Source organism: Bufo gargarizans, chromosome 2 (genome assembly GCF_014858855.1).
Source record: "Bufo gargarizans isolate SCDJY-AF-19 chromosome 2, ASM1485885v1, whole genome shotgun sequence".
NCBI classification, from domain to species: Eukaryota; Metazoa; Chordata; class Amphibia; order Anura; family Bufonidae; genus Bufo; species Bufo gargarizans.
In genome coordinates, this window is record NC_058081.1 from 619592379 (window position 1) to 619838872 (window position 246494).

At 45.9% G+C, this 246494-nt stretch overlaps 1 protein-coding gene across 1 annotated transcript; it reads right to left on the reverse strand.

Annotated features, from left to right (window-relative positions):
• Positions 1–104451: 104451 nt before the first annotated feature.
• Positions 104452–231451, reverse strand: LOC122928843 (nicotinamide N-methyltransferase-like). Its single transcript, XM_044282110.1, has 3 exons — positions 231265–231451; positions 131746–131953; positions 104452–104921 (listed from the first exon to the last, which is right to left on the reverse strand). Exons 1-3 carry the CDS (start codon positions 231413–231415, stop codon positions 104498–104500), a joined length of 783 nt encoding a protein of 260 aa, XP_044138045.1. The 5' UTR covers positions 231416–231451; the 3' UTR covers positions 104452–104497.
• Between the last annotated feature and the right edge of the window lie 15043 nt (positions 231452–246494).

Below are 246494 nucleotides of genomic sequence, written 5' to 3' on the forward strand. Positions count from 1 at the left end.
AAGACGACCATGTTGTAGCTGGTATTTTACTGCTGCCCTCTGCTGCTCACAAAGCCTCGCCAACATGTGGAACGTGGTGTTCCAGCACGTGCTCACATCGCACAACAGTCAGTTAGCTGGCAAATTGAAGCGCTGCTGCAGCATTGCCAGACTAGAGGCAGCTGTAGATGACTTTTGGAAATGGGCACACACGCAGTGCACCTTCACCAGTAGATCAGGCAAATTGGGGCAGGTTTTGAGAAATCGCTGAACCACTAAGTTGAACACGTGAGCTAGGCATGGCATGTGTGTGAGCTTTACGAGCTCCAAAGCCACCACCAAGTTACAGCCATTATCAGACACAACCATGCCTGGTTGTAGGTTGAGTGGGAGACCCACAGCTCAGTCTGGTCCATTATACCCTGCCACAGCTCTGAGGCGGTGTGCTGTTTGTCACCTAAGCAAATTAGTTTCAGCACAACCTGTTGCCGCTTCCCCACTGCAGTGCTACACTGCTTCTAGCTACTGACTGATGGCTGACTGGTGCTGCAAGATGACAATTCAGAGGTGGAAGTGGAGGAGGAGGTGGAGGAGGAGAAGGGGGGGTTGCAGCCACTAATATAGGTGGTGGCGGAAATCCTGATGGAAGTAGGGCCTGCAATCCTTGGCGTCGGTAGCACCTGTGCCATCTCAGGGTATGACTCACTCCCAGCCTCCACAAAGTTCACCCAGTGTACCATCAGGGAAATGCAGCGTCCCTGGTCAAAAGCACTTGTCCACGTGTCAGTCGCTTAGTGGACCTTCCCAATAACTGCATTGGTAAGGGTGCAATGAGCCGGACACTAGTACGGTGGCCAAATATGCAGTGGGTCCGGATAGATGTATATAAGTTTATGTTTTGTTCGTGATGCCAATTGCAATGTGTGCAGGGTACTGTTGCAGGGCCCTTTAAGATGTAATAACTCACCTACCAGGTGAGGAATGCCAGAGTGGGGATAGTGTCTCTGTGTAATGTTAACGGTGTCTCCTACCTGTTGTATGGCTGGACTCCTGGATCCTGGCTCAGTTTCAATAAAATGAGTGTTGCTAATAGGAGTAATTGAGGAACTTTGGTAGGTGTCTTTACTGTATGGCAGCATAAATTCATACGAGTAACAGCAATAGTCTTGGGTCCCAGAAGGTATTGGCAATATGTGGCAGGGATCAATATCCCTTCTGCTTCTGATCATATGCCTGGAGAATCTGGCAGGTATCTATCTTCTGCTCTGTCTATCTTCTGCTTGATATTGGCCTGACTAGCTGAGGAGGAATTTGGCTTCTCCTGGACTTGGTTCTTCCTGGAGATCTATAGTTCTGGAGGTGCTGCTTGCTTGTCCACAGTCGAGGCTGAAGGGCTCGGACTGGGAAGAGTGATATTTGGCCTCAGCCGAGGCTTGATCCTGTCTTGGGATCCCTGTTTCTGGGAGTTCCTACTAACACAGCCTTCCTCTAGCCGGGGTGGCTGGTACACTAACTAGAACTTCCTTCTCCTCCCCATGAGACAGGACATGGGACCAGCCCACTTCTGCTCACAGAGGGGGGGGGATAAAACTGGAATAAACTATTCCAGTCTAGCTATACTAAACTGGCTAAGTTCCTGATCACACATTGCTGCCACCTGCTGGTGTACATGAAAATTACAGCATAATATAAGAAACAGGCCTAGAAAATACAAACCGGATTCCCAAAAAGTTGGGACACTATACAAATCGTGAATAAAAACTGAATGCAATGATGTGGAGGTGCCAACTTGTACAATTTTGAGGGAAAAATATGTTGAATCAGAATTTCATGGTGCCATCAAATCCCACAAAAGTTGGGACAAGGCCATTTTCACCACTGTGTGGCATCTCCCCTTCTTCTTACAACACTCAACAGACGTCTGGGGACCGAGGAGACCAGTTTCTCAAGTTTAGAAATAGGAATGCTCTCCCATTCTTGTCTAATACAGGCCTCTAACTGTTCAATGGTCTTGGGCCTTCTTTGTTGCACCTTCCTCTTTATGATGCGCCAAATGTTCTCTATAGGTGAAAGATCTGGACTGCAGACTGGCCATTTCAGTACCCGGATCCTTCTCCTACGCAGCCATGATGTTGTGATTGATGCAGAATGTGGTCTGGCATTATCTTGTTGAAAAATGCAGGGTCTTCCCTGAAAGAGATGATGTCTCGATGGGAGCATATGTTGTTCTAGAACCTGAATATATTTTTCTGCATTGATGGTGCCTTTCCAGACATGCAAGCTGCCCATGCCACACGCACTCATGCAACCCCATACCATCAGAGATGCAGGCTTCTGAACTGAGCGTTGATAACAACTTGGGTTGTCCTTGTCCTCTTTGGTCCGGATGACATGGCGTCCCAGATTTCCAAAAAGAACTTCGAATCGTGACTCGTCTGACCACAGAACAGTCTTCCATTTTGCCACACTCCATTTTAAATGATCCCTGGGCCAGTGAAAACGCCTGAGCTTGTGGATCTTGCTTAGAAATGGCTTCTTCTTTGCACTGTAGAGTTTCAGCTGGCAACGGCGGATGGCACGTGGATTGTGTTCACTGACAATGGTTTCTGGAAGTATTCCTGAGCCCATTCTGTGATTTCCTTTACAGTAGCATTCCTGTTTGTGGTGCAGTTTCGTTTAAGGGCCCGGAGATCACGGGCATCCAGTATGGTTTTACGGCCTTGACCCTTATGCACAGAGATTGTTCCAGATTCTCTGAATCTTCGGATTATGTTATGCACAGTTGATGATGATAGATGCAAAGTCTTTGCAATTTTTCGCTGGGTAACACCTTTCTGATATTGCTCCACTATCTTTCTGCGCAACATTGTGGGAATTGGTGATCCTCTACCCATCTTGGCTTCTGAGAGACACTGCCACTCTGAGAAGCTCTTTTTATACCCAATCATGTTGCCAATTGACCTAATTAGTGTTAATTGGTCTTCCAGCTCTTCGTTATGCTCAAATTGACTTTTTCCAGCCTCTTATTGCTACTTGTCCCAACTTTTTTGGTATTTGTTGACACCGTAAAAATTTGAATCAACGTATTTTTCCTTTAAAATGATACATTTACTCGGATTAAACATTTTTTCTGTCATCTACGTTCTATTACAAATAAAATACTGACATTTGCCATCTCCACATCATTGCATTCAGTTTTTATTCACAATTTGTTTAGTGTCCCAACTTTTTTGGAATCCGGTTTGTACATAAAATGACACTAATGACAATATAATTACACTTGATGACAATTTACATACACCTAACATGTTGTAGCAGGGAGAAAACGTTTGGTAACATACTCTGGGATGTTACAAGGGCACGGGTGATGTTACAGGACACACGCTGATGTAAGGCGCCGACGGCACACTGGGAAAAATAGTGGCGGCTGGGTACTGAGTAACGAGGGACGGCCGCCGACATCAGGCTGCTGAAAGCCTCAGTTTCCACAAGACTCAAGGTGCACATTTAGTGCTATGGCATGTGAGTGGGTGGCTGGGTATTTGCACTTTCGTTCAAAGGCCTGGGGTATGGACATCTGTACGCTGCGCTGGAACACAGCGGATGTGCTAGCTGATGGTGGCTGCGAAGGTCCAGGTGCAGGGCTGGAGGCCTGCGTCCTGGACAGGGGATTGGCCAGCACTTAACACAGGGGAAGAGGAGGCAGTGGTGTGATCCCAGGCACTGATTGTGGACCCAGGGTTCGGCCCACCCATTAGGGTGCTTTGATGCCATGTGGTGGATCATGCTGGTGGTGGTGAGGTTGCTAGTGTAAACGCCCCTGCTCATTTTGGTATGGTACAGGTTGCAAATGACAATTCTTTTATCGTCTGCACATTCCTCAAAAAAGCCCCAGATTGCAGAACACCTACCCCTTGTCAAGGAAGATTGCCGTAAGAGGGTGCTCCGGGGAACAGTTGCGGGCCTGTTTGGTGTGACCCGCCTTCTCCCTTTTGCCACCCCACTGCCTCTTTCAGCCTGTTGCGGTGCTGCGAATCCCTCCCCCTCTGTACTGCTGTCCTCGCTCGGCTTGCCACCTTCCCAGGTTGGGTCAGTGATTTCATCATCCTGTTCCACTTCCTCACTCTGGTCATCCTCCTGACTTGCTGACCTAACAAGAACCTCACTTATTGACAACTGTGTCTCATCCTCATCATCAACCTCTTAAGACACTAATTGCAGTTGACTTATTGGCATCTGTGTCTTAATCATGATCATTCACCTCGTAAAACACTAATTGCCGCTCCCCACCGTCATCTTCTTCTGACTGTGGATGCTCAAGAGTTTGGGAATCAGTGCACAAGATCTTCTCATGTCCCTCTTCAAGAGGGCTTGGCGATAGGCCCAAATCAAGGAATGGCGATGAAAAGAGCTCCTCTGAATATCTGGAGGATCAGGGGGAGAATTCTGTTGACCAGACTCTTGGCTACTGAGACTGGACTTTGTGGAAGACAGGGTTGTGCTTAACCGACTGGAAGCATTATCTGCTGCAATCCAACCGACCACCTGACTTCGAGAGTGGTGTCCTGCGCAAACTGGGACATAAAGCTAGGTATCGTGGATGAGTGTGTTTCTTGTGCTCTGGCAGCAGGCACAGTTTCACCGCGCCCAGGGCCATGGCCTCTGCGTGCACCATCATGAGCACGGCCACTTCCCCATCCATTACTGCTTGCCTTGATCATATTAAATGGTATATATGCTTGCAAATATGTCACACGTATAGTAGCACAGGTTTTGTAAGTGTATGCACAAATAAATTAGACAGATTATTGAATGTCACAGATATTTAGGATGCACATACCTTATACAGAAGATGTTGCTAAGGTAATGTCGCTGTCACCAGCAGCGATAAAATTAGACTGAATGTCACAGATATTTAGGATGCGTAACACATTGTGAGATAGTCTGTCAGGTACAACAGCCTATCTGATTATTCAGTGGTCTTGACAATTTTTATATGATGAACTGTGTGTACCTTCATGAGAAATAATAATATGGAACTTTTATTTTTCTCATTAAAATAAATGAGACAAAGTTAGCATTGCTTTTAGAAGTAGGAGGGGAGATTTTAATGGTCTTATGCCCTACTCAGATGTTGATGGTTTACGGTGGGGGTAGCTTCTCTAGTTAAGTATTACTTAGAGTGCTCCCTACTGTCTTCTCAGCCTAATTGTTTCTGACCCGCTTCATCTAGTCTAGAGCGGGGGGATTGGCTGACTGGCTGTAGTCAGAGAACTCGCCCTGAAAAGAGGGACCCCCAGCCGCAGGAACCTCGGGCCTGACCTAGTCGTCCCTCTCCTTCAACTACCTACAAGCACCATCCAACACGTTTCGCCATATTTAAATGGCTCATCAGGGAGCGATCTGTGCTTTACAGAGCGTCAGTGCAGTGGCAAAGTTTCTTTGTTAATAACAACAGTGGCAGCTTGCTATTGGGATTTACCTCCTTTTATTATCCGAACACCACCCACCTCATACAGCGCTCACCAATCCCTAGGGAGCGGAGGAGGGCCAGTAGGCAGCGCTCTGCTGCCTCGGCCCGCTCAATCCTGCCTTCTGGGTGTGACGCACGCTGGGGGGCGGGACTGTTGCCATGGGGATCTAAAGACGCGTCCCTGGCTATGAACCTTGCCGCTCACTTCCTGTTTATGTCAGCGCTGTCAAACTACTGACACTACAGGTAGTGAGTGATCTATACTCAATTGCAGCTTGAGAACTGCTTAGTCATTTGTATGCAATATTTGTTGCGATTATTAGTGTGAAAGATAAATGTATACAATGACTACTTTGTCTTCTGATTAACATGACCATCACTTTATAGGGACATATTTATAGGCTAATATACCTATATTGGGGTTGCTTGAACAAACCAATACTTGTAGTGGGCTGATGCATATTTGTTTACCCATATAAACTGAATACGCTAGATTGGTAAATCTTGTTAGTAAACAAATCAATTATAATGCCTATAGATAGCAATGCGCACAGCAGTGCGAACAGAAGAATTTTTACTTACTTTGTCTCATTTATTTTAACGAGAAAAATAAAAGCTATGTATTATTATTTCTCATGAAGGTACACTCAGTTCATCATATAAAAATATTTAGGATGCTGAAACGTTATACAGGAGATGTAGCGCAGGTAATGTCGCTGTCACTAGCAGCTAAGAAAAAATTACACTGAATGTCACAGATATTTATGATGCAAAAACGTTATACAGGAGATGTAGCGCAGGTAATGTTGTTGTCACCAGCGGCCAAAAAATTGTGCTGAATGTCACATATTTAGGATGCGCTAATGTAACACAACAGATGTAGCATAGGTTGTGTCACTGTCGGCAGCGGCCAAACAATTGCACACAATTTAGCTCAGGTTGCGCTAATAATATATAAAAGGACTTTTGGGTCTCTAACACCTTTCACCACTAAACAATTCCTGTCCCTACACTATCTGTCCCTTCTACTGCAGCTCTCCCTGACTAAGACTGAGCCAAACCACATGTCATCAGGTGCTATATAGCACCCGATGACGCGTTCCGGCCAGTCTATCACTGTAATGCCAGTAACCAACATGGCTACGGCATTACAGTGAGGGCGTAGCAGCCAACAAACGTGCGGGGAGGAGACTCGAACATCGCGCTCGAGCGATGTGCCGAGCATGATCGAGTGAAAATGGTGTTCCGCCGAGTATTCTTGCCCAACACTATTCCACATATTTACAGTTCTTATAGTAAAGAAGTCTCAACACCTTTGGTGACTGAACTTTTTCTTCTCCAGATTGGTGTGTGGTACACCTTGTCTTTTGAGAGGATTTTACATGGAACAGTTTTTCTTCCTATTTTTTGCACAGCCCATTTTTATATTTATAGGGGTTAGACAGGTCCCCTTTTAGATGCCTATTCTCAAAACCAAAATTGTAAATTGTATTCTTTTAATATTACCTCATCTACCTCAACTAAGACCTCCCAGTCCCATGCCCCTTATCAGTTTAGTTGTTATTTTTATTTTTTTATAGCTCCAGGGTATACTTCAATGGACTGGTGCCCAGAACTGAACTCCATATTCCAGGTGAGACCACACCAAAGCTTTGTAAAATGGTAATATTACATCCTAGCGAATCCATGCCTTGTTTAATATATGACAATATCTTGCAAACCTTAGAAGCAGCCATGATCTACAAGTACACCAGACTCCTTCTCTACAAATGACTCAGTGTTATTCCCCCTAGGACATATGATGCATGTAGATTCTAAGTACCCAGATGCATAACTTTACAATTATCCACATAGCTTGGAGTCAATTGCAAATATGGAAATAGTGCTATTTATTCCATCCTCTATATCAGGGGTGGGGAACCTCTGGCCCACGCCCTGTATGCAGCCCCCAGAATAATTTCATATGGCCCCTGACCCTCTGCCAAAACGTATTGTAAAAATGCTAATTATCGCTTCCATTATGGGGATCTGATCTTTGGCTGGGGAGGGTCTGACGAGGGTCTGATCTGAGGCTGGGGGTCTGATCTGGGTCTGGTCTTAGGCTGGGGGTCTGATCTAAAGCTGGGGGTTTGGTGGGAGTCTGATCTGAAGCTAGGGAGGGTCTGATTGGGGTCTAATCTAAAGTTGGCTGGTCTGATGGGAGTTTGATCTGAGGCTGATGTAGGCTGGGGGGTCTGATAGGAGGCTTATGGAGGTGGGGGCAGATTTGAGGATGAGAAAGGGACAAAGGCGGGGACAGTGGCAGGGAGAGTGAAACCCCTCTCTGGACCCCCTGGGATGAGCTTCCTGCCATTAATGCCAAATAAAGAACTAAATATGTAACATTCTGAACTTAAAAACTGTACTATATGTAATATATATATAGTGCAGGTGCCATTTTGTGCTGCAAAAATACAGTGCTCTAGATTTTTTTTAAATTGAAGCGCAATTTCTGTAACTTATCCCTAAGTGAATTATATGTTTGACCAAATACAGCAGTTGGCCCTCGGCAGCAAAAAGGTTTCCCACCCCTGCTCTATATGATTAATAAAAAAGTTAAATAATAGGAGACCCAGTGCTGAACCTTGGTGTACACCATTTTTAACTACAGATCACTCAGAATGGCAATCATTGACCAAAACTCTCTGGACACGGTACTTCAAACAGTTTTCAATCTAGTCACAACCTATATTTTCTAAACCCATATACCCTATTTTACCATTACATCCACAGCTGCCCCTATGTCCAGGCTTCTACTCATCTCCTTATAAAACCAGATTAGGTTAATCTGACAATATATTAATAGTCACAAATTATGCTTATTATCAGTTACATATTACAGTGTATATTCCTCTCAGAGACCTTCAACTATTTTTCCTAAAACAGAGGTTAAGCTTACTGGTCTATAATTACCTAGAGAAGATCCATTTTTGAATATGGGCACCACATTTACCTTCTGCCAGTGTCTTGGTACTGTACCAGTCCCTAGAAAATCTCTAAAAAATATGAATAGGGGCACAGCAATAATTAATCAGAGCTCTTTAAGAACTCTTAGGTGTAATCTATCTAATCCTGGAACCTTGTTCACAGTTACCTTATTTAACTTAGCGTGGACCATATCTACAGTTAGCCAGTTGAGTGTCATGGATCAGCGAGTGTGAACCCACTGTGCCACTGACTGGGTATACTCTGGAGGGGCGTGTCTAAGCAACTACCTGGTTTTCACTAGAGCCTCAGATGGTGAGGATAGACTTGAGCCGTTAGGGTAGTTGCCAGGGGCTACTCCAGAGCAATACCCAGTCAGTGGCAGCTGGTCCAGGTGAACCAGGAGTATGTACTAGAAGTAGGTACCAGAAGTAGGTACCAGAAATATATGCGTAGTCAGGTAGGCAGGGTCATTACCAGGAGCAAGACAGAGGCGTAGTCAGACAGGCAAAAGTTCAGGGCAGGCGGCACAGGTCAGGCAATCCGGGTCGGCAACAGGAGAGAGAAGGCAAGCAGGCAGGGATCAGACGAAAAGCAGAATCCAGGAATGAAGTATAAATCAGGAGCACACAAGAGTATCAGGAACCAGCAAACTCAAGGAGCTTGACACTGAGGCATCTGGGAAGAGGGCTAAGCCACTTAAATACCTGCAGGAGAGACAGGGTTGGTCAGCAAGGTCACCTGACCTAACCTACACAGCCCAGAGATTGATGCGCTCTGCCCTTAGAGCACTGTAACGCGAAACCAGCTAAACTCATGCTGTGTCTGGGGCTGAGTGGAAGCTGTGGAGCGGAATACTCAAAAGCAATACCACCTACAGAAACAGAGCCTAGGACAGCAGCGGTGAAATGGGAAGCACCAACCACAGGTCACCACAGAGCACAGTGCCTGGGACCGCGGCGATAAGCGGGGGGAACAGTACCCCTCTTATGCCCCATTTTCTTAAGTCCACGACGGGACAAGAGCCTTTTTATCAGGTCCGGAGCATGAATATTCTCCTATGGCTCCCAAGACCTCTCTTAATCCACCAGGTAGTAGGTTTTCTTACCACATTTCCTGAAGTCCAAGATGTCCTTGACCTCGAATATCTCTTCAGAGTCTTCATACACTGTAGTCACCGTAGACAGAGCTGTAGAGAAGCGGTTAAGGACTACCGGTTTGAGCAAGGACACAAGGAAGGCATTGGGGACACAAAAAGAGAGGTAGCCGTAACTTATAGGTCACTTCATTGATCTTCTTCACAACTACGAAGGGTCCCAGGAACCTAGGGGCAAACTTGAAACTAGGAACCCTTAAACTGATGTTTCTGGAGGAGAGCCATACCTTATCTCCCGGCGAGAACTGAGGCGGTTTTCTTCTTTTCCTGTCCGAATTCGTCTTCATGCTGGTCACTGCTTTATCGATGCAAATCTTGGTATCCTACACTTGATTTCCCCCCTGATGAAGCATAAAGCAAAACGCGTGTCAGGACGCAGGAGAAAGAGGTTTTTTTTTTTTTTGTATGGCAACATGTATTGATGTTATCTGATGTAATCTGGGCTGTTGTAGGTTTGTGATATATCTGGTAACACTTTGCACTTTACTTGGTACTATATACACTATTCTGTGGTTTCATCTATGCCCTATTTTTACTTGTCTAGTGCTACTATTTTGTAGAGCCAACAGCCTGTATCCCCTGCCTGAGCGTTGTATGCCCTGTGTGTTTCTGGACCACCAACAGTTTTAAATTATGTGATTTTATAATTTATGTTTCAATAAAGACATATTTATTTACTTTATACCCGATCGTTGCATTATTTGGAGTATATAAATCTTGGTATCCTGCCAGATCTTCAAAAAATCCACAAAAGATGAACCCACCGCTGGTACCCAAAAAGATATAGGAACAGGGAGAGGAGTATGAGGATGCTGTCCAAAAATGACAAAGAAATGAGATGACCCCGTAGACTCACTAGTATGGTTATTGTAGGAGAACTCTGCCCAAGGTAACAATTGTACCCAGTTGTCAAGTTCATGTAATTCTCCAATATCTACTTGCCCGTTGGTTTGGGGGTGATAACTGGGGGAGAAGTCCAGGTCAACTTCTAGCAAAGAGCTCTCCGAACTGGACTCTCCAATCAGAAACAATATGCTTTGGTAAACCACGCATACAGAATACATGTTTTACGAACAGTTTAGCAAGTTCCGCAGCCAAGGGCAATCCAGTCAAAGGAACGAAGTGCACCATCTAGGAGAAGCGGTCCACGACCACCCAAATCACAGTACATCCGGCCGAAGAGGGCAGATCTGTAATAAAGTCCATGGCAATGTGTTCAGGAACAGGTAGCGGTAACAACAGACCAGGCAGTTTGCTCCTGGAGATTTTATTTTGAGCACAGACGGTGCAGGCAGAGACATTATCACGCACATCCTTGGATAATGTGGGTGTCACGATCAGTATGGGGGAAAAAATCCACACTAAACACAGGAGGGAAGGGGAACAGTAACTGGGCCTTGAAACTAGAAAAGGAACAGGTCACCTCCTAAACAACCATAATCTGGGCCCTGACACCTATCAATATGAATAGATCTTGAAGGTATGAATATTCATATGCTGAGTCAAAGGAATACGGTACGTTATGTAACAGAACGTCCTGAGACAGTGGGCCCTTAGATCTCTCTTTCAGGCGTCTATCAATACGTACAGCAAAAATCATAGCGGCTTCCAAAGACTCAGGATTCTCATGAAAGGTCAAAGCGTCCTTCAGCCTCTCAGATAATCCCTGACAAAACTGGCTACTGAGAGCTGGATCGTTCCACTCAGTATCCGTAGCCCACCTCCTAAATTTGGAGCAATAGATCTCCACCGAATGCTCTCCCTGACGCAGGCCGCGTAATTTAGTCTCGGCCAGGGAGGTTCGGTCCGGATCATCATAGATGAGACCTAAAGCTCCGAAAAATGCATCTACTGATCAGAGAGACTATGATCTGGTCGGCATAGAAAAAGCCCAAGACTGGGCGTCCCCTTTAAGCAACAAAATAATCACACCCACTCTCTGGCTCTCCCTGATGAGTGTGGACGCAATTTAAAGTAGCATTTGCACGCTTCCCTGAAATGAATAAAATGATCACTCCCCCCCGAGAATCTATGGTTCAGAACAGGTCAGGTAACCACTACTAGGATCAGCCAACAGTGGTCTCTGCATCTGTGAGACGGTCATGCAGAGGTTATCCACCTCCAGAGACAGCCCCTGTAGCTGTCCGGTCAGTGTAGCGATAACATCCGTGGCTGAACTGATACAGACAACAAAATGACGGTTACTCTGCAGTTTATAATGTCACAATCAGTGTGGGGAAAAAACTCCACACTAAACACAGGAGGGAAGGGGAACAGTAACTGGGCCTGGAAACTAGGGAACAACAACAGGGAATATAACACAAAACAATAAGAAAATTGAAAGCGCCATCCTGGTTTTTCTGTTCACATCTGGTCCCATCTTGGTGAGTGTTTGATCACAGGTGTCTAGCCATGGCTATGTGCTACCAATGTTGAGCTATTTTGCCTGGTCTATTTATCGCTGATTTACTGGTACACTGTTTATATTTAGCATGACCCATGTCCTTTGTACCTTACATCATGCACTATAGCCATGGCTGTTTGACCATTTCTTTGATCTCCACTCACCTTCCACCATTATTTACTCATCTGGTCTGCATCTATGGGTTGGTCACTGTACCATATATCAGCAATTGTTTTTCCCATATTCGCAGCAACCCTATTGATAGACTATAATATGTTGTGACCAGTGTGTCCATCCAGGATGGCGCTCGTTTTCTTTTCCCCTGCTCCCTTACCTTATTCTTGGCATTTATTATGTGTATTTTTATCATGAATTTAATAAAAGCGTATATTTTTCTAACCATTGGTACTCTAAGCTCATTCTTTTTGCTTTCTGCCGTCATGCTCGGAGCTTGTACCGAGTCATTCTTCTTTAGGTGTCCCCCTTTATCTGTTTATTTTACGGGCATTATCCCTGTTATATATGTTGGGGGACTTCTGGGGTCTTTTTCCTCTTTTTCTGATCTACCAGCTAGTTAGAAGGCAGGAAGAAAATCTATAAACCGCACATCCAAGAGTGAGCAGTGTCTAGTGATGGGAAAGGTAAATTACCAACAAGCAACACCTGAAGCAAGGGGTGTGGCATTCACCAAAACACAGACACAATAAGATCCACAGTGAACTTGTCAATTTAACCCACGAGTTGCCAGTCTCTCCGATCTCCTGGTACCTGCCACGGGAACGTCCGTGACAGTGGGCCACCAGTAGTGCCGAGACACCAGTTCTATGGTCTTGCGAATACCTGGGTAACCGGCCAGTTTGGAGTTGTGGCCCCACATTAGGATACGTTTCCTTTTGGCAGATGGCACAAATGTTCTCACAGGAGGAATGTCTCTTACCAGGACAGGAGCCACTGTGATCAAGTGCAGGATCTACAATGAATTGGCGCTTCTCCTGCTGGTCTGCGAAATCAAATGACCTAGACAGAGCATCCACCTTGATGTTTTTCTCACCCGTGCAAAAGTGCAACTCGAAATTGAAATAAGAGAAGAAGAGAAGCCCACCTGGCCTGCTTTGTTTCGTTTCCAGTGGGACCGTTTTCGGGCGTTGGCACCAGAGGCGGAGTTGGAAGGAACGAGCTTTCCCCTGGAGAAGTGGAATCTGCCGATTGGTCGGTTGAAGATCTGGTGAGGGGTTCCTTGTTGGCGGGGACCTGAGCGGCGTATGGGAGGGCATGGGGCTTATGGGAGGTCTGGAGGCAGCGTTTTTAAGGAAGTGAGTTGGATAATGGAACTTTGATGTTGCTTTGGGTGGGGCACTGTAGGGAAGAGGGTTGGTCTTTTCCAGATTGAGCAAGTTTATGGCAGGGGTGGCTTTTGGCTGTAGGTGCCAGGGCAGCGAATGTGACTAAATCGTTTTGGGTTACGCAGGCCCTGAGGGGTTGGAGGAAGCGTTTAGTGGAGGTAGATCAACGTCGACCGGTTTTGTTTGCTTTGTTGGTAGATATGATGGAACAGTTAGAGCAGATTTGTTTGTCGTGGGGGAGGCTGGGCTGTTTAAGTAGACTTTTTTGTTCGCCTTCTTTGAGGCATTGAGGATTGGGGAGTTGGTTAGTCCGAGTAAGAGTCGGGTCGGGGGCCTGTTTGGTAGGGATGTGTAGTTATTTAATGATAGGTTGGAGTTTTGCATCAGGAGGTCAAAAACGGACCAATTGGGGCGGGGTCGTCGGGTAGTGTTGTATCAGGTGGCAGGGTTGGATGCATGCCCAGCCCGCTGGCTTCAGGATTTTTGAGGAGGGAGAGAGTTTGAGGGGTTAGACCGTTGTTTGTTCATTGGGATGGGTCGTTTCTTTCTCGGTTCCAGTTTGTAGCTGTTATGAGAGCCTGCTTGAGGGGGTTGGGGACGGACTCCTCGTTGTATGGAGGTCATTCTTTTAGGATAGGCGCAGTCATGGACGCGGTTAGGAGGGGGTTGGGAGATTAAGTGATTTGGCGCATTGGCCGTTAGGAGCCTATTCGGTTCCGGTCATATGTTAGCCCCGTGTGGGTTTAATAGGGGGGGGGGGTTTGATTGAGTGGGAGGTGGATCTAAGAGGTGGTCGTTGATTGATGTGTGTTATTTTGTATTTCTACTAGAGTTGAGACACCTGGATGTTCGGGTTCGACGGGTTCGGCCGAACTTCGGAAAAAAGTTTGAGTTTGGGACCCTGAACTTGACCCGAACTTGACCCCGAACCCGAACCCCATTGTCAATGAGGACTCGAACTATTGAGCACTAAAATGGCTGTAAAAATGTCATGGAAAGGGCTAGAGGGCTGCAAATGTCGTCAAAATGTGGTTAAGAGCATGGCAAGTGCACTGCAAACAAATGTGGATGGGGAAACGACCTAAAATAAGATAAAATACGTAAATATAAAAAAAAAATCTTGATCTAGGAGGACCAGGTCCATATAGATTATGAGGATTAGGAGGTAGCCTACACTGCTTTTTGGTTTAAATTTTTTTTTATTTTTTTAAATTAGGGTACGCCCCAAAACATTGGGAAATATAACCCTCCAGTTGTGCTAAACACATGTTCAGACAATACACCGGCTGCAGGGCAGGCCAGCACCTCCAAGGCATAAAGGGCAAGCTCAGGCCATGTGCCCAATTTGGAGACCCTGAAATTGTAGGGGCTGACCCCTGTCAGTTAGTTTGTGTAGGCGTGGGCATACTTACTGCCCCACCATGTCGCACGTCCCCGTGATGTTCATGATCCTAATTTATTTCTGCTCTATCAACTTTCAAAGTTCTTTTATGCACCTACCATGGTGATTACGGGTGGCGGGGAATCAGGGTTCCAGGCTGGAGAGGGAGCGTGAGAAAGAGACCAAATTTAAGGGAGATAAATTTATTTATAAAATTAGGATCGAGAAGAAATGTGGATTTTTTTTTTATTGAGGGACAAATTAGAGAAGCCCAAATGTGGCCAAAAGAGTCAAGCGGAATTGTGAAAAAAGCTATTAAAGCTCAAATGTTGGCCAAAAGAGTATAGCGGAAATGTGGGACAAAGTATTGAAGCTTAAATGTGGTACAACTTGTTTAAGTTTAAGCATTGAATAAAAGGAGGTGGCGCGCATCAATTAAAGAAGCATTTCAGAAATTTTATTCCCTGTCACTTATGCAGAGCAGGGGGTTTATTCCAGGGCCGTCTTTACCAAGGGGCAAAAGGGGCAGCTGCCCTGGGCCCAGTTGCTCCTGGGGGGCCCAAGGCAGTTGCCTCTTGAGTAGAGTTGAGCGAACACCTGGATGTTCGGGTTCGAGAAGTTCGGCCGAACATCCCGGAAATGTTCGGGTTCGGGATCCGAACCCGATCCGAACTTCGTCCCGAACCCGAACCCCATTGAAGTCAATGGGGACCCGAACTTTTCGGCACTAAAAAGGCTGTAAAACAGCCCAGGAAAGAGCTAGAGGGCTGCAAAAGGCAGCAACATGTAGGTAAATCCCCTGCAAACAAATGTGGATAGGGAAATGAATTAAAATAAAAATTAAATAAATAAAAATTAACCAAAATCAATTGGAGAGAGGTTCCATAGCAGAGAATCTGGCTTCCCGTCACCCACCACTGGAACAGTCCATTCTCAGATATTTAGGCCCCGGCACCCAGGCAGAGGAGAGAGGTCCCGTAACAGAGAATCTGTCTTCATGTCAGCAGAGAATTAGTCTGCATGTCATAGCAGAGAATGAGGCTTCACGTCAGCCACCACTGCAACAGTCCATTGGCATATATTTAGGCCCAGCACCCAGGCAGAGGAGGGAGGTCCCGTAACAGAGAATCTGTCTTCATGTCAGCAGAGAATTAGTCTGCATGTCATAGCAGAGAATGAGGCTTCACGTCAGCCACCACTGCAACAGTCCATTGGCATATATTTAGGCCCAGCACACACACAGGCAGAGGAGAGAGGTCCCGTAACAGAGAATCTGGCTTCATGTCAGCAGAGAATCAGTCTGCATGTCATAGCAGAGAATGAGGCTTCACGTCAGCCACCACTGCAACAGTCCATTGGCATATATTTAGGCCCAGCACACACACAGGCAGAGGAGAGAGGTCCCGTAACAGAGAATCTGGCTTCATGTCAGCAGAGAATCAGTCTGCATGTCATAGCAGAGAATGAGGCTTCACGTCAGCCACCACTGCAACAGTCCATTGGCATATATTTAGGCCCAGCACCCAGGCAGAGGAGGGAGGTCCCGTAACAGAGAATCTGTCTTCATGTCAGCAGAGAATTAGTCTGCATGTCATAGCAGAGAATGAGGCTTCACGTCAGCCACCACTGCAACAGTCCATTGGCATATATTTAGGCCCAGCACACACACAGGCAGAGGAGAGAGGTCCCGTAACAGAGAATCTGGCTTCATGTCAGCAGAGAATCAGTCTGCATGTCATAGCAGAGAATGAGGCTTCACGTCAGCCACCACTGCAACAGTCCATTGGCATATATTTAGGCCCAGCACACACACAGGCAGAGGAGAGAGGTCCCGTAACAGAGAATCTGGCTTCATGTCAGCAGAGAATCAGTCTGCATGTCATAGCAGAGAATGAGGCTTCACGTCAGCCACCACTGCAACAGTCCATTGGCATATATTTAGGCCCAGCACCCAGGCAGAGGAGGGAGGTCCCGTAACAGAGAATCTGTCTTCATGTCAGCAGAGAATTAGTCTGCATGTCATAGCAGAGAATGAGGCTTCACGTCAGCCACCACTGCAACAGTCCATTGGCATATATTTAGGCCCAGCACCCAGGCAGAGGAGGGAGGTCCCGTAACAGAGAATCTGTCTTCATGTCAGCAGAGAATTAGTCTGCATGTCATAGCAGAGAATGAGGCTTCACGTCAGCCACCACTGGAACAGTCCATTCTCAGATATTTAGGCCCCGGCACCCAGGCAGAGGAGAGAGGTCCCGTAACAGAGAATCTGTCTTCATGTCAGCAGAGAATTAGTCTGCATGTCATAGCAGAGAATGAGGCTTCACGTCAGCCACCACTGCAACAGTCCATTGGCATATATTTAGGCCCAGCACCCAGGCAGAGGAGAGAGGTCCCGTAACAGACAATCTGGCTTCATGTCAGCAGAGAATCAGTCTGCATGTCATAGCAGAGAATCAGGCTTCACGTCACCCACCACTGCAACAGTCCATTGTCATAAATTTAGGCCCAGCACTAGTGTTGAGCGGCATGTCCCATATTCGAATTCGCGAAATTTTGTGAATATTCGAAAGAATATTCGTAAAATATTCGCGATTATTCAAATTCGTTATTATTTCGCATATGCGATAATTCGAATTATCGCATAATACATATGCTATGCAAAATTCACATGTGCGCTAATGAAATCGCCTTACGAAGATTCGCAACTCAATTCAATCACTAATGTATGAATGCAATGCCCTTTGCCTCTGTTCTGGGACAAGTGTAGATATTCGCATGTGCGCTAATAAAATCGCCTTACGAAGATTCGCACCTCAATCACTTTCTAGGGAATGTGAGACTTTTGGGAATCAATCGAGATACAGTGGGGGGTGATGACAGTAGTTGACAGAGTACAGATCAATGTAATCTGTAAGGTGGAAAGTAAAATAAAAAATACGAATATTCGTAAATCGAATTTTACGAAGTTCTACGTATTCGCGAATATGGTGCTATACTATATGAATGCACAGGCCTTTGCCTCTCTGTTCTGGGGACAAGTGTAGATATTTGCATTTGCGTTAATAAAATCGCCTTACGAAGATTCGCAGCTCAATTCAATCACTAATGTATGAATGCAAAGCCCTTTGCCTCTGTTCTGGGACAAGTGTAGATATTCGCATGTGCGCTAATAAAATCGCCTTACGAAGATTCGCAACTCAATTCACTAATGTATGAATGCAAAGCCCTTTGCCTCTGTTCTGGGACGTGCCGATATTCGCATGTGCGCTAATAAAATCGCCTTACGAAGATTCGCGCCTCAATCACTTTCTAGGCAATGTGAGTAAGATCTGAGCTGTTGGACCTTTGGGAAACAATCAATTATATGTGTACTGTAATTTTGTGGGGGGGGGGGGGGAAACAAAAAACGAATATTCGTTTTTACGAATATATAGCACTATATTCGAAATATTCGCGAAATCGCGAAGTTGCGATATTCGCGAAAAAAATTTGCTTTTCGAATATTCGCGCTCAACACTACCCAGCACCCAGGCAGAGGAGAGAGGTCCCGTAACAGAGAATCTGGCTTCATGTCAGCAGAGAATCAGTCTTCATATCATAGCAGAGAATCAGGCTTCACGTCACCCACCACTGTAAGAGTCAATTTTCATAAATTTAGGCCCAGAACCCAGGCAGAGGAGAAAGGTCCCGTAACAGACAATCTGGCTTCATGTCAGCAGAGAATCAGTCTTCATATCATAGCAGAGAATCAGGCTTCACGTCACCCACCACTGCAACAGTCAATTGTCATAAATTTAGGCCCAGCACCCAGGCAGAGGAGAGAGCTCCCGTAACAGAGGATCTGGCTTCATGTCAGCAGAGAATCAGTCTGCATGTCATAGCAGAGAATGAGGCTTCACGTCACCCACCACTGCAACAGTCCATTGGCATATATTTAGGCCTAGCACACAGGCAGAGCAGAGAGGTCCCGTAACAGACAATCTGGCTTCATGTCAGCAGAGAATCAGTCTGCATGTCATAGCAGAGAATGAGGCTTCACGTCACCCACCACTGCAACAGTCCATTGGCATATATTTAGGCCTAGCACACAGGCAGAGCAGAGAGGTCCCGTAACAGACAATCTGGCTTCATGTCAGCAGAGAATCAGTCTGCATGTCATAGCAGAGAATGAGGCTTCACGTCACCCACCACTGCAACAGTCCATTGGCATATATTTAGGCCTAGCACACAGGCAGAGCAGAGAGGTCCCGTAACAGACAATCTGGCTTCATGACAGCAGAGAATTAGTCTGCATGTCATAGCAGAGAATGAGGCTTCACGTCAGCCACCACTGCAACAGTCCATTGGCATATATTTAGGCCCAGCACCCAGGCAGAGGAGAGAGGTCCCGTAACAGACAATCTGGCTTCATGTCAGCAGAGAATTAGTCTGCATGTCATAGCAGAGAATCAGGCTTCACGTCAGCCACCACTGCAACAGTCCATTGTCATAAATTTAGGCCCAGCACCCAGGCAGAGGAGAGAGGTCCCGTAACAGACAATCTGGCTTCATGTCAGCAGAGAATTAGTCTGCATGTCATAGCAGAGAATGAGGCTTCACGTCAGCCACCACTGCAACAGTCCATTGGCATATATTTAGGCCTAGCACACAGGCAGAGCAGAGAGGTCCCGTAACAGACAATCTGGCTTCATGACAGCAGAGAATCAGTCTGCATGTCATAGCAGAGAATCAGGCTTCACGTCAGCCACCACTGCAACAGTCCATTGTCATAAATTTAGGCCCAGCACCCAGGCAGAGGAGAGAGGTCCCGTAACAGAGAATCTGGCTTCATGTCAGCAGAGAATCAGTCTTCATATCATAGCAGAGAATCAGGCTTCACGTCACCCACCACTGTAAGAGTCAATTTTCATAAATTTAGGCCCAGAACCCAGGCAGAGGAGAAAGGTCCCGTAACAGACAATCTGGCTTCATGTCAGCAGAGAATCAGTCTTCATATCATAGCAGAGAATCAGGCTTCACGTCACCCACCACTGCAACAGTCAATTTTCATAAATTTAGGCCCAGAACCCAGGCAGAGGAGAAAGGTCCCGTAACAGACAATCTGGCTTCATGTCAGCAGAGAATCAGTCTTCATATCATAGCAGAGAATCAGGCTTCACGTCACCCACCACTGCAACAGTCAATTGTCATAAATTTAGGCCCAGCACCCAGGCAGAGGAGAGAGCTCCCGTAACAGAGGATCTGGCTTCATGTCAGCAGAGAATCAGTCTGCATGTCATAGCAGAGAATGAGGCTTCACGTCACCCACCACTGCAACAGTCCATTGGCATATATTTAGGCCTAGCACACAGGCAGAGGAGAGGTTCATTCAACTTTGGGTAGCCTCGCAATATAATGGTAAAATGAAAATAAAAATAGGATTGAATGAGGAAGTGCCCTGGAGTCCAATAATATATGGTTATGGGGAGGTAGTTAATGTCTAATCTGGACAAGGGACGGACAGGTCCTGTGGGATCCATGCCTGGTTCATTTTTATGAACGTCAGCTTGTCCACATTGGCTGTAGACAGGCGGCTGCGTTTGTCTGTAATGACGCCCCCTGCCGTGCTGAATACACGTTCAGACAAAACGCTGGCTGCCGGGCAGGCCAGCACCTCCAAGGCATAAAAGGCTAGCTCTGGCCACGTGGACAATTTAGAGACCCAGAAGTTGAATGGGGCCGAACCATCAGTCAGTACGTGGAGGGGTGTGCACACGTACTGTTCCACCATGTTAGTGAAATGTTGCCTCCTGCTAACACGTTGCGTATCAGGTGGTGGTGCAGTTAGCTGTGGCGTGTTGACAAAAGTTTTCCACATCTCTGCCATGCTAACCCTGCCCTCAGAGGAGCTGGCCGTGACACAGCTGCCTTGGCGACCTCTTGCTCCTCCTCTGCCTTGGCCTTGGGCTTCCACTTGTTCCCCTGTGACATTTGGGAATGCTCTCAGTAGCGTGTCTACCAACGTGCGCTTGTACTCGCGCATCTTCCTATCACGCTCCAGTGCAGGAAGTAAGGTGGGCACATTGTCTTTGTAGCGTGGATCCAGCAGGGTGGCAACCCAGTAGTCCGCACAGGTTAAAATGTGGGCAACTCTGCTGTCGTTGCGCAGGCACTGCAGCATGTAGTCGCTCATGTGTGCCAGGCTGCCCAGGGATAAGGACAAGCTGTCCTCTGTGGGAGGCGTATCGTCATCGTCCTGCCTTTCCCCCCAGCCACGCACCAGTGATGGACCCGAGCTGCGTTGGGTGCCACCCCGCTGTGACCATGCTTCATCCTCATCCTCCTCCACCTCCTCCTCATCCTCGTCCTCCTCGTCCTCCAGTAGTGGGCCCTGGCTGGCCACATTTGTACCTGGCCTCTGCTGTTGCCAAAAACCTCCCTCTGAGTCACTTCGAAGAGACTGGCCTGAAAGTGCTAAAAATGACCCCTCTTCCTCCTCCTCCTCCTCCTCCTCCTGGGCCACCTCCTCTTCCATCATCGCCCTAAGTGTTTTCTCAAGGAGACATAGAAGTGGTATTGTAACGCTGATAACGGTGTCATCGCCACTGGCCATGTTGGTGGAGTACTCGAAACAGCGCAACAGGGCACACAGGTCTCGCATGGAGGCCCAGTCATTGGTGGTGAAGTGGTGCTGTTCTGTAGTGCGACTGACCCGTGCGTGCTGCAGCTGAAACTCCACTATGGCCTGCTGCTGCTCGCACAGTCTGTCCAGCATGTGCAAGGTGGAGTTCCACCTGGTGGGCACGTCGCATATGAGGCGGTGAGCGGGAAGGCCGAAGTTACGCTGTAGCGCAGACAGGCGAGCAGCAGCAGGATGTGAACGCCGGAAGCGCGAACAGACGGCCCGCACTTTATGCAGCAGCTCTGACATGTCGGGGTAGTTGTGAATGAACTTCTGCACCACCAAATTCAGCACATGCGCCAAGCAAGGGATGTGCGTCAAATTGGCTAGTCCCAGAGCTGCAACGAGATTTCGCCCATTATCACACACCACCAGGCCGGGCTTGAGGCTCACCGGCAGCAACCACTCGTCGGTCTGTTGTTCTATACCCCGCCACAACTCCTGTGCGGTGTGGGGCCTGTCCCCCAAACATATGAGTTTCAGAATGGCCTGCTGACGTTTACCCCGGGCTGTGCTGAAGTTGGTGGTGAAGGTGTGTGGCTGACTGGATGAGCAGGTGGAAGAAGAGGAGGAGGAAGCCGAGAAGGAGGAGGTGGCAACAGGAGGCAAAGAATGTTGCCCTGCGATCCTTGGCGGCGGAAGGACGTGCGCCAAACAGCTCTCCGCCTGGGGCCCAGCTGCCACTACATTTACCCAGTGTGCAGTTAGGGAGATATAGCGTCCCTGGCCGTGCTTACTGGTCCACGTATCTGTGGTTAGGTGGACCTTGCTACAGATGGCGTTGCGCAGTGCACACTTGATTTTATCGGATACTTGGTTGTGCAGGGAAGGCACGGCTCTCTTGGAGAAGTAGTGCCGGCTGGGAACAACATACTGTGGGACAGCAAGCGACATGAGCTGTTTGAAGCTGTCTGTGTCCACCAGCCTAAATGACAGCATTTCATAGGCCAGTAGTTTAGAAATGCTGGCATTCAGGGCCAGGGATCGAGGGTGGCTAGGTGGGAATTTACGCTTTCTATCAAATGTTTGTGAGATGGAGAGCTGAACGCTGGCGTGTGACATGGTTGAGACGCTTGGTGACGGAGGTGGTGGTGGTGGTGTTGGTGGTACATCCCCTGTTTGCTGGGCGGCAGGTGCCAACGTTCCTCCAGAGGCGGAGGAAGAGGCCGAGGCGGCAGCAGCAGAATAGGCCGAGGCGGCAGCAGCAGAAGAGGTAGCAGGGGGAGCCTGAGTGACTTCCTTGGTTTTAAGGTGTTTACTCCACTGCAGTTCATGCTTTGCATGCAGGTGCCTGGTCATGCAGGTTGTGCTCAGGTTCAGAACGTTAATGCCTCGCTTCAGGCTCTGATGGCACAGCGTGCAAACCACTCGGGTCTTGTCGTCAGCACATTGTTTGAAGAAGTGCCATGCCAGGGAACTCCTTGAAGCTGCCTTTGGGGTGCTCGGTCCCAGATGGCGGCGGTCAGTAGCAGGCGGAGTCTCTTGGCGGCGGGTGTTCTGCTTTTGCCCACTGCTCCCTCTTTTGCTACGCTGTTGGCTCGGTCTCACCACTGCCTCTTCCTCCGAACTGTGAAAGTCAGTGGCACGACCTTCATTCCATGTGGGGTCTAGGACCTCATCGTCCCCTGCATCGTCTTCCACCCAGTCTTGATCCCTGACCTCCTGTTCAGTCTGCACACTGCAGAAAGACGCAGCAGTTGGCACCTGTGTTTCGTCATCATCAGAGACATGCTGAGGTGGTATTCCCATGTCCTCATCATCAGGAAACATAAGTGGTTGTGCGTCAGTGCATTCTATGTCTTTCACCGCTGGGGAAGGGCTAGGTGGATGCCCTTGGGAAACCCTGCCAGCGGAGTCTTCAAACAGCATAAGAGACTGCTGCATAACTTGAGGCTGAGACAGTTTCCCTGGTATGCATGGGGGTGATGTGACAGACTGATGGGGTTGGTTTTCAGGCGCCATCTGTGCGCTTTCTGCAGAAGACTGGGTGGGAGATAATGTGAACGTGCTGGATCCACTGTCGGCCACCCAATTGACTAATGCCTGTACCTGCTCAGGCCTTACCATCCTTAGAACGGCATTGGGCCCCACCATATATCGCTGTAAATTCTGGCGGCTACTGGGACCTGAGGTAGTTGGTACACTAGGACGTGTGGATGTGGCAGAACGGCCACGTCCTCTCCCAGCACCAGAGGGTCCACTAACACCACCACGACCATGTCCACGTCCGCGTCCCTTACTAGATGTTTTTCTCATTGTTATGGTTCACCACAACAACAAATATATTATTTGGCCCAATGTATTGTATTCAAATTCAGCGGGATATAAATTTGAGGCCTAGTATTTAGGCGCTGGGTGACCGGTATGGATTTAGTGACAGAATTAGACTTGGAAATGCACAGAAGCGTGTGTGTGTGAAGTTATTCTGAATGACCCTATGTGCACCTTCAATATTATATACCCTTTTAGGGATAGATTTCAAATAGCTCTGATATAGCAGAAACCACTAAATTATGAAATTGCTAAATTGGGAATTGTACTTCAACCCAGAACAAAAAATGTGCTTTGACGGACACTAAATATCTTGCCCAGCAACAACAGTACACCGGTGGGTAACGAGAGATTTAGAGGGAATTAAATTTGAGGCCTAGTATTTAGGCGCTGGGTCACCGGTATGGATTTAGTGACAGAATTAGACTTGGAAATACACAGTAGCGGGTGTGTGTGAAGTTATTCTGAATGACCCTATGTGCACCTTCAATATTATATACCCTTTTAGGGATAGATTTCAAATAGCTCTGATATAGCAGAAACCACTAAATTATGAAATTGCTAAATTGGGAATTGTACTTCAACCCAGAACAAAAAATGTGCTTTGACGGACACTAAATATCTTGCCCAGCAACAACAGTACAGCGGTGGGTAACGAGAGATTTAGAGGGAATTAAATTTGAGGCCTAGTATTTAGGCGCTGGGTCACCGGTATGGATTTAGTGACAGAATTAGACTTGGAAATGCACAGAAGCGTGTGTGTGAAGTTATTCTGAATGACCCTATGTGCACCTTCAATATTATATACCCTTTTTGGGATAGATTTCAAATAGCTCTGATATAGCAGGAACCACTAAATTATGAAATTGCTAAATTGGGAATTGTACTTCAACCCAGAACAAAAAATGTGCTTTGACGGGCACTAAATAACTTTCCCAGCTACAACAGGACAACGGTAACGAGAGATTTAGAGGGATTTAAATTTGAGGCCTAGTATTTAGGCGCTGGGTGACAGGTATGGGTTTAGTGACAGAATTAGACTTGGAAATACACAGTAGCGGGTGTGTGTGAAGTTATTCTGAATGACCCTATGTGCACCTTCAATATTATATACCCTTTTAGGGATAGATTTCAAATAGCTCTGATATAGCAGAAACCACTAAATTATGAAATTGCTAAATTGGGAATTGTACTTCAACCCAGAACAAAAAATGTGCTTTGACGGACACTAAATATCTTGCCCAGCAACAACAGTACACCGGTGGGTAACGAGAGATTTAGAGGGAATTAAATTTGAGGCCTAGTATTTAGGCGCTGGGTCACCGGTATGGATTTAGTGACAGAATTAGACTTGGAAATACACAGTAGCGGGTGTGTGTGAAGTTATTCTGAATGACCCTATGTGCACCTTCAATATTATATACCCTTTTAGGGATAGATTTCAAATAGCTCTGATATAGCAGAAACCACTAAATTATGAAATTGCTAAATTGGGAATTGTACTTCAACCCAGAACAAAAAATGTGCTTTGACGGACACTAAATATCTTGCCCAGCAACAACAGTACAGCGGTGGGTAACGAGAGATTTAGAGGGAATTAAATTTGAGGCCTAGTATTTAGGCGCTGGGTCACCGGTATGGATTTAGTGACAGAATTAGACTTGGAAATGCACAGAAGCGTGTGTGTGAAGTTATTCTGAATGACCCTATGTGCACCTTCAATATTATATACCCTTTTTGGGATAGATTTCAAATAGCTCTGATATAGCAGGAACCACTAAATTATGAAATTGCTAAATTGGGAATTGTACTTCAACCCAGAACAAAAAATGTGCTTTGACGGGCACTAAATAACTTTCCCAGCTACAACAGGACAACGGTAACGAGAGATTTAGAGGGATTTAAATTTGAGGCCTAGTATTTAGGCGCTGGGTGACAGGTATGGGTTTAGTGACAGAATTAGACTTGGAAATACACAGTAGCGGGTGTGTGTGAAGTTATTCTGAATGACCCTATGTGCACCTTCAATATTATATACCCTTTTAGGGATAGATTTCAAATAGCTCTGATATAGCAGAAACCACTAAATTATGAAATTGCTAAATTGGGAATTGTACTTCAACCCAGAACAAAAAATGTGCTTTGACGGACACTAAATATCTTGCCCAGCAACAACAGTACACCGGTGGGTAACGAGAGATTTAGAGGGAATTAAATTTGAGGCCTAGTATTTAGGCGCTGGGTCACCGGTATGGATTTAGTGACAGAATTAGACTTGGAAATACACAGTAGCGGGTGTGTGTGAAGTTATTCTGAATGACCCTATGTGCACCTTCAATATTATATACCCTTTTAGGGATAGATTTCAAATAGCTCTGATATAGCAGAAACCACTAAATTATGAAATTGCTAAATTGGGAATTGTACTTCAACCCAGAACAAAAAATGTGCTTTGACGGACACTAAATATCTTGCCCAGCAACAACAGTACAGCGGTGGGTAACGAGAGATTTAGAGGGAATTAAATTTGAGGCCTAGTATTTAGGCGCTGGGTCACCGGTATGGATTTAGTGACAGAATTAGACTTGGAAATGCACAGAAGCGGTGTGTGTGAAGTTATTCTGAATGACCCTATGTGCACCTTCAATATTATATACCCTTTTTGGGATAGATTTCAAATAGCTCTGATATAGCAGGAACCACTAAATTATGAAATTGCTAAATTGGGAATTGTACTTCAACCCAGAACAAAAAATGTGCTTTGACGGGCACTAAATAACTTTCCCAGCTACAACAGGACAACGGTAACGAGAGATTTAGAGGGATTTAAATTTGAGGCCTAGTATTTAGGCGCTGGGTGACAGGTATGGGTTTAGTGACAGAATTAGACTTGGAAATACACAGTAGCGGGTGTGTGTGAAGTTATTCTGAATGACCCTATGTGCACCTTCAATATTATATACCCTTTTAGGGATAGATTTCAAATAGCTCTGATATAGCAGAAACCACTAAATTATGAAATTGCTAAATTGGGAATTGTACTTCAACCCAGAACAAAAAATGTGCTTTGACGGACACTAAATATCTTGCCCAGCAACAACAGTACAGCGGTGGGTAACGAGAGATTTAGAGGGAATTAAATTTGAGGCCTAGTATTTAGGCGCTGGGTCACCGGTATGGATTTAGTGACAGAATTAGACTTGGAAATACACAGTAGCGGGTGTGTGTGAAGTTATTCTGAATGACCCTATGTGCACCTTCAATATTATATACCCTTTTTGGGATAGATTTCAAATAGCTCTGATATAGCAGGAACCACTAAATTATGAAATTGCTAAATTGGGAATTGTACTTCAACCCAGAACAAAAAATGTGCTTTGACGGGCACTAAATAACTTTCCCAGCTACAACAGGACAACGGTAACGAGAGATTTAGAGGGATTTAAATTTGAGGCCTAGTATTTAGGCGCTGGGTGACAGGTATGGGTTTAGTGACAGAATTAGACTTGGAAATACACAGTAGCGGGTGTGTGTGAAGTTATTCTGAATGACCCTATGTGCACCTTCAATATTATATACCCTTTTTGGGATAGATTTCAAATAGCTCTGATATAGCAGAAACCACTAAATTATGAAATTGCTAAATTGGGAATTGTACTTCAACCCAGAACAAAAAATGTGCTTTGACGGACACTAAATATCTTGCCCAGCAACAACAGTACAGCGGTGGGTAACGAGAGATTTAGAGGGAATTAAATTTGAGGCCTAGTATTTAGGCGCTGGGTCACCGGTATGGATTTAGTGACAGAATTAGACTTGGAAATACACAGTAGCGGGTGTGTGTGAAGTTACTCTGAATGACCCTATGTGCACCTTCAATATTATATACCCTTTTTGGGATAGATTTCAAAGAGCTCTGATATAGCAGGAACCACTAAATTATGAAATTGCTAAATTGGGAATTGTATTTCAACCCAGAACAAGAAATGTGCTTGAACGGACACTAAATAACTCGCCCAGCTACAGCACTAGGGACAGATTTAGCTGGATATAAATTTGAGGCCTAGTATTTAGGCGCTGGGTGACCGGTATGGATTTAGTGACAGAATTAGACTGGGATATGGCCAAAAAATGAACAGACTATTGCTGGTTAAATGCACTTGGTGTGACAGCTTCACCCTGATGTAGGCTTTAGCCAAAAAACAACCACACCATTGAGGGTTAAATGCACTTGGTGACAGGCGCAGCTTGCCCCTGATTTTGTATATGGCCAAAAAATGAACAGACTATTGCTGGTTAAATGCACTTGGTGTGACAGCTTCACCCTGATGTAGGCTTTAGCCAAAAAACAACCACACCATTGAGGGTTAAATGCACTTGGTGACAGGCGCAGCTTGCCCCTGATTTTGTATATGGCCAAAAAATGAACAGACTATTGCTGGTTAAATGCACTTGGTGTGACAGCTTCACCCTGATGTAGGCTTTAGCCAAAAAACAACCACACCATTGAGGGTTAAATGCACTTGGTGACAGGCGCAGCTTGCCCCTGATTTTGTATATGGCCAAAAAATGAACAGACTATTGCTGGTTAAATGCACTTGGTGTGACAGCTTCACCCTGATGTAGGCTTTAGCCAAAAAACAACCACACCATTGAGGGTTAAATGCACTTGGTCGCAGCTTGTGCTGGCGCACCACAAGACACAAAATGGCCGCCGATCACCCCAGAAAAATGAGACTGACAAACGGTCTGTGCAGCCTAAAAACAGTGAGCAATTGAGGATCAGCAGCTCAATGATCCACAGCTGCAGATCGATCAGTTAATCAAGTCCTTTGGAGGAGTTAATCTGCCTAATCTCGCCCTACTGTCGCAGCCGCAACCTCTCCCTACGCTAATCAGAGCAGAGTGACGGGCGGCGCTATGTGACTCCAGCTTAAATAGAGGCTGGGTCACATGGTGCTCTGGCCAATCACAGCCATGCCAATAGTAGGCATGGCTGTGATGGCCTCTTGGGGCAAGTAGTATGACGCTTGTTGATTGGCTGCTTTGCAGCCTTTCAAAAAGCGCCAAGAAAGCGTCACAAAAGCGCGAAGAAAGCGACGAACACCGAACCCGAACCCGGACTTTTACGAAAATGTCCGGGTTCGGGTCCGTGTCACGGACACCCCAAAATTCGGTACGAACCCGAACTATACAGTTCGAGTTCGCTCATCCCTACTCTTGAGCCCTGCTAGCTACTGCCCCGGGTGTCAGGCTGTCGGCTACACAGGCATCATGATCGTACTGTGTTAATGATCTTAATTCTAGGACCTTAATGAGTTTTGCTCTAGGACCTTAATGACATCATTACCATGTGACCAGTAACCTAGCAATTACTGGTCACATGGCTATGAGGTCATCACAGGTCCTGTGGAGTGTTACAGAAGTTAACTGTGGAGCTTTTTTGTGTAAAGATTACATCAGAAAAAGGTGACAGGGGCTGTTATGTTAATATACTGTAAACTACTGTATAGTGGGGTGCTGTATACTGTGTGGTGGGCTGTATATTGTGTGGTGGGCTATATATTGTGTGGTGGGCTGTATATTGTGTAATGGGCTGTATATTGTGTAATGGGCTGTATACTGTATGGTGGGCTGTATATTGTGTGGTGGGCTGTATATTGTGTGATGGGCTGTATATTGTGTAATGGGCTGTATATTGTGTGGTGGGCTGTATACTGTGGGGGTGGGGGGTGGCCTGTATACTGTGTGGGGGCCTGTATACTGTGTGGTGGGCTGTATACTGTGTGGTGGGCTGTGTACTGTGGGGGGCCTGTATAGTGTGGGGGGGTCTGTATAGTGGGGGGGAGTGCTATACTGCTGTACTGTATAGTGTGGGGGGCTGTATCGTGTATAGTTTGGGGTGCTGTATACAGTGAGGTGTTGTATACCGTGAGGTTCTGTATACTGTGGGCTGCTATACTGCTCTACTATATACTGTGGGGTACTGTATAGTGTGGGGTGCTAAACTGCATACTGTGTGGTGCTGTATACTATAGGGTGCTATACTGCATACTGTGGGGTGCTGGGGTGCACTGTAACACTAGGGTGAGCCGAGCCCTGGTCTCCTTCCTGCAGAGCGGTGCCCACTTCCAGCCTGAGCCCAGCAGCCCAGAGCACTGATCCTGAGCCGCTGGAGTCTTCAGAACTGGAAGTATTTACAGTCATTCACTGTACTCTACCAGATGTGTGGATTTTTTGTGTGTGTGTTGTGGTGGAGGGCGTGATTGCATGCTAAGGTGTGGGAAGGCGGGATCCAGGGGGCCCAAGTCAATTTTTGCCCAGGGTCCAATCAATATTAAAGACGGCCCTGGTTTATTCACATCTAAAATTGTATAATGTCAACCCAAGAATGTAACAGAAAAATTGCATAATACTGTATATATTTTTTTTGTTAACTGGTCTACTATGTATCGCAGTGGTACTATACACCCAAAAATTGGTTAATTTTACCAGAAAATTTAAATGACAAAGTAGTGAAATGATATAAAATAAAACACGTACAAAAAAAAAATGGATTTATGAGGTGGAGTTCCATATGGAGTAGGAGTATGAGGAGACGGTGGACGTAGCGGAGTAGGTGGAAGCGGCAGTGGAGAAAGATGAGATAGCCAACACAGGTTTTTGGTTTTAATTTAATTTTGTAAAATTAAGTTACACTCCAAAAGAGTGTGAAATATCCAAAATACAAACATGAGCAATTGTGCTGCAGTATAACAATGGCTGCTTAGTGCCGGTATACATGTCTAATCTGCACAAGGTACGGACAAGTCCTGAGGGATCCATGCCTGGTTCATTTTAATGAACGTGAGCTTGTTCACATTGGCTGTGGACAGGCGGCTGCGCTTGTCTGTGATGACGCCCCCTGCCGTGCTAAACACACGTTCAGATAATACATTGGCTGCACCTCCAAGGCATAAAAGGCAAGCTCAGGCCATGTGCCCAATTTGGAGACCCAGAAGTTGAAGGGGGCAGACCCATCATTCAGTACGTGTAGGCGTTTGCACACATACTGCTCCACCACGTTGGTGAAATGCTGCCTCCTGCTAAGACGTTCCATATCAGCTGGTGGTGCTGGTTGTTGTGGCGTGCTGAAAAAGCTTTTCCACATTTCGGCCATGCTAACCCTGCCTTCTGAGGTGCTGGCGGTGCCCCAGCTGCGTTGGCGACCTCTTCCTCGTCCTCTGCCTTCGCCTTGTGCTTCCACTGTGCCCCTGCTGTCAGGTGGGATTGCCACCAGCAGCGCATCTACCAGCCTGCGCTTGTACTTGTGCATCTTACGATCACGCTCTAGTGACGGAATTAAGGACGATATGTTGTCCTTGTAACGGGGATCCAGCAGCGTGGCCACCCAGTAATCGGCACAAGTTAGAATGTGGGGAACTCGGCGGTCGTTGCAGAGACACTGCAGCATGTAATCGCTCATGTGTGCCAGGCTGCCCAGAGGCAATGAAAAGCTGTCCTCTGTGGGAGGTGTATCGTCTGTGTCCTCTGTATCCCCCAATCCACGCACCAGTGATGGCCATGGGCTTGTCTGGGTGCCACCCTGCTGTGAACATGTTTCCTCCTCCTCCTCATCCTCCACCTCGTCATCCTCCAGAACTGTGTCCTGGCTGGACAATTGTGTACCTTGGGTTTGTGGGTGTAGGAACCCACCCTCGGAGCCACTTGGGAATGACTGGCCGGAAACCCTACCAAATGATCCCTCTTCCTCCTCCTCCTCCTCTGCCACATCCTCTTCCAACATCGCCAGGAGCGTTTTTTCAATGAGGCATAGAAGTGGGATAGTAACGCTGAGAACAGCGTTATCGGCACTGGCCATGTTGGTGGAGTACTCGAAACAGCGCAACAAGGAACACAGATCTCGCATGGAGGCCCAGTCATTGGTGGGGAAGTGGTACTGTTCCGCCGAGCGACTCACCCGTGCGTGCTGCAGCTGAAACTCCACTATCGCTTGCTGATGCTCGCACAATCTGGCCAGCATGTGCAAGGTGGAGTTCTACTTTGTGGGCACGTCGCATATAAGGCGGTGAGCAGGAAGTGTGAAGTTACGCTGCAGCGCTGACAGGCGAGCAGCAGCAGGGTGAGAATGCCGAAAGCACGCACAGACGTCCCGCACTTTATGCAGCAGCTCTGACATATCGGGATAATTTTTAAGGAATCTCTGCACCACTAAATTCAGCACATGCGCCAGGCAAGGGATGTGTTTTAAACTGGCTAGTCCCAGAGCTGCTACGAGAATTCGCCCATTATCACACACCACCAGGCCGGGCTTGAGGCTGACTGGCACAAACCACTCATCGGTCTGTTGTTCAAGGCCCGTCCACAGCTCCTGCGCGGTGTGGGGTTGTTCCCTTAAACAGATACGCTTTAAAACTGCCTGCTGTCGTTTACCCCTGGCTGTGCTGAAGTTGGTGGTAAAGGTGTTACGCTGTCCGGATGAGGAGCTGGTAGAGGATGAGGAAGCAGAGCAACAGGAAGCAAACTGAAGCGCCCTGCAATCCTCGGTGGTGGAAGGACATGCGCCAAACTGCTATCCGCCTCACGCCACTGCATTTACCCAGTGTGCTGTTATGGAGATATAACGGCCCTGACCGTGCTTACTGGTCCACTTATCCGTAGTCAGGTGCACCTTGCCACAGATGGCGTTGTGCAGTGCACACCTGATTTTGTCCCCTGCTTGGTTGTGAAGGGAAGGGATGGCTCGCCTTGAAAAGTATTGGCTGCTGGGCACGACATATTGTGGGACAGCCACCGCCATAAGGCCTTTAAAACTATTTGTCTCCACCAGACGGAATGACAGCATTTCAAAGGCCAGTAAAATTAGAAATGCTGGCATTCAGGGCTAGGGATCGCGGGTGGGTAGTGGGATACTTCCTCTTCCTCTCCAGCATTTGGGATATGGAGAGCTGAACACTTCCGTGGGACATTGTGGAGATGCTTGGTGACCCAGGTGTTGGTGTTGCTAGCAGATCCTCTGTTTGCGGGATGGCAGATGGCACTGTCACTCCAGAGGTGGATGGAGAGGCTGCAACTGCAGCAGAAGAGGAAGCAAGTGGAGCCAGAGACCTTTCTTGGTTTTTGAGGTGTCTACTCCACTGCAGCTCGTGCTTTGCACTTAAATGCCTGGTCATGCAGGTTGTGCTCAGGTTGAGAACGTTTATGCCTCGCTTCAGGCTCTGATTGCACACCGTGCAAACCTCTCATATCTGGTCGTCAGCACATTGTCTGAAGAACTGCCACACCAGGGAACTCCTTGGAGCTGGCTTTGCTGTGCTCTGTCCCTTGCTGCGGTGGGCACTAGCAGGCATACTGTCTAGAGGACGGCTGCTCCGCTTTTGCACCCTGCTCCCTCTTCTGCTGTGCTGGAAGCTCTGTGTGACCACCGCCTCTTCCTCCGAACTATATAGGACACTCGCATGACCTTGATTCCATGTGGGGTAGAGGACCTCATCGTCCTCCACATCATCTTCCACCCAGTATTCACTCCTACCTTCCTTGCTGGTCTGCACACTTTCAAAAGCCCCAGCAGATGGCACCTGTGTTTCGTCATCATCGTGCTGCGGTGGTCCTCCCATGTACTCATCTTGAAAGATAAGTGGTTGGGCATCGGTGCACTCAATCTCTTCCACTTCTGGGCCAGAAATAGGTGGATGGCCCAGGGAAACCCTGATAACAGAGTCATCAAAAAGCTGAAGAGACGGCTGCATGACTTGGGGCTCAGACTGCTTGGCTGTTTTGCAAGGGGGTGAGGTGAAAGACTGATGGACATCGGCTGCAGGTGCCAACTGTGGTCTTTTAGCAGGAGACTGGGTAGAAGACAATGTGAAGGAACTGGATGCACTGTCAGCAACCCAATCTACTATCGCCTGTTCTTGTTCAGGCCTCACCATTCGTAGAGCAGCATTAGGCCCGAACAAATACCGCTGCAGGTTTTGTCGCCTACTCGCACCTGAGGAAGGGGTTTTACTTGTGCGTGTAGCTGGCACAGATCGACCACCTCCTCTCCCTGCAACAGGAGCTCCACCAGCAGCACCACGACCTGAGCCACGTCCCTTATTTGATGCTCTCCTCAAAATTTTTCGAATTTAGGATCTTGCCCTAAATGGGTGTTTAATTAATAGTAGAATAGTACGACAGTATGTAAAGGGTGTATCTCACACGGTCTGAACCAGTGTAGGCCTGAAGTAAATATTTCTCTGCCCAAAATGGCTGTATTTCAAATGGCTGTATTTCAAATGCCTGATTCAAACTCCTGTATGTAAAGGGTGTATCTCACACGGTCTGAACCTGTCACGGATGGTGTAACAGATAACAAGAAGTTACAAATAAGGATCCGACTGGCTTGATCCGTAACTAAGGAACAAAAGGGTGACCCCGATTTAAGCCCTGAAACTCTCCCTGTCTTCTCAGCCCATGCAAAGATCTCTATGATAGAAAATTGCATGCCCTCGTGCCTCGACTGTATGACACCTGAACACCCTATAATAGTGAGGGGACACGACTACCAGCACCCTACACTTAATGCAGAGGGAGTCAGGGTCACCTAGGACCAAGGCAACAGGAAAACACAAATAAGTGAACAGACTTATCTGTATAAGCATCAGTTGCCGTTTGCAGCATGAGCACACTCCAGGAAGTTGTATAAACCGCAAGGTGAGGCAGTATGGGGAGGAGATATATAGTGAGGCAATCAATGCTAATAGATGACAGCTAGGAGAGATGTCAAAACAAAAGCAAAACAAAAGAAGATCATGCAGGAGGTACTGGAGAGCGTCTATCAGAACTTCTCAAAGATCTGGTGGTGACAGAACCAGTGTAGGTCTGAAGTAAATATTTATTTGCCCAAAATGGCTGTATTTCAAATGGCTGTATTTCAAATGCCTGATTCAAACCCCTGTATGTAGAGGGGGTATCTCACACGGTCTGAACCAGTGTAGGCCTGAAGTAAATATTTATTTTCTCAAAATGGCTGTATTTTAAATGGCTGTATTTCAAATCCCTGAATCAAACCCCTGTATGTAGAGGGAGTATCTCACAGAGCCTGAACCAGTGTAGGCCTGAAGTAAATATATCTTTGCATAAAATGGCTGTATTTCAAAAGGCTGTATTTCAAATCCCTGAATCAAACCCCTGTATGTAGAGGGTGTATCTAACAGGGCCAGACCCAGTTTAGGCCTGAAGTAAATATTTCTTTGCACAAAATGGCTGTATTTCAAATGGCTGTATTTTAAATGCCTGAATCAAACCCCTCATGTAGAGGGGGTATCTCACACGGTCTGAACCAGTGCAGGCATGAAGTAAATAATTATTTGCCGGGACTTCCGGGGGCGGGACATCAAGTATGGCCGCATTTTAACAGCGTCCTCCTCATCAGCTAAATAATCTGCCACCATCGGCGTCCAACAAGGCGTCAGACATACCTACTAAGAAGGCATAAACCCTCCAGGACACAAAGATTGGAGGGAGACAGATAACATTGCCCGGAGTCCGCAGCAGTGAGCTGCACAGCACTGGTTTAGGCCACTGGACCACGGGGCTGCTGCCTGCATCCGCTCCCTGCCACCCGGCCCCTTCAATCCGATCGTCGGGGCCAGCAACAGAGCAGCACACCAGGGGGGCACTTTCCCAAGAAAGGGAGGAAGCGCAGGGGCCACAAATCCACTGCCAGAGCCCTGAAGGAAATCCTCACCACCGAGGCCTGCACCCTCCCACCCCCACTGTACAACACCAGAAGCTGGGACATAGTGCATCTGCCAGGGAGACCAGCGACCCCACACAGAACCCTCTCCAGGAGTGAAGAAGGTACCTTACCTGCAGTACAGGGACTTGTGAGTACCTCCAAGATAGCGCTTCCCCGTCCATGCTGAAGTTCTCTTCACTTCTCTCCACGTAGTGAATTTTTGAGCCAACATTGCCATCTAGTGGTGTATCCGGGTATAACACCATCTAATACTAATTCTACTGTTCCTGCAATTCTTTATGGCCAAACCTTGCTTTTTATTCCTATCGGTATAAATATTGTACCGGGTGAACGCATCGTGTGACCGTTAACCCATAAAAGGCAAATTGAGCTACGGATCTCTTACGCCAACTGAAATAGCTCTCCAGAATACCTCTGCAATCAGGCGAAGCAATCCTGACTAGAGTTGAGCGAACACCTGGATGTTCGGGTTCGAGAAGTTCGGCCGAACATCCCGGAAATGTTCGGGTTCGGGATCCGAACCCGATCCGAACTTCGTCCCGAACCCGAACCCCATTGAAGTCAATGGGGACCCGAACTTTTCGGCACTAAAAAGGCTGTAAAACAGCCCAGGAAAGAGCTAGAGGGCTGCAAAAGGCAGCAACATGTAGGTAAATCCCCTGCAAACAAATGTGGATAGGGAAATGAATTAAAATAAAAATTAAATAAATAAAAATTAACCAAAATCAATTGGAGAGAGGTTCCATAGCAGAGAATCTGGCTTCCCGTCACCCACCACTGGAACAGTCCATTCTCAGATATTTAGGCCCCGGCACCCAGGCAGAGGAGAGAGGTCCCGTAACAGAGAATCTGTCTTCATGTCAGCAGAGAATTAGTCTGCATGTCATAGCAGAGAATGAGGCTTCACGTCAGCCACCACTGCAACAGTCCATTGGCATATATTTAGGCCCAGCACCCAGGCAGAGGAGGGAGGTCCCGTAACAGAGAATCTGTCTTCATGTCAGCAGAGAATTAGTCTGCATGTCATAGCAGAGAATGAGGCTTCACGTCAGCCACCACTGCAACAGTCCATTGGCATATATTTAGGCCCAGCACACACACAGGCAGAGGAGAGAGGTCCCGTAACAGAGAATCTGGCTTCATGTCAGCAGAGAATCAGTCTGCATGTCATAGCAGAGAATGAGGCTTCACGTCAGCCACCACTGCAACAGTCCATTGGCATATATTTAGGCCCAGCACACACACAGGCAGAGGAGAGAGGTCCCGTAACAGAGAATCTGGCTTCATGTCAGCAGAGAATCAGTCTGCATGTCATAGCAGAGAATGAGGCTTCACGTCAGCCACCACTGCAACAGTCCATTGGCATATATTTAGGCCCAGCACCCAGGCAGAGGAGGGAGGTCCCGTAACAGAGAATCTGTCTTCATGTCAGCAGAGAATTAGTCTGCATGTCATAGCAGAGAATGAGGCTTCACGTCAGCCACCACTGCAACAGTCCATTGGCATATATTTAGGCCCAGCACACACACAGGCAGAGGAGAGAGGTCCCGTAACAGAGAATCTGGCTTCATGTCAGCAGAGAATCAGTCTGCATGTCATAGCAGAGAATGAGGCTTCACGTCAGCCACCACTGCAACAGTCCATTGGCATATATTTAGGCCCAGCACACACACAGGCAGAGGAGAGAGGTCCCGTAACAGAGAATCTGGCTTCATGTCAGCAGAGAATCAGTCTGCATGTCATAGCAGAGAATGAGGCTTCACGTCAGCCACCACTGCAACAGTCCATTGGCATATATTTAGGCCCAGCACCCAGGCAGAGGAGGGAGGTCCCGTAACAGAGAATCTGTCTTCATGTCAGCAGAGAATTAGTCTGCATGTCATAGCAGAGAATGAGGCTTCACGTCAGCCACCACTGCAACAGTCCATTGGCATATATTTAGGCCCAGCACCCAGGCAGAGGAGGGAGGTCCCGTAACAGAGAATCTGTCTTCATGTCAGCAGAGAATTAGTCTGCATGTCATAGCAGAGAATGAGGCTTCACGTCAGCCACCACTGGAACAGTCCATTCTCAGATATTTAGGCCCCGGCACCCAGGCAGAGGAGAGAGGTCCCGTAACAGAGAATCTGTCTTCATGTCAGCAGAGAATTAGTCTGCATGTCATAGCAGAGAATGAGGCTTCACGTCAGCCACCACTGCAACAGTCCATTGGCATATATTTAGGCCCAGCACCCAGGCAGAGGAGAGAGGTCCCGTAACAGACAATCTGGCTTCATGTCAGCAGAGAATCAGTCTGCATGTCATAGCAGAGAATCAGGCTTCACGTCACCCACCACTGCAACAGTCCATTGTCATAAATTTAGGCCCAGCACTAGTGTTGAGCGGCATGTCCCATATTCGAATTCGCGAAATTTTGTGAATATTCGAAAGAATATTCGTAAAATATTCGCGATTATTCAAATTCGTTATTATTTCGCATATGCGATAATTCGAATTATCGCATAATACATATGCTATGCAAAATTCACATGTGCGCTAATGAAATCGCCTTACGAAGATTCGCAACTCAATTCAATCACTAATGTATGAATGCAATGCCCTTTGCCTCTGTTCTGGGACAAGTGTAGATATTCGCATGTGCGCTAATAAAATCGCCTTACGAAGATTCGCACCTCAATCACTTTCTAGGGAATGTGAGACTTTTGGGAATCAATCGAGATACAGTGGGGGGTGATGACAGTAGTTGACAGAGTACAGATCAATGTAATCTGTAAGGTGGAAAGTAAAATAAAAAATACGAATATTCGTAAATCGACTTTTACGAAGTTCTACGTATTCGCGAATATGGTGCTATACTATATGAATGCACAGGCCTTTGCCTCTCTGTTCTGGGGACAAGTGTAGATATTTGCATTTGCGTTAATAAAATCGCCTTACGAAGATTCGCAGCTCAATTCAATCACTAATGTATGAATGCAAAGCCCTTTGCCTCTGTTCTGGGACAAGTGTAGATATTCGCATGTGCGCTAATAAAATCGCCTTACGAAGATTCGCAACTCAATTCACTAATGTATGAATGCAAAGCCCTTTGCCTCTGTTCTGGGACGTGCCGATATTCGCATGTGCGCTAATAAAATCGCCTTACGAAGATTCGCGCCTCAATCACTTTCTAGGCAATGTGAGTAAGATCTGAGCTGTTGGACCTTTGGGAAACAATCAATTATATGTGTACTGTAATTTTGTGGGGGGGGGGGGGGAAACAAAAAACGAATATTCGTTTTTACGAATATATAGCACTATATTCGAAATATTCGCGAAATCGCGAAGTTGCGATATTCGCGAAAAAAATTTGCTTTTCGAATATTCGCGCTCAACACTACCCAGCACCCAGGCAGAGGAGAGAGGTCCCGTAACAGAGAATCTGGCTTCATGTCAGCAGAGAATCAGTCTTCATATCATAGCAGAGAATCAGGCTTCACGTCACCCACCACTGCAACAGTCAATTGTCATAAATTTAGGCCCAGCACCCAGGCAGAGGAGAGAGCTCCCGTAACAGAGGATCTGGCTTCATGTCAGCAGAGAATCAGTCTGCATGTCATAGCAGAGAATGAGGCTTCACGTCACCCACCACTGCAACAGTCCATTGGCATATATTTAGGCCTAGCACACAGGCAGAGGAGAGGTTCATTCAACTTTGGGTAGCCTCGCAATATAATGGTAAAATGAAAATAAAAATAGGATTGAATGAGGAAGTGCCCTGGAGTCCAATAATATATGGTTATGGGGAGGTAGTTAATGTCTAATCTGGACAAGGGACGGACAGGTCCTGTGGGATCCATGCCTGGTTCATTTTTATGAACGTCAGCTTGTCCACATTGGCTGTAGACAGGCGGCTGCGTTTGTCTGTAATGACGCCCCCTGCCGTGCTGAATACACGTTCAGACAAAACGCTGGCTGCCGGGCAGGCCAGCACCTCCAAGGCATAAAAGGCTAGCTCTGGCCACGTGGACAATTTAGAGACCCAGAAGTTGAATGGGGCCGAACCATCAGTCAGTACGTGGAGGGGTGTGCACACGTACTGTTCCACCATGTTAGTGAAATGTTGCCTCCTGCTAACACGTTGCGTATCAGGTGGTGGTGCAGTTAGCTGTGGCGTGTTGACAAAAGTTTTCCACATCTCTGCCATGCTAACCCTGCCCTCAGAGGAGCTGGCCGTGACACAGCTGCCTTGGCGACCTCTTGCTCCTCCTCTGCCTTGGCCTTGGGCTTCCACTTGTTCCCCTGTGACATTTGGGAATGCTCTCAGTAGCGTGTCTACCAACGTGCGCTTGTACTCGCGCATCTTCCTATCACGCTCCAGTGCAGGAAGTAAGGTGGGCACATTGTCTTTGTAGCGTGGATCCAGCAGGGTGGCAACCCAGTAGTCCGCACAGGTTAAAATGTGGGCAACTCTGCTGTCGTTGCGCAGGCACTGCAGCATGTAGTCGCTCATGTGTGCCAGGCTGCCCAGGGATAAGGACAAGCTGTCCTCTGTGGGAGGCGTATCGTCATCGTCCTGCCTTTCCCCCCAGCCACGCACCAGTGATGGACCCGAGCTGCGTTGGGTGCCACCCCGCTGTGACCATGCTTCATCCTCATCCTCCTCCACCTCCTCCTCATCCTCGTCCTCCTCGTCCTCCAGTAGTGGGCCCTGGCTGGCCACATTTGTACCTGGCCTCTGCTGTTGCCAAAAACCTCCCTCTGAGTCACTTCGAAGAGACTGGCCTGAAAGTGCTAAAAATGACCCCTCTTCCTCCTCCTCCTCCTCCTCCTCCTGGGCCACCTCCTCTTCCATCATCGCCCTAAGTGTTTTCTCAAGGAGACATAGAAGTGGTATTGTAACGCTGATAACGGTGTCATCGCCACTGGCCATGTTGGTGGAGTACTCGAAACAGCGCAACAGGGCACACAGGTCTCGCATGGAGGCCCAGTCATTGGTGGTGAAGTGGTGCTGTTCTGTAGTGCGACTGACCCGTGCGTGCTGCAGCTGAAACTCCACTATGGCCTGCTGCTGCTCGCACAGTCTGTCCAGCATGTGCAAGGTGGAGTTCCACCTGGTGGGCACGTCGCATATGAGGCGGTGAGCGGGAAGGCCGAAGTTACGCTGTAGCGCAGACAGGCGAGCAGCAGCAGGATGTGAACGCCGGAAGCGCGAACAGACGGCCCGCACTTTATGCAGCAGCTCTGACATGTCGGGGTAGTTGTGAATGAACTTCTGCACCACCAAATTCAGCACATGCGCCAAGCAAGGGATGTGCGTCAAATTGGCTAGTCCCAGAGCTGCAACGAGATTTCGCCCATTATCACACACCACCAGGCCGGGCTTGAGGCTCACCGGCAGCAACCACTCGTCGGTCTGTTGTTCTATACCCCGCCACAACTCCTGTGCGGTGTGGGGCCTGTCCCCCAAACATATGAGTTTCAGAATGGCCTGCTGACGTTTACCCCGGGCTGTGCTGAAGTTGGTGGTGAAGGTGTGTGGCTGACTGGATGAGCAGGTGGAAGAAGAGGAGGAGGAAGCCGAGAAGGAGGAGGTGGCAACAGGAGGCAAAGAATGTTGCCCTGCGATCCTTGGCGGCGGAAGGACGTGCGCCAAACAGCTCTCCGCCTGGGGCCCAGCTGCCACTACATTTACCCAGTGTGCAGTTAGGGAGATATAGCGTCCCTGGCCGTGCTTACTGGTCCACGTATCTGTGGTTAGGTGGACCTTGCTACAGATGGCGTTGCGCAGTGCACACTTGATTTTATCGGATACTTGGTTGTGCAGGGAAGGCACGGCTCTCTTGGAGAAGTAGTGCCGGCTGGGAACAACATACTGTGGGACAGCAAGCGACATGAGCTGTTTGAAGCTGTCTGTGTCCACCAGCCTAAATGACAGCATTTCATAGGCCAGTAGTTTAGAAATGCTGGCATTCAGGGCCAGGGATCGAGGGTGGCTAGGTGGGAATTTACGCTTTCTATCAAATGTTTGTGAGATGGAGAGCTGAACGCTGGCGTGTGACATGGTTGAGACGCTTGGTGACGGAGGTGGTGGTGGTGGTGTTGGTGGTACATCCCCTGTTTGCTGGGCGGCAGGTGCCAACGTTCCTCCAGAGGCGGAGGAAGAGGCCGAGGCGGCAGCAGCAGAATAGGCCGAGGCGGCAGCAGCAGAAGAGGTAGCAGGGGGAGCCTGAGTGACTTCCTTGGTTTTAAGGTGTTTACTCCACTGCAGTTCATGCTTTGCATGCAGGTGCCTGGTCATGCAGGTTGTGCTCAGGTTCAGAACGTTAATGCCTCGCTTCAGGCTCTGATGGCACAGCGTGCAAACCACTCGGGTCTTGTCGTCAGCACATTGTTTGAAGAAGTGCCATGCCAGGGAACTCCTTGAAGCTGCCTTTGGGGTGCTCGGTCCCAGATGGCGGCGGTCAGTAGCAGGCGGAGTCTCTTGGCGGCGGGTGTTCTGCTTTTGCCCACTGCTCCCTCTTTTGCTACGCTGTTGGCTCGGTCTCACCACTGCCTCTTCCTCCGAACTGTGAAAGTCAGTGGCACGACCTTCATTCCATGTGGGGTCTAGGACCTCATCGTCCCCTGCATCGTCTTCCACCCAGTCTTGATCCCTGACCTCCTGTTCAGTCTGCACACTGCAGAAAGACGCAGCAGTTGGCACCTGTGTTTCGTCATCATCAGAGACATGCTGAGGTGGTATTCCCATGTCCTCATCATCAGGAAACATAAGTGGTTGTGCGTCAGTGCATTCTATGTCTTTCACCGCTGGGGAAGGGCTAGGTGGATGCCCTTGGGAAACCCTGCCAGCGGAGTCTTCAAACAGCATAAGAGACTGCTGCATAACTTGAGGCTGAGACAGTTTCCCTGGTATGCATGGGGGTGATGTGACAGACTGATGGGGTTGGTTTTCAGGCGCCATCTGTGCGCTTTCTGCAGAAGACTGGGTGGGAGATAATGTGAACGTGCTGGATCCACTGTCGGCCACCCAATTGACTAATGCCTGTACCTGCTCAGGCCTTACCATCCTTAGAACGGCATTGGGCCCCACCATATATCGCTGTAAATTCTGGCGGCTACTGGGACCTGAGGTAGTTGGTACACTAGGACGTGTGGATGTGGCAGAACGGCCACGTCCTCTCCCAGCACCAGAGGGTCCACTAACACCACCACGACCATGTCCACGTCCGCGTCCCTTACTAGATGTTTTTCTCATTGTTATGGTTCACCACAACAACAAATATATTATTTGGCCCAATGTATTGTATTCAAATTCAGCGGGATATAAATTTGAGGCCTAGTATTTAGGCGCTGGGTGACCGGTATGGATTTAGTGACAGAATTAGACTTGGAAATGCACAGAAGCGTGTGTGTGTGAAGTTATTCTGAATGACCCAATGTGCACCTTGAATATTATATACCCTTTTAGGGATAGATTTCAAATAGCTCTGATATAGCAGAAACCACTAAATTATGAAATTGCTAAATTGGGAATTGTACTTCAACCCAGAACAAAAAATGTGCTTTGACGGACACTAAATATCTTGCCCAGCAACAACAGTACAACGGTGGGTAACGAGAGATTTAGAGGGAATTAAATTTGAGGCCTAGTATTTAGGCGCTGGGTCACCGGTATGGATTTAGTGACAGAATTAGACTTGGAAATACACAGTAGCGGGTGTGTGTGAAGTTATTCTGAATGACCCTATGTGCACCTTCAATATTATATACCCTTTTAGGGATAGATTTCAAATAGCTCTGATATAGCAGAAACCACTAAATTATGAAATTGCTAAATTGGGAATTGTACTTCAACCCAGAACAAAAAATGTGCTTTGACGGACACTAAATATCTTGCCCAGCAACAACAGTACAGCGGTGGGTAACGAGAGATTTAGAGGGAATTAAATTTGAGGCCTAGTATTTAGGCGCTGGGTCACCGGTATGGATTTAGTGACAGAATTAGACTTGGAAATGCACAGAAGCGTGTGTGTGAAGTTATTCTGAATGACCCAATGTGCACCTTCAATATTATATACCCTTTTTGGGATAGATTTCAAATAGCTCTGATATAGCAGGAACCACTAAATTATGAAATTGCTAAATTGGGAATTGTACTTCAACCCAGAACAAAAAATGTGCTTTGACGGGCACTAAATAACTTTCCCAGCTACAACAGGACAACGGTAACGAGAGATTTAGAGGGATTTAAATTTGAGGCCTAGTATTTAGGCGCTGGGTGACAGGTATGGGTTTAGTGACAGAATTAGACTTGGAAATACACAGTAGCGGGTGTGTGTGAAGTTATTCTGAATGACCCTATGTGCACCTTCAATATTATATACCCTTTTAGGGATAGATTTCAAATAGCTCTGATATAGCAGAAACCACTAAATTATGAAATTGCTAAATTGGGAATTGTACTTCAACCCAGAACAAAAAATGTGCTTTGACGGACACTAAATATCTTGCCCAGCAACAACAGTACACCGGTGGGTAACGAGAGATTTAGAGGGAATTAAATTTGAGGCCTAGTATTTAGGCGCTGGGTCACCGGTATGGATTTAGTGACAGAATTAGACTTGGAAATACACAGTAGCGGGTGTGTGTGAAGTTATTCTGAATGACCCTATGTGCACCTTCAATATTATATACCCTTTTTGGGATAGATTTCAAATAGCTCTGATATAGCAGGAACCACTAAATTATGAAATTGCTAAATTGGGAATTGTACTTCAACCCAGAACAAAAAATGTGCTTTGACGGGCACTAAATAACTTTCCCAGCTACAACAGGACAACGGTAACGAGAGATTTAGAGGGATTTAAATTTGAGGCCTAGTATTTAGGCGCTGGGTGACAGGTATGGGTTTAGTGACAGAATTAGACTTGGAAATACACAGTAGCGGGTGTGTGTGAAGTTATTCTGAATGACCCTATGTGCACCTTCAATATTATATACCCTTTTTGGGATAGATTTCAAATAGCTCTGATATAGCAGAAACCACTAAATTATGAAATTGCTAAATTGGGAATTGTACTTCAACCCAGAACAAAAAATGTGCTTTGACGGACACTAAATATCTTGCCCAGCAACAACAGTACAGCGGTGGGTAACGAGAGATTTAGAGGGAATTAAATTTGAGGCCTAGTATTTAGGCGCTGGGTCACCGGTATGGATTTAGTGACAGAATTAGACTTGGAAATACACAGTAGCGGGTGTGTGTGAAGTTACTCTGAATGACCCTATGTGCACCTTCAATATTATATACCCTTTTTGGGATAGATTTCAAAGAGCTCTGATATAGCAGGAACCACTAAATTATGAAATTGCTAAATTGGGAATTGTATTTCAACCCAGAACAAGAAATGTGCTTGAACGGACACTAAATAACTCGCCCAGCTACAGCACTAGGGACAGATTTAGCTGGATATAAATTTGAGGCCTAGTATTTAGGCGCTGGGTGACAGGTATGGGTTTAGTGACAGAATTAGACTTGGAAATACACAGTAGCGGGTGTGTGTGAAGTTATTCTGAATGACCCTATGTGCACCTTCAATATTATATACCCTTTTAGGGATAGATTTCAAATAGCTCTGATATAGCAGAAACCACTAAATTATGAAATTGCTAAATTGGGAATTGTACTTCAACCCAGAACAAAAAATGTGCTTTGACGGACACTAAATATCTTGCCCAGCAACAACAGTACAGCGGTGGGTAACGAGAGATTTAGAGGGAATTAAATTTGAGGCCTAGTATTTAGGCGCTGGGTCACCGGTATGGATTTAGTGACAGAATTAGACTTGGAAATACACAGTAGCGGGTGTGTGTGAAGTTATTCTGAATGACCCTATGTGCACCTTCAATATTATATACCCTTTTTGGGATAGATTTCAAATAGCTCTGATATAGCAGGAACCACTAAATTATGAAATTGCTAAATTGGGAATTGTACTTCAACCCAGAACAAAAAATGTGCTTTGACGGGCACTAAATAACTTTCCCAGCTACAACAGGACAACGGTAACGAGAGATTTAGAGGGATTTAAATTTGAGGCCTAGTATTTAGGCGCTGGGTGACAGGTATGGGTTTAGTGACAGAATTAGACTTGGAAATACACAGTAGCGGGTGTGTGTGAAGTTATTCTGAATGACCCTATGTGCACCTTCAATATTATATACCCTTTTTGGGATAGATTTCAAATAGCTCTGATATAGCAGAAACCACTAAATTATGAAATTGCTAAATTGGGAATTGTACTTCAACCCAGAACAAAAAATGTGCTTTGACGGACACTAAATATCTTGCCCAGCAACAACAGTACAGCGGTGGGTAACGAGAGATTTAGAGGGAATTAAATTTGAGGCCTAGTATTTAGGCGCTGGGTCACCGGTATGGATTTAGTGACAGAATTAGACTTGGAAATACACAGTAGCGGGTGTGTGTGAAGTTACTCTGAATGACCCTATGTGCACCTTCAATATTATATACCCTTTTTGGGATAGATTTCAAAGAGCTCTGATATAGCAGGAACCACTAAATTATGAAATTGCTAAATTGGGAATTGTATTTCAACCCAGAACAAGAAATGTGCTTGAACGGACACTAAATAACTCGCCCAGCTACAGCACTAGGGACAGATTTAGCTGGATATAAATTTGAGGCCTAGTATTTAGGCGCTGGGTGACCGGTATGGATTTAGTGACAGAATTAGACTGGGATATGGCCAAAAAATGAACAGACTATTGCTGGTTAAATGCACTTGGTGTCACAGCTTCACCCTGATGTAGGCTTTAGCCAAAAAACAACCACACCATTGAGGGTTAAATGCACTTGGTCGCAGCTTGTGCTGGCGCACCACAAGACACAAAATGGCCGCCGATCACCCCAGAAAAATGAGACTGACAAACGGTCTGTGCAGCCTAAAAACAGTGAGCAATTGAGGATCAGCAGCTCAATGATCCACAGCTGCAGATCGATCAGTTAATCAAGTCCTTTGGAGGAGTTAATCTGCCTAATCTCGCCCTACTGTCGCAGCCGCAACCTCTCCCTACGCTAATCAGAGCAGAGTGACGGGCGGCGCTATGTGACTCCAGCTTAAATAGAGGCTGGGTCACATGGTGCTCTGGCCAATCACAGCCATGCCAATAGTAGGCATGGCTGTGATGGCCTCTTGGGGCAAGTAGTATGACGCTTGTTGATTGGCTGCTTTGCAGCCTTTCAAAAAGCGCCAAGAAAGCGTCACAAAAGCGCGAAGAAAGCGACGAACACCGAACCCGAACCCGGACTTTTACGAAAATGTCCGGGTTCGGGTCCGTGTCACGGACACCCCAAAATTCGGTACGAACCCGAACTATACAGTTCGGGTTCGCTCATCCCTAATCCTGACCAATTGGGACCCCAATATCTTCTATGCTGGCACATCTATTAACCTATTAATGCGTACAACCGCGCAGAACACTGAGCAACTTTTTACCAATCGCTCACTTTTCCAGCAGTCATAGACCTCTGCATCAAATGCTATAAATTATTCCAGCGGAAGAGAGGCCCACCCTCCTAATGTAAAGATCTGGTTCTTCTAAGGCCCCCTCTTGACCGACCGCCCTCACTCTCCCTACATAGGGCACAGGAATGGACAAATTCCTCATGGGACCCCAACCACAGAGACTACAGCGCAAGACGCAGCCAAGTCAAATGGCTTCCAAATCTCAACCAACTAAAGTTTCCAATAAACCTACGCTGAGGAATAAACAGACACCTTCATCGTCCCAAATGGAGGAACAGGCTCCTGAGTCGCCACTCTCTTCGCAAGACTCTTTGCAAGAAATGATAACAGATGATATCACGCCACCAAACCTTTCACCTCCACACAGCCCGTCTCCTCAGCCACCCCAGGACAACGCACAGGCTGCGGCAGTGGCCCAAGAAGTGACCTGTCTACTGCTGCCACTGTTTGATAAAAGATTTGACATCCTACACGCCTCCATTAACTCTGCAATGGCCCAGATCACCGCTAATACACAAAGGATCACAGATCTAGAAAACAGGGTGGTCACAGGAGAAACTAATATGGAGGCGGCGTTGGCCTCATTACGACAGTGCGAAGCCACAGAGACGCTGCTTAGAGAAAAACTGGAAGACCTGGAGAACAGGGATAGGAGAAACAATCTCCGATTTGTGGGAATTCCAGAGTCGGTGACTGGGGAGGCACTAACAGCTTATCTGGCACTAAAAATTCCGCAGGCCCTACAGCTTAACCTGCCAGCTGATCCTATGATAGTAGAGAGGGCGCACAGAATAGGGCCACCCAGAGACCAAGGGGGGGGGGGGGGGTCGCCCTAGACCCGCAATTGCTAAATACGTCCACTGGGCCACCAAAGAAAAGATTCTCAGAGCTTACCATAACCAACGACAAATGGTGATAGAATGCCAGAGAATACTCATTTTCCAAGACTTTTCGGCATTGGTGACACAGAAAAGAAAAGCGTTTGTGGGAATATGCAGCTACCTCCATGACCGTGGCATTCGCTTCCAGCTCCTGTACCCGGCAAGGCTGCGAGTACAACACGAGGGACGCACGCACCTGTTCGACGACCCAGCGGACGCCAGAAGATTCTTCGGCCAACCAGATGCGGGATGAACATTCGTCACACATTGGGGGGAGAACCTCCTAATTTCAATTGTTCTGTGTTTCTGCCTTTTGAATTGCACTTGAATGCCCTACCAAGGGATGCCACTTGACATCCACTAATGTTTATCTTTGTATATTACAAGTTGTGTTTTGTGTTTCAGATTGTTAACTGTGATGCTCGGGACTTGGGACCCCCTTCTCTACCACGTAACGCCACTCTTGCTCGCTCGCTGGGACGGGTGGGAGAGGACCTCAATGTGACTGACCCTTCCGATGACTACCGTATACCCCCTTGGCCAGATGAGTACCACACTTGAATCCACCACACCCACCTACAACACCTCACCACATTTAAAACTGCTCACATGGAATGTGGCAGGGTTAAATACCCCAACTAAGAGAAGGAAAATTGTGACACACCTTAAACGATTTAAACCCAACATTATATTTCTCCAAGAAACGCACTGGAAGAAATCCTCCCAGTCTACACTAAAAGCCCTTTGGCTCTCTGAGTGTCTGACAGCCTCACACACCTCTAAGTCCAGGGGAGTGGCGATTCTGTTCAGACGTGGACTAAAATATGAGATACAGGACTCATCAATAGATCCAGCGGGACGTTACCTCCTTCTGGACGTATTGATAGAAGGTGTACCATACTCCCTACTAAATATATATGCCCCCAATTCCCCGAGCCCGGCTTTTTTCACCAAAATATCAGGGATACTCACCAATCGAGTGTCACGCAGGCTCATAATGGCAGGAGATTTTAACGCCACATTAAATCCACACTTAGACAGATCACACCAAAGACCACAAACCTCACCGGCTTCCCGCGCGATATTACAACTAATGGACCGGTTAGACTTATGTGACATACGGAGAACGATTTACGACAACACTCGAGAATATAGCTGCTACTCCAAAACCCATGATTCATTCTCACGAATTGATCTGATTCTGACCTCCACCACTCTGTTGGATAATCTGCTGGATACCACTATACACCCGATATTAATTTTGGACCATGCACCTGTAACAGTCACTATTCAAGCCTTGCAACCGCAAATAAGATCCCGCCTATGGAGATTCCCCACATACCTTTCTGAGTCAGAGGACTTTAGGACGTACCTCAAGGTCCAATGGACAAATTACTTGGATGACAATGACGTGCATCTCGAAGACACCCCATTGCTATGGGCAACCTCCAAGGCGGTTATGCGCGGGCATGTAATAGCTTACATGGCACACAAGAAAAAAATGGCGAGGGATCACTTTAACACGTTATATTGCGACCTTCTGTCAGCTCATAAAGCCCATTCAGAGTCCCTCACACCTCAAACAAAACAGGCGTTCATAGATGACAAAACACTATTAGATACATTCGTCCAGGGTCAGGCAGACTGGTTTACCAGGTGCATACAGAACAAATATTTCTGCTGGGGCAATAGGGCGGGAACCCTGCTAGCCTCCCTAACTAGAGTTGAGCACACCTGGATGTTCGGGTTCGAGAAGTTCGGCCGTACTTCCAGGAAATGTTCAGGTTCGGGATCCGAACCCGATCCGAACTTCGTCCCGAACCCGAACCCCATTGAAGTCAATGGGGACCCGAACTTTTCAGTACTAAAAAGGCTGTAAAACAGCCCAGGAAAGGGCTAGAGGGCTGCAAAAGGCAGCAACGTGTAGGTAAATCCCCTTCAAACAAATGTGGATAGGGAAATGAATAAAAATAAAAATAAAAATAAAATAAATAAAAATTAACCAATATCAATTGGAGAGAGGTCCCATAGCAGAGAATCTGGCTTCACGTCACCCACCACTGGAACAGTCCATTCTCAGATATTTAGGCCCCGGCACCCAGGCAGAGGAGAGAGGTCCCGTAACAGAGAATCTGGCTTCATGTCAGCAGAGAATCAGTCTGCATGTCATAGCAGAGAATCAGGCTTCACGTCAGCCACCACTGCAACAGTCCATTGTCATATATTTAGGCCCAGCACCCAGGCACAGGAGAGAGGTCCCGTAACAGAGAATCTGGCTTCATGTCAGCAGAGAATTAGTCTGCATGTCATAGCAGAGAATCAGGCTTCACGTCAGCCACCACTGCAACAGTCCATTGGCATATATTTAGGCCCAGCACCCAGGCAGAGGAGAGAGGTCCCGTAACAGAGAATCTGGCTTTATGTCAGCAGAGAATCAGTCTGCATGTCATAGCAGAGAATCAGGCTTCACGTCAGCCACCACTGCAACAGTCCATTGGCATATATTTAGGCCCAGCACCCAGGCAGAGGAGAGAGGTCCCGTAACAGAGGATCTGGCTTCATGTCAGCAGAGAATTAGTCTGCATGTCATAGCAGAGAATCAGGCCTCACGTCAGCCACCACTGCAACAGTCCATTGTCAGATATTTAGGCCCAGCACCCAGGCAGAGGAGAGAGGTCCCGTAACAGAGACTCTAGCTTCATGTCAGCAGAGAATTAGTCTGCATGTCATAGCAGAGAATGAGGCTTCACGTCAGCCACCACTGCAACAGTCCATTGGCATATATTTAGGCCCAGCACCCAGGCAGAGGAGAGAGGTCCCGTAACAGAGAATCTGTCTTCATGTCAGCAGAGAATTAGTCTGCATGTCATAGCAGAGAATCAGGCTTCACGTCAGCCACCACTGCAACAGTCCATTGTCATGTATTTAGGCCCAGCACACAGGCAGAGGAGAGAGGTCCCATAACAGAGAATCTGTCTCTTTATGTCAGCAGAGAATCAGTCTGCATGTCATAGCAGAGAATCAGGCTTCACGTCACCCAACATTGGAACAGTCCATTGGCATATATTTAGGCCCCGGCACCCAGACAGAGGAGAGGTTCATTCAACTTTGGGTAGCCTCGCAATATAATGGTAAAATGAAAATAAAAATAGGATTGAATGAGGAAGTGCCCTGGAGTACAATAATATATGGTTAAGGGGAGGTAGTTAATGTCTAATCTGCACAAGGGATGGACAGGTACTGTGGGATCCATGCCTGGTTCATTTTTATGAACGTCAGCTTGTCCACATTGGCTATAGACAGGCGGCTGCGTTTGTCTGTAATGACGCCCCCTGCCGTGCTGAATACACGTTCAGACAAAACGCTGGCCGCCGGGCAGGCCAGCACCTCCAAGGCAAAAAAGGCTAGCTCTGGCCACATGGACAATTTAGAGACCCAGAAGTTGAATGGGGCTGAACCATCAGTCAGTACGTGGAGGGGGGTGCACACGTACTGTTCCACCATGTTAGTGAAATGTTGCCTCCTGTTAACACGTTGCATATCAGGTGGTGGTGCAGTTAGCTGTGGCGTGTTGACAAAACTTTTCCACATCTTTGCCATGCTAACCCTGCCCTCAGAGGAGCTGGCCGTGACACAGCTGCCTTGGCGACCTCTTGCTTCTCCTCTGCCTTGGCCTTGGGCTTCCACTTGTTCCCCTGTGACATTTGGGAATGCTCTCAGTAGCGCGTCTACCAACTAGTGTTGAGCGCGAATATTCGAATATCGAATTTTTTTCGCGAATATCGGCACTTCGCTAATTCACGAATATTTCGAATACAGTGATATAAATTCGATATTTCGAATATTCGTTTTTTTTTTTGTTTAGTTTTTTTATTGTTATATTTTTTTCTTTCCCACTTCCCTAAAGTTGTTCTTACCTGTCCTTTGGATTCCTGGCTTCCTGGCTGCTCTAGTCAGTGCCCGTTGCCGCTTCTGCCGACTTCCATGCTCATGGAGCGTCCCCATCGCCATGGGAACATCTCCATATACTAGAATGTACTGTCGGATTTGAGAATTACGTTGAAATCGCAATTCGATTATTTCAAGTTATAATAATCGAATTTCGATTTTAACTTAGCACTGCTATAGACCATATTAGGCTAGAATTAACGAATATGGAATATAGCAGTGCTAAGTTAAAATCGAAATTTGATTATTATAACTTGAAATAATCGAATTGCGATTTCAACGTAATTCTCAAATCCGACAGTACATTCTAGTATATGGAGTCGTTCCCATGGTGATGGGGACGCTCCATAAGCATGGAATATGGCTTCAATGGCTTGGTAGAATTAGCGAATTGACGAATATATTCGTTATATTCCACAAAACGAATATAACGAATGTATTCATCATATTCCACAAAACGAAGATAACGAAGTATTCTGCATCTTCGTTTTAGCTACCTATTCGTCAATTTCGCTAATTCTAGCAATGATATAGGAAAGTTGACTATAGAGACAGCTAAGTATAATTCGCTATGCGATTATATGACTGCTTTTTTTTATAAATAGTATAATTATAATAATTATCAGGTATTATAATTATTCTATTTATTTCAAAAAAAATAAATTGTAAATTCTGGCGGCTACTGGGACCTGAGGTAGTTGGTACACTAGGACGTGTGGATGTGGCAGAACGGCCACGTCCTCTCCCAGCACCAGAGGTTCCACTAACACCACCACGACCATGTCCACGACCGCGTCCCTTACTAGATGTTTTCCTCATTGTTATCGTTCACCACAACAACAAAAATATTATTTGGCCCAATGTATTGAATTCAAATTCAGGCCTTTTTTTACAGACACCTAACACTATCTGGCTATCTATTTAGGTACCGTATTACACTAATACAGGCACAGCAGTAACCACCGATTTAGCTGACTATGAATTTGAGGCCTAGTATTTAGGCGCTGGGTGACAGGTATACGTTTTACGGACAGAATTAGACTGGGATATGCACAGTAGCGTGTGTGTGAAGTTATTCAGAATAACCCTATCAGCACCTTGATTCTGATATACCCTTTTAGGGATGTATTTAAAGTAGGCCTGATACAGCAGAAACCACTAAATTAGGAAATTGCTAAATTGGGAATTGTATTTCAACCCAGAACAAAAAATGTGCTTTAAAGGACACTAAATAACTTGCCCAGCCACAGCAGTACAGCAGTAATGACAGATTTAGTAGGATATAAATTTGAGGCCTAGTATTTAGGCGCTGGGTGACAGGTATAGGTTTACTGACAGAATTAGACTTGGAAATGCACAGTAGCGTGTGTGTGAAGTTATTCAGAATGACCCTATGTGCACCTTGAATATTATATACCCTTTTAGGGATAGATTTCAAATAGCTCTGATACAGCAGAAACCACTAAATTAAGAAATTGCTAAATTGGGAATTGTATTTCAACCCAGAACAAAAAATGTGCTTTGAAGGACACTAAATAACTTGCCCAGCCACAACAGTACAGCAGTAACGACAGATTCAGCAGGATATAAATTTGAGGCCTAGTATTTAGGCGCTGGGTGACAGGTATAGGTTTACTGACAGACTTAGATTTGGAAATGCACAGTAGCGTGTGTGTAAAGTTATTCAGAATGACCCTATCAGCACCTTGAATATTATATACCCTTTTAGGGATAGATTTCAAATAGCTCTGATACAACAGAAACCACTAAATTAGGAAATTGCTAAATTGGGAATTGTATTTCAACCCAGAACAAATACTGTGCTTTGACAGACACTAAATAACTTGCCCAGCCACAGCAGTACAGCAGTAACGACAGATTTAGCAGGATATAAATTTGAGGCCTAGTTTTTAGGCGCTGGGTGACAGGTATAGGTTTACTGACAGAATTAGACTTGGAAATGCACAGTAGCGTGTGTGTCAAGTTATTCAGAATGACCCTATGTGCACCTTGAATCTGATATACCCTTTTAGGGATAAATTTAAAGTAGGCCTGATACAGCAGAAACCACTAAATTAGGAAATTGCTGAATTGGGAATTGTATTTTAACCCAGAACAAAAAATGTGCTTTGACGGACACTAAATAACTTGCCCAGCCACAGCAGTACAGCAGTAACGACAGATTTAGCTGGATATAAATTTGAGGCCTAGTATTTAGGCGCTGGGTGACAGGTATAGGTTTACTGACAGAATTAGACTTGGAAATGCACAGTAGCGTGTGTGTGAAGTTATTCAGAATGACCCTATGTGCACCTTGAATCTGATATACCCTTTTAGGGATGTATTTAAAGTAGGCCTGATACAGCAAAAACCCAAAATTAGGAAATTGCTAAATTGGGAATTGTATTTCAACCCAGAACAAAAAATGTGCTTTGACGGACACTAAATAACTTGCCCAGTCACAACAGTACAGCAGTATCGACAGATTTAGCTGGATATAAACTTGAGACCTAGCATTTAGGCGCTGGGTGACAGGTATACGTTTACTGACAGAATTACACTGGGATATGGCCAAAAAATAAACAGACTATTGCTGGTTAAATGCACTTGGTGTGACAGCTTGACCAACCACACTACTGAGGGTTAAATGCACTTGGTGACAGGCGCAGCTTGCCCCTGATGTAGTATATGGCAAAAAAATAAACAGACTATTGCTGGTTAAATGCACTTGGTGTGACAGCTTGACCAACCACACTACTGAGGGTTAAATGCACTTGGTGACAGGCGCAGCTTGCCCCTGATGTAGTATATGGCCAAAAAATAAACAGACTATTGCTGGTTAAATGCACTTGGTGTGACAGCTTGACCAACCACACTACTGAGGGTTAAATGCACTTGGTGACAGGCGCAGCTTGCCCCTGATGTAGTATATGGCCAAAAAATAAACAGACTATTGCTGGTTAAATGCACTTGGTGTGACAGCTTGACCAACCACACTACTGAGGGTTAAATGCACTTGGTGACAGGCGCAGCTTGCCCCTGATGTAGTATATGGCCAAAAAATAAACAGACTATTGCTGGTTAAATGCACTTGGTGTGACAGCTTCACCCTGATGTAGGCCTTAACCAAAAAACAACCACACCATTGAGGGTTAAATGCACTTGGTGACAGGCGCAGCTTGCCCCTGATGTAGTATATGGCCAAAAAATAAACAGAGCTGGTTAAATGCACTTGGTGTGACAGCTTCACCCTGATGTAGGCTTTAGCCAAAAAACAAGGACACAATTGAGGGTTAAATGCACTTGGTGACAGGCGCAGCTTGCCCCTGATGTAGTATATGGCCAAAAAATAAACAGACTATTGCTGGTTAAATGCACTTGGTGTGACAGCTTCACCCTGATGTAGGCTTTAGCCAAAAAACAACCACACCATTGAGGGTTAAATGCACTTGGTGGCAGCTTGTGCTGGCGCAACACAAGACACAAAATGGCCTCCGATCACCCCAGAAAAAAGTGACTGAAAAACGCTCTGGGCAGCCTAAAAACAGTGAGCAATTCAATAGCAGCAGTTCAATCATCCACAGCTGCAGATCGATCAATGGATGGAGTCTTTTGGAGGAGTTAATTACTGCCTAATCTCGCCCTACTGTCGCAGCTGCAACCTCTCCCTACGCTCATCAGAGCAGAGTGACAGGCGGCGCTATGTGACTCCAGCTTAAATAGAGGCTGGGTCACATGGTGCTCTGGCCAATCACAGCCATGCCAATAGTAGGCATGGCTGTGACGGCCTCTTGGGGCAAGTAGTATGACGCTTGTTGATTGGCTGCTTTGCAGCCTTTCAAAAAGCGCCAAGAAAGCGACGAACACCGAACCCGAACCCGGACTTTTACGAAAATGTCCGGGTTCGGGTCCGTGTCACGGACACCCCAAAATTCGGTACGAACCCGAACTATACAGTTCGGGTTCGCTCATCCCTAGTTAACACATATTTATGTAAATAGGATCCAACGGGCATTTGTACGTTTCCTTTGGCAGGGAAAGCGCCCTAGGATTGCATATGACAAACTGTGCCTCACCAAATGGGAGGGTGGACTTTAGATGCCGTCCATCAGAAGATATAATTTGGCCTCCTTGTTTAGGCATGCTAGGGACTGGCTGAGAGGGACTTCGCATTTTTCTAATACCCCCCTGGAAAGCAAATTGGTAGCACCTTGGGATTTAATGGCTCTTTTACACACTAGAGTGAGAGATCTCCCTATACCGCTCAAGAGCTATGTAGTCCTGAGGGATATCCTGGCTGCATGGCGGAATATACGAAAATTATATAAACTACCCATGTACATCACTCCATATATGCCATTGTGGACTCTCCCAGCATTCCAGGAAGGCAGGAGATCAAGCCTATTCCAGCTGTGGAAGAGTAAAGGGATACTCACACTACAACACCTGCTGAGCGACGGGGGTGCTGAACTCCTCTCATGGCCCGCTGTTCAATCCAAGTACCAGATCCCTACTTCCCATTTTTTGTCATACAAGCAAATACATTCCTATTGTGTGGCCCAGTCAGCGAAATTAGGTGACTCTGAGAGATTAGCCTGGTTTGGGGCCCTGGTGGGAACTCAGGACTTCTCATTATCTGATCTCTACAGGCGATTGCAGAATATTCTATCTACCCCATTAGGTGAGAAAGTATATAAGAGGTGGGAGGAAGAATTAGGGGGTGACACAGTCACTTTCATGCTGAGAGAAGGGATGGAGAGAGTGAGACAGGCGATAGCCAGTGAAACGTGGAGGGAGATGCACTTTAGGATCCTACACAAGGCAACGTATGCCTTTGATCTAACTTATAGTGACGCACCAGCACATTATTTGAGATGGTGCCCCAAATGCCTACAGCAAAAAGCTAACTTGTTACATGGTCTATGGCATTGTCCTAGCTTACAGCCTTTATGGGAAGAAACCGTCGAATATATCCAGCAGGTGTGGGGAATAAAACCACAATTGTCACCTTTACATTGCATTTTCCACTATATACCACTAGATGACAAAGGCGAAATATCCCACTCAACTCAAGTTAAAGGGATCCATTTGTTATTTTTGGCAGTTACAAAGACCATACTCAGGCACTGGATATATCCCACTGTCCCCACATTTCAGGAGGCAATGGGTGCGATGAAATATATTATGTATCTAGACAGACTAGGGGTAGAACACAGCAAAGAAAGGTCTGCAAAACAATTTTTTAGTACATGGAAAAAGTTTATTGTGCATTCGCTGACAATAGAAGACAAAACAGAAGTAGTCATGCCCTTCGTACACACACGATGGTACCTAGAAGGGAAGTTGAAGGGGACGTTAGAAGGATTAGAGGTAATCTAAGGCTTAAGGGTGGAGGACGTTAATACATGGTACTGATCAGTCACTCCTACTATATATGACTGGGAAATATATTGCCCGAGAGTATTTATGTGATATATTGTCATGACATTGTGAGTTGGGAAACAGTTGGGGGGGGGGGGGGAGGGGGGGTCTGTTTATTATTTGGGGGGGGGACTTTAAAAAGGAAAATGAAAAATTCGGAAATGTCTTCTGCTCATTGAACCAAGAATTAACTGCCGTGCAGCTGATTGAATATATAATCTTTTTCGAGTTGATATGTGTCAAATATGATTAACTCTTACCTGTTTCGTTCATGCCTGCGTGCATGAGTAATGCATGTGATGTATTGATTGTACATTGCTTATCTTTCCGAAATAAAAATTGTTTAAAAAAAAAAAGAACTCCATCCAAAAAACGTTTCTTTAATGTAAATTTAAATAATCTGGGCCTAATCTAGTGTCCATAATGTGTTGTTTTCTGTGAAATATACAGTACGCCATCTGAAAACTGTTTCTTAGGGTAAATTTAAATAATCGGGGGCCAGCCCTCATCTGCTGTCTCTGTAGTGTGTGCGTATAATACACATCCATGACATATTGTCACAACCAGACAGCTGAGAAGCTCTGACAGAAGCCTTTCAGAACCTCCTCCTTGAGTTTTCTTTGTTGTGGTGTTCAGTTCCTCATCTCGTTAACCTCTCTCAGCTGTCATGTAGTTGGACTGATTGCTTCCCTTTAAATTCCTCCCCATAATGCATTACTGGGCGGCTTATACTTCTTCCTGGAGTGTGTGTGCATGCTGATCCTATTTCCCAGTCTGCTACTAAGTTAAGTACTATACATTTATCTGTTATTTTCTGTTTGCTGGATCCCAGGTGACCCTGACTCCCTCCGTGTCTGGTGTAGGGAGCCGGTGGTCGTGTCCCCTCACTATTGTAGGGTGTTCAGGTGTTATATAGTCGAGGTACGTGGATATGCAACCATCCACCTTTGGGCTTTTTGCATAGGCTGAGCAGCCAGGGAAAGTGCCAGGTCTTGTGTAGGGGTCTCCCTTTTGGTTCCTTAGCTTTGGATCCAGTGAGTCATATATGCATGTTGCATTGTCTTGTTTCCTGTACACCGTCCGTGACATTATATGCATGTTGCATTGTCTTGTTTCCTGTACACCGTCCGTGACACATATACAGTACTCCTTTCTAGGGCCTAATCTAGTGTCCATAGTGTGTTGTTTTCTGTGACATATATAGTACGCCATCCGAAAACTGTTTCTTTAGCGTAATTAAAACAATCAGGGGCCAGCCCTCATCTACAGTCTCTGCAGTGTGTGCCTGTAATACACAACCGTGACATATACAGAACTCCATCTAAAAACAGTTTCTCTAGCGTAAATTGAAATAATCTGGGCCTAATCTAGTGTCCATAGTGTGTTGTTTTCTGTGACATATACAGTACACCATCCGAAAAACGGTTTCTTTAGGGCAAATTTAAATAATCTGGGCCTAATCTAGTGTCCATAATGTGGTGTTTTCTGTGACATATACAGTACTCCATCTGAAAACTGTTTATTTAGCGTATTTTAAATAATCGGGGCCAGCCCTCATCTACTGTCTCTGTAGTGTGTATGTATAGTACACATCCGTGACATATACAGTACTCCATCCGAAAACAGTTTATTTAGCGCAAATTTAACTAATCTATGCCTAATCTAGTGTCCATAGTGTGTTGTTTTCTGTGACATGTACAGTACGCCATCCGAAAAACTGTTTCTTTATGGCAAATGTAACTAATCTGGGCCTAATCTAGTGTCCATAATGTGCTGTTTTCTGTGATATATACAGTACGTTATCCGAAAACTGTTTCTTTAGGGCAAATTTAACTAATCAGGTTCCAGCCCACATCTACTGTCTCTGTAGTGAGTGCGCGTAATACACATCCGTGACATACGTATACAGAACGCCATCTAAAAAGTGTTTCTCTAGCGTAATATTAAATAATCTGGGCCTTATCTAGTGTCCATAGTGTGTTGTTTTCTGTGACATATACAGTACTCCGTCCGAAAACAGTTTCTTTAGCTTAATTTAAATAATCGCGGGCCAGCCCTCATCTACTGTCTCTGTAGTGTGCGCGAGTAATACACATCCATGACATATACAGAACTCCATCCGAAAATTGTTTCTTTAGCATAAATTTAACTAATCTGGGCCTAATATATTGTCCATAGTGTGTTTTTTTTCTGTGACATATACAGTACGCCATCCGAAAACTGTTTCTTTAGTGTAAATTTAAATAATTTAGGCCTTATCTAGTGTCCATAGTGTGTTGTTTTCTGTGACATAAACAGTACGCCATCCGAAAACTGTTTCTTTAACCCCTTAAGGACACAGCCCTATTTCACCTTAAGGACCAGGCCATTTTTTGCAAATCTGACCAGAGTCACTTTAAGTGCTGATAACTTTAAAACGCTTTGACTTATCCAGGCCATTCTGAGATTGTTTTTTCGTCACATATTGTACTTCATGACACTGGTAAAATAAAGTCAAAAAAATTATTTTTTTTGCACCAAAAAATACCAAATTTAACAAAAATTTGGAAAAATTTGCAAATTTCAAAGTTCCAGTTTCTCTACTTCTGTAATACATAGTAATACCCCCAAAAATTTGGATGACTTTACATTCCCCATATGTCTACTTCATGTTTGAATTATTTTGGGAATGATATTTTATTTTTTGGGGATGTTATAAGGCTTAGAAGTTTAGAAGCAAATCTTGAAATTTTTCAGAAATTTACAAAAACTCAATTTTTAGGGACCAGTTCAGGTCTCAAGTCACTTTGCGAGGCTTACATAATAGAAACCACCCAAAAATGACCCCATCTAAGAAACTACACCCCTCAAGGTATTCAAAACTGATTTTGAATACGTTGTTAACCCTTTAGGTGTTGCACAAGAGTTATTGGCAAATGGGGAGGAAATTTGAGAATTTAATTTTTTTGTCTAATTTTTCATTTTAACCCATTTTTTCCACTAACAAAGCAAGGGTTAACAGCCAAACAAGACGGTATCTTTATTGCCCTGACTCTGCCGTTTACAGAAACACCCAATATGTGGCCGTAAACTACTGTACGGCCACACAGCGGGGCGTAGAGTGAAAGGTGCGCCGTTTGGTTTTTGGAAGGCTGATTTTTATGGACTGGTTTATTTACACCATGTCCCATTTGAAGCCCCCTGATGCACCCCTAGAGGAGAAACTCCCTAAAAGTGACCCCATCTAAGAAACTACACCCCTCAAGGTATTCAAAACTGATTTTACATACGTCGTTAACCCTTTAGGTGTTGCACAAGAGTTATTGGCAAATGGCGATGAAATTTGAGAATTTCATTTTTTTGCCTAATTTTCCATTTTAACCCATTTTTTCCACTAACAAAGCAAGGGTTAACAGCCAAACAAGACTGTATCTTTATTGCCCTGACTCTGCTGTTTACAGAAACACCCCATATGTGGCCGTAAACTACTGTACGGCCACACAGCGGGGCGTAGAGGGAAAGGTGCGCCGTTTGTTTTTTGGAGGGCTGATTTTTATGGACCGGTTTTTTGACACCAAGTCCCATTTGAAGCCCCCCTGATGCACCCCCAGATTATAAACTCCATAAAAGTGACCCCATCTAAGAAACTACACCCCTCAAGGTATTCAAAACGGATTTTACAAACTTTGTTAACCCTTTAGGTGTTGCACAAGATTTAATGGAAAATAGAGATACAATTTCAAAATTTCACATTTTTGGCAGATTTTCCATTTTAATTTTTTTTTTCCAGTTACAAAGCAAGGGTTAACAGCAAAACAAAACTCATTATTTATGGCCCTGATTCTGTAGTTTACAGAAACACCCCATATGTGGTCGTAAACCGCTGTACGGGCACACGGCAGGGCGCAGAAGGAAAGGAATGCCATACGGTTTTTGGAAGGCAGGTTTTGCTGGACTGTTTTTTTTTACACCATGTCCCATTTGAAGCCCCCCTGATGCACCCCTAGAGTAGAAACTCCAAAAAAGTGACCCCATTTTAGAAACTACGGGATAGGGTGGCAGTTTTGTTGGTACTAGTTTAGGGTACATATGATTTTTGGTTGCTCTATATTACACTTTTTGTGCGGCAAGGTAACAAGAAATAGCTTTTTTGGCAGCGTTTTTTATTTTTTTATTTACAACATTCATCTGACAGGTTAGATCATGTGGTAATTTTATAGAGCAGGTTGTCACGGACGCGGCGATACCTAATATGTATACAATTTTTTTTATTTATGTACGTTTTACACAATGATTTCATTTTTAAAACAAAAAAATGTTTTAGTGTCTCCATAGTCTAAGAGCCATTGTTTTTTCAGTTTTTGGGTGATTATCTTAAGTAGGGTCTCATTTTTTGCGGGATGAGATGACTGGTTTGATTGGCACTATTTTGGGGTGCATATGACTTTTTGATCGCTTGCTATTACACTTTTTGTGACGTAAGATGACAAAAAATGGCTTTTTTTACACCGTTTTTATTTTTATTTTTTTACGGTGGTCACCTGAGGGGTTAGGTCATGTGATATTTTTATAGAGCCGGTCGATACGGACGCGGCGATACCTAATATGTATACTTTTTTTTTATTTATGTAAGTTTTACACAATGATTTCATTTTTGAAACAAAAAAAATGATGTTTTAGTGTTTCCATAGTCTAAGAGCCATAGTTTTTTCAGTTTTTGGGCGATTATCTTAAGTAGGGTCTCATTTTTTGCGGGATGAGATGACGGTTTGATTGTTACAATTTTGGCGTACATGCGACTTTTTTGATCACTTTTATTACCTTTTTTTGGGAAGTAAGGTGGACAAAATTTCAATTTCATCATAGTTTTTTATTTTTTATTTTTATGGCGTTCACCGTTCGGGTAAAGTAACATGACCGTTTTATAGATCAGGTCGTTACGGACGCGGCGATACCAAACATGTGTAGGGAATTTTATTTTTTTAATTTTTAATCAGTGATAAATGTGTTTTTTGATTTTTACCTTTTTTTCACTTTTTTTTTGACCCAGACCCACTTGGTTCTTGAAGATCCAGTGGGTCTGATGTCTGTATAATACAGTACAGTACAATATATATTGCACTGTACTATATTTTACTTACACTGAACAGATCTATGCTTTCAGCACAGATCTGTTCAGCACCATGGACAGCAGGACGCCTGAGAGGCGTCCTGTTGCCATGGGAACCTTCCCCGTCTGCTCAGTTATGGTCAGAACTGCGCAGACGGGGAAGGGTAAGGACGGGGCTCTGGGGGGGCTGTCTGGGGGCTCTCTCCCTCTCCATCGGGGGGCTGCAAAGGCACTGCAGCCCCCCGATCGGAGAGGGAGGGAGCTCCCTCTTACTGTTAACTTTTTCCATACAGCGGTCCGTACGGACCGCTGTATGGAAAGGGTTAAACGGCTGACATCGCATCACCGATGTCAGCCGTTTATACCAGGGTGCCAGCAATGTGCTGGCACCCTGGTATACCCACTGTACACCAACGATTACGCAATAGGAGGCGGGCGGGGGATCGCGATCCCGCCTGCCGCACCGCCCGCCTCCCGCACCGCCCCCACCGCCCGCAACACCCCCCCTGCACCTCCCACCGGGCTAAAATCATTCAGAGGTGCAGGGGGGGTGATAAATATATATTTTCGCCACACTAAAGTTTCTGATCGCCGCGGTCAGGGACCGCAGCGATCAGAAACTGCAGAAAGCGCAACAAACCGCAGGTCTGAATTGACCTGCGGTTTGTTGCGATCGCGGACATGGGGGGGTCACGGGACCCCCCCGCGCATTTAGCCGAGGTGCCTGCTCAATGATTTGAGCAGGCACCTTGTTCCGATCACAGCCGGCCGCACGGCAGTGATCGGAACAACACATGACGTACCGGTACGTCATGTGTCCTTAAGGACTCGGGAAACATGCCGTACCGATACGTCATGTGTCCTTAAGGGGTTAAGGCATATTTAACTAATCTGGGCCTAATCTAGTGTCTAGGGGTCAGCCCTTATCTACAGTCGTTGCCAAAAGTTTTGAGAATTACATAAATATTGGAAATTAGAAAAGTTGCTGCTTAAGTTTTTATAATAGCAATTTGCATATACTCCAGAATGTTATGAAGAGTGATCAGATGAATTGCATAGTCCTTCTTTGCCATGAAAATTAACTTAATCCCAAAAAAACCTTTCCACTGCATTTCATTGCTGTCATTAAAGGACCTGCTGAGATCATTTCAGTAATCGTCTTGTTAACTCAGGTGAGAATGTTGACGAGCACAAGGCTGGAGATCATTATGTCAGGCTGATTGGGTTAAAATGGCAGACTTGACCTGTTAAAAGGAGGGTGATGCTTGAAATCATTGTTCTTCCATTGTTAACCATGGTGACCTGCAAAGAAACGCATGCAGTCATCATTACGTTGCATACAAATGGCTTCACAGGCAAGGATATTGTGGCTACTAAGATTGCACCTCAATCAACAATTTATAGGATCATCAAGAACTTCAAGGAAAGAGGTTTAATTCTTGTTAAGGAGGCTTCAGGGCATCTAAGAAAGTCCAGCAAGCGCCAGGATCGTCTCCTAAAGAGGATTCAGCTGCGGGATCGGAGTGCCACCAGTGCAGAGCTTGCTCAGGAATGGCAGCAGGCAGGTGTGAGCGCATCTGCACGCATAGTGAGGCGAAGACTTTTGGAAGATGGCCTGGTGTCAAGAAGGGCAGCAAAGAAGCCACTTCTCTCCAAAAAAAACATCAGGGACAGATTGATCAACTGCAGAATGTGGGGCATCAGGAAATCAGGAAAAATGCTTGTCCGGAGAAGAAAAGGTGAGCGCTACCATCAGTCCTGTGTCATGCCAACAGTAAAGCATCCTGAGACCATTCATGTGTGGGGTTGCTTCTCATCCAAGGGAGTGGGCTCACTCACAATTTTGCCCAAAAACACAGCCATGAAAAAAGAATGGTACCAAAACACCCTCCAACAGCAACTTCTTCCAACAATCCAACAACAGTTTGGTGAAGAACAATGCATTTTCCAGCATGATGAAGCACCGTGCCATAAGGCAAAAGTGATAACTAAGGGGCTCGGGGACCAAAACGTTGACATTTTGGGTCTATGGCCTGGAAACTCCCCAGATCTTAATCCCATTGAGAACTTGTGGTCAATCCTCAAGAGGTGGGTGGACAAACAAAAACCCACTAATTCTGACAATTTCCAAGAAGTGATTATGAAAGAATGGGTTGCTATCAGTCAGGAATTGGCCCAAAAGTTGATTGAGAGCAAGCCCAGTCGAATTGCAGAGGTCCTGAAAAAGAAGGGCCAACACTGCGAATACTGACTCTTTGCATAAATGTCATGTAATTGTCGATAAAAGCCTTTGAAATGTATGAAGTGCGTGTAATTATATTTCACTACATCACAGAAACAACTGAAACAAAGATCTAAGAGCAGTTTAGGCTACTTTCACACTAGCGTTTGATCGGATCCGTTCTGAACGGATCCGATCATAATAATGCAGACGGAGGCTCCGTTCAGGACGGATCCGTCTGCATTATTTTAGCATATTAACAGCTAAGTGTTAAAATAGCCTCGTACGGATCCGTCCAGACTTTCAATGTAAAGTCAATGGGGGACGGATCCGCCTGAAGATTGAGCCATATTGTGGCATCTTCAAACGGATCCGTCCCCATTGACTTACATTGTAAGTCTGGGCGGATCCGCACGCCTCCGCACGGCCAGGCGGACACCCGAACGCTGCAAGCAGCGTTCAGCTGTCCGCCTGTCCGTGCGGAGGCGAGCGGAGCGGAGGCTGAACGCCGCCAGACTGATGCAGTCTGAGCGGATCCGCTCCATTCAGACTACATCAGGGCTGGACGGCTGCGTTCGGGTCCGCTCGTGAGCTCCTTCAAACGGAACTCACGAGCGGACAGCCGAACGCTAGTGTGAAAGTAGCCTTAGCAGAAAACTTTGTGAAAACTAATATTTGTGTCATTCTCAAAACTTTTGGCCACGACTGTACTAATTCTGTAGTGTGTGTGTGTGTGTGTGTGTTACATAGTAGAAACCACCTATAAATTACCCAATTTTTTAAACAACATCCCTTAAGTTATTCAAAACTGATCTTACAATCGTGGTAACCCTTTAAACGTTTAACAAGATTTTTACAGAAAATGTAGATTTTACATTTCAATCAATTTTTTCGAGTTCGACAAAAAAGTTTAAAAGACAAATAAACCTCTATTTATTACTCTGATTCTGCAGTTTACAGAAACATCCCATGTGTGGTCACAAATTGCTCTATAATAGAAAAATTTGTGAAATGACATAAAATAAAATGGCTGGGTAAGGACGGTATACATGTCTAATTTCTGTGGGATCCTTGCCTGGTTCATTTAAATGAACGTGAGCTTGTCCACAATGGCTGTGGACAGGCGGCTGCACTTGTTTGTGATAACACTCCCTGCAGTGCTAAACACACATTTAGATAATACACTGGCTGCAGGGCAGGCCAGCACCTCCAAGACGTAAAGGTTGAAGGGGGCAGACCAGGGGCGTACATAGAAATCATGGGGCCCCATAGCAAAACTCAGAATTGGGCCCCCCCCCCCCCAATAAAAAGTACAATTATTAAAGCTGATAGTTGTTGCTGGGTGTTGCAGTGATATTGATGAAAAAAAATGGAATAAATGCTTATGCACACGACCGTTTGTATTTTGCGGTCTGCTAAATGCGAATCCGCAAAAAATACAGATGATGTCCGTGTAACATTTGTCTTTTTTGGGGGGGAACCATTGTAACAATGCCTATTCTTGTTCACAAAACAGTGCGGTACTATTAGACATACGGATGCAGAAAGCACACTGTGTGCCGTCCGCATTTTTTGCAGACCTATTGAAATGAATGGGTCAGCATTCTATCCGTAAAAAAAAGGAATGGACATGGAAACAAAATACATTCATGTGCATGAGCCCTAATTGAGAAAAATTAATTTTGTGGTTATTTTTGCTTTTTTAAAATTTTTATGTGTATTATATATTATGTTTGCAATTTTCAAACAGAGCATCGTAAGTGTTAAAATGGTGTAATTGGAACTAGCTCCAGTCCTGACAGTTAAAGCAGTTTGTTATACCAGCATCTGATGGCGCAGGCTCAATTTTTGAGTCTTCGCCATCACAATGCTGTTTATGTACATAGCAGAGCAGGGAGGGGAAAAAATAAAAATATATACTGTACATACATAGAGATATGAATGCTTCAAGTTCTCTGGGGGATCCAGCCCATTTTTAAAATAGGATATTTCTAATAGGGCAGGGAATGGATCGTCCCTCAGAACATTAAGCATACCAGGATGGAGGGTTGTATATCTATGGGGGCGCTGGGTCTATGAGGGAAGGGTTGTATGTCTATGCCAGAGATGCTGTGTGTCTTGCACTTATAGTAAGCTATTACTAATAGTGCAAGCTACACAGACCTCCCCATATTCCTCCCTCCACATTGCAGCGCAGTCACTCACACAGATGCCGACTGCTGCACTTTCGTCTGCTGTTTAAATCCGTCCATACTCTCCCGTCTCTCCTGCAGGTAACTAGGATTTAGGACCTCGGCCAGGGGCTGCATGGAAGAAGGATGAGCTGAGGGGCTCTAACATTGCCCTCATTCCAAAGGCACTGGACTGTAACAGCTCACGCCGGCAGAGCACAGAGCAGAGGTCAGGTGTCAGCTGGCCAATAAGCGGCACGGGCAGCACAGCATCTCCCTGACTATTGGCCAGCTGTACTTGACTTGTTCTGACAGACAGGGGTCAATTCCATTCATCAGCAGAGGCAAGGAGGAGGGGGAGGAATCAGGAGGGAAACACAGGACTGGGGCCGATATTTATTTCTCTACTTACTGTTATGCAGCGTGTATTCAGGTCGGAAAGAGGGCGGAGCCATGCAGCCTGGCCGGGCCCTCTAATCTCGCGGGCCCCATAGCCAGTGCGTGGTCTGCCTATATTGACGGTACGCCACTGGGGCAGACCCGTCATTCAGTACGTGTAGGCGTGTGCACACATACTGCTCCACCGTGTTGCTGAAATGCTGCCTCCTGCTAAGATGTTCCATCAGCTGGTGGTGCTGCATGTTGTGGCATGCTGACAAAGCTTTTCCACAGTACAGCCATGCTAACCCTGCCTTCTGAGGTGCTGGTGGTGCTCCAGCTGCGTTGGCGACCTCTTCCTCCTCCTCTGCCTTCGCCTTGTGCTTCCACTGTTCCCCCTCTGTCAGGTGGGAATGCCACCTGCAGTGCGTCTACCAGCAATCGCTTGTACTCGCGCATCTTACGATCACGCTCCAGTGACGGAATTAAGGACGGTACATTGTCCTTGTAACGGGGATCCAGCAGCGTGGCCACCCAGTAATCAGCAAAAGTTAGAATGTTGGCAACTCGGCTGTCATTGTTGAGACACTGCAGCATGTAATCGCTCATGTGTGCCAGGCTTCCCAGAGGAAACGACAAGCTGTCCTCTGTGGGAGGTGTATTGTCTGTGTCCTCTGTATCCCCCCAGCAACGCACCAGTGATGGCCATGAGCTGGTTTGGGTGCCACCCTGCAGTGATCACGGTTCCTTCTCCTCCATCTCCTCCATCTCCTCATCCTCCAGAACTGTGCCCTGTCTGGACAATTGTGTACCTGGCGTTTGTGGGTGCAGGAACCCACCCTCGGAGCCACTTGTGAATGACTGGCCGGAAACCCTACGAAATTATCCCTCTTCCTTCTCCTCCTGTGCCACATCCTCTTTTATCATCACCAGAAGCGTTTTTTCAAGGAGGCATAGAAGTGGGATAATAACGCTGAGAACGGTGTTATCGGCACTGGCCATGTTGGTGGAGTACTCGAAACAGCGCAACAAGGAACACAGGTCTCGTATGGAGGCCCAGTCAGTGGTGGTGAAGTGGTGCTGTTCCTCAGAATGACTCACCTGTGCGTACTGCATCTGAAACTCCACTATAGCCTGCTGCTGCTTGCACAGTCTGGCCAGCATGCGCAAGGTGGAGTTCGACCTTGTGGGCACGTCGCATATGAGGCAGTGAGCACGAAGGCCGAAGTTACGCTGCAGCGCTGACAGGCGAGCAGCAGCAGGGTGAGAACGCAGAAAGCTCGCACAGACGGCCTACACTTTATGCAGCAGCTCTGAAATATCGCTGTAATTTTTAGGGAATCTCTGCACCACCAAATTCAGCACATGTGCCAGGCAAGGGCCTAGTCCCAGAACTGCTACAAGATTTTGCCCGTTATCGCACACCACCAGGCCGGGCTTGAGGCTCACTGGCACCAACCACTCATCGGTCTGTTGTTCCATGCCCATCCACAGCTCCTGCGCAGTGTGGGGTTTGTCCCCCAAACAGATACGTTTTAAAACTGCCTGCTGTCGTTTACCTCTTGCTGCAGTGAAGTTGGTGGTGAAGGTGTTACGCTGACCGGATAAGGAGCCGGTATAGGATGAGGAAGTGGAGTAGGAGAAGGAAGCAACAGGAGGCAAACTGAAGCGCACTGCAATCCTCGGTGGTGGAAGGACATGCGCCAAACTGCTATCCGCCTCTGCATGACTTGGGGCTCAGACTGCTTGGCTGATTTGCAAGGGGGTGATGTGAAAGACTGATGGACATCGGCTGCAGGTGTTAACTCTGATCTTTCAGCAGGAGACTGGGTGGGAGACAATGTGAAGGAACTGGAGGCACTGTCAGCAACCCAATCTACTATCGCCTGTACTTGTTCTGGCCTCACCATTCGTACAGCCGCATTAGGTCCGACCAAATAAAGCTAAAGGTTATGTCGCCTACTCGCACCTGAGAAAGGTGTTTCACTTGTGCGTGTAGCTGGCACAGATCGACCTCTCCCTGCAATAGGAGCTCCACCAGCAGCACAACGACCGGGGCCACATCCCTTATTCGACACTCTTTGTATTTTTCTCAAAATGGGTGTTTATTTTTATAACAGAAGATAACAGCAGTATCTGCAGCCAGCCAGTACCGCAGGGGCAACACATATGGTGCACGGTGGACCGATGAGGGGCCAAATAATAACACACAGTTCATCAGTTTACTCACGGTTAGCAGAAAGCCTCCCTGGGTTGGCAGCACAGTGTTGAGGTGGACAGCACAAAATCCTCCGGGGCACGCTCTGTGGTAGGGAAATATCAGCCAATATGGTGGTTGAGGTGCCCTTGATGTTAGGGGTGCTTAGGGTGCTTGTTGCGGCTGAGTCCCTTGATGGTATTTGTCGTGACGCCAGTACCGTTAATGGTGGTACAACCAAAAGTAGTAATAATGAGGTAGACAGTGGTAAGATACAACTCACAACTTTTACTGATGTTGGTTCCAGTTGCAGTAGGTTCTACCAGTAAACATTACCTGACGTCATCGAGGTGAGACCGGACGTCATTAACCTGAGACCGCAAAGGAGGAGCGCTTAGGATACACGTCATGTAACTGACATCTGACCCGTGGTTACACGCACGGACCAGATTGGCTGAATGACCTGGAGGGGTGGGACCCTGGAGAGCATAAAGGGAGGTCGAGATGAGCGCACGCGCACATATACCCCGCATCCCCTGACGAAGCCGCAACAGCGGCGAAACATGTCGGGAGGGGTGTAGTTATGTGATCCTGTTTTAGGCAGTCTGTAAGCGAGTGAGAGGAGTTAGTGGCTACAAGATACAGAGATATTAGATAAGCATAGTGAGGCAGAGTGAGGCAGCGATTGGTGTGGTGTGCAATACCTACCCCTAGTGTCAGGCAGCCTGCATCGCAGGTATAGGAATGTTTAGCAGTGTAATGGACACAGAGATAGGGCTACACTGACCTCTATGGCACAAATAGAGGCAACATTGTAGCCAATCTGAATCATTGGTGTGCAGATACAAAAGTATCAAAGTAGGGGACTGGTAACAATCTGTGAGCCCCAGTACGATAACAACTGAGCTTAGGAGGCCTAAAATAAAGGCTCTCTATATGCACCCCAAATAAAATAAAGCATACAGTTCAAGTGCTAAACCCATATTGAGAATTTTACTTTGCTACACACCAACAGCCCCCACGCTATGCAATAAGAGACAATCACTGTATCCAGCCACATACAAAGACATCGCCACTAAAGGTTGCAAAAACCAGGCAACCAGGCTTATTTATTTTTGTCTCCTAACTCCTTTCAACTTAGAGTTTTAATCTATTTTTCTTTGTATTTTCTCTATTGTATGTTTGTGAGTACAAATTACAAATAATAAAGTTACGTTTTTAACTGTTAAATAGGGATCCCTAAAGGGATTTTTTGGTCCTATAGCCCAACATAGCATTATGAGTTGCAGTAGGTACATCAAATAAAGTGCAGTCTTTTGTCAGTAGTAGGGTAAATCTGTGAATCCACTATTCATAGGCTTTCTTGGGCTGGATTTAGCATAGCCTGAAGATTCTGGATCAGTGTAATTTGGTGAGTTTGCCGGTGGCTATAGTAGTCTTCACTGGAATATCCAAAAGGTCTTAAATGCCGGGTTTGTGGCTTTTATCCTTTGGCTGTTAATCCTTTCTTTCTTTTGTCCCTTTTTTGGACTAAACTTTCATCTGAGCAGAAGTGCTAGATCTGCACTCTCTTAAACTTTGCAGAATAACTTCTGATCACTAATCTGTTCTGTCTATTCTGTAATCTCAACTGACTAACTAGGCCTGACTTAGGTATATATATGACATAAGTACTATCCCCATCTAGTGGTGGGATGTATAAATTACACCAGACCAGCCTATGAACAGCGATACAACAGGTGTTGTAGTACACAATAACATACAGTATGATAATATAGTTTTAAGCTATTTTGCAGTTCCCACGTGTCCTGAGTGGGACTCTGCATCCCCCCATGGAAAAATATGAGTCGACCTCGACACATTCTTCACTCGATGCTGTATCTTTTTGTAAGATATAAAAAGGGGAAAAACATGCACGCATAGGAAACAATACCATAACCTAACTCTTGTATTACTTGAACCTGCAAGTAAAAATGGGTTAGGCAATCATATCTCAGGCAACAACGAAATGTGAAAAATGGGATAGCAATTGTTCCTCTGAAGACTGATGATGTACAGAAAACCAAAATAGTCCACAATGATTAAAAAAAAATATAATAAACATCTCAGGAGGCTCACAGGGAATTAGTCTGTTCCCTGGCATAGGAAACATTTCTAAGTAGAATATCACGGAGGCTCAAGTACGTGAAAGTCTATCTCTGGGTGCAGGCTTGAACATTGCAAAACGGATGAAAGGCAAATAGTCCCTTAAAATGTCCTTTAAGGAAAATGGAACATAATAAATGAAGATTAGTCTTTCTCTTGATCTCTGGAACTCCAGATAAGCTAAGGATGTCCTCAACGTTGAATTGGCAGAGCTGGAAGTTGTCTTCTCGGCTGCTGGGGCAGGAAATCTCTGTAACGGACAGGTGGTTGTCCTCTTGTAATCCTGTCAGATCTACGAAGCGGCTGAGACTCTACAAGCTTTGTTTCAAGGGAACTTGGCGTTTCCTGAGCTGTAGTAGTTACAACTTGTGGTTGAGGGGTGGTGTTGGTTTTAGCAGGCATTAAGATGTTGAGCCATGGAGTCAAGAACTATTGCAAAGGATAAGAGGCTAATAATGTTTTTCCCAAAGACTGTATTGGTTCCTCTAATTCAGTTGATTTTTCCAGTTCTGACTAAGGATTGAATTTCTTCTGGAACTACTTCTTCTTGAAGAGTTTCTACTGGAGTATCTTCTTTGAGACACAATTTTAGGCGATTTCGATGCACTACACGGGATTTGTCCTTTAGGGTAATCTCATAAGTATCAGTTTCTGAATTGAGAATAGCAGTGATGGTGTAAAGTTCTCTCTCCAAATTTACTATCTAATTTGCTGGTTCGATGGTTATTTTTTAACCACACACAATCACCAATTTTGAGAGGGTCTACTTTGGCAGATTGGTTATAATCTCTTTGTTGTTTTTCATGAGCATGTCCAAAGCATTGGTGAACAATTTCTTGTGCATCAATCAAACGTCTTTGGTGCTCACTCACCCAATCAGTTTTTGGTAGAGGGTTGATTGCATCAGGCACTTGTACGCCCAGAGTGTGATCAGCAGGTAATGTACCTTGTCGGGCAAACATAAGGTAGTAGGGTGTACACCCAGTAGAACAGTGAATAGTGTTATTGTAGGTATACATCAATTGAGGCAATAAAGTAGGCCAATCATTTCTGGTAGCAGGTGGGACTGCTCTTAACATCTCAATTATGGTTTGGTTTATTTTTTCACAAAGCCCATTCCCTTGGGGATGGTATGCTGTGGTCCTGATTTTCTGACAGTTGTGAAAGGTACACAGTTCTTTAAAGAGTTGTGACTCAAAGGCAGATCCCTGATCTGTACGGATTCTCTCTGGGCATCCATATGGCAACAAGAAATTATTCCAGAAAGCATCTTCAGTTGTTTTTGTGGTCAAGTCTTTGACAGGTATGGCTACAACAAATTTAGTGAAATGATCAATGATGGTCATAGCATATGTGTAACCTGTGCGACTTGGTTTCAACTTCACATGGTCAATTGCAACTATTTCTAACGGTGTTCGACTTACAATGGAATGTAAGGAGGCTTTTGGTCATGTTTCTCATTTCTTCCAACAGCACAGGTGGAACATTCCCAACACCATTTTTCAATGTCTCCTCTCATCCCAATCCAATAGAATCTTCTACGGATGGTGGATTCTGTTTTCTGTACGCCAAAGTGTCCTGATTGATCATGGTACATCTCAATAACTATTCTTGCATCTCGGGTTGGTATTAGGATTTGATATAGACGATCCCAGGTAATTGGATCCAAGGTCCTTCTTAATAGTAGGCCCTTCTTTAGAAAGAGGTGTTTTCTGTGTCTCCATAATTTTGACAATTCTGGATCAGCATTCCTCCTGTGGATTTTTTCTGGTGTTCTTCCACTGGTGAAGAAATCTTGCAGTTCTCCTAACACTCTGCTTTCATTTTGCAGCTTGATCCATCTTTCTTTGTCCACTTGGAATTTTGGATCCACTTGTTGTTGAAGGTTAAGAACCTTTTTCCCTTGAACGGTGATGATGTTTTGGTGGGCAAAGTTTTTGTAGAAGGATGGCATTTCTACCTCTTCCCAAACATCTTCTTGTGAAGTAGGGTCTTCTTTGGTCGACAGACGGGATAATGCATCCGCATTTTCATTTGTTTTTCCTGTTCTGTACTTCACTGTGAAATTGTAGTTAGCAAGGCATGAGGCCCATCTTTGTTCTAACGCTCCCAACTTGGCGGTGTTAAGATGTGCTAGCGGGTTATCTGTGAAGGCCACGAAGGGTGTTGCAGCAAGATATTCTTAAAATTTTTCAGTAACAGCCCACACGAGTGCGAGGAATTCAAATTTAAAGGAACTATAGTTTTAGTAGTTTCTTTCAGTACCTCTAAGAGATCTACTAGCGTAGGAAATGACTCTTTCTTTACCTTCTTGTGTTTGTGACAAAACAGCTCCCAAACTTTTCTTACTGGCATCTGTGTAAAGATGAAATGGCTGTTGGTAATCCGGATAGCCTAAGATTGGTGGTCCGGTTAACTTCTTCTTCAGGAGCTTGAAGGCAATTTTTCTTTCTGTGTTCCATTCGACTGGTATTGGAGATTTCTGATACCTTTTAGGATGTCTCCTCAAAAGTTCTAATATTGGTTCTGCAATTTGGGCAAAGTGAGGAATAAAATGTCTGTAATATCCTGTGAAACTTAGAAAACTTCTTACTTCTTTCACCGTAGTAGGAGTAGGTCAATTTCGGACTGCGGCTACCTTCTCTGGATCTGGTTTAACACCTTCAGAGCTGACGATATGCCCTAAGTATTTGACTTCTGGCTTTAGTAGATAGCACTTAGATGGTTTGACTTTGAGTCCATGTTTAATGAGAACATGAAAAACTTCGGCCAGATGTTTCAAGTGATCTTCATAAGATTTGGAATAGATGATGACATTGTCTAAGTATAACAGGACAGTTTCAGAATTTTTGTGGCCCAGACAACGCTCCATTAATCTCTGAAAAGTTCCAGGCGCATTGCAAAGTCCAAAAGGCATGCAGTTGAACTCAAATAGGCCCACAGGGGTGGTAAATGCAGTCTTCTCACGATCTTCAGGTGCCATTGGTACTTGCCAGTATCCACTGATTAAATCAAGAGTAGAGAAATAGGCTGAAGATCCTAAAGCTGTCAATAATTCCTCTATGCGTGGTAAAGGGTAAGCATCTTTGTGAGTGATTTGATTGATTTTTCTGTATTCCACACAGAATCTGATGTTGTTGTCTTTTTTACGGACAAGGACTAGTTGTGCAGCCCATGGGCTATGGCTGTCTTTGATGATATGGGAGTCTTTCATCTCCTGGATCATTTGCTTTACGGATTGGTACATAGTTGGTGGTATAGGTCGATACCTTTCCTTGATCGGTGGGTGTGAACCTGTAGGGATGGAGTGTTTAATAATATCTACTTCTCCATAATCTGTAGAATGCTTACTGAAGACACGGTGATGCTCCTTCACGATTTTCAGTACTCCTTCTAATTGGTGTTCTGGTGTGGAAGCATCTCCCACATGAAGTTCTTTCCACCAGGGGGTGCTTAAATTTTGGCCCTGTGGGTGTTGTTTCTTGATAAGTTGCTCTTTGGCATCTGTAGCCACGCTGACGACATCTTGAAATGTAACTTGGATCAGCTGTGCAATGGGACGGTACTTTGTTAATGTTACACTGTGATCACTCAAGTTTAGGAGACGAATAGGCACTTTACCTTCAGAGACGGTTACTAGGCTTCTGTCACGGCCACGGTTATGGTCGTGACTCCTCAACCGCATGCGGTTGCCTGCGGTTTGGTTTTGGTGTTCAATCACAGGTGAGGGCCGCTGGTTGGTGGCCTCACTTGTGGTTGCCGCGGGCAACTAGTTGTATGTGTTGGTTTCAGCAGAGCAGCCTGAGCGGTGCTGGGCAGCTTGCTGCATGGCATGCGGTTGCACCTAACAACCTTCATGTTGGGTGTTGTGTTTGTTTGTCTGGTGTGCACTGCGTTTTGTGTTGTGTGTGCACTAGGACTCTTCCCTTCACTGTGGCTGCCCGTGGCAACGTTTGGTTGGATGTGTACATGTGGTGGCAGTGTCCCGGCCTTCGGGCTGACTCCCAGGACATGGTTGCCACCCATGTCGTTGCCTGCGGCAACAGCCACAGTGTGATCTTGGTTTGGACACTTCCCCTTTAAGTGGTGTTTTCCCTTCCCTGGTGTTGGAAGGGTTAACTCCCTTTCTGTGTGTGTGAGACACTAGGTGTGTATGTGTGGGTGTGGCCTCTTAGGCCTATAAAGCCTTAGTGTTTGGCATGTGTCAGTGGGTTGCTTCAGCCATGCTTAGCTGGAGAAGCCTCCTGTGTATATCATCTGCCAGTGGGGGCCACCCTTGTGGTCATAGGTTTATCTGTGAGGTTTATGTCTTGATGTTCAGTTGATGTTTTCCTTTTTTCTCTGTTTATTGCAACTACGGATGTCCTGGTTACCTGTGTGTTATGTGTGCGGTGTCCTCTAGTTGTTATGTGGACATTAGTAGTGCATGCATGGGTTCCAGTCAGCATGGCTGTGACAGGTTCATGTGGAACTAGTAGTTCGCCTGTCATATCTGTATGTTGTATGTGTTTCCCCATTCCTTGTAGCTTGGCCAGTGAGACCCCTGTTCCTCCGTGTCCAGAAGGAACAGGCCGTCTTATCTTGACTCCTAGTTCAGGGACCGGTCGGAGGGTGAGTTAGGGATCCGAGGTTCCTGAGCATGGCCCCTCCTACCTTCAAGGTCGGCCCATGCAGCTAGGAGTTAGGGTCAGGTTAGGGACGCTTTAGGAGGTGACCTGCTCCCTAATCCTGTCGTCCTGGCCGAGCAGCCTAACATCTTCTGGCATCGCACGGCTGAGGGTTTTTCCCATCCTCAGCCGTGACAGCTTCTTGCAGCTCTAATTAGAGGATAGTCTTCCAAAACAACTAGCTCTACCAAGGCTTGGTAGTCTTGACCTTGAATTCCGACTACAGCTCAGCACCACAAGAGGGTTTCGTTGTTGGGCTTGAGAGTCACAGGTTGGTTATCTCGGATGCGGACACAGCAGATTTCTCCTTTTTCATTGGCGAATCTCTGTTGCACATTTAGTACACAGATGGTTTGTTGGATTACCTTCTTAGAAGCAGAAGAGGCAGTAGGCACTGACTAGTGCCTAGCTTCCAGCATTTTAACATAACAGTTCCTGAGGACATTCATGCCTAGTACTATTGGAGGGTTATTGTTATTTTCTTTGACTTGTACCACAATAATGCCTTGTTGGGATAGTGTGGTGCCTCCTACTTGAATGGTAGGTTCCCAATAACCAAGTATTGGTACAGGTTTACCATTATTGGCTATGAGACTCAGCCAGGATTCTGGGGGCTGGGTAAGCTGATTTTGATCCCATTATTTTTCAAATGCTGTTTGTTGGATGGTGGTGACTTGGGATCCTGTGTCAACTAGGGCAACAAAAGGAACTCCATTTATTTGAAGTGTCACTTCTGGACAGGATCCTACATATCTTGGCATCCAATAGGGATCTTCTGGACCTATTGATTTACCTCCTGAGGGGTGGTCCTTGGCCTCGGGGGTCACCCGCTTAACTGCCAGCAGGTTGCTTCAGTATGTCCTGGCTTGTGACAGTATGTGCAGATATGCCGCTTAGGGGTACTAGTGCGGTCAGGAGGACGTCCACCCGAATTTCTGGAATAAGTCTCTTTATAGTCAGGAGAGAAGAGCCTTCTGGACACAGGTTTCTCATCCTCCAGCAATAATGTTTTTTCCCATTGTTCCAATTTTTGGTGGGCTTTTTGCCTGACTGACGACAGGTAAAGGTTTTACAGGGGTAACCAGCTGGGTTGCCGGCACTGCAGTGGATCTAATAGGTTCGGTTGGTGGACTTTTTCCCAGTATACTAATAGCTAATTCTTTAAAGTCTAAGAAAGCAGCACTTGGATGCTGGGCAGCCAACATTCTTAACTGACTCTTTAAATTGTCTGTATTGACACCTTCAATAAATTGCTCTTGCAGGGTTTTGTCCTGATTCTCTGCCTCACGGGAGTCTACTTGGACAACAGCTCTAAGGGCTTCCTGCAAAGATAATGCAAAGTCTCTGAGTGACTCACCCGATTGCTGTTTTTTGCTGAAGAACCTCATCTTGACCTTTGACACGGTTCTGGGTTCAAAGGTGGTGTAGAGACGTTCAAATATCTGCTCCAGTCTCCTCCTCTCCGAGCTTGGCCAGGATTTCACTTCTCTGAGAGCAGCTCCTTCCAATTGCGCAAGGAGAATCTCCATCTGCTGTTTTGGGGATACAGGGTACAATCTAAACACAGCAATAATTTTCTCTTTAAAGTTCCTTAAAGTGTGAACTTCTTCAGAATACCGTGGGAACCAGGGGCCCCCAAAATAATGAGGCATAGTTAAAGGCATTAAGCTTGGTGCTGCAGCAGTTGTTATTGCGCCAGGACCATCTGCGGCTGCCGCAGGGGGTCCGCGGAGGTCAGGTTACACGTTGTCTTCCTGCACAGACATGGTAACAGCAGGTGAATTATGGTTAGGTAGGGTAAATGTGGCTGTATACACTTTTTTTTCTTGCTCGGCGTTGCTATGAGCAACCGCTATCTTGCGGGTATATTGCCCTTTAAGAAAACTTTGTGCCGGCTGAATACAGTGTTTAGACAGCGCTAGTTTAAGTCTCTTGCAGCGCTCCTGGCTATCGATGCTCCCTTAGGCTAAGTATGGACAAATCGGAGTGTTCACAGACTGTGATTCCTACTTGGGGGACGGCAAGCAATGCGATCCTCTCCGCTAGCTCGCAGGTGAGAGATCTCGCGATGCTTAGAGTACATGCATGTCACACTGTCCTCCCATGCGCGGCGTCTCACTTTGATGTGGCTACAGGCAGAGGTGACGGAGCTGCATTTGCATACAGGGTTCGGCCTCTCAGAATCAACACAGTAAAGGTAGGATGGGCTTTACCAGACAATTTTGCATAAATGGGCGGCACAATATTTTCCCGCTCTTCAGGGGGTGTCGCTAACTTGTCCACAGTGATGGCGCAGTATTTTTTTTTCAAACAAGAACTCCGGCGGCCATCTTTAATGCATATAAACAGTCTATTCAATGAGAGCAAGCCATTTTAGTGACACACAAATGTTTGTTTTTCTCATTTTTAACACTGCGATTTTTATGCTGTGGACCATTATAGCACTTTTTCAATCAGTTCAAACCGTTCTGTAGCCCCAAACAGCGCACAATAGGCAAAAGTCTCTCAATAAAGCAAAGGGGCTTATTCACATGCGACAGTCTCTCAAATATGGCACAAGGGTTAATATCCTGTTTGTGACGCCAATAAAAGATATGCAGCCAGCCAATACCGCAGGGGCAACACGTGAGGTGCACGGTGGACCGATGAGGTGTACAGTGTTGAGGTGGACAGCACAAAATCCTCCGGGGCACGCTCTGTGGTAGGGAAGCATCAGCCAAGATGGTGGTTGAGATGCCCTTTATGTTAGGGGTGCTTCGGGTGCTTGTTGTGGCTGAGTCCTTTGATGGTATTTGTCGTGACGCCAGTACCGTTAATGGTGGTACAACCAATAGTAGTAATAATGAGGTAGACAGTGGTAAGATACAACTCACAACTTTTAGTGATGTTGGTCCAGTTGCAGTAGGTACATCAAACAAGGTGCAGTCTTTTGTCAGTAGTAGGGTAAATCTGTGAATTCACTGTTCATAGGCTTTCTTGTGCTGGATTTAGCATAGCCTGAAGATTCTGTATCAGTGTAATTTGGTGAGGTTGCCAGTGGCTATAGTAGTCTTCACTTGAATATCCAAAGGTCTTAAATGCCGGGTTTGTGGCTTTTATCCTTTGGCTGTTAATCCTTTCTTTCTTTTGTCCCTTTTTTGGACTAAACTTTCATCTGAGCAGAAGTGCTAGATCTGCACTCTCTTAACCACTTCAGCCCCGCTAGCTAAAACCCCCTTCATGACCAGGCCACTTTTTAGACTTCTGCACTACACTACTTTCACCGTTTATCGCTCGGTCATGCAACTTACCACCCAAATGAATTTTACCTCCTTTTCTTCTCACTAATAGAGCTTTCATTTGGTGGTATTTCATTGCTGCTGACATTTTTACTTTTTTTGTTATTAATCGAAATTTAACGATTTTTTTGCAAAAAAATGACATTTTTCACTTTCAGCTGTAAAATTTTGCAAAAAAACCAACATCCATATATAAATTTTTCGCTAAATTTATAGTTCTAAATGTCTTTGATAAAAAAAAATGTTTGGGCAAAAAAAAACGGTTTGGGTAAAAGTTATAGCGTTTACAAACTATGGTACAAAAATGTGAATTTCCGCTTTTTGAAGCAGCTCTGATTTTCTGAGCACCTGTCATGATTCCTGAGGTTCTACAATGCCCAAACAGTAGAAAACCCCCACAAATTACCCCATTTCGGAAAGTAGACACCCTAAGGTATTCGCTGATGGGCATAGTGAGTTCATAGAACTTTTTATTTTTTGTCACAAGTTAGCGGAAAATGATGATGATTTTTTATTTTTATTTTTTTCTTACAAAGTCTCATATTCCACTAACTTGCGACAAAAAATTAAAAATTCTAGGAACTCGCCATGCCCCTCACAGAATACCTTGGGGTGTCTTCTTTCCAAAATGGGGTCACTTGTGGCGTAGTTATACTGCCCTGGCAATTTAGGGGCCCATATGTGTGAGAAGTACTTTGCAATCCAAATCTGTAAAAAATTAACGGTGAAATCCGAAAGGTGCACTTGGCTGCAAAAAAGTGTCACACATCTGGTATCTCCGTACTCAGGAGAAGTTGGGGAATGTGTTTTGGGGTGTCATTTTACATATACCCATGCTGGGTGAGAGAAATATCTTGGCAAAAGACAACTTTTCCCATTTTTTTATACAAAGTTGGCATTTTACCAAGATATTTTTCTCACCCAGCATGGGTATATGTAAAATGACACCCCAAAACACATTCCCCAACTTCTCCTGAGTACGGCGATACCAGATGTGTCACACTTTTTTGCTGCCAAGGTGGGCAAAGGGGCACATATTCCAAAGTGCACCTTTCGGATTTCGCAGGCCATTTTTTACACATTTTGATTGCAAAGTACTTCTCACACATATGGGCCCCTAAATTGCCAGGGCAGTATAACTACCCCACAAGTGACCCCATTTTGGAAAGAAGACACCCCAAGGTATTCCGTGAGGGGCACTGTGAGTTCCTAGAATTTTTTATTTTTTTTGTCACAAGTTAGCGGAAAATGATGATTTTTTTTTCTCTTTTTTCCTTACAAAGTCTCATATTCCACTAACTTACGACAAAAAATATAAGAATCTAGGAACTCGCCATGCCACTCACGGAATACCTTGGGGTGTCTTCTTTCCAAAATGGGGTCACTTGTGGCGTAGTTATACTACCCTGGCAATTTAGGGGCCCAAATGTGTGAGAAGTAGTTTGCAATCAAAATCTGTAAAAAATGACCGGTGAAATCCGAAAGGTGCACTTTGGAATGTGTGCCCCTTTGCCCACCTAGGCTGCAAAAATGTGTGACACATCTGGTATCGCCGTACTCAGGAGAAGTTGGGGAATGTGTTTTGGGGTGTCATTTTACATATACCCATGCTGGGTGAGATAAATATCTTGGCAAAAGACAACTTTTCCAATTTTTTTTATACAAAGTTGGCATTTGACCAAGATATTTCTCTCACCCAGCATGGGTATATGTAAAATGACACCCCAAAACACATTCCCCAACTTCTCCTGAGTACGGCGATACCAGATGTGTCACACTTTTTTGCAGCCTAGATGCGCAAAGGTGCCCAAATTCCTTTTAGGAGGGCATTTTTAGACATTTGGATCCCAGACTTCTTCTCACGCTTTAGGGCCCCTAAAAAGCCAGGGCAGTATAAATACCCCACATGTGACCCCACTTTGGAAAGAAGACACCCCAAGGTATTCAATGAGGGGCCTGGCGAGTTTATAGAAATTATTTTTTTTTTTGCATAAGTTAGCGGAAATTGTTTTTGTTTTGTTTTTTCTCACAAAGTCTCACTTTCCGCTAACTTAGGACAAAAATTTAAATCTTTCATGGACTCAATATGCCCCTCAGCAAATACCTTGGGGTGTCTTCTTTCCAAAATGGGGTCAGTTGTGGGGTGTTTGTACTGCCCTGGCATTTGAGGGTCTCCGCAATCATTACATGTATGGCCAGCATTAGAAGTTTCTGCTATTCTCTTTATATTGAGCATACAGGTAATGAGATTTTTTTTTCCGTTCAGCTTCTGGGCTGAAAGAAAAAAATGAACGGCACAGATTTCTTCATTCGCATCGATCAATGTGGATGAAAAAATCTCTACCAAAAAAAAAAAAGGAGGGGAAAGGCGTCTGCCAGGACATAGGAGCTCCGCCCAACATCCATACCCACTTAGCTCGTATGCCCTGGCAAACCAGATTTCTCCATTCACATCAATCGATGTGGATGAATAAATCATTGCCGGGATTTTTTTTTTTTTTTACATACAAAGTGTTTGCCAAAGCATAGGAACGCCGCCTCTTCCTCAGCTCGTATGCCTTGGCAAACGTATCTGTTACTGCAGAGTAGAAATCTCGTCTTGCAGCGCCGCATACACCGACTTGCGTGTAATCTGACAGCAGCGCAATGCTTCTGTCAGAATGCACATCAGTGCTGCAGCTGGTCGATCGGTTGGTCCACCTGGAAGGTAAAAAAAAAAAGAAAAAACCAGGCCGCAACGCAATAATTTTATTAACTTTGCAACAGAACATATTAACTTTAACTTTTTTAACTGAACATTAACCTTTTTGCTTACTGGTGTTTTTTTTGTTTTTTTTTACCTTTATAGAACAAACCTCTCCTTCCCCATGGGTCAATGTGCAAAGCGCAAATCGCCCAAAGATGTGGCGAAGTGCGTTATGCACTTTGTCCCAGGTGAAAGGAGAGGTTTGCAGCAGCTGTGTGAGTGAATGGGCCCTAATAGCCCTGTGTGCCTGTCCTGGTGAGATGATCCCTATGCTAATAGTGTACCTGTGAGTGGTACTTCCGGAAACACTCTCCAAAGCATAGGGCAGGGTGGTCAGGACAGTCAGGACAGAAATAGCGGGTGTCACGCCTTATTCCACTCCTGCTACAGACACGACATCTTTTTCGGGGTGACGGTTGGGTTGAGGTACCAGGATCGACATTGGGGAAATGTCGCTCGTGTAGACGGCTAACTACACTGGTGGATGGGGCCACGGAACCTCCTGGGTACAGGAGGTTCGCGATGATCTCTTCCTGAAATTTGAGGAAGGATCCAGTTCTCCCAGCCTTACTGTAGAGAACAAAACTATTATACAGAGCCAATTGAATTAAATATACAGACACCTTCTTATACCAGCGTCTGGTTCTGCGGGAAACTAAATACGGAGACAACATCTGGTCATTGAAGTCCACCCCTCCCATGTGAAGGTTATAGTCGTGGACTGAGAGGGGCTTTTCAATGACACGGGTTGCTCGCTCAATTTGTATTGTCGTGTCTGCGTGAATGGAGGAGAGCATGTAAACGTCACGCTTGTCTCTCCATTTCACCGCGAGCAGTTCTTCGTTACACAGTGCGGCCCTCTGCCCCCTTGCAAGACGGGTGCTAACGAGCCGTTGGGGGAAGCCCGCGCGACTAGTTCGCGCGGTACCACAGGCGCCAATCCGTTCTAGAAACAAATGCCTAAAGAGGGCCACACTTGTGTAAAAATTGTCCACATAAAGATGGTACCCCTTGCCGAATAAGGGTGACACCAAGTCCCAAACTGTCTTCCCACTGCTCCCCAGGTAGTCAGGGCAACCGACCGGCTCCAGGGTCTGATCTTTTCCCTCATAGATCTGAAATTTGTGGGTATAGCCTGTGGCCCTTTCACAGAGCTTATACAATTTGACCCCATACCGGGCGCGCTTGCTTGGGATGTATTGTTTGAAGCCAAGGCGCCCGGTAAAATGTATCAGGGACTCGTCTACGCAGATGTTTTGCTCTGGGGTATACAAATCTGCAAATTTCAGGTTGAAATGGTCTATGAGGGGCCGAATTTTGTGGAGCCGGTCAAAAGCAGGGTGGCCTCTGGGACGGGAGGTGCTGTTATCACTAAAGTGCAGGAAACGCAGGATGGCCTCAAAACGTGCCCTGGACATAGCAGCAGAGAACATGGGCATGTGATGAATTGGGTTCGTGGACCAATATGACCGCAATTCATGCTTTTTAGTTAGACCCATGTTGAGGAGGAGGCCCAGAAAAGTTTTAATTTCGGAAACTTGGACTGGTTTCCACCGGAAAGGCTGGGCATAATAGCTTCCCGGGTTAGCGGTTATAAATTGTGTGGCATATCTGTTTGTTTCGGCCACAACTATGTCTAAGAGCTCCGCAGTCAAGAACAGCTAAAAAAATCCCAGGGCCGAACCGATCTGAGCTGTCTCAACCCGAACTCCAGACTGGGCAGTGAAAGGGAAAACTACAGGTGCTTCTGAAGTTGGGGACTGCCAATCAGGGTTTGCCAGCACCTCTGGGATTCTAGGGGCTCTACGGGCATGTCTTTGCGGTGGCTGCGACGGGGTCACTACTGCACGTGCCACCGTCCCAGCTTCAACTGCCCTTCTGGTGCTCGCTACTTCACCAGGTTGTACGGCAGTGCTGGTACTAGGTCCAGGGAGGGCTGGGCTGCTGGTGTATGCCTCACCACGTAATCCGACAGCACCAGCCCCACTCTGCTGCTCTTGAAGCGGATCCTGCGCAACCTGCGGTCTAGCGACACGTGGCCGGGTACGCCTGGTGCTATCAGGGACCTCAGCCTCCTCGTCCGAACTTTGGGTCAGACTGCCACTGCTTTCTACAGGTTCGTATTCTGACCCGCTGGATTCATCAGATGAGGGTTCCCATTCCTCATCCGACTGGGTCAGAAGCCTGTAGGCCTCTTCAGAAGAATACCCCCTGTTTGACATGTGGGCAACTAAATTTAGGGGTATTCCCTGAGACTACCCAAGAAAAAAAAGCAAGCCCGTCTTACAAAGGGGAGGCTAGCGAAGTACCGGAGGCCGCTGCGGTTGATAAAAAATATCAAAACTGATTTTTTTATCGCCGCAGTGCGTGTAAAGTGAATGTGCAGCGGTTTTTTGTCACTGCGGTGGGGCGGGTGTGGGCAAACGCACGTGTGGGCGACCGATCAGGCCTGATCGGGCAAACACTGCGTTTTGGGTGGAGGGAGAACTAAAGAGACACTAATACAATTATAGATCTGACCGTGATCAGTTTTGATCACTTCCAGATACTATAAAAGGACAAATGCTGATTAGCGATACGCTAATCAGCGAATAACGGACTGCGGTGCGGTGGGCTGGGCGCTAACCGATCCCTAAACTACCTAACCAAGGGGCCTAAACTATACCTAACGGTCAATACCAGTGGAAAAAAAATGTGACAGTTTGCACTGATCACTTTTTTCCTTTCACTAGTGATTGACAGGGGCAATTAAAGGGGTGATCAAAGGGTTAATTGGGGTTCAGGGGGGTGATCTGGGGCTAAGTGTGTAGTGTTTTGGTGTACTCACTGTGTAGCCTGCTCCTCTGCTGGATCCAACCGACGAAAAGAACCAGCAGAGGAGCAGGCAGCCTTATAACAGATCATATTTACTAATATGATCTGCTATCTGGCGCTCTGATTGGATTTTTTAAAAATCATCACCGCGGTCATTGGCTGGCAAGCTGATGACGATTTACTCCTTGACGAAATGCCAGCCCGAACTGCGCATGCGCGGGCCGGCATAGCGCGTCATCTCGCGTCTCGCAAGATGACGCGTATATGCGCCAGTCTGCGCAGCGATGCCGCCTCCGGACCGCACATCTGCGCTAGGCGGTCCGGAGGCGGTTAAACTCAGCAGAATAGCTTCTTATCACTGATCTGTTCTGTCTACTCTCTAATCTCAACTGACTTAGGTATATATATGACCTAAGTACTGTCCCCATCTAGTGGTGGGATATATAAATTACACCAGACCAGCCTATGAACAGGGATACAACAGGTGTTGTAGTACAAAATAACATGCAATATGATAATGCAGTTTTAAGCTATTTTGCAGTTCCCACGTGTCCTGAGTGGGAAGCTGCATATCTAACGTGTGTATTTCACACTGACAGATGCAGCAAAGGCTGTAAAATTTTGTATTTTCCCCAAAAAGGGTGTTTTTAAAACCCAGAAAATTATTGCAGTATTTCAAGCTGGTCTTTCACACTGACAAATGCTGCAAAGGCCCCAGATGTAGAGTCTTGCAAAAAATGGTTGATTTTTTTTAAACCCAGATTATTATTGCAGTATTTCAAGCTTGTATTTGAATGTCACAAATGCACATATGCTGTGCTGGTGCACTGAACTTGCATAAAATGGCCGCTGCCGCCCACCTGACTAACAGATGGATAAAAGTTATTTTTCTGTGTCACTGGGCTCAGTGCAGGGTAAAAGATTGTGCATTGCACCCACCAAATGTAATCTTTGTAGATCGCTGAGTTAACAAGCACTTCAGATTAAAGATTCTTTCCTATTCTCTCCCTCACAGCAGCAGCATCCTATCCCTACACTAATCAGAGCAGAGTGACGTGCAGCGCTACATGACTCCAGCTTATATAGAGGCTGGGTCACATGCTGCACTGGCCAATGACATTAGTAGGTATGGCTGTGATGGCTTTTAACTGCACAGAAGTAAAACGCTTGTTGATTGGCTGCTCTGCAGCCTTTCAAAAAGCACCATTAAATTGCCAAACACCGAACCTGAAGCCGAACTTTTACTGAAAAGTTCGGGTTCGGTGTCCAAAAATAGGGATGAGCGAACTCGAACTGTATAGTTCGGGTTCGTACCGAATTTTGGGGTGTCCGTGACACGGACCCGAACCCGGACATTTTCGTAAAAGTCCGGGTTCGGGTTCGGTGTTCGTCGCTTTCTTGGCGCTTTTGTGACGCTTTCTTGGCGCTTTTTGAAAGGCTGCAAAGCAGCCAATCAACAAGCGTCATACTACTTGCCCCAAGAGGCCGTCACAGCCATGCCTACTATTGGCATGGCTGTGATTGGCCAGAGCACCATGTGACCCAGCCTCTATTTAAGCTGGAGTCACATAGCGCCGCCCGTCACTCTGCTCTGATTAGCGTAGGGAGAGGTTGCGGATGCGACAGTAGGGCGAGATTAGGCAGATTAACTCCTCCAAAGGACTTCACTTGATTAATCGATCGATCTGCAGCTGTGCATCATTGAGCTGCTGATACTCAAATGCTCACTCACTGTTTTTAGGCTGCCCAGACCGTTTGTCAGTCACTTTTTATGGGGTGATCGGCGGCCATTTTGTGTCTTGTGCGGTGCTGCGACCAAGTGCATCCAAGCTGCGACCAAGTGCATTTAACCCTCAATGGTGTGGTTGTTTTTTGGCTAAAGCCTACATCAGGGTGAAGCTGTCACACCAAGTGCATTTAACCAGCAATAGTCTGTTCATTTTTTGGCCATATACTAAATCAGGGGCAAGCTGCGCCCGTCACCAAGTGCATTTAACCCTCAATGGTGTGGTTGTTTTTTGGCTAAAGCCTACATCAGTGTGAAGCTGTCACACCAAGTGCATTTAACCAGCAATAGTCTGTTCATTTTTTGGCCATATACTAAATCAGGGGCAAGCTGCGCCTGTCACCAAGTGCATTTAACCCTCAATGGTGTGGTTGTTTTTTGGCTAAAGCCTACATCAGGGTGAAGCTGTCACACCAAGTGCATTTAACCAGCAATAGTCTGTTCATTTTTTGGCCATATACTAAATCAGGGGCAAGCTGCGCCTGTCACCAAGTGCATTTAACCCTCAATGGTGTGGTTGTTTTTTGGCTAAAGCCTACATCAGGGTGAAGCTGTCACACCAAGTGCATTTAACCAGCAATAGTCTGTTCATTTTTTGGCCATATACTAAATCAGGGGCAAGCTGCGCCTGTCACCAAGTGCATTTAACCAGCAATAGTGTGGTTATTTTTTGGCCATATCCCAGTCTAATTCTGTCACTAAATCCATACCGGTCACCCAGCGCCTAAATACTAGGCCTCAAATTTATATCCCGCTAAATCTCTCGTTACCGCTGTCCTGTTGTAGCTGGGAAAGTTATTTAGTGTCCGTCAAAGCACATTTTTTGTTCTGGGTTGAAGTACAATTCCAAATTTAGCAATTTCATAATTTAGTGGTTCCTGCTATATCAGAGCTATTTGAAATCTATCCCAAAAAGGGTATATAATATTCAAGGTGCACATAGGGTCATTCAGAATAACTTCACACACACGCTTCTGTGCATTTCCAAGTCTAATTCTGTCACTAAATCCATACCGGTCACCCAGCGCCTAAATACTAGGCCTCAAATTTATATCCCGCTAAATCTCTCGTTACCGCTGTCCTGTTGTAGCTGGGAAAGTTATTTAGTGTCCGTCAAAGCACATTTTTTGTTCTGGGTTGAAGTACAATTCCCAATTTAGCAATTTCATAATTTAGTGGTTCCTGCTATATCAGAGCTATTTGAAATCTATCCCAAAAAGGGTATATAATATTCAAGGTGCACATAGGGTCATTCAGAATAACTTCACACACACGCTTCTGTGCATTTCCAAGTCTAATTCTGTCACTAAATCCATACCGGTCACCCAGCGCCTAAATACTAGGCCTCAAATTTATATCCCGCTAAATCTCTCGTTACCGCTGTCCTGTTGTAGCTGGGAAAGTTATTTAGTGTCCGTCAAAGCACATTTTTTGTTCTGGGTTGAAGTACAATTCCCAATTTAGCAATTTCATAATTTAGTGGTTCCTGCTATATCAGAGCTATTTGAAATCTATCCCAAAAAGGGTATATAATATTCAAGGTGCACATAGGGTCATTCAGAATAACTTCACACACACGCTTCTGTGCATTTCCAAGTCTAATTCTGTCACTAAATCCATACCGGTCACCCAGCGCCTAAATACTAGGCCTCAAATTTATATCCCGCTAAATCTCTCGTTACCGCTGTCCTGTTGTAGCTGGGAAAGTTATTTAGTGTCCGTCAAAGCACATTTTTTGTTCTGGGTTGAAGTACAATTCCAAATTTAGCAATTTCATAATTTAGTGGTTCCTGCTATATCAGAGCTATTTGAAATCTATCCCAAAAAGGGTATATAATATTCAAGGTGCACATAGGGTCATTCAGAATAACTTCACACACACGCTACTGTGCATTTCCAAGTCTAATTCTGTTAGTAAATCCATACCGGTCACCCAGCGCCTAAATACTAGGCCTCAAATTTATATCCCGCTGAATTTGAATACAATACATTGGGCCAAATAATATATTTGTTGTTGTGGTGAACCATAACAATGAGAAAAACATCTAGTAAGGGACGCGGACGTGGACATGGTCGTGGTGGTGTTAGTGGACCCTCTGGTGCTGGGAGAGGACGTGGCCGTTCTGCCACATCCACACGTCCTAGTGTACCAACTACCTCAGGTCCCAGTAGCCGCCAGAATTTACAGCGATATATGGTGGGGCCCAATGCCGTTCTAAGGATGGTAAGGCCTGAGCAGGTACAGGCATTAGTCAATTGGGTGGCCGACAGTGGATCCAGCACGTTCACATTATCTCCCACCCAGTCTTCTGCAGAAAGCGCACAGATGGCGCCTAAAAACCAACCCCATCAGTCTGTCACATCACCCCCATGCATACCAGGGAAACTGTCTCAGCCTCAAGTTATGCAGCAGTCTCTTATGCTGTTTGAAGACTCCGCTGGCAGGGTTTCCCAAGGGCATCCACCTAGCCCTTCCCCAGCGGTGAAAGACATAGAATGCACTGACGCACAACCACTTATGTTTCCTGATGATGAGGACATGGGAATACCACCTCAGCATGTCTCTGATGATGACGAAACACAGGTGCCAACTGCTGCGTCTTTCTGCAGTGTGCAGACTGAACAGGAGGTCAGGGATCAAGACTGGGTGGAAGACGATGCAGGGGACGATGAGGTCCTAGACCCCACATGGAATGAAGGTCGTGCCACTGACTTTCACAGTTCGGAGGAAGAGGCAGTGGTGAGACCGAGCCAACAGCGTAGCAAAAGAGGGAGCAGTGGGCAAAAGCAGAACACCCGCCGCCAAGAGACTCCGCCTGCTACTGACCGCCGCCATCTGGGACCGAGCACCCCAAAGGCAGCTTCAAGGAGTTCCCTGGCATGGCACTTCTTCAAACAATGTGCTGACGACAAGACCCGAGTGGTTTGCACGCTGTGCCATCAGAGCCTGAAGCGAGGCATTAACGTTCTGAACCTGAGCACAACCTGCATGACCAGGCACCTGCATGCAAAGCATGAACTGCAGTGGAGTAAACACCTTAAAACCAAGGAAGTCACTCAGGCTCCCCCTGCTACCTCTTCTGCTGCTGCCGCCTCGGCCTATTCTGCTGCTGCCGCCTCGGCCTCTTCCTCCGCCTCTGGAGGAACGTTGGCACCTGCCGTCCAGCAAACAGGGGATGTACCACCAACACCACCACCACCACCTCCGTCACCAAGCGTCTCAACCATGTCACACGCCAGCGTTCAGCTCTCCATCTCACAAACATTTGATAGAAAGCGTAAATTCCCACCTAGCCACCCTCGATCCCTGGCCCTGAATGCCAGCATTTCTAAACTACTGGCCTATGAAATGCTGTCATTTAGGCTGGTGGACACAGACAGCTTCAAACAGCTCATGTCGCTTGCTGTCCCACAGTATGTTGTTCCCAGCCGGCACTACTTCTCCAAGAGAGCCGTGCCTTCCCTGCACAACCAAGTATCCGATAAAATCAAGTGTGCACTGCGCAACGCCATCTGTAGCAAGGTCCACCTAACCACAGATCAGTGGACCAGTAAGCACGGCCAGGGACGCTATATCTCCCTAACTGCACACTGGGTAAATGTAGTGGCAGCTGGGCCCCAGGCGGAGAGCTGTTTGGCGCACGTCCTTCCGCCGCCAAGGATCGCAGGGCAACATTCTTTGCCTCCTGTTGCCACCTCCTCCTTCTCGGCTTCCTCCTCCTCTTCTTCCACCTGCTCATCCAGTCAGCCACACACCTTCACCACCAACTTCAGCACAGCCCGGGGTAAACGTCAGCAGGCCATTCTGAAACTCATATGTTTGGGGGACAGGCCCCACACCGCACAGGAGTTGTGGCGGGGTATTGAACAACAGACCGACGAGTGGTTGCTGCCGGTGAGCCTCAAGCCCGGCCTGGTGGTGTGTGATAATGGGCGAAATCTCGTTGCAGCTCTGGGACTAGCCAATTTGACGCACATCCCTTGCTTGGCGCATGTGCTGAATTTGGTGGTGCAGAAGTTCATTCACAACTACCCCGACATGTCAGAGCTGCTGCATAAAGTGCGGGCCGTCTGTTCGCGCTTCCGGCGTTCACATCCTGCTGCTGCTCGCCTGTCTGCGCTACAGCGTAACTTCGGCCTTCCCGCTCACCGCCTCATATGCGACGTGCCCACCAGGTGGAACTCCACCTTGCACATGCTGGACAGACTGTGCGAGCAGCAGCAGGCCATAGTGGAGTTTCAGCTGCAGCACGCACGGGTCAGTCGCACTACAGAACAGCACCACTTCACCACCAATGACTGGGCCTCCATGCGAGACCTGTGTGCCCTGTTGCGCTGTTTTGAGTACTCCACCAACATGGCCAGTGGCGATGACACCGTTATCAGCGTTACAATACCACTTCTATGTCTCCTTGAGAAAACACTTAGGGCGATGATGGAAGAGGAGGTGGCCCAGGAGGAGGAGGAGGAGGAGGAAGAGGGGTCATTTTTAGCACTTTCAGGCCAGTCTCTTCGAAGTGACTCAGAGGGAGGTTTTTGGCAACAGCAGAGGCCAGGTACAAATGTGGCCAGCCAGGGCCCACTACTGGAGGACGAGGAGGACGAGGATGAGGAGGAGGTGGAGGAGGATGAGGATGAAGCATGGTCACAGCGGGGTGGCACCCAACGCAGCTCGGGTCCATCACTGGTGCGTGGCTGGGGGGAAAGGCAGGACGATGACGATACGCCTCCCACAGAGGACAGCTTGTCCTTACCCCTGGGCAGCCTGGCACACATGAGCGACTACATGCTGCAGTGCCTGCGCAACGACAGCAGAGTTGCCCACATTTTAACCTGTGCGGACTACTGGGTTGCCACCCTGCTGGATCCACGCTACAAAGACAATGTGCCCACCTTACTTCCTGCACTGGAGCGTGATAGGAAGATGCGCGAGTACAAGCGCACGTTGGTAGACGCGCTACTGAGAGCATTCCCAAATGTCACAGGGGAACAAGTGGAAGCCCAAGGCCAAGGCAGAGGAGGAGCAAGAGGTCGCCAAGGCAGCTGTGTCACGGCCAGCTCCTCTGAGGGCAGGGTTAGCATGGCAGAGATGTGGAAAACTTTTGTCAACACGCCACAGCTAACTGCACCACCACCTGATACGCAACGTGTTAGCAGGAGGCAACATTTCACTAACATGGTGGAACAGTACGTGTGCACACCCCTCCACGTACTGACTGATGGTTCGGCCCCATTCAACTTCTGGGTCTCTAAATTGTCCACGTGGCCAGAGCTAGCCTTTTATGCCTTGGAGGTGCTGGCCTGCCCGGCAGCCAGCGTTTTGTCTGAACGTGTATTCAGCACGGCAGGGGGCGTCATTACAGACAAACGCAGCCGCCTGTCTACAGCCAATGTGGACAAGCTGACGTTCATAAAAATGAACCAGGCATGGATCCCACAGGACCTGTCCGTCCCTTGTCCAGATTAGACATTAACTACCTCCCCATAACCATATATTATTGGACTCCAGGGCACTTCCTCATTCAATCCTATTTTTATTTTCATTTTACCATTATATTGCAAGGCTACCCAAAGTTGAATGAACCTCTCCTCTGTCTGGGTGCCAGGGCCTAAATATATGCCAATGGACTGTTGCAGTGGTGGCTGACGTGAAGCCTGATTCTCTGCTATGACATGCAGACTAATTCTCTGCTGACATGAAGCCAGATTGTCTGTTACGGGACCTCTCTCCTCTGCCTGGGTGCTGGGCCTAAATTTATGAAAATGGACTGTTGCAGTGGTGGGTGACGTGAAGCCTCATTCTCTGCTATGACATGCAGACTGATTCTCTGCTGACATGAAGCCAGATTGTCTGTTACGGGACCTCTCTCCTCTGCCTGTGTGCTAGGCCTAAATATATGCCAATGGATTGTTGCAGTGGTGGCTGACGTGAAGCCTGATTCTCTGCTATGACATGCAGACTGATTCTCTGGTGACATGAAGCCAGATCCTCTGTTACGGGACCTCTCTCCTCTGCCTGGGTGCTGGGCCTAAATTTATGAAAATGGACTGTTGCAGTGGTGGGTGACGTGAAGCCTCATTCTCTGCTATGACATGCAGACTGATTCTCTGCTGACATGAAGCCAGATTGTCTGTTACGGGACCTCTCTCCTCTGCCTGTGTGCTAGGCCTAAATATATGCCAATGGATTGTTGCAGTGGTGGCTGACGTGAAGCCTGATTCTCTGCTATGACATGCAGACTGATTCTCTGGTGACATGAAGCCAGATCCTCTGTTACGGGACCTCTCTCCTCTGCCTGGGTGCTGGGACTAAATTTATGAAAATGGACTGTTGCAGTGGTGGGTGACGTGAAGCCTCATTCTCTGCTATGACATGCAGACTGATTCTCTGCTGACATGAAGCCAGATTGTCTGTTACGGGACCTCTCTCCTCTGCCTGTGTGCTAGGCCTAAATATATGCCAATGGATTGTTGCAGTGGTGGCTGACGTGAAGCCTCATTCTCTGCTATGACATGCAGACTGATTCTCTGCTGACATGAAGCCAGATTGTCTGTTACGGGACCTCTCTCCTCTGCCTGTGTGCTAGGCCTAAATATATGCCAATGGATTGTTGCAGTGGTGGCTGACGTGAAGCCTGATTCTCTGCTATGACATGCAGACTGATTCTCTGGTGACATGAAGCCAGATCCTCTGTTACGGGACCTCTCTCCTCTGCCTGGGTGATGGGCCTAAATTTATGAAAATGGACTGTTGCAGTGGTGGGTGACGTGAAGCCTCATTCTCTGCTATGACATGCAGACTGATTCTCTGCTGACATGAAGCCAGATTGTCTGTTACGGGACCTCTCTCCTCTGCCTGTGTGCTAGGCCTAAATATATGCCAATGGATTGTTGCAGTGGTGGCTGACGTGAAGCCTCATTCTCTGCTATGACATGCAGACTGATTCTCTGCTGACATGAAGCCAGATTGTCTGTTACGGGACCTCTCTCCTCTGCCTGTGTGCTAGGCCTAAATATATGCCAATGGATTGTTGCAGTGGTGGCTGACGTGAAGCCTCATTCTCTGCTATGACATGCAGACTGATTCTCTGCTGACATGAAGCCAGATTGTCTGTTACGGGACCTCTCTCCTCTGCCTGGGTGCTGGGCCTGAATTTATGACAATGGACTGTTGCAGTGGTGGCTGACGTGAAGCCTGATTCTCTGCTATGACATGCAGACTAATTCTCTGCTGACATGAAGCCAGATTGTCTGTTACGGGACCTCTCTCCTCTGCCTGGGTGCTGGGCCTAAATTTATGACAATGGACTGTTGCAGTGGTGGCTGACGTGAAGCCTGATTCTCTGCTATGACATGCAGACTGATTCTCTGCTGACATGAAGCCAGATCCTCTGTTACGGGACCTCTCTCCTCTGCCTGGGTGCTGGGCCTAAATTTATGAAAATGGACTCTTACAGTGGTGGGTGACGTGAAGCCTGATTCTCTGCTATGACATGAAGACTGATTCTCTGCTGACATGAAGCCAGATCCTCTGTTACGGGACCTCTCTCCTCTGCCTGGGTGCTGGGCCTAAATATCTGACAATGGACTGTTGCATTGGTGGCTGACGTGAAGCCTGATTCTCTGCTATGATATGAAGACTGATTCTCTGCTGACATGAAGCCAGATTGTCTGTTACGGGACCTCTCTCCTCTGCCTGTGTGCTAGGCCTAAATATATGCCAATGGATTGTTGCAGTGGTGGCTGACGTGAAGCCTCATTCTCTGCTATGACATGCAGACTGATTCTCTGCTGACATGAAGCCAGATTGTCTGTTACGGGACCTCTCTCCTCTGCCTGTGTGCTAGGCCTAAATATATGCCAATGGATTGTTGCAGTGGTGGCTGACGTGAAGCCTGATTCTCTGCTATGACATGCAGACTGATTCTCTGGTGACATGAAGCCAGATCCTCTGTTACGGGACCTCTCTCCTCTGCCTGGGTGCTGGGACTAAATTTATGAAAATGGACTGTTGCAGTGGTGGGTGACGTGAAGCCTCATTCTCTGCTATGACATGCAGACTGATTCTCTGCTGACATGAAGCCAGATTGTCTGTTACGGGACCTCTCTCCTCTGCCTGTGTGCTAGGCCTAAATATATGCCAATGGATTGTTGCAGTGGTGGCTGACGTGAAGCCTCATTCTCTGCTATGACATGCAGACTGATTCTCTGCTGACATGAAGCCAGATTGTCTGTTACGGGACCTCTCTCCTCTGCCTGTGTGCTAGGCCTAAATATATGCCAATGGATTGTTGCAGTGGTGGCTGACGTGAAGCCTCATTCTCTGCTATGACATGCAGACTGATTCTCTGCTGACATGAAGCCAGATTGTCTGTTACGGGACCTCTCTCCTCTGCCTGGGTGCTGGGCCTGAATTTATGACAATGGACTGTTGCAGTGGTGGCTGACGTGAAGCCTGATTCTCTGCTATGACATGCAGACTAATTCTCTGCTGACATGAAGCCAGATTGTCTGTTACGGGACCTCTCTCCTCTGCCTGGGTGCTGGGCCTAAATTTATGACAATGGACTGTTGCAGTGGTGGCTGACGTGAAGCCTGATTCTCTGCTATGACATGCAGACTGATTCTCTGCTGACATGAAGCCAGATCCTCTGTTACGGGACCTCTCTCCTCTGCCTGGGTGCTGGGCCTAAATTTATGAAAATGGACTCTTACAGTGGTGGGTGACGTGAAGCCTGATTCTCTGCTATGACATGAAGACTGATTCTCTGCTGACATGAAGCCAGATCCTCTGTTACGGGACCTCTCTCCTCTGCCTGGGTGCTGGGCCTAAATATCTGACAATGGACTGTTGCATTGGTGGCTGACGTGAAGCCTGATTCTCTGCTATGATATGAAGACTGATTCTCTGCTGACATGAAGCCAGATTGTCTGTTACGGGACCTCTCTCCTCTGCCTGTGTGCTAGGCCTAAATATATGCCAATGGATTGTTGCAGTGGTGGCTGACGTGAAGCCTCATTCTCTGCTATGACATGCAGACTGATTCTCTGCTGACATGAAGCCAGATTGTCTGTTACGGGACCTCTCTCCTCTGCCTGTGTGCTAGGCCTAAATATATGCCAATGGATTGTTGCAGTGGTGGCTGACGTGAAGCCTGATTCTCTGCTATGACATGCAGACTGATTCTCTGGTGACATGAAGCCAGATCCTCTGTTACGGGACCTCTCTCCTCTGCCTGGGTGCTGGGCCTAAATTTATGAAAATGGACTGTTGCAGTGGTGGGTGACGTGAAGCCTGATTCTCTGCTATGACATGCAGACTGATTCTCTGGTGACATGAAGCCAGATCCTCTGTTACGGGACCTCTCTCCTCTGCCTGGGTGCTGGGCCTAAATTTATGAAAATGGACTGTTGCAGTGGTGGGTGACGTGAAGCCTCATTCTCTGCTATGACATGCAGACTGATTCTCTGCTGACATGAAGCCAGATTGTCTGTTACGGGACCTCTCTCCTCTGCCTGGGTGCTGGGCCTGAATTTATGACAATGGACTGTTGCAGTGGTGGCTGACGTGAAGCCTGATTCTCTGCTATGACATGCAGACTAATTCTCTGCTGACATGAAGCCAGATTGTCTGTTACGGGACCTCTCTCCTCTGCCTGGGTGCTGGGCCTAAATTTATGACAATGGACTGTTGCAGTGGTGGCTGACGTGAAGCCTGATTCTCTGCTATGACATGCAGACTGATTCTCTGCTGACATGAAGCCAGATTGTCTGTTACGGGACCTCTCTCCTCTGCCTGGGTGCTGGGCCTGAATTTATGACAATGGACTGTTGCAGTGGTGGCTGACGTGAAGCCTGATTCTCTGCTATGACATGCAGACTAATTCTCTGCTGACATGAAGCCAGATTGTCTGTTACGGGACCTCTCTCCTCTGCCTGGGTGCTGGGCCTAAATTTATGACAATGGACTGTTGCAGTGGTGGCTGACGTGAAGCCTGATTCTCTGCTATGACATGCAGACTGATTCTCTGCTGACATGAAGCCAGATCCTCTGTTACGGGACCTCTCTCCTCTGCCTGGGTGCTGGGCCTAAATTTATGAAAATGGACTCTTACAGTGGTGGGTGACGTGAAGCCTGATTCTCTGCTATGACATGAAGACTGATTCTCTGCTGACATGAAGCCAGATCCTCTGTTACGGGACCTCTCTCCTCTGCCTGGGTGCTGGGCCTAAATATCTGACAATGGACTGTTGCATTGGTGGCTGACGTGAAGCCTGATTCTCTGCTATGATATGAAGACTGATTCTCTGCTGACATGAAGCCAGATTGTCTGTTACGGGACCTCTCTCCTCTGCCTGGGTGCTGGGCCTAAATTTATGAAAATGGACTCTTACAGTGGTGGGTGACGTGAAGCCTGATTCTCTGCTATGACATGAAGACTGATTCTCTGCTGACATGAAGCCAGATTGTCTGTTACGGGACCTCTCTCCTCTGCCTGGGTGCCGGGGCCTAAATATCTGAGAATGGACTGTTCCAGTGGTGGGTGACGGGAAGCCAGATTCTCTGCTATGGAACCTCTCTCCAATTGATTTTGGTTAATTTTTATTTATTTAATTTTTATTTTAATTCATTTCCCTATCCACATTTGTTTGCAGGGGATTTACCTACATGTTGCTGCCTTTTGCAGCCCTCTAGCCCTTTCCTGGGCTGTTTTACAGCCGTTTTAGTGCCGAAAAGTTCGGGTCCCCATTGACTTCAATGGGGTTCGGGTTCGGGACGAAGTTCGGATCGGGTTCGGATCCCGAACCCGAACATTTCCGGGATGTTCGGCCGAACTTCTCGAACCCGAACATCCAGGTGTTCGCTCAACTCTATCCAAAAATCCTAAAGTTCGGTAGGTCTAGAAGAAGCTGAAAGAAGGCTGCAGCACTAGTGCGAGCACCAATGTCTTTTCAAACAGCTGATTGGTAGGGGTCCCGGGTGTTGGACCCCCACTAAACAGATAATGATTACCTATCCAGATGATAGGGTTGTTTAATATAATATAATATAATATATATATATACTGAATATTTACACACAGATATTTACTTACAGGATGCAGGTTCTCCGTTCTCCTTCTCCTCTGATGTCTCTTGAGGCTAAAGTACCCTTGGAATGCAGAAATAGCAGGCTAAAGGCCCTACGATCATGTGACATGATGACATTATCAAAGGTCCTTTAGCCTACCATTAGGCCCCTTTCACACGAGTGCGACGGATTAGGTCCAGGTGCGTTCAGGCTGCGTTCAGTGAAACTCGCACCATTTTGCAAGCAATTTCAGTCAGTTTTGTCTGCAATTGCGTTCAGTTGTTCAGTTTTTTCTGTGTGAGTGCAATGCGTTTTGATGCATTTTTTTTATGCGCGTTATAAAAAACTGAAGGTTTACAAACAACATCTCCTAGCAACCATCAGTGAAAAACGCACTACATCCGCACTTGTTTCCGGATGCAATGCGTTTTTCACTGAAGCGCCATTCACTTCTATGGGGCCAGGGCTGCGTGAAAAACACAGAATATAGAACATGCTGCGTTTTTCACGCAACGCAACGCAGAACTGATGCATGAAAAAAATGCTCATGTACACAGACCCATTCAGAATTCATTGCTGGTGCTATGCGTTCACGTCACGCATTGCACCCGCTCGGATAACTCGCTTGTGTTCAAGGGGCTTTACTGAATTCTAAAGGTCCTTTTCTACTACATTTCAGGCCAGGCTGGTCCCCTTCAGATACAGTCACACTGGGGACCTGCCTGCCCTAAATAGTACTAGAAAGACACTGCTCCCAGCCCCCTTCTCCAATCGGGCCCCGAAGCAGCTTCTTTCCCTGCTACCCCTGTAGTTACGCCTGTTAAAATGCAAATGACGCATACTATTTCATATATAAACCTAGAATGTTGCACAGGCTCATGAAATTTCATGCTTAGGGCTCATACACACAGCCATAGCCGTTTTTGTGGTGCGCAAATTGCAGAGCTGCAAAACATGATTACCGCCCATGTTCATTCTGCACTTTGCAGAACAGAACATCCAACCCTCTATAGCACTTTCTTATCCTTGTCCGTAATACGACATTGAAGTGAATGCTTAAGAGTCCGAACGGCAAAAAAAAAAAAACTACGGTTGTGTGCATGAGCCCTAAAAAGTAAGAAAAGAACAAGAAAAGCACACAGTTTAATGCTACATAATTCCCTTTATTGCAATATTTATATAATGCAAGTGGCCTTATAATATCCCATAATGCACCATGTGATCAAACCAGGTCCTGAAACTATTAACAGTAAAAGCAATTAATCTAATTAATCTTAACCAATTCATTTAATATTTCATTGTAAAAAATGTATGCTTCAGTGACCAAAGTCATTCTGTGCACATTCAACTGTAAGGAGCAGGACATTTCCAATCTTGTACCATTCTGTTTTCTATATTATCATCAGGTCCATAATGCTTTACTGATTCAATTTTTAGCCATGAATTTTAGTGGGAAAATTCTGGAGAAACTTGTGTGCAACTATCGTAGAATTCAATAACATAATCTGAGCTCCTAAGCTCCCTCTAGTGGTGGCTGCAGAGGGTTGAAGCTCTGAATAAGAAAATTAAGAATCCACTTTTCTTATAAATGTAATCATGAAACTATTAGGCCTCTTTCACACGGGCGTTGCGGATTGGGGCCAGATGCGTTCAGGGAAAATGGTGCAATTTTGACACTAAAGCGTTCCATTTTTGTGTTTTTTTTCCGCACGGGTGCAAAACATTGTAATGCGTTTTGCACGCACATGAGAAAAATCGGCATGTTTGGTACCCGGACTTCTTCACAGAAGTTCGGGTTTGGGTTTGGAGTTGTGTAGATTGTATTATTTTCCCTTATAACATGGTTATAAGGGAAAATTATAGCATTCTTAATACAGAATGCATAGTACAATAGGGCTGGAGGGGTTAAAAAAAGTATTTATTTTTTTAACTCATCTTAATCCACTTGATCGCGCAGCCCGGCTTCTCTTCTGTCTTCTTCGTTGAGGATTAGGACCTTTGATGACGTCACTGCGCTCATCACATGATCTTTTACCATGGTGATGGATCATGTGACGGACCATGTGATGAGCGCAGCGACGTCATCAAAGGTCCTTTTCCTGTGCACAGCAAAGAAGAAGACAGAAGAGATGCCGGCTGCGCGATCAAGTGGATTAAGGTGAGTTATATTATTTATTTTTTTAACCCCTCCAGCCCTATTGTACTATGCATTCTGTATTAAGAATGCTATTATTTTCCCTTATAACCATGTTATAAGGGAAAATAATAATGATCGGGTCTCCATCCCGATCGTCTCCTAGCAACCGTGCGTGAAAATCGTACTGCATCCGCACTTGCTTGTGGATGCTTGCAATTTTCACAGCCCCATTCACTTCTATGGGACCTGCGTTGCGTGAAAAATGCAGAATATAGAACATGCTGCGATTTTCACGCAACGCACAAGTAATGCGTGAAAATCACCGCTTGTGTGCACAGCCCCATAGAAATGAATGGGTCCGGATTCAGTGCATGTGCAATGCGTTCACGTCACGCATTGCACCCACGCAGAAAAATTGCCCGTGTGAAAGGGGCCTCAGGGTGCCTTCACACGCGGCAGAAAATTCTACAACTGAAAATCAGTCCCATTCCCCTAAATGGGACTTGCAGAAATTCATGCCATTGCTGCCCCATTCAAATGAATGGAACTAATTTTCAGTGGCAGAATTATTTGCCACAAAATCTGCAGAGCACCTTTATGCCTTAGGGCTCATGCACATTACCGTGTGCCGGCCAGGCCCATATTGTGGCCAGCATACAGCAGGTCAGCAATATACGGGCTCCCTGCCGTTTTTAAATTGCATCATGGATGCAAACCCATTCAGTTGAATAGGTCCGCAATTTGGAAGGTCCGGTGCGGAACGGTGCGGAACGGAGGCACGGAACCCCACAGAAGCACTATGGAGTGCTATCGAGTGGTTTCTCTCCGTGCTTCCACACCACAAAAAAGTAGCGCCACTTTTTTGCGGTACAAATGGACCACGGACCCATTCGAGTTGAATGGGTCTGGATCCACCTGCAGATGTTGGCTGTGCATTGGGGACAGCAAATTGCGATCCCCAATGCATACGGAATGGCTGAGCAACGGCCTTGTGCATGAGGCCATATTCACACAGCGTTCAGTTAGTGATTTACATCAGTGATTTTTGACCCAAAAACAGGTGCGGCTCTGAACACAGAACAGGTGCAGATCTTTCCCTTATACCTTATGTCTGTGGAGGCTCCAATCCTGGTTTTAGGTCACATCTACTTTTGTAAATCACTGACCAAAACACAGACGTGTGAATGAGGCCTTACTCGTAGCTGCTGTTGAGGAATTCAAAGCCAACTGAATTTACTTTAAATCAAATTTCCAGACAAATTCAATTTGCTGCGAAGCTGAATTTCCTCGCACTTTATGGTAAAGAATCTATTTTTCCAGAAATGGTGGTAAAAAAAAACCATTCTCACCTCACCTCATCCAATCCATTTGTTTGCATAGAGGCTGCGGCAATATTGATTGAGGATATAGCTCAAATCTTGCGCGAGGTGACATTACCTCACTAGAGTGCTGGCCAGGTGCGGCGGCGTCATCACGGTGTCTCCAATCAAGATGGCTGCGACGGCCTCTCTGCACGCAAATGGATGAGGTCTCAATTGTGGCATCAGATGCCACAATCAATGATGAATGCATCATCTAAGGGGTTCACTGACAGAGGGGTGGGGTGATTGCCGTTTCTCATTATTGTGCCCGTAGTGGAATACGCTTAGTGGCAAATCAAATTTATTTGTGACATTCAGCAAAGCAGCCGAATCAATTTCTCATCAGTAATCATAACTCCTAGTAGCACCTTTTGAGGATTTTAAAGGCAAAGTTCCAATGAAATACAACTTCTAGGATCTATAGAAACTAGACTGTGAGTGCAACAATGTTAAAAGTGCCTTATACTATATGTTGTTTCAGTATTAACTTCCTTTTAGAATTAAATGTATCTGTCATCTTTAGCCTTGATGTGGTCTGCAGTGCATCTGCAGACTATCTAGTCATGATTCTGGGAAGCATGCCAGCTCTGGACCTGCAGCCAAAGAGTGAACAAGGAGACAACATAGATTAGGATGAGGGGAGTACAAGGGATCGCCCCCCTTCTTTACCAATCAGTGTAAACGTTGAATGTCATGATTATGGTTTATGAAGGTTGGCATGTATCTGCCAACATTATCTGTAAGTATTATGTCATTTTACACCCTGCTTCATTAAGGTGGAATCATCTTGTTGGACACATACTGATTATGCCTCAAGTTATTCTCCGAGCTCGTAACTCTACTAATTTGGATTTCGCATAATAATCAGTGGAACCTGATTATGGTTCGATCACAGACTCTGCTCAAGCAAAAGGTTTCTCTATAAATTATTTTGGTAAATAAGATTAAAGAAGAAATCCTGGTTCTTTATTAAAGCGAATCTGTCACCTTGTTGCTATTTGGGAAGAGCAAAAGCTGGTAAAATGTTTGGTCATTTAATTTGTTTAACCAAATCATTTTCTAAAAATTAAAAGAACCTCCATATGTGACAAATGCTGGAAACTGGATATTCTTCTGCTCTGTCCGGCATCTCCCCTGCACACAATTAATTGCTCTCTTTATATAGTGTGAATAGGAAAAATGCTGTCAACTAGTGGTGGTTGATGAGGAGAGCTGAGAGGTCCTCCTTAACGCTGGGTTCAGACCTGAGCGTTCTGCAACGAGCGCTCTGTATGCGCGATTGTACGGGCGTTTACAATCGCGCATACAGAGACTGGCGTTCACACATTGTCGCGCGTTCCCGATTTTCTATGTGCGGGAACGCGCGACAAACGCCCCAAAAAAAGCTCAAGCACTTGTTTGAGCGTCGGGCGTTTTACAGCGCGATCGTACGCGCTGTAAAACGCCCAGGTGAGAACCATTCCCATAGGGAATCATTGGTTCTTGCCTGTTGTGCGTTTTACAGCGCGTAGGAACGCGCTGTAAAACGCTCAGGTGTGAACCCAGCCTTATAGTGTTGATCACGAATATTCGAATTTCAAATTTTTATCGCGAATATAGGTACTTCGAAAATTCTCGAATATTTCAAATATAGTTATATATATATTCGTAATTTCGAATATTCAAATTTTTTTCCTTTTTTTTTTTTTTTAATCAGTACACATGATCCCTTCCTGCTTCTAGCTTGTGGGCCAATAAGAAGGCTGCAATATACTTGACTTTAGGAGTAGTAGTGTTTGCGAATTTTGCTCTATATTAATTTTTTCTAATATTCGCTATATTGCTATATATTCTTGTTTTACAATATTGCGAATATTCGAAAAAACGAAGTTAAAGCAATATAGCGAATATTCGAAAAAAATGAATATAGAGCAACTTAGCTAATATAGTGCTATAATCATTTTTTTTTATAGTTGTCATTTTTTTCCAATCTGAACTTCAGATGAGAAAAAAATTACAACTATTAGAGAAAGAAGATTATAGCACTATATTAGCGCTTGACTTGCACTGAAGACGTCTAATAGACATTTTAGGAAAAACACATGCTAAAAACAAGTAAGTGCCCCATCGTTTAATCTCTGTCGGCAGTTAATACTTCTATCAGAACGACGAGCATAAATATAGTGACAGATTCTTTTTACTCCTGGTTTAAAGCTTTACATACACTGTGTGCTCTTGACATAAAGACTTAAGCCTCATTCATACATAAGTGTTTCGATCAGTGATTTCCATCAGTGAATGTGAGCCAAAACAAGGATTGGAGCCTCCACAGATATAAGGTATAAGGGCTTATTCATATGGCCGTAGAATTTTGCGTTCTGCAAGTTGCGGATCCGCAAAACAAGGATACCGACCGTGTGCATTCCGAATTTTGTGGACCCCACATGGCCAACACATACAGTAGGACATGATCTGTCTGTTTTGCGGGACAGCGGAACAGCACACGGTGTCCCCATGTTTTGTGGCCCCATTGAAATGAATAGGTCAGCACCCCTTCCACAAAATTGCGGAACGGATGCCGACCCATTCATATGGTTGTCTAAATGAGACCTAAGGGAAAGATCTGCACCTGTTCTGTGTTTAGAGCTGCACCTGGTTTTGGCGCACAATCACTGAAATGTGAATGAGGCATTAGGAGCATAGCCTCTACATAATTTCGTCCTATCCACCGCCTGATTCTAAATGTAAGGCAGTTTCCTTGCAGTCTTACATTTAAACCATTTTCTATGACTAAACCAGGCGTAGAAAATGATAAATGAGACAGGCCGGCCTTCCTACCCACACCATGCCCACTTTTTGAGACCTGACGTGAATGGGGAAGAATTTGCAGATTCTGTTGATATACGCAATATAAGTGGTTTATTTTGGTTCCTTAAAGGGAACCTGTCACCGGGATTTTGTGTATAGAGCTGAGGACATGGGTTGTTAGATGGCCACTAGCACATCCGCAATACCCAGCCCCCATAGCTCTCTGTGCTTTTATTGTGTCAAAAAACCGATTTGATACATATGCAAATTAACCTGAGATGAGTCCTGTACGTGAGATGAGTCAGGGACAGGACGCATCTCAGGTTAATTTGCATATGTATCAAATCGTTTTTTTGACACAATAAAAGCACAGAGAGCTATGGGGACTGGGTATTGTGGATGTGCTAGTGGCCAACTAACAACCCATGTCCTCAGCTCTATACACAAAATCCCGGTGACAGGTTCCCTTTAAATCGTAAGTTTCTACTCAGCTCTACAGCCCCTTGTGAGCTACAATGAATATTATGCCCTTATAGTCAGTAAGGTCACTAACAGCTGTTCTTTCCTTAACCTGACAACAATCAATAACAAAGCCTGCCCCCTCTACAGCCTCCCTGGCAAACCTCTCATTATAGTTGAATATATGGAACATGTCTTCCTTAAGTTTGAAAAATGTTGCATCTAAAATCCCAATTAATATGAGGTATCCTCCAGGTTTTAGTAAACCTGAGAACTTCGAGAGACATCTGATGTAATCTTCTTGCTCTTTGCAGACAGCATCCAGGAGCCAAGCGCTGATGACACAATCTGCTGGTGGTAAGACTATCAGACCTGTGATATTTGGCTTCTCAAGGTCACATTTTACTATTTGATGAATTGCTGATTTCAATTTTTCATTCTTCTCCTGTAATTCATCACTGCAAAAAATGTGAGAAATAAGACATTTAATAGCCCAGGGCATAAATTAATAGGACATAACTTAAGTAGTTACATGGTTATTCCCATCTGTACATTTAGGGCATATGCACATGATATGCCATAAATGTCCAATAGGTGCGGGTTCTTCCTTTTGAAACCACACCTATCACTAGAAAAGGCCCTCATGTACATTGCCCCAAATGGAGTCATAGCCGCTCTTGTATGTTTCTTTCTAACTGCTATGGCACTTCTGAAAATAGCTGGATTTGCTTAGGCTACTTTCACACTCGCGTTTGGTGCGGATCCGTCATGGATCTGCACAAACGCATCCGTTCAGATAATACATCCGTCTGCATCCGTTCAGAATGGATCCGTTTGTATTATCTTTAACATAGCCAAAATGGATCTGTCTTGGCAATGTTAAAGATAATACAACCGAAACCATTCATAACGGATGCAGATGGTTGTATTATAAGTTGGGTTGAGCGAACCAGAACTGTAAAGTTCCGGTTTGTACCGAACTTTAGGATTTTTGAACCCCAGACCCGAACCCAAACGTTTCAGTAAAAGTTTGGGTTCGATGTTCGGCGAGTTAATGGCGCCTTTTGAAAGGGTGCAGAGCAGCCAATCAACAAGTGTTTAACTCGTGTGCCCTTAGAAGCCATCACAGCCATGCCTACTAATGGCATAGCTGTGATTGGCCAGTGCAGCATGTGACCCAGCCTCTATATAAGCTGGAGTCATGTAGCGCTGCACGTCACTCTGCTCTGATTAGTGTAGGGATAAGATGCTGCTGCTGTGAGGGAAAGAATAGGACAGAATCTTTAATCAGAAGTGCTTGTTAACTCAGCGATCTACCTAGATTTTGTTTTGTGGGTGCAGTGCACAATCTTTTTACCCTGCCCTGAGCCCAGTGACCCAGAAAAATAACTTTTATCAGTCTGTTAGTTAGGTGGGCGGCAGTGGCCATTTTATGCAAGTTCTGTGCACCAGCACAGCATATGTTCATTTGTGACAGTCAAATAGCTTGAAATACTGCAATTATATTCTGGGTTTAATTAACGCTACAGCATATAGCAAGGGCAGTTTTGACTGCAGATACTGTGGGCAGCTCATGGGTTAAATCCCTCATGTCTTCTGCCGGCATTGTAGTTTCTCCTAAAGGGGGGAGGGGTTATTCCTTTAGCACTGTGTAGTTTTCTCCTTTATCCCCCCCACCCTTTTCCCCTGGTTCAGATTTATGGTCTCTCCTGTCCCTTCCCCTAGAGTTAATAAATAGGAGGGCTTATCACAGCTCGGTCTCTTTTCACCGGCACCTTCAACAGGAATTTTCTCCTGCAGGTATGGCCAACGAGAGGGCAGTTTTGGCAGCCATCGCTGCCAAGCTACAGTCTGAGGGACCGGATTTCTTGTCCCGATTATTGGCTGGCTTTAACCGCCTCCGGACCGCCTAAGGCAGATCTGCGGTCCGGAGGCGGCAGTTCTGCGCAGAGTGACACATATACGCGTCATCTCGCGAGAGCCGAGATTTCCTGTGAACGCGCGCACACAGGCGCGCGCGTTCACAGGAACTGAAGGTAAGCGAGTGGATCTCCAGCCTGCCAGGCTGGAAATGTGATTTTTTTAACCCCTGACAGGTATATTAGACGCTGTTTTGATAACAGCGTCTAATATACCTGCTACCTGGTCCTCTGGTGGTCCCTTTTGTTTGGATCGACCACCAGAGAACACAGGTAGCTGTGTAAAGTACCACAAAACACTACACTACACTACACCCCCCCTGTCACTTATTAACCCCTTATGAACCCCTGATCACCCATGATCACCCCATATAGACTCCCTGATCACCTGATCACCCCCCTGTCATTGATCACCCCCCTGTCAGGCTCCGTTCAGACGTTCGTATGATTTTTACGGACCCGCAGTTTAAATACCCCACATGTGACCCCATTTCGGAAAGAAGACACCCCAAGGTATTCCGTGAGGGGCATATTGAGTCCATGAAAGATTGAAATTTTTGTTCCAAGTTAGCGGAAAGGTAGACTTTGTGAAAAAATACAAAAAAAAAAGAACAATTTCCGCTAACTTGTGCCAAAAAAAAAAATTCTATGAACTCGCCATGCCCCTCATTGAATACCTTGGGGTGTCTTCTTTCCAAAATGGGGTCACATGTGGGGTATTTATACTGCCCTGGCTTTTTAGGGGTCCTAGGTGGGCAAAGGGGCACACATTCCAAAGAGCACCTTTAGGATTTCACAGGTCATTTTTAACACATTTTGATTTCAAACTACTTACCACACATTAGGGCCCCTAGAATGCCAGGGCAGTATAACTACCCCACAAGTGACCCCGTTTTGGAAAGAAGACACACCAAGGTATTCCGTGAGAGGCATGGCGAGTTCCTAGAATTTTTTATTTTCTGTCACAAGTTAGCAGAAAATGATGATTTTTTTTTGGATTTTTTTTTTCTTACAAAGTCTCATATTCCACTAACTTGTGACAAAAATAAAAAATTCTAGGAACTCGCCATGCCCCTCACGGAATACCTTGGGGTGTCTTCTTTCCAAAATGGGGTCACTTGTGGGGTAGTTATACTGCCCTGGCAATTTAGGGGCCCATATGTGTGAGAAGTAGTTTGCAATCAAAATGTGTAAAAAATGGCCTGCGAAATCCGAAAGGTGCACTTTGGAATATGTGTCCCTTTGCCCACCTTGGCTGCAAAAAAGTGTCACACATGTGGTATCGCCGTACTCAGGAGAAGTTGGGGAATGTGTTTTGGGGTGTCATTTTACATATACCCATGCTGGGTGAGATAAATATCTTGGTCAAATGCCAACTTTGTATAAAAAAAAATTGGAAAAGTTGTCTTTTGCCAAGATATTTCTCTCACCCAGCATGGGTATATGTAAAATGACACCCCAAAACACATTCCCCAACTTCTCCTGAGTACGGCGATACCAGATGTGTCACACTTTTTTGCAGCCTAGGTGGGCAAAGGGACCCACATTCCAAAGTGCACCTTTCGGATTTCACCGGTCATTTTTTACAGATTTTGATTGCAAACTACTTCTCACACATATGGGCCCCTAAATTGCCAGGGCAGTATAACTACGCCACAAGTGACCCCATTTTGGAAAGAAGACACCCCAAGGTATTTTGTGATGGGCATAGTGAGTTCATGGAAGTTTTTATTTTTTGTCACAAGTTAGTGGAATATGAGACTTTGTAAGAAAAAATAAAAAATAAAAAAAAATCATCATTTTCCGCTAACTTGTGACAAAAAATTAAAAGTTATATGAACTCACTATGCCCATCAGCGAATACCTTAAGGTGTCTACTTTCCGAAATGGGGTCATTTGTGGGGTTTTTCTACTGTCTGGGCATTGTAGAACCTCAGGAAACATGACAGGTGCTCAGAAAGTCAGAGCTGCTTCAAAAAGCGGAAATTCACATTTTTGTACCATAGTTTGTAAACGCTATAACTTTTACCCAAAACATTTTTTTTTGCCCAAACATTTTTTTTAATCAAAGACATGTAGAACAATAAATTTAGCGAAAAATTTATATATGGATGTCGTTTTTTTTGCAAAATTTTACAGCTGAAAGTGAAAAATGTCATTTTTTTGCAAAAAAATCATGACATTTTGATTAATAAGCCAGCCAGCTCAGCATGTTAACCCACAAAGGAGCTCTCCCTCCACCTCTCCTGGATGTTGCTCCGACCACCACTCTAGGCGCAGGTCGGAATCCAATTGGCATAGCTGTTCCCGTCACCGCTCACGATCCTCGCGGCGGATCCGCAGAAATGTCCGCTCCAGGTGTTCTCATTGACGGTCACCTTTATTATCGGAGGTCAGCTCCTGCAGGGCTAGTTCTGGCAGGTCACATTCACGCCGGAGGCGGGGAGCCACTCACTCGGCCAGAAGGTCATCCCGCGGGGCCAGTCGGGTCAGCACGGTCCATGAGTCGGATCCTCCAGTTGTTCCTGTGGAGCCTTCTCCTATTTCTACTGGCGGTAATTTTTATTTTACAGGGGCCTTGGGTTCAGCATATATGGGTCAGCAGTTACTGCCGGTCCTTAAGGCATTGCTGTCGCAACTGGATCCGGTGGGTTCTCATACGCCCCCCAAGCCTACTGCCCCTGGTGTTCCTACGCCTTTTGCCAGCGATCAAAAAGAATCCTTATTATGCGGCCTCTCCCCTCTGGGAGCGCATTTAGACATTGATACTAAAAATAAAATTTGGAACAACCAGTATGTTGATATTTGGTCCTTGATCACAGTCAACCAGCACACGGTTGATAAGAAGCGTAGGCCCAACTCCAATAGATTTATTGATCGCAGGCCTAAGGTGGCTCACACCATGGGTAATTGGTTACAAGTTTTTACAGTCTTAGGCTATGTTATGGGACTGCACAGGTGGTTGCACAGAGCCACTAGCACAGCAGAAGAGGGAGCAGGGTGCAAAAGTGGAGCGGCCGTCCCCTAGACAGTACGCCTGCTACTGCCCACCTTAGAAAGGGACCAAGCACACCAATGCCAGCACCAAGGAGTTCCCTGGTGTGGCAGTTCTTCAGACAATGTGCTGAGGATATGACACGAGTGGTTTGCATGCTGTGCAATCAGAGCCTGAATTGAGGCATAAACGTTCTCAACCTGAGCACAGCCTGCATGACCAGGCATCTAAGTGCAAAGCATGAGCTGCAGTATAGTACACACCTTAAAAACCAAGAAAGGTCTCTGGCTCCTCCTGCTTCCTCTTCAGGTGCAGTATCGGCTTCTTCATCCACCTCTGGAGTGAGTGCCACCTGCCACCCCGCAAACAGAGTATCTGCCATCAACACCACCACCTGAGTCACCAAGCATCTCCACAATGTCCCACGGAAGCGTTCAGCTCTCCATCTCCCAAACACTAGAGTGGAAGAGAAAGTTCCCCCCCTACCCACCCACGATACCTGGCCCTGAATGCCAGCATTTCTAAACTGCTGGCCTTTGAAATGCTGTCATTCCGTCTGGTGGAGACGGAGAGTTTTAAAAGCATTATGGCGGTGGCTGTCCACAGTTTGTCGTGCCCAGCCGCCACTACTTTTCCAGGCGTGCCATCCCTTCCTTGCACAACCGAGTGGGGGACAAAATCAGGTGTGCACAGTGCAACGCCATATGTGGCAAGGTCCACCTAACTATGGATACGTGGACCAGTAAGCACGGTCAGGGCCGTTATATCTTCCTAACAACACACTGGGTAAATGCAGTGGCGGCTGGGCCTGAGGTGGATAGCAGTTTGGTGCATGTCCTTCCACCACCGAGGAATGCAGGGCGCTTCTCTTTGCCTCCTGTTTCTTCCACCTCCTACTCCGCTTCCTCATCCTCTACCGGCTCATTATCCCATTAGCGTAACACCTTCACCACCAACTTCATCGCAGCCAGGGGTAAACGACAGCAGGCAGTTTTAAAATGGGGACAAACCCCACACCGTGCAGGAGCTGTGGATGGGCCTTGAACAACAGACAGATGAGTGGTTGGTGCCAGTGAGCCTCAAGCCCGGCCTGGTGGTGTGCGATAATGGGCAAAATCTCGTAGCAGCTCTGGGACTAGCCGGTTTGACGCACATCCCTTGCCTGGCGCATGTGCTGAATTTGCTGGTGCAGAGGTTCCTTATAAATTACCCTAGAAAGTGTGGGCTGTCTGTGCGCATTTTCGGCATTCTCATCCTGCTGCTGCTCGCCTGTCAGCGCTGCAGCGTAACTTCGGCCTTCCAGCTCACCGCCTCATATGCAACGTGCCCACAAGGTGGAACTCCACCTTGCACATGCTGGCCAGACTGAGCGAGCAGCAGCAGGCGATAGTGGACTTTCAGCTGCAGCACGCACGGGTGAGTCGCTCTGTGGAACAGCACCACTTCACCACCAATTACTGGGCCTCCATGCAAGTCCTGTGTTCCTTGTTGGACTGTTTTGAGTACTCCACCAACATGGCGAGTGTCGATAATGCCGTTCTCAGCGTTACTATCCCACTTCTATGCCTCCTTGAAAAAATGCTGCTGGCAATGATGGAAGAGGATGTGGCACAGGAGGAGGAAGAGGGATCATTTCGTAGGGTTTCTGGCCAGTCATTAACAAGTGGCTCTGAGGGTGGGTCCCTGTACCCACAAACGCCAGGTACACAGTTGTCCAGCCATGACACTGTTCTGGAGGATGACGAGGTGGAGGAGGAGCAACAGTGTTCACAGCAGGGTGGTACCCAAACCAGCTCATGGCCATCACTGGTGCGTGGCTGGGGGGATACAGAGGACACAGACGATACACCTCCCACAGAAGACAGCTTTTCGTTGCCTCTGGGCAGCCTGGCACACATGAGCGATTACATGCTGCAGTGCCTCCGCAACGAGCGCCGAGTTGCCCACATTCCAACTTGTGCTGATTACTGGGTGGCCACGCTGCTGGATCCCCGTTACAAGGACAACGTACCATCCTTAATTACGTCACTGGAGCGTGATCGAATGATGCATGAGTACAAGCGCACGCTGGTAGACGCGCTGCTGGTGGCATTCCCACCTGACAGCAGGGGCACAGTGGAAGCACAAGGCAAAGGCAGAGGATGAGGAAGAGGTCGCCAACGCAGCTGGGGCACCGCCAGCACCTCAGAAGGCAGGGTTAGCATGGCCGACATGTGGAAAAGCTTTGTCAGCACGTCACAACAACCAGCACCACCAGCTGATATGGAACGTCTTAGCAGGAGGCAGCATTTCACAAACATGGTGGAGCAGTATGTGTGCACACGCCTACACGTACTGAATGACGGGTCTGCCCCCTTCAACTTCTGGGTCTCCAAATTGGGCACATGGCCTGAGCTTGCCCTTTACGTCCTGGAGGTGCTGCCCTGCCCTGCAGCCAGTGTATTATCTGAACGTGTGTTTAGCACGGCAGTTGGTGTTATCACAGACAAGCGCAGCCGCCTGTCCACAGCTGGACAAGCTCACATTCATTAAAATGAACCAGGCATGGATCCCACAGGACTTGTCCGTACCTTGTGCAGAATAGACATGTATACCAGCCTTAACCAGCCATTATTATACTACAGCGCAATTGCTCATTGTTGTATTTTGGATATTTCACACTCTTTTGGAGTGCACCCTAATAAATAAAGAAATTATATTAAAACCAAAAACCAGTTTTGGCTACCTTGTCCTCCTCCACCGCCGCTTCCACCTAGACTGCTACGTCTACCGCCTCCTCAAACTCCTACTCCGTATGGACCTCGACCTCATAAATCAAGTTTTTTTATTTTTTTATTTGTACGTATTTTATTTTATGTAATTTCACTTATTTGTTTGTTACATTTTCGGCTGAAATTCACCAATTTTTGGGTGTGATATACCACTGCTATACCTAGTAGACCGGTAACATTTCACTAATTTGTCTGTTGCATATTCGGGTGACATTCACCCATTTTTGGGTGTGATATACCCCGGTACCTAGTAGACAGGTAAAAACATTTCACTCATTTGTAAGTTAAAGGCAAGAGGGGTGCGGTTACCATGACTTGAAGCAAGGAGCCCACGCGCACATCCCTTCCGGTTGACTAGCTCCCAGCCCTTGTGAAACGACGTTCCACCCACCACCCTGTTGCCCTGCTGCCCTGCTGCCTTTCTGACCTGCCGACCCCGCTGCTCAGTCGCTCTGTTCTGTTGTGTGTGATACGCTGCCTTGCTGGTTTCTGGACTTGGAGCGAGAGAGGGAGCTGAGCACAGACACAGACAGAGGATCGGATGTGAGAGAGGAGATGCGGACGTGAGAGGAGGAGGACTGCTGTGTATGGAGAGATTGCCTGTGCTTCAGCACCCTCCCCCTGGATGACAACCGCAGCTGAGGTGAGACATACAGGCCCCGCTGCCGGACTGGAACTGTGGCTACCAGACAGGCTGATATATTGAGGTGAGGCAAGCTGTTTTAAGTGGGTGGCAGCTGGGGGGATCGGGGTGGCCAAACCGGTCCAAAGTTCATTTCCTGGGATTCGGTTGGCGTCCTCCCCCCCCGCCCCCTGATAGCCTATACCCTGAAGACAAGCCTGGATTTTGGTACTGCAGAGGGGCAGGTTGCGGTTGCGAATGGAGTTACTGCACGGCAGCTCTGACTCTATAAAGTTGGAGAGAGAGAGAGGCATTGATCCCGAACCTAGAAACAGGGGTAGGGGGCTACCTACCCCAAAGTCAGCCACGTAAAGCCAATACGGAGAGGCTAGCTGAAAACCCGATCCGGGGTGCGCATAAAACAGTTATTAATGCTGGGAACGGATGATAGTGTCTCTTTAGAATTTGTGTAATATGAATACAAAAACATGTGGAGGCTCCCTTCCCCCCTCCCCCTGAGGGCAAAATTGCCTTTTTTTATTTTTATTTTAAGAATACCGCAAGACTGTAAGATTCCGGACCTTTCCCTTTTTTTTTTTTTACTCCCCTTTATATGCAAAGTGGTAATACTCCCTGTCCTCCCTACTAACATTATTAATAACGCTTGGGACTAACTTGAACCTTTATTTTGCACTGCTTATTGGGTGGCACTGTGGGCCTACGGCCTGGTCAACACTCATGTTGAGGGGGTGATGAGGAGTTGTACTTGAATGAAGTACTGCATGAATTACTAATAACTAACAATGTCTGGGATCAATTTGAATTTTCATAACTGCAGTGTTTGACCAGTCCGTGTTGTAGGCCAGCGGTCTCATGACTACCAAGGCTGTGCCCGGGTTGAGGAACTGCATTTGAAAGAATTACTGTATCAAGCACTAATAACTAAGTAATAACGTGTTTTGAATGAACTACTGTATGAATCAACAATTCACATATGAAAACTGAACTGTATATACTATTCTATCAAAGTGCTGATTGTAAACAGTAGATTAAATATTGATGGTTATATAAGCGGTAGCAAAATAAAAAAAAAAAAGGAAATCGAAAAAAAGAAAAGGGGAAAACAAAAAGATTTAAAAAAGGGGTGGGAGAAAAAAAAGGAAAGAAGGGAGAAAGAGGAGGAGAAGGGAAGGGAAAGGAAGGAAGGGGGAGGAGGGAGAGAGGGAGGGAAGGAGAAGGAAGAGAAGAAAAAAAATAAAGAAAAGAAGAAAGGAAGAAAGGAAAAAAATATATATAAGAAAAGGGGTTCTTAAATGTCCAGACAGGGGGCAAGAAAAAAAGGGAAAACCCAACCAGAATTAAATACCTCGATTTCCCCGATGTTTAAGCGGGCAGAAAGATTGAAACAACAAGTGCTGACTAATATAAGTGGACAGACTAGCCTTCCTAGGAGGAAGAAGGAAGATATATCCCAAATCCAGGAGGGGGAGCCTCCTAGGTCGATAGAGAACGCCACCATGAGATTATCTGCCATTGAACTTCAGCCTGGGGAGAGTGGAAATAAACATTTAAAAGAGGCTGAAAAAACTGTCCCCACTCAGGAGGAACAGGCGCCTAGTTTGCAGGATATATTTCAAGAAATAAAAAAATGTAACCTGGCAATACAGGACCTCTCTCTCCAGACTGGAAATATCAAGGACGGATTTACAAAAATATAAAGAAAGGTTATTAGAAGTAGAGAAGAGAACATCTGATTCTGAGGACCTACTGCAGACAATAGTTAACCCCTTAAGGACTCAGCCCTATTTCACCTTAAGGACTTGGCCATTTTTTGCTAATCTGACCAGTGTCACTTTAAGTGCTAATAACTTTAAAACACTTTGACTTATCCAGGCCATTCTGAAATTGCTTTTTCGTCACATATTGTACTTCATGACACTGGTAAAATGAAGTAAAAAAAATACATTTTTTTGCATAATAAAAATACCTAATTTACCAAAAATTTGAAAAAATTGCAAATTTCAAAGTTTCAGTTCCTCCACTTCTGTAATACATAGTAATACCCCCAAAAATTGTGATGACTTATTTTGGGAATGATATTTTATTTTTGGGGGATATTACAAGGCTTAGAAGTTTAGAAGCAAATCTTGAAATTTTTCAGAAATTTGAAAAAACCCAATTTTTAGGGACCACTACAGGTCTGAAGTCACTTTGCGAGGGTTACATAATAGAAACCGCCCAAAAATGACCCCATTCTATAAACTACACCCCTCAAGGTATTCAAAACTGATTTTTACAAACTTCGTTTACCCTTTAGGTGTTGCACAAGAGTTATTGGCAAATGGGGACGAAATTTGAGAATTTCATTTTTTTGCCTAATTTTCCATTTTAACCCATTTTTTCCACTAACAAAGCAAGAGTTAACAGCCAAACAAGAATGTATCTTTATTGCCCTGACTCTGCCGTTTAGAGAAACACCCCTTATGTGGCCGTAAACTACTGTACGGCCACACAGCGGGGCATAAAGTGAAAGGTGCGCTGTATGGTTTTTGGAAGCCAGATTTTGCTGGACAGTTTTTTTGACACCATGTCCCATTTGAAGCCCCCTGATGCACCCCTAGAGTAGAAACTCCATACAAGTGACCCCATCTAAGAAACTACACCCCTCAAGGTATTCAAAATTGATTTTACAAACTTTGTTAACCGTTTAGGTGTTGCACAAGATTTAATGGAAAATAGAGATACAATTTCAAAATTTCACTTTTTTGGCAGATTTTCAATTTTAATATTTTTTTTCCAGTTACAAAGCAAGGGTTAACAGCCAAACAAAACTCAATATTTATGGCCCTGATTCTGTAGTTTACAGAAACACCCCATATGTGGTTGTAAACTGCTGTATGGGCACACGGCAGGGCGCAGAAGGAAAGGAATGCCATACGGTTTTTGGAAGGCAGATTTTGCTGGAATGTTTTTTTTGACATCATGTCCCATTTGAAGCCCCCCTGTTGCACCCCTAAAGTAGAAACTCCAAAAAAGTTACCCCATTTTATAAAGTGCGGAATAGGGTGGCAGTATTGTTAGTACTAGTTTAGGGTACATATGATTTTTGGTTGCTTTATATTACACTTTTTGTGCGGCAAGGTAACAAGAAATCGTTTTTTTCTTGTTATTTACAACATTCATCTGACAGGTTAGATCATGTGGTAATTTTATAGAGCAGGTTGTCACGGACGCGGCGATACCTAATATGTATACAATTTTTTTATTTATGTAAGTTTTATACAATAACTTTTAGTTAAGCCATAGTTATTTCAGTTTTTGGGCGATTATCTTGAGTAGGGTCTAATTTTTTGCGGGATGAGATGACGGTTTGATTGGCCTTACTTTAGGGTGCATATGACTTTTTTATCGCTTGCTATTACACTTTTTGTGACGTAAGATGACAAAAAATGGCTTTTTTTACACCGTTTTTATTTTTATTTTTTTACGGTGGTCATCTGAGGGGTTAGGTCATGTGATATTTTTATAGAGTTAGTCGATACGGACGCGGCGATACCTAATATGTATACTTTATTTTTATTTATGTAAGTTTTACACAATGATTTTATTTTTGAAACCAAAAAAATCATGTTTTAGTGTTTCCATAGTCTAAGAGCCATAGTTTTTTCAGTTTTTGGGCGACTATCTTGAGTAGGGTCTCATTTTTTGCGGGATGAGATGACAGTTTTATTGGTAATATTTTGGCGTACATGCGACTTTTTTGATCACTTTTATTACCCTTTTTGGGAAGTAAGGTGGGCAAAATTTCAATTTACTCATAGTTTTTATTTTTTTATTTTTATGGCGTTCACTGTGCAGGGAAAGTAACATGACCGTTTTATAGATCAGGTAGTTATGGATGCGGCGATACCTAATATGTGTAGTTTATTTATTTTTTTAATTTTTATTCAGTGATAAATGTTTTTTTTTTTATCTTAACTTTTTTCACTTTTTTTTTACATTTTTTTGACCCAGACCCACTTGGTTCTTGAAGATCCAGTGGGTCTGATGTCTGTATAATACAGTACAGTACAATATATATTGTACTGTACTGTATTTTACTTACACTTTGTCTGAACAGATCTATGCCTTTAGCACAGATCTGTTCAGCACCATGGACAGCAGGACGCCTGAGAAGGCGTCCTGTTGCCATGGGAACCTTCCCCATCTGCCACAACTTCGCAGACGGGGAATGGTGAGCGCGGGGCTGTGGGGGGCTGTCGGGGGCTGTCGGGGGGGGCTCTCTCCCTCTCCATCGGGGGGCTGCAAAGGCACAGCAGCCCCCCGATGGGAGAGGGAGGGAGCCCCTTAACCCTGACAGTTAACCTTTTCCATACCGCAGTCCATACGCACCGCGGTATGGAAAGGGTTAAACGGCTGACATCTGCACACATGTCAGCCGTTTATACCAGAGTGTCAGCAATGTGCTGACACTCTGGTATACCACTGTACACCAACGAATTTTCAAGGGGAGGCGGGCGGGGGATCGCGATCCCGCCTGCCGCACCGCCCGCCTCCCGCAACGCCCCCACCGCCCACAACCCCCCCCCTGCACCACCCGCCAGGATAAAATCGTGCAGGGGTGCAGGGGGGGGTCCAAAATCCTTATTTTAGGCACTCTAAAGTTTCTGATCCCCGCGGTCAGGGACCGCGGGGATCAGAAACTGCAAAAGGCGCAGCAAACCGCAGGTCTGAATTAGCCTGTGGTTTGCTGCGATCGCAGACAGGGGGGGGGGTATCAGCGATCGCCAGCATCCTGTTCAGATTAACCCCTGGGGCGCCACAATCACTATTTAAACTTAGTACGTACCGGTACGCCCTGAGTCCTTAAGGGGTTAAAGGGCTTCTGTCACCTCACTAAACCTTTTTTTTTTTGCTTACTTATAATCCCTACACTGCGATTTATGCCTACATAATTTAATTAATCATTTTGGTCCAGTAGATTTTGTTTAAAACGTGCTTTTAAAATATGCAAATTACCTTGCTACCAGCAAGTAGGACGGCTACTTGCTGGTAGCAGCCACATCCTCCGATCCTAAAGACGCCCCCTCCGCATGTTGATTGACAGGGCCAGGGAACGGAATCGTTCTCTGCTGGCCCTGCCTGTTTGCATTCAAAATCTGGCGCCTGCACCGCGGCCGTACATGTCTTCAATCGGCGCAGGCGCACTGACAGGCGGCCTTTCGCTCGGCCGCTCCATCCTCAATGCGCCTGCGCCAATGACGTCACATCTTCACCCGACGCAGGCGCATTGAGGATGAAGCGGCCGAGAGAGCGCAGGCGCCAGATTTTTTATGCAAACAGGCAGGGCCAGCAGAGAACGATTCCATTCCCTGGCCCTGTCAATCAACATGCGGAGGGGGCGTCTTTAGGATAGGAGGATGCCGCTGCTACCAGCAAGTAGCCGCCCTACTTGCTGGTAGCAAGGTAATTAGCATATTTTAAAAGCACATTTTAAACAAAATCTACTGGACCAAAATGATTAATTAGATTATGTAGGCATAAATCGCAGTGTAGGGATTATAAGTAAGCAAAAAAAAAAAGGTTTAGTGGGGTGACAGAAGCCCTTTAAAGAAAAAACTATGTTAAAGGAGATGTCTGAGGTTTCCGGAGGGAGTGGAGGGACGAGACCCCTGTGGCTTTATACAAACTTGGCTAAGGGAACAATTGGGTCAGGATATCTCAGACTATATCTCAGACTATAAAAATTTTATAGAGCAAGCTCATAGACTTTCGGCAAGGCTCCCCCCTTCCCGGTACAAGACCACGACCAATAATAATTAACTTCCTATCGGTTAGGGATAAGGAGGCGGTATTTCGCAGGGCAAGAAATAAAGGGAAGTTAGAATATGTGGGTATTCTCCGATTATGCAAGAGAAACAGTGAGAGAAAGAAGCCACTATATTGATGTACAAACCGAATTCCCAAAAAGTTGGGACACTAAACAAATTGTGAATAAAAACTGAATGCAATGATGTGGAGATGGCAAATGTCAATATTTTTTTGTAATAGAACGTAGATGACAGATCAAACGTTTAATCCGAGTAAATGTATCATTTTAAAGGAAAAATACGTTGATTCAAATTTTCACGGTGTCAACAAATCCCAAAAAAGTTGGGACAAGTAGCAATAAGAGGCTGGAAAAAGTAAATTTGAGCATAACGAAGAGCTGGAAGACCAATTAACACTAATTAGGTCAATTGGCAACATGATTGGGTATAAAAAGAGCTTCTCAGAGTGGCAGTGTCTCTCAAAAGCCAAGATGGGTAGAGGATCACCAATTCCCACAATGTTGCGCAGAAAGATAGTGGAGCAATATCAGAAAGGTGTTACCCAGCGAAAAATTGTAAAGACTTTGCATCTATCATCATCAACTGTGCATAACATCATCCGAAGATTCAGAGAATCTGGAACAATCTCTGTGCGTAAGGGTCAAGGCCGTAAAACCATACTGGATGCCCGTGATCCCCGGGCCCTTAAACTAAACTGCACCACAAACAGGAATGCTACTGTAAAGGAAATCACAGAATGGGCTCAGGAATACTTCCAGAAACCATTGTCAGTTAACACAATGCACCGTGCCATCCGCCGTTGCCAGCTGAAACCCTACAGTGCAAAGAAGAAGCATTTCTAAGCAAGATCCACAAGCTCAGGCGTTCTCACTGGGCCAGGGATCATTTTAAATGGAGTGTGGCAAAATGGAAGACTGTTCTGTGGTCAGACGAGTCATGATTCGAAGTTCTTTTTGGAAATCTGGGATGCCATGTCATCTGGACCAAAGAGGACAAGGACAACCCAAGTTGTTATCAACGCTCAGTTCAGAAGCCTGCATCTCTGATGGTATGGGGTTGCATGAGTGCGTGTGGCATGGGCAGCTTGCATGTCTGGAAAGGCACCATCAATGCAGAAAAATATATTCAGGTTCTAGAACAACATATGCTCCCATCCAGACGTCATCTCTTTCAGGGAAGACCCTGCATTTTTTAACAAGATAATGCCAGACCACATTCTGCATCAATCACAACATCATGGCTGCGTAGGAGAAGGATCCGGGTACTGAAATGGCCAGTCTGCAGTCTAGATCTTTCACCTATAGAGAACATTTGGCGCATCATAAAGAGGAAGGTGCAACAAAGAAGGCCCAAGACGATTGAACAGTTAGAGGCCTGTATTTGACAAGAATGGGAGAGCATTCCTATTTCTAAACTTGAGAAACTGGTCTCCTCGGTTCCCAGACGTCTGTTGAGTGTTGTAAGAAGAAGGGGAGATGCCACACAGTGGTGAAAATGGCCTTGTCCCAACTTTTTGGGGATTTGTTGACACCATGAAATTCTGATTCAACATATTTTTCCCTTTAAAATGGTACATTTTCTCAGTTTAAACTTTTGTTCCGTGATTTATGTTCTATTCTGAATAAAATATTAGAAGTTGGCACCTCCACATCATTGCATTCAGTTTTTATTCACGATTTGTATAGTGTCCCAACTTTTTTGGAATCCGGTTTGTAAAAAAAAACACTGCACCAAAATAACTTCAAGTATTCAATGATGTTTCCGAGAGTTGAATGGGAGAATAAAACTAGTTTTTTTGACACAGCAGAGGCGGTGGGGGAATGGATCAAAGAGAAGATAAAAATTTGAGGCATAATTAGGGCTGGGGCACATCCGGGAGGGAGTAATGCAAGGGAGAGGGCCAGGTTTGGATGTTATCCTGGGCCAATCAGGAAGGGAGGGTTAGGGAGCAGTTTGTAGCCTGCTGCGGTGTTCGCTCCTGGGGGGGAAGTAGAAGGAGGACTGGAAAAAAGAGGAAAATAAACAACATTTTTACTGTATTAATAACTTTTTTTGTGCTGCTTTCCTCCTGTTCTACCGCCCCTTCGCTGCCTCCTTCCCCGGGCTTATATTCTGTAACAGGAAATGGATAGCGATCACTTAAATTAGACCCTATGAGAGTAATTTCATGGAACATCAGAGGGTTGAGCAAGGGAACAAAGAGAGTGGCAGTTTTTGACGAAATACATAGGTTCCTCCCTGCTATAGTCTACCTGCAAGAAACGCATCTGACAAGTGAGACAACAATTGGGGTGACTAGGCCTTGGATGCAGTGTGCTTTTCATTCAGTTTTTTATCATATGCGAGAGGGGTGAGTATTTTAATCCATAGAAACATAGATATTAAAATAATAAAAACAGTAATAGACGAGGAAGGCTGATATGTCCTTATAGACTGTATATTGGAAGGTAGAGCATGGATTATTGCAAACGTATATATATAGGGCAGAAACCAGACGATTGTATCTATTGATATATGCCTTTTGTTGATCGACTCTTGTGAGTACAATAAAACCTTTTAATAACATCAAGCCAAAGGGTGCTTCACTATTGTATCAATTTCCTTGAACCCTATAGAGGAAACCATCTGTGGAAGATTGGACCTTTTTTTGGGTGGAAAGGAAAGGTGTTGGAGCCCGGCACCATCCACTATTAACCGGAGATTATAGTCCAGAGCAGCGCGGTTCCAAAAACTCTCATTAATTGCAAACGTATATATACCTCCTCCCTTTAGATTAGATGTTTTATTAAAAATAAATGAGTTTGTACTTAAGGCAGGCGATAAACCACTTTTAGTAATGGGAGACTTTAATAACATAATGGATGGCCAAATGGACAGATGTAGATTAAATAATCCCCAATCAAATAATTTAGGGTCCAAATTAAAAGATATCATAACTAGAGTTGAGCGAACACCTGGATGTTCGGGTTCGAGAAGTTCGGCCGAACTTCCCGGAAATGTTCGGGTTCGGGATCCGAACCCGATCCGAACTTCGTCCCGAACCCGAACCCCATTGAAGTCAATGGGGACCCAAACTTTTCGGCACTAAAAAGGCTGTAAAACAGCCCAGGAAAGGGCTAGAGGGCTGTAAAAGGCAGCAACATGTAGGTAAATCCCCTGCAAACAAGTGTGGATAGGGAAATGAATTAAAATAAAAATAAAATAAATAAAAATTAACCAATATCAATTGGAGAGAGGTCCCATAGCAGAGAATCTGGCTTCACGTCACCCACCACTGGAACAGTCCATTCTCAGATATTTAGGCCCCGGCACCCAGGCAGAGGAGAGAGGTCCCATAACAGAGAATCTGGCTTCATGTCAACAGAGAATCAGTCTTCCTGTCATAGCAGAGAATCAGGCTTCACGTTACCCACCACTGTAACAGTCCATTGTCATAAATTTAGGCCCTGGCACCCAGGCAGAGGAGAGAGGTCCCATAACACAGAATCAGGCTTCATGTCAGCAGAGAATCAGTCTTCATATCATAGCAGAGAATCAGGCTTCACGTCACCCACCACTGTAACAGTCCATTGTCATAAATTTAGGCCCTGGCACCCAGACAGAGGAGAGAGGTCCCATAACACAGAATCTGGCTTCATGTCACCAGAGAATCAGTCTTTATGTCATAGCAGAGAATCATGCTTCACGTCACCCACCACTGTAACAGTCCATTGTCATAAATTTAGGCCCTGGCACCCAGGCAGAGGAGAGAGGTCCCGTAACAGAGAATCTGGCTTCATGTCAGCAGAGAATTAGTCTGCATGTCATAGCAGAGAATCATGCTTCACGTCACCCAACACTGGAACAGTCCATTGTCATATATTTAGGCCCCGGCACCCAGACAGAGGAGAGGTTCATTCAACTTTGGGTTGCCTCGCAATATAATGGTAAAATGAAAATAAAAATAGGATTGAATGAGGAAGTGCCCTGGAGTACAATAATATATGGTTAAGGGGAGGTAGTTAATGTCTAATCTGCACAAGGGATGGACAGGTCCTGTGGGATCCATGCCTGGTTCATTTTTATGAACGTCAGCTTGTCCACATTGGCTGTAGACATGCGGCTGCGTTTTTCTGTAATGACGCCCCCTGCCGTGCTGAATACACGTTCAGACAAAACGCTGGCCGCCGGGCAGGCCAGCACCTCCAAGGCATAAAAGGCTAGCTCTGGCCACGTGGACAATTTAGAGACCCAGAAGTTGAATGGGACTGAACCATCAGTCAGTACGTGGAGGGGTGTGCACACGTACTGTTCCACCATGTTAGTGAAATGTTGCCTCCTGCTAACACGTTGCGTATCAGGTGGTGGTGCAGTTAGCTGTGGCGTGTTGACAAAACTTTTCCACATCTCTGCCATGCTAACCCTGCCCTCAGAGGAGCTGGCCGTGACACAGCTGCAATGGCGACCTCTTGCTCCTCCTCTGCCTTGGCCTTGGGCTTCCACTTGTTCCCCTGTGACATTTGGGAATGCTCTCAGTAGCGCGTCTACCAACGCGCGCTTGTACTCGCGCATCTTCCTATCACGCTCCAGTGCAGGAAGTAAGGTGGGCACAATGTCTTTGTACCATGGATCCAGCAGGGTGGCAACCCAGTAGTCCGCACACGTTAAAATGTTGGCAACTCTGCTGTCGTTGCGCAGGCACTGCAGCATGTAGTCGCTCATGTGTGCCAGGCTGCCCAGAGGTAAGGACAAGCTGTCCTCTGTGGGAGGCGTATCGTCATCGTCCTGCGTTTCCCCCCAGCCACGCACCAGTGATGGGCCCGAGCTGCGTTGGGTGCCACCCTGCTGTGACCATGCTTCATCCTCATCCTCCTCCACCTCCTCCTCATCCTCGTCCTCCTCGTCCTCCAGTAGTGGGCCCTGGCTGGCCACATTTGTACCTGGCCTCTGCTGTTGCAAAAAACCTCCCTCTGAGTCACTTCTAAGAGACTGGCCTGAAAGTGCTAAAAATGACCCCTCTTCCTCCTCCTCCTCCTGGGCCACCTCCTCTTCCATCATCGCCCTAAGTGTTTTCTCAAGGAGACATAGTAGTGGTATTGTAACGCTGATAACGGCGTCATCGCCACTGGCCATGTTGGTGGAGTACTCGAAACAGCGCAACAGGGCACACAGGTCTCGCATGGAGGCCCAGTCATTGGTGGTGAAGTGGTGCTGTTCCGCAGTGCGACTGACCCGTGCGTGCTGCAGCTGAAACTCCACTATGGCCTGCTGCTGCTCGCACAGTCTGTCCAGCATGTGCAAGGTGGAGTTCCACCTGGTGGGCACGTCGCATATGAGGCAGTGAGCGGGAAGGCCGAAGTTACGCTGTAGCGCAGACAGGCGAGCAGCGGCAGGATGTGAACGCCGGAAGCGCGAACAGACGGCCCACACTTTATGCAGCAGCTCTGACATGTCGGGGTAGTTGTGAATGAACTTCTGCACCACCAAATTCAGCACATGCGCCAGGCAAGGGATGTGCGTCAAACCAGCTATTCCCAGAGCTGCAACGAGATTTCGCACTCCTGTGCGGTGTGGGGCCTGTCCCCCAAACATATGAGTTTCAGAATGGCCTGCTGACGTTTACCCCGGGCTGTGCTGAAGTTGGTGGTGAAGGTGTGTGGCTGACTGGATGAGCAGGTGGAAGAAGAGGAGGAGGAAGCTGAGTAGGAGGAGGTGGCAACAGGAGGCAAAGAATGTTGCCCTGCGATCCTTGGTGTCGGAAGGACGTGCGCCAAACAGCTCTCCGCCTGGGGCCCAGCCGCCACTACATTTACTCAGTGTGCAGTTAGGGAGATATAGCATCCCTGGCCGTGCTTACTGGTCCACGTATCTGTGCCACAGATGGCGTTGCGCAGTGCACACTTGATTTTATCGGATACTTGGTTGTGCAGGGAAGGCACGGCTCTCTTGGAGAAGTAGTGGCGGCTGGGAACAACATACTGTGGGACAGCAAGCAACATGAGCTGTTTGAAGCTGTCTGTGTCCACCAGCCTAAATGACAGCATTTCATAGGCCAGTAGTTTAGAAATGCTGGCATTCAGGGCCAGGGATTGAGGGTGGCTAGGTAGGAATTTACGCTTTCTCTCAAATGTTTGTGAGATGGAGAGCTGAACGCTGCCGTGTGACATGGTTGAGATGCTTGGTGACGGAGGTGGTGGTGTTGGTGGTACATCCCCTGTTTGCTGGGCGGCAGGTGCCAGCGTTCCTCCAGAGGTGGAGGAAGAGGCCGAGGTGGCAGCAGCAGAAGAGGCAGAGGCGACAGCAGCAGAAGAGGCCGAGGCGGCAGCAGCAGAAGAGGTAGCAGGGGGAGCCTGAGTGACTTCCTTGTTTTTAAGGTGTTTACTCCACTGCAGTTCATGCTTTGCATGCAGGTGCCTGGTCATGCAGGTTGTGCTAAGGTTCAGAACGTTAATGCCTCGCTTCAGGCTCTGATGGCACAGCGTGCAAACCACTCGGGTCTTGTCGTCATCACATTGTTTGAAGAAGTGCCATGCCAGGGAACTCCTTGAAGCTGCCTTTGGGGTGCTCGGTCCCAGATGGCGGCGATCAGTAGCAGGCGGAGTCTCTTGGCGGCGGGTGTTCTGCTTTTGCCCACTGCTCCCTCTTTTGCTACGCTGTTGGCTCGGTCTCACCCCTGCCTCTTCCTCCGAACTCTTAAAAGTCAGTGGCACGACCTTCATTCCATGTGGGGTCTAGGACCTCATCGTCCCCTGCATCGTCTTCATCCAGTCTTCCTCCCTGACCTCCTGTTCAGTCTGCACACTGCAGAAAGACGCAGCAGTTGGCACCTGTGTTTCCTCATCATCAGAGACGTGCTGAGGTGGTATTCCCATGTCCTCATAATGAGGAAACATAAGTGGTTGTGCGTCAGTGCATTCTATGTCTTCCACCACTGGGGAAAGGCTAGGTGGATGCCCTTTGGAAACCCTGCCAGCAGAGTCTTCAAACAGCATAAGAGACTGCTGCATAACTTGAGGCTCAGACAGTTTCCCTGGTATGCATGGGGGTGATGTGACAGACTGATGGGCTTGGTTTTCAGGCACCATCTGTGCGCTTTATGCAGACGACTGGGTGGGAGATAATGTGAACGTGCTGGATCCACTGTCGGCCACCCAATTGACTAATGCCTGTACCTGCTCAGGCCTTACCATCCTTAGAACAGCATTGGGCCCCACCAAATATCGCTGTAAATTATGGCGGCTACTGGGACCTGAGGTAGTTGGTACAATAGGACGTGTGGATGTGGCAGAACGGCCACGTCCTGTCCCAGCACCAGAGGGTCCACTAACACCACCACGACCATGTCCACGTCCGCGTCCCATACTAGATGTTTTCCTCATTGTTATCGTTCACCACAACAACAAAAATATTATTTGGCCCAATGTATTGAATTCAAATTCAGGCCTTTTTTTACAGACACCTAACACTATCTGGCTATCTATTTAGGTACCGTATTACACTAATACAGGCACAGCAGTAACAACAGATTTAGCTGAATATAAATTTGAGGCCTAGTATTTAGGCGCTGGGTGACAGGTATACGTTTATTGACAGAATTCGACTTGGAAATGCACAGTAGTGTGTGTGAAGTTATTCAGAATGACCCTATGTGCACCTTGAATCTGATATACCCTTTTAGGGATAAATTTAAAGTAGGCCTGATACAGCAGAAACCACTAAATTAGGAAATTGCTAAATTGGGAATTGTATTTCAACCCAGAACAAAAACTGTGCTTTGACGGATACTAAATAACTTGACCAGCCACAACAGTACAGCAGTAACGACAGATTTAGCTGACTATAAATTTGAGGCCTAGTATTTAGGCGCTGGGTGACAGGTATAGGTTTACTGACAGAATTCGACTGGGATATGGCCAAAAAATAACCACACTATTGATGGTTAAATGCACTTGGTGTGACAGCTTGACCAACCACACTATTGAGGGTTAAATGCACTTGGTGACAGGCTCAGCTTGCCCCTGATGTAGTATATGGCCAAAAAATAACCAGACTATTGCTGGTTAAATGCACTTGGTGTGACAGCTTCACCCTGATATAGGATTTAGCCAAAAAACAACCACACCATTGAGGTTTAAAAGCACTTGGTGGCAGCTTGTGCTGGCACACCACAAGACACAAAATGGCTGCCGATCACCCCAGAAAAAAGTGACTGAAAAACGCTCTGGGCAGCCTAAAAATAGTGAGCAATTCAATAGCAGCAGTTCAATCATCCACAGCTGCAGATCGATCTCTAAATGAAGTCCTTTGGTGAAGTTAATCACTGCCTAATCTCGCCCTAACGTGACAGCTGCAACCTCTCCCTATGCTGATCAGAGCAGAGTGACGGGCGGCGCTATGTGACTCCAGCTTAAATAGAGGCTGGGTCACATGGTGCTCTGGCCAATCACAGCCATGCCAATAGTAGGCATGGCTGTGACGGTCTCTTGAGGCAAGTAGTATGACGCTTGTTAATTGGCTGCCTTGCAGCCCTTAAAAAAGCGCCAAGAAAGCGACGAACACCGAACCCGAACCCGGACTTTTACGAAAATGTCCGGGTTCGGGTCCGTGCCACGGACACCCCAAAATTCGGTACGAACCCAAACTATACAGTTCGGGTTCGCTCATCCCTAGTGATAGGGACATAAATTTTAAAAATCGTCTGTTACATATTCAGGTGACATTTTACCAATTTTGCCGTATACAAACCCCTGCTCTGCATAGGTGACAGGGAATTAAATTTCAAATAATCTTCGTTAATTGATGTGCTTCTTTTATTCAATGCTTAAACTTTAATAACTTGTCCCACATTTGTGCTTCAATAATTTGTCCCACTTTTCTGCTCGATCATATTTAATTTCAAACAATTAACCTCCCTTGGATTTGGTCTCTCTTTCTCACACTCCCTCTCCGGCATGGAACCCTGATTCGCCGTTAATAGTGATCAACATGGTAGGCGCAGAAAATAACATCGAAGGTTGATAGAGCAGATATCCAATTGGATCGTGGACATTACGGGGATGTGCGACATGGTGGAGCAGTATGTGTGCACAGGCTTACACGTACTGACTGATGGGTCTGCCCCCTTCAACTTCTGGGTCTCCAAATTGGGCACATGGGCTGAGCTTGCCCTTTGCGCCTTGGAGGTGCTGGCCTGCCCTGCAGCCAGTGTATTGTCTGAACGTTTGTTTATCACGGCTGGAGGGGGTTATCACAGGTTATATTTCCTAACTTTTTGGGGTATACCCTAATAAAAAAAATTATTAACTTAAAAACCAGTGTAGGCTACCTCCTCCTCCTCCACCGCCGCTTCCACCTCCACCGCCACACCCACTGCCTCTTCAACCTCCTACGCCATATGGACCTCGTCCTTATTTTTACGTATTTTATGTTATTTTAAGTCATTTCCCTATCCATATTTGTTTGCAAAGCACTTGCCATGCTCTTAACCACAGTTTGCTGGCATTTGCAGCCCTCTAGCCCTTTTCATTTCATTTTTAGAGCCATTTTAGTGCTCAAAAGTTCGGGTCCCCATTGACTTCAATGGGGTTCGGGTTCAAGGTCAAGTTCGGGTCCCGAACTCGAACTTTTTTGTGAAGTTCGGCCGAACCCCTTCGAACATCTAGGTGTCCGCTCAACTCTAGTTATCAGTAACTGAAGTGTTTTTGCTGAACCCTGCCAGATCCAGTTAAAATGCTAGTGTGAAAGTAGCCTAAGAAGAACAAAAAAATAAACGGTAAGGCCCCTTTCACACGGGCGAGTATTCCTCGCGGGTGCAATGCGTGAAGTGAACGCATTGCACCTGCACTGAATCCTGACCCATTCATTTCTATGGGGCTGTTCACATGAGCGGTGATTTTCACGCATCACTTGTGCGTTGCGTGAAAATCGCAGCATGCTCCTCTTTGTGCATTTTTGTCGCAACGCAGGCCCCATAGAAATGAATGGGGTTGCGTGAAAATCGCAAGCATCCGCAAGCAAGTGCGGATGCGGTGCGATTTTCACTCACGGTTGCTAGGAGACGATCGGGATGGAGACCTGATCATTATTATTTTCCCTGATAACATGGTTATAAGGGAAAATAATAGCATTCTGAATACAGAATGCATAGTACAATATCGCTGGAGGGGTTAAAAAGAAAAAAAAAATAATTTAACTCACCTTAATCCACTTGCTCTCGCAGCCCGGCATCTCCTTCTGTCTTGATCTTAGCTCTGTGTAGCAACAAGGACCTTTGGTGACGTCACAGTCATCGCATGATCCATGACCGGAGTGACGTCACCGCAGGTCCTGTTGCTACACAAAGCTAAGATGAAGACAGAAGGAGATGCCGGCTACGCGAGCAAGTGGACTAAGGTGAGTTAAATTATTTTTTATTTATTTTTAACCCCTCCAGCGCTGTTTTACTATGCATTCTGTATTCAGAATGCTATTATTTTCCCTTATAACCATGTTATAAGGGAAAATAATACAATCTACAGAACACCGATCCCAAGCCATGTGAAGAAGTTCGGGTTTGGGTACCAAACACGCACGATTTTTCTCACGCGAGTGCAAAACGAATTACAATGTTTTGCACTCGCTCGGAAAAATCGCAACGCATCCGCACATTTTCCCATAACGCCCGTCTGAAAGAGGCCTAATGTAACATGGACAAACAGGGACAATAGTGGACCCATAACAGAGTGGGGATGAGGGCCAAAAGCAGTGGCAGGTACAGGGACAATAGCGACCCCATAACAGAGTGGGGATAAGGCCCAACAGCAGTGGCAGTAACCGGGACAATAGTGGCCCCATAACAGAGTGGGGATAAGGCCCAACAGCAGTGGCAGTAACCGGGACAATAGTGGCCCCATAACAGAGTTGAGATGAGGGCCAACAGCAGTGGCAGGTACAGGGACAATAGCGGCCCCATAACAGAGTGGGGATAAGGGCCAACAGCAGTGGCAGTAACAGGGACAATAGCGGCCCCATAATGGATTGGAGAGTGGGGGCAGCAGCAGTGGCAGTAACTGGGATAATAGTGGCCCCATAACAGAGTGGGGATGAGGCCCAACAGCAGTGGCAGTAACCGGGACAATAGTGGCCCCATAACAGAGTGGGGAGTGGGGGCAGCAGCAGTAGCATACAGCACAAGAAGGTGGCAGATCACAGTAGTAGCAAAATCCCCCAAAAAAGCTGTGAGATAACAAGTCCCATTGGCATGTATATCCTTTAAAAAAAATTTACATGTACATATTAGTAGGCCAAGAAGCCCAATTGTAAGAATGGCAGTAGAGGTATCAGGTGAGCATTATCATGCAGGTTGCAGCTTCAGAATATTGGCTGCAGGATGTGGCCACTCCAGTAGCAATGGCCCATTTTGCAGAATATTGCGGTGTGGCAGTACACTACAGTAGGATCATTAGTCATCAAAGAATGATTGATTTATTCTGTTGCATCAGGCACCGGCGTCTGGAAATCCTGGTTGATCCACGCCTGATTGATCCCCCGCTACACTGAACACCTGGTCTGATGCCACACTACTGGCCGGGCAGGAAAGCGTGCCCATGGCAATCTTGGCCAGTTGCGGCCACTCTTTAAGTTTTCATGTATAGGAAATCTTGAATGATGGGTGACAGGGTGCAGTCCAAGTATGCCACCACCTGCTGGTTGAGGATCTGCTGCATCTCCTGTTGCTGCTGGGTGGTTTCTTTAGTAGGCGACTGAAGAAAACATCTCATCAAAGAATCCAGACTCAAGATGCTGCGTTTGTAGCCGGTACTGCTCCTGCCCCCCCCCAGTCATGACATTAGAGTATGAACGCAGAGAGTCCCTCCAGTCAGACCTTCATGAGGACGGGTGATGGTGCTTGTAGGCATTAGTGTTGAGCGGCATAGGCAATATTCGTTTTCACGATATTTCACAAATATTTTGCATAATATTCACAATAAATTTGTGAATTCTAGAATTCGTGATCTCCAGTCTTTTTTGCGATTGCGCAAATCGGCACTAATGATGCGCATATTTTTTTTCGCAATACATACAAATTTACATTTTATCAGGTCTGAGTAGATATTACTGGTTGGTGCACTAAGTATTGTTGTGACATCACAGTACTATGTCTGTAGAATACCGTATTTTTCGCCCTATAAGACGCACCGGCCTATAAGACGCACCTAGGTTTTTGAGGAGGAAAATAAGGCAAACAATATTTTTACCAAAAGGTGTGCTTTTGGTGAGTTTTGAATTAATGGTGGTCTGTGCATGACACTATTATGGGGTATCTGTGGATGACGCACTGTCCTGTGGGGGATCTGTGGATGGCACTGTTATGGGGGACCTGTGGATGGCGCTGTTATGGGGGATCTGTGGATGGCGCTGTTATGGGGGATTTGCGGATGGCGCTGTTATGGGGGATCTGTGGATGGCGCTGTTATGGGGGATCTGTGGATGGTACTGCTATGGGGTGGGAGATCTGTGGATGGCATTGTTATGGGGTGGGGGGATTTGTGGATGGCATTGTTATGGGGTGGGGGGATCTGTGGATGGAACTGTTATGAGGGGGATCTGTGGATGACACTGCTATATGTCATCCACAGATCCCCCTCATAACCGTGTACCCCAAAATACACCGGCCCTCTGCTCACCAAATTATTTATAAACATGATTCCTTATCCTGTTATTAAGTTTAACTAACACTGCGCTCTCCCATGTTACCCTGTATCCCCACAGCACTTACGAACAAGCTTCAATAGCAGGCAGAGCGGATGGCAGCAGTAACGTCACTCACTGACATCGCGCGCCTGCTCCGCCTGCTTCATTCATAAAGTGGGCGAAGCAGGCGCTCGACGTCAGTGAGTGACGTTACTGCTGCCGTCCGCTGTGCCTGCTATTGAAGCTTGAAAGATGAAAGGAAGAATCTGATTGGTTGCTATGGGCAACTAAGCCAGGTCTACTTTACACAACTTTGATAAATCTTCCCCACTGACTAAATTTGAACTGAAACAGAGTAGCAGTGCAAGAATAAAGTACCGGTAGATAAAGATATACTGCCTAAACATTTTCTAAATCTGCTTCATATATTTTGTACAGTATAAATTACGAGAATGACAATAGGTTTCCCCCAATATGTGGACAAATCCTTTACCTGTTTCCTTCTGTGTCTACATGAAGTTTTGCTGCATGGCTCCAATCAAATGCTCCTGTATGTGCGTTCACCCATCTTTTCAGCTCCATGATGCATCGGTCACTGGCCTTGAGCACTATGATGTCTTTGAAAAACTCACAGGCTGAATACAGATGATGAGGTATAGAACCAATGCTGAGGTCAATCAAGATCTCTCCTTTAATATGACCTGCAAAAAAAAAGACAAAATATAGAATTTTCTAACATATCTGTAAAAACCTGAAACATATTGTGGATTAACAATTACTTACTGTCTATGTGTCTACATTACATCTATATTCCAGAAAATATACAAACATGAATTGCCAAATGTCCAAAAATAATGACAGCAGCAAAATCTTTAAATGTTCTTGTAGATTTGGTGGTATTATTATTATTATTATTATTATTGTTGTTGTTTTTCCACATTTGGCCTCCTTGAAAAATACACAGATCACAAAGTTACCTTTTGCGGGGACACTTAACTATCATCTATAATCTCTTTGGAACTCAAAAGGCACATCCACACTTTAAGGTTTCCTAAAGCAGTTTAGGAAGCCATATTAAAGAGTGGACGAGTGGACCATAACAGAAGAGAAAGATACTAAGCTGTATAATACACCTAGCAAGCAATGCTGTACTCCTTGCTCTTAAGCCTGTACTGTATCATCCCTGCACCGTACTGTTACTGCGCTGAGTTTTAACCCTTTCCGGACCTCTGCTGTAGATATATGGCAGAAGTCCTGTCTTTAAAGGGCATTGATTCACTATTTATTTGTCCTTCACCTCACAAAAAAATTGAACAAAAAGTGATCAAAAAGTCATACACACTCCAAAATTTAAAGAAAAACGACAGATCATCCTGCAATAAATAAGCCCTCACGCAACTCCGCAGACTTAAAACATAAAATCGCAGGGTCCTGAATGGGGTTAACAACCTACACTCTAAAGTCGCTTCCTTCATAACTTCGAAATAATACTGTACTGAGATCTGTCGGAACTGAAGCCAAGCTCAGTTTCAAGTTTCAAAGTGGTTTTCCACTTTAAAATCAATTACCGCAGTTATAATAAATGAAATGTGGAGGGGCACTCGTTAGATGGGAATAGGTGATAAAACACTTGCATAAAATAATCACATAAAATAGTTATTTAATACTCTATATAGTAGTACATAAAGCTAAAATGACATAAAACCAGTAATATTAAAATATTTGACATGTAGTGGTGCAACTAATTGGAATAAAAATATTGCAGACCCCCGTATGTCTCACAAGTCCTCAATCACCACATAAAACCACAAAAAATGCTGATCGATGGTAGGATATTACCATAAATATTGCACAAGCCCGCCTTTTCCCATAGGTAGTATGGTAGACAGAATCCGGCTGAATGACAACAGGTTAATAGCAGCAGGATCGTAATCCTGAATGGTGTGTTTGATGGAGGGTATACTCCTCTTCAATTCAGGTACACGGTATCTAATAAGCAGTACTATGATGGTACATTACCGCTCCTGAGCTCTCAGGTTATCGGTTGTAGAAGTTTCTTAGTTTGGCTTACCCAGCGCGGCGTCCCGCGTGGTTTCTGAGTAGAACGTAGCGTCCTACGTGACTCTGCAGCCGCTTCCTGGAGTAGGCCTTCAGTTTTCTGGGTCCTAAATTCCCTCCGCCTCCGCTACCATTGACTTGGAGGTAAAGATATCAACGGGAATGTAGCATCAAATGTCCATAAATAAATTCATGAGCAAAAAGTCTAATTTCCAGCACCAAACGCGTTTCAGGGTCTACACCCCTTCATCAGTGGCTATAACATTAGACTACTTGTATGGGCTTTATATACCCAAAGGTCTTTGGGATAATAGGGGTTGTCATAAATCCTGGAACCGGATTCAGTATTATGTGAATAAATCTCAAGTTCATTTGCAGCCCCTAATAAACATATGTATAGAAACTCCTATGCATATATAATACATTTGCACAAATATTCATATCTTAATTACCAAATACCTAAAATTTATAAAATTTAAAAATCGCATATAAAACGCATAAAAACCGCATATAAGACCAATGAGTGAATATATATACATTAATACATTATATCTTAATCCATGTTTGAATTCATATTCATATTCCAATGTTGTGTGGATTGAGGGGAGAGTCCTGTAAGGAGGTGAGGTCAAAGTGCTGGAAAAACAGCCTGACTTTGACCCCACATCACCGCAGGACACGCCCCCATATTTATAGGAAGCCAAATAATTCAATTTCGGCATTGAGGCCCTTGGGCAATAGTGAGTCAAACTCAAAAATTCTCCTTGATTCTTGTCTGGACATGTGCATGATATGATTGCCCCCTCTCCATGGGCGTTTAACTTTTTCCAATGCACAGAATCTGAGGAAAGATGGATCACAATCGCTTAAAATGACTAGAGAGGGAGTGTAGTTCATAACCCTTTTTAATATTCGAGATGTGTTCTGAAACTCTTTTCTTTAATGTTCTTTGTCCTCCCAATATATTGTTTATTACATGTACACTCAAGAAGGTAGATCACATCTCTAGAGTTACATGTTAAAGGGCTTCTGTCAGCCCACTAAACCTCTTTTTTATTTTTGGTTTACTAATAATCCCTATACTGCGAGCTCCCTATACATAAGTTAAATAATCATTTTGGTTCAGTAGAATTTTATAAAAAGCTATTTTTAAAATATGTAAATTACCTTGCTACCAGCAAGTAGGGCGGCTACTTGCTGGTAGCAGCCGCATCCTCCGATCCTAATGACGCCCCCTCCGCATTGTGATTGACAGGGCCGGGGAACGGAATCGTTCTCTGCTGGCCCTGCCTGTTTTCAATCAAAATCCGGCGCCTGCGCCACGGCCGTACCTATTTTCAATGTGCGCAGGCGCACTGAGAGGCTGCCGCTCGCTCGGCCACTCCATCCTCAATGCGCCTGCGCCGGGTGTAGATGTGACGTCATCGGCGCAGGCGCATTGAGGATGGAGTGCCGAGCGAGCGGCCGCCTCTCAGTGCGCCTGCGCACATTGAAGATAGGAACGGCCGCGGCGCAGGCGCCGGATTTTGTATGCAAACAGGCAGGGCCAGCAGAGAACGATTCCGTTCCCTGGCCCTGTCAATCACAATGCGGAGGGGGCGTCATTAGGAACGGAGGATGCGGCTGCTACCAGCAAGTAGCCGCCCTACCTCCTGGTTGCAAGGTAATTTACATATTTTAAAAATAGCTTTTTATAAAATTCTACTGAACCAAAATGATTATTTAAGTTATGTATAGGGAGCTCGCAGTATAGGGATTATTAGTAAACCAAAAAAAAAAAAGTCTCAGGGAATACCCCTAAATTTAGTCTCGGGGAATACCCTTAAATTTAGTTGCCCAAATGTCAAACAGGGGGTATTCTTCTGAAGAGGCCTACAGGCTTCTGACCCAGTCGGATGAGGAATAGGAACCCTCATCTGACGAATCTAGCGGGTCAGAATATGAACCTGTAGAAAGCATTGGCACTCTGACCGGACGAGGAGGCTGAGGTCCCTGATAGCACCAGGTGTACCCGGCCCCGTGTCGCTAGACCACAGGTTGGCAGGATCCGCTTCAAGGGCAGCAGAGTGGGGCTGGCGCTGTCGGATTACGTGGTGAGGCATACACCAGCAGCGCAGCCCTCCATGGACCTAGTACCAGCACTGCCGTACAACCTGGTGAAGTGGCGAGCACCAGAAGGGCAGTTGAAGCTGGTACGGTGGCACGAGCAGTAGTTACCCCGTCGCAGCCACCGCAAAGACGGGCCCGTAGACCCCCTAGAATCCCTGAGGTGCTGGCAAACCCTGATTGGCAGTCCCCAACTTCAGCCGCACCTGTAGTTCCCCCTTTCACCGCCCAGTCTGGAGTTCGGGTTGAGACAGCTCAGATCGGTTCGGCCCTGGGATTTTTTGAGCTGTTCTTGACTGCGGAGCTCTTAGACATAGTCATGGCCGAAACAAACAGGTATGCCACACAATTTATAACCGCCAACCCGGGAAGCTATTATGCCCAGCCTTTCTGGTGGAAACCAGTCCAAGTTTCCGAAATTAAAATTTTTCTGGGCCTTCTCCTCAACATGGGTCTAACTAAAAAGCATGAATTGCGGTCATATTGGTCCACGAACCCAATTCATCACATGCCCATGTTCTCTGCTGCTATGTCCAGGGCACGTTTTGAGGCCATCCTGCGTTTCCTGCACTTTAGCGACAACACCACCTCCCGTCCCAGAGGCCACCCAGCTTTTGACCGGCTCCACAAAATTCGGCCCCTCATAGACCATTTCAACCAGAAATTTGCAGATTTGTATACCCCAGAGCAAAACATCTGCGTAGACGAGTCCCTAATACATTTTACCGGGCGCCTTGGCTTCAAACAATACATCCCAAGCAAGCGCGCCCGGTATGGGGTCAAATTGTATAAGCTCTGTGAAAGGGCCACAGGCTATACCCACAAATTTCGGATCTATGAGGGAAAAGATCAGACCCTGGAGCCGGTCGGTTGCCCTGACTACCTGGGGAGCAGTGGGAAGACAGTCTGGGACTTGGTGTCACCCTTATTCGGCAAGGGGTACCATCTTTATGTGGACAATTTCTACACAAGTGTGGCCCTCTTTAGGCATTTGTTTCTAGAACAGATTGGCGCCTGTGGCACCGCGCGAACTAGTCGCGCGGGCTTCCCCCAACGGCTCGTTACCACCCGTCTTGCAAGGGGGGAGAGGGCTGCCTTGTGTAACGAAGAACTGCTTGCGGTGAAATGGAGAGACAAGCTCTCCTCCATTCACGCAGACACGACAATACAAATTGAGCGAGCAACCCGTGTCATTGAAAAGCCCCTCTCAGTCCACGACTATAACCTTCACATGGGAGGGGTGGACTTCAATGACCAGATGTTGTCTCCGTATTTAGTTTCCCGCAGAACCAGACGCTGGTATAAGAAGGTGTCTGTATATTTGATTCAATTGGCTCTGTATAATAGTTTTGTTCTCTACAGTAAGGCTGGGAGAACTGGATCCTTCCTCAAATTTCAGGAAGAGATCATCGAGAACCTCCTGTACCCAGGAGGTTCTGTGGCCCCATCCACCAGTGTAGTTAGCCGTCTACACAAGCGACATTTCCCCAATGTCGTTGCCGGTACCTCAACCCAACCGTCACCCCGAAAAAGATGTTGTGTCTGTAGCAGGATTGGAATAAGGCGTGACACCCGCTATTTCTGTCCTGACTGTCCTGACCACCCTGCCCTATGCTTAGGGGAGTATTTCCGGAAGTACCACACACAGGTACACCTAGCATAGGGATCACATCTCACCAGGACAGGCACACAGGGCTATTAGGGCCCATTCGCATACAGCTGCTGCAAACGTCTCCTTTCCCCTGGGACAAAGTGCATAAGGCACTTCGCCACATCTTTGGGCGCTTTGCGCTTTGCACATTGACCCATGGGGAAGGAGAGGTTTGTTCTATAAAGGTAAAAAAAATAAAAAAAAACACCAGTAAGCAAAAAGGTTAATGTTCAGTTCAAAAAGTTAAAGTTTATATGTTCTGTTCCAAAGTTAATAAAATTATTGCGTTGCGGCCTGGTTTTTTTCTTTTTTTTTTTACCTTCCAGGTGGACCAACCGATCGACTAGCTGCAGCACTGATGTGCATTCTGACAGAAGCATTGCGCTGCTGTCAGATTACACGCAAGTCGGTGTATGCGGGGCTGCAAGACGAGATTTCTCCTCTGCAGTAAAAGATACGTTTGCCAAGGCATACGAGCTGAGGAGGAGGCGGTGTTCCTATGCTTTGGCAAACACTTTGTATATAAAAAATATATAAATCCCGGCAATGATTTATTCATCCACATCGATTGCTGTGAATGGAGAAATCTGGTTTGCCAGGGCATACGAGCTAAGTGGGTATGGATGTTGGGCGGAGCTCCTATGTCCTGGCAGACGCCTTTCCCCTCCTTTTTTTTTTGGCAGAGATTTTTTCATCCACATTGATCGATGCGAATGAAGAAATCTGTGCCGTTCATTTTTTTCTTTCAGCCCACAGGCTGAACAGAAAAAAAAAATCTCATTACCTGTATGCTCAATATAAGGAGAATAGCAGAAACTTCTAATGCTGGCCATACATGTAAAGATTGCGGAGACCCTCAAATGCCAGGGCAGTACAAACACCCCACAACTGACCCCATTTTGGAAAGAATACACCCCAAGGTATTCGCTGAAGGGCATATTGAGTCCATGAAAGATTTAAATTTTTGTCCCAAGTTAGCGGAAAGTGAGACTTTGTGAGAAAAAAAAAAAAAACAATTTCCGCTAACTTATGCCAAAAAAAAAAAAATTCTATGAACTCGCCAGGCCCCTTATTGAATACCTTGGGGTGTCTTATTTCCAAAGTGGGGTATTTATACTGCCCTGGCTTTTTAGGGGCCCTAAAGCGTGAGAAGAAGTCTGGGATCCAAATGTCTAAAAATTCCCTCCTAAAAGGAATTTGGGCACCTTTTGCGCATCTAGGCTGCAAAAAAGTGTCACACGTGTGTCACAACCAGACAGCTGAGAAGCTTTGACAGAGGCCTTTCAGAACCTCCTCCTTGACTTTCTATGTTGTGGTATTCAGTTCCTCATCTCGTTAGCCACTCTCAGCTGTCATGTGTTGGACTAATTGCTTCCCTTTAAATTCCTCCCCAGAATGCTTTTCTGGGCGGCTTATACTTCTTCCTGGAGTGTGTGTGCATGCTGGTCTTGTTCTCCTGTCTGCTACAAAAGCTAAGGCTACTTTCACACTAGCGTTCGATCGGATCCGTTCTGAACGGATCCGATCATAATAATGCAGACGGAGGCTCCGTTCAGAACGGATCCGTCTGCATTATTTTAGCATATAAAAGCTAAGTGTGAAAATAGCCTCGTACGGATCCGTCCAGACTTTCAATGTAAAGTCAATGGGGGACGGATCCGCCTGAAGATTGAGCCATATTGTGGCATCTTCAAACGGATCCGTCCCCATTGACTTACATTGTAAGTCTGGACGGATCCGCACGGATCCGCACGCCTCCGCACGGCCAGGCGGACACCCGAACGCGGCAAGCAGCGTTCAGCTGTCCGCCGGTCCGTGCGGAGGCGAGCGGAGCGGAGGCTGAACGCCGCCAGACTGATGCAGTCTGAGCGGATCCGCTCCATTCAGACTGCATCAGGGCTGGACGGAGGCTTTCGGGTCCGCTTGTGAGCTCCTTCAAACGGAGCTCACGAGCGGACCAGCGAACGCTAGTGTGAAAGGAGCCTAAGTGTTGAACATTTATCTGTTATTTTCTGTTTGCTGGATCTCAGGTGACCCTGACTCCCTCCGTATCTTGTGTAGGAAGCCGGTGGTCGTGTCCCCTCACTATTGTAGGGTGCTCAGGGGTTATATAGTCAAGGTACGTGGATATGCAAACCTCCACCATTCGGATCTTTGCATAGGCTGAGCAGCCAGGGAAAGTGCCAGGTCTTCTGCAGGGGTCTCCCCTTGGTTCCTTAGTTTTTGGATCCAGCAAGTCATTTATGCATGTTGCTTTGCCTTGTTTCCTGTACACCGTCCGTGACAATGTGGTATCGCCGTACTCAGGAGAAGTTGGGGAATGTGTTTTGGGGTGTCATTTTACATATACCCATGGTGGGTGAGATAAATATCTTGGTCAAATGCCAACTTTGTATAAAAAAATGGGAAAAGTTGTCTTTTGCCAAGATATTTCTCTCACCCAGCATGGGTATATGTAAAATGACACCCCAAAACACATACCCCAACTTCTCCTGAGTACGGCGATACCAGATGTGTGACACTTTATTGCAGCCTAGGTGGGCAAAGGGGCACACATTCCAAAGTGCACCTTTCGGATTTTGCAGGCCATTTTTTACACATTTTGATTGCAAACTCCTTCTCACACATATGGGCCCCTAAATTGCCAGGGCAGTATAACTACGCCACAAGTGACCTCATTTTGGAAAGAAGACACCCCAAGGTATTTTGTGATGGGCATAGTGAGTTCATGGAAGTTTTTATTTTTTGTCACAAGTTAGTGGAATATGAGACTTTGTAAGAAAAAAATAAATAAAATAAAAAATCATCATTTTCCGCTAACTTGTGACAAAAAATAAAAAGTTCTATGAACTCACTATGCCCATCAGCGAATACCTTAGGGTGTCTACTTTCCGAAATGGGGTCATTTGTGGGGGTTTTCTACTGTCTGGGCATTGTAGAACCTCAGGAAACATGACAGGTGCTCAGAAAGTCAGAGCTGCTTCAAAAAGCGGAAATTCACATTTTTGTACCATAGTTTGTAAACGCTATAACTTTTACCCAAACCATTTTTTTTTGCCCAAACATTTTTTTTTATCAAAGACATGTAGAACAATAAATTTAGCGAAAAAATTATATATGGATGTCGTTTTTTTGCAAAATTTTACAGCTGAAAGTGAAAAATGTCATTTTTTGGCAAAAAAATAATTAAATTTTGATTAATAACAAAAAAAGTAAAAATGTCAGCAGCAATGAAATACCACCAAATGAAAGCTTTATTAGTGAGAAGAAAAGGAGGTAAAATTCATTTGGGTGGTAAGTTGCATGACCGAGCAATAAACGGTGAAAATAGTGTAGTGCAGAAGTGTAAAAAGTGGCCTGGTCATTAAGGGGGTTTCAGCTAGCGGGGTTGAAGTGGTTAAGGCGACCCTAATTGGTAGTTTAAAAGAATTCTTTGTGGAACTAACCTCCATGGTTTTCTTAGGAAAAGATGTGGTTTTACAATTGTTGCACTGACCCCATCTGAAAAAAACCTTGGTTGTCAACCAATAAGATACACTTGATGTTGTCAGTGTCTTTTTTACCGTGGGGGCTACTGTGGACGCCAGGGTATTTGCCTTAGTATATGTAATTTTTTGCTCGGGACTCAGGAGGGGACCTACTGTTTTGTCTTCCAATAGGATATGGCAATACTTTTAAATAATCCTTTCTATTTGATAATATTGAGAGTGGAAAGGTAGTATTAATCTTAATATGTCATCCATTTGTGGAAGAACCTTATCTTCAAAAAATTGTTTTCGATCCATACTCCTCACCTTGTCTAGAGCTTTTCCAACTACTTTCATAGGATATTCTCTATCTAGAAATTGTTGGCTCAAGGTCTTAGCTTCTTCTTCAAACTTTTCGTTTTCTGTACAGTTGCGTTTAAGCCGTCTAAGGCTACTTTCACACCTGCGTTCGGGGTTCCGCTTGTGAGTTCCGTTTGAAGGCTCTCACAAGCAGGCCCGAACAGATCGGCACAGCCCCAATGCATTCTGAGTGGATAAGGATCCGCTCAGAATGCATCAGTATGGCTCCGTTTCGCCTCTGTTCCGCTCAGCAGGCGGACACCCGAACGCTTGCAGCATTTTCGTGTCCGCCTGGCCGTGCGGAGACAAATGGATCCGTCCAGACTTACAATGTAAGTCAATGGGGACGGATCCGTTTGGCGTTGACACAATATGATGCAATTTCAAACGGATCTGTCCCCCATTGACTTTCAATGTAAAGTCTGGATGGATCCGTCTGACTAACAAATAGACTTAGACTTTTGTCTGAAATATAATGCAGACGGATCCGTTCTGAACGGATACCATCGTTTGCATTATAGGAGCGGATTCGTCTGTGCAGATACCAGACGGATCAGCTCAGAACGCAAGTGTGAAAGTAGCCTAAACTGGCCCGTCTGTATATTTATGAGCCATCGTGGAAGATTGTAAAACGTATGTAGCTATTTCTTGCCACCGGTTTGAAGTATGTATTGCAGCAGATTTTTGTTCCTTTTCTGACAATATTCAGATCTAAGAATTCCACCTGCTCCTTGCTCATCTTTGGTGTAAATATCAGGCCCCTATTATTTACATTAATTTCTGACAAGACTATATCCAGGGATTCCTCACTATCCTGCCAAACAAATAAAATGTTATCTATAAACCGTCGCCAGAGCACCAGACTCATCCCCAGTTTGGGTGAGATATGATCCTCCTCCCAATTAGTCAAAAATAGATTGGCATAACTGGGGGTGAATCTGGTGCCCATAGCGGTGCCGGTCAACTGTACGTAAAAATCTTCCTCAAAAACAAAATAGTTATGCCAGAGAATGTACTCAACTCCTTCTATCAGGAATTGAAGCTGATCACTTGGTATTTTCGCATCTCTTCCTAGTTTTTTTGCTAATGCTTCCATACCCTGTTCATGATTAATAATTGTATACAAAGAACTTACATCTAGAGTGCCGAGGATCCAGCCATCCTTCCACTCCAATTTCTCTAAAGTCTTAATGATATCTGTTGAATCTTTGATATACGATGCTATTTCCTTGACAAATGGTTGTAACCATCAATCAATGAATTGAGACAAATTGGAAGAGATAGACTGGCTCCCCGACACAATAGGTCTACCTGGAGGGGAGATAAGATTCTTATGAATTTTTGGGATACAGTAGAAGGCCAGAAGCCTCTTCTCTGTACCCAAAATAAATCGTGCCTCCCGATTAAGTAGAAAACCTGCCTCCACTTTCCTGGTACACAGGGGCACTAATTTTGCATAATATTCATCTGTGGGATCCTTTTTTAATTTACTGTATGTGGAGGTCTCTCCCAATTGTCTCCAACATTCTTGTTTATACATCTCGGTATCCAATATAACCACAGCCCCTCCCTTGTCAGCTGGGCGTATGGTAATATTCTGGGTTTTCTGTAGTTCCTAGATCGCTTATTTCTCTTTTCTAGTCCATTTTTTATTTATTTCTACAGTATTTAGACTTCTTAATTCCTTTTCTACATTCACTTTAAATGTGGTCATATATTCACTCATCTCCTGTTTAGGATATTTTCTTGATTTTTCTTTTAATAATGTGTGGGGATATTTTGATGATAAACCATCATCTATATCCCGATGGTTAGCCGGATTTTTCAATAAATATTTTTTAAGGCAGAATCTCCTCATAAACTTTTCCACCCCAATATAAGTCGAAAATTTGTCTAATGTTTTACCGGGGGCAAATTTTAGCCCTTTATTCAATAATGAGGTTTGTGCTTCTGTGAGTTGTGAACTACTTAAATTTACAACATTTGACATTACCTGTGATAGTTTATCATGTTTGTCTCTTTTTGTGGGAGTGTCTCCCTCTACGTATTTTCTTTGACTGTCGTGAGTTTGATATGTGTTGGGTAATGTTCTCACATTGAGGTGCTCCGGTCGGTGATTGCTCAAATGGTTTTGTTTGTGCCGTTGTGTGTAACCCTTCCTTTGGTGATTGTCGTGATTTATTGTATGGTACCTCAAATTGTAATCGTGTTGGTTGTGTTCCTTCTGTGGACGTGTAGGTGTTCGGGTGTTTCTCATTCTGGGTTTGTGGTGGGGGGGAGTGGCATCTAAAAAATGAGGGGAAGCTAACATTTCATATTTATTTGAAGTGGAAACACCAATGGAGTCTAAAGGATTTATAATGGGGTGGGCCCTGCCTATATTCTGTGTGTTATCTTGTATATTTTTTCTTTCATCTTTGTCTTTGTTATTTGCAGCATTTATTTATTTATTTTTTATATATATTATGTCCTTTTCTAATGTGTCTAGATTATGGCATATTCTTTCCTGCCATTTCCGCACATCCTCTGCGTCGGGGAACGGTTCTACCTCCTTCCTTAACTTATCTTTTTTAACTGACAGTTCCTCTGTGATCTGTAGTCTCCTATTAATGACCATCTTTTCTTTTTTTTTCTTTTCAATTTTCTTTTTATAAATTTTTTAAAGGTATAATATACAACAAAAAATGTACATTGTATAAATGAGGAAAGTAATATCAGGTTTACAATAGATATTATGACAATGCACAGCCAAAAGACAAGTATTACAAACGGTCAGTTCTAGTCTTATAAGGGTATGGCATGAGTCAAAAAAACAGAATGGGAGACGGAAGGAGGTGTTAGTGTGGTAATCCAGACTTGGATTAGTCTTTATTCCGTCAATGATGTAAATGTGAGAAAGACTGATAAAGGATGATATATCAAAAGGGTGGGGGGGAGGGTAGAAGGGGGGGTGGGGGGGGGGGAAGAACAGGGGGGGGAGGGGGACCTCAATTAATGGTGTGGATTGTGAACACCTATGGTGTTATTTAAATTGAGTCTGATAGTAATTGTAGCACTGGAGTGGAAGAGCGGTATTTAACCCAACCATCCCACGACTGAAGAAATCTGGTGTGAACTCTCAGTTCCCATGCTGATAGCTCCTCCATGTGGAAAATATGTGATTTACTTTGTGTAGCCACTGTGAGAGGGTGGGAGAACTCGGTTGATTCCAATGTTGAGGGATCAGTAATTTGGCTGCAGCTGTGAGATGCTGGAAAAGTGTTCTGTTGTCCGGTGGTACATTACCTAGTCGAATGTTGAGGAATATGGAGGCTGGAGTTGGGTCTTGTGTTAGGTTGCATATCTTTGTTATGTAGGCTGAGTACCTGGGTCCAAAATGGTTTGATTACTGGACATTCCCACCACATGTGTATATATGTGCCTCTCGAGCCTTTACATTTCCAGCATGTGTCTGAATTTAGGCAGGTCATCTGCTTGAGTCTCACGGGCGTTCGGTACCATCTAGTGACTATCTTATATGAGTTTTCTTGTAGTCGGGAACATCTAGAAATACCATGTGATTTGATATATATTTGCTTGGTCTCTGCAGTGGACCATGTGGTATCTAGATCTTTTTCCCAGTCGCCCAGGTAACCTCTGGTGCCTGGATATTTGATTTGTTGTAAGATGTTATAAATCTGTGATAGCAAGTGTTTAGGAGGATTGGAGGAGGCCGCTAATTTTTCAAATTGTGTGAGTTCTCTGGGACTCGTGGCTTGATTAAGATATGGTTTTATTAGTGCGTGAACATGTGCTTTATGTAGTGTGTGCATTGGAATGTGGTTGAGAGGATCATCTAACTGTTCCGGATTAAGAAAGGAGTGTAGCGTTATGGATCTGACATCTTCAAACCTTAGACCTGTGTCTTTATATTTCTCCTGATGTAGTTCTGCAATATCTGAAACCATCATTAAGGGGGATAGTACGGGACTAAGGGAGTTCATGTACTGGTACCACAGTGATAGGGTGGTTTGTGTAATCACATTTAGTGTGAGTTGGGATACGGGTTTCTCTTTTTTCCTCCAGAGAAGTGCTCTGAGAGGAGTTGTAGCGAGTAGGTTCTCTAGTGGAAGCCAGAGTTTATTTTTTTCTGCCCTTAGCCAGTATACTATCCTGTTAAGGTGTGGCTTCGTAGTATAGTCTCCAGTCAGGGACCGACATACCTCCTCTTGTTTTATGCTGAGCTAATAGGTATCTATTTAATCTGGGTTTTTTGCCATCCCAAAGGTAGTTACTAACAATTCTGTGTAGATTATTGAAAAATGATGATGGGAGTGGTATCGGGAGAGTCTGAAACAGATACGTCAGCTTAGGGAGTAGTATCGACTTTATTAGATTTTTTCGTCCCATCCAAGACAGAAACGGTAAGGACCATGAGGATAATATTTGACTAAAGGTGTTTGGGATTTGGGCGTAGTTGAGTGAGTATAGTTCGCTCCATTTAGAACTAATTTTTATACCTAGGTATGTGATATATGATTTTGGCCAATGAAAAGGGTAATGGGTGCGTAAGACGTCTATTTCTTCCTTGCCTATGTTAAACCCCAAAGCTTCTGACTTGGAAGCGTTTATTTTGAAGTTTGATAACATGCCATACTCCCTTAACACAGTTTGCACTGCTGGAAAAGCGATAGAGGGATTCGACAAAGTCAATAAAATATCATCTGCATAAGCAGCAGCTGTATGCTCATATTTGCCGTCGTCGAATCCCCTTATGTCTGGGTGAAGTCTAATGGAGGCCAATAGTCGTTCGAGTGAAAGGGCAAACAGGATTGGTGATAGTGGGCAGCCCTGTCTTGTCCCAGTTGCATATATGAAAAGGTGCTGATAGGTTTTGGTTTATACGTAGTCTCGCTGAGGGAGTATCATACATTAGAAGGATAGCGCTAACAAACTCTTGTGGTATACCAAAGTGTAGAAGTACCTGTTTCATGAAGGTCCAGTCCACCCTGTCAAAAGCCTTTTCGGCGTCGGTACCCAGCAGTACCAAGGGAATTTTCTTCTGGTTGGCTATTTGAATAATGGAGAGAATTCTCAGTGTGTTATCCTTCCCCTCCCTACCGGACACAAACTCCACCTGCTCAGGGGAAATCAAAGAGGGGATCCAAGGTTTAAGTCTATTGGCCAGTAAGCTTGCGTATAATTTTAGATCTGTATTTAACAGAGAAATTGGCCTATAACTTCCACATTGGTTGGCATCTTTCCCATCCTTGTGAATTAAGGTGATGTAGGCTTCAAGAGCCTGTTTTGGAATGCTAGACCCTGAGAGGTATGCATTGAATGTATCCGCCAGATGAGGGAGAAGGACACCCGAGAAGGTATTATAATAAAAGCAGGGGAGACCATCCGGGCCCGGCGCTTTCTGTTTAGGACTGTTTCGCAGGGCGGACTGAACCTCCATCTGTGTGAAAGGTTTCAACAGGTTTGTGTGCGCACTAGGGTCTAGTTTGGGAAGGGATGCACGGGATAGGAAATTTGATATTGCCGCAAGAGTATCCTGCGTGTTCTCCTGATTCTCTGAGGTGCGCAATTGGTATAATGAGGTGTAAAAGCTAATAAATTCTTTTTCAATCTTCCCAGGGTCAGTAGTGGTGATTCCTTTTTTATCCTTAATTTCCCTTATGAAAGTGTGGGGCTTTCTTCTTTTGATGAGGGACATCATCAATTTAGATGCTTTATCTCCATGGGCATAAAAAGAATGTTTGACTGACATGTAAAGTTTAGCTGAGTTTTTGTTTAATAGATCTCTAAGCTGTAATCAGGATTCTGTGAGCTTTTGGAGAATTGGCGCTATAAGGGATTGCTTATGAAGTTTTTCCAGATGGGAGATCGTCGTCTGTAGGGATCTGATTTCCTGTTCTCTCTTTTTTTTACAGTATGTGCCTATGGATATGAACTCGCCCCTAATGGTTGCTTTGTGTGCCTCCCACACTACCGGCCTTGGAGACTTCTAAATTATTATTCAACTCAAAATACGAGTTGAGACTGTCTGTGATTCTTTTCTGGACCTCTGTAGTAGAGAGAAGTGTTTCATTAAGTCTCCAAGGCGGCCGCGTGCCCGGGCGATCTGACATTAATATATGAACTCCTAACGGAGAGTGATCAGAATGAACCCCTGAGCCTATTGAGGATGATTGAACATTAGTGAGGGATGATTGCTGGAGAAAAAAAGTAGTCAATTCTGTGGTAAGAATTGTGTGGTGTTGAGTGCAGAGTGTAGTCCTTCACCGAAGGGTGGAGAAAACGCCACACATCAGTCAAGGACAGTATTTGCAGTGATTTTTTAATATGTCTTAATGCCTTATAAGAGAGGGCGGTTCTTCCGGAGGAGGTGTCTAGGAGCGGGTCAAGGGCAACATTGAAATCGCCACCTATCACTAGGGTTCCTTTCGTTATGCTGTGTATTATTGTCATGGTATCCCTAATCCATTGGGGTTGCTGTGTGTTGGGGGCATAAAGGTTCGCTAATGTGATCTGTTTACCATTTAGTAACCCGATGAGTACTATTAGTCTGCTTTCTTTATCCCTATACGAGCTCTCCAATTCAAAAGTGGTATGCTTAGAGAAGGCTATGGCCACCCCTCTAGAGTTCTTTGTGGGGGTATGTGAGTGGTACCATTGGTTGTAAAAATGCTTTTGGAATGTTGGTGTCTTTTCTGTGAGGAAGTGGGTTTCCTGTAGGAATAAGATGTCAGCGCAGGATTTTTTCAGGGTTTGGAGTACTTGACTGCGTTTGATCGGAGAGTTCAGGCCTCTGACATTATACGTGATTAAGTGTAAAGTAGTCATGGAGGAGGATAGGTAAGGTATTACTCGAGCAATGCGGGTACACCAAGGTGCTGTATGATAGTAGGGCGTGAGGTCCAAGGATTGTGGCTTAGAGGGGGGTGTGGGATGAGTAGAGAACAGGTAAGTAAAACCCGTCCGTGAGGATATTGAATATAACATTTGGGATAGGGTGAACATGTGGAAGTACAGTACCAAATGGATTAATACTAGCATACGTATTAACATTGTCAATAACAGCCCTGAGGACGGTGTCAATTCTAACGTAGCTTTGAATATAATGAGAAAACTTACAATTCTGAGAGGTATAGATCAGGTCGGAGAGATATGTCCGAGCCAATAATCTAGTCATGAGGAGTAGTGATGAGAGGTGAGGGGGAGAGCCGCGTGACCCCCTGTATGTATGGGGGTGCCCAATGTCTGGGCAAATTTTTTTATCACTTATATGGTGCCACGGCTCCCCCCTCCACCCCGGCCCACCAACAGAACCGCATAAACAGAAATACACTCAACAAAAAGTGCAACCATAATAAACATTGAACATATTCTGTGTATCTACTGTGTAGGTTGTACCCAGGGAGTAGCAGTGTGTGGGCATCACCCGAAATAGGTTAGTTCTCAGGCGGGGTCAACGTCAAGACGTCTCGGAGTCAGTTTTCCCTGACGTTTTTTGCTGCGGCTCTTCCTCTCTGCTCCAACAGTTTCCCATGGTGTAGGAGGTGGGACCGTCGGTAGACTGGTAAGGTCGTGTATTGGAGCCCAGTCTGGGATGTCCATGTTTGTGATCTGCAGTGCTGATAGGATTTCTTCCAATTCGGAGTGTTCTCTCAGGATATATCTTTTTCCCTCTACATTAAAGGAGAGGCCAAATGGAAAGAGCCATCTGTAAGGGATGTTCCTATGACGTAGAATCTCTGTTAAAGGACGGAGCATATTCCTTTTAGACAAGGTGACTCTGGCCAGGTCTTGATATATTGAAATTTCAGACCCCTCAATTTTGACCATGGGCTTGACTCGAGCGAGCTTCAGGATTAGAGTTGAGCGAACACCTGGATGTTCGGGTTCGAGAAGTTCGGCCGAACATCCCGGAAATGTTCGGGTTCGGGATCCGAACCCGATCCGAACTTCGTCCCGAACCCGAACCCCATTGAAGTCAATGGGGACCCGAACTTTTCGGCACTAAAAAGGCTGTAAAACAGCCCAGGAAAGAGCTAGAGGGCTGCAAAAGGCAGCAACATGTAGGTAAATCCCCTGCAAACAAATGTGGATAGGGAAATGAATTAAAATAAAAATTAAATAAATAAAAATTAACCAAAATCAATTGGAGAGAGGTTCCATAGCAGAGAATCTGGCTTCCCGTCACCCACCACTGGAACAGTCCATTCTCAGATATTTAGGCCCCGGCACCCAGGCAGAGGAGAGAGGTCCCGTAACAGAGAATCTGTCTTCATGTCAGCAGAGAATTAGTCTGCATGTCATAGCAGAGAATGAGGCTTCACGTCAGCCACCACTGCAACAGTCCATTGGCATATATTTAGGCCCAGCACCCAGGCAGAGGAGGGAGGTCCCGTAACAGAGAATCTGTCTTCATGTCAGCAGAGAATTAGTCTGCATGTCATAGCAGAGAATGAGGCTTCACGTCAGCCACCACTGCAACAGTCCATTGGCATATATTTAGGCCCAGCACACACACAGGCAGAGGAGAGAGGTCCCGTAACAGAGAATCTGGCTTCATGTCAGCAGAGAATCAGTCTGCATGTCATAGCAGAGAATGAGGCTTCACGTCAGCCACCACTGCAACAGTCCATTGGCATATATTTAGGCCCAGCACACACACAGGCAGAGGAGAGAGGTCCCGTAACAGACAATCTGGCTTCATGTCAGCAGAGAATCAGTCTGCATGTCATAGCAGAGAATGAGGCTTCACGTCAGCCACCACTGCAACAGTCCATTGGCATATATTTAGGCCCAGCACCCAGGCAGAGGAGGGAGGTCCCGTAACAGAGAATCTGTCTTCATGTCAGCAGAGAATTAGTCTGCATGTCATAGCAGAGAATGAGGCTTCACGTCAGCCACCACTGCAACAGTCCATTGGCATATATTTAGGCCCAGCACACACACAGGCAGAGGAGAGAGGTCCCGTAACAGAGAATCTGGCTTCATGTCAGCAGAGAATCAGTCTGCATGTCATAGCAGAGAATGAGGCTTCACGTCACCCACCACTGCAACAGTCCATTGGCATATATTTAGGCCTAGCACACAGGCAGAGCAGAGAGGTCCCGTAACAGACAATCTGGCTTCATGTCAGCAGAGAATCAGTCTGCATGTCATAGCAGAGAATGAGGCTTCACGTCACCCACCACTGCAACAGTCCATTGGCATATATTTAGGCCTAGCACACAGGCAGAGCAGAGAGGTCCCGTAACAGACAATCTGGCTTCATGACAGCAGAGAATTAGTCTGCATGTCATAGCAGAGAATGAGGCTTCACGTCAGCCACCACTGCAACAGTCCATTGGCATATATTTAGGCCCAGCACACACACAGGCAGAGGAGAGAGGTCCCGTAACAGAGAATCTGGCTTCATGTCAGCAGAGAATCAGTCTGCATGTCATAGCAGAGAATGAGGCTTCACGTCAGCCACCACTGCAACAGTCCATTGGCATATATTTAGGCCCAGCACACACACAGGCAGAGGAGAGAGGTCCCGTAACAGAGAATCTGGCTTCATGTCAGCAGAGAATCAGTCTGCATGTCATAGCAGAGAATGAGGCTTCACGTCACCCACCACTGCAACAGTCCATTGGCATATATTTAGGCCTAGCACACAGGCAGAGCAGAGAGGTCCCGTAACAGACAATCTGGCTTCATGTCAGCAGAGAATCAGTCTGCATGTCATAGCAGAGAATGAGGCTTCACGTCACCCACCACTGCAACAGTCCATTGGCATATATTTAGGCCTAGCACACAGGCAGAGCAGAGAGGTCCCGTAACAGACAATCTGGCTTCATGACAGCAGAGAATTAGTCTGCATGTCATAGCAGAGAATGAGGCTTCACGTCAGCCACCACTGCAACAGTCCATTGGCATATATTTAGGCCCAGCACCCAGGCAGAGGAGAGAGGTCCCGTAACAGACAATCTGGCTTCATGTCAGCAGAGAATTAGTCTGCATGTCATAGCAGAGAATCAGGCTTCACGTCAGCCACCACTGCAACAGTCCATTGTCATAAATTTAGGCCCAGCACCCAGGCAGAGGAGAGAGGTCCCGTAACAGACAATCTGGCTTCATGTCAGCAGAGAATTAGTCTGCATGTCATAGCAGAGAATGAGGCTTCACGTCAGCCACCACTGCAACAGTCCATTGGCATATATTTAGGCCTAGCACACAGGCAGAGCAGAGAGGTCCCGTAACAGACAATCTGGCTTCATGACAGCAGAGAATCAGTCTGCATGTCATAGCAGAGAATCAGGCTTCACGTCAGCCACCACTGCAACAGTCCATTGTCATAAATTTAGGCCCAGCACCCAGGCAGAGGAGAGAGGTCCCGTAACAGAGAATCTGGCTTCATGTCAGCAGAGAATCAGTCTTCATATCATAGCAGAGAATCAGGCTTCACGTCACCCACCACTGTAAGAGTCAATTTTCATAAATTTAGGCCCAGAACCCAGGCAGAGGAGAAAGGTCCCGTAACAGACAATCTGGCTTCATGTCAGCAGAGAATCAGTCTTCATATCATAGCCTAGAATCAGGCTTCACGTCACCCACCACTGTAAGAGTCAATTTTCATAAATTTAGGCCCAGAACCCAGGCAGAGGAGAAAGGTCCCGTAACAGACAATCTGGCTTCATGTCAGCAGAGAATCAGTCTTCATATCATAGCAGAGAATCAGGCTTCACGTCACCCACCACTGCAACAGTCAATTGTCATAAATTTAGGCCCAGCACCCAGGCAGAGGAGAGAGCTCCCGTAACAGAGGATCTGGCTTCATGTCAGCAGAGAATCAGTCTGCATGTCATAGCAGAGAATGAGGCTTCACGTCACCCACCACTGCAACAGTCCATTGGCATATATTTAGGCCTAGCACACAGGCAGAGCAGAGAGGTCCCGTAACAGACGATCTGGCTTCATGTCAGCAGAGAATCAGTCTGCATGTCATAGCAGAGAATCAGGCTTCACGTCAGCCACCACTGCAACAGTCCATGGTCATAAATTTAGGCCCAGCACCCAGGCAGAGGAGAGAGGTCCCGTAACAGACAATCTGGCTTCATGTCAGCAGAGAATTAGTCTGCATGTCATAGCAGAGAATCAGGCTTCATGTCAGCCACCACTGCAACAGTCCATTGGCATATATTTAGGCCTAGCACACAGGCAGAGGAGAGGTTCATTCAACTTTGGGTAGCATCGCAATATAATGGTAAAATGAAAATAAAAATAGGATTGAATGAGGAAGTGCCCTGGAGTCCAATAATATATGGTTATGGGGAGGTAGTTAATGTCTAATCTGGACAAGGGACGGACAGGTCCTGTGGGATCCATGCCTGGTTCATTTTTATGAACGTCAGCTTGTCCACATTGGCTGTAGACAGGCGGCTGCGTTTGTCTGTAATGACGCCCCCTGCCGTGCTGAATACACGTTCAGACAAAACGCTGGCTGCCGGGCAGGCCAGCACCTCCAAGGCATAAAAGGCTAGCTCTGGCCACGTGGACAATTTAGAGACCCAGAAGTTGAATGGGGCCGAACCATCAGTCAGTACGTGGAGGGGTGTGCACACGTACTGTTCCACCATGTTAGTGAAATGTTGCCTCCTGCTAACACGTTGCGTATCAGGTGGTGGTGCAGTTAGCTGTGGCGTGTTGACAAAAGTTTTCCACATCTCTGCCATGCTAACCCTGCCCTCAGAGGAGCTGGCCGTGACACAGCTGCCTTGGCGACCTCTTGCTCCTCCTCTGCCTTGGCCTTGGGCTTCCACTTGTTCCCCTGTGACATTTGGGAATGCTCTCAGTAGCGCGTCTACCAACGTGCGCTTGTACTCGCGCATCTTCCTATCACGCTCCAGTGCAGGAAGTAAGGTGGGCACATTGTCTTTGTAGCGTGGATCCAGCAGGGTGGCAACCCAGTAGTCCGCACAGGTTAAAATGTGGGCAACTCTGCTGTCGTTGCGCAGGCACTGCAGCATGTAGTCGCTCATGTGTGCCAGGCTGCCCAGGGGTAAGGACAAGCTGTCCTCTGTGGGAGGCGTATCGTCATCGTCCTGCCTTTCCCCCCAGCCACGCACCAGTGATGGACCCGAGCTGCGTTGGGTGCCACCCCGCTGTGACCATGCTTCATCCTCATCCTCCTCCACCTCCTCCTCATCCTCGTCCTCCTCGTCCTCCAGTAGTGGGCCCTGGCTGGCCACATTTGTACCTGGCCTCTGCTGTTGCAAAAAACCTCCCTCTGAGTCACTTCGAAGAGACTGGCCTGAAAGTGCTAAAAATGACCCCTCTTCCTCATCCTCCTCCTCCTCCTCCTGGGCCACCTCCTGTTCCATCATCGCCCTAAGTGTTTTCTCAAGGAGACATAGAAGTGGTATTGTAACGCTGATAACGGTGTCATCGCCACTGGCCATGTTGGTGGAGTACTCGAAACAGCGCAACAGGGCACACAGGTCTCGCATGGAGGCCCAGTCATTGGTGGTGAAGTGGTGCTGTTCTGTAGTGCGACTGACCCGTGCGTGCTGCAGCTGAAACTCCACTATGGCCTGCTGCTGCTCGCACAGTCTGTCCAGCATGTGCAAGGTGGAGTTCCACCTGGTGGGCACGTCGCATATGAGGCGGTGAGCGGGAAGGCCGAAGTTACGCTGTAGCGCAGACAGGCGAGCAGCGGCAGGATGTGAACGCCGGAAGCGCGAACAGACGGCCCGCACTTTATGCAGCAGCTCTGACATGTCGGGGTAGTTGTGAATGAACTTCTGCACCACCAAATTCAGCACATGCGCCAAGCAAGGGATGTGCGTCAAATTGGCTAGTCCCAGAGCTGCAACGAGATTTCGCCCATTATCACACACCACCAGGCCGGGCTTGAGGCTCACCGGCAGCAACCACTCGTCGGTCTGTTGTTCAATACCCCGCCACAACTCCTGTGCGGTGTGGGGCCTGTCCCCCAAACATATGAGTTTCAGAATGGCCTGCTGACGTTTACCCCGGGCTGTGCTGAAGTTGGTGGTGAAGGTGTGTGGCTGACTGGATGAGCAGGTGGAAGAAGAGGAGGAGGAAGCCGAGAAGGAGGAGGTGGCAACAGGAGGCAAAGAATGTTGCCCTGCGATCCTTGGCGGCGGCAGGACGTGCGCCAAACAGCTCTCCGCCTGGGGCCCAGCTGCCACTACATTTACCCAGTGTGCAGTTAGGGAGATATAGCGTCCCTGGCCGTGCTTACTGGTCCACGTATCTGTGGTTAGGTGGACCTTGCTACAGATGGCGTTGCGCAGTGCACACTTGATTTTATGGGATACTTGGTTGTGCAGGGAAGGCACGGCTCTCTTGGAGAAGTAGTGCCGGCTGGGAACAACATACTGTGGGACAGCAAGCGACATGAGCTGTTTGAAGCTGTCTGTGTCCACCAGCCTAAATGACAGCATTTCATAGGCCAGTAGTTTAGAAATGCTGGCATTCAGGGCCAGGGATCGAGGGTGGCTAGGTGGGAATTTACGCTTTCTATCAAATGTTTGTGAGATGGAGAGCTGAACGCTGGCGTGTGACATGGTTGAGACGCTTGGTGACGGAGGTGGTGGTGGTGGTGTTGGTGGTACATCCCCTGTTTGCTGGGCGGCAGGTGCCAACGTTCCTCCAGAGGCGGAGGAAGAGGCCGAGGCGGCAGCAGCAGAATAGGCCGAGGCGGCAGCAGCAGAAGAGGTAGCAGGGGGAGCCTGAGTGACTTCCTTGGTTTTAAGGTGTTTACTCCACTGCAGTTCATGCTTTGCATGCAGGTGCCTGGTCATGCAGGTTGTGCTCAGGTTCAGAACGTTAATGCCTCGCTTCAGGCTCTGATGGCACAGCGTGCAAACCACTCGGGTCTTGTCGTCAGCACATTGTTTGAAGAAGTGCCATGCCAGGGAACTCCTTGAAGCTGCCTTTGGGGTGCTCGGTCCCAGATGGCGGCGGTCAGTAGCAGGCGGAGTCTCTTGGCGGCGGGTGTTCTGCTTTTGCCTACTGCTCCCTCTTTTGCTACGCTGTTGGCTCGGTCTCACCACTGCCTCTTCCTCCGAACTGTGAAAGTCAGTGGCACGACCTTCATTCCATGTGGGGTCTAGGACCTCATCGTCCCCTGCATCGTCTTCCACCCAGTCTTGATCCCTGACCTCCTGTTCAGTCTGCACACTGCAGAAAGACGCAGCAGTTGGCACCTGTGTTTCGTCATCATCAGAGACATGCTGAGGTGGTATTCCCATGTCCTCATCATCAGGAAACATAAGTGGTTGTGCGTCAGTGCATTCTATGTCTTTCACCGCTGGGGAAGGGCTAGGTGGATGCCCTTGGGAAACCCTGCCAGCGGAGTCTTCAAACAGCATAAGAGACTGCTGCATAACTTGAGGCTGAGACAGTTTCCCTGGTATGCATGGGGGTGATGTGACAGACTGATGGGGTTGGTTTTCAGGCGCCATCTGTGCGCTTTCTGCAGAAGACTGGGTGGGAGATAATGTGAACGTGCTGGATCCACTGTCGGCCACCCAATTGACTAATGCCTGTACCTGCTCAGGCCTTACCATCCTTAGAACGGCATTGGGCCCCACCATATATCGCTGTAAATTCTGGCGGCTACTGGGACCTGAGGTAGTTGGTACACTAGGACGTGTGGATGTGGCAGAACGTCCACGTCCTCTCCCAGCACCAGAGGGTCCACTAACACCACCACGACCATGTCCACGTCCGCGTCCCTTACTAGATGTTTTTCTCATTGTTATGGTTCACCACAACAACAAATATATTATTTGGCCCAATGTATTGTATTCAAATTCAGCGGGATATAAATTTGAGGCCTAGTATTTAGGCGATGGGTGACCGGTATGGATTTAGTGACAGAATTAGACTTGGAAATGCACAGAAGCGTGTGTGTGAAGTTATTCTGAATGACCCTATGTGCACCTTCAATATTATATACCCTTTTAGGGATAGATTTCAAATAGCTCTGATATAGCAGAAACCACTAAATTATGAAATTGCTAAATTGGGAATTGTACTTCAACCCAGAACAAAAAATGTGCTTTGACGGACACTAAATATCTTGCCCAGCAACAACAGTACAGCGGTGGGTAACGAGAGATTTAGAGGGATTTAAATTTGAGGCCTAGTATTTAGGCGCTGGGTCACCGGTATGGATTTAGTGACAGAATTAGACTTGGAAATGCACAGAAGCGTGTGTGTGAAGTTATTCTGAATGACCCTATGTGCACCTTCAATATTATATACCCTTTTAGGGATAGATTTCAAATAGCTCTGATATAGCAGAAACCACTAAATTATGAAATTGCTAAATTGGGAATTGTACTTCAACCCAGAACAAAAAATGTGCTTTGACGGACACTAAATATCTTGCCCAGCAACAACAGTACAGCGGTGGGTAACGAGAGATTTAGAGGGATTTAAATTTGAGGCCTAGTATTTAGGCGCTGGGTGACAGGTATGGGTTTAGTGACAGAATTAGACTTGAAAATACACAGTAGCGGGTGTGTGTGAAGTTATTCTGAATGACCCAATGTGCACCTTCAATATTATATACCCTTTTTGGGATAGATTTCAAATAGCTCTGATATAGCAGGAACCACTAAATTATGAAATTGCTAAATTGGGAATTGTACTTCAACCCAGAACAAAAAATGTGCTTTGACGGACACTAAATATCTTGCCCAGCAACAACAGTACAGCGGTGGGTAACGAGAGATTTAGAGGGATTTAAATTTGAGGCCTAGTATTTAGGCGCTGGGTCACCGGTATGGATTTAGTGACAGAATTAGACTTGGAAATGCACAGAAGCGTGTGTGTGAAGTTATTCTGAATGACCCTATGTGCACCTTCAATATTATATACCCTTTTAGGGATAGATTTCAAATAGCTCTGATATAGCAGAAACCACTAAATTATGAAATTGCTAAATTGGGAATTGTACTTCAACCCAGAACAAAAAATGTGCTTTGACGGACACTAAATATCTTGCCCAGCAACAACAGTACAGCGGTGGGTAACGAGAGATTTAGAGGGATTTAAATTTGAGGCCTAGTATTTAGGCGCTGGGTCACCGGTATGGATTTAGTGACAGAATTAGACTTGGAAATGCACAGAAGCGTGTGTGTGAAGTTATTCTGAATGACCCTATGTGCACCTTCAATATTATATACCCTTTTAGGGATAGATTTCAAATAGCTCTGATATAGCAGAAACCACTAAATTATGAAATTGCTAAATTGGGAATTGTACTTCAACCCAGAACAAAAAATGTGCTTTGACGGACACTAAATATCTTGCCCAGCAACAACAGTACAGTGGTGGGTAACGAGAGATTTAGAGGGATTTAAATTTGAGGCCTAGTATTTAGGCGCTGGGTCACCGGTATGGATTTAGTGACAGAATTAGACTTGGAAATGCACAGAAGCGTGTGTGTGAAGTTATTCTGAATGACCCTATGTGCACCTTCAATATTATATACCCTTTTAGGGATAGATTTCAAATAGCTCTGATATAGCAGAAACCACTAAATTATGAAATTGCTAAATTGGGAATTGTACTTCAACCCAGAACAAAAAATGTGCTTTGACGGACACTAAATATTTTGCCCAGCAACAACAGTACACCGGTGGGTAACGAGAGATTTAGAGGGAATTAAATTTGAGGCCTAGTATTTAGGCGCTGGGTCACCGGTATGGATTTAGTGACAGAATTAGACTTGGAAATACACAGTAGCGGGTGTGTGTGAAGTTATTCTGAATGACCCTATGTGCACCTTCAATATTATATACCCTTTTAGGGATAGATTTCAAATAGCTCTGATATAGCAGAAACCACTAAATTATGAAATTGCTAAATTGGGAATTGTACTTCAACCCAGAACAAAAAATGTGCTTTGACGGACACTAAATATCTTGCCCAGCAACAACAGTACAGCGGTGGGTAACGAGAGATTTAGAGGGAATTAAATTTGAGGCCTAGTATTTAGGCGCTGGGTCACCGGTATGGATTTAGTGACAGAATTAGACTTGGAAATGCACAGAAGCGTGTGTGTGAAGTTATTCTGAATGACCCTATGTGCACCTTCAATATTATATACCCTTTTTGGGATAGATTTCAAATAGCTCTGATATAGCAGGAACCACTAAATTATGAAATTGCTAAATTGGGAATTGTACTTCAACCCAGAACAAAAAATGTGCTTTGACGGGCACTAAATAACTTTCCCAGCTACAACAGGACAACGGTAACGAGAGATTTAGAGGGATTTAAATTTGAGGCCTAGTATTTAGGCGCTGGGTGACAGGTATGGGTTTAGTGACAGAATTAGACTTGGAAATACACAGTAGCGGGTGTGTGTGAAGTTATTCTGAATGACCCTATGTGCACCTTCAATATTATATACCCTTTTAGGGATAGATTTCAAATAGCTCTGATATAGCAGAAACCACTAAATTATGAAATTGCTAAATTGGGAATTGTACTTCAACCCAGAACAAAAAATGTGCTTTGACGGACACTAAATATCTTGCCCAGCAACAACAGTACACCGGTGGGTAACGAGAGATTTAGAGGGAATTAAATTTGAGGCCTAGTATTTAGGCGCTGGGTCACCGGTATGGATTTAGTGACAGAATTAGACTTGGAAATACACAGTAGCGGGTGTGTGTGAAGTTATTCTGAATGACCCTATGTGCACCTTCAATATTATATACCCTTTTAGGGATAGATTTCAAATAGCTCTGATATAGCAGAAACCACTAAATTATGAAATTGCTAAATTGGGAATTGTACTTCAACCCAGAACAAAAAATGTGCTTTGACGGACACTAAATATCTTGCCCAGCAACAACAGTACAGCGGTGGGTAACGAGAGATTTAGAGGGAATTAAATTTGAGGCCTAGTATTTAGGCGCTGGGTCACCGGTATGGATTTAGTGACAGAATTAGACTTGGAAATGCACAGAAGCGTGTGTGTGAAGTTATTCTGAATGACCCTATGTGCACCTTCAATATTATATACCCTTTTTGGGATAGATTTCAAATAGCTCTGATATAGCAGGAACCACTAAATTATGAAATTGCTAAATTGGGAATTGTACTTCAACCCAGAACAAAAAATGTGCTTTGACGGGCACTAAATAACTTTCCCAGCTACAACAGGACAACGGTAACGAGAGATTTAGAGGGATTTAAATTTGAGGCCTAGTATTTAGGCGCTGGGTGACAGGTATGGGTTTAGTGACAGAATTAGACTTGGAAATACACAGTAGCGGGTGTGTGTGAAGTTATTCTGAATGACCCTATGTGCACCTTCAATATTATATACCCTTTTAGGGATAGATTTCAAATAGCTCTGATATAGCAGAAACCACTAAATTATGAAATTGCTAAATTGGGAATTGTACTTCAACCCAGAACAAAAAATGTGCTTTGACGGGCACTAAATAACTTTCCCAGCTACAACAGGACAACGGTAACGAGAGATTTAGAGGGATTTAAATTTGAGGCCTAGTATTTAGGCGCTGGGTGACAGGTATGGGTTTAGTGACAGAATTAGACTTGGAAATACACAGTAGCGGGTGTGTGTGAAGTTATTCTGAATGACCCTATGTGCACCTTCAATATTATATACCCTTTTTGGGATAGATTTCAAATAGCTCTGATATAGCAGAAACCACTAAATTATGAAATTGCTAAATTGGGAATTGTACTTCAACCCAGAACAAAAAATGTGCTTTGACGGACACTAAATATCTTGCCCAGCAACAACAGTACAGCGGTGGGTAACGAGAGATTTAGAGGGAATTAAATTTGAGGCCTAGTATTTAGGCGCTGGGTCACCGGTATGGATTTAGTGACAGAATTAGACTTGGAAATACACAGTAGCGGGTGTGTGTGAAGTTACTCTGAATGACCCTATGTGCACCTTCAATATTATATACCCTTTTTGGGATAGATTTCAAAGAGCTCTGATATAGCAGGAACCACTAAATTATGAAATTGCTAAATTGGGAATTGTATTTCAACCCAGAACAAGAAATGTGCTTGAACGGACACTAAATAACTCGCCCAGCTACAGCACTAGGGACAGATTTAGCTGGATATAAATTTGAGGCCTAGTATTTAGGCGCTGGGTGACCGGTATGGATTTAGTGACAGAATTAGACTGGGATATGGCCAAAAAATGAACAGACTATTGCTGGTTAAATGCACTTGGTGTGACAGCTTCACCCTGATGTAGGCTTTAGCCAAAAAACAACCACACCATTGAGGGTTAAATGCACTTGGTGACAGGCGCAGCTTGCCCCTGATTTTGTATATGGCCAAAAAATGAACAGACTATTGCTGGTTAAATGCACTTGGTGTGACAGCTTCACCCTGATGTAGGCTTTAGCCAAAAAACAACCACACCATTGAGGGTTAAATGCACTTGGTGACAGGCGCAGCTTGCCCCTGATTTTGTATATGGCCAAAAAATGAACAGACTATTGCTGGTTAAATGCACTTGGTGTGACAGCTTCACCCTGATGTAGGCTTTAGCCAAAAAACAACCACACCATTGAGGGTTAAATGCACTTGGTGACAGGCGCAGCTTGCCCCTGATTTTGTATATGGCCAAAAAATGAACAGACTATTGCTGGTTAAATGCACTTGGTGTGACAGCTTCACCCTGATGTAGGCTTTAGCCAAAAAACAACCACACCATTGAGGGTTAAATGCACTTGGTCGCAGCTTGTGCTGGCGCACCACAAGACACAAAATGGCCGCCGATCACCCCAGAAAAATGAGACTGACAAACGGTCTGTGCAGCCTAAAAACAGTGAGCAATTGAGGATCAGCAGCTCAATGATCCACAGCTGCAGATCGATCAGTTAATCAAGTCCTTTGGAGGAGTTAATCTGCCTAATCTCGCCCTACTGTCGCAGCCGCAACCTCTCCCTACGCTAATCAGAGCAGAGTGACGGGCGGCGCTATGTGACTCCAGCTTAAATAGAGGCTGGGTCACATGGTGCTCTGGCCAATCACAGCCATGCCAATAGTAGGCATGGCTGTGATGGCCTCTTGGGGCAAGTAGTATGACGCTTGTTGATTGGCTGCTTTGCAGCCTTTCAAAAAGCGCCAAGAAAGCGTCACAAAAGCGCGAAGAAAGCGACGAACACCGAACCCGAACCCGGACTTTTACGAAAATGTCCGGGTTCGGGTCCGTGTCACGGACACCCCAAAATTCGGTACGAACCCGAACTATACAGTTCGAGTTCGCTCATCCCTATTCAGGATGTCATCTCTCACTCTGGAATTGAATAGACGAAAAAATTACATCTCTCGGTGGTTCTGACCCTTGTGGTTTGGATCGAAGCGCTCTGTGCGCTCTTTCAATGGAGATCTCTAACACGTAATTATCTCCTAGAATGGTAGAGAATATTTGTTTGACCGTGTCAAGCAAGGCCTCTGTAGAGATGGATTCTGGGACCCCCTTAAGTCTCAGGTTGTTGCGCCTTGCTCTGTTCTCCTGGTCTTCCATCCAATTAACAATTTTATTCATGTGTGTCTGACATGAGGAGAAGTTTGCAGAAGTCGCTTCTGTGTATGAGACTATTTGTGCTTGTGTAGATTCTAATTGTTCGACTCTACCTCCCATACATTTCATTTCTTGTTTTATATCCTGTAGTTCCTTCACTACTGGTTCCAATGCTCTTGAGAGGGCTTGCCCCAGGAACGCTCTGGATATGGGTAAGCTTGTGTCATTTTCCTGATCACTTTCCATCTCTGGAGGGTTGTTGGTTATGGTATCTTTAAGCGCAGGTGTACGCTTCTGCATGTAGGAGTTTAGGGAGCCAGCAAGACACTTATTGGAGGTGGGCCTGGGTTTGCCTGGGACAATTTTAACCATCACTATTCAGACAGATAACCAGAGTTGTCGCTTCTATGGTGTATGAGCTTTAAAAGTATTAGGTCAGTGTGAGAAGAACTGTAAGACCCTCTTATTCTCTTATATTGTGGTCCTCGGTGGCAGCGGCTGTTAATTACATGGGGATTTGCATTATGACGCCTCTGTTACTCTTCTGAGAAGAAGCTGAAAAAAATAAAATAAAAAATTGGGCCAAAGACCCCGAAATCTATTTGACAGGAATTATTCTCTGATTGGAGAGGTGATGTAGTGTAAAGCAGGGATGAACGTCTATTCGACTTTGCTTCTATCCCTTCCCCTCTTTTAAAGCACGGTAACAGGCGCTTCTTTACTGCTGTATGGTCAGTCAGGAGATATTTGCACCTCTGTATCCTCCACTACTGGGTCTGCGGTAGTATTAGGGACCTCTCCTGATTAAGAATAGTAATAATGGACTTCTCATATGCCGGAGTGTAATGTCCCTTTAAATATACTCTTATAGTAGATCTTCTGTATTGAACGTGGAAGTCCAGAAAAATTAAGGCTATGCCTTCAGTGGAGGTGAATGCAGCTTTGCTTTGGGGATATGAAGGTTGGGGAACCCCTCGGTCACTACTTCCTTATCTATGCAGGTATGTGGCCTGGGGTGGATTGCTATTTGCTAGAGGAATTTGTCGCTATGCCTGCGTCTGTCAGTGTGCAATCGCAGCAGTGCCGGGCACCTGTATGGAGTGATAGCGGGAAACAGAGCTCTTACCGGCTCCCTCCTGCGGGACAAGATGGCGGGTCTCCGCGCTGTCTAGGTGAGTGCCGTTAGTGGCGGTAGCCTGGATTGCGGTGCTTGTGATGTGTCCCCGCCGCTCTGAGTACAGCTTGATCCGCGGTGCTGTGGGTGGTCCGGACTAGGGCAGGAGCGATGTTCTATAGTCCTCCGCACCTGTGTTCAAATCCAAGCCGGGTATTCTGTGCTCATCTAATGATATCTGCCTTCACAAAATTATTCTTCAATCCCTGCACTGGGTGCTGAATATAGGGGCACTGTGTATGTGCCGTTCCAGCCACCGGAGCAATTGAGGTACCCAGTACAGTGCCTAGTAGTGAGTACAGCCTTATTCCTAGCTATGTATGTGGCGGCACATGCAGGAAGGTCCGGGACTACAGGTCTAGCCGAGCGCTTCTTATGCAGAGAGACTATTCCGCTCTTCTGTACAGCTATGGCTGACGGCCGGAACTACTTCCTCCGGACCCGATCACCGCTTTGCCCCGGTAACAGATAGGACTGACCTGATTGTGCCAATACTCTCCTCTTGTAGTTCTCTGGACCCTGGATTTGAAGTTAGACTGGAGGGACCGGCACTACTTTTCCTTTGTCGGTAATTAGCTCCCAGCCGGGAGCGCTGATACCGGCTTCAGCTTAGGTCGGGCCTCAGAATACTCGGCGGTGTTTTATCTGCTTTAGTCCTCTGTAGTCTTCCGGTGCCGTCCTCAATTAACACAAAGCTGATCACTGCCGTAGATAAGGCACTCCAGAAGTAACCCTGGCTGGGGACTGCTGGCAATCTGTCCGCTCCATGGCCAGTCGCCAAAATAGAGTCCAGTGCTTCACCCAGTGGTGCAGGCCGCTGCTGCGAATCTCTTCAGAACCCCACAAGATTTATCTCTCTGGGTTCCAGGTGTTATCCTGACCCAGAATAAGCAGTTTTCAGATGTCTCAGTCCAAAATATGCTGAATTAAATCCAGTTTATTGAAACTGTCTGCAGAGCTCCTTCAAGCTGCTTCCTCACAGCTCTGCAGCCAGCTCCGCCCCTATTAATGACCATCTGAATTAAATTCCTTGATTAAGTTGACAGAAAAGAGTCCCACTCCTTTTGGAATTTGTCATCAAGTAAGTCCGACGCCGGATTCTTAATCAAAGACAAGCCTTTGGGAATGAGGCCCTTTTCAATATACTGCGTTAGGGACATAATTTCCCATTTATTATGTAGATGTTTTTGTAAAAGTTTTTCCAGCTCTCTAAATATAACATCTCTTCCCCTAATTGTTTTTTCAGAGGCACCTACATCGAGATCCAATGTAAATGTATCTATTTTCCTAAATTTAGTTTCCATATGTTCCCAAATATTCATTCTATCCAAATGGGAGCTCAACCGTGTTGGGCCATATAAAAAGTGGCTCACCAAATGGGCACAATGACTCCCCCCTCAATCCACACAACATTGGAATATGAATATGAAATCAAACATGGATTAAGATATAATGTATTAATGTATATATATATTTACTCATTGGTCTTATATGCGTTTTTATGCGTTTAGTATGCGGTTTTAAAATTTTATAATTTTTATGTATTTGGTAATTGATATATGATTATTTGTGCAAATGTATTATATATGAGCAACACGCCAGACCTGCAGGGTATGACGAAGTGAGGTCACAGTTATAGGCAATCGAGGGTACTCACTATATTTGCGGAACCCTGGGCAGGCGCGTGGCAGTGAAGGAGAGGTAGACACAGTTCCTCTGGGGCACACTCTGTAGATAGGGACCAGGCCTGATGGTAGTTGAGGTGCCCTGGATGTTACAGGTATTTTGTGTGCCTGGGGCAAGGTCCCTGTGGTATTCGTGACGCCAGTGCCTTTGGACGGTGGCACGCCGGTTGGTGGTTGGAAGGATAACGGTACACAAGTATGCAGTGAACCAAACGTAAACTTTACTGGACAATCCAACTTTGTACAGCAGGGAGTAGTATAGTCTTTAGATTATTACAGTTCCACAAAAAGGGGCTCATTCACAAGTACGGCAGGCAATAGAAATGCAAGTTACACTGAGGGTAAATTCCACAAGCACTCAGCAGCAGGTTACACTTTTACACTGTTCTTTATAGAACTCCTACTCTGGCTTGATATCTCCCAAGGCCCGGATGCCTAAAAGGGTGGCTTTTATCCTTGGTTACTTCCTTCCTCAGGTACTATATTGCTTGCAATGATTCCTAAGTTCTTCTGCCTATCAGGGGCACATGGCTTACCCTGGGACGCCTCCTCCTATCAGGTGGGTAACTGTCGGTTTCTCCCAGGAGGTTGAATCCTGCAACTGGGGTATCTCTTCAGAGCTAACTTAGGCTCTCTTGTTCTTCAGGCAGGCTGGAGCTTCTCAACAGCCTCCTGGACATCACTAGCAGCCAGGGCTATCCAGCTGCATGTCAGGAGCAGGCTTACTGGCCTGTGTCTTCTCAGACTCCTGACTCTGCACACACTAACTCTCCCTGTCTGGGCCTGGACATTTATACTAGGGGCTCCCTATCTCCCTCTAGTGTCTGGGATGTCTAACTACACCCAACTCGGCCTGCTGCTGCATTAGACAGGGGTACATTGCATCTAACAACACAGTAATACATACATTAAATGCAGAATAAAATATGACATTTCTATTCCTTGTGAGTAAGAGTAATGCGCACACCAATTGACCCTTGTGTAGTGCCCACCCATACCTAGTGGGACACTACATACCCCCACGCTATAACGTTGCCCGTCCTTGGCGCAACATGGAGGGTACCTGCACAGGTGGATACTGCACCTGTAATGAGGACAATAAAGCAAAGCAGGAAAACACATCTACATTTGCAAAATATACATTATATGTATACATATATTAGGCAGTTCCACTGGAATAGGAGCAAGTAATGGTGAAAAGGGGCGTCGTTCTCTTCTCTCAGGATAAAACAATGGGAACAGGGGCGCTGACCTGGCACAGCGTACCAATAAACACCAGGATAGTCCATATAATACTTGTTTAAGTGCAAATTGTCCATGGAAAATGTAAACATTAAATAACAGTTCTTTGGAGGCTCAAAGCATTTAAAATGAGTCCGTACCCAGGTTCTTTTCTTTTTGTTCAATCCACAGTTAAGCAAAGATAGAGACTCTTTATACAGTGCATCAAGAATCACAGAGGCTCGCACGGGGTGGAGTCCATCTCTGGGCACAATACTTTAAAATAGTAGCAAAATCTCAGAGGCTCATGTGCATTTGAGTCTATCCCTGGGCCCAATTCCTTTACATTCCAGTTGCATAATAAAATAACAGCACATAAAATAGTCCACATTATTTAAATGGCATACATATAGAAATAAGTGCTGTAGTACCCTTAATCAACCTGAAAAGGGGGTTAAAGGGTTAAAGGTGCAACATGAAAACAGGCACAACTGGGTCTTCACTCTGAGAAAGCAGGCAGGAGGTCCTGTAAACAATATGGCCTTGCTGCATGTGGTACTTCAGTGGCTTGCCGCCTTCCACTGAGCCGTGGGTAACTGGCAGCAGCAACAGAGGGCCAAAACAACGAAGGACTCCTGTCCTGAAAGGGTTAAATCTTCTTAGGATCCCTTGGCAAAACAAACACACATCAAGGGCCTAGCAGGCCAATTCACAGGGGCATATCATATCCACTTTGCATTTCAGTGGTGCTCCCTGGCTCCATTTGTATATTGGGCCTGTACTGATGTTCTACAGATGGATGTGCCCACAACACCGTATTGGGGGGCAACTGTAGCATAAACGGACCCCTAATAGGAATAGGCCCCATAGGCCTAGGGGTTATCACAGTCGCCGACCTCACCGGAGCAGGCATTACAATCGTAGGCTGCTGCACTGGCCTAGGTACCGCTGCTGCAAGCGGTCCGGTGGGTTCTGGGACGACTGGCTCTGTGCGCCGGTGCACAGCGTAAGAGGATCCCACCGCAGGTGCCGGTACTAAGGAGGGACGACTGGCAGGGACAGGTACTCTCACCTTTGGCCCGCAGACGTCCGGGTCTTTACGTTGTAGGCCAGGTGGAGTCCGGATCCTGGCGGTGGCAAGCTGGCGTAGTTCCCGCAGTTTCAGCTCCAGCCGCACGATCTGGTCGTCCAGGCTTTCGGAGTTGGGATCGCTGGTCTCTGCTGTTGTCGTCGGCACTTGGGCGGTGGGTGGTTCGTCCTGCGCAGCCGCTGCAGGCTCAGGTGAGGCGTCCGCTTTCCTCCCTCTGCGGATATTCTCCAGGGCAGCTTTGAATCTCTCTGCATCCTGAAGCTCACGGACAGTTTTCTCCCTGCGAGGCAACTCAGGTGAGGGCTATGGGCTAACCCTCTTTTCTACCACTGTCGGCTGCCAGAACACATTTGGGCCAATGAAAGAGCCCCGTTCCTGGAAGGCGTGATGGGCCGGTCCTGGAGAGCATTCGGATTCACGCTCGCAGCCAGGGTTGTCCTCCGGAGAGCGCACAGACTCACGCTCGCAGCCAGAGTAGTCCTCATCAAAGTCCCAGTCCTCTGTCTTCTTCTTAGGACGGGACACGGCAGTGGCGTAGGGGCCTCGCAGGCCCTCAGCAGGGGTGAATTCAACCTCCTCTCCCTCGCGGAGGTTGTGTAGACGTTCTGGGAGGTAGCTCCGCTTGACGGACCTCCTGTTGACATATAAATCTCGTCCAGTCAGGTAGTCTTTTATGAAACCGAAGCCTCGGTCCTTGTCAAAGGCCACAACCAACCCCATTCTCCTTTCCAGGCGGGGTTGTGTGTCAGTGTGGCACTCGTGAACGGTCTTTGCCAGTTCTTCGTAGTAAATCTTAGTTTTAGTCGTCTTCTTAATTGCGGCCTCCCGGATCTCTGCCATCAATGCGGACCACTTGAACGAGGGCTGGAAGAAGTCTCTCCAGGAGCCATAATAGGTCTCCGGTTGCGTCCTCGGTGGCGGGCAGGCGGGTCTTTCCGGGCCCGGAGAGTAGGCCGGTGGAGCGTCCTCTCGCTCAACACCAATCACATTCATGTTTAATAAGTCAGGCGCGGACATATCATCAGGAAAGTCCTCACTCCTCAACATGCTCGATCCTTCTCTGGAGAGCGACAGGGTGGCGCCAACAAGTTCAGATAGATCCTCCCATTGCACTGGGAGGCCGCCCCCCAGGTACTCCAGTATGGGGGAGGCGGAGTCCATCACAGCAGACATGCAAATGTCCAGACAGGGCGGTGGCGCCAGCATACAGCCTTCCCGCACTTTTAGCAGAAGGCGCCAATTTTTACTGCCAATTTATGATGAAGATGACGCAGTAAACAATTTCAAGCAAGCTCAGCGGCCATCTTTGAGCAAAATAGCTGTCTATTCACTGACAGCAAGCGGTGGCTTAAATAAGCAGAAAACAGTCCATACAATGCAATCTTCACACCGCAATTATTACAGTTCACTTTGGCCCAGCAATTTTCAAATAAACAATTGGGGCATGTCACTTTAAGATAACTTTCAGCACACAGTTTTTAAATCCGCTATGGCGCAGGAATATTCGAATCCTGTTCGTGACGCCAATTTAAGCAACACGCCAGACCTGCAGGGTATGACGAAGTGAGGTCACAGTTATAGGCAATCGAGGGTACTCACTATATTTGCGGAACCCTGGGCAGGCGCGTGGCAGTGAAGGAGAGGTAGACACAGTTCCTCTGGGGCACACTCTGTAGATAGGGACCAGGCCTGATGGTAGTTGAGGTGCCCTGGATGTTACAGGTATTTTGTGTGCCTGGGGCAAGGTCCCTGTGGTATTCGTGACGCCAGTGCCTTTGGACGGTGGCACGCCGGTTGGTGGTTGGAAGGATAACGGTACACAAGTATGCAGTGAACCAAACGTAAACTTTACTGGACAATCCAACTTTGTACAGCAGGGAGTAGTATAGTCTTTAGATTATTACAGTTCCACAAAAAGGGGCTCATTCACAAGTACGGCAGGCAATAGAAATGCAAGTTACACTGAGGGTAAATTCCACAAGCACTCAGCAGCAGGTTACACTTTTACACTGTTCTTTATAGAACTCCTACTCTGGCTTGATATCTCCCAAGGCCCGGATGCCTAAAAGGGTGGCTTTTATCCTTGGTTACTTCCTTCCTCAGGTACTATATTGCTTGCAATGATTCCTAAGTTCTTCTGCCTATCAGGGGCACATGGCTTACCCTGGGACGCCTCCTCCTATCAGGTGGGTAACTGTCGGTTTCTCCCAGGAGGTTGAATCCTGCAACTGGGGTATCTCTTCAGAGCTAACTTAGGCTCTCTTGTTCTTCAGGCAGGCTGGAGCTTCTCAACAGCCTCCTGGACATCACTAGCAGCCAGGGCTATCCAGCTGCATGTCAGGAGCAGGCTTACTGGCCTGTGTCTTCTCAGACTCCTGACTCTGCACACACTAACTCTCCCTGTCTGGGCCTGGACATTTATACTAGGGGCTCCCTATCTCCCTCTAGTGTCTGGGATGTCTAACTACACCCAACTCGGCCTGCTGCTGCATTAGACAGGGGTACATTGCATCTAACAACACAGTAATACATACATTAAATGCAGAATAAAATATGACATTTCTATTCCTTGTGAGTAAGAGTAATGCGCACACCAATTGACCCTTGTGTAGTGCCCACCCATACCTAGTGGGACACTACATATGCATAGGAGTTTCTATACATATGTTTATTAGGGGCTGCAAATGAATTTGAGATTTATTCACATAATACCGAATCCGGTTCCAGGATTTATGACAACCCCTATTATCCCAAAGACCTTGGGGTATATAAAGCCCATACAAGTAGTCTAATGTTATAGCCACTGATGAAGGGATGTAGACCCTGAAACGCGTTTGGTGCTGGACATTAGACTTTTTGCTCATGAATTTATTTATGGACATTTGATGCTACATTCCCGTTGATATCTTTACCTCCAAGTCAATGGTAGTGGAGACGGAGGGAATTTAGGACCCAGGAAACTGAAGACCTACCGTATTTTTCGCCGTATAAGACGCACTTTTTCCCCCCCAAAAGTGGGGGGGAAATAGCAGTGCGTCTTATACGGCGAATGTAGCCGATTTTGCCTAGTTTTCAATGATACACCCGCCGCGATGCCGTGCAGAGGGTGTATCAGCTGTGAGGGAGGAGGGGCTGGGGGCGGCATCTGCATTTATAATGACAGCGGGACCCATGCAGTGACTGTATTCTACTACATGGGCCCCGCTTACTGTATAATCATATCCCTAATAGTTAATTGTTGTGTGCATGTAAAAGCACAATGAGCGATAATGATGAGCGCTGTCTATTACTTACAATTAGAAGCGCTCGCCGTTCGGAGCAGAGAGGAGGCAGGCCGGGAGGACGGGCGCTTGCAACGTGAGTCATACGTCACGCGCCTGCGCCGCCCACTTTATGAATGAAGCAGGCGGCGTGGGCACATGACGGATGACTCACACTGCCAGCGCCCGTCCTCCCGGCCTGCCTCCTGCCTCCTCCCTCCTCTCTGCTCCGAACGGCGAGCGCTTCTAATTGTAAGTAATAGACAGCGCTCATCATTATCGCTCATTATGCTTTTACATGCACACAACAATTAACTATTAGGGATATGATTATACAGTAAGCGGGGCCCATGTAGTAGAATACAGTCACTGCACGGGCCCCGCTGTCATTATAAATGCAGATGCAACCCCCACCCCCATTATAAAAGCAAATGCGACCCCCACACTTATGGAGGGGATCTGTGGATGACACATAGCTTAAGATGCTATATATGTGTCATCCACAGATCCCCCCCATAACTGTCATACACAGATCCTCATAACAGTGCCATCCAGAGAGGATCCCCCATAAGTGTCACCCACAGATCCCCCATAACAGTGCGTCACTCACAGATCCCCCATAACAGTGCGTCACCCACAGATCCCCCATAACAGTGCGTCACCCACAGATCCCCCAGAACAGTGCGTCAACCACAGACCACAATTAGTTCAAAAGCGCACCTTTTGGTTCAAAATATTTTTTTTCTTATTTTCCTCCCCAAAAACCTAGGTGCGTCTTATACGGCGAAAAATACGGTATATCAAGAAGCGGCTGCACAGTCACATGGGATGCTTCATTCGACTCAGAAACCACGCGGGACGCTGCGCTGGGTAAGCCAAACTAAGGAACTTTCACAACCGATAACCTGAGAGCTCAGGAGCGGTAATGTACCATCATAGTACTGCTTATTAGATACCGTGTACCTGAATTGAAGAGGAGTATACCTTCCATCAAACACACCATTCAGGATTACGATCCTGCTGCTATTAACCTGATGTCATTCAGCCGGATTCTGTCTACCATACTACCTATGGGAAAAAGCGGGCTTGTGCAATATTTATGGTAATATCCTACCATCAAGCAGCATTTTTTGTGGTTTTATGTGGTGATTGCGGACTTGTGAGACATATGGGGGTGTGCAAGATTTTTATTCCAATTAGTTGCACCACTACATGTCAGATATTTTAATATTGCTGGTTTTACAGTATGTCATTTTAGCTTTATGTACTACTATATATAGAGTATTAAATAACTATTTTATGAGATTTTTTTTTATGCAAGTGTTTTATCACCTATTCCAATCTAGCGAGTGCCCCTCCACATTTCATTTATTATTGCTTTCTTTGGGACGGGCGAGTCCAGTGAGGTGTGCACCCATTTTCATTGTGCCCATTTGGTAAGCCACCGAATCTACTTTTTTCTGTCTATTTAATTACCGAAGTTATTCAACAAAGTCAAGCGCAACTTCACGAATACCTAACTTCGGCTCATCGGAGTCCAAATATTCTAATACTGTACAGAGATGGATCTCTGTGCAGTATTAATCCGAAGTTATGAACTAAGTGACTTCTGATGTAACATCCGCTCATCACTAGTGTAAACTTTTAAAGTGCATCTGTCAGCAGATTTGTACCTATGAAACTGGCTGACCTGTTACATGTGCGCTTGGCAGCTGAAGGTCTCTGTGTTGGTCCCATGTTCATATGTGTCCACATTGTTGAAAAAAAGTTATGTTTTAATTAGAGTTGAGCGAACCCGAACTGTAAAGTTCGGGTTCGTACCGAACATTAGGGTTTTCGGCATCCGGACCCGAAACCGAACATTTACGTATAAGTTCGGGTTCGGTGTTCAGCGATTTTTATGGCGCTTTTTAAAAGGCTGCACAGCAGCCAATCGACAAGCGTCATACTACTTGCCCCAAAAGGCCATCACAGCCATGCCTGCTATTGGCATGGCTGTGATTGGCCAGTGCAGCTTGTGACCCAGCCTCTATTTAAGCTGGAGTCACGTAGCGCCGCCCGTCACTCTGCTCGGATTAGTGTAGAGAGAGGCTGCAGTTGCTGTGAGGGAGAGATCAGGGAGAAATCTTATGAAGAACGTTTTTTTGTACTCAGCGACCTACAGCAAAAGTGTTTTGTGGGTGCAGTGCACAATTTTTTTTAAGGCTGCCCTGAGCCAACTACTGCTGAAAACAAACTTTTTTTTTCTTCAGTTAGTCAAAATCAATACATGATCGGCAGCCATTTTATGCAACGATAGTGCAACAGCACAGGATATCTGCATGTCTGCAAGTCCAGAAGTACAGCTTTGGCAAACTGGGGTGAAAAAAGCCTCTGATATACTGCACATCTGGGATTAGACATGCATAAGTGACTGTCACATTTAGGACAGAAATGCAGCTTTTTGGTTAAAACAATGATAGAAATGGCTGCAGCTCTCACCTCTGACTTTAATCCACGAAGCACGGAAAAAAGGCCAGAACTGGGCCCAATAGAATATCCAATAGAAAGAGAGAATCCAGCTTCTTGTGGAGTAAAAAATAGTTCTTTATTGGCTCATCATATAAAATCCACCAAAATCACAGGAAAAGGTGTAGTAACATGTTTCGGGCTACAGAATCCAGCCCTTCATCAAGACATAACACACAGATTAAAACCATTTCTTTTTATGTAGCACAAGGTCCAACCCCCTCTAATCAGCAAAGTGTCCGCACCTGGAGCCTGGAATGGGAACCATTCAGCGGTCCAGGGGAGGAGATCCAGTATCACAGGTGATGCATACATTCACATAATGAACATATCTTAGGCCACTTTCACACCTGCATTAGGTGCGGATCCGTCTGCCATCCGCACAGACTGATCCGCACCCATAAATGCAAACGATGGCATCCGTTCAGAACGGCTCCGTCCGCACTCTATATAAAAAAGTTTAAATCCAATTGTTAGTCAGACGGATCTGTCCCGACCCCACACCGAAAGTCAACAGGGGACGGATCCGCCCGCAATTGCACAATATTATGTCAACGTCAAACGGATCCGTCCCCACCAACCCACACTGCAAGCCAGGACGGATCTGCCCGGCTGCGCACGGCCAGGCGGACACCAAAACGCTGCAAGCAGTGTCCCGGTGTCCGCCTCCAGAGCGGAATAAAGGCGGAACGGAGCCAAACTGATACACTCCGAATGGATCTGCATCCATCCAGAATGCATTAGGGCCAAACCGATCCGCCCATGAGAGCCCCGATACGGACCCCACAGGCAGACACCGAAACGCTGTTGCGAAACTAGCCCTAATTGTATTGCAGAGTGAGGTCATGTTTTCTATTTAACCCCTTTGGCATGCAGGTATCAAGTAAATACATCCAAAAGGTCTCCCTGCTAAGGAGTTTTTGTCTGCAGTCCCCTCCTCTTATGGGCAATGGAACTACTTCAATCCCCTGTGCACAAAACGCAGATGCGTCACCTCTGTGAACAGTGGCGAAGTTGAAAGTCGCTGCCGATACATTGCAAGTCTGAAAATGAGGAATATCACTAAGATGTTTTCTGATACGTATTTTCAGCTCATTTACAGTGCATCCAACATATTGAACTTTACATATTCTGCATGTAATAACATACACAACAAACTCCGTATTACAGTTGATGTATTGTTTTAGAGTGTGTCTGTTGTTATTCACTGTAGATGTGACCTCCTTAGTGACACACATGTATCGGCAGCATATGCATCTCTTACTTCCACATTTATAATTGCCAGTAGTTTTTGGCCAGAAACATGCCCAGGGAATGGTATCAGTAAACAGGCTGGGGCTGAGTTTTTTCCCACCGTAGGTGCTTTCTTGGATATAGTGTACACCTGATACCCGCAGACACCACATCTCTCTCAACTCCTCATCGTAATTGAGGACAGAGAGATGTTTACGGATAATTCTGCATATGTGTGGATAATCTCTACTGTAGTTAGTAATAAAAACAGTAGGTTTTTTGTCCTCCTCAGCAAGGTCTTCACTTTTTTGACATCTACAGGATTTTTTCAAGGTCTGAGGAAAGATCAGAGATTCCCTATCTTTCAATCTGGCAAACTCAACGCCTTTATTAATGTTCTGGAGTGTATAGCCTCTGCTCAGGAGTCTATGTATAATAATCTCTGTTTCTTTTAAGAACAACCTCTCTGTAGAGCAATTACGTCTAGCTCTAATCATTTCCCCATTTGGTAGGTTATTTATGACATGCGTTAGGTGGCAGGGGGAGGCAAGAACAATGGTGTTCCCAGATGTCTTTTTTCTAAAGATACAGGTAGTGACAATCCCTCAGAGAGGTCCGATTCCAAATGTGGTGAAAAAACCCTCTAATATACTGCACATCTGGGATTAGACAAGCATAAGTTACTGTCACATTTAGGACAGAAATACAGCTTTTTGGTTAGGGTGAAAAAACCCTCTAATATACTGCACATCTGGGATTAGACAAGCATAAGTGACTGTCACATTTAGAACAGAAATAAGTTTTTTTGGTTAGGGTGAAAAACCCCTCTAATATACTGCACATCTGGGATTAGACAAGCATAAGTGACTGTCACATTTAGGACAGAAATACAGGTTTTTGGTTAGGGTGAAAAAACCCTCTAATATACTGCACATCTGGGATTAGACAAGCATAAGTGACTGTCACATTTAGGACAGAAATACAGCTTTTTGGTTAGGGTGAAAAAACCCTCTAATACACTGCACATCTGGGATTAGACAAGCATAAGTGACTGTCACATTTAGGACAGAAATACAGCTTTTTGGTTAGGGTGAAAAAACCCTCTAATATACTACACATCTGCAATTAGACAAGCATAAGTGACTGTCACATTTATGACAGAAATACAGCTTTTTGGTTAGGGTGAAAAACCCCTCTAATATACTGCACATCTGGGATTAGACAAGCATAAGTGACTGTCACATTTAGGACAGAAATACAGCTTTTTGCTTAGGGTGAAAAAACCCTCTAATATACTGCACATCTGGGATTAGACGAGCATAAGTGACTGTAACATTTAGAACAGAAATACAGCTTTTTGGTTAGGGTGAAAAAAAACTCTAATATACTGCACATCTGGGATAAAACAAGCATAAGTGACTGTCACATTTAGGAGAGAAATATGGCTTTTTGGTTAGGGTGAAAAAACCTCTAATATACTGCACATCTGCGATTAGACAAGCATAAGTGACTGTCACATTTAGGACAGAAATTCAGCTTTTTGGTTAGGGTGAAAAAACTCTCTAATATACTGCACATCTGGGATTAGACAAGCATAAGTGACTGTTACATTTAGGCCAGAAATACGGCTTTTTGGTTACTTGGGTGAAAAAATCCTCTAATATATTGCACATCTGGGATTACACGTGCATAAGTTACTGTCACATTTAGGCCATAGATATGGCTTTGGCATACTGGGGTGAAAAAAGCCTCTGTCACGCCGGACAGGATCACAGAAATAAAGATAAACCAGCAAACCAGGCTCTAGGCGAGAAGCAGGGGAAGGGTCACCTCCTAGCAAATCCCTGACTTCTCTCCCTGCTCTGCTCAGCCCACATTCAAACCTAGATGTTAGGAATGAAGTGTCCTCGTGCCTAGACTAAAAACACCCTAGATTCCCGGAAATTGTGAAAAAGGGGAATAGGAGCAGCCTGCTCGCACAGAACCTGGATGGGAGATATGACACCAACACAACCAAGATAGCAAACAACAAAAACTAAAAACCACACTTATCTTTTCTGAGCTGGAACAGACAACTTTCCCTCCTTGCTTCCAAGGCCAGAATGATTTCTATAACCCGCTCAGGGCACTGGGATAGAGTGCTATTTAAACTAATGACCCCACCCAGTGCAACTGATGGGAGGCGGATCCAGCACGGCTCCAAAACAGAACACTAAACACGTTCTGCTATTCTGGCTGACCTCCGTACATAGTCAGAGCAGGGCATGACAGTACCCTCCCTTCTACGGGTGACCTCCGGACACCCCGGACCAACCTTATTCGGATGGGATCTATGAAAAGCCCTCACCAGTCGGCTGGCGTTGACATCCAGCGCCGGAACCCACATCCTCTCCTCAGGACCATATCCCCTCCAGTGTCAGGTTTTGATTAGTACGCTCTGTCTGACCATTCGACTGCGGATGAAAAGCCGAAGAGAATGAAAGTTGAATGCCAAGCCGAGAGCAGAACGCCCTCCAAAACCTGGAGACAAACTGCGTGCCCCTATCAGAGGCCACATCCGAAGGAATACCATGCAATTTCACAATATTATCCACAAAAATCTGCGAAGAAAATACAATTCAATTCCCAAATTAGCAATTCCCTAAATAATTGTTTTCTGCTGTATCAGGCCAAGTTTAAATCTATCCATAAAAGAGAATATTAGATTGAAGATGCGGATAGGGTCATCCTCAATAACGTCACACGTTACGGTACATCTCCAAGTCTAATTCTGTCCGTAAACGTATAAATGTCATCCTGCGCCTAAATAATAGGCCTACAATTTATATTCAGCTAAATCTGTGGTTACTGCTGTGGCTGGTCAATTTACTTAGTGTCTGCCAAAGCACAGTTTTTGTTCTGGGTTGAAATACAATTCCCAACTTAACAATTCCCTAAATCAGTGGTTTCTGCTGTATCAGGCCAAGTTTAAATCTATCCATGAAAGGGTATATTAGATTGAAGGTGCGGATAGGGTCATCCTCAATAACTTCACACGCTACCGTGCATCTCCAAGTCTAATTCTGTCCGTAAACGTATACCTGTCACCCGGCGCCTAAGTAATAGGCCTACAATTTATATTAAGCTAAATCTGTGGTTACTGCTGTGGCTGGTCAATTTATTTAGTGTCCGCCAAAGCACAGTTTTTGTTCTGGGTTAAAATACAATTCCCAACTTAGCAATTCCCTAAATCAGTGGTTTCTGTTGTATCAGGCCAAGTTTAAATCTATCCATAAAAGGGTATATTAGATTGAAGGTGCGGATAGGGTCATCCTCAATAACTTCAAGTCTAATTCTGTCCGTAAACGTATACCTGTCCTCCCGCGCCTAAATAATAGGCCTGCAATTTATATTCAGCTAAATCTGTTGTTACTGCTGTGCCTGTATTAGTGTAATACGGTACCTAAATAGATAGCCAGATAGTGTTAGGTGCCTGTAAAAAAAGTCCTGAATTTGAATTCAATACATTGGGCCAAATAATTTTTTTCTTATTGTTGTGAACAGTAACAATGAGAAAAACATCTGGTAAGGGACGCGGACATGGTCATGGTGGTGTTAGTGGACCCTCTGGTTCTGGGAGAGGACGTGGCCATTCTGCCACAGCCACACGATCTAGTGTACCAACTACCTCAGGTTCCAGTAGACGCCAGAATTTACAGCGATATTTGGTGGGGCCCAATGCCGTTCTAAGGATGCTAAGGCCTGAGCAGGTACAGGCATTAGTCAATTGGGTGGCCGACAGTGGATCCAGCACGTTCACATTATTTCCCACCCAGTCTTCTGCAGAAAGAGCACAGATGGCGCCTGAAAACCAAGCCCATCAGTCTGTCACATCACCCCAATGCATATCAGGGAAACTGTCTGAGCCTCAACTTATGCAGCAGTCTCTTATGCTGTTTGAAGACTCTGCTGGCAGGGTTTCCCAAGGGCATCCACCTAGCCCTTCCCCAGCGGTGGAAGACATAGAATGCACTGACGCACAACCACTTATGTTTCCTGATGATAAGGACATAGGAATACCACCTCAGCACGTCTCTGATGACGAAACACAGGTGCCAACTGCTGCGTCTTTCTGCAGTGTGCAGACTGAACAGGAGGTCAGGGAAGAAGAGTGGGTGGAAGACGATGCAGGGGATGATGAGGTCCTAGACCCCACATGGAATGAAGGTCGTGCCACTGACTTTCAGAGTTCGGAGGAAGAGGCAGTGGTGAGACCGCGCCAACAGCGTAGCAAAAGAGGGAGCAGTGGGTAAAAGCAGAACACCCGCCGCCAAGAGACTCCGCCTGCTACTGGCCACCGCCATCTGGGACCGAGCACCCCAAAGGCAGCTTCAAGGAGTTCCCTGGAGTGGCAGTTCTTCAAACAATGTGCTGATGACAAGACCCGAGTGGTTTGCACGCTGTGCCATCAGAGCCTGAAGCGAGGCATTAACGTTCTGAACCTTAGCACAACCTGGCATCTACATGCGAGACACGGGCTGCAGTGGAGTAAGCACCTTCAAAGCCAAGAAAGGGCTCAGGCCCCTCCTGCTCCCTCTTATGCTGCTGCCTCTGCCTCTTCCTCCGCCTCTGGAGGAACGTTGGCACCTGCCGCCCAGCAAACAGAGGATGTGCCACCAACAACACCACCTCCGTCACCAAGCATCTCCACCATGTCACACGGAAGCATTCAGCTCTCCATCTCACAAACCTTTGAGAGAAAGCATAAATTCCCACCTAGCCACCCTTTGAAATGCTTGCACTACTGCTGGCCTTTGAAATGCTGGCATTCAGGCTGGTGGAGACGGACAGCATCAAAGAGTGCAATGATTTTTTTTTTTTTATTTGTCCCAATATTTTGGGGGCTACCTACCCAATAAAAAATAAAAAAAAAACATTGTTGGCCACCTCCTCCTCCTCCATTGCTGCCTCCACCTACAACACCAAATTCACCGCCTCCTCAACCTCCGACTCCATATCCACCTCCTTGTCTGAGTTGCAGGTTAATAATTTGTAATTTTTTAGTTATTTTATTTCCTTTTAAGTTATTTCCCTATCCACGTTTGTTTGCAGAGCAGTTGCCATGCTCTTAAGCACATTTTACTGCCTTTTACATCCCTCTAGCCTTTTCAAGGACTATTTTAGAGCCATTTTAATTTTAAAAAGTGCCAATTTTAGTGCCCTAAATTGAAAAAATTCTTATTTTCAATTGTCGGGTGACAGTTTATTATTTTTGGCGTATACAAACCCCTGCTGTGCCTGGGTGACAGGGACCTAAATCACTCAAAATCCTCTGTTCTATTGCTGGGTGACATGAACCCCCTTTTGCCGTGAATGAACCCCTGCTGTGCCTGGGTGACATGGGCCTAAATCTCTCAAAATCCTCTGTTCTATTGCTGGGTGACATGAACCCCATTTTGCAGTAAATGAACGCCTGCTGTGCTGGGGTGACAGGGGCCTAAATCTCTCAAAATCCTCTGTTCTATTGCTGGGTGACATGAACCCCATCTCTGCATTGCTGACAGGGAACTAAATTTAGTGAAAACATCTGTCCCCTTACGTCCTACCAGCAGCACAGATGGGGTTAACTGCCCCCTGTGGACTGGTAGGACCGGCGGAATTTTTAATGAGCCCAAGAACCAATAAACGATCTTCAGCTCCCTGAAAGGGAGGAGATCGTCCCCCAGCCCACCGTGTTTTTTTCTGTCCTCTGGACAGGTGGACTGGCGTGTCGCTCCCCTCAGGGAGCTGAAGTATGCAGGGGCTCTGGTTTTCTTAAACACTAAGGAAATCGCCCCCCTTTTTTTGTTGCTGTTTGCCTTTTTTCTAGGCATAATCGCGGCTATTTTTTGTACAGGGTACCGTCGGGGGGGGAGTGGCTCTCCTCCCTTCTTCTATTTCGCCTGGATTTCGGCGTCTCTGCGGTGTCCCGTTCTCTCCCTGCCGCATGTGTGCGGCGCCATGGGCGCCGCCATCTTCCGGAAGTGAGGCGCACCAGCTGCGCTTCGTCACTTCCGTTTTTTTTGCTATCTCCGATGCGGTGGGGTTTTCTTCTCACCGCTCGGTTGTTTTCTCCTTTTATACATCCTGAATTGTCAGGATAGCTTGGGGAGACACATAGGGTCCAGCTGAGCCTCATTTAGGCTCTTTTACTTCTCTGGTCTTGTTCCGATCAAGGCCCCGCCCAGAGCCTGTCATTCAGTGCTCTGGTTGCATCGCTTTCACAAGCTAGCTCCAGAGTTCCCTGTGCTTGATATATTATCATAGATATATTGATTCGCTTGGGTATTTTCTTCACAGCTCTTTTTTGCTTCAGTGCTGGTGGGCGCCCATATGGTCTCGTTTCACCTCCACTTGGTGCTTGTAGGTGTTATGACCTGTTTTTTTATTTTTCTTTACAGTTATGGCTTCCCCCAGAGATTCTGATCAGCGGAAGTCCACCGCCAAAAGGAAGCATTTGGCCTGTTACGAGTGTAACACACCTTTGGACGACAACTGCCCATACTCAAGGTGTGAAGGTTGTTGCACACAGGTCCACGGAACCCACAATGCAAGAGATGTTCCAGTGGACGAAAACTTACGTGGATGATTCCATTAAAGGAGTAGTGCGCCTGCTTTATGAGAGGCTACCAGGATCCTCTCAGACTCCCATGGAAGTGGCTGCACCGGTTGAGAGACCTACCCCCTGTTCGGTGGGGTCTTCCTCTGAGGAGGAAGAATCAACTTCTTGCTTTTTTCTTCCAGAGAAAACGCAAAAGTTGCTGAAGTCCATCAGGTCGGGGGACCAGGATGTTGACATGGGGGAGTCCTCCGATCCCGCCGGACGGACACAGCGTGTCTTTAGAGCGGATGAGACCCTTCTCTCTGTGATGCGTACAGAGTGGAGAAAGCCTGAAAAAGGTCCAGTCCTTACCAGGAAATTTAAGCTCATGTACCCAATGGCTAAAACCTTGGTGGAATCGTGGGGTTCCGTTCCCAAGGTGGACATGGCAATAGCCAAGTTGTCCAGGCGCACTCTGGTCCCTGCAGACGATGGGTCTAGCCTGCAGGATCCTCTAGACCGGAGGGCAGAGTGCACCCTTAGAAGGGGTTACGCGGCGGCTGCTGCCTCCGCATCGACATCCATTGCGGCCACTGAAGTAGCCTCCTTCTTACGCTCCAAACTTAATCAGATCCAGACAGACGTGGACCAGAGCGTTTCTAGAGACGACATCTTGACAGCGTTTAAATCAGTCAATCTGGCCGTGGATTTCTTGTGCGATTCCTCCCAGATACAGTTGAAACTGGCCGCCAAAACAATGGCTCTAGTTTCGGCCTATGTGGGCTCCCCTTCGAGCCGGATAGGCTGTTCGGGTCCGAATTGGACAAAATCATGGAGGGACTCTCCGATAAGAAAGGGAAGAGTCTCCCCCAGCAGCCCTTTCGGGGACGCCCCAGACAGAATAAAAAAGGCGGACACCGTTCAGGGCAGCAGGGTAAGCGCAGAGATTGGGGGGGGGGGGGGGCCGTCTCGTAGATTCTCGAGACGCTCCCGCAAACCCACCAAGGAGGCGAAACCCTCCTGACTATGGGCCTCCAGGAGGCTCTTGGATAAGCCCTGCTACCCCCGCAGTATCTCCTCTAGATTTTCCCGTACCCCTCCCCCAGATTCCCGTGGGGGGGCGTCTCTCCCACTTCAAAGACTTTTGGGCCCAGCAAATTGCAGACCCCTGGGTTCAGGATATAATTTCTGCCGGTTACCGGGTAGATCTCATCTCCCCTCCCCCAGAGAGATTCATCGCCACGCGAAACTTCGGGTCGACCAAACAGAAGATCCTAGAGTCTTATATTCGGGACTATATCTCCAAGGGAGCCCTGGAGGAGGTGCCGGCAGGGGAGAGAGGCCTAGGGATTTATTCTCCAGTGTTCCTGGTTCCCAAGAAGACGGGAGATCTCCGGATGATCATCGACTTGAGATTCCTCAATCGATTTATAAGGAAAACCAGGTTTCGTATGGAAACCATAAGGTCAGTCAGCCATATCCTTAACTCTGGGGACGTCATGGCTACTCTGGACCTCAAGGATGCGTATCTTCACATCCCGATCCATTCCACTTCCCGGAAGTTCCTCAGTATAGCGGTCCAGATTTTAGGGGTTCGCAGGCACTTTCAGTTCGCCGCGCTTCCCTTCGGAATCTCTTCCGCCCCCCCCCCCCTTATCTTCACCAAGGTGGTGGTGTCGGTGGTGGCAGCTTTGAGACTTCAAGGACTGACTATTATTCCCTATCTGGACGATTGGCTTTTCATAGCCTCTTCAGTTCCGATCCTTACCCACCATCTTCAGATCGCAATCTCCTTTCTCCTCCGCCTGGGCTGGATCATCAACTGGCAGAAGTCGAATATGAGCCCATCGACTTCAATCCATTATCTAGGATTCGTGGTCGACTCTGTGGAGATGTCCCTCCGGTTGACTCTAGAAAGGAGAGTGCGGATTCAGGACCTGGCAAAGGTCCTTTATGTCCCTTGTCGAGTCTCCATCCGGACTCTCATGAAGATGCTGGGGCTCATGTCAGCGGCTGCGGACGCAGTCCTTGGGCACTATGGCACCTCCGTCCTCTTCAGTCGGAGGTCTTACGCTTATGGAACGGCAGCCCTGCGGGGCTAGATTCTCTGTGCTCCCTGTCCAGTCAAACCCGGAATTCCCTCAGATGGTGGTTCCATCTGCCAGCAGGGAAGTCTATGACCCAACCAGCTTGGCTCATATTGACTATGGACGCGTCCCTTGTAGGCTGGGGCGCTCACCTAGACGGATCCCCAGTACAGGGATCTTGGTCTCCCCTGGAGCGGCGTCTCTCCTCCAATCTTCGCGAGATGCGAGCTATCTGGCTAGCCCTCCTTCACTTCGCCCCCCGGGGCAAAGCTGTGAAAGTCCAGTCAGACAATATGACTGCGGTTCTCTATATAAACAAGCAGGGAGGCACAAGATCATTGCCCTTCTTTCAGAGATCGGGGTAATTCTTCGGTGGGCAGAGTCAAACCTTTCCCATCTATCTGCCACTCATATTCGAGGCTCCCTCAACATGATAGCGGACCGCCTAAGTCGAGGATTACCGACAGGGCCGGCGTCAGAACCCGGCAAACCCGGGCAAGTGCCGGGGCCCACTGTAAGTTAGGGGGCCCACTCGTCTCCGCGGCGGCCCCTTTAAAATGTTTGCCAGAAATATTTGCGCAGCGCCTGCTCGCCGTCCGAGCCATAATTATTCATGTTGCGCAGCGCAGCGCAGCGCCCGCCCCCTCTCTCACGTGATCCTCTTCTCTTCTGACTCCGAGTCCAGGCACCGCACGCCGCACAGATCAACGAATCCAGCGATGATCCTCATTTGAGTCTGACTCACTGTAAGCCCGCCCCCAGCCAGCAGCAGGCCTGATAGCCGGCCGAGCCCAGAGGAAACCTGGCGCCCAGCCCAGAGGAAACCTGGAGGAGCTGAATGCTGCTGCTGGACTCGTTTTAAATTTAGAATTAAGGTGAACTAGTAACAGTCACATACCAAGACCAGTTCATGAATTTTTGCCAATAAACTGTATAATTGATTTCATGTGTTCTGGTATTTTCTTATAGGAGTTTATATTGTGTTTTAGGCCGAATGCACACGTCCGCATTCCACGGCTGTGAGCGGTCCGTGGTATCCCGGCCTGGCATCCTGCTGAGAGCAGGAGCGCACGGCGTCATTGGTTTCTGCTATGACGCAGTGCGCTTCATGCCGCCGCTGCACTACAGTAATACACTCGTATAGATCATACGAGTGTATTACTGTAGTGCAGCGGCGGCATGAAGCGCACTGCGTCATAGCAGAAACCAATGACGCCGTGCGCTCCTGCTCTCAGCAGGATGCCAGGCCGGGATACCACGGACCGCTCACAGCCGTGGAACGCGGACGTGTGCATTCGGCCTAAAACACAATATAAACTCCTATAAGAAAATACCAGAACACATGAAATCAATTATACAGTTTATTGGCAAAACTTCATAAGAGGAAATTTTCCTCTTATGAATTTTTGACAATAAAGTGTATTATTGATTATCATTTTCTTATAGGAGTTTGTTTTAAGCCTCATTCACACGGCCGTTGTGTGCCCATGGCTGTATTGCGGCCCGCATACGGCAGGTCCGCAACGCAATACACGGGCACCGGCCCATGTGCACTCCGCATCACAGATGCGGACCCATTCACTTGAATGGGTCCGCAATCACAGAGATGCAGAACGAACGCATGGATTGGAACCCCATGGAAGCACTATGGAGTGCTTCCGTGGTATTTCTGGCCATGCCTCCGCACCCCAATAAAATAGAACTTATTCAATTTTTTTGCGGGGGGCGGACGGTTAACGGACCCATTCAAGTTGAATGGGTCCGGATTCGTCCCGGCCACTGCATGGACGTTGCCCGTGCATTGGGGACCGCAACGGATGCACAACGGCCGTGTGCATGAGGCCTAAGGGCTCTTTCATACGAGCGGATGCCGTGCGGGTAATCCGCTGCGTGAAAGAGTGCCAAGCCCCGTCCAGGACAGCAGAGACACGGAGCAGTAACATGATTGATAATGCTCTTTGCCTCTCTCTGACATTTTTACTACAAAATGACAGTGAGATACAGTTGTCACTGTGATTTTGTAGTAAAATTATCACAGAGAGGCAAAGAGCATTATCAATCATGTTACTGCTCCGTGTCTCTGCTGTCCTGGACGGGGCTTGGCACTCTTTCACGCAGCGGATTACCCGCACGGCATCCGCTCGTATGAAAGAGCCCTTATGCCCCTTGCAGACTAGCGTTCCTCCCGCAGCAAGTCCACATCGCAGCACCCGGCCCAACCTCCCAGCGCTGCCGGAGGTCACATAGCATTATATTGATTGATCTAACCCTTAAAGTTCTGGAATGTATTGGATAACTGGCATAATGCTGTTAGTGTCATCTAATACATTCCAGGACTATAAGGGTTACATAGCATCATAAATCAATATAATGCTATGTGAATCCCATCAGTGCTGGGAGGTCAGGCCGGGTGCTGCGATGCGGACTCGCTGCGGGAGGAACGCTTGTCTGCAAGGGGCCTTAGCACAGGGGGGCCCACTGAGGCTTTATCGCCCAAGGGCCCACATGAACCTGGAGCCGGCCCTGATTACCGACCATGGAGTGGTCTCTGCACCCGGAGATCTTCAGGCAGTTAGTTCACAGATGGGGTATGACAGAGGTGGATCTCATTGCAACCAGGTTCAACGCCAAGGTTCTGAGGTTCTGTTCCCTATACAGGGAAGACAACCCCCTGGCGATAGATGCTCTGTCGATACCGTGGAGATTCAGGCTGGCTTACATCTTCCCTCCGTTTTCCATGATACCAAGGGTATTGACGAAAATCCGTCAGGATCAGGCCTTGGTAATTGCCATCATACCGTTCTGGCCCAAGAGATCCTGGTTTACCCAGCTCATTCAGATGAGTCGGGGACAATACTGGAGACTCCCCCCGGAGCAGACCCTGGTGTCGTGGGACATTCACCTCTGCCCAGATCTGCACAGGTTCAACCTGACAGCCTGGAGGTTGATCAGTCCCTTCCCAACATAGAAGGGCTTTCCGAGTCGGTCCTGAGAACTTTGTCGCATTCCCGAGCAGAGTCTACGAAGAAGGCCTACTCCAGGATCATGAGAATCTTCATGTCATGGTGTGATTCCAAACAGGTGGCGTCTGCAGATCCGCTCCTTCCTGCGATATTACAATTTCTTCAAGATGGATTAGATAAAGGTCTTTCTCCAGCTACCTTGAAGGTACAGATTTGTGCCATCTCGGCCTGCCTTAACAGGCCACATTCTCCGGACCCACTCATCAAACGCTTCCTTAAGGGAGCTGAAAGACTAAAGCCTACTATACTGAAACCTATTCCCCAGTGGGATCCTTCAGTAGTGCTCAGGGGGCTAGCATCTCCCCCCTTCGAGCCATTGGAGGAGGTAGAATTCAGGTTTTTCTTTAAAGATGGTTTTTCTTCTGGCTGTAGCTTCAGCCAAAAGAATCTCTGAATTGCAGGCTTTTTCCGCAATTCACCCCTATATAATTTTTCTGCAGGACAGAGTACTCCCGAAGTTTTTACCCTACTTCAGGCCTTAGGTCCAAACCTTCCAAAATATCAACCAGGTAATCTCTTTACCAGTTTTGTTTTCAGCCTCCTCCTCGGATACTCCAGCTAGAGACCCGCTGGACATTTCTAGATGCCTCCAGGTCTATGTGGATACATCCAGAGAGTTCAGGATAGACGAGAATCTCCTCATCCTGTTTGCCGGTAAGTCTAAAGGCCGTAAATCGTCTAAAGCTACCATTAGTCGCTGGATTAAGGAAGCCATCAGGGAGGCCTTCGTCTCCCAATCCCTAGATCCTCCGGAGTTTGTGAGAGCCCATTCTACTAGGGCTGTCTCCACCTCTGTTGCAGAGAGAAGACTTCTCTCCTTAGAGTTGATCTGTAAGGCGGCTTCCTGGAGTTCTGAGTCAACCTTCATCTCCCATTATAGGATAGATGCTAGGATGGCAGAGTTTTCGGCCTTTGGCAGACAGTTCTTAGTTCTGCCAGGCATGAGGACCCTCCCTAGGGGATTCTTCTTGCTATCTCCCCATCTGTGCTGCTGGTAGGACGTAAGGGAATCGTTAATTTCTAATGATAATTTGTTTTCCCTTAGTCCTAACAGCAGCACACAAATATCCCACCCTAAGTACATTATGCTTGTTAAAAACACGGTGGGCTGGGGGACGTTCTCCTCCCTTTCAGGGAGCTGAAGATCGTTTATTGGTTCATGGGCTCATTAAAAATTCCGCCGGTCCTACCAGTCCACAGGGGGCAGTTAACCCCATCTGTGCTGCTGTTAGGACTAAGGGAAAACAAATTATCGTTAGAAATTAACGATTACTGATCGGAAGATGCGCGACTACCTGATAGCGGGGGCACAGTGGAAGCACAATGCGAAGGCAGAGGAGGAGGAAGAGGTCGCCAACGCAGCTGGGGCACCACCAGCACCTGAGAAGGCAGGGTTAGCAAGGCCAAAATGTGGAAAAGCTTTGTCAGCCTTGGAGGTGCTGACCTGCCCTGCAGCCAGTGTATAGTGTGAACGTGTGTTTAGTACGGCAGAGAGCATTATCACAGGCCGCAGCCAATGTGGACAAGCTTACGTTTATTAAAATGAACCAGGCATAGATCCCACAGGACTTGTCCGTACCTTGTGCAGAATAGACATTTATACCAGCCTCAACCATCTATTCTTGTACTCAAGTGCTCTTATTCTTTGTTGTATTTTGTTATATGTCCCAATATTTAAAAATAAAAAATAACACAAATAAGTGTTGGCTACCTATTCCTCCTTCACCGCCGCTTCCACCTACACCGCCACATCAACCTACACCGCCACATCCACCCATCCACCGCCTCCTCAACCTCCTACTCCTAGATCCAGATTGTTATTTTTTTTTCTTCTGTATTTTATGTTATTTTAGGTCATTTCTATATCCACATTTGTTTGCAGAACAGTTGCCATGCTCTTAAGCACATTTTGATGCCTTTTGCAGCCCTCTAGCTCTTTCCAGGACTATTTTAGAGCCATTTTAGTGCCCAAAAGTTCGGGTCCCCATTGACTTCAATTGGGTACGAGTTCAGGGTCAAGTTCGGGTCCCGAACCCGAACTTTTTTTTTCAAGTTCGGCTGAACCTACCGAACCCGAACATCCAGGTGTCCGCTCAACTCTAGTTTTAGTACATGGAAATTAGCCTTTAGTTGCTCTTACAACTAGAGGCTCTGCTTTCTCTGCAACTGCTGTGCCCTCTCTACTTTGATTGATAGTGCCAGGCAGTGGAATTGTCATCATGTCTGGCATTAACTTCCTCTGAAAACTCACACTATGCTATGTACTTCAGTATACAGCGCAGGTGTAGTATAGAAAAAAGGCTTGCAGTACAGAAAACAGCTGCCGGCGAGCCTCTTTCCTGTACTGTGCATGTGTAATCAGGATTATATTTACACTTGTAATTGTTCATATTGCCTCCTTTGCTGACTTCAGATTTCCATCACATCATGCACTGCTCGTGAGCAGCTCATGCATGCCTATGCACTGCCATGGTCTCAGTGACTGGAGAGGCCAGCGCTTTTTCCTATAGCATGACAGCATGGCCACCACTGCTGGATTGCAGCAATAGCTGTGATACCTGGAAACAAGCATTGTATAATGTGACAGAAAAATGAATGAAGCCAGCAAAGGAGGCAATATGGAAAACCCCAATACATTTGGTAGTGATTGACGAACATCGGCCGGGACGATTCAAATATTCGCGTTAGCAGCGGGCCCCATTCACTTTAATGGCAGGCGACCCGAAGAATCTTCAGGTCATATTTGCAGCCAGCAAACACTTACTAGAAGTACACAATAGTCCCACAGCATGGACAGTGATATACCAGAGGGGGATCATTGGCAAAAATTCCCACAAAAAATATGTATTTTAATCAGAGGCCATTTTTATGCGTCTTAAAGGGAAACTCTCAAAAATGTGCCCTGCTGGAACCTAGCATTTTTTTTTTTACAATTGGTTTGATGTAAACAAATGTGCAGCACTCCACGTTTTTGTATCCTGCAGAGTCCATTAAAAAAATGCATACGTTAACGTAATTTTTTTTGTACCATTGAACTGTATGGTGAACGGACGCCACTGTTCGACATCAGTCTGAGGCATCTGTTAATGCATACATTTTTCGTATGCATTGAATAGATGGCAAAAATTGGATGTGAACCCAGCCCTAGTGTCAGAATAAACACCAGTACACAGCGGAGCAGAGAGGGGAGGCCGCCATGTACTGACCTGGTCCTGGTGGTCGGGGATGAGGACTGTGTTTTCCAAGGATAATTTTCTACTGAGAAATACAGGGCATAGTATATTACACTAGAATCTATATAATATAAAGATATTAGCCCTACCTCTGAATAATAATACAATTAGGTGGTCATTTATTATATAGAAATACATCTATGCTAGGCATATTTCTGACACAGATTGTGGCGCAAAGGTTCTTAGCACTGCAATCTGCATATTTTTCCAGCTCATGCCAGGTCTAAAAAAGGATGGCGTGAGCAGGGAAAGGGATACAGTTATGGCCATCCAGTTATTGGATACCACCGCCATACATTGACCGGATAACACCTCTGTACATTGACATGATAACACCGCCATACCGTGACCGGATAAAAGGGTATAAGATGGCACAGTAAAAGTTATGACTAGGGGCACTGCACAGGGTGTGGTAAGAGGGCACAATACAGGGTATAAGGGAGCACAGTACGGGGTGAGGGGCACATTACGGGGTGGGGGGCACATTTACATGACCCTGTGACATTAAATGGTCCTTATGGTGAATGCGGTTCATATGCCACCATAATGAGAGGCAGAGGAGTGAGACAGGAGTGTGATTATTTGGCTAGAGATAAAAAACTTTAACTGTCGGCCAGTACAAGCCCCAAAAATTAGGCAATAGGCATTCACCTGACAGCAAAGAACTTTGGATTATGTGGCTGGAGGTGCATTAGGTGGTCACAAGATAAATATGTAACTGTCAGCCAGTATAAGCCCCAAAAATTAGGCAAGAGGGATTCACCTGACAGCAAAGAACTTTGAATTTTGCGGCTGGAGGTGCATTAGGCAGTCACATGATAAATATGTAACTTTCGGCCAGTACTGGCCCCAAAAATTAGGCAATAGGCATTCACCTGACATAAAATGCCTTTTATGCTGCTGTATATACATAAGGCAAGGACCATTCTTTGTTCTGGGTGGTGGCGGATATATGTGGGCTGGCATGAGGAAATTTAATTACACGTGGTGATCACAGATGTTGATTCTTCTGAGATCCAGATGTTGATTCTTCTGAGATCCAAGCCTCATTCATAAAAAAAAATGTAAGGTAGTCCACACTGTCATGAGCTAGGCGAGTGCGCTTATCGGTCACGATCCCCCCTGCTGCGCTGAACATCCTTTCGGGCAGGACACTGGACTAGGGGCAATCCAAGAGTTCCATGGCAAATTGTGCCAGCTCTGGCCACAGGTCAAGCCTGCACACCCAGTAGCCAAGGGGTTACTCGCTTCTCAGAGAGTACACATCGGCCGTTAACCCAATGTAGTCAGACACCTGTCGGTCTAGGTGTTACCGGAGGCTGGATCCTGGTGGCGGCTGTCGATGGGTTGGTTGCAAGAATGATCTCATATCGGAAGTGACCAACACATCTTCAAACCAACCACTTCTTACATCCGCGGTAGGATTGGTACCCACAACTATTTCTCCGTGGGTGGAAATTCCTCTTCCAGCGCCCGCAACAGCAGAATACAGCATCTCTCAAAGCAAGGCCTGGAAATTCTGCATTCTGACAGCCCTCTGTGATGCTGGTAACATGTCCGCCATTTTGTTTTTGTACCAGGGGTCTAAGTATGTTGCCACCCAGTACTGGTCTTTGCCCTTTATGCTTTTTATACGGGGGTCCCTCTTCAAACACTGAAGCATGAAGGCCCCCATTTGCACTAAATTGGAAGCGGTGGAGCGTCCTGGCTCCTGCTCATCGCCCAGGAGAATGTCGTCCTCGGTCTCCTCCCCCCATTCACGGACAACACCAGGGATACCATAAAAGTTTAAAGCCTGCTCTTCTTGCTCCTCCTCCTCCTACTCCTCCTTCTGCCCCCAGGCACCATCCTCCTCTGACTCCTCTTCAGACTCCTGCTGACTTGTCTCAGATGGAGTAGCCTCCCCGGAAATTCATCCAGCATTGCGACTTCCTCATTTTCCAGCTCCTGCTTCTCGACGGCTTGATCAATGACATGACACAATGCAAGCTCCAGAAAGAATGTGTAAGGTACAATGACAGAAGTCTGCATGCGTCGCGCATGAGCAGCCACTGGCGCGGTAAAAAAAAAAAACTCCCCAGAACCTGTACTGCAGCAGAGTTCATATAAGTAGTCGTTAACGGCACGTTTCTGCTGGAGCAGCCTATCAAGCATATACAAGGTGGAGTTCCTGCACGTAGGGCAGTCACAAATCAGATGTCTGATGGGCATATGGTGTCGACGCTGAACGTCAGCAAGGCGAGCAATGGCCGTGTAAGATCTTCTAAAATGGCCAGAGATTTTCCTGGCCTGCTGCAAGACGTCCTGGACCCGGGGTTATTAGCAATGAATCGCTGCACGACTACGTTCAGAACGTGTGCCATGCATGGCACATGTGTCATATTGCCCTGTTTCAGCGCGCTCAGCAGATTTGCACTGTTGTCTCACACTACTTTACCAACTGTCAAATTGAGCGAGGTTAGCCACTGATCGGCCTGTGACTACAGAGCTAAAAGGAGTGCAGGACCGGTGTGGCTCTTGGCTTCCAGGCACAACAGCCACAGCACAGCATGGCAACGTCTCACCTGGCACGTTGAATAGGTTCTGGGGTGCCGAGGAGGAGGAGTCAGCCGAGGAGGAGACGGAGGATGGAGTAGGAGGAGGTGAAGAAGAGGCAGGCCTGCATGCAATCCGTGGCAGTAACACCAAATCCACACGGGTGCCACGGGTTACATGCTTCACGACCGTCAGAAGGTTTACCCAGTGGGCAGTAAAAGTTATGTACCTTCCCTGCACGTGTTTGCTAGACCACGTGTCTGTGGTCAGATGTATCTTGGCACCAACACTGTGTGCCAGAGATATATTAACTTGCCTCTGAACATGGCCATATAGCTCTGGGATGCCCTTCTGGGAGAAATATTTTGTTCCGGGGACCTTCCATTGCGGTGTGCCAAAAGCCACAAATTTTCTAAAGGCCTACGAATCCACCAATTTATATGGCAGTAGTTGGCGGGCTAGCAGTTCCGAGAAGCCAGTGGTCAGCCGTTGGCCAAGAGGATTATCCGGCGTCATCATTTTTTTACACTTGAACATTTGGTCCATGGAAGCCTGCTTTGTGCCAGATGAACGTGACGATGGCACGGTGGAATGTGGAGTGGAGGACAAATGGGAGGAGAGAGGAGAAGGAGATGGAGAAGAGGCAGGACATGGAGCGCTGGGAGTATGGCTTTGTGGGTTCTGACGGTGTTGCTCTTACTGGCTCAGTGATGGGAGGCCAGGTGCCTTCTTAAGGCGGTCGTCCCTAGGTGTGGCTTACCGCGACTTATGCGTTGACAGCACAGGCTGCAGATGGCAACACTATTGTAAGCAGCGGACACGTTAAAAAAAGCCCACACTGTGGAGCCATATGCCCGCGTCCTGGGAATGCTAGATGTGACCATGCATGGTGGATGGCTCATTCCAAATACATTTGCTGTCTGCTTTTTGCCTCCGGTGCACTGCGAGTTCTGCCTGTTTCTCCTCCTTCTCCTCCCTATCTGCTGCTCTGTCTCTCCCTCTGAACTCCCCTCCTCTTCCTCTCTTGAGGGCACCCACGTGACATCCATCGACACGTCATCATCGTCACCTTCACCACCACTGTCATTAGAGATCTCGGAGTAGGCAGCAACAGTAGGGACCTCCGTCCTTGGGCTCATCTGGTTGCTGTCGTCAGACTGCTGGGTGGCGGCCGTTGCTACCTCTTCTTCCTCATCCGATGGCAAGAATGGCTGCGCATCGGTAAGGTCTGGGAATGGATGGAAAAATAATTCCTCTGACTCGAGTGGATGGGGTATGGTGGTGGTGGTGGTGGTGGTGGTGGAGTCTTTGGGGGTGCACACAGCACTGAGTGAGGAGGGTGCAGATACAGAGGATGAAGAAGCGGAAGGTTGAGTGAACCACTCAACCAACTCTGGTACATCCTTTGACGTAATTTCACACACCTTCTCCAACTTCCCACTTAGGCTCCGGCCTGATGCACCTGCCCAACCCCTACCACCCCTGCGGAATGGCTCCAAACAGGGCAACCCTATCTGGATGTCTGACCCTATTAGGTGTAATATCTCTCAAAATGCCCTCTAACCTAGTTTGTAGTCACTTGGGAACTATAAGAGCAAGAGGAAAGTCATACTTCAAAAATATAAGAGGATGCTGAGCATAGGTAGCGGTCGGGGACAGCTGTCCCTAGACACCCCTATATAGTGGGAAGAGGGTTAAGTTGACCCTACTTATCTACACAGAGCACCCACCCTGAAAGGGGTGACTCCGTCCGGATGCCTGTCCGTAGTCCGGGTGGAATCCCTGAAGAACCCTATAGGATAGTTCCCGACGTGCCACGTTTCATAGAATACTCATCGGGTGCCAAAATGCAACAGGGTAACGTATGTGATGGTGGATTTACATGGCTTATATGTACGTAGCAACTGAAATTCAGCTGCTTATTAATTCCTAATGGAGCCACAGTTTTTAGATAGTAAATCCAGCTAGCTTACCTTGGCAAGATGCTTCTGTCCCAATCGCCTCCCCTCAAGGGTGGGTGGATCTTATCAATGACCATAAACATAATTCAGGCGCTGCCATTATGCAGAGTATGGACATGTTTTACGACCGGTGTATCTTTTTGATTAGCAATATTATTTAGGTGCTCATCCACCCGTCTTCGAAATTCACAAATCGTCTTTCCAATATACTCCTTGCCACATTCGCACGCACGTCTGTATATGATCCCACGAGATCTACAATTGATAAAATCACGGATTGGTATACCTCTTGCCAGTCACATTACTGCGGAACTTCTTACCAGTTTGGATATACTTACAAGCGATGCACCCACTACATCGGTAGCATCCCTGAATGTTACTATGGAGCCATGTACTACCGGACGTGAGCAATTACCCACTCCCGACTCGGGGAGGTAATGACGATAAATAACAGTACAGTACTCTTAAGATGCCCTGTTATTGGAATGATTAATAAAAAATTATAGGGACTGTCACTGTGATATTTTGGATTTGGAAACGTTAGCCAGGAGAGGCCCTTCCTGCGGCTTTGTTGACTCTAGATAACTTCTGCCTGATCGCACGTCCCTGTGACGTCCAAAAATCCATTTGGATATCATCAACTTTCGATGTTCTTTACGGAGCCTACCATGTTGATCACGGTTATCAGCGAATCAGGGTTCCACGCCGGAGAGGGAGCATGAGAAAGAGAGACCACATCCAGGGGAGATGTGGTTTAACTTTCTTTTTGATCAAGCGGAAATATAGGGAAAGTTATTGAAGCGCAAATGTGGGACAAATTATTAAAGCGCAAATGTGGGACAAATTATTGAAGCGCAAATGTGGGACAAATTATTTAAGTGCAAATGTGGGACAACTTTTTAGAGTTTGAACATTAAATGAAAGGAGGTGGCGCGCATGAATTAAAGAAGAATTTCTGAAATTGAATTCCCTGTTACCTATGCAGAGAAGGGGTTTAGTCACGTCCAAAATTGTAAAATGTCAACCCAAGAAAGTAATAGAAAAATTAGTGAAATTTATTAACCTGTCTACTATGTAGAGCAGGGGTAACATCACAGCCCAAAATTGTTGAATGTCACCGAAAATGTAACAGAAAAATTTGTGAAATTTATTAAGCTGTCAACTAGGTATAGCAGTGGTACATCACACCCAAAAATTGGTGAATCTCACCCAAAAATGTAACAGAAAAATTTGTGAATTTTTTTAACCTGTCTATTAAGTATAGCAGTGGTACATCACACCCAAAAATTGGTGAATCTCACCCAAAAATGTAAGAAACAAAGTAGTAAAATGACATAAAATAATATAAAATACGTACAAAAAAAGAAATTGGACTTATGAGGTGGAGGTCCATGTGGAGTAGAAGTTTGAGGAGGCGGTGGGCGTAGCGTTGTAGGTGGAAGCAGCGTTGGAGGAGGACGAGGTAGCCAACACTGGTTTTTGGTTTAAATATTTTTTTTTTAATCAGGGTACACTCCAAAAGAGTGTGAAATATCCAAAATACGAGAATGAGCAATTGCGCTGTTGTATAACAATGGCTGTCAGGTGGGAATTCCACCAGCAGCGCGTCTACCAGTGTGCGCTTGTACTCGTGCATCTTACGATCACACTCCAGTGAGGGAATTAAGGATGGTACGTTGTCCTTGTAACGGCGATCAAGCAGCGTGGCCACCCAGTAATCAGCACAAGTTAGAATGTGGGCAACTCGGCGGTCGTTGCGGAGACACTGCAGCATGTAATCGCTCATGTGTGCCAGGCTGCCCAGAGGCAACGAAAAGCTGTCCTCTGTGGGAGGTGTATCGTTTGTGTCATCTGTATCCCTCAGCCACGCACCAGTGATGGCCATAAGCTGGTCTGTGTGCCACTCTGCTGTGAACAAGGTTCCTCCTCCTCCATCTACTCCTCTACCTCGTCATCCTCCAGAACTGTGCCCTGGCTGGGCAATTGTGTCCCTGGGGTTTGTGGGTGCAGGAACCCACCCTAGGAGCCACTTGTGAATGACTGGCGGAACCCCTACGAAACCCTACGGAAACCCTACGAAATGATCCCTCTTCTTCTTCCTGTGCCACATCCTCATCCATCATCGCCAGCAGTGTTTTTTCAAGATGGCATAGAAGTGGGATAGTAACGCTAAGAACGGCATTATCGGCACTGGCCCTGTTGGTGACGTACTCAAAACAGCGCAACAAGGAACACAGGTCTCGCATGGAGGCCCAGTCATTGGTGGTAAAGTGGTGCTGTTCTGCAGAGCGACTCACCGTTGCGTGCTGAAGCTGAAACTCCACTATTGCCTGCTGATGTTCGCACAGTCTGGCCAGCATGTGCAAGGTGGAGTTCCACCTTGTGGGTATGTCGCATATGAGGCGGTGAGCGGGAAGGCCAAAGTTAGCAGCGCTGACAGGCGAGCAGCAGCAGGGTGAGAATTGCGAATCTCTGCACCACCAAATTCAGTACATGACATGCGCCAGGCAAGGGATGTGCGTCAAACCGGCTAGTCCCAGAGCTGCTACGAGATTTCGCCCATTATCGCACACCACCAGGCCGGGCTTGAGGCTCACTGGCAGCAACCACTTATCGGTCTGTTGTTCAAGGCCCATCCACAGCTCCTGCGCGGTGTGGGGTTTGTCCCAAAAACAGAAAAGTTTTAAAACTGCCTGCTGTCGTTTACCCCTGGCTGTGCTGAAGTTGGTGGTAAAGGTGTTACGCTGACCGGATGAGGAGATGGTAGAGGATGAGGAAGCGGAGTAGGAGGAGGAAGCAACAGGAGGCAAACTTAAGCGCCCTGCAAACCTTGGTGGTGGAAGGACATGCGGCAAACTGCTATCTGCCTCAGGCCCACCCGCTACTGCATTTACCCAGTGTGCTTTTATGGAGATACACCGTCCCTGACCGTGCTTACTGGTTCACCGTAGTGAGGTGCACTTTGCCACACTTGGTTGTGCAGGGAAGGGATGGCTCGCCTGGAAAAGTAGTGGCGGCAGGGCACGACGTACTGTGAGACAGCCACCGCCATAATGCCTTTAAAACTCTCCGTCTGGACCAGACTAAATGACAGCATTTCAAAGGCCAGTAATTTAGAAATGCTGGCATTCACTGCTAGGGATTGCGGGTAGGTAGGGGGGTACTTCCTCTTCCTCTCCAGTGTTTGGGAGATGGAGAGCTGAACGCTTCCGTGGGACATTGTGGAGATGCTTGGTGACCAAGGTGGTGGTGTTGCTGGCAGATCCTCTGTTTGCAAGGTGGCAGGTGGCACTGTCACTCCAGAGGTGGATGAAGAGGCCGAGACTGCAGCAGAAGAGGAAGCAGGAGGAGCCAGAGACCTTTCTTGGTTTTTGAGGTGTCTACTCCACTGCAGCTCGTGCTTAGCACTTATATGCCTGGTCATGCAGGTTGTGCTCAGTTTGAGAACGTTTATGCCTCGCTTCAGGCTCTGATTGCACAGCACTTGTGTCTTGTCATCAGCACATTGTCTGAAGAACTGCCACGCCAGGGAACTCCTTGGAGCTGCCTTTGGTGTGCTCGGTCTCTTGCTGCGGTGGGCAGTAGCAGGCTTACTGTCTAGGGGATGGCCGCTCCACTTTTGCACCCTGCTCCCTCTTCTGCTGTCATAGTGGATCTGTGCCACCACCGCCTATTCCTCCAAACTACATAGGTCACTCGCATGACCTTGATTCCATGTGGGGTCGAGGACCTCATCGTCCTCCACATCATCTTCCACTCAGTCTTCACCCCCGCCCTCCTTGTCAGTCTGCACACTTTCGAAAGTCCCAGTAGTTGGCACCTATGTTTCATCATCATCCGAGACGTGCTGCGATGGTCCTCCCATGTACTCATCCTGAAACATAAGTGGTTGGGCATCGGTGCACTCAATCTCTTTCACTTCTGGGGCAGAGATAGGTGAATGGCCCTGGGAAACCCTGCTAACAGAGTCATCATAAAGCAGAAGAGACTGCTGCATGACTTGGGGCTCAGACTGCTTGGCTGATTTGCAAGGGGGTGAGGTGAAAGACTGAGGGACATCGGCTGCAGGTGCCAACTCTGACCTTTCAGCAGGTGACTGGGTGGGAGACAATGTGAAGAAACTGGAGGCACTGTCAGCAGCCAAATCTACCATCGCCTGTACTTGTTCTGGCCTAACCATTAGTAGAGCCGCATTAGGCCCGACCAAATACCGCTGAAGGTTATGTCGCCTACTAGCACCTGAGGAAATGGTTTCACTTGTATGTGTAGCTGGCACAGATGGACCACGTCCTCTTCCTGCAACAGGAGCTCCACCAGCAGCACCATGACCTGGGCTATGTCCCTTATTTGACGCTTTCCTCATATTTCTTAAATTTAGGATCTTGCCCTAAATGGGTGCTTAATTAATAACAGAATAGAATGACAGTATGTAAAGGTTGTATCTCACAAGTACAGGTACGGACTAGGCCGCAATTAAAGTTTTTTGCCCAAAAAGGGTTTTTTATTAATAGAAGAATATAACCACAGTATCTAAAGTGTGTATCACACACATACTGATCCAGACTAGGCTGCAATTTTAGTTTTTGTACCAAAATGGCTGTTTTTCCAATAACTAAATAGAACCATAGTATCTAAAGTGTGTATCTCACAAAGACATATGCAGCAAAGGCTACAAAATAAAGTTTTTTGCCCAAAATGGGTGTTTGTTTAATAACAGAATATGACAGCAGTATATAACCCTTGAATTTCACACGGGCTGATGCAGCAAGGGCTGTAAATTTGTGTATTTTGCTCAAAAAGAGTGTTTGTTTTTAAAAACCCAGAAAATTATAGCTGTATTTCTAGCTTAGATTACACATTGACTAATACTGCAAAGGCACCAGATGTTGGATATTTCCCAAAATGTGTGGGTTTTTTTTAAAGCCAGAAAATTATTGAAGTTTTTTAAACTTATTTTTAACAATCACAGATGCAGCAAGGGCTGCAATATTAGGTATTTTGCAAAAAAAAAGGGTGTTTTTTTACTAACAAAATAGGAAAGCTGTATATAACGCTTGAATTTCACACATGCAGATGCTGCAAGGGCTGTAAAATTTAGTATTTTGCCCAAAAAAGGTGTTTTTAAAAACCCAGAAAATTATAGCTGTATTTCTAGCTTAAATTGCACACTAACTAATGCTGCAAAGGCACCAGATGTTGGGTATTGCCAAAAATTGGTATTTTTTTTTCAAAGCCAGATTATTATTAAAGCATTTAAAGCTTGGATATGAATGTCACAAAAGCACAGATGCAGTTCTGATAACAGATTCTGTCCTTTTCTCTCCCTCACAGCAGCAGCATCCTCTCCCTACACTAGTAACAGCAGAGTGACGTGCAGCGCTACGTGACTCCAGCTTACATAGAGGCTGGGTCACATGCTACACTGGCCAATCACAGCCATGCCATTAGTAGGCATGGCTGTGATGGCTTCTAAGGTCACACAGTTAAAGAGGACCTTTCATTGCAATAAAAAATCTAAACTAAGTATACAGACATGGAGAGCAGCACCCAGGGATCTCCATTTTATTGTAATGAAAGGTCCCCTTTAAACGCTTGTTGATTGTCTGCTCTGCAGCCTTTCAAAAAGTGCTAAGAAATCGCCGAACACCGAACCCGAACTTTTACTGAAATGTTCGGGTTCGGGTCCAGGGTCCAAAAATCCTATAAAAATCCGGTAAAAACCCGAACTTTACTTTATAGTCGTTATGAGACGAATAGTTTGATTCATTTGTGCACATTTAGGTTTTGGTGTAAGCAGAGAAGTTCGATCAGCCTGTAAGGACATTATCAGGGTAACCTCTCTGTTGAAACCTTTGCCGTAGGTCTGCAGCCTGAGACAGGAATTCTTTTTTGGAGGAACAATTTCTTCTGAGGCGCAGATACTGCCCTTTAAGGATGCCTCTTCTGAGTGGGAGTGGTATATTATAAGTATATCACACCACTCTATATGTCACACTTATCGATAGCACACCTATACCAGTCATTAAAGGAACTTTTGTGGCCCTATTAGCTAGAGTTTGGTGTCCCTAACAGTCAGTCCCTGCTCAACGTAGCAACCTCTCCCTACACTGGCAATAGACTGAATGTAAAATGGCATCCAGATCGGGTTTATTTACAGGGTAGGGGATGTGTCCATGTGCTGAAATGTCTCAATTGGATGTGCTGTCCCACCAAAAAATGTTGCATGCGAATATCGCCATATGTTTGCATGTTCAGCGAATCGCGAATCGCGAATGAGCAAAGTTCGCCGCGAAACGACCGCCGGGCGAACCTCAAGCCCACTGTCACTGCCTTCACTGCCAATGCTGTACCTACAGGTTCCATTATTACCACCACCATCAAAAATTTTCATTAACTGCAGTATGTGTAGATCCCCTGACATTGGACTAGTATTTCAGATGTTTTTACTGAGATTAAAATTTGATGGTAAAACACGTGCTGTGCATTTTTGCGCTTATTCCACTGCCCCCAAAAAATGTATTTCTACGAAAATGGGGAAAAATTTTAAGAAATGTTCTTGCAGGTAGCTTCTTTAGAGTTGCAGTTGTGCTAGGAGGCACAGCTAGCCTCAGCTCCTCTCTTCTCACTCCCTGGCTGACAGCTTTCCCGGCCTGTCCCTATTCTACACACACAATTATTATTCTTTATAATTGTAGCCTTTTCCTTAAATGTCCCTTTACTGTCACTGACTCCCTAAGACTGTTTTTATGACAGACACTGCAAGACTCATCTACCCTCATTCATGGCCTAGCATAGAATGACGTTCTGCCAGGGCACCTCCCTGCCTGCTGCAGCACTGATTGGCTCATCTAGGCTGTCTGTCGGCCTAAGAGCCAATCAGGACAAACTCTCCCCCTACTTCCTCTCAGGGTAATGTGAGCACCCTTCTTCTTCCCTAGGGCTTTTTCCCTCCAACATGTACTGGATTTGTCCCAAATGAACCTGAAAAAGATTGGGGTCGTCTACTGTCCGAAATGTTGTAAAGTTTGTTACGAACTGGTTCGCTTATCTTTAATTAAAACTTCTCAGCAATGCGTATGTAAACATGGGAAAAATTATTAAGAGGGGCACACCTGCATCCGTAAATCACACAGAGCACTAGCCAATGATGTTAATAATTTATTTAATGAATATGATCATAAAAATCTATTCAAATTGGCGGTACCTCTATTAAATAACAATAAAAATGACATAAAATACATACATTAATAACTACTAAAATTAGTGTAACCGAGCTAAGAAGTTGATTATGTGCACAATAGTAGTTGCCAACGGTCTTGTAGGTGACTGTTGGACCGTGACCAGTAAGTTTTTTGGTTAGTTCTCCAATTTTATTGCACTTAAAAAGGGCGTGGTTCCCCTTTATATCCGTGTTTTTTTGTGACTGTTTGGTGTAAAAAGTTCCAATATAGCCGATATTTTACAAATGAGTACAATTTCCTCTCAATTTATTGAATATATATATATTCTCACGGCTATAGCATATTCGTCTGCTACTACACTGTAGTCTATTCAAGCTAAGTTACTCACTGTTTAGAGCGATAAGGTTTCCAAATGTTCGTGCCTAGCGTGGCCTGCGGCACAGATAATCTTACCTCCGATCTGCTCTTGGGGTGAGTGGACAAGCTTTCAGGGTTAGGAACAGTCCGCTAGACGCCGGGGTCTATAGGTAGTTAGGCCCTCTTAAGTGAACAGCGTTACCTCGTGTCTATTTGTTCTAGACACGGCCGGACTCCTTCCTATAAAACATTCGGGAGCCCTTCAGAGATTTGCAGACGAGCCGCAGGCTTTGAGACTTGTATACACCAGACGCGTTTCGGAGTTAACAAAGACTCCTTCCTCAGTGGTCAAGTCTCATCTGTTGTATGGTGGTTTATATAGTACTGGGTCAATCTTCTCATTAAGATTATTACGTCTTCTTAGGGTGAACCCGAATCTCTGGATCTGACTTGCCTGGCCATTTAGTGCTTTGTATATAGTTGGTTACATAAGATTATAAATATGCTAAAACATGACTAAAAATATATATTATTAAAAGTAGTATCTGTTACAAATTGGCTTAGTTTAATATATAAATTCTGCCCACATACTGTTTCTTACATGGGCATTGTATGATATATATATATATATAACGCTCTCCGTATATAGGTGTTGCTGGGGGATTTAACCTCAATAGTTTTTTTGGGTAATATGGTGGATTTACATCCCATGCATGATCCACATCTATAAAAACCAGAGATGGTAGGGGCCACCAACAGGCCTAAGTTTGGAACCTTAGTGAAGGTAATTTGGGGTTTGTTGGGCAATATATGTCCTATAGTTTTATCCTTGACAATATGATGCCAATGTTTATTAATTATGTATCTGATCTTTTTGTGCTGTGAGTTAAATGGCAATATTAGTCTTACATTGTCGTTTGTGCTAGGTTTTGGTACTTCCAATTTATCTGTAAAAAAGGTATTCCGATCTAATTAGCGAACTGTTTCTAGAGAGGATTCTAATATTTCTGATGGGTATTTTTTCTGTAAAAATGGATCCCTTAATTTTATGGCTTCCTCCTCAAATTTTTCTTGTTTAGAACAATTCCTTTTAATGCGTCTAAATTGACCTAAAGGTATATTTACAAGCCATTGTGGTAGATGGCAGCTGTTGTATAGTATGTAGCTATTTTTTTTACGTAGGCTATTGGTAAGTGCTACATGTTAAATTTTTATTCTCTATAATAATTTGTAGGTCTAAAAACTCAACGGAGGACTTGCTTGTAGTGGCTGAAAAACGTAGATTCAATAAGTTGTCGTTGATATCTTCAAGAAAGAGATCAAGAGATGCTTGGTCATTACGCCATATAAACAGTACATCGTCTATATAACGATTCCAGAGCAATGATGTCCTGCTCCCATTGGGCCATAAATAAGTTGCCATAACTGGGGGCAAACCTGGTGCCCATGGCAGTACCCTGTATTTGCACATAGAACTCTGTGTCGAAGTAAAAATAATTCTGATTCAATATGAATCGTACTGCCTCCATTATATTTGTTGAGTAGGTAATTGCCCTTCCTGTAATAGTTGCTCTTTCATGGCTTAAATACCTTGGTCATGATGAATCACCGTGTACAAGGACTGTACATCTAATGTACCTATAGTCCAATTTGGATCGCATTGTATTTTCTCTACCGTTTGTATTATCTGGGTTGTATCCTTGGTGTACGATCTAGTTTTTTTCACCACGGGTTGTAATAATCTGTCGATATATAGCGACAGGTTCGCCATGAGTGATTTTTTTTACCCGAGATAATAGGTCGTCCAGGTGGATCGGTTTGATTCCTATGTAATTTAGGAATGCAGTAGAAGACTGGCAATCTTTGTTCAGTGTTCAATATATATTTATACTCCTCTTCTGTTAGAATTTCTTGTTCTAAACCTTTATTGCACAACTTAATTAATTCTGCATAGTATTCTTGTGTTGGGTCTGATTTTAATTTTCTATATGTACTAACATCAGCCAATTGCCTTTTGCATTCTTTATTGTGCTTATCTGCCTCTAAAATGACGATTGCTCCGCCTTTGTCTGCGGGGCGTATGACTATGTTATTGTCTTTCTGTAATTGTTTAATTGCATATACTTCCTGTCGGGATAGATTGTTGTTACTCATATTTTTTTTATGTCTTTATTTTTCTCATATCGCATTCCACAGATTTTCTAAAAGTGGCCATTTCACCGCTTACTTCCTGTCTGGGATATTTTGTGGATCTGCTTTTCAAATCCGTATGATTAAACATTTGTTTAACGGGTACAGTTGTTTCTATACTGACAGGATTTTTCATATAATATTTTTTCAGACACAGTTTTCGGATGAATTTCTCTACTCCTATGTAAGTATCAAATTTATTGAGTTGAATCGTTGGCGCAAATTTAAGTTCTTTATTTAGTAGGTCTATTTGGCATTTTGTAAGAGAAATGGTACGTAAATTTACTATAGCATTAGAGGTGTCCATTTGTGCCTGATCTATCTGTCGTGATTTTTTCTGCCTTTTTCCCCTGCAGAATTTTTTCTTCCTTCATGTGTTTGTGGTCTGTATTGGTGTTGTTGTGTGTAATATTGTTCTCTGTGCTGTGTGGACTCCCATTGTTGTGTTTTGTGATGATGTTGTGATCTGTGATTCTGTTCCTGACTGTTGTGTCGGTATCTCAAATTGTATTGGTGTCTGATTGGGGATTTTGTCTGTGTCCTTGTGTGTGGTTGTGGTGTGAAGCGTCGTGGTAGTGCTCTGTGATGAGGGGGGGTTTGATCTAAAAAATGGTGAACATGGGACCAACACAATTACCTTCAGCTGCCAAGTGCACATGTAGAAGGTCAGACAGTTTTATAGGTACAAACCTCCAGACTGAGGGGTTGTGTCACTTCAGCAAATAACATTTATTATGTAGAGAAAGTTAATACAAGGAACTTAATAATGTATTGTGATTGTCCATATTCCTTACTTTGCTGGTTTAATTAATTTTTCCATCACATTATACACTGCTCATTTCCATTGTTATGACCACACTGCAATCCATCAGCGGTGGTCGTGCTTGCACACTATAGGAAAAAGCACCAGCCTATGTGAGCCATGGTCCCGGCCACCAGAGAGGCAGGCACTAATTCCTATAGTGTACAAGCACGGCCAGCGCTGATGAATTTTAGGGTGGTTGTAACCATGGAAACGAGCAGTGTATAATGTGATGGAAAAATTAATCAAGACAGCAAAGGAAGCAATATGGATAATAACAATACATTAGTAAGTGGCTTGTATTAACTTTCTCAACATGATAAATGCCACTTTCTTAAGTGACACAACCACTTTACAGAGCCAAAACTGACCAAATAACTGAAGTTATTAAATTTATAGGTCAATGTTAGCGTCAGGTATAAAGAACCGTGCAGTGACCCAAAATTGTACTATAGAGTGAAAAGGTGAACTCCTTTTACACCGTTGTCAGCTGATTCCACATAGATTTCTACATAACCTGTTCTGTTACACAAGTAGAGCCTCCATGACAGAGTGGCGTAGCTGGCCAGCTAAAACCTGCATAAACAAAAAACGCCTAGGCGGTAAATTCTCAGTGTGAGGGGGGTATCAACAAGAACACCTACTTACACCCTTTATAACAACATATCACAGGCGGAATACACATTACAGACTGATACCAAATGCTGTAGACACCTGCCACCTAAAAAATCTGCATCAGAGTCCAAGTCTCCCAGTGGGTCCTTATTGAAGGCACCACTGTCTATCTACCATACTAGTCAGAGTCTTTACCTTGAGATTCTGCCCAAGTGATATATGTGATTAATCCCCTGACGAACCAGTCTTATTTTGTTACTGGGGAAACGCTGCATCTGGATTTAGTTTTTGTGTAATTTTTGAAATCTTATGATTTAAATTGCCTTTTGTTTGGTACACTGTTAGCAATCTTCTCAGCATTTGGTATCAGTCTGCGATATGTATTCCGCCTGTCATATGTTGTTATGAAGGATGTAAGTAGGTGAACTGCAGGTTAGGCACGAGGACAGGGAGCCTCTATCATTGAGGGGTGTCCCTGGGCTGAGGATTAGGAAGGGCCTAATAATGAAACAATAGGTACGTTTTGTGACTGTTTTTCCAGTCTCTTTTTCCTGTGAGTCATATACCTCAGACCATTATCCATTATCCTCAGGGGCCAAACATCCTTATGAAAGCGCTGAAATCTCAACAAACCATGAGTAGTCATTGATATGATCAGCTTCACTGTTTGAGATAACAAGTGTGCTATTTGTTTGTATTCGGGTCGTCTATGCGTGTGAGACCTACCTACCTATTTCTAAAGCAGTAGAGGTGTGCCGAGACTGCTGTACGGAGGGTAGGCTAAAGGGGCCCACCCCAATGAGTTGTTGTAATAATAGGATTGGGAGGGTGGGGCAAGCGAGCTGACGCTGGTGAGGAGAGAGGGGGAAGGCAGAGTCTTATAAACACTAAACCCCGCCTCCCCTCATACAAACACAGCAAATATACATTTGCTTATCACTTGTATTCGGGTCGTCTATGCGTGTGAGACCTACCTACCTATTTCTAAAGCAGTAGAGGTGTTCCGAGACTGCTGTACGGAGGGTAGGCTAAAGGGGCAAAAAATCACAAACAATGTTATATGTTTATTTACAATTACAAAACTAGATTACTGAAGGCACTAGACGTTTCGACCTGCGGGTTTGGTATATATCGGGCATAACAAGCCGACTTCCACCTGCCTAGCTTCTTAATTACATGTACCGGGACATTGTGCTTAGATGCGGTGGAGGCCGCCCCGATGCGCATAGAATGCCCCGTAATCGAGCTGGGGTTGACACCAATTTTCCTCAACAAAATACGGATGAACTTGAGGAAATTTGTGCAACTCAAAGGAGCAGAACCTAACCTAAGCAGAGGTGCCTCACCCAGGGTTTCCTTAATAAACTGTAACCACTCTCGAATGGTTTTCACAGGATACCATTTGTTACCAGTAGGAAAGTATTTAACTTTAGTCAGCTGTCCTGGGCGTGTTGTCTTTGTAGAGGTTAGCGCAAGAATGTAACATAACATGTGATAGGGAAATGAATAAAAATAAAAATAAATAAAAATTAACCAATATCAATTGGAGAGAGGTCCCATAGCAGAGAATCAGGCTTCATGTCACCCACCACTGGAACAGGCCACTGTCAGATATTTAGACCCCGGCGCCCAGACAGAGGAGAAAGGTCCCATTGCAGAGAATCAGGCTTCATGTCATAGCAGAGAATCAGGCTTCACGTCACCCACCACTGGAACAGGCCATTGTCAGATATGTTGGCCCTGGCACCCAGACAGAGGAGAGAGGTCCCATAGCAGAGAATCAGGCTTCATGGCATAGCAGAAAATCAGGCTTCATGTCATAGCAGAGAATCAGGCTTCACGTCACCCACCACTGGAACCGGCCATTGTCAGATATTTTGGCCCTGGCACCCAGACAGAGGAGAGAGGTCTCATTGCAGAGAATCAGGCTTCATGTCACCCAACACTGGAACAGGCCACTATCAGATATTTTTAGGCCCCGGCACCCAGACAGAGGAGAGAGGTCCCATAGCAGAGATTCAGGCTTCATGTCAGCAGAGAATCAGGCTTCATGTCATAGCAGAGAATCAGGCTTCACGTCAGCCAAAACTGGAACAGTCCATTGTCAGATATTTAGGCCCCGGCACCAAGACAGAGGAGAGAGGTCCCATAGCAGAGAATCAGGCTTCATGTCATAGCAGATAATCAGGCTTCACGTCAGCCAAAACTGGAACAGTCCATTGTCAGATATTTAGGCCCCGGCACCCAGACAGAGGAGAGAGGTCCCATAGCAGAGAATCAGGCTTCATGTCATAGCAGAGAATCAGGCTTCACGTCACCCAAAACTGGAACAGTCCATTGTCAGATATTTAGGCCCCGGCACCCAGACAGAGGAGAGAGGTCCCATAGCAGAGAATCAGGCTTCATGTCATAGCAGAGAATCAGGCTTCACGTCACCCAAAACTGGAACAGTCCATTGTCAGATATTTAGGCCCTGGCACCCAGACAAAGAGAGAGGTCCCATAGCAGAGATTCAGGCTTCATGTCGGCAGAGAATCATGCTTCACGTCACCCAACACTGGAACAGGCCACTGTCCGATATTTTTAGGCCCCGGCACCCAGACAGAGCAGAGGTTCATTCAACTTTGGGTTGCATAATGGTAAAATGAAAATAAAAATAGGATTGAATGAGGAAGTGCCCTGGAGTACAATAATATATGGTTAAGGGGAGGTAGTTATAAATGTCTCATCTGCACAAGGGATGGACAGGTCCTGTGGGATCCATGCCTGGTTCATTTGTATGAACGTCAGCTTGTCCACATTGGCTGTAGACAGGCGGCTGCGTTTGTCTGTAATGACGCCCCCTGCCGTGCTGAATACACATTCAGACAAAACGCTGGCCGCCGGGCAGGCCAGCACCTCCAAGGCATAAAAGGCTAGCTCTGGCCACGTGGACAATTTGGAGACCCAGAAGTTGAATGGGGCCGAACCATCAGTCAGTACGTGGAGGGGTGTGAGGACGTACTGTTCCACCATGTTAGTGAAATGTTGCCTCCTGCAAACACGTTCCGTATCAGGTGGTGGTGCAGTTAGCTGTGGCGTGGTGACAAAACTATTCCACATCTCTGCCATGCCAACCCTGCCCTCAGAGGAGCTGGCCGTGACACAGCTGCGTTGGCGACCTCTTGCTCCTCCTTTGCCTTCGCCTTAGGATTCCACTTGTTCCCCTGTGACATTTGGGAATGCTCTCAGTAGCACGTCTACCAATGTGCGCTTGTACTCGCGCATCTTCCTATCACGCTCCAGTGCAGGAAAAAAGGTGGGCACATTGTCTTTGTACCGGGGATCCAGCAGGGTGGCAACCCAGTAGTCCGCACACGTTAAAATGTGGGCAACTCTGCTTTCGTTGCACAGGCACTGCAGCATGTAGTCGCTCATGTGTGCCAGGCTGCCCAGAGGTAAGGACAAGCTGTCCTCTGTAGGAGGCGTATCGTCATCGTCCTGCGTTTCCCCCAAGCCACGCACCAGTGATGGGCCCGAGCTGCGTTGGGTGCCACCCCGCTGTGAACATGCTTCATCCTCATCCTCCTCCACCTCCTCCTCATCCTCATCCTCCTCGTCCTCCAGTAGTGGGCCCTGGCTGGCCACATTTGAAACTGGCCTCTGCTGTTGCAAAAAACCTCCCTCTGAGTCACTTCGAAGAGACTGGCCTGAAAGTGCTAAAAATGACCCCTCTTCCTCCTCCTCCTCCTCCTGGGCCACCTCCTCTTCCATCATCGCCCTAAGTGTTTTCTCAAGGAGACATAGAAGTGGTATTATAACGCTGATAACGGCGTCATCGCCACTGGCCATGTTGGTGGAGTACTCGAAACAGCGCAACAGGGCACACAGGTCTCGCATGGAGGCCCAGTCATTGGTGGTGAAGTGGTGCTGTTCCGCAGTGCGACTGACCCGTGCGTGCTGCAGCTGAAACTCCACTATGGCCTGCTGCTGCTCGCACAGTCTGTCCAGCATGTGCAAGGTGGAGTTCCACCTGGTGGGCACGTCGCATATGAGGCGGTGAGCGGGAAGGCCGAAGTTACGCTGTAGCGCAGACAGGCGAGCAGCGGCAGGATGTGAACGCCGGAAGCGCGAACAGACGGCCCGCACTTTATGCAGCAGCTCTGACATGTCGGGGTAGTTGTGAATGAACTTCTGCACCACCAAATTCAGCACATGCGCCAGGCAAGGGATATGCGTCAAACCGGCTAGTCCCAGAGCTGCAACGAGATTTCGCCCATTATCGCACACCACCAGGCCAGGCTTGAGGCTCACCTGGCAGCAACCACTCGTCGGTCTGTTGTTCTATACCCCGCCACAACTCCTGTGCGGTGTGGGGCCTGTCCCCCAAACATATGAGTTTCAGAATGGCCTGCTGACGTTTACCCCGGGCTGTGCTGAAGTTGGTGGTGAAGGTGTGTGGCTGACTGGATGAGCAGGTGGAAGAAGAGGAGGAGGAAGCTGAGTAGGAGGAGGAGGCAACAGGAGGCAAAGAATGTTGCCCTGCGATCCTTGGCGGCGGAAGGACGTGCGCCAAACAGCTCTCCGCCTGGGGCCCAGCCGCCACTACATTTACCCAGTGTGCAGTTAGGGAGATATAGCGTCCCTGGCCAGTGCTTACTGGTCCACGTATCTGTGGTTAGGTGGACCTTGCCACAGATGGTGTTGCGCAGTGCACACTTGATTTTATCGGATACTTGGTTGTGCAGGGAAGGCACAGGCTCTCTTGGAGAAGTAGTGGCGGCTGGGAACAACATACTGTGGGACAGCAAGCGACATGAGCTGTTTGAAGCTGTCTGTGTCCACCAGCCTGAATGACAGCATTTCATAGGCCAGTAGTTTAGAAATGCTGGCATTCAGGGCCAGGGATCGAGGGTGGCTAGGTGGGAATTTACGCTTTATCTCAAATGTTTGTGAGATGGAGAGCTGATCGCTGCCGTGTGACATGGTTAAGATGCTTGGTGACGGAGGTGGTGGTGTTGGTGGTACATCCCCTGTTTGCTGGGCGGCAGGTGCCAACATTCCTCCAGAGGTGGAGGAAGAGGCTGAGGCGGCAGCAGCAGAAGAGGCCGAGGCGGCAGCAGCAGAAGAGGTAGCAGGGGGAGCCTGAGTGAGTTCCTTGTTTTTAAGGTGTTTACTCCACTGCAGTTCATGCTTTGCATGCAGGTGCCTGGTCATGCAGGTTGTGCTAAGGTTCAGAACGTTAATGCCTCGCTTCAGGCTCTGATGGCACAGCATGCAAACCACTCGAGTCTTGTCGTCAGCACATTGTTTGAAGAAGTGCCATGCCAGGGAACTCCTTGAAGCTGCCTTTGGGGTGCTCGGTCCCAGATGGCGGGCGGAGTCTCTTGGCGGCGGGTGTTCTGCTTTTGCCCACTACTCCCTCTTTTGCTACGCTGTTGGCTCGGTCTCACCACTGCCTCTTCCTCCGAACTGTGAAAGTCAGTGGCATGACCTTCATTCCATGTGGGGTCTAGGACCTCATCGTCCCCTTTATCGTTTTCCACCCAGTCTTACTCCCTGACCTCCTGTTCAGTCTGCACACTGCAGAAAGAAGCAGCAGTTGGCACCTGTGTTTCGTCATCATCAGAGACGTGCTGAGGTGGTATTCCCATGTCCTCATCATCAGGAAACATAAGTGGTTGTGCGTCAGTGCATTCTATGTCTTCCACCGCTGGGGAAGGGCTAGGTGGATGCCCTTGGGAAACCCTGCCAGCAGAGTCTTCAAACAGCATAAGAGACTGCTGCATAACTTGAGGCTCAGACAGTTTCCCTGATATGCATGGGGGTGATGTGACAGACTGATGGGCTTGGTTTTCAGGCGCCATCTGTGCGCTTTCTGCAGAAGACTGGGTGGGAGATAATGTGAACGTGCTGGATCCACTGTCGGCCACCCAATTGACTAATGCCTGTACCTGCTCAGGCCTTACCATCCTTTGAACGGCATTGGCCCCCACCAAATATCGCTGTAAATTATGGCGGCTACTGGGACCTGAGGTAGTTGGTACACTAGGACGTGTGGCTGTGGCAGAACGGCCATGTCCTCTCCCAGCACCAGAGGGTCCACTAACACCACCACTACCATGTCCGTGTCCGCATCCCTTACTAGATGTTTTCCTCATTGTTACCGTTCACCACAATAAGAAAAAAATTATTTAGCCCAATGTATTGAATTCAAATTCAGGCCTTTTTTTACAGACACCTAACACTATCTGGCTATCTATTTAGGTACCGTATTACACTAATACAGGCACAGCAGTAACGACAGATTTAGCTGAATATAAATTGTAGGCCTAGTATTTAGGCGCTGGATGACAGGTATACGTTTACGGACAGAATTAGACTTCGAAATGCACAGTAGCGTGTGAAGTTATTGTGGATGACCCTATCACCACCTTTAATCTAATATACCCTTTTATGGATAGATTTAAAGTAGGCCTGATACAGCAGAAACCACAAATTTAGGGAATTGCTAAGTTGGGAATTGTATTTAAACCCAGAACAAAAACTGTGCTTTGACGGACACAAAATAACTTAACCAGCTACAGCAATAACCACAGATTTAGCTGAATATAAATTGTAGGCCTATTATTTAGGCGCTGGGTGACAGGTATACGTTTGCGGACAGAATTAAACTTGGAAATTCACGGTAGCGTGTGAAGTTATTGAGGATGACCCTATCCGCACCTTCAATCTAATATACCCTTTTATGGATCGATTTAAACTTGGCCTGATACAGCAGAAACCACTAATTTAGGGAATTGCTAAGTTGGGAATTGTATTTCAACCCAGAACAAAAACTGTGCTTTGACGGACACCAAATAACTTGAACAGCACCAGCAATAATGACATATTTAGCTGAATATAAATTGTAGGCCTAGTATTTAGGCGCTGGGTGACAGGTATACGTTTGCGGACAGAATTAAACTTGGAAATGCACAGTAGCATGTGAAGTTATTGAGGATGACACTATCCCCTCCTTCAATCTAATATACCCTTTTATGGATCGATTTAAAGTTGGCCTGATACAGCTGAAACCACTGATTTAGGGAATTGCTAAGTTGGGAATTGTATTTCCACCCAGAACAAAAACTGTGCTTTGGCGGACACTAAATGAATTGACCAGCCTCAGCAATAAACACAGATTTAGCTGAACTATAAATTTTAGGCCTATTATTTAGGCGCTGGGCGACAGGTATATGTTTGCGGACAGAATTAAACTTGGAAATGCACGGTAGCGTGTGAAGTTATTGAGGATGACCCTATCCGCACCTACAATCTAATATACCCTTTTATGGATAGATTTAAAGTTGGCCTGATACAGCAGAAACCACTGATTTAGGGAATTGCTAAGTTGGGAATTGTATTTCAACCCACAACAAAAATATATCCTTTGCCAGACAGCAGACAGTATTACAATTGGCTAGCCACTGCTGAAACACCAGATTTAGGGTACTGCTATTTTGGCAATTGTATTTCACCCCTCAATAAAATAGCAAGCACAGCCAAGCCCCTGATGTAGGATATAGCAAAAAAATAACCACACTATTGATGGTTAAATGGACTTGGTGGCAGCTTGTGCTGGCGCACCACAAGACACAGAATGGCCGCCGATCACTCCAGAAAAAAGTGACTGAAAAACGCTCTGGGCACCCTAAAAACAGTTAGCAATTAAATAGCAGCAGTTCAATGATCCACAGCTGTAGATCGATCACTGAATTAAGTATTTTTGATGAGTTAATCACTGCCTAATCTCGCAGCTGCAACCTCTCCCTACACTGATCAGAGCAGAGTGACGTGCGGCGCTACGTGACTCCAGCTTAAATAGAGGCTGGGTCACATGCTGCACTGGCCAATCACAGCCATGCCAATAGTAGGCATGGATGTGATGGCCTCTTGGGGCAAGTAGTATGACGCTTGTTGATTGGCTGCTTTGCAGCCTTTCAAACAGCACCAAGAAAGCGACGAACACCGAACCCGAACCCGGACTTTTATGAAAATGTTCGGGTTCGGGTCAGTGTCACGGACACCCCAAGTTTCGGTACGAACCCGAACCATACAGTTCGGGTTCGCTCATCCCTAGCAACAAGCAGAAGAGACTTGTTTGGGCTAAAGAACACAAGGAATGAACATTTGACCAGTGGAAATCTGTGCTTTGGTCTGATGAGTCCAAATTTGAGATCTTTGGTTCCAACCACCGTGTCTTTGTGCGACGAAGAAAAGGTGAACGGATGGATTCTACATGCCTGTGTCCCACCGTGAAGCATGGAGGAGGAGGTGTGATGGTGTGGGGGTGCTTTGCTGGTGACACTGTTGGGGATTTATTCAAAATTGAAGGCACACTGAACCAGCATGGCTACCACAGCATCTTGCAGCGGCATGCTATTCCATCCGGTTTGCGTTTAGTTGGACCATCATTTATTTTTCAACAGGAAAATGACCCCAAATACACCTCCAGGCTGTGTAAGGGCTATTTGACCATGAAGGAGAGTGATGGGGTGCTGCGCCAGATGACCTGGCCTCCACAGTCACCAGACCTGAACCCAATCGAGATAATTTGGGGTGAGCTGGACCGCAGAGTGAAGGCAAAAGGGCCAACAAGTGCTAAGCATCTCTGGGAACTCCTTCAACACTGTTGGAAGACCATTTCAGATGACTACCTCTTGAAGTTTATCAAGAGAATGCCAAGAGTGTGCAAAGCAGTAATCAAAGCAAAAGGTGGCTACTTTGAAGAACCTAGAATATGACATATTTTCAGTTGTTTCACACTTTTTTGTTATGTATATAATTCCACATGTGTTAATTCATAGTTTTGATGCCTTTTTTGAATCTACAATTTTCATAGTCATGAAAATAAAGAAAACTCTTTGAATGAGAAGGTGTGTCCAAACTTTTTGTCTGTACTGTATACATATAGACGCGCACACCACAGTACAGTAATATCATTATAATAAACACAATACAAACCTAAATACACTACACAATACAATTCCCAATTCCACCCCACACACTATATATACATTACACTCACTTGCACAAGTATATTTCAGCCCAACCTATCTATACACTGTCCCTATGGGCACAAGGGGTTTAGCAGCAGTGCAGCAGTTAAGGGGTTACTGCTGCAGGGAGCAGTGAAGGGGTAAATTCCTGGGGTAATCAATGCAGAGTACTGGGATTCAGAGACTCTGCAGGATCAGCCCAGCAAGGGGTTAATCAAGCAATCAGGGCAGGGGAGCAAGGTTGGGGTCTGCAGCAGGGGTCTGTGGGCTTGATGCTGCAAGGATTCAACCTAGATTAACTTTAACGCACCAGCCCGCGCTGCCGGAGATGTCATCAAAGGGCAGAGGATCTTTATGGATCCTCTGTTCTTTGAAATGGCCGAAACTGGACATAATTGTCCAGTTGTCAACCTCTCCTCAGCTGGGGGGGGGGGGGGGGGGGGGGGGGGGGGGGGCACCATGATTGGGGCGGGGTTATGCTGGCCGCATTATAAATATATATATATATATATTATACGGCAGTGCAGATCGGGCTAACATTGCATGCCCACCTATGAGGAGGGTGTACCCCCTTGACAAGGAGTATCCCCTCTCTACTTTTGTCTTCCTGCATGTCGTTACTATAATGTAATACAACTCGGGGCAACTTTTCCAATATTCAATATGGCGCAACCCGGTAGGACATCATACGGGCATGCGCGCTGGGAATTTGGTACATGTGACCTGCTGTGCTGCGATTGGAGAGGGAGGAGGCATGCAATACGCCTAACTCCATTGACGGCATAAAGTCACACACTCTAAACGCAACCTGGCGACTGCGCATTGTAAGTTGTTACACGCCAAGTTTGGCGGTCGATTCTAGTGTCTTTTCTATTAGATTCATTTTTGATCTATTTTAAATACAATCATGTTTTTGCGATTATTATCATGTATCACATCATGTTGTTTTTCACTTGTTTTTATCATGTATTATGATTCTTTTTTAATTATTATGTAAATTGTTTGCTCCACCCCCCAATTATGTAAATCACTTTGTATGGGTTATATATGCTTTGCACTTCACTTGTGTTTTATGCTTGAGAAAGGCTCTGTGTTTGAGCCAAAATGTTACCTCACTGTACCACATGGGCCAATAAACCATTGTTTTTCTACTGGAAGTGCTGTCCATTTTCTGGAATATACAGTTGCAAGAAAAAGTATGTGAACCCTTTGGAATGATATGGATTTCTGCACAAATTGGTCATAAAATGTGATCTGATCGTCACAATAATAGACAATCACAGTCTGCTTAAACTAATAACACACAGATAATTAAATGTTACAATGTTTTTATTGAACACACCATGTAAACATTCATAGTGCAGGTGGAAAAAGTATGTGAACCCCTAGACTAATGACATCTCCAAAAGGTAATTGAAGTGAGGTGTCAGCCAACTGGAGTCCAATCAATGAGATGAGATTGGAAGTGTTGGTTACAGCTGCCCTGCCCTATAAAAAACACACACCAGTTCTGGGTTTGCTTTTCACAAGAAGCATTGCCTGATGTGAATGATGCCTCACACAAAAAAGCTCTCAGAAGACCTATAGGGATGAGCGAACCCGAACTATATAGTTCGGGTTCGTACCGAATTTTGGGGTGTCCGTGACACGGACCCGAACCCGGACATTTTCGTAAAAGTCTGGGTTCGGGTTCGGTGTTCATCGCTTTCTTGGTGCTTTTTGAAAGGCTGCAAAGCAGGCAATCAACAAGCGTCATACTACTTGCCCCAAGAGGCCGTCACAGCCATGCCTACTATTGGCATGGCTGTGATTGGCCAGAGCACCATGTGACCCAGCCTCTATTTAAGCTGGAGTTACATAGTGCCGCCCGTCACTCTGCTCTGATTAGCGTAGGGAGAGGTTGCAGCTGCGACAGTAGGGCGAGATTAGGCTGATTAACTCCTCCAAAAGACTCCATCCAGTGATCGATCTGCTGCTGTGGATGATTGAACTGCTGCTATTGAATTGCTCACTGTTTTTAGGCTGCCCAGAGCCTGGGGTGATCGGCGGCCATTTTGTGTCTTGTGTTGCGCCAGCACAAGCTGCCACCAAGTGCATTTAACCCTCAATGGTGTGGTTGTTTTTTGGCTAAAGCCTACATCAGGGTGAAGCTGTCACACCAAGTGCATTTAACCAGCAATAGTCTGTTTATTTTTTGGCCATATACTACATCAGGGGCAAGCTGCGCCTGACACCAAGTGCATTTAACCCTCAATTGTGTGGTTGTTTTTTGGCTAAAGCCTACATCAGGGTCAAGCTGTCACACCAAGTGCATTTAACCAGCAATAGTCTGTTTATTTTTTGGCCATATACTACATCAGGGGCAAGCTGCGCCTGTCACCAAGTGCATTTAACCCTCAATGGTGTGGTTGTTTTTTGGCTAAATCCTACATCAGGGTGAAGCAGTCACACCAAGTGCATTTAACCAGGAATAGTCTGTTTATTTTTTGGCCATATACTACATCAGGGGCAAGCTGTCACCAACTGCATTTAACCCTCAATGGTGTGGTTGTTTTTTGGCTAAATCCTACATCAGGGTGAAGCTGTCACACCAAGTGCATTTAACCAGCAATAGTCTGTTTATTTTTTGGCCATATACTACATCAGGGGCAAGCTGCGCCTGTCACCAAGTGCATTTAACCCTCAATTGTGTGGTTGTTTTTTGGCTAAAGCCTACATCAGGGTCAAGCTGTCACACCAAGTGCATTTAACCAGCAATAGTCTGTTTATTTTTTGGCCATATACTACATCAGGGGCAAGCTGCGCCTGTCACCAAGTGCATTTAACCCTCAATGGTGTGGTTGTTTTTTGGCTAAATCCTACATCAGGGTGAAGCTGTCACACCAAGTGCATTTGACCAGCAATAGTCTGTTTATTTTTTGGCCATATACTACATCAGGGGCAAGCTGCGCCTGTCACCAAGTGCATTTAACCCTCAGTAGTGTGGTTGGTCAAGCTGTCACACCAAGTGCATTTAACCAGCAATAGTCTGTTTATTTTATGGCCATATACTACATCAGGGGCAAGCTGCGCCTGTCACCAAGTGCATTTAACCCTCAGTAGTGTGGTTGGTCAAGCTGTCACACCAAGTGCATTTACCCATCAATAGTGTGGTTATTTTTTGCCCAATTCCCAGTCTAGTTCTGTCAGTAAACGTATACCTGTCACCCAGCGCCTAAATACTAGGCCTCAAGTTTATATCAGCTAAATCTGTCGTTACTGTTGTGGCTGGTCAAGTTATTTAGTGTCCGTCAAAGCACATTTTTTGTTCTGGGTTGAAATACAATTCCCAATTTAGCAATTTCCTAATTTAGTGGTTTCTGCTGTATCAGAGCTATTTGAAATCTATCCCTAAAAGGGTATATAATATTCAAGGTGCACATAGGGTCATTCTGAATAACTTCACACACACGCTACTGTGCATTTCCAAGTCTAATTCTGTCAGTAAACCTATACCTGTCACCCAGCGCCTAAATACTAGGCCTCAAATTTATATCCAGCTAAATCTGTCGTTACTGCTGTACTGTTGTGGCTGGGCAAGTTATTTAGTGTCCGTCAAAGCACATTTTTTGTTCTGGGTTGAAATACAATTCCCAATTTAGCAATTTCCTAATTTAGTGGTTTCTGCTGTATCAGAGCTATTTGAAATCTATCCTAAAAGGGTATATAATATTCAAGGTGCACATAGGGTCATTCTGAATAACTTCACACACACGCTACTGTGCATTTCCAAGTCTAATTCTGTCAGTAAATCTATACCTGTCACCCAGCGCCTAAATACTAGGCCTCAAATTTATATCCGCTAAATCTGTCGTTACTGCTGTACTGTTGTGGCTGGGCAAGTTATTTAGTGTCCGTCAAAGCACATTTTTTGTTCTGGGTTGAAATACAATTCCCAATTTAGCAATTTCCTAATTTAGTGGTTTCTGCTGTATCAGAGCTACTTTGAAATCTATCCCTAAAAGGGTATATAATATTCAAGGTGCACATAGGGTCATTCTGAATAACTTCACACACACGCTACTGTGCATTTCCAAGTCTAATTCTGTCAGTAAACCTATACCTGTCACCCAGCGCCTAAATACTAGGCCTCAAATTTATATCCAGCTAAATCTGTCGTTACTGCTGTACTGTTGTGGCTGGTCAAGTTATTTAGTGTCCGTCAAAGCACATTTTTTTGTTCTGGGTTGAAATACAATTCCCAATTTAGCAATTTACTAATTTAGTGGTTTCTGCTGTATCAGGCCTACTTTAAATACATCCCTAAAAGGGTATATCAGAATCAAGGTGCTGATAGGGTCATTCTCAATAACTTCACACACACGCTACTGTGCATATCCCAGTGTAATTCTGTCCGTAAAACGTATACCTGTCACCCAGCGCCTAAATACTAGGCCTCAAATTCATAGTTAGCTAAATCTGTGGTTACTGCTGTGCCTGTATTAGTGTAATACGGTACCTAAATAGATAGCCAGATAGTGTTAGGTGTCTGTAAAAAAGGCCTGAATTTGAATTCAATACATTGGGCCAAATAATATTTTTGTTGTTGTGGTGAACGATAACAATGAGGAAAACATCTAGTAAGGGACGCGGACGTGGACATGGTCGTGGTGGTGTTAGTGGACCCTCTGGTGCTGGGAGAGGACGTGGCCGTTCTGCCACATCCACACGTCCTAGTGTACCAACTACCTCAGGTCCCAGTAGCCGCCAGAATTTACAGCGATATATGGTGGGGCCCAATGCCGTTCTAAGGATGGTAAGGCCTGAGCAGGTACAGGCATTAGTCAATTGGGTGGCCGACAGTGGATCCAGCACGTTCACATTATCTCCCACCCAGTCTTCTGCAGAAAGCGCACAGATGGCGCCTGAAAACCAACCCCATCAGTCTGTCACATCACCCCCATGCATATCAGGGAAACTGTCTGAGCCTCAAGTTATGCAGCAGTCTCTTATGCTGTTTGAAGACTCTGCTGGCAGGGTTTCCCAAGGGCATCCACCTAGCCCTTCCCCAGCGGTGGAAGACATAGAATGCACTGACGCACAACCACTTATGTTTCCTGATGATGAGGACATGGGAATACCACCTCAGCAAGTCTCTGATGATGACGAAACACAGGTGCCAACTGCTGCGTCTTTCTGCAGTGTGCAGACTGAACAGGAGGTCAGGGATCAAGACTGGGTGGAAGACGATGCAGGGGACGATGAGGTCCTAGACCCCACATGGAATGAAGGTCGTGCCACTGACTTTCACAGTTCGGAGGAAGAGGCAGTGGTGAGACCGAGCCAACAGCGTAGCAAAAGAGGGAGCAGTGGGCAAAAGCAGAACACCCGCCGCCAAGAGACTCCGCCTGCTACTGACCGCCGCCATCTGGGACTGAGCACCCCAAAGGCAGCTTCAAGGAGTTCCCTGGCATGGCACTTCTTCAAACAATGTGCTGACGACAAGACCCGAGTGGTTTGCACGCTGTGCCATCAGAGCCTGAAGCGAGGCATTAACGTTCTGAACCTTAGCACAACCTGCATGACCAGGCACCTGCATGCACAGCATGAACTGCAGTGGAGTAAACACCTTAAAAACAAGAAAGTCACTCAGGCTCCCCCTGCTACCTCTTCTGCTGCTGCCGCCTCGGCCTCTTCTGCTGCTGCAGCCTCGGCCTCTTCCTCCGCCTCTGGAGGAACGTTGGCACCTGCCGCCCAGCAAACAGGGGATGTACCACCAACACCACCAACTCCGTCTCCAAGCATCTCAACAATGTCACACGGCAGCGTTCAGCTCTCCATCTCACAAACATTTGAGAGAAAGCGTAAATTCCCACCTAGCCACCCTTGATCCCTGGCCCTGAATGCCAGCATTTCTAAACTACTGGCCTATGAAATGCTGTCATTTAGGCTGGTGGACACAGACAGCTTCAAACAGCTCATGTCGCAGTATGTTGTTCCCAGCCGGCACTACTACTCCAAGAGAGCCGTGCCTTCCCTGCACAACCAAGTATCCGATAAAATCAAGTGTGCACTGCGCAACGCCATCTGTGGCAAGGTCCACCTAACCACAGATACGTGGACCAGTAAGCACGGCCAGGGACGCTATATCTCCCTAACTGCACACTGGGTAAATGTAGTGGCAGCTGGGCCCCAGGCGGAGAGCTGTTTGGCCCACGTCCTTCCGCCACCAAGGATCGCAGGGCAACATTCTTCGCCTCCTGTTGCCACCTCCTCCTACTCAGCTTCCTCCTACTCTTCTTCCACCTGCTCATCCAGTCAGCCACACACCTTCACCACCTACTTTAGCACAGCCCGGGGTAAACGTCAGCAGGCCATTCTGAAACTCATATGTTTGGGGGACAGGCCCCACACCGCACAGGAGTTGTGGCGGGGTATAGAACAACAGACCGACGAGTGGTTGCTGCCGGTGAGCCTCAAGCCCGGCCTGGTGGTGTGCGATAATGGGCGAAATCTCTTTGCAGCTCTGGGACTAGCCGGTTTGACGCACATCCTTGCTTGGCGCATGTGCTGAATTTGGTGGTGCAGAAGTTCATTCACAACTACCCCGACATGTCAGAGCTGCTGCATAAAGTGCGGGCCGTCTGTTCGCGCTTCCGGCGTTCACATCCTGCCGCTGCTCGCCTGTCTGCGCTACAGCGTAACTTCGGCCTTCCCGCTCATCGCCTCATATGCGACGTGCCCACCAGGTGGAACTCCACCTTGCACATGCTGGACAGACTGTGCGAGCAGCAGCAGGCCATAGTGGAGTTTCAGCTGCAGCACGCACGGGTCAGTCGCACTACGGAACAGCAGCACTTCACCACCAATGACTGGGCCTCCATGCGAGACCTGTGTGCCCTGTTGCGCTGTTTCGAGTACTCCACCAACATGGCCAGTGGCGATGACGCCGTTATCAGCGTTACAATACCACTTCTATGTCTCCTTGAGAAAACACTTAGGGCGATGATGGAAGAGGAGGTGGCCCAGGAGGAGGAGGAGGAGGAGGAGGAAGAGGGGTCATTTTTAGCACTTTCAGGCCAGTCTCTTCGAAGTGACTCAGAGGGAGGTTTTTTGCAACAGCAGAGGCCAGGTACAATTGTGGCCAGCCAGGGCCCACTACTGGAGGACGAGGATGAGGAGGAGGTGGAGGAGGATGAGGATGAAGCATGGTCACAGCGGGGTGGCACCCAACGCAGCTCGGGCCCATCACTGGTGCGTGGCTGGGGGGAAAGGCAGGACGATGACGATACGCCTCCCACAGAGGACAGCTTGTCCTTACCCCTGGGCAGCCTGGCACACATGAGCGACTACATGCTGCAGTGCCTGCGCAACTGACAGCAGAGTTGCCCACATTTTAACGTGTGCGGACTACTGGGTTGCCACCCTGCTGGATCCACGGTACAAAGACAATGTGCCCACCTTACTTCCTGCACTGGAGCGTGATAGGAAGATGCGCGAGTACAAGCGCACGTTGGTAGACGCGCTACTGAGAGCATTCCCAAATGTCACAGGGGAACAAGTGGAAGCCCAAGGCCAAGGCAGAGGAGGAGCAAGAGGTCGCCAAGGCAGCTGTGTCACGGCCAGCTCCTCTGAGGGCAGGGTTAGCATGGCAGAGATGTAAAAAAGGTTTGTCAACACGCCACAGCTAACTGCACCACCACCTGATACGCAACGTGTTAGCAGGAGGCAACATTTCACTAACATGGTGGAACAGTACGTGTGCACACCCCTCCACGTACTGACTGATGGTTCGGCCCCATTCAACTTCTGGGTCTCCTAAATTGTCCACGTGGCCAGAGCTAGCCTTTTATGCCTTGGAGGTGCTGGCCTGCCCGGCGGCCAGCGTTTTGTCTGAACGTGTATTCAGCACGGCAGGGGGCGTCATTACAGACAAACGCAGCCGCCTGTCTACAGCCAATGTGGACAAGCTGACGTTCATAAAAATGAACCAGGCATGGATCCCACAGGACCTGTCCATCCCTTGTGCAGATTAGACATTAACTACCTCCCCTTAACCATATATTATTGTACTCCAGGGCACTTCCTCATTCAATCCTATTTTTATTTTCATTTTACCATTATATTGCGAGGCTACCCAAAGTTGAATGAACCTCTCCTCTGTCTGGGTGCCGGGGCCTAAATATATGCCAATGGACTGTTCCAATGTTCGGTGACGTGAAGCCTGATTCTCTGCTATGACATGCAGACTGATTCTCTGCTGACATGAAGACAGATTCTCTGTTACGGGACCTCTCTCCTCTGCCTGGGTGCTGGGCCTAAATATCTGACAATGGACTGTTGCAGTGGTGGCTGACGTGAAGCCTGATTCTCTGCTATGACATGCAGACTGATTCTCTGCTGACATGAAGACAGATTCTCTGTTACGGGACCTCTCTCCTCTGCCTGGGTGCTGGGCCTAAATATATGCCACTGGACTGTTGCAGTGGTGGCTGACATGAAGCCTGATTCTCTGCTATGACATGCAGACTGATTCTCTGCTGACATGAAGCCAGATCCTCTGTTACGGGACCTCTCTCCTCTGCCTGGGTGCTGGGCCTAAATATCTGACAATGGACTGTTCTAATGTTGGGTGACGTGAAGCCTGATTCTCTGCTATGACATGCAGACTGATTCTCTGCTGACATGAAGACAGATTCTCTGTTACGGAACCTCTCTCCTCTGCCTGTGTGCTGGGCCTAAATATATGCCAATGGACTGTTGCAATGGTGGCTGACGTGAAGCCTGATTCTCTGCTATGACATGCAGACTGATTCTCTGCTGACATGAAGACAGATTCTCTGTTACGGGACCTCTCTCCTCTGCCTGGGTGCTGGGCCTAAATATATGCCAATGGACTGTTCCAATGGTCGGTGACGTGAAGCCTGATTCTCTGCTATGACATGCAGACAGATTCTCTGCTGACATGAAGACAGATTCTCTGTTACGGGACCTCTCTCCTCTGCCTGGGTGCTGGGCCTAAATATCTGACAATGGACTGTTGCAGTGGTGGCTGACGTGAAGCCTGATTCTCTGCTATGACATGCAGACTGATTCTCTGCTGACATGAAGACAGATTCTCTGTTACGGGACCTCTCTCCTCTGCCTGGGTGCTGGGCCTAAATATATGCCACTGGACTGTTGCAGTGGTGGCTGACATGAAGCCTGATTCTCTGCTATGACATGCAGACTGATTCTCTGCTGACATGAAGCCAGATCCTCTGTTACGGGACCTCTCTCCTCTGCCTGGGTGCTGGGCCTAAATATCTGACAATGGACTGTTCTAATGTTGGGTGACGTGAAGCCTGATTCTCTGCTATGACATGCAGACTGATTCTCTGCTGACATGAAGACAGATTCTCTGTTACGGAACCTCTCTCCTCTGCCTGTGTGCTGGGCCTAAATATATGCCAATGGACTGTTGCAATGGTGGCTGACGTGAAGCCTGATTCTCTGCTATGACATGCAGACTGATTCTCTGCTGACATGAAGACAGATTCTCTGTTACGGGACCTCTCTCCTCTGCCTGGGTGCTGGGCCTAAATATATGCCAATGGACTGTTCCAATGTTCGGTGACGTGAAGCCTGATTCTCTGCTATGACATGCAGACTGATTCTCTGCTGACATGAAGACAGATTCTCTGTTACGGGACCTCTCTCCTCTGCCTGGGTGCTGGGCCTAAATATCTAAAAAATGGACTGTTGCAGTGGTGGCTGACGTGAAGCCTGATTCTCTGCTATGACATGCAGACTGATTCTCTGCTGACATGAAGACAGATTCTCTGTTACGGGACCTCTCTCCTCTGCCTGGGTGCTGGGCCTAAATATATGCCACTGGACTGTTGCAGTGGTGGCTGACATGAAGCCTGATTCTCTGCTATGACATGCAGACTGATTCTCTGCTGACATGAAGCCAGATCCTCTGTTACGGGACCTCTCTCCTCTGCCTGGGTGCTGGGCCTAAATATCTGACAATGGACTGTTCTAATGTTGGGTGACGTGAAGCCTGATTCTCTGCTATGACATGCAGACTGATTCTCTGCTGACATGAAGACAGATTCTCTGTTACGGAACCTCTCTCCTCTGCCTGTGTGCTGGGCCTAAATATATGCCAATGGACTGTTGCAATGGTGGCTGACGTGAAGCCTGATTCTCTGCTATGACATGCAGACTGATTCTCTGCTGACATGAAGACATATTCTCTGTTACGGGACCTCTCTCCTCTGCCTGGGTGCTGGGCCTAAATATATGACAATGGACTGTTGCAGTGGTGGCTGACGTGAAGCCTGATTCTCTGCTTTGACATGCAGACTGATTCTCTGCTGACATGAAGCCAGATTCTCTGTTACGGGACCTCTCTCCTCTGCCTGGGTGCTGGGCCTAAATATATGCCAATGGACTGTTGCAGTGGTGGCTGACGTGAAGCCTGATTCTCTGCTATGACATGCAAACTGATTCTCTGCTGACATGAAGACAGATTCTCTGTTACGGGACCTCTCTCCTCTGCCTGGGTGCCGGGGCCTAAATATCTGAGAATGGACTGTTCCAGTGGTGGGTGACGTGAAGCCAGATTCTATGCTATGGGACCTCTCTCCAATTGATATTGTTTAATTTTTATTTATTTTATTTTTATTTTTATTCATTTCCCTATCCACATTTGTTTGCAGGGGATTTACCTACATGTTGCTGCCTTTTGCAGCCCTCTAGCCCTTTCCTGGGCTGTTTTACAGCCTTTTTAGTGCCGAAAAGTTCGGGTCCCCATTGACTTCAATAGGGTTCGGGTTCGGGACGAAGTTCGGATCGGGTTCGGATCCCGAACCCGAACATTTCCGGGAAGTTCGGCCGAACTTCTCGAACCCGAACATCCAGGTGTCCGCTCAACTCTAAAGACCTATGATTATGAATTGTGGACTTGTATAAAGCTGGAAAGGGTTATAAAAGTATCTCCAAAAGCCTCGCTGTTCATCAGTCCACGGTAAGACAAATTGTCTATAAATGGAGAAAGTTCAGCACTGCTGCTACTCTCCCTAGGAGTGGCCGTCCTGTAAAGATGACTGCAAGAGCACAGCACAGACTGCTTAATAAGGTGAACAGCTTTAGGACTCATGCACATGACTGTATGTATTTTGGGGTCGACAAAGCACGGATCCACAAAAAATACGGATGACATCTGTGTGGATTCCGTATTTTGCGGAACGGAATAGTTGGCCCCTAATAGAACAGTCCTATCCTTGTCCATTAGAGCTCATGCACACGACCGTATGTATTTTGCGGTCTGCAAAACACGGATCCGCAAAATATCCGGATGACATCTGTGTGCATTCCTTATTTTGCGGAACGGAATAGCTGGCACTAATAGAACAGTACAAGTCTTATGTAGCCAATAATAGGACATGTTCTATTTTTTTGCAGAACGGACATGCGAACATATGGAAAGAAAATACGGTTGTGCATGAGCCCTTAGTTGGGGCACTCATGGAATCTCATTTTTATACTGTTTACTGGCAGAAATACATACTGTGCCCTCTGTGTGATCTTTATTTTCTAATGTTTCTTCTGTATACTAAGTTTTTCCCCTTTTAGCATTTCCGTTCATATGATGACCCGACCCATCTCTATAGAAACTCCCAATCAACACAACATTATGGCAGCATTCTCTAGATTTCTAGACACTTATACCTCTTCAATAGCTGTCAGCAATGCATTTTCAGTAGGGAGGAAGCTATAACCAGATTGCTATAGCTTATAGGGTATTGAGCTTTAAAATTCAAAGTGCCTGATCCTTTTTTGCCCCAACTTTATATGTTAGGGGGAAGTCAAGAGCTCCCCATAAACTTTAGACAGTTGATCAGTCCCATAAAAGATGGCAGATTCAACTGGCTATGGTATAATTTCCATAAGTGGTCTTTAGATATATGTGTTCAGTTGAAAAATATTAAAGGGCTTCTAGTCACCCCACTAAAGTCTTTTTTTTATTTATTTTTTGGCTACTTATAATCCCTATACTGCGATATATCAATCTATAATGCTATTACTCATTTTGGTTCAGTAGTTAATTCAAAAAATGGACTTTTGTAATTTGCAAATTACCTGTCTACCAGCAAGTAGGGCGGCTACTTGCTGGTAGCAGCAACATCCTCCTTTCATAAAGACGCCCCCTCCTCATGATGATTGACAGGGCCAGCGAACGCGCTCGTCCTCTGCTGGCCCTGTCTGCATTCAAAATCTGGCGCCTGCGCCATACCTGTCTTAAGTCGGCGCAGGCGCACTGAGAGGCGGACGCTCGCTCGGCCCCTCCATCCTCAATGCACCGATGACGTCACATCTACACCCGGCGCAGGCGCACTGAGGAAGGATCCAGCCCCCTGGATCTCACAGGCCCCGGAAGCTGTATGAGTAATACACACAGTATTACTCATACAGCCAATGCATTCCAATAAAGAAGTATTGGAATGCATTGTAAAGGATTAGACCCCCAATAGTTCAAGTCCCAAAGTGGGACAAAAAATTTTGTGAAAAGAAAAGTTGAAAAATAAGTTTTCCCCAAAAAAAATCGAAAGTTTCAAGTAAAAATAAACAAAAACGTAATTTTTCCCAAATAAAGTTTTAAAAAAAAGTATACATATTAGGTATCGCCGTGTCCGTATCGACCGGCTCTATAAACATATCCCATTACATAACCCCTCAGATGAACACTGTAAAAAATAAAAACTGTGGTAAAAAAACTATTTTTTTGTCATCTTACATCACAAAAAGTACAACAAGCGATTAAAAAAGTGCATGCCCACCAACATAGTACCAATCTAACCATCACCTCATCCCGCCAAAAAATGAGCCCCTACCTTAACAATCGCCCCAAAAATAAAAAAACTATGGCTCAGAATATGGAGACACTAAAACATTATTTTTTTTGTTTTAAAAAAGCTGTTATTGTGTAAAACTTACATAAATAAATAAAAATTATACATATTTGGTATTGCTGCGTTCGTATCGACCAGCTCTATAAAAATATCACATGACGTAACCCCTCAGATGAACACCGTAAAAAAAAAAATGTGCTAAATAAACCATTTTTTGTCACCTTACATCACAAAAAGTGTAATCGCAAGCGATCAAAAAGTCATATGCACCATCTCATCCCGCAAAAAATGAGACCATACCAAAAATAATCGCCCAAAAACTGAAAAACTATGGCTCTCAGACTATGGAGACACTAAAACATGATTTTTTTTTTGGTGTAAAACTTACATAAAAAAAAAAAAAAGTATACATATTAGGTATCGCCGCGTCCGTATCAACCGGCTCTATAAAAATATCACATGACCTAACCACTCAGATGAACACCGTAAAAATGTTTAAATAAAAACTGTGCTAAATATACCATTTTTTGTCACCTTACATCACAAAAAGTGTAATAGCAAGCGATCAAAAAGTCACACGTACCCCAAAATAGTGCCAATAAAAAACGCCATCTCATCCCACAAAAATCATACCCTACCCAAGGTAATCGCCTAAAAACTGAAAAAAATGATGGCTCTCAGACTATGGAAATAGTTGGCCCCCTCACTTATATCTTCACGGAGTGTGGGCTTTAGACAGGACTTTACATAAAGGCAGACCCCCCCCCCCCTCCGGTTTTGACAATCCTTTCTAAAGAGACTGTAACCTTGTACATTAACTGCCCAGTCATAGCTATCATCCAGCCTTCTCTCAGTTATTCCCACTATGTCATAGTTCTCCTCACACATCACTAATTCCAGCTCCCCAGTTTTATTAGTCAGGCTTCTGGCATTAGTATTCATGAGTCGGCCAGAGGGTCTCTTTAAGATGTTTTCCTATATTTCAATAGACTTCATGTCGTCTGGGCAGGTACATTTGTGATACATTTAGTGAGAATAATAAATATAGACTTAAAAAAAAAAAAAGATGTTATAAGGATTAAAAGTTTGTTGTGACGCCAGTTGCATTTCAGCAAATAACAGCATACAATGTTAATCAGCTGCTTGACCACCAGAATATTGTCATGCATTAAACAAGACATGGACTTGCGGGGCAGAGATGTAATATATTACCACTTTAAAAAATGGAATATGTAGTTTAGTTCTGGGCTCCAGTCCATAGAAAGGACACACTGCAGCTGGAAAAAGTAAAGAGGAGAGCGACTAAACTGATAAGGGGCATGGAGGGTCTTAGTTATGAAGAAAGATTAAAGGAATTTAATTTATTTAGTCTTGAGAAGAGATGTCTAAGGTCGGACATGATTAACCTAAACAAATATATAAATGAGCCATACAAAAATACGGTGAAAAACTGCCTTCAAAAGACAAGGGGGCACTGCCTCCGACTGGAGAAGAATAAGTTCAGTCTACAGAAGCGTCAAAACTTCATTACTGTAAGAACTGTGAATCTGTGAAATAGATTTCCTCAGGACGTGGTCACAGCAGGAACAGTGGACAGTTTTAAAAAGGGTTTAGATGAATTCTTAAAAGTAAATGACATTAATGCTTATGCAGCACCCCATGGGTGAGATGAGTCGGCCAGAGGGTCTCTTTAAGGTGTTCATATATTTCAATAGACTTCACGTCATCGGGGCAGGTACATTTGTGATACATTTAGTAAGAATAATAAATATAGACTTAAAAAAAAATATGATGTTATAAGGGTTAAAAGTTTTTTGTGACGCCAGTTGCATTTCAGCAACGAGGGACTAGGTCCCACTAAGTAGATGGTAGTGGTGGTACCCAGGTGAAGGAATGCCACAATGGTGTAAGGGTTGCCTAAAATGTCCCTTTAGGTGTTGTAGCCTGCACTTGTCACGGTGCTCTAGCTCTGCCAAGATTGCCGCCATCTGCTGGTAAGCCAGGCACATTACACTTAAACAGTCATTTACAAGGAAAATACAAGCATACATTGTGCAGGACATGGAAGTAAATACACATGATGACACAGGATCAACCATTAAAGATAGTGAAGGGGCGCAAAAGGTGGTAATGACCCCTAGCGTGGTGTTACACTTATGAAAATGTCTAGAAATCTGAGTCTCACTTCCTTCTGGGATTCGCGTCCCCACCTATTCCTTGGTTGAACTTGATTGACTTATGTCTTTTTTTCAATCGTATTAACTATGCAACTATGTAACAAAGCAGCAAACCAACAATTGCTAGATAATAGAACATTTCTAAGTAACATGCTCATAATTGAAAGGTCTAGTTTAATCCTTCATTTTCCTACACAAGTTTTCCAAATTTCTGAAGATTACAGAGTAGGAAAAATAACTCTAGTAAAAGATATTCTTCATCACATACTAGGACCAAGGTTTTGACTTGTTCCCTTTAGTTGATATGGCTGAACTGTGGTATTTTCCCCCCACTTATATTCCATACTCCTAAAAAAGTTTGTCCAGTTTGTGTTTAGTTTACCTACTATTTTTTTTAAATCAATTCATTTATATGGTCACTACTCACTGACCTTTCACATAATTATGCAAAATCAATAGAACCACAGCACATACTGTTTCAGAAACCGTTTAACATAACTCATCAGTTAAAAAAATGCTTCTTTCACCAATTAACAGGCTCCCCCACCCACTTCTTAAATTAGCATTTCTGAATTCTCTGCTAAATCCATCACAGACGCATAAAAAAAAAAATATGGACAGTAGAGGTGGATGAGTAATGAATATCTATTATGGGGAACACAGTCATACTTCAGCAGCTATTGATTTTCTCCACTGCTTAAGAATTATTGTTTTCCATGTGCCTCTGCTTCTTTGCATAATAAAGATAGTAAAAGTGAAGCAAAATTTCCTCTACCTTCTGTGAGCTGTAAATGGGAGACATTATGGCAGCTAGTCTCTACAAATTATCTCAGGAAGAACTAAGATTTAGGAAAGGGTGAAGTGTAAGAAAAAGGTGAAAACTGCTACACATGCAGGATACAAGTAATATAATTAGAGATGAGCGAATTTTTCAATAATTCGTTTTGGCCGGTTTGAAGAATTTTTAGAAAAAACGTCTATTTCCTGGCTGCAGAGAGCCTTTATAGTGGTGTAGAACACTGTGCCTTGCAGTAACACACATAGGGAGTCTGCTATGGTGGTAGTGAAATTATACTGTGAGTCAGGATGACATGCAGATGACAGGCATCGCTCTTAGAATCACTGCACACTTCACTTATTTGGGCAGTCACAGGGCCAAAACTGACCAAGTATGAACTCATGATTACTGGTCGATGTTGGCGTCAAGAAGCGCACTCCTTTTACACCGTCGTCAGCTGATTCCACATAGATGTCTACAGAACCTGTTCTATTTAATGCTTATGCAAGTAGAGCCCCCGACAGAGTGGGGAAGGTGTCAGCAGTAAGTTTGTGTTGATGTCACTGTTAATTTTGCCCTTCCTCTGATCTGTCACAACAATAACCCACATAAAACGGATCATGTCTGTTGAGCATCTGCCTTCACTCGGTCAGCATTTGGTCAGTAATCCATCAGTATTGCTAATGCCAAAAAAAACAGGAGTGGATCCAAAACAGAGATGACTGAGTCAATCATTCAAGAACCTCTGGTTGCTGGTCAAGACACGACCGCTAGATGACACCGGGAGATCAGGCCTCTCGCTGCACTCCTGCAGCCAAGCCCCCCTACTCTTCTGTGACCTATGTTTGCACCAGAAATATTTAGGCCTCTGCCACTCCCCTGTGCAGGGCCTTGAACTTCTCTGTCTTACATACTGTTAGATCAAATAAATAAATAAAAAGGAAGTTAAAACACCGCTAAAAAGTCTGTAATTTCCTCACTTTACCACACAACGACTAATAAGCCCTTTTTTCCCCAACTAATACACAAAAAAGGGCTTTAGAACATATAACTGCACCGCTGACTGGCAAATATTTTTTTTCTTTTTCCACTAATACACGAGAAAAAGGGATTTAGAACATATAACTGCACCGCTGACCAGCAAATATATTTTTTTTCTTTTTCCGCTAATACACGAGAAAAAGGCTTTAGAACATATAACTGCACTGCTGACCGGCAAATATATATATATTTTTTCCACTAATATACGCCACTAAAGGCTTCTGAGCCACTGAGCGGCAAATATATTTGACTTTTACCACTAATACACGACAAAAAGGACTGTAATTTTAGCACTTCACCGCAAATGACTAATAAGCCCTTTTTTCCCACTAATACAAGCCAAAAAATGCTTTAGAGCATATAACTACACTACACAAGGGCAAATAAGATGTAGAAATATTTCCTGGTAATAAACTCTGTTAATGCCTGTATTAAAAAGCACTTGCACCCTAATAAGAACAGTTTGGTGGAATTACAGAGCTGTATAATGGCAATTTGGGTGCCCAGTCAGTGCAGAAAGGTGTAATAGAATTGTTCCTATTACCCAGGCTGCAACCTGCCCTACTGAACCCTGTTCTACATAAATGCTGTGGAATGATTCCTCCCTATCCTTCCCCTACACCTTGAATAATCTTTCCCTGCACTTGTAAATCATTGTTTTAGCACAATAAAAAAATTTCTAACACTGTCCCTAGCGCCTGCTGACATCTCTCCCTGCACTAAGTACACTGGTAAATGACGGAATCCAAGATGGCTGAGGCTATTTATAGGGCTGTGACATCACAGGGCTAGCTGGCTGCTGATTGGCTGCATGCATGGCATTATGGGTGATCCCGCCTTCCTAGAGTTCCTTGTTTCATGTCCTGACACGTGCAACAGACATTTTAGGAACAAACATGATTTGTTACTATAAAGCGTAAGGAAATTCGGCTTTGGTGCTAATCAAATTTTTCCTTAAATTCGGACAGAATTCCACTTCGTTGGCTTCGATTAGCTCATCTCTAAATATAATGGTCAAAATACTATATAATAGTATAATCATATACACATATATCATATTCTAAAAAATCCTCTGAAGCTGTAGGTACATGTGTCTTCATGGACAGTAGGGTGCTGGGTTGATATTAATAATGAGATACTATGTTGTAGGGGTGAACACTGTTTTATAGAAAAAGTATAGCAACAAATCCAAATAAACACAAAAAAATACATACCCAATGCAAAAGTTTTTCTAAGATGTTCTGTGGGAAATAACAAGGAATCCTCCCCAAAGACCATGTCATCTTTATCTGAGAAGTAAGCATCCAGATGTTCTCTGGAATCAAAGCAGTCTTTGTGATAGAGCTTGTAGGTACTGGAATCCATTGTCAACTCTTGTGTCGCAGATGGTGACCCTCTCCACAGTGGTGTTTATAAAGTCTTTATATAATAGAAATACTTCTCAGATCATGAGTTGTTTTCTCCTTGAGGCAGTCTTGTGACTGTGTAACCATAAATTTACATGAATTGCTAATGACAGGTTTTTTTTTTCTTGCTTTTTTTTTAAAGTTAGACTTTTTTAAAAGATCATCGGGGTCATTTATTATACTGAAATACGCCTATATCAAGCGTATTTCAGGAGAAAATGGCGGCGCAATAGTTAGTTGCACCTCTATCTGCGACTTCACCCCGCTCATGCCAGGTCTTAAATTGTGGGCGTCGCATCGGTGGGGAAGGGGATGGGCCACAGGCCCCTCTAATTTACAATTTTCTAAGCCTGTTTCAGGTATACCAAAATGGTCTAAATGTAAGACAGCTAAGAAGCTCTCATACATTTAGAACTGGCGCTGGATGCGCGAAAGTTATGAAGAGGCCGGCGCCTCTTTATAACTTCGGAACCACCTCCAGCTTAGGGCTTTATTAAGACCAGCTTCTAGATGTCGGTAAATTTGCCCCCATATGCTTAACAATGCAGTAAGAAATGAAGAACTAATTGCGAGCTGCGCTGACTTGCCACTGCCAAGTTGGCACACCAATATTAAAGGGGTTGTCTGGGTTCAGAGCTGAACCCAGACATACCCTTATTTTCACCCAGGCAGCCCCCCTGAGGCTAGCATTGGAGCATCTCATGCTCCAATGCGCTCCCTTGACCTGCGCTAGATCATGCAGGGCAAGGTCTCTTTTGTTTTCAATAACACACTGCCTGGCAGAAACCTCCGCCCGGCAGTGTGTTCGGTGATGTCACCGGCTCTGATGGGCAGGCTTTAGCGCTGCCCTAGCCGTTTTACTGGCTAGGGCACCGCTAAATCCCGCCCATCAGTGCCAGTGACGTCACTGGGCTTCCTGGCAGCCCCATGGAGAGCCCTGGTATGTCACCGGATCTCCAAAAAATGCCTTTGCCCTGCGCGATTTAGCGCAGGGCAAAGGAGAGCATCAGAGCATGAACTGCTCCGATTTTTAAGACAGAGGGGCTACCTGGGTGAAAATGGAGGTATGTCCTGGTTCAGCTCTGAACCTGGACATCCCCTTTAACCCCTTCTATCCAAGGACAGTTTTCACCTTCCTGACTAGGCCTATTTTTGCAAATCTGACGTGTCTCATTTTATAGGGTAATAACTCTGTAATGCCTTTACTTATCTAAACGGTACTCAGATTGTTTTCTGGTGACACATTGAATTTAATGTTAGTGGTAATTTGGGGTCAATATTTTATTTCTTTACTTTGAATTTCTCTACTTTTAAGATAGTAATAGCTCATAAAATAGTTATCAATTAACATTCCCCATATGTCTACTTTATGTTGGCATTATTGTGTAAATCTCATTTTTTTTTATTTTTAGGACGTGTTTTTTAAGCACAAATTTAGTTATAAAATGATTTTGAGGGGTTTACGTAATATAAACCAGACATAAATGACGTATTTTAGAAACTACACCCCTCAGATTATTCAAAACTGATGTTACAAACTTTGTTAACCTTTGACGTCTCCCACAGGAGTCAGTGGCATACCTCCAATAGAGGCAGACCACGCCATTGCTATGGGGCCCATGGGGAAAAGGGGCCCACAGTGAACCAAAGGTCCCACCCCCTAATTATGCTCATTACTGTCCAGCACCAAAAGAATATCCCTATCATCAATTTAGAAAACTAAAGGACCTATGATGATGTCATCACAGGTTCTCTACATCTAGTAAAGGAACTGCACTAAGAATAGTGTAGTGTCACAGATGTTCCCATGACAGGTGCCAGGAGATCAGTGAGACTGGCCACAAGTGGTTTGATCTGACAGGTTCCTTGTGGATCAATTTGTGTCTATGTTGTTTAGGGTAATGGCCATACCCCTTGCCTCTGGTGTTGCTTAGGTGGTCATTTAACCTTCCCTATTTTTTGTGGCTTCTCCCACCATGCTGTATAGTTTATAGTTTCAGTCTTGTTGTGGATTGCTGGTGTTGGATCACGGCGGAGTTCCTATGCTTCCATAGCCTTTTGACGTTAAGTGTCTTCTTCCCCTTTTGTTTATTGTTTGGGTTTTCTTGTGTTGCTCTTTTCCCCGTCATTTGTGTTTAGTAGAGGTAAATGAGAAAAAATCACCGAGTGGCGCCTAACTGCTACCAAAATGTATGTATATGAGATATGCATCATATATAAAATAAAGTGTGTGGAAAATATAAAAAAAAAAATAATATAAAAAATATATAGAAATATATAGAAAAAAAAAAATAAATAAGGTAGGGGACTGAGGTACACTTAAAAGATAAGGACTAAAAGTAAGTAATTACCCCTTACCATAAAAAGGGGGGGGGGGACCGTTAATATTCAGTAGTCATATAATAAAACCATCTGACACCGGGTGGATGGTAGTAAATGAGACAACAATACAAAAATGTAAAAGGTGATATACATCAAACTCACTTCACCAGGGAGGGGTGTAATGGGATAAAACTCAAGACACCCAAAACAACCACCTCCCTCGGCTGGCTCTCTTGTAGAATAGCAGGAAAATACGGCTGTCCAAAACTTGGTACTTCTGGTATATTCCTTTAATAAATCAGTCAGGTGAGCTCAACGCGTTTCGGGGAATAACAAACCCCTTCCTGTACAGCGCACTCGCAATCCCGCCGGTCCCAGCGAACTCCCCGAGCTCCCAGGCCTAACTTCTGTCTATTCCTGGTCTCTCACAAATCCTCCTGTTCTACCCGAGCCTCCTGTTCTACCCGAGGCTCACAAGAGGATTTGTGAGAGACCAGGGATAGACAGAAGCTAGGCCTGGGAGCTCGGGGAGTTCGCTGGGACCGGCGGATTACGATATGTTCGGTCAGAGCACCCGAGCAGTTTGGTGCTCGATCAACACTATTACTAACCAAATGCTGACTGAGTGAAGGCGGATGTTCCACAGACAGGATCCGTTATTTGGGGGTTATTGTTGTGACAGATCAGAGGACGGTCAAAATAATCAGTGATGTCTACACAAACTTACTGCTGATACCCTCTCCACTCTGTTGGGGGGCTCTACTTGTAGAAGCCTTTAATAGAACAGGTTCTGTAGGCATCTACGTGGAATCAGCTGATGATGACATTGTAAAAGAAGTGTGCTTCTTCTTGGAGCTAACATCAACCTGTAAGGCTGAGTTCATACTTGAGATTTTGGTCAGTTTTGGCCCCCGTGACTGCCCAGATAAGTGAAGTGTGCAGTGACTCTAAAAGCAACGCCTGTCATTTGCATGTCATACTGACTCACAGTATTATTTCACTACCACAGCAGACTCCCTATGAGTGTTACTGCAAGGAAATAGACGTTTTTAACGAGATTTGCCACAAATAAATAAACCGGCCGAATAAAATTTTTGAAAACGTAGCTCATATCTAGTGGTTTTTATATGAGGTACATGGGGTAATTGTGGTTGGAACTGTCTGCAGTACTACAAATATGAGTGAGATATGAGTAAAAATAGGGAATGAGATGCAAATGAAGAGAAAGGAGAAATACCTCCTCTTACCACTCCATTCTAGCCCCAGTGGAGAGCTCATACTGCAGTTCTTCTCATGCTGTTGTTGTAGGACCTATATTCATGTGCTGTGCAGTTCCTTTACTAGATATACAGGACCTGTGATCATGATGTCATCACAGGTCCTGCCTGGTAGATGCTCTTATCTAATCTGGGAACTTCACAATGCTCTGTGCACTTCATTTACTAGATGTACGGGACCTATGATGCTGAAGAATATGTTATCACTTGCAGATGCTTCAATCTAGCCTGGGAACTACATTATGACAAGACTATTAGTTTAGCTTTTTGCATGGAAAATTTCCAATTAAAATTTGCGATTAGAATATTTGTGATCTACATGATCTGTCATGAACAGCGCTATCTATTGGTTTCATAGTTTTATGACAAGACTATGAATCCAATAGATGGCGCTGTTCATGAGTAGTGTGTAGATCGCGAATATTCTTATCGCGAATTATTATCACAAATTTTCCATGCAAAAGGCTATACTAATAGTCTTGTCATAAGACTATGAAACCAATAGATGGTGGTGTTCATGAGTAGTGTAGACTTCAAATTTTCCATGCAAATGGTTTTTCAGCTGAAGAACAAGGCGGATTCTGCTCATTTGCATGTCTTTCCCATATGCCCATGTTTATGCAAATAAGTTTTGACATGACAAAACTGTATAGAAAGGTTATTGAATATTATGTTAGGACAATCTGAAAACTTTTTATCACCCTAAAGATATTGATCTAGGTGTGCAGGTCTACCCAAGCCATGCAACAGATCTGAAGTATCTTTGAGGCTTACTCGCTCTCAGTCAGATGAGAGCTGGTTTGGAATGTATCATAGTGCACAAGGCTGCCATTTGTAAGGTAAGCTGACTAAGCCTGTTATGTGTCTCATGGATAGATTGACGGCTTGCACATACCTGGCTTTTGGTATATAGCCTTTGTGTGGTTGTCTATTGTATGTCATAGATAATAGGAGTCCAAGACGCCTCCAGCTATCCTCTTAATGCTGTTTGCAAACCATTTTGATGGGGTTTCCATCAATTTCTAACCTTTTTTGGGGAACCAGACACCCTCTCTTCTTTAGAGCAGGGGTGCCTGCTTTGATGCTCGGGTCTCCTATTGACTTTCATTGTATTAAATTGTACTCCAGCAACCCGGTGTGCTGAGCATAGCGATGCTCGAGCCGAACAGCAGTTCAGCCGAGCATGCTCGCTCAAAACAGAGATGACACGTGAATGGAATATTTGCATGTCTTCTGTGTTTTGTACCCACTCCTGATTTTGGCTACCAAATCACAAGCCAATTCTGATAGGACCATATAGGTCTTACAGATGCTATACAGACAGGATCCATTGTGCGTCTCATTTTTCCTTCCTTCTGAAAGATCAGAAGAAGGGTCAAATAAATTATGTCAGCCAGGCCAAAAGGCAAAATAGTGGCCCAGTCATGAATTGGTGAGGATGAAAATAGCATGAGAAGTCCACAGAGTGGCCCTATGACATAGTGGTGAGGTGGAAGAAGCAAGAGGAGACCACAGAGTGGCCCAATGACAGCGTCTGGAGGTGGAAGCAGCATCAGGAGGAGGCAACAGAGTGGCACAGTGACAGTGTGAAATTAGAAGCAGCATCCGGAGGCCACAGAGTGGCAAGGTAACATAGTGTGGAGGTGGCAGCAGCATCAGAAAATCACAGAGTGGCAAGGTGACATAGTGTTGAGGTGGCAGCAGCATCAGGAGACCACAGATTGGCAAGGTGGCATAATGTGGCGGCGGCAGCAGCATGATGAGGCCACAGAGTGGCAAGGTGACATAGTGTGGAGGTGGCAGCAGCATCAGGAGGCAACAGAGTGGCAAGGTGACACAGTGTTGAGATGTCAGCAGCATGAGGAGACCACAGAGTGGCAAGGTGACATAGTGTGGAGGTGGCAGCAGCATCAGGAGGCAACAGAGTAGCTAGATAACAGTGTGGAGATGGCGGCAGCAGCATAAGCAGACCACAAAGTGGCAAGGTGACATAGTGTGGAGGTGGCAGGAGCATGAGGAGGCCACAGAGTGGCAAGGTAACATAATGTAGAGGTGACAGCAGCATGAGGAGGACACAGAGTGGCAAGGTGACATAGTGTGGAGGTGGGTGGCAATAGCAGTACCAGCTGAAGATGGTGGGTGAAGGTAGAAGCACTTGGCATCAGATCTGTGGCATCAGACGGGTGGCAGCATCTATATAGTAGCTGAGGCAGGTAGCCAGAAAAAAACGGTCTCTTGTCAAGTTTTGGGTGAGGCAGCATGGATGATCTTATCTGATGCATCAGGCATTGGTGGGTGGAAATCCTTGCTGATCCACGCCTGATTCATTTTGACAAAGGTCCGTCTCTCCACATTTTGGGTGGACAGGGGAGTTCTTCTTGGGATAGCTATGGCACCCGCCACACTAAACACCCGCTCTGATGCCACACTACTGGCCGGGCAGGACAGCTTTTCCAGGGCAAACTCTGACCGTTTCGGCCATAAATCCAGTTTGTCTGCCCAGTAGTCCAGCAGATCTTCAATGTGGGGTGGCAGGGTTCTGTCCAAGTATGCCACCACCTGCTGGTTCAGATTCTCATGCAGGTCTAACTGCTGCTCCTGGCGAGTAGTTTCTTCAATAGGCGGGCTAAGAAAGCTACTCATTATCGACTCTAGACTCAAGCTACTGATGATGGAGCTGGTACTGCTTTTACCCCCCACCCCGCAACAGAAACCATGGCAGTGGAACGAGAGTGCAAAAGGCCCCCCCCCAGTCAGACCTGCGAGAGGATGGACAATGGCGCAGATAGACAGCGGCCAACTGATGACATAGGATGTCTCTATAGTAGTTCAGTTTGTCCTCCCTCTTAGCGGGTGTAAAAAAGGCCCCCATTTTGAACCGATAGCAAGGGTTCAATAAGGTGGAGAGCCAGGAGTCATCCCTCTGCCCGAATGGTGACAATTCGGCTGTCACTATGCAAGCAAGTAAGCATGCATCGGGCCATTTGTGAAAGTGACTCGGAGGTACTCCCTGCCTCCATCTCCATTGCATACTGCCATGGTGTGTCTGTGTCCTCTGCTTCGTCTTCCTCATCACCCTGTAGCTCTTCTGGCTGGTCCTGCTCCTCCTCTCCTGTCACCTGTGTGGAAAAACCACCTATTTTGCTACACATTGCTTGTGCTCCAATGTCCTTTCTTCTCCTCCAGCTCAGCCCCCACAGGGCTCATATGGCCGTGAGATATAGGCGCCATGTCTCCAGTCCCCTGACCAGCCAGATTTACCAGCATCTGTTTCAGGACATGAAGCAGTGGAATGACATCGTTCATCCTGTAGTCCTGGCGACTAACAAATAACATGGCCTCCTCAAAGGGCCTAAGCAAATGGCAGGTGTCACGCATGAGCTGCCACTGGCTGACATCGAAGTTACACAGGGGAGTACTCATGTCTGCTTGAATCAAGAAATCATTTATGGCTTTTCTCTGTTTGTATAGTCAGTTCAACCTATGGAGGGTGGAATTCCAATGGGTGGAAATGTCGCATATCAGCCTATGTTGGGGGATGCCGTTCTGCCGCTGCAAGTCAGGGAGAGTGTGTTTTGCGGTGTACGAGTGGCTGAAGTGCATGCAAAGTTTCCTGGACATTTTTAAGATGTCTTGCAGATGGGTGGTAGACTTCAGTATCCGCTTGACAACCATATTGAACACATGTGCCATGCAGGGCACATGGCTCAGCCTTCTTTGACACAGCACCGACACCATGTTCTTCCTGTTGTCGATCACCATGGTTTCGATTTTAAATTGTTTCAGAGAAAGCCAGGATTCGATTTGTTGATGAAGGACACGGAGCAGTTCCTCCCCTGTGTGACTCCATTCGCCCAGGCAAATGAGGTTCAGAACAGCAAGACACCGCCGTGCCCTGCACATGTGGTATGCTGGAGGGGCACTGGAAATTGTCCCTGCAGTGGGCGCTGAAGACACGGTGGAGGATGAGGCGGCAGAGGCGGACATTGTCGCAGGACCAACGGCGTGAGAACTTGGAGGCGGAAGCGGCATCATCTGGCCAAGTTGCTGGTGTGGCTGTGCAGGAACCACATTCACCCAGTGGGCCGTAAAGGAAATGTACTGTCCCTTACTGTAGTTACAGCTCCACACTTCGGCCCTGCCGTGCACTTTGGCAGACGCCGACAGGCTCAAGGACTGGCCCACCTTCTGTTCTACATATTTGTGCAGGGCTGGTACTGCCTTTTTGGCAACAAAATGACGGCTTTGGACTCTCCACCTCGGCTTGGCACTAGTGATGGGATGCATAGGCAATATTCGTCTTCGCGATATTTCGCTAATTTTTTGCCTAATATTCGCTATAAATTAGCAACTGGAATTCGTGATCTCCAGTCATTATTTTCTTGATTGCGAAAAACGGGAATGTAATTTGGGCATATGGCGCATGCCATACAGGAATGGCTCACTTTTGCTACATTTTTCAAGCTGCTAGACCCTAATCCCTATCATAGCACAGTAATTCCTATCACACTAACACCCTGCACTGGAACAGCTGGAACAGCTACACTATATCACTATCTAAATTACACTGACTATCTCCCAGTAACTGATCGGCAAATATATTTTTTCTTTTTCCACTAATATACACCACAAAAGGCTTTACAACATATAACTGCACCACTGATCGGCAAATATATTTTACTTTTGCCACTAATACACGACAATAAGCCCTTTTTCCTCACTAATACAAGCCACAAATGCTTTAGAACAAATAACTGCACCGCACAAGGCCAAATAAAATATAGAAAAATGTCCTTGTAATAAACCCTGTTAATGCCTGTTTCAAGCACCACTTGCACCCTAATAAGAATGGTTTTCTAGTATTACAGAGCTGTATAATGGGATTTTGGATCCCCAGTCAGTGCAGCAAGGTGTTATAGGATTGTTCCTATTACCCAGGCTCTATCCTCCCCTACAGAAATGCTGTGGAATGATTCCTCCCTATCCTTCCCCTACACCTTGAATAATCTTTCTCTGCACTTGTAAATCATTGTTTTAGCACAACAATATTTTTTCTAACACTGTCCCTAGCGCCTGCTGATATTTCTCCCTGCATTAAGTACACTGGTAAATAGCAGAATCCAAGATGGCTGAGGCTATTTATATAGCTGTGACATCACAGGGCTGGCTGCTGATTGGCTGCATGCATGGCATTATGGGTGATCCCGCCTTCTCAGAGTTCCTTGCTCCATGTCCTCACACATGCAGCAGCCATTTTAGGAAAAAAATTGATTTGTTACTACGAAGCATGAGGAAATTCAGCTTTGGTGCAAATCTCATTTTTCCTGAAATTCAGATCGAATTGCACTACATCAGCTTCGATTCGCTCATCTTTAATAACCACAATACATAGCTGACCACATAAATCTGTTTATCCTGAATCTATTATATGTTGTACTTCTCACATCAGTACAATATATATACAGTGTATATATATATATATATAGAAGGAAAAAGTCCAGCGGGAGCACGAACCCAGGTGTGGGTGCAAGGTCCAACGTAGGGCAACGGCGATCCCCAATAATATAGGTCAAAGAAGTAGGACTGCACTCCGGAATCGTGATAAAACAATAGTGATTTATTCACCCATAATCTGGCAAATCTTGCGACGTTTCGGCTCACAAGAGCCTTCCTCAAGCATGGAAACAGTGAAAGTGAAGACATATAAAGGCATTTCAAAAGTGTCCAACCCATCAGGGTGTGGTTACAATCAATTTAAATTACATACATCTGATACATGTGAATAAATAAAGTGCTTATACATAAAGTGTCCAGTGCCGTATGATCTACAACTGCGGGATATTATTCCCTCTGCGTAGAATATCATGTATAAAGCTTTGTTTTTGATTGAATACACAATTCCAAAAGTGCTAGCATAATAAATGGGGATCATAGAAGTTTGACCTTAAGTAGCCATGGGGCCCGCATATACCGTCACGTTCCTAGAGCGTCTCCATCTCTTCATTGCGCATGACCAGACTGACCTCATCGTATGAGTCACAGTGCAAGGATCGTACGCATGCGTGCTGTGGAATCGACCTAAAGCTGCCATTTTGCTTGAGGGAAAGGAGCCCTATAGTTCCGTTTGTATTCAATGCCTGAACGCTGGCTGGACAGAGTTATTGCTGAAAGAAATATATATAACCGCTGTAGGGATCTCCTACATGTGCCAGCACTTGGACCGGGATCCCGACCTTTCGGGCGGGACACCAGACCAAAGGGACGCGAGTGTCAGAGGGGGACACTTCCATGAACCCCGCCGACAGTCACAGCCCGATTGCTGGCAATAATGCAGTCATGGAGGGATAATTCCTCTAACATTACACAGGCAATGTCTCACTAAAGGACAGTTGTATGTCTGGAGTGGCGCATAAAGGAGAGAGCGCTAGTGTCAGCATCGGGCCGCATCGCTTCCAAAAGGTCAAGGCTCAAGGATCCCCATCCAATGTTGTGAAGATTAAAATTTCTAAAAGGCAAAGAGAAATATATGCTTTAGTTTCTAGATATATATTAATATATTATAATTACATATTGTACTTATACAATTCTCCCGCACTTCTATACAAATATGAGGAAGGTCCACCGCACACATGCAGAGGAGACAAGAGCGAGCCACAAATCCAGTGGCTCTCACCTGAACTCTACATTAAGACCTTTGGGGTGCAAGCTATCTAGATCATATATCCAACGTAACTCTCTTTTCTTCAAGATTGTAAGGTGATCACCGCCTCTTCTAGGTAGTGCAACTTGGTCAATTATCCAGCATCTTAGATCCCGCTCAGAGTGCCCAAGGGATCCAAAATGTCTGGAGACTGGTAGATCAGTAAGTTTTTTCCTCATTGTGTTTCTATGATTATTCAGCCTCAATTTCAATTCTGTGGACGTTTCTCCAACATATATTAGGTTACAAGGACAAGCCAACACATAGATTACATATGATGAAGAGCAATTAAGATGAAATTTAATAGGATATTCCTTGTTTGTGGATGGGTGTGTAAAGGACCTAGATTTACAGATATAGCGACAGTTGACGCAGTTGAGACACGGATAACATCCAAGTCCTGCGTGCGTCAACGTTCGCTGTATGCAGATTTTTTTGGGGCCCACATCCACTCTGACTAGATAGTCTTTAATATTTTTATTTTTGCGGTATGATAGAAGGGGAGGAAGTTTAAATTCTGGTACATCTTTGATGGACCTATTTAAGATACTCCAGTTATCTTTGAGGATACGTCCTATCTCCATACTGCAATCAGAGTATGTGGACATAAATGGTATCCTTTGGGTTTTTTGCGGGTTGGTTGGTATTGTTTCTGTATTGGTGTGTAAGATTTTACTCTTTTGTTCATCTAACAATCTACGGGGATAACCCCGTTCCCTAAATTTACCTGCCATCGTTTCTTTTTTTTTTTAATTTTTATTAAGAATATGCATATAGAGTACATGCCATTAAAATAACATAACTTGTACAAATTTCCTCGTAGACGACAGATGTGCATTGGGAGGAATACACTGCATAATTTGATTACAGAATTGTATTATACTACACATGTGGGACGACTCACATTCCCTGTGAACCAAAAGTCTGATCAGCATAGATACATTGATGCATTGATGTAAAGCCATTTATAAAGGAACCTGGTAAGTTTACATTGCTGAAGCCAACCATAGTTAGTCAAACTTCCTGAATTCGGCCCAGCTTTTCCATGTAGACCTGAATGAGGGAATCTTCCTATTCTCCCAAGCCGAGATCTCTTCAAACCTATAGATTTGATCTAGTTTCTCCGTCCATTGGGTTATAGAAGGAATGTCTGACGATAGCCAGAATTTCGGGATAAGGAGGCGAGCTGCACTCAGCATGAGATAAAACAAATGGGAGGGGATCCCGCTGCAGAGGGAGGGATAATATCCTAATAATGCCAGTTGGGGTGAGACAGAAAATGTCAGCTTGCATATCTTATTAGCTAGACCGAATATCTTACTCCACCACTTCTGTATTACTGGACATGTCCACCAGATATGGTAAAAAGAGCCTCTTTGGACTCCACATCTCCAGCATTGGTCTGACCCACTTAAGCTATACAAAGAGGTAATATCCGGTGTCCTGTACCACCGGGTCAAGACTTTGTAGCCATTTTCCTGAGTTCGGACACATCTGGAGGATTTGTGGGGAAGGACTAGTAGCCGTGAGATCTCGTCTTGGGAGAATGATACCTCCAAATCCCTCTCCCAGTGACCCACAAAGGCTGGTTTGACCATATTCAACGGTGTGATCAATAGTTTGTATAATCTGGAGATCAATTTGGTGTGTTTCGAGTTGTCTATTAGTAAACTCTCAAACCAAGTTAATGGTCTCAGTAAAGCTGCCAAGGGTATATTTTTCATGACAAAGGAGCGGAGAAAATTAAGCAAATGAGGGAAGGACTTACATTCAGGTAAGACCTGGAGGACCTCTTCGTTACTTAATATTGTGCCCTCTTCACTATATAGGGAGAGAATTCGGATTGTGGAGTGTTTTACCGGTGAAGGCAAACAGTCCCTGAGAGCGGAAGATGCATGCGCCATGACATCTTTTATTTGCAGTAAAGGTGATGGGAGAGGGATTGCAAATTGTGATGACTGCAGCCATTTCCATGCCGATAGTGTCGATTTTACAATTGGGTTAGGAGGTCTATTCAGGGTAGGGAAATCAGGTAGGCCCACTAAAAGACCGGAGAGACATGAGCCCATGTCGTTCTGCTCCATGGAGACCCAAGACTTATGTACAGGACCCGTCATCCACTCCACTGCTCTTGACAATAATATCGCTTTCCCATAAACCTCAGGGTCAGGAAGACCTATCCCACCCCTAGCCTTTGGTCTGCAGAGAACAGAACGAGCGAGTCGAGCCCTCTTACCATCCCAGACAAATGAGCCGATTTCACGTTTAATTTTGGCATAGTAAGTTTTGGGAATCGGAACAGGCAAAACCTGTTGGAGGTAGGTAAGTCTGGGCAAGACCAAGGATGTCACAATATTTTTCCTGCCAAACCATGAGAGAGAAGGGTTTTTCAGCAATACTAACTGGTCGGTAATTGATTTTAGTAAGGGGGTATAGTTCATGTGGAATAACGTGTCGGGGTTTGGGCCAATTTTAACTCCAAGATATGTTATATTGGGGGCGTCCCAGTTAAAGGGGGAGCTGGATCTCAATTGGTTCCTAACTGAGGAAGGTATGTTTATGCTTAAAACTTGGGACTTGCCCATATTGATTTTGAAATTGGAGTGAATTCCAAACTGTTCCAGAATTCTATATATCAGGGGAAGGGCTGTAGTTGGATTAGTATTTAAAATCAAGAGGTCGTCCGCAAATGCCGCTACTTTGTGTTCCTGTTGGCCCATTCTAACCCCTTCGATCCCTGGTTCACTCCTAATTGCCTGCAATAGCGTTTCCATAACTAATACAAAGATTAGTGGGGAAAGTGGGCATCCCTGTCTGGTGCCGTTCCGAATAATGAAGGGTGGGGATAGGGTATCATTTATGATGATAGAGGCAGATGCATGGGTGTATAATGAGAAAATGGCCTTGATATATGGGTCTGGAAAGTTAAATGCTTGGAGAACCTCACCTATATATTCCCAACTGACCCTTTTCTGCGTCCGTGCTAAGGAGGACCAGAGGACGACCTGACCGTTTGGTGTAGTATATAGCGTTCAAGACTTTAGCCGTATTGTCTCTGCCCTCCCTACCACGGACGAACCCCACCTGATCTCCCTTGACCAGGGCCGGAAGAAGGTTGGACAGGCGGGAAGCTAGTATTTTAGCTAGGATTTTTAAATCAATATTTAATAGTGATATAGGGCGGTAATTAGCACAAAGGGAAGCATCTTTCCCTTCTTTTGGGATAATTGTGATATGCGCCCTAGTCATGTCTTGGGAAAGCGGTACACCAGACAGGGAGCTATTAAAAATTTTAAGGAGGTACGGGCCCAGAGTGTTACGGAATGTGCGATAGTACAGAGCGGGATAGCCATCTGGGCCAGGGCTCTTACCATTTGGCAATTGTTTGATTGCGGCCAAGACTTCTTCTAATGAAATTGGGGCTTGGAGTGTTTGGGATTGACTCTCAGATAGAGTTGGCAGTGAAAGGGATTTAAGAAAAGCTAAGGCAGATTTTCCCGGGGACGGGAGTGGGGGACTATGGTCCTTACTTTCAGCTTCCTTTAGGTTATATAGGGAGTAATAACATTTTTGAAACTGAGTAGCAATTTCTGGGGTAGAAAACACCTCACCTACATCTGGTGTTTTAATCCTGTGAATATAATTATGTGATTTCCTCTGTTTTATTCGTTGCATCATAAATTTTGATGCTTTATCCCCGTGTGCATAATATTTAAACTGCGTATGCAGGTAATATTTTGCCGAGGAGGTGTTTAGTAAGTTTTTTAATTTAGCTCTCGTTTCTGTGAGTTCGTCCAGATGGGCTTGGGTTAAGGTCTTTTTGTGCAGGGTTTCTAGGATTTGAATCTGGAACAGTAAGGCATCCATTTGTTTCTTTCTCTGTTTTTTTAGTCTTGCCCCCAAATTAATAAATTGCCCCCTCATATATGCCTTATGGGTGTCCCACAACATATGTGGAGAGGTTTCAGGAAGAGAATTGAGAGAGAAAAATTCCTCCAACAATGGTTGAACATATTTTAAATTCTCCTCAGTCATGATGAGCTGCTCATTTAGTCTCCATCTAAATGCACGTGGTGCCAATGACGGAGCCACGAGACTCAAAAAGATAGGCGCATGGTCGGATAGGAACATGTTGCCAATGTGTGCTAGAGTACACAAACCAAGATGCTCCTTAGAGACCATTAGGTAATCTAAACGATGGTAAGAATAGTGGGGAGAAGAAAAGAAAGTATTGTCACGGCCTGATGGGTTAAATAGGCGCCAGACGTCTAATAGGGCACATTGCTGAAGTTTGTTCTTAAGGTGCCTGAGTGCTCTCAAGGAAATAGCAGACTTCTTAGAAGACGAGTCCAACATTGGCTCTATTGCTGTATTTAATTCACCTCCGAACAGCACTATACCTTCCTTAAAAGATTCTAAAAGAGATAGAACCTCTATGATCCATGAAACCTGGTTGGTGTTAGGCGCATAAATATTGGCGAAGGTATAATGCTGGTTGGCAATAGTTCCCTTTAAAAGTATGTATCTACCCTCTGCGTCTTGAATGTGTGATAGATAGGAAAAGGGAAGGCCCCTCCGGAACCCAATGCTCACGCCTCTAGATGCGGCTGAATTAGATCCACAGTGGAACCAAAGAGGGAACAGGGACTTAGAAAGGTTGGGGTATTTATCAAATTTAAAGTGTGTTTCCTGTAGCATCAATACAGAGCAGTTATCCCTCTTCATTTGTGAGAATATTT

Excerpts from the sequence above, each read along its gene's own strand:
- LOC122928843 (XM_044282110.1), bottom strand. The coding sequence starts at position 231,415 with ATGGATTCCAGTACCTACAAGCTCTATCACAAAGACTGCTTTGATTCC. Across the intron at positions 131,954-231,264 it reads TAGAAAAACTTTTGCATTGG|GTCATATTAAAGGAGAGATC; the intron begins GTATGTATTTTT and ends TTTTTTTTGCAG. Across the intron at positions 104,922-131,745 it reads GTAGACACAGAAGGAAACAG|TGATGAATTACAGGAGAAGA; the intron begins GTAAAGGATTTG and ends CATTTTTTGCAG.